General features: G+C 36.8%; 1 protein-coding gene across 1 annotated transcript; it reads right to left on the bottom strand.

Annotated features, from left to right (window-relative positions):
- Positions 1-89,472: 89,472 nt before the first annotated feature.
- LOC150108532 (cAMP-dependent protein kinase catalytic subunit beta-like) lies at positions 89,473-286,628 on the bottom strand. Its single transcript, XM_090390481.1, has 9 exons — positions 286,557-286,628; positions 255,195-255,256; positions 246,135-246,266; positions 209,235-209,317; positions 193,158-193,284; positions 154,372-154,467; positions 126,471-126,593; positions 89,652-89,816; positions 89,473-89,517 (listed from the first exon to the last, which is right to left on the bottom strand). The coding sequence occupies exons 1-9, from the start codon at positions 286,606-286,608 to the stop codon at positions 89,473-89,475; spliced, it is 885 nt and encodes a 294-aa protein (XP_090246607.1). The 5' UTR covers positions 286,609-286,628.
- Positions 286,629-288,358: the final 1,730 nt, after the last annotated feature.

The raw sequence follows: 288,358 nt of genomic DNA, 5'->3' as shown, positions 1-288,358 counted from the left end.
AATAGCAGGTTAAAATTGAAACTTGTTTAAACACGCCATGAGAACGATGGATACATACGAGTGAAATCCACGTCAACAATATCTAACGGTACAGTATAGAAATAAGAGGTAGGGGGGGGAGTGAAAAGTTCTGATAAACAACCTAGAATAAAAATGATATTAAAGCAATTGATCTAACCACAAGAAAGAAAAAGAACAAATGATTACAATTTGATGAAACATGGGGGTTAAAGGGTTTTAAGACATGTTCTTTCTTGTGGTTATATTAGTTACTTTAATATCATTTTTGTTCTAGATGTTTATCAGAACTTCTCAGCCCCGCTCGTACCATAAGAGCCCGAAAATTCAATAATTAATTAATCACATCGATATATTCTAATGTAGATTTTTGTTTATCGGATTCAAGACTAGTTGATAAAAGGATTTTTTTCCCTTTTCTTTACAATTCAATTATTATTGGCAAAATTTAATTATTTTTCCCCTTGTTCGTTAATGAATGATTCGTTTTTACTGGCAAAACAACTCGAAATTGTAATAACTACTATTTAACAACGTATCCTTAAAGTAGCTGTTAAAATTTGGGGAATCGTTTTAATTGCACTACCTTACTGATGAAATTAAATGTAACGAAATTATAATGCAATTAATTTGATAATGAATAATACAAACTATGCAAGAATATAGTTAATACGACATGCATTTTTTGTATAATTGCTTACGATTATTTCTTGGTTTGTTTAAAATTACAAAACGTTCCCATTTTCTTTCATATGAAGTTATATCAACTTGTTTTTAAGTGTTTATCGATTTAGGGGTTTCACTTTAGGTGTATATAAAGAGTGGTCAATCTGTAAATTGACACAGTTGCTTCCCTCAAAATTCAAAAAAAAAAAAAAAAAACATATTTAAATGTTAAACAACTCTTTGAGTAACATTTATACAGAAAGTCGAATATTAGAAATGATAACCAAGCAATCAAAGATTCATTCAAAGTCGAGACTGAAGTCATTATATTTAAATTGGCAGTTTCAAAACCAATAAATAATCATCATCTTCGGATTACGAGTTAAGCTCAATGATTTGTCACTGTTTAGCTTCATACAAACATAATTAATGCCATGATAGTTGGTCCTAACTTCACAGTTTCTTATATCTATAAATGACGTGTGTCCTCTGGTCCGTCTTGCGAAATGAAAATCATCGCCACGTCCGTTATAAGATCAGTTAATTCATCTTTAGTTTAAAGGCCATTATAATGACTCTTTATGTCTTAGGCTGGATTCAAATTTAACGAAGAGCATCGACTAAAAAGTAAGGAGGAAAATACAGATAATTACATGAAAATTCCAGTGTAAAGCAATTTAATGAATAGCAATTATTTACAAACGTATGCTTTCACCTTCTATCAAATATAAATTGCAGCCTTGGATTTTAAAAAAAAAAAAAAATTAATTTTTTTTTTTTTGAAGACCTGAGTTGTCGTAAAGAAATGAATATTTATTATGGCTTTTTTTTTAATTAATTAGAAGATGAATTAACTTTTCTCCTACGAAGGTAGTAGGTTTTTTTTGTTTGTTTGTTTTTTTCCCCCCTTCCATAAACTCTGGCTGGTTACTCATCCAGCATACAGGCAAAATGAGAGCCTCCGTAGCTCATCTGGTTTTGACGAACAATTGGACCGGAAAGATCTAAGAAAGACTGAATTCTCTATATAATCTCTATATAATATAATTCTCTGCCTTGTTCTATAATAACTGCATGTGTACTCTGGAAGAAATGCTTTCACAGTACATACACAATTTAAATAAAAAAATACAAGTGGAGGGCAGATGGCGTTGTGGTTGATGATGGAGAGTGGAATTGTGTGGATTAAGTAATGTAGACGGTGGGTTTGTACGGAATGGAGTATCCTCCCGAATTGAGTCTTTGGATTTGGGGGTGCCAAATAATAATAATATACTTTTTTAAATCAACAATTTATTATTCATTCCTTACTGTTTCCATTACATACATATGTGCATATTTGCATACAAGAACATAAAGCATAAGATGGAGTTTTTACTTTGCATTGATCCCAGTTGAAGTGTAATGTTCCGATTGCATCCTCGAAGCTTTTATGAAGCTTATCTGATGATGACACCGATTAGTCAATGTTTATTGGTTTCATTGCTCTGTAGGAAGTAAACTGACGCTTGATAGTTTTAATAGTTTTGGCTTTCAGAGCTGCAATTTTAGGATAAGGTGGTTAGCCTTGTGCTGGTATACACTGATTGGAAAGAAATCAACGGACATCCCTCTCCCACGGGCAAGGTGCATCATGCCATGTAACGAGTCACGTGTTTATAGCCGATATAAATGGGAGGATTATGATGCTTCCAGTCAGAGTAACTGTATACGAATGTAATGGCTGCTAGAAGGGAACTCACGGAGTTCGAAGCAGGCGTTGTGAGAGGATTCCACGTTGCAGGTCTATCTGTTCGGCAAATTGTTGACAAATTCGGCCATCCAAGTTAACAGTCAATGGTTTTTATTGATTTCATTTATGGTATGATAGTAAAATATAGCGAGTAACATAATACACCAATGTAACAGATGTGTGACAATTAAAAATCACATAAAAGAAAGTTTTACAAAGCAATTTTCAGTTTTTCAAGCCAGTTTATAGCTTCGGTCGTAACATTATGTATATCCTGTATAGTGTCCTGAAAAGTATATATCGCGCAGTCAAGTGAAATGTGGTCAATAGTTTGAGACTGATAACTACAGTCACAAGCAGGAGAGTCAGTCCATTTCCATTTGCGTAGATGGTGTTTACATCTACCATGACATGTTCTAATGTGATTTAAGGTTGTCCAAAGATGACGTGGTAGTCAAAATTCGGGTGTATAAAAACTCTGTATAAAAACATTCAAAACTGAGGGGCTCAAACATGGGTTTCCATGGTAGAACCGCAATGTGCAAGTAGGAAGTTAAATGGTATACACGATTCAGACCTCATGAACTGCATAGAATTATTTCAATTCCGCTGCATTCTCTTCATCGGCAATTGCTACACTATTTCGCATTCTCCTCTGTAATTGTCTTTCTTCTTCCTTTGTTGTGGTAATTTCATCTTCAGTGGTGCAAAGAGCGTGTACAGTGGGAAGTGGAACCTTGGAAAACTGTGTTATGGAGCGACGAATTACGCTACACCTTCTACCAAGGAGATGGAAAGGGGTGGGGGGCGGATATCCAGTGAACATCTCTTACCAGAGTGCGTAATCCCAACTATGAAATTTGTAGGGAGGTAGCAGTGTGATGGTATAATCCTATTTTTCCTAGTTTGGTCTCGGACCTCTGTTTCTGGTGCCACGAACAATGAACTCCGAGAAGAATCTGAACATTCAGAACAATCTTGACTGACCTCCACAGAGCCCTGATCTTAATCCTATTGAACATGTGAACTCGATGAACTGGAGCGTCGGGTGAGGTCAAAGGACGTCCGCCCCACAACCGTCCAGGAGCTCATTACATGTCTACAGGAAGAAGTCCAAATCCCATTGATCGCTATCGTACGTTTGTGGAAAGTATTCCCAGTAAGATCGTTGCGGTCATCGCAGCGAAAGGAGGTTCTACATCTCGTTAAGATGGGCGCCATGGCTGTTTTTTCCTCATACTATGGTTTCCGTTAACTTCTTTCCAAGCAATGCGTATTTTTGTGATCATATATTCAAATCGTATAGTCGGTTTTCTTTGCTGGATGAAAATCCCTAGTTTCCGGAGGAAGATTCCTTCCTCCGAAAACCAGCAAACTCACTTTCAACTGAAAGATCCTGATAAAGGTTCTTCAAGTCTTTTAATTAAGAACTGCTTATTCCGTTTAACTTTCAGGTGAATTAAAACCAGACAATAAAACACATTATTTATTAGTCGTTTTCTTTTTAAAAGGTACCTTATCAGAGTTAAGTTATTTCCATTTCTGTAATGAGCAATATTCTTGAAGACAGCTGTACTGTTTGTTGTAGAGTTACTCGCAATTACTCGGATCTCTGTATTAAATGAATTACCACAACAAAGGAAGAAGAAAGACAATTACAGAGGAGATTGCGAAATAGTGTAGCAATTACCGACGAAGAGAATGCTGCGGAATTGAAATAATTCTATGCAGTCCATGAGGTGGGAATCGTGTATACCATTTAACTTCCTACATGACTACGAGTAACGTTTAGTTTTTCTTTTCTCTTAGAAATTTAAAATTCTGAATTCATTCTTTTGAATATACGACCTCAAAAAAATTCACTTAAATAACAAAAGTGAGTGAAGTAAAGAGAAAGTAGAAGTTAGCTGCAGTTTAGAAGCGCCTACTTTAATGACGCTAATTTTTATTACTAGTTTCGTTGTTGTTGTTGCTGCTGTTATGGCATTACCGGAATTTCAGGAAGGAAGTTCCATTCTCAACACTTAATAATTTTAGTCAAGTGGTCGCTTTTAAACTTGCAAGACAGAAATTCTTGTTTCTTCAGTATTTTGGCTCACTTTATTATACATAAGATACAAACTTAAAATATAATTATAGATTACAGGCAAACTAGGAATTGTATTCACAAACCGTAGGACGAGCTTCCTAGTAATTAGTGGTCGGGTGGAGGAAAAAAATAATAATTTAATAAATATATATATACCGGGTGATTATAAAATAACGTCAAGTGTTCAGAGCCCTCTAGCGAGTAATGTATTGGACGAAACACACCAATATTCGGTAGACCTACACAGTGGAACATGGGGATTCGATTTAACGGAAAAAATAGTACGAAAACTCGCCGACGGGGGAAATTTTGGCGCTGCCAAATTAATTTTAGTAGGTGTGACTAATGAATGACTAAATGGCAAATGAGAGACAGCACACATCACGCTTATTGTTAATTTCAAATGAGGTTCAATATGACCACCATTCTGATGTTCCAGGAACTGCATACGGTGCACGACATTTTCCACAGTGGCTCGCAACATATCGGAATTGATTTGTCTCACGTGTAACGTTATTCGATCTTTCAAAGTTGGAATATCGGGTACATGTCCATGATACACAATGCTTTTAAGAAATCCCCACAGCCAAAAGTCACAAGGATTGAGATCAGGCGATCTTGGTAGCCATGGCGTGGGAAATGCACGACTAATGATTCTTCTGTCAGAGAAATGTCGCAAAACATGCATTGTACCTGAAGTCCGATGTGGGGTGGTGCATCATCCTGCATAAAGATGGTCGAATCGAGACATCCTTTTTGCTGCAGTTGTGGAACCACAAAGTTCTGTAGCATATTGGCATACCTGTTAGCATTGACGAAACAGGTCACTGGTCCATTTTGGCGATTTTCCTCGTAAAAGTATGGAGCGATGATAAAAGATGCCGTAAATCCGCACCAGGTTGTGACTTTGGGCGAGTGGATAGGCATCTGCAGACACATGTGCGGATTGGTTGCAGCCCAAATGCGACAGTTGCGTCTGTTAATATCGCCGTTCAAATAAAAGTGCACTTCGTCACTCCATAAAATCTGTCACGGCCGTGCATCATCCACTTCCATGCGCGCTAAGAATCTCAAAGATAAGTCGATTCGTGTGGTCGCATCACCAGGGCGCAATTCTTGAACATGACTGATTTTATAGGGTAAAACTTCAACACCTGATGTAGGATTTTCCACACCGTTGTGTATGCGATATCCGTTTGCCGGGACATTGCTCGTGCACTGCTGGTACTCTACACATTCGTCATCTCCTGTTCCACAATAGCAGTTGCAATTTGTTCAACTTGTTGGTAATTGATTGGTTTGCATCCCCAGCCTACCTGCACTGCTAGAGTTCCAGTAGTTTCAAATCGCCGAATCAGTTCGTAAATTTGTTACGCTAATCGGTCCTTTTCGTAAATTTTTCATACGCTGAATCACGAAGACAAGCGCTGGTATTATTGTTCCGCTGATAATAGAGTTTGACTAACAAAGCACGCTCACGTAAGGTAAGAGGCATCGAAAAGCAGTTCGTCTACGAATGATAAGAAATCTCACTGGCTTTCCTTTTATTGCATGATCGCTCACAAGAAACGCGATAATCCAAATTAATGCATTTTACTCAGTAAACAACGCCAAAATTTTTCCTGTTGGCGACTTTTGGCACTTTTTTTTTCTTTAAATCGAATCCCCATGTACCACTGTGTACGCGTTTACCGAATATTGGTGTGTTTCGTCCAATTCATTACTCGCTAGAGGACTCTGAACACTTGACGTTATTTTATAATCACGAAAGAACTAAAAACCTCTGTGTTCTTATGTGGGTTGATTACTGAGGAGATTACTGCGAAAAAATTGCTTAATATCAGTTATTTTTATTCACGATATTATTTTTAATTAAGTTTTTTTTTTTACTCAACCAGTAGGAAGTAGGATATTGTACGTAAATTTAGTGAACAAAATCCTTATAGTGCACATACGGGTCACCACATTGTACTGTATATTTACTCCCGTAGCTCAGTAAGTATAGACCAGACGTGGCCAACTTCATTCTATACGAGGGCCAATATATAATGAAATAGTAGTGTCACGAGCCGCACACTTTTAGACAGAAATTAAATAAAAATAAACTTTGCCTTTTTTCAAGGCAATTGTTATGTGTATTGAATAACTGTATTTGTTAAATCATTTTACTACTGGGAGAACAATATAAAATACTTGATGGATTTAAATATAAGTTGCTAAATTAAATTTAATTACATATTTCTGGTTTTTTTTACATGTAACACAACTTAATGAGAACACAATGGGCGTTCATGTGCGGCAACAAGTTCATCAAGGTCGATTTTCAACGATTATCATAACAAATCCTGAAGGTGGTCATCAGTCAATCGGCTTCTTTGTGACGATTTAACCGCCCTCATAGTTGAGAAAGTGCATTCACTTCCAAACATAGATGGAATTCTCAAGCTGAAATCACTCAATCCATGATTTTTTCCCTTGGAACCAGTTTCCAAAAGTGAATGCCTATCTCCACCCTTGACTGGAAAAAGGGATCACTTTGAAGGTCACATAACTCCAATTGAATAATGTCATGCTGCTCTTAAATGTCGCATTTCATTGGATTGTTAAATAATGTCAGTTGTGGCAGCATGTCACTGAATTCAGAAAATCGCTTACTGAATTGCTCCAAAAGATGGTCTGACATTGGCGACATTGGCACAGAAAACTTGAAGTCAACGTCATGGCTCTCTTCCATCAACTTCTGCAAGAAGGGAAATGTACCACGTTTCCTCGGACTAGGGTGAATTTAAAAACCTTCAGTCGACTTATGAATCCATCTAGGTGTTCAACTAAATCTGAGATTGTTTGGTTATGTCCATGGAACTTCACGTTGAGTCCATTCATGTGGGGTGTGATGTCTGTTAGAAATGCGAATAAGCTGTTAAAATGAGGATCACATAGTTCTTTGTTTGTCTTCTTGTGTTCCTCTAAAAACTGTTTTATTTCCTTTCTCAAAGCAAAAAAACCGTTTCAAACAGTTCCCTCTGTTTAGCCAAATTACTTCTGTGTACAACACTAAATCGTCATATTCTGTTTTTTTTTGTATTGATGGTTTAGTAAAAATAAATTTCTGAGCACTAACCTTTCTCTTCAAAATTACGTACAATTTTAGTACGTACTTGACCAACGTAATCTTGGTATTTAGAGGCATAGTACTGTATGTAGTGGTGTTTGAGGTTATATTCCTTGTGCACAAACAATACTTGCAAACACATAAGGCACCACAGTGCCTTGTGTGTTTACATTTCTTCTGAAATTTCATATGAAATGACATGTTTTCTTCACAGATCTTACGTTTCTTACTCACAGTACACAAAGGCTGAAGTAACTGACCAGGGGACGCAAACTGCAACAATAACACTGTTAACTATGAAACTGAGTCTCTGAAACTGATCACTGTAACCACAAGTGACTTTCAATGATGCGTTACTCTGGAGGGCATAGGAATCTACCACTACTACTTGCAGAGAAGCAGTAGATTTTATAAATTGAGTAATCTTTTAAAAGCAATTTTGATTCCTTGTTGAGAATGTAAATTGTTTCCGTCATCAGAAATAATGAATATAACTAGTATACCAATCAGAAAATTTGGGGTCGAAACTAATAGCTAAATTGATAATACGTACATATACTTTAATATAGTTTTTGTCCTGCCGCGGGCAGCACAAATTCACGTTACGGGCCGCAGGGCTGCCGTTGGCCACCTACGGTATCCAGGACCTTAGATCTTTTGACCTTTTACTCTCCCTCCAAGTACACATGCTGATGTTAACTCTCGATAACTGCGGAAATAACATGGTCTATGTTTATTTTTCTACATATCTTCCTTCTCCCAGCCAATCTCACTATGGAAAATCAGACAGACTATGAAACAATCAAATTATGGAAAAGAAACACAGAAATTCCAGAGGATTTTCTATGTTTCTTTTCCAAAAGATTTTGTAAGGGCTTACTGCAATAGGCTTGCCTCCTGCTCTTCCATCGGGTCTACTGGTCCCTTGCCAAGGTGTTGGTGCAATTTCTGCCCTATTATGTTTATCGCTATCCTCATCCTGATGGAACAATCATGAAATCTCCTAAAGAAAGAGGAGACCTCTTGATGATCAGTCTTATCCTTAAATATTCTTTAGGCGACAAAGATAGATCTACTCCTACTATTCCACAAACTATCCATAGTATGACATCTCTAATCGTCTGAACTTCGCTAGAAGGACATCAGAAAAATACTCAATAGCATTGATATTAATAAGTCTTCCAGCCTAGATGGTATTTCTCCAGTTGTATAGAACTTCAGCTCAAGCTTTTATCCAACTTATTCATAAAAAGTGACATAAAAGTCAGTTATTAAACTACGCTCTTTGCCGTCGCCTCAATATTCTCGAAAGTCATGAAGAAGGACATGACAATAATCTTCTTTACTACCTAGAGAACCTCAATTTATTAATGATCACCCATATGGATTGCTCTATTTTCATTCTACAGCAGATCTCATCGATAAAGTTACCCACTTTTGGACACTGATAGGTCATGGAAAGAAATGAAGAATATAATATGGTCACTCTTGATATTTCCAATGCATTAAATCGAGTCTGGTAATGCTGCTTTTTTACAAAGCTGCAATCATATGGTCTCCATTGTCCTTTGTGAATGAAATACCAGTTTCGTCACTGGTGATTATTTACGTGTCATAGTGGATGTTCTCTCTCATCTAATTATTACATCAATGTCGGGTACACACAAAGCCTTTGTGCCTTCACCTACACTCTTTCTCCCATACATTACTGACCTTTTCTCACTAACATTCATTCCTGTTCATACTTTTGCAGATGACGTGCACCTCATTCCATCTGATTATCATCTTTCACCAAACCTTGTAATGCTCATGTGACTCGGGCTTAAAAGATTTTCCAGGGGCAATGCCTTGAACATAGATCTCCTTGCCATTCTCAAGAAAGGGAACATAATCAAGTGAATTTTAAAGCTACAAAAATATTATCGTTTATTTCCCTGAAGAACGACCATGCCATACTGTTACTCATCTTCAATAATTCCGCTCACCAATCAAGATCAGTTTTCTCTTCGTGGGTTGACTTTCGCATCTATCCTACGCTAGCATGAAGGCATCACGCTATCATAAAGCCATCTAGAGACCCCTAGATGGCTCTTTAGCCTACGTATAAGCTTGGTAGACTTTTTCGTTCTAAATAATCATTTTTCTGTTCAACTTCTAACACTTTAAAAATCTTTAATCCGCCTAACCTTAGAATATTGTTCCCACATTTGGGAAATTCCGAAGGAGGTACAAAAAACTGCCTTCGGAATTACAGATTGTATCCAGAAGAAACAGATAAAAGATGAACTCTCTCTCTTTCTCTCTGCCTACAATAGCTTTCCCCTAGATGCTGTGTTTCTACATTATGTCTTCACTATAGGTATTTCCAATCGCTGAAGTAGCCTGTATCATTCCTTCGCTGTCTTCTAATTACGTAAAACACAAGCATCCGCTGGTGAACCTCCATATAATGTTCAGCTCCAAACTGCTCAAATTGACTTCTCTCTCTCTCTCTCTCTCTCTATCCAAATACTTCTGTCCTTTGGAATAGCCTTACCAATGCGTTTTCCCTATGAATACTATTCTCGTATGAGAGTCGTAGGATTTTTCATCCTGCAAACAGGCAACCATTCAAAAGAACATACACAGTTTACAGACATAATACATTGGGCTCATATTCTTAGTTGTTTCGTCTGTATATGCAAAGGAACTAACTAAGTCCTATAACGCTTCATGAAAGCAGATTAACCAATTCTTTTCTTCTCTGGTTACTCCCCAAACCTGGCACTGTCATAGGTAAGTCTTAAAACTTTTCATATGTAGGTTGATTAATACACACGCGCTAAACTTCTATGGTCTATTTTCTTCAATTTACAACATTTCAGACAATGATATATAGAGTTAGCGACAACGAAATGTGAAGTTTTCTGTCATACTCTTCTTTCGGATGACTGTTAAACCCATAGATAGACTTGAGCCAGCCAGTGACATGGCTAAGGGAGAAGTTTGTTGTCCACCCATTCTTTAACATTTTAGTTGGGACTAAACATGCTTGCCTCCTATTTCTTTTGGGGAATAAAAGAAGTTAACAAATTTATTTATTTTATATTTAAAAAACGTTTTCCAGTTTGGGAACAGAGAAGTTCTTTGGAATTCTGGCCCTCTTCATCGATGAATATCTGCTATAATTATGAACGAGAATTTCCAAAAACATTGTTTAGAGAAAAGAATCAAGATAAAAAAAAAGAGAGAGAGATGGATATCAGGAATCATAAAACGATTTTAAAACATTAATAATTTCATTTGCATATGTTCGCGATTGTAATTACAGAACTACTATAACAAAAAAAAATTAAGTTATGAATGTATTAATTTCCATTCCCATTTCTATAAACGGAGAATCCAGACTTTTTATTTTGTCTTAAGCTTTTCAGGACCCATTGAGGTTCTTTAGCTGTGGACGGTCGCTGTTGTTAAGACACAACAGCGACCGTCTTGAGGATAAGGTTGTTGGCCGTATGCCTCCCGGTGTGTACCATGTCTGTAGATGCATGTGTTCACGGGGTCGGTTTGCCTGTTCTGGGGAGGAAAAACCCGAGTTTCTGATGAAAAAATCCCTTACCTTTTGTATGAGACCGGCTCACTCACTTTTCGTCGAAAGAGGCCACATAAAGGATACTCACGTCTTGGACTGGAATCTAACTCAGGTCTTTCCGGAGGCTCTAAATCCAGACTTCACTGTTAGAAAATAGGAAACTAGATATCCAAAAATATATTTAAAATTAATTAAGAAAGAAAGAGCCATAAGGATTTTAAATGTTTTAATTATATAGCTGCAAATAACCTGATTCGAATTTCTACCACCAGTAGGGCTACAGCACTTCCCCAACCCCCAATAATGCAGAAGTAAGTAAACCGCTTTCCCAAAACGATAGAACTGTTATCCTTGTCATTGAAAATCCACCGTTGGGGTAATATCTTGAAGCTGTAAAGAAACACGTGCACACAGAAAACATCACTCACTTCACAATGGTTGCAGACACTGCGAAAAATGCATTTTATTAATACCTTATTTGTATTAATAACAAAGGGGATTAATATCGGTGCATGCAGTATTAACGATTCACCTATCACGCTCGTACAGACAAAAGAAACTATTTCAAACGTTCCACCTGATATTAATCATCGAATTACCCCGGGATTGTTATCAAAATATGTGCCGTGACAGATAAAATCTGTCACGGTACATATGAATCGTGCTCATCATTACAACTTAGCCCGAGTTCGCCCACATGAAGAGCTTTAGAAAGCAAGGGCAAAGTAGCCTATAGGTTCTAACTGTTTTCGATGCACAGTGTTTCTATTGCCACAAAGAAGGTTATGTAAAGAAAGTATAGCCTGTATTCTGAAAAACGAAAAACCAGCTGACAAACTAATGTCAACATACCACAAACCCAAATTCCGAAAAAAAGGACAATTTCAGGAAAGGACAAATCCCTGCTACTCCAAACATTCCAGTAAAATCCATGGATTCTAAATCAAGTAACACTGATGAAATTTCTTATTTGGAAGAAACACTCTATGCCCCATCTACAAGCATCATTTGTGAGGTAGAGTGGAGAAGAGGCAAATAAATAACAAACGAAAATAACAAGAAAGTTATTATAGCAAAAAAATAACAAGAAACGAAAAGCACAATCAATACAGGAAAACAATGAACCAAACAGTCAAAATTTAATGAACGCAGTTGCAAGAGAGTGACACAGTATTCAAGCATGCTAGATCCCTCCCAATAGTCAGTAAAGAGGGATGAAGAGAGCTCGAATTTCTCAAATCCTTAGATGACGAGAAGAAAACAGATAATGCATGTTTCAAACGTACAGAAGGGTCACTATCAGCTGAGCAATTTTCTCAAGAGAAAGATGTTTTCGCTTATGAATGAAAATCACTCACAGCATGCAAAGTATAGACATCAGTGGTCTGATAACTCAGCTGGAAGAGCTGAGAAACATTCTGGCCCAAAATTGGGACAGTAGAAGGCAGTCGTGCACCCAGGGAGGAGGCCAAGGGGGCCCTGGTCCCCCCAAAAGAAAAATGAAATAAACGCTAGAAAATTTTCCAAAAATCTTTTCCTTGTATCTTCTATTTCTATACTACTTATCATGTATTGGAGATCACTGCAGATGCTCAGTCATACGTCATATGCAATGCGTAGTGTGTATTCCTACTCCCTATACGGGAACAAATAGGCGTTAGTTGATTTTTTTATTATTATTATTACTATAAGTATTACTATAATATTTTCTGTTGTTTTTTACATTTATTTTCGGCTGATTAATTTGTTATAGACAAATAAAAATATTTTCCTTATATATACAAGTAGAGAAAGGCCTGTGTAGCCCAGTGGAAGTGGAGCTTGCATCCTCTGCGCTTGGTCGCTAGAAGTTTGAATTAAGTTAAAGTCTAGTCACCGACTGGAGGAACTTTTTCTAAGCCTTTCTTCTACCGGTTCCCAAGTTAGTCGATCTCTGGCATGGGCAAGTGGGTTTTCCCTCCTGGAAACTCGGGTTTTTCATCCTGTAAACTCAAGAAAATCGACCGTAGTACCCACATTATTTCAGACAGTGACATATCTTGTTATGGTTATGTACCAAAAGATGGCAGCACTTGTTTGCCAGCCTCTTCATCGGTGGCTGCTATAATTAGTGATAGACATGGGCAAGCTATCTCTGATTGGCTACCGGTGGAGATTGAACTGCCCACTCAGTCTCCAAAAGCTATAAAGACCTCGCCCACGCCCTATAAGGGAATAAAAGGCGTTAGCTGATTTATTTATACAAGTAGAGCAAAATACATTATCAGATAGTTTTAGTAGTTTGTAAAAAATTGTTTAAATCAGTTAGTGAGTTTTTATAATATTTTTATGTGTAACCAAGGGCCGTAGTCATACTGTTTACTAGAAAATGAAATTAGCTCGATACAGCCACTGCAAAATTCAGTGACTCCATCTATGAGGGCTCACAGAACATGGCAAATACTTGTTAATATGTTACTATATTATATTATATATAACATAATATATAAAATATAATAATAAATATACTATAAAATAAATATAACTATAATAATAAAATAATAATATATACTAATATAATATATAATACGGTAGTATATAATATATATTATATATTAGTAATATATTAGCCGGCCTGGTTGGCCGAGTGGTTGGCGTATCTATCCGCTCTCCCGCCAAGGGGCTGCGGGTTTGAATCCTACGTAGGCATGGATGTTTATGATTGTCCTTTCCCAATATGGACTGGGTGACCATGGGAGTAGTAGACCCAAAACCTCCCGCAATGGGAGAGGCCTTCATCCTGCAGTGGGTAGAAAATAGGCTGTGAAATATATATTAGTATCATAATTGGACATAATATGCAAGTAAATAGTTTTAAATATCTAGGATCCTTAATAACAATAACGAATAACATAGCAGAAGAAATAAATAATACAATAATAGTTGGAAATAAATGCTATCACATGGATAAAGGATTATAGGGTAGTAAAGCTATAGAAAAATTCTAAATTAAAAATTTATAAATCGATTATCATACCAGTAACAACATATGGATGTGAATCATGGAATTTACTCCAAAAAGAAGAGAATAGCTTAAGGATTTTTGAAAGGAAAATAATGAGAAAAATTTATGGACCAATTTAAAGAGAAGTATGACAATTGGAGAATGAGAACAAATAATGAAATTAATGAATTAATAAATGGAGAAGGTATTGTTAGATTTATTAAGGCACAAAGAATAGCATGGATAGGCCATTTAGAAAGGATGGAAGAAAGTAGAGGAGTTAAATATATATATAATTGGAAAATAATTGGACAAAGAAGAAGAGGAAGACCTAAAAAGAGATGGTTAGATGAGTTGAGAAAGACATCGGAATTCTTAAAGTTAAGAATTGAAAAAGTACTGCACTGAACAGAGTAGAATGGAAAAATATTGTGAAACAAAGCCAAAACCTATAAAGGATTATAGAGTTAAAAGAAGAAGAATAAGAAGAAGTAGGTCATGATGAACACAGTCGAACGCCTTAGATATATCAAGAAAAACGGCTACTGTGTACATTCCTTTATTTATTCCAACTATAAACTGTTTTATGGAACTCCAATAGTGCTTTTTTGTATCTGGATCTAAATCCGTATTGATTAGATGCGTAAAAGGATATGGTATTTAGATAGTTATTTAATCGTTTTTTTTATTAAGATTATTAGGATTTAAATAATTTTTGAGATTGTGGTAGTATAGATATTGGTCTGTAATTTCTGATTTCATTTCTGTTTCCTCCTTTAAATAGTGGAAGAACTGAAGCAATCTTTACGTGTTCCACTCTTTGCCTCATTTTTATTTAATGCGTATGGATACATTGAATTACTAATCCACGGAAGCTGATTCACGTACTTTATCCTCTCTGTAGGATCAAAATTAAAACTATCATACTTTGTAAGTGGGCGTTCATTTCGTTAAGTACATTAGTGACGTCATTGCCCTCTGGGAATTCACATGTTTTCTGCTTTATATTACCAATTACCATGTTAATCAACCCCCCCCCCCCATTCTTTACTTTTATCATTTCATACAAGAAAGAAATTTCGTTAAGAGATAATGTTCGTTTGCCAGCTTTATTTTTTCCTTTTAAGTGTTTAGCGAAATTTTTATACTCGTGTTCAAACCCAACAAAATTACCCAACATAGCTAATAAATGACGCCAACAAAACAGTAAAAAAAAAATCATCAGACTTAACGAAATGAACTTTTGATTTATGGTTGCCATATATCAAGAACACATACAAAGCCTACAAATACATTTTTAACACACCGACTATAAGCTGGTGTTCACCACGAACCAAAAATTGGCAACACTTCTAAAACCTTCAAAATCCCACACATACAAAGAAATACTAGAACACCACTATGTAGTTTACAAATATCATTGCCAACAAGACTGTGATGTCATCTACACAGGTGTGATGTCATCCATGATCAGATCTTTATCGGCAAGACTACAGGAACACTTCCGTGACTGCAATATACCAATTCGAGAACATCTAAACAATAAGAAACGTAATAACCAAAGGAAAAACAGAATTAGAAAAAATAGAAAAAAAAAAAGGAAAAACAGAATTAGAAAAAATAGAGAAAAAAAAAGGAAAAACAGAAATAGCAGTCCACGCTCTTGGACTCACAAATCGACAAAGCCATAATAATAGACATACAGGAAAACGAAACAATGCTTAGAATATCGGAAACGATAGCCATAAAATGTGACAAAAACTCAATAAACGTTCACCACACTTATATAATCTTCGAAAGTTGGAAGCTCCAAAACATGCAAATTAGGACACAACTCAGACCAATAGAAAACCAAGCCAACATGACAGAGCCTCCACTTTTCCCACGAGCTGAAGACGACCCACTGTCGAAACGGCTAACATCCCGTTACTCCCACTCCTAATCTGGATTCATCATATTCTATTCTTCTCCTTTCCCAAAAAAATTCTATCTTCAAGTGCTCTTCAAGGTCAAGTGTTCATTTATAAACGGGCACCAGTTTTAACTGTTCATCAAATTGTTGAGCTGTAATCTTCTTGAATTTTCTTGCCTCTATCATCCATTTACTTTTAATATTCTTGCTCATTAATTAGATAACAACTGGCTTGATGTCTGTTTTTCTGATGGTGGATATTCTATGAGCGTGCACGATATCTTCCCTTTTAACTCCAAATAGATTCATCAATTTTTCAGTTATAGTATGCATAATTTCATTTCCAGTTTCTGATAAACCGTTTATTTCGATATTTTTCAACTTGAAGCACTGCTGAATTTCATTAACTTCCCATTTCAGTTCGTTCTTTTGAGCTTTCAGTATTTTATTTTCGTTTGTTAGTTCTGCTTTTTTATATATACAGAATTTATATACAGAAAACAAATTGCTTAATCAGCTTAATGAACTACAACAGTGCGCTTATAAGTGACATGCCCGCATCACAAGTAATCACCGAATGGTGGTCGCTCTTCAAGATCAAACTTAAAATATTCACACAGAAACTATCAGTTAATCTGAGCAGATGGTAAACATTACTTCAAAAACAAGCACATCGCTTCGAATCAGAGAAATATTGGTCCATGGAAACGGTAATCATGTCTTATTTTGAAGATGGAGCTACAGGGGCTCCAATCAGATCTCGCTGTAAGCACATAAATTTCACAGATGCATTTACCAAATTTTTTTCTGATTAGAGAAATGTCAACAAGCATCATCGTTATGATATGAGCAGATACTAGAACCACCAGAAGCGCCAGTGAAACCTCCTCTCTACCAAAACGTATACAAAACTGACACATTTCCTGATGCCAGTAGCAAAATTCTTGATGAAACAAAGCAACTCTTAAATTTGACGCAATACAAAATCAAATTATCAATCGTGCTAACAGACAACTCTACAGGGATAGCTAACTTTACCACTGAATTTTACCAAATTTTTTTCTGAGTAACTTGCGTCTCTCCTCTCTTCTACACAGTATACAATGGAAGCATGCACCAATGATTTCTCAGGTGGAATAACAACATTAATCATCAAAATCATCCCGAAAAAAAGATGAACTTCACTAAACTGCAAAAATATAATTATAATTATATACCTCAAACAGATCGATCTATAGTAATCTTCACCTCATCAGAGATTTGATGTCTTGCCCCATAAACAAGAGCATGGACATTATAACACAACCAAATGAAAGCCTGTGACTACTTTGACTATCCCCATTTGTTCAACTGCTTGCAAGCTTTCAGGCGCAATATGAATAACCATTTAAGTTCAACAGTGTGCTATAGGTTCAACGGGATGTTTTCCTATCAGATCACCTAATAGTGTTCATTGCGGGAGAAAAAGTAGAAAAACATCAAATGTATTACTTTGGTTGCGTAAAATATAATAGAAGCAACATCAAAAACAATATTACGACAATATATCGCACCGGTAATAAAGTTGACTTTTTTTTTTTTTTTGCAATATACTTCATTTGCTAGTATTACTTTGTATTACTTAATGTATTACTTTAATGTATTAACTCAATGTATTACTTTGGTTGCGTAAAATATAATAGAAGCAACATCAAAAACAATATTACGACAATATATCGCACCGGTAATAAAGTTGACTTTTTTTTTGTGAAATATACTTCATTTGCTAGATGATGATGATGCTAAAGTGATCGCTTACAATTATCTAACTTTCAGATAATTAAACTCTCAGTTAACCACCTCTGAACATGTTCCTTTGAACGAAAATCGACTTCTATCACAACGCAAGGAAAATTTATAATTTTCATCATGATAATAATAACTCTGATTAAATTTCCTTTTTTTAATTAAAAAATATAATTTTTTAAATTTAGGTTCATTTACTTATTTTTTTTAAAAAAAATGTCAGTTTACATTAATGTTCTTGATGTTCTCAAAATGACTATGTTCACCATTTATTTACCCATTCATCCCTAGGACAAGATAAAAAAATCCCTTGCGAAGAGATTCAGCAGGATTTTCACAGGATTCTTCTTCTTTGAGTGCCATCTCCTATCGGAGGTCGGCGACCACCTTGGCAAATTTTGAGCGATTCTCAGCTATTCTGAGCAGTCCATTGTCTGATATCTGCCAGCCAAGATTTTCTTCGTCTTCCTTGTCCTCTTCTTCCATTTATCTTCCCTTTTATAATCAATTGAAGTATGTTATATTTTTCATTACGAAGTAGGTGACCAAGATACGCAGTTTTCCTTCTTTTTATGGTATCTAAAAGTTCACGTGATTTCCCCATTTGTTTCAGTACTTCCTGATTGGACATTTTTGCTGTCCATGGGATTTTTAACATTCCTCTGTATAACCACATCTCAAAGGCTTCAAGTCTTTTTATTGATGTTGTCTTCAAGGTCCAAGTTTCTGCATCGTACAGCAGTACAGACCATACATAGCATTTAACCATGCGTACTCTAAGCTCTAAGTTTAAACTGCGGTTACACAGTGTTGATTTCATCAAGAGAAAATTTTTTCTTGCCATTTCAATTCTAACTTTTATTTCCATTTCTGGATTGCAATCTTCATTTAACCAGCATCCGAGATATTTAAACTTTGCCACTCTTTCTATTTGTTTCCTATTTAAAGAAAGTGCTAAATTAAGAATTGGTTTCTTACTTATGACCATGAATTTAGTTCTGGTGATATTTATTTTTAATCCCATTTTTTCACTCTCTGCATTTATTAGCTCCAAAAGATTTTGAAGATCCTGAATATTGTCAGCCAGAAGAGCTGTATCATCGGCATATTACTGATGATTTCACCATTTACACTAATCCCTTCCTTTCTTCCTTCCAAGACTTTTTGAAATATGGCTTCTGAGTAGATGTTAAAAAGAAGAGGTGACAGCACACATCCTTGCCTTACTCCTCGTTTGATGTTAATGGAGTTCGTAATAATGTCATCAACTTGAACAGATGCCTTTTGGTTCCAATATAAGTTTTCAATGATCCTGATATCTTTACCATCTAATCCAATTCTTTTTAATAGTACAATCATTTTAGCATGTTGGACTTTGTCAAATGCTTTCTCGAAGTCGATGAAGCAAACGAATATTACCTTGTTTTGGTCAATACATTTTTGAAATAAGATCTGAGAATAGAAAAGGGCCTCTCTTGTTCCCAAGCCGTTTCTAAAGCCGAATTGGGTATCACTGATGGTAACTTCACATTTTCTGTATATTCTTTTTTGAATTATTTTCAGAAACATTTTGAGAACGTGACTCATTAGGCTGATCATTCTATAGTCATTACAAGTTTTCGCATTTACTTTTTTAGGTAGCATGATGAAGGTCGACTGTAACCAGTCTTGAGGGATTATGCCTGTATCGTAGATCTTATTAAATAGCTTTACTAATATGTTAATGTTGTCACCTTCTAATAACTTTACTATTTCTGCCGGTATTCTATCTGGTCCTAGGGCTTTACCATTTTTAGCTGAGTTCAATGCACATTCTACCTCTGATTTTAGAATGCATGGACCTTCCATATGTTCATAAATATTTTCTGGGTTCTGTCTGTCATCAGTAAAGAGTTCTTCTATATATTTCACCCATTCTTGTATTTTGTCATCCTTTTTGGATATAATATCTCCCTTTTTGTTTCGAAGGACACAGAATTGTTTTTTCTTCTATATACCTGAGGTCTCTTTCATCTTTTTGTTAGATTAAAATTGTCATGTTTTTCCTGTAGAATTTCTATTTCTTTACATTTTTCATTCATCCAGATTTCTTTTGCTTTTTTGATCTTGTGTTTAATAATTTTCTGAACCTCTGTTCAGAAAATTATTAATCCTCTGTTCACACGATTAGAGGTACCTAAATAATCGAGCATATTACTTTATATAGTTCTTTAAATGAATGCTCTAAAAATTTCAAATTCATTATTTCACAGCCATAAACATGGCTGATGCGAAGTTGGAATTCTAGAGGAGGCAGCTGCTGCAGAAACAGAAAACGGTGGAAGAAGGCAACTTAGAAAACAAAAGTTAAAACAAACGGAATAAGTAAAGGACAAGATGAGGAGAAGATAGTCAAACAAAATAAATGTCACTGCATCTAAACTATCTGATTCCGGAAGGTAAAGTGATACACGATGCTATTAAAAGTTCTCTTAATCGTTTTGGGTAATTACTGTCTTACGTAATGAGGCAGTAAAGATTGACTCTTCACTTCTACAAAACGACAGGTCTGATCTCACGAATACGACATGTAATGGTGAAGACTTTTCCAGGCACTAAAAGACACACTCTGGTAATGAAGACTGAAGCCTCTCGATGAGAAGTACATTTATCCTTAGACATTGTAGCTATCCATTAGACTCCAACATTTTTCTTCCACCAATAAAACCTTTCTATTGTGTATCAAAGATTGTTCTGGGATAGCTGAGACCTTTAGCTTTTAATGATCTGATGGGGGAGGTTAACATTTAGAATCTGATAATATACTGCGGCAATCCTCACGAAATGGATCAATATCTGCGGGCAAGAAGTGTATATATCACTAACATTCAACATTTCTAAACTCCCTAATAAAAATAGTTGTATTCTGACTTATATCATAAAGGAAAACTGTATACAAAGATCCTGAAATACTCTTAAATTTATTTAAATAAAACATCCACAATATTTTGCAGACATTTTATTTACATGATATCATAATCATCAGGGCGAATTTTTGAAGAACCTACACATACCGGCCACTGAATTAGAAACTTTTATTTTATGTGTGGGTATGTGACTGCCAATTCTGATCCTCTTTGATTCCCTGTGCATAGTTCGGTGAGATATTAGTCGGTAACAGCCTTCATTAAATGCTTCGGTCATTTGCTGCACACGGGGAAGATCTGTGTGTGTTTGTACAAGCGTTCTCAGAAGACGGCGATCTCGTTCTTCACAGACTGTTATAGGGCCACATAAATAGGTTGGGGATTCGAAAGATTCGCAGTTTCCGGACTGTGTTAAAAAAATAAAATAAAATAAAAAAATACATATATAATTAATAAAAAAATATGAAAAGAAATCTTTAGCCTGCTCATGGTACGAATGTACTGTAGGTTTGTAAACACTATTCACGGATAGGAGCCGCATTTAAAAAAAAAAAATGCATATCTTCGAAGAACGCAGCCTACAATATTTTGCATGTTTATCATTTTCGCTTCATTGGGAGCGGAGAGAAGAATTAAAATCAAAGAAATTGGTATTATAAAAAACGTGAAAGCTTGAAGGGATAATAAATTTTAGAATAAATTGATTGTTTTGTGAAATGCAAGAAAAACCAGTCATATCCTGCGAAAGACTCAAGACAGGCTAACAAAGAAGTGCTTACTCATGCTAGAAAATAAAGTTTCTTAAACTTGAAGTGTGCTGTGGCTCAGAACTTCGTTTCTAGCTTAGGCCAAAGTAATTTTTATACAACTTCATCGGAACAAAAAATGCCTACAACTTAATTGCATGATCCCAGTTCCACACTACAAGGCGAAACTTCTAGTATGCCGGAAGTCAGTCCGTCATTCAAAGGCAAAGTAGAGGGGAACAGAAAATTTTCTATTTAAGAGCAAGTTTGTCCATTTGTCCCTCTCTCAAAGCCATTATCTGTAGATACAATCCTCTTAAACCAACTTTCTGACATCATTATCATGATTAATGATGTCCTATAAATGATTCGTTTTTCTTTGCCGCCATTTTTACACTGCCCTTCTTCTACCACTTGCCGTGTAACTGACGATGTTTCACGGTAAATCAATCACGCTAATGGATTCCCACGCGCTTCTGAAAACCACCAGGCACTGCGATTCCCGTGTCAGAAGATTCATCCAGCCATCGCTACCGTAGAGAGAGAGAAAAAGGTTATTCTCTTTGCGATGACTTTCAGCTTTTATGAACACTGAAGTAGCGATGGATAATTATATTAAAAGGGGATTAGGTTTTTTTTTTTTTTTACAATAAAACCAATATGTTAGTTTTCAAAAAAAAAAAAAAAAAAACGAAAAGGAAAGGGTTCAGTAGATGTTGAAATGCGATAACATTCATTATTATTTTTCTCACTCATAGTATGTTGAAAAAATCTTAAGCCACGAGAAACCTAAAATTGCTAAATTTCTCATTATATCAAATAAAGTTCGGTTAAAAATAAGGCTATTAATTAATGGTGTATAATAAAGACATAAACACGACTAATGACTTATTCGTGAATTCTACATTAATATACACTTCAGAAGCAAGGAATATAGGTAAAAAATGCGAAAAAGGCTGATGGCTTTGGAGATGTGGTTATTAAGAAGAATGATGTGGGTTAATTGGATAGAAAAGATTACAAATAAACAAGTAAAGAGTAAACCAAAAAAGAAGCTTAATGAATGAGATCAGGAAGTGGAAAATGAAATTCTTAGGGGATGCTCTAAGATTATCATAGGAAAACTACAGGGAAGAGAAGAATTTGCCAAGACATCACTATATGAAAGACATAGAACAAGACAGCCATCAAAATCCGAGATGTATGAGATAGGAATTAAGTGGTAAACCATATCCACCAACCTTCAGATCGAAGAGGAAAAGTTCATGTTTCTGGATATGACATAAGTAAAAGTTCTTATAAATGTTTTGCGCTTTTGAAACTAAATTAGAAACAAACCTTTTCAGTCCTTGCCTTAGTGATGCTTTTGATGACATCCATAAAAGGCATTACCAGGAATGGCTAAGGTGATTGATGAGCAGAAAGATGTTTCCTGCCAAATGCTCATGAACATATGCGACAGATATGGCACATATCTTGCAACTAACAGGCGATTAAGCCTAATCGCCTGTTAGTTGCTTAGGCGAATAGGCCTAATACTTGAATGGAATATGATAACATTGATAATGAACACTGAATTGACGTGATATCAGACCTCGTATTTTTAATGGAGGTGAGTGTAACAATTTTATCAAAGTAGATGTTAATGATGCTGGAAAGCGATAGTTACTGGATACGTAGAAGGCATATGTCAAGAGAAAACAATAAAATAGCGCGCTGATTTACAAAATCTTCATTAATCCTGAACTGGGCGTATACCTGTAGAAATGTATACTCATTCCCCGTGAAAATAACGCAACAGGCAAGTAAGTCAGTGTTTTATCAAACTGCACAGAATGAATTAACATCCAAATAAAAATCTCAATGACATAATTTGCAACACAATACTGTGTACTACAAAACAATGCATACTACTAGTTTTCCGACTTGTGGGCAAAATCTTAAACATAAGTGAAAATTAAAAGTTTCATTATAAATGAAAATAAATGACACAATTTATAATAAAATAAAGACGAAGTATTGGTTGAATTCAATAACACTTTGTCAAGTGAGTAAAACTCTTTTAAACATTATTAATACTACATCAGTCACTGCAATTTCTAAATGAATCGATAACCACATGTATCTTTTCAGAACTTTTGAAATTCGAATAAATATAATTAGTCTACAATCTATTAATGCTTGAGGCTATGATACCATTAATGTGAGTCTTGTCAAGGAATTCCAGTTATACACAACGGAAGTCGTACTTTACATGTTTAACTTATCATTGATGATTGCCACGTTTCCGCGAAATTTAAAACGACATTAGTCATTAAGGTTTATAATAAAAGGATACAAAAATGACTTTAATATTATCAAGTAATTTCCCTTTCGGTTTTTCAAAAACATTAGAAAAATTATTCATATCTGGGCTCATGATATTTTTAAAGAAAACAATTCGTTTTCAAAGAATCAGTTTAATTAGACGGAAATTAAGTACCAACATACTTTGCAAAAGTTCATAAGCCCAGTTTTATTATTTCTACCTCAATGCATGAAAACAATAATAATAAAGATTAAATACTTATACGGCTGCTTATACATGTAGGGAAAAAAATACAGAATTATATTCAAAAACTCCGATATATTTCATCCAATGTAACATGGATATCGTCAGAGAAAAAGACAAGTAACTATATTCAAAACATGGATCATAAGAATGAGAATGAGTCGTATAGAATACATGAGCAATATGCTTACCAGCTGTTACAGATAGACTCGGGTAACGGTTGACTACTGTAGCGGTTTCTTCCTTCGTTCCAATATTTCAAATTTATGAATCATTTCAATGATGCAAATATGCTCGTCTAGAGAAGGAAAGAAAAATACGAAAAAGTTGTTCAAAATGGTCTTGAATTTTCATTTTCAAGCTCTAGAAGTTGAACGTTATTTGAGAGCTAGTTCTTCGTTTTACGTTAAAAGGACTTTGCTAATTTTATGATAAAATTTCCGCTCAGAACGCAAATTCATCATGCCCATCTGTCACGTCTGTTTGGTCTCCCTAAAGTCAACAAATATGGTTATCCACTGTTTTTAAGTAGTTCTACTTACTACCTTGCAAAATATCTTTCTCGTCTTCTTTGGAATCTCACTGGATACGCACTACTTCTTATATTAAAAACACATTGACTTATTAAAGGTCTATGTCTATTTAATTTCGAAATTATGATTTTGTTTAATCCAGTCGCCCTATTCACTAACATCCCACTACAAAAGATTCTTCAATTTTTGCAATCCGATTTTCCGGAAGCCATTGTTGAGTTATTTAATTTCATCAATGCAGGCTATGGCGAAAGAAGTTGTTCAAACAAATTGAAGGAACACCATCTTTAACGGGGTATCTAGAAAATCAACTCTTCCTTTCACACTATTTTCCCTTAACCTCGTATATGACTTTGTTTCACTGGTGATATCTTTGTGATCCCACATGGTCTCACTCAGAGACCGAATTACTTCAGTTCCTGGAGCTGAAGTAATTCCATCAGTTCGTCGACCAGACTACAGTCTGTTGTAAAAAATATTTTAATACCCTAATTTAAAGAAAACGTCTGAATAAATAGTACGGATTCTTCACAAATGCAATCTATACACTTCCTTCATTTGTGTGTTGTGCTCGGATATTGTCTTCTTTCTTACCATCTCAGAGATTCTTTCCCAGAGATTTAGAGATTATTTTTATCATCCTAGAAGAATGCCTTATCACCTCTCACCTTACCAGATGTCTATCAAGTGCCCTGCTCATGTCATCTTTGCTACTTTGGACAGACTGACCGCTCTGCTTTTATTAGAATCCAAGAACACCATTACTTGATTGAATTTTTAGAAACCTACAATTCTGGCCTCCCTTCTCATGCTATTGATATAAGGCATAGTTCTTTGGAACCAGACAAAGTCCCTTATACCGAAAGGTTCAAATTTAATCGTCTTTTCCTTGAAACATGTGAAATGCTAGAAATCATCCGAACATTAAGCGCTCTGATTGTATGCCAATCTCCAAGTTAAAAAAAAATCATCTTGAGAAACTTTTACAAATTGTTCTTTTGAACTCTAAGAGTGTAATCCTGTCAACTCAGCTGCGAATGAGACCTGAGATGGTAAGCACATGCTATATAACTCATTCTAATTATTAAAATCCGCTAATGCCTTTTATTCCCTATAGGGAGTAGACGAGGCCGGTTTTAGCTCTATCTAAATTTTGAAGACTGAGGAGGAGGAGGCATTTTAATCTCCACCAGTAGCCAATCAAAGACAGCTGGCCCAAGAGTTCACTAATTATTGACACCTCCAAGGATTCAAAGACTCATTGAGGTAGGCTATACATCACTCATACCTGCTGTAATACACATTAGATGCACTCGCCACTTCAAGAGGCTTCTCATGTTTGACTCACTCACTGCTCTCTAAGAGAAAAATCTAGGTCGTACCCCTTTTTTAATCGCGAATAAATTTAAATTCCATAGATGCCCCTCGTGTTCTCTTCCCACCTTCCATATAACCAAAATTTCATCAAATGATATCCATACAGAAGTTTACAGATCTGAATCATACCACACTCATTTCTCCTGTTAACAGTCTGCATTTCACAGACTCAATCTGTCCTCATAATCTACATTCCATAATCCTGATATAATCTTGGTAACTCTCTTTATGCCACCATGGCCCCAGATTCTTCATTCCACAGAATCCAAGAGACCAAACTTCTGTATAGTCCAGGTGTGGTGATATCATGGATTTGTAAAGAGGCAAAATGCCTTCCCCTTACTTGTCAATGTTCGTTTCAACATCACAATTATTTTCTGAGTTGTATTTGCAATATTTGCTTTGTTGCACTTGAACTTCAATATCCTATTTACCACAATGCAGAGATCCCTAGCCTCATTAATTTCATGCAGAATAACTGCTCTAATATAGTATGCTGTTGAAAATCTTATGACGCCAAAGGGTATAACTTTATAATTACTAACATCGAATTTACAGCCATTATGATTTTCCCAGATTTCCAGTCTATTCAACTTATTCTGTAAGTGTTGGATATCATTAGCATCCCTGATTGACCTGCCTATCTTTCCAGCATCAGCAAACAATTGAACACTCCTATCAGATCCTTCCCTATATCATTAATGAATAGATTGAACAGCGATGATTCAAGGATCGATCCCTGGGTAATACCAATGGTTCCGTTAAATCTGAGAGATTCACATCCACCGTATACCACTTTTTGATACCTGTACGTCAAATATCCACATATCCAAGTTAAGAGTTTATATTCCATTCCCATATTCTTAAGTTTACGTAACAGCCTTTCATGTGGTATAATCTTGTCAAATGTCTTAGCAAAAATCTAACAGTATCATAGTATCCATTCCCTTTATCCAACTCTGTCGTAACAGTGTTACGACAGAGTTGGATAAAGTCGGATTAAATATGAGCAATTTGCTAAAACATGATCTTCCTTTAGTAAACATACCTCTCCTATTCCGTTTAAATGACCATACCACCTTAGATTAGCCATGCTTGTGAATTCGTGAAAATACTGTTAAGCCTCCCCCCCTCTTAATATCTTCATTTTAACATGATTCTTCCATTGATGGCATCTATTCATTCTCCTAATTTTTTCTCAAAACTCAATATCTTTGGTCAACTGCATTATTTCTAACTCAATTCTCAGATCAACAAGTAAATATTGGTTTCGATACTGTCTTCTAAACTGGCAATTCAGCGTTTTGACTAATTTCTCTGTTATTCAATATATTCAACTGGCTCTCTACCATAACAGCTTTGCTTTATTCTATTTCCATATTTAATTCGCTATCTTCATTAAAAATACTGCTTGAATAGCTGAATTAATTAATTGTTCTTCAGGTTTTGTCCATTTGGGAATGAGCTCAAGTTTTCGTGCTCTTGCCTGTTCTCACTGTTTTGGATTTTTTTTTTATTGCTAATTTTCAAGCCAAATTTATTAAAGCCGGTATTCAATTTAGTTAAACTTGGAGAATTGCACTGGATTTGTTTGGGAGTACAAAACCATCTGCATAAAGCAAGTTTCATATCCTATATTCTGATATTATAAAGAAAAACTGAGAATGAGCTAAAGTTTCCGTGTTTTCTCTTCCATGGTATGATGAGGCCTGCATGTGATAGAGGGGAATTTCAAGAATGAGTGACTCCAAGGAAATATAATGGCAAAAATAAATTTTCCTCCTCATAGTTATTTTAGGTTTATAAAATAACTCGTAAAACTTAATTATGTCTTGCACACTACCACTGTGCACTCAAAGTCGTATCTAGCGACGTTTGTTCGTGGAAAACATTATAAGTCACTGGGAAAGCATTATAAGTCACCACCTTTGGTACACAGAACATTCTTTGATGTAAAACATTAGTATTCTATTTATAACCTGTATATATATATATATACACACACGTATTAAAAAAAAACGCGTTTTTTCTTTTAACTCCTAAACACGTGCAAGTCGGTATTTTTGATTTTAGAGGCAAACATAAATCTTCAAACTCAACTTTAATAACATAAATGTATAGGAAATATATATATATATATATATATATATATATATATATATATATATATATATATATATATATATATATATATATATATATATATATATATATAGAGAGAGAGAGAGAGAGAGAGAGAGAGAGAGAGAGAGAGAGAGAGAGAGAGAGAGAGAGAGAGAGAGAACGTGGCTAGAGAGAGCGCTGGCCCTAGTCCTATTATAGGAGATATCTCTACGGTGTTTTGCAGTTAATTCTAAAATATAGTCTCGAGAACTCAGTTCCAAATATTGTAATACTACAGCGAATTTTCCTCACAATTGCTGTAAGTGTTGCTAGTTGTGAGAGGAGTTTTTCTAAATAAAATTTGATTAAGAATTACCTACATTACTATGAAATAGACTTCGCCAATGCCATCGACGATTTTGCTAACAGAAAAGCAAGAAAAATAACATATTAGAATGTTGAAATTAAAGTTTTACTTCAAAAATAAACATAATGTTTTAATTTATTTCCCTATACGTCGTTTTGACCTTTTGTAGTATTTGGTGTGTATTGAGAAGGGCGGCAAACTCAGGGATCGCCCCGGGCGACAACAGCTCCAGCTACGCCACTGGCTGCACGTATTTGCTTTTGTTGTGTATCTATTTCTATTTGTGTAAACAAGCAATACACTTCGTGAAGATTTTTTTAGATTTGTATTTATTATGCGTACTGTATGTATTTCTTTTTATAAGTGACGTGTTTTATTGTAGCTTCGCGTTTATTTTCTGAATAATCTACCAGATAAGCGTCATTTCGCTGATCAGCATATTATTTTCAACATGAGGGACAAAGAAAACTAAGAAAGAAGAGAAGAAGAAAATCACAATAGAAATTAAGTAAGAGATTGTGGGAAAATATGAGAAAGGAGTCAGGCAAAGTGATTTGTGCAAGCAGTATGACTTGTCCAAATCCACCATAGCTACAGTTGTGAAGAAAGTAGATTTTTATAAGGAACTGGATGTGGCCAAAGGAGTATCTATCGTGCCTTGTCCAAATCCACCATAGCAACAATTGTGAATAGAGTAGATTTTTATAAGGAACTGGATGTGGCCAAAGGAGTATCTATCGTGTCATTTCGAAGAAATAAAGTTATGGAAGAAATGGAAACTTTACTACTCGTCTGGATTAATGACATGCAACTGAAAGGAGATAGTGTATCTGAAAACATGATCTGTTTACAAGCTCAAACATTTACAAAGATCTTTCGCAGAACTTGCCATCCATTAACAGTAGCAAAGACATCGGCGAAGAGTTTAAAGCTAGCAAAGGATGGTTTGAGAAATTCAAGAATAGGACCGGTATCCATAGTGTTATTAGACATGGAGAAGGTGCTAGTGCTGACAAAGAAGCCTCTGAAAGGTTCTTGAAGGAATTTCAGAAACTGATGGAGTCAGAAGGTTACAGAGAAGAACAAGTTTTCAACTGCGATGAAATTGGGCTTTTCTGGAAGAAAATGTCTAAGAGAACGTTCATCACTAAGGAGGAAATGCATTGCCAGGACACAAACCAATGAAAGACAGACCAACTTTGCTTGTTTTGTGTGCCAATGCCAGTGGTGACCTAAAGATAAAACCTCTGTTGGTTTACCACTCTGAAAATCCTAGCGTCTTTAAAAACCAGAAAGTTAATAAGCACAAACTCAGCGTTAAGTGGAGAGGTAACAGTAGAGCTTGGGTAACCAGGCAATTCTTCTGTGAGTGGATGACAGAAGTCTTTGCTCCAATGAAACGGTATCTACAAGAAAAGGATCTGCCTGAGAAAGTACTTATAATGAACAATGCTCCAGCACATCCACCACAGTTGTAAGATTTGGATGAAGAGTTTAATTTAATGAAAATTAAGTTCTTGCCTCCTAATACCATTCCTACAACCAATGGATCAATATTATTTCCAACTTCAAAAAGGTTTATACCAAATATGTTTCGAATTCATCACCGACATAGAATTAACCCTCGGGGAATTCCGGAAGAATCACTTCAATATTCTTCATTGTTTGCATCTTATTAGTCAGGCATGGGAAGATGTTTCTGTGAGAACTCTAAAATCAGCCTGGAAAAAGATATGGCCCGACTGTGTCCGAGAAGCTGAATTGGAAGGACCTGAAAGCGAAATTGATATTGTAGATACAGTTGTCTCCCTGGGAAAGACCATGCATTTGGAAGTTGATGAAGCAGAGGTAGAGGAACTGGTAGAGGAGCACAACGTTGAACTGACCACTGAACAGCTACATGAGTTAAGAAGAGAGTAGGAAAAGAGAGGGATGAGGAGGAAAACCAACAAGTGACATAAAAAAAACTTTAAGCACTGGCGCGAATTGCAAGTATTGGTTAACAAGTGACATCCAAATCAAGGTGTTGTTTCTAGAGCCACCAACATCTTCAATGACAATGTTATTAATCACTTTAGAACGGTGTTAAGGAAACAACAGATTCAATTAACGCTGGTAGGATTTTTAAACCACCTTCACCTAAGAGACAAAAAGAAGCAACTGATGACAACAAATCGAAAACTCCTGAACCACAAAACTAGCCATAAGAAAATTGATTTTTTTTATTTTTTTAGAATTTAATTCCATTAAATTGTAAAAATACAGCAGTCTTTTTACAATATGAAAATCAGCTTATGATTTTCATACTAATCATGTAAAACCAAAGATTTCATAAATAAAAATTGATATGTAATGGTACGCAAAATTTATATTTATAGTGTACAATGCTCCTTATCACTACTCCATTTCTTTGCATTTTCTTCATTTAGTTGAGAATAGTTTTTTTTTTTTTTTAATTTTTGAATCTGGGAACGGATTAATTGATTTCTCATAAGATATAATGGAAAATTGGGTTTCGAGATACATACTTTTCGAGATATGAACCGTGGTAAGGAACGAATTAAGTTCGTAAGTCATTCCAGCGATGCTCAGCGCCATTAATCCGTCCCTGTAGTTGTTCTCAGTAAGATCTGCAAAATACCCCTCTACAGCTGCAATCACCTCTTGATTCGAAGAAAAACCCTGACCAGCGAGTATGAGTTTTAGTTTTGGGAAGAGACAGAAATCAAAGGGAGCCAAATCTGGGGAATAGGGTTGTTCCAACAATTCATAGTGCAGATCCTTTAATTTTTCCATTGCCAAAATACCTTTGTGAGCAGGTGCATTGTCCTGATGAAAGATCATTTTTTCTTCTGCAAACCAGGTGTTTTCTCACGAATTTTTTCGTCTAGTCTGGTTAAAAGATCGGAATAATATTCCCCAGTTATTGTTTTACTCGTTTCAAGATAATTAATAAACAAATTTCCTGCCGATGGAACCGACTTTGTCTTCTTTGGCGCTGAACAACCGGCTTCTGTCCACTGTTTTGACTGCCGTTTGGATTCTGGTGTGTGTAATGTGAATCCAAGTCTCATCCATAGTAACAAATCGACGCACAAAATCAGTTTTATTTTTTGTTAAAACGCTCCAAGCACTGTTCAGAGTTTTTGATCTGCTGTGAGCAAGCGTGGCAGCTATCTTGCACAAAGCTTTTTCATTTGCAATTCTTCATGCAAAATATATCCTACACGTTCTTTTGAAATGCCTGTAGTCTCAGAATTTCATGCACTTTGACTCGCCGGTCATCCAATACCATATCGTGCATTTGATCAATGATTTCTGGTGTTGTTGCACTTTTTGGACGTCCTTCACGTGGATCATTTTCAAGGCTGGTACGGCCACGTTTAAACTTGGCAGCCCATTTCTTAATTGTCGAAAACGAAGAAGAGTGCCCATAAACGTTTATGAACTTCGAATGAATTTCTTTCGGCGTCTTCTTTTTGTTGTCTATATCCAATTTCAAGGGGATTCAGACACTTTTGCTTCAAACAGCTGTATAAAAAACTACTTGATAGAATGATTTGCAGTTTCGCATGGAAAAAGGGTGCTTATGACAGATGTGCCAACTTAGAAAAAAAAAATCGTGATGATAGTGTTGCCATCTATGGTCAAGGCAGAGAACCTTTCAGACCAACCTTGCGTATCAAAATTTTTTTCTAATTAAATATAAACTGCTTGGAAAGACGTCAACAGACACCACTCATGGGCAAATTACATCATGCCATGTAACAAGCGACATGTTTGTAACCAGAACAAATTGGAGGTGGTGCTCCCAAGTCAGTGCAACTGTTTCTGGATGATATGGCTGCGAGAAGGGACCCAACAAAGTTTGAAAGAGGAATTGTGATAGGATGCCATGTTGCAGGCCTATCTCTTTGGCAAACTGTTGAAAAACTGGACCATCCCAGGTCAAAAATCAGTGATACCATACTGACATGGAAGTGCAGAGAGTCAACTGCAAGTACTATCCACAGTGGACAACCCGCCACACTCGCCAAACATGACCGTAGGGTGCTATGAAGGATAATATGTAAAAATTGCCATTCATTGCAACTATGCCAAATGCAGAGTTCAGGGCATTGACTGAAACATGAATATGCAAAACATATTCAGAAAACTGAAATTCGCAATATGGACTTCCATGGTAGGACCACAATATGCAAGCTCCACATTACCCAGATCAACACAGTGTTGCAAGGAGTGAGTACATTGGTATGTGGAAGCTTGGAAAGCAGTGTTATGGAGCAACGAATCATGCAATATTCTCTACTGAGCAGATGGACGGGAGTGGGTGTGGTGAAATGTCTGATGAACATGTCTTAGTAGAGTGCTGTATAGTCCTGTTTTTCCTTGTTTGAGCTCGGACCTTTATGATGCCACTATGGAGGCCAGTCAAGTTTGGTGCCGTTCATGCCCACAACCCATGCAGTAACAGTAGCCTTATGACATGGTGCATTGCTGAAAGAGACAATGGTCAATTCCATAGAAAAGCCACAAAGTAGGAAGCATTGTCCAGAATGTTCAGATACTTCTTAGAGTTCAATGTTCGAACTCTCAGAAGTACCTTAACATTCTGGACAATGCAATGCTTCTTACCTTGTGGCTTTTCTATGGAATTGACCATTGTCTCATTCAGCAAGGCAATGCACCATGTGGCTACTGATGCTGTGACTGATAGTTTGTGGGCATGAACATCATCAAACCTTACTGGCCTCCATAGAGCCGTGATCTCAACCCTAATGAACACCTGTGGGATGAAGTGGAGAATCGGGTGACATCTGTCCCACAATAGTCCAGGACCTCATTATGTGCCTACAAGAAGAATAGTCCAAAATTCCCATTGATCACTCTCGTATGTTGTAGAAAGTATGCCCTGCTGTCATTGCAGCAATAGGATGTCCTACATCTTATTATGGTGGGCACCATGGCTCTTTGTTCTTTATACTACAGTGTCCATCAGTGGCACACCCAGGGGGGGGGGGGGGCAAGGGGCCCGGGCACCCCCCCAAAGAAAAGGAAAAACCACTAGAAAAATTTCCAAAAATCTTTTCCTAATTAAAATTCATTTTTTTTTATGAATTAGCGATCACTGCAGATGCTCAGCTATAGGTCGTATGCGATGTGTAGTGTGTATTCGCAAAACGTCTATTAAACTCGGCCCCCCCCAAAGGTTAAATCCTGAGTGCGCCACTGGTGTCCATTGACTTCTTTCCAAGCAGTGTATTTATTAAAACTTAATGTCAGTTCTTTAATATGCTTAAAAGGTAGGTTTCTATTTCTTCATATAAAAAAGAAAAATATGTTAGCTTTTTTTGTGAAACCCTAATATTGTAATTCTGAGATAATATTGAAAAAAGATCTCAAAATCAATCCATTTTTCACATACATATCCAAATTATCCTCCAAAATTTGTACTAAAAAAATTAAAAAAAAATAAATGATGTAAATGTAAGCTTACCTTTTGTAAGCTTAAGATTTTTTTAAATGTTAAACTTGCAAAAGCAGGAAAACTTAAACAGAACTAGAAGTACAGACAAAGGAAAATGGCTACCAGTTTAACAATACCAAACGTAAGGTGATACATTTTGGGGGAAAATCAGTACTACATTTTCTAAGAACCGTTTTCTACTTGTTGTTCTGCACAATAAATTATAAAACCCTCCTTCTCGACTGATGACCACACATTTACTTGATAATTCAGATGAGAAAAAGCATCTTATAGATATAATTGATTATTTCCTGACATTGTACAAAAGTAGCATCTCAAGAGTGGTGCTTAAAGTAGTATATGAAAAGCCCAACACTACATTTCCAGTGGTGCAAATGCCAAAACAGAACAACAGATTATATGGTTCTTGACAAACACACTAACAAGCATGGGTAGGGAAGTTATTGTTCCCCCATTATGAGTAAATAAAAGTAATTTGCTTACTTTTTATAATAAAGTAACAATGAAGTTGGATAATAAAAATGGCTACTCAATTATATTGGTCGACTTTGCAAATAGGGATGGATACTAATCTTGTGATTTGGATTAGAGGATGGCTTTTGAGCAGATATCAAAGAGTGATTTATGGAGGAGTTGAGTTCAGGAGAAGGCAGGTGACCAGTGGTATACCACAGGACTTGATCCTCTGTTTTAATTTGAATATTATTATAGGCAACTCCAATTAGTCCTCAAACTCATCGAGGAAGCCCCTAAACAACATGTCAAGAACTAACAAGTTCTAACACTCTTACTCAGTTTCCATGGATGGTCCCCTAGTTCTCCCACCAACCCACCTATTCTGAAAATTTTCCACTGAATTAATCTTGTAAAAACCCCACAGTAATTTGTATGTCTCAATCATATCACCCACTTTTCTGCCCATCAACCAGTTTCTGTGACCAACAAATCTTCAACCTATTCTTGTAAAGTTCATTCCATAGACCTGCTACCATCTTGGTCACTTGCCTCTGGATCAGTGGTGGCCGGTGAAAATTTTAAGTGGGGGTGCTGCATATACAAAAAAAAAAAAAAAAAAAAAAAAAAACTTTTTTTCCTAATCAGTAACGAATTTATTAATAAATAAATTTACATATGAAAAATTGCTTTATTAAAAATATTTCATCCTCACCACGAACAAACAGCAATAATAAAAGTTTCATATCAACAGCAATGACAAGTGCAAACAAATATCGGCGTTAGATCGCTGTGCATGTTTCGTGTAACGATAATCAAAAAAATATAATTCTTTTCATATTTTCAACAGTGACACTGGTTATGATTCAGTTTTTGTATCTATAATAAATAAATAATTATATGTTATTTTAACAAAATAAAATAAGATTTACAAAAAAATAGTTCACCACGAACAGGGGACCAATCGTTCGATGCTGTTGGCACACTCTCCCTTGAGTCTTTGGACTCCCTGGAGGTGTCAAATAACAATAATAATAATAATAATAATATATCTCACAGAAATAATGAGCGCAGGCATAAGATACACTGCCCAAGCGGCAGTGTATCTAATGACGTAATGTGCAATGACAAGGCAAACTAATATCAGCGTAAGATCGCAGTGCATTTGTTTCGTGTAACGATAATTGAAAAAATATTATTCTTTTCATATTTTCAACAGTGACACTCGTCATAATTCAGCCTTGTATCTATAATAAATATATAATTATATATTATTTTAACAAAATAAAATAAGATTCACAAAAAATAGTTCACCATGCACATGCACCAATAATAAACATTTCATATCTCACAGAAATAAGGCGCCTAAACATACTAAAAATAGACTGCTACTTGAGCAGTTACAGTTGGGAATGACGTGCAATGACAAGTGCAAACTATTGGCGTTAGATCGCAGTGCATTTGTTTCGTAATCTAAAGCATTAATCGAACAATTCCAATTATTAACTATTCAATCAATGTCGAAACATAAGTTGTAATAACCTTTAACATGTTGTATTGCATTTATATAAAGTTGTAAGCATTGTTATTATTTATAAACACAAACAAATTTTAATTTTTTTAATTTTTTTCCTTGGGGGTTCTGCAGTGTTGCAGTGCTTATGTATGGGCTGCCACTGCTCTGGATCCTTCCCACCTCCTCCTCATCACCAAGAAACTCTGTCACCCAGATCTTCACACAGTAGTCAGGATGGGATATTTTCATGACTAGATAAAGAGAAACAATAACCTGCTTGTCTCTACTCATCAAAGTATTCTTCAGTAACCAAGTAATTTGATGAGCTGCTTCAGCTACTTTTGCTACGTGCCCACAAAACTTTAACTCCCCACCCACTAACACTCCCATGTCTCCTTTGTCAATTTCCTGGAGTACAGTTCCACCAATGTGGTATATAGCTGGTGATCTTTTCACCCCAAAATGCATAACCTTACACTTTGCCATATTAAACTGATATTCATTCTCCTCTGCCCAGTCTGTCAATCTATCCAAATCATCCTGCAAAATTTTGACATTATCTGTGTTAATTATTGCTCTACCCAACTCTGCATCATCAGCAAATAACTAAACAGTTCCTCTCAGATCCCTTCCTAGATTGTTAATGAACAAATTAAACAGTATTGGTTCAAGAACAGAACCCTGCAGCATGCCACTAGTCTCAGGTCTTCTTTTGGACTCTACTCCTGAATAAACTACTCTCTGATATTTCTCAATCAACCACACTCCTATCCATCTAACCAACCCTATATATTCATCCCATGTGCTGCAGTTTACTGATTAGAATTCCATGTGGTATCCAGTCAAAGGCCTTTGCAAAGTCCAGCAGTATCACTGTAAACCCATTACCGTTATCTAACTCCGCTGTCATTGTATTATAAAACGAGAGCAAGTTGCTGAGGCATGACCTACCCTTAACAAAACCATGCTGCCCCCCCCCATACAATATCCTATTTTCATCTATCCATTCCTATATTCTGCTCTTGACCAGCTTCTGATATGCCGATCGGTTGCTAATTTGTAACATCAGTCTTGGAGCCTGCTTTATGCAATGGAACTATTTTTCCCTCTTTGCACCCCTAACCCATTGCTGAGACTTAAACAATATGGTCAGGGGGAACTGACAATTCCCTTGCTGCTTCACGTAAAACACGAGCTGGTATACCATCCAATCACACAGTTGTATTCACATCAAGGTTCTATAGTATGCTATGCACCTCCATTTTATTTATCACAGTTCCCATATAAGCACTTGGCTCTCTCATTCCTGCAATATCACCACCTGGATGATATACTCTTGCAGAATGCTCACTTAGTAATTCTACTAATTCGACTGATTCAGTTACCTCCTTCCATCGGCATTCATTAAAATCATTTCGTCACATACATTCTTTCTTTTACTTGCAGCAATATTGAAAGAACTGTTTGGGATTCTCTTTAGCCTGCATATTAATAACTTCTTTGCATAATCTGCTTTTGCCTTTCTTACCACACTAGTTACCCTTCTGGCCTGTGCCTTGCACTGTTCATGTACCTGCAGGTCACCTTTCTCTTTAAATCCCCTCCACGATTGTTTCTTTTTTTGTAGCACCAGCTTGATGATGATATTCATCCATTTAACTCCTACTTGATTTACTCTCCTGGCTCTAGGTATGCAGTCTGCCATTACCTACCTCAAACACTATCAACATCCAACTTTTGCAGTTTTACATGCCATGGCACCAACCCAAGCAACTCCTAAGAGTGTCACACTTACCAGCCTAATTCCACATATATCTTTCTTAACTGAATATTCCACACGTTTGGGCACCTCCCAGGTCAAGACCATATGATCACTCTCACCAATTGGTGACAACATGGTCATATTCATTATATACAAATTCTTAGATGCAATTACCTTGAACCCTTAGTATATTCCATTACATGCTATCTCAGGTATTATCCCTTAGTAACTGCATAAAATCCATTTCCTTTCTCTCATGTGCCATCTTCTCCTTCCATTCTATGTTCTCATAGTTGAAATCCCCCATAATAATTAACTGTCCTCTGCTCATTGAGTCTATTTGCCGATGCATACTATCTCCATAATCTTTTCCATCCCCTGGTCCATAGCAGCATCCAACTGTATAATTTGTTCTGCTGGCCTCAATCTCCCTCTCAAATGTGCTATTTTCCTTATCTGCAGTTGAACTTCTACTCTCTCTGGTTACAATTCATCAGCTATCATTAATAACACTCCTCCTTCCATTCTTCTCTCTCTCTTTCTATCCTCCCTGAACACTATACTCTTCACATTCTATCCCACTAACTATATCATCTTCTGTTAGCCATGTCTCACTAATGCTAATAACTTGGGCCAGGATGGGCCAGCCAATGCCAATAATGCCTCCTGCATGTTCTTAATGCTCCTGGCATTAGTGCACATAAAGTGAAAAAGCCTCTTAGGTCCATGACTATCCTGACACTTTATACTAACTATCCCATTCTGATTTGTTACCAGTGGTACTAAGCATATTATACACATTCTTACACTCAGCTACCTCAATGATGTCTGCTTATCCCCCCCACCCACAAAAAAAAGCTCTAGTTTTCCTGACTCTGCACATCCACTTCACTTCATTTAACAACACTTTTTCCAGTCTCTGAATACCAAATCCATTCAGATGCAAACCATCCTTCTTGTATAAGTCCCTTTCAAATTCACTCCACAAACTCTACACCACTCCTCCTGCATAACCTACGTATCAAGTCATTCACTATTTTAGCCCTCCTTCTCAGCTCTACTCTGTCATACCACAGCAACAGACTCACTTTCTTAAATCTCTCTTTAAGAAAGAGAGATTTAAGAAAGTAATTCCAGTAATTCTTTCATGTCCTCTCTCATGTGCCATACTTTTCTCCTTTTAAATCATTTGTTCCAGATGCTATGATCATTTCTTTCACCTTACCCTTTTATGCTCTAATAGCCTCAATAACATGATTAATTTTCACACCAGGACTGCAACATTTTGTCAAACTCTCATTGATTACACTCTTTATGAGTGAATCACCATACCACACTTGCTCCTTGATTTTTCTTTCACTCTTGGTTAAGCTCTCATTTTCTTATCTCAAATTTCTTCCTTTCTGTTATCAGATAATCCACTTGCCAGACATTTTTGCATTTGCTCCAGCTCACACTTTGTCCTATTTACCACTCTGCACAACCGAGCTAACTCTCTCATTGTAGCGAATGCTTCATACATCAGTCATATTATGCTTTCGTTCAACACTTTTACTCTCTCTCTTTCTCTCTTCTAGATTCTTGCTTTTGCTAACTTTTGCTTCTATATAAATGATATAAGAAATGATTTGACAGGAAATTATTCAGTTGTCTTCTGTTGATGCTAAACTGGAAAAAGCAATAGTAAATGAAGGTGATGCAGAGATCCTGCAGGAAGACTTAAACAGACTAGCAGTACCAAAAAAGGAAAATGGCTATCAATTTGAATGGCCAAATGTAAGGTGATGCACTTTGGGAAAAATCATAAGCTTTGTACTATACTCCTGAAACAGAACTGCAGGAAACTGATGAGGCTGGGAACTTGGAAGGTGACTGTGGACAGGGAGTTGAAGTTTAGAGGGCATATTGCAGAAGTAACCAAAAGAGCACATCAAATTACATGGTTGTTGAAGAACACTAACAAGCAGGGACAGAGGGGTGATTAATCTCCAGTATAAAGTTTTATTAAGGCCACATCTGGACTAATGCAGACAGATCTGGACACCAAGATTCTGTGGAGATGAGGAAGTGATAGAGAGAAACCAGAGTCGAGTGTCAGAGATTGTGGCAGGTCTAGGGAATGCTTCCTATGAGAATAGATTGACAGTCTGTGGATGTTAAAAACCAGCTGATGCAAAGTAGAGGGCACAACAGAAATAAATAATTTATTAAAGGAGTTTTATTTTTTGATGTTGAAGACTTTTCAGCTCATGACAGAAAGGAAGAGCACAAGGGGTCACCAGTGAAAATTGTATAAGAATGTGGTCAGCAAGGGTATTAAGGGGTAGATTTCTTGCTTGGAGGGTGGTTAATGAGTTTCTAGAGGTGATTGTTACTGCTTTATCAGTGAATGAGTTTAAGAAAAGATACGATGTGTATTGTGAATGATGGATCTCCAGCAATCAGTTTCTAATTCCATGGAGATACTAGTACCTGTATTATAATAATGATAATAATAATCGTCAATGAAATGAAAACAAAAATGAATTGTACTTTTTTCCAGTTTTAATGTTAATTTGTTTGCCTTGGTATCTTTAGTGGTAAAAGCAATTGCTTGTTTATTGCAAAGGCAGGAGAATAGAATCCCAAAGACATGGAGGTTTGTAAAACCCTGATTGGGACAAGCCTTTAAAGTCCTTGTGCTTATACTTGAGTTTCTAAAGCTTTTTCATTACAATAAATAAATAAGCACCTTTTTTTATGCATCTTCCATTATCATAGATGTAATATCTTTTATCATTTATGATTTTATTTTTTGCATTTTTATTCCTTTTTACATAGTTCAAAAACTCTGCTCTAGAAAACAAACATGGAACTCTTTCAAACCATTTCAGGCTGCCAAATAAGTGCAACAGTAGTCTTACTCTGCAGTAAGAAATTCATCTTCTGCCTAGACAATCATAAACATACATGCCTATTGGCAATATTCGAACCTGTCAACGTTTGGTTAGAAAGCAGGTAAGTTTACCCATGAAGCCAACCACAAGCCAGCAACCATAAGTATTACTCTCAATCAACCTTTTTTTTTTCACAATTCAATGAACTTTGATCAAGTTAATCTGTCTGACTAATTTAGCACACTTGGAAAAACAGTCAAGAAGATTAGTCTGCTCAAAATTCATTGATCAGGCTAATTCATCACCTGAGGCCAGGAAACAATTAGAGAAGTCTTTAAAAGGAATAAATACAAAAATATAATATCAGTGATATTGCTATTCCATGAATGTGCACTACACACCCTGAATATATGTCCCTGATATATATATATATATGTGTGTGTGTGTGTGTGTGTGTGTGTGTAGAAAGTTTTTTAACTTGGAAGATACCAAGTAATTTTTTAAACTTGGTTTTAATCCTTTTTCCCAAGTAAGCAAACAGACAAGTAAGTCAAGTTTGTGCCTGCAAACACTGCAACTCGTCGTAAAGGTGGATTAAGCTCTGATCACTTTCCTTAATATTTCTGGAGTTGAAAAATATATTTTTCAACTCGCGACTTAAAAATCAAATTTTATGTTCGTTAAATTTGCGTCTGCCCGTATCGTGGATAAAGTTATAAGTAACGAATTTATATTAGGGGAAATACCCTTCAGCATGCATGTACGTCAATTGTTTACCGTATAAAGTGTTTATTGTTGAAAATTGTCTTCGTTTTCTGCCAGGAAAGCGCATTAAAAATCATACGTGTGTTAATCTCAAGCTGAGCACTTTATTTTTTGGTGAGTTACATACAATATGTAATGCTTTTTTATGTAAAAAATATTTTTACAGTAATGGGCACTTAGAGTGTTTTTGCGATATACGCGTTTGTTAATAGGGATAAACCCACCCACTGTAAACTGCCAAGGTAACAATTGAACAAGACTGAAGATACATTCGGTTTCGATCAGCACATGAGACTCAAACTTCGTGAACTTTTTCATAAGTACTCCAATCTCTTCAATTGTGAATTAATTGATGGGGAAATAGATTTAAATGAGGAGGAACTGGTACAATTAATAGATGATGTCAAACCAAATGGTGGGGAAAGTTCTGCCAAAGATTCTGGTTGTGATGAATTCGTTAAAAATTCAGTTTAAAGAAATTAGCAGACGGATTGAACTTGGCAAGAAAGTTATTTTATGGATAATGATCTCTCAATGGAGCGCTAGGAAAATGTTTAGCTCCGTATTATGAACTTAATAAAAAATTGCAGTATAGTGTAAAGCAAGGTCTTATTACTGACTTCTTGATAACTAAACCAGCCGAAGTATGCAATGAGAATTATACTAATGATGTCCAAGAGAATTTAAATGATGACAACGTCCGGCCACTTGTAAATAAGGAACATCTACAAAATGTTAGTTGTGAAGAGAGCGATGATGATTAAAATATACACTTTATTTTATTTTGCCTAAAACATTTATGCATTATATGCAATGAAGTTTACATACAATTTATTATTTTTTATAAGTTTATAACTATGTATTTGTTTCATAGTCTATATGTTTTCTTAACTTACATGAATTACCTGAATTAAATAAAAATATATTTTTGTTGGATGTCATTATTTATATAATCTTAAAAAAAAAAAAACGATTTCGTAATTTAACTCTACATTTTCTATGTGATCTGAGTCTCACATAACGCGATTTATATAACGCAGCATTTTTGTGGAACCTAACATCTGAGTTATAGAGGGTTACCTGTGTGTGTGTGTGTGTGTGTGTGTGTGTGTGTGTGTGTGTGTGTGTGTGTGTGTGTGTGTGTGTGTGTGTGTGTGTGTGTGTGTGTTTATTTATTTATTTATAATATATTATATAATATATATTATAAGGTCTTGATGGAAAGGATCCAGAGATGAATGAATAAGGTGTCTGGTGTCTCTGGAATGAAATGTAATTTGCAAATTCCAGTAGATATGAAGGGAGAAAGAATATGATTGAGACATATATGAGGTTATTATTTCCAGATTAATGATTAATGCAGGTGACATTTTTTCATAGAGTGGAGGGAGACAGGAGAGAAGAAGTCACCAGATGGTGTATAAGGAGCATGAGGAGTGTTGCATTCCAATCATCCATGGAGTGATGGATGATTGGAATGCAACTCTGAGAGTATGGTAATGCAGGGACAGTGAATACATTTAAGGCACAATATGATAAGCTGTTTGCAAACAAATAACAAACTTTGCAACCTATAAACATTCGATTCATCCTTAGAAGCAGCATTACACAATCCCTATTTTGCAAAGTGCTTCTGAATCTACCATCTCCTCATCCACACTAAATCAGATGACCAGATGGTAAGGGGTTGTTATAGGATCAATGGTGGAGAAGTTCTACAGAGAATAGTGGGAGATCAGGGGAGAACCAGAGGTCATCCCTGGAAACTGTATAAGGAGGGTGTGAGTAAGGGAGTGAGAGGCAGGTTTTTTCGTGCAGAGTTGTGAGTGATTGGAATGCCCTGCCTGAGAGCGTGGTGTCTGCAAGTAGTTTGAATGTGTTTAAGACATGGTATGATGAGATGTGTGTGTAAGATAAAAGGACCTCCTAGATAAGTCTTTGACTCCATGAGGTCTTGTTTTAATAATAATAATAATAATAATAATAATAATAAACCTAAGCATCGTAGTTCTACATGTGGTTGTATCTAAGTCTTATAAAGAGAAATTATAATTTATATCTATTTGGACCATTTCAACATCCAGGTGAATCTTTGTGCTTCCTTTTCTACTTTTGCAATATGTTCTCTGACTTCCAACTCCATGTCCGGCATCATCACTAAATGCCTAGATTTGGTGATGATATATCAAATGCATTAATTTCTTGTGGTACAGACAATTATATTGCACTAGTTGAACCATTAGCGCAATATAATTATCTGTAATCTCAGTGCAAAGTGCATATCTTTATGCTACACAGTACTGTACTGACAACCATTTTCCTTTGTCAACATTCTCAAACCATTTAAATCATCTTAAATCGAAACTGGATATTTTCTCTCAAATTATCCCAAGAATTATTAACATACAAATTACACATCCAACTTCAGAACACTAGCAAACACTGACCACCTGCCTTCTCTTTGATTATGCTCCACCATATATATATATATCTGTGTTTCAACTGCCCTTTAAATGCTTTCAGAATGTACAGCAATATCATGGTGTAGCCATTCCGCTTCATCCAACTCAAGAGTTATTTTAGTACAGAATGCAAGTAAATTACTAACCTTACTGATTTTTTAATAAATTACTAAATGACATCCTTTTCACAAAGCCATGCTGCTTCCATTCTTGAAAACTAAATTTCTGCTGTTATCATCTTCTACCATCTGCATTTATTAAATACTATTTTTCCATAATCAATTTTCTTTTCACCCACCACTGAGTGGAAGAACTCTGGATTAATTTCCTTTCATAATCTGATTTTCTATTTCCTACCAACTGGTCACCCTTCTTGCCTGTGCTCTATACTGTTCATGAGCATTTATCTTTTATATTTCTTTCCACAACTCTTTTTTTAATCTTTCTTAATGATCCCACTCATTCATTTAACTTTCATCTAATCTACCTTTCAGATGTGTATTTTTTTTATGCCTCCATCCATGAAAGATTGTAAACCTATAGAAAATCAATACAGTGAACAGACAAGGAAATTTTTACCTGTTTTTATCTTATTTACTTTAATCTTATTTATTTTATTTTATTTATTTTTATAGTCTGGAAATCCTGCTCTAGAGACTAAACATAAGCAAACATGAAACTTTTCAAGCCATTTCAAGATTACAACAAGTGGATTGGTGGCGCTCATACTGGATGATGACATTCATCTTCCACCTAAAAACAATCAAAATATCCACAGAGGTAAGATTTGAACCTATGGCCTGTTGGATGGACGCAGGTACAGTAGCTACTCAGCTAGCCAGCAAATATGTTGTAATGTTGCTTCCTCAAGAAATTATAAAGGAATGTTTACACTGCTTGACAATTTCTCCTGTGCTACTAACAACTTTCTCTTATAATTCCATTGGTAATGCTATTTTCTATGTCCTAATCACCCATTCTGCAGTTCAGTGGATTTAGCACTACATCTTAACAATAATTTCCCATGATTCCCAAATATCAGCTCAAGATTGCATCATCTAACATTCATATATAAAGTTATTATTGATTATATGAACCTTGATTATGACATATCTGATGAAATCACCAGATTATAGCAGTCTCAAATACTGGGTTTCCCACCAAAACGTTTTTTTTTTTTTGAAAGTAATAATCTATAATAGCTGCATAAATTCCATTTCCTTCCTCCACATATCATTTCCTTCTGTTGGATGGACGCAGGTACAGTAGCTACTCAGCTAGCCAGCAAATATGTTGTAATGTTGCTTCCTCAAGAAATTATAAAGGAATGTTTACACTGCTTGACAATTTCTCCTGTGCTACTAACAACTTTCTCTTATAATTCCATTGGTAATGCTATTTTCTATGTCCTAATCACCCATTCTGCAGTTCAGTGGATTTAGCACTACATCTTAACAATAATTTCCCATGATTCCCAAATATCAGCTCAAGATTGCATCATCTAACATTCATATATAAAGTTATTATTGATTATATGAACCTTGATTATGACATATCTGATGAAATCACCAGATTATAGCAGTCTCAAATACTGGGTTTCCCACCAAAACGTTTTTTTTTTTTTGAAAGTAATAATCTATAATAGCTGCATAAATTCCATTTCCTTCCTCCACATATCATTTCCTTCTTTTAAAGTTTTGTTTCCCATAATTATTACTACATTCTACCTAGATCTTCCTTCCCTGAAAGATATAACATTCTACTAAACAATGACATGTTTGCTTCAATCTCATAAAAGATAACACTCAAATGCACTGCCTCCAAAGACTATTTCCAGATAGTCTGCATTTCAAGTTTTGATGTTAAATGTTTAGAGAGGGAGTGTTGTTCAGTGAGAGGCTGGAAGTGAAAAATTGGGGAAACTAGCAGTGTTAAGGTAGAGGATGAAATCAAGTGTAGGTTTAGCCACCCTGAAAAATGAGTGTGGATACAGAAATGATTATGAAATGCTGAATGTAATTTCACGCATTTCAAATCCAAATAGGTTGGTAATAACATTACACAAGGGTAACTGTGTGTGTGTGTGTGTGTGTGTGTGTGTGTGTGTGTGTGTGTGTGTGTGTGTGTGTGTGTGTGTGTCACGAATAATAATAAAAGAGAGTGTGGTGTCCTTGCAGACACCACACTCTCTTTTATTATTATTCGTGACACCCACCTCCAAGGAGTCCGAAGACTCATCGTGGGAGGACACCTATTGTACATTTCTCCATCTCCACCACTACACTGAACCTCAACTACCAATCATCAACATCAGCGCCATCTACTGGCCACTACCACCACCACAGCTAGTATTTTTTTTGTCTGTAAATTGCATGTGTTCTGAAGGGCTGATTTGTCTGTATGCGGGATGAAAACCCGAGTTTCCGGAGTAAAAACCCTGCTCCCTCCATATGAGATCAGTTAACTCACCTTCGATTGAAAACGTCCATATAAAGATTCCTCCCATCATGACGAAAATCAAACTTAGGCCTTTTCCAATCGAAGGGCGCAACCTACCGTCATTCTTCCAATTGTGCTACGGAGGCGCTCAGAGGCAAGGCATTCCAATCATTTACAACTCTGCATGAAAAAACCTGCCTCTCACTCCCCTACTCACATCCTCTTTATACAGCTTCCAGGGATGACCTTGGTTCTTCCCCGATCTCCCACTATTTTCTGTAGAACTTCTAGCATTGATCCTATAACAACCCCTTACCAACATGTAGGTCTCTATCATATCTCCCTCTTCCTCCTGTCCACCAGACTCTGCAAATTACATCTTCTCAGTCTTTCCTCATACTCGACATTCCAGAGGTCAGAAACTACCTTAGTCAGTCGCCTTTAGACCCTTTCTAACATCTCTTCATCTTTCTGAAAACCAGGTGACCAAATCTGGGCACAATAGTCCATGTGTGACCTAATCAAATCCTTATACAACCGAATAAGAATCTGCCTACTTCTACAAGTCAGTGTCCTCCGCATCATTCCCAGAAGCCTTTGTGTTGTCTTCACAATTTTGGCTATGTGTTCCCTAAATTTCAGATCCATATCCACAATCACCCCCCAGATCTCTTATTTCCTCCACCTCCAACAATATATCCTCACCAAGCATAAATTCTGCATCCCATCTTTGTTTTCCAAATTTTAAAACCTTACATTTTGCAACATTGAACTCACATCCCCATTTCCGTACCCAATCACTCAATTTATTCAAGTCTTCTTGTAAGGCCACAACATCTTCACTACTCATCATGGTTCATCCCAACTTTGCATCATCTACAAACAACTGAATATCTCCATCCAAATCTTCACCAATATCATTAATATACAAGTTAAACAGTAATGGCACTAAAACAGACCCCTGAGGCACTCCACTAGTGACTTTTTTTCCTGGAAATCGCTCCCATCCCCAAACACAACTTGTTGATACCTATCAGATAGCAGTCTCCAATCCAATGCACTAATCTAATATCCAACCCCATCTGCTCTAGTTTGACTGTCAACTTATCATGAGGTACTCTATCAAAAGCCTTTGCGAAATCCTATTACTGTGTATCCTTCTCCTCTGTAGAAGGAAGCAGTCACTTTATTGTAATAAGTAAGTGGATTACTAAAACATGACCTCCCTTTAGCAAATCCATGCTGTCCATCAAAGATAATACCACTGTTGTCAACCCAACTCTGGATCCTAGTTCTCACAAGTTTCTCCGACAACTTAACCACAATACCTGACACACAAATGGGCCTATAGTTTGATGCTTGAGTTCGATCACCTCCTTTATGAAGTGGCACAATCTTGCCCTCCTTCCACTCCTTAAGGACTTGATCGAGTGCAAGTATTAAAAAAATATGTCAAGGTGGGTGTCAACTCCCTGGCACATTCCTTCAGAATACGTGATGATATATTAACAAGTCCCACAGCCTTATTAACATCTAGTTTACTCAACCCCCCGAATACCTCTTGCTTACTTACAGTCGGTCTCTTCTCTCCATCATCAACTGCTCTCAATCTCTCCATGAAGTCATGTTCACAAGACTGAAAGATCTTTATGAACTGCTCATTAAGTATCTCCACCACACATTCCACAACAACTGTCTTTATACCATTTTCTCCAATCAATGTCATCCTTCCAAAATTATTATTATTATTACGAGCAACTCCAAGGAGTCCTTACACTCATCAAGGGAGGCCCTAAACATCATGTCAACAACTATTCAGCTTCAACACAGTATCTATCATATACCGTGCCTTGAACCAACTCACAGTTATGGCACCCACAACAGACTCTGGCAACTTATTCCACTCATTCATCACTCTCCATACAAAAAATCTAGTTCTAACACCTTTGCTAACCACACTCTTGCCCAGTTTCCATGGATGGCCTCTAGTCCTCCAACCACCAGACCTGTTCTGAAAAATATCCTCTGAATTAATCTTATAGAAACCCTTCAGTAATTTGAATGTCTCAATCATATCACTCCTCTTCTGCCTATCAACCAATGTCTGCAATCCACAAATCTTCAACCTGTTCTCATAAGGTTCATGCCATAGACTTGCTATCATCTTGTTCACTTGCCTCTGGATCCTCTCTATCTCCTCCCCATCAAGAAGAAACCCTGACACCCAGATCTGGGCACAGTAGTCAAGATGGGGTCTTATCAAGGTTTGATACAAAGGAACAATAACTTGCTTGTCTCTGCTCGTCAAAGTATTCTTCAGTAACCAAGTGATTTGATGAGCTGATATTGCCACTTTTGCAATGTGCCCCCCCCCCCGGCTTTATCAATCTCCTGGACTAATCTTTTCACTCCAAAATGCATAACCTTACACTTTGCCAGCCACATTAAATTGATATCCATTCTCCTTAGCCCAGTCTCCCAATCTATCCAAATCATCTTGCAAAATTTTGACATCATGTGCATTCACTATTGCTCTACCCAACTTTGCATCATCAGCAAACAAATGAATAGTTCCTCTCAGATCCTTTCTGTTATCATTAATGAACAAATTAAATGTAGTGGTCCAAGAACAGAACCCTGTGGCACACCACTAGTCACAGGCCGTCTTTTGGACTCTACTCCTGAATAAACTACTCTCTGATATCTCTCTGTCAAGCACCCTTCTATCCATCTCACCAACCCTATATCCATCCCCCATATGCTGCAGTTTGCTGATTAGAATTCCATGTGGTATTCTGTCAAAGGCCTTAGCAAGGTTCAGCAGTATGACTGTAAACCTGTTACTTATCCAGCTCAGCCGTCACTGTGTTATAAAACGTGAGCAAGTTAGTGAGGCATGATCTACCTTTCACAAAACCATGCTGTCCTCATACAATATCCGTTATCATCTATCCATTTTCCTGTATTCTTTATTCTTCTCTTGACTACTTTCTCCAAAACCTTGAAAACAACTCCTGATATGCTGATCAGTCGATAATTTGCAACAACAGCAGTCTTGGAACCTCCCTTATGCATTGGTACTATTTTCCCCTCTTTCCACTCCCTCGGGACTAACCCAAACCCAAGACTCAAATTAAACAAAATGGTCAAGGGCACTGACAATTCTTTTGCAGCTTCACGTAAGATCCGAGCTGGTATACCATCCAAACCCACAGATGTATTCACATTAAGGTTTTGTAATATACTATTCACCTACATTTCATTCACCTCAATTCCCATATAACCTGTTGGATCTTTCATTCCTGCAATATCACCACCTAAATGATATACTCTTGCAAAGTACTCGCTCAGTAATTCCACTGTATCAACTAATTCAGTTACCTCCTACGATCAGCATTCTTTAAAATCATTCTGCAGTATACATTTTTTCTTTTACTTGCAGCATATTGAAAAAACTGTTTGGGATTCTCTTTAGCTTGTTTAGCTAATTTCCTTTCATAATCAGTTTTTGCTTTCCTTACCACGCTCGTTACCTTTCTGGAACATGCTTTATACTGTTCATATGCCTGCAGGTCACCTTTCCACTTAAATTCCCTCCACAGTTGTTTCTTTTTTTGCAGCTCAAGCTTAATGCTGTTATTCATCCATTTAACCCCTACTTGATTTACTATCCACATTCTAGGTATACAGTCAGCCATTACCTCCTTCAAACAATCCTTTACCACTTCCCATGCACTATCAACCTCCAACCCTTGCAGTTTTACATGCCATGGCACTGAACTAAGTAATCTCCTGAACTTGTTATACTCACCAGCCTGGTACTTCCACATGTACCCTTTCTTAATTGAAAATTCCACACATTTGGCCTCCTCCCAGTTCAAAACCTTATGGTCACTCTCACCAATTGGTGGTAAAGTGGTCATATTCATTAGTCAAATTCTCAGATGCAATTACTAGGTCAAGCACTCTCGAACCCCTAGTATATTCCATTACATGCTGTCTCAGGTAGTTATCCCTTAATAACTGCATAAAATCCAATTCCTTCCTCCCGTGTGTCCTCTTCTCCTTCCAATCAATGTTACCATAGTTGAAATCCCTCCATAATAATTACCCTCCTTCCACTCATTGCATCTATTTGTCTAGGCATACTATCTCCACCATCTATTCCATCACCTGGTCTATAGCAGCACCCAACTGTATATTTTGTTCTGCCTGTCTCAATCTCACACCAAATAGCCTCAAATGTGCTCTCTTCACTATCCTGCAGTTCAACTTCAATTCTCCTTGGCTGCAGTTCATCAATAACACTCCTATCCCCATTTTTTCTCTCTGTCCCTCCTGAACACAATATACCCTTCACATTCTATCAAACTAGCTTTTTTTTTTTCTCTAAATCCAGAGTAATTTATTAAAATGGTGGCACACCATTTGGCAACTCCTATAAGTAGAGATGATGACCTTGCTAACGCTTCTGGCTGGTATCTCCACTTGGGCCTGGCTCCCAATGAAGAGACCTCAATAAAGGTCGAAACTAGTCTGGGTAGTGGCCCTTCCCTTAATGCATAACATTAGACATATCCGCAAGGAGATGTGTTTTGCATTATGGGAGATACTGAGATAGGAGTGAGAGTAGCTTGTCCCACCTTTGCAAGGAGTCACCCTGTTGTTGCACCACCTTACCCCAGTCCTGAAGATATTTTCAGGCGCAAACTTTGTTTGCTCACTAGAGATTTAGAGAAAGATGTTGAAAGTTTATTTTTCACTTGGTTACCCCAGTCCTGAAGATACTTTCAGGTGCAAACTTTATTTGCTCACACTTGGATAAAGGATTAAACTAATTTTATTATACTCTAACCAAGTGAAAAATAAGCTTTCAACATCTTTCTCTAAATCCAGGGTAATTTATTAAAAAAAGGGTGGCACACCATTTGGCAACTCCTATAGGTAGAGATGACCTGCTAATGCTTCTGCCTGGTATCTCCACTTGGGCCTGGCTCCCACTGAAGAGACCTCAATAAAAGTCGAAACTAGTCTGGGTAGTGGCCCTTCCCTTAATGCATAACATTAGACATATCTGCAAGGAGATGTGTTTTACATTACAGGAGATACTGAGATAGGAGTGTTGGTTACTTGCTCCACCTTTGCAACGAGTTGCCCTGGTGTTGTACCACCTTACCCCAGTCCTGAAGATACTTTCAGGTGCAAACTTTGTTTGCTCACACTTGGATAAAGGATTAAACTAATTTTATTATTTGTTTGCTCACACTTGGATAAATGATTAAACTAAATTTATTATATCCCACTAGCTATATAAACTTCTGTCAGCTATGTCTCACTAATGCCAATAACCTGTGGCCAGGAAGAGCCAACCAAGGCCAAAAATTCTTCCTTCTTGTTCCTAATACTCCTGGCATTAGTATACATGAAGTACAGAAGCCTGTTAGCCCCCCCCCATCTTGAAGCCCTATTCTAACTATCCCATTCTGATAGTTAGAATGCACACCAAATCCATTCAGATGCAATCCATCCATCTTATATAAGTCCTTTCACCCATCAAACTCACTCCACACATCATTCTTTCTTTTGCTGGCTACATATCGAAAGAACTCCTTAGGATTCTTTTTGGCTTCATTAGCTAACTGCTGTTCATACCTCTCTTTAGCCACCCTCCTTGTCTGATCTTTGTAAACCTCATGGAACCGGTTATTTCCACTTCTCTTATGCTGCCTTCACAATGCCCTTTTTCTCTGTATTGCATGCTTAATCTCTTTATTCATCCATCTCACACCTACCTTATTTAACCTTCTCACCCTTGGAATACATTTGGCATCGCATCTACTAGATAGTTTTTTTCAAAAACTATCTAGTAGATGCAATGCCAACTATCTAACAACTATCTAGCATCTACTAGATAGTTTTTGAAAAAAACTATCTAGTAGATGCTAGATAGTTTTTTGAAGCTGCATTGATCTCTTTTCCAGCTAACTCCTCATTCTGTGATACATCTGCAAGCTGTCTCCTGAGCTCTTCATTATCGCCCCCCCCCCCCGTAGTTCCACATATACCCTTTTCTCACAGAGGCCCTCACCACTGCTGGCAACCACCCAGGTAATCACCTCATGGTCACTCTCACCAAATGGTAGATGACTTGACAGTCCATATAATTACATCCTCTAATGAGATGACCAAATCCAAGACTCTCAATCCTTGTGTGCCCTCTGTTACATACTGTCTGAGGTAGTTTTCCTTCAAAAACTCAAGAAACTCATTTTCTTTACTTCCAGTTGCTATCTCATCATTCCAGTCTATATTGCCATAATTAAAATCACCCTTTAATGATCTCCCTTTTCTTATTTGCTTGACTAGTTTGATTATACATTTCATTATCACCACCATCCACATTACCTGGTCTATAACAACATCCAATCAAGTATTCTCACACCAGTATGGTGTGAGAATACTTGATTCTCACACCATACTGCCTCAAAACCACTGGCACTATTCCCTCTTGCATCTCTACTTTGTATGGACATAACTCTTTCTCTATCATCAATATTCAATATTGATGATGAATAACAGTGAACCAAGGTGATGGAGAGAGTTTGCAGGGATTTAACTAGGCTGATCTGGGCAAAACATACTGGATGTCAATTTAATGTGGAAAAGTGTCAAGTTATGCATTTTGGGATAAAAATATTACAAGCTATGTATCACACTGAAGGAACTGTATTCTACAAAATTGATACAGTCAGGGATTTGGAGGATTGTAGTAGATAGAGAGTTGAAGTTTAGAGGACATATTTCTAAAGTATGTCCAGGATAGGTCACTGGATTACTCAGTTACTGAAGAACACACCAACAAGCAAGGATAAGGCAGTTATCCTCTTTATAAAGCCTTGTTATGCACACATCTGGTTGTCTGGGTTTCTTGGGAATCACTAAGTGGAGGAGAGGATCCAGAGGCAAGTGACGAAGATGGTGAGTGGTGGGGGGGGGAGGAAAAGAAGTCATCCCTGGAAGTTGGGTAAGAGTGTGGTTAGTAAGGGTTTGAGGGCTCAATTTTTCATTTGGAGAGAGAGTGGTGAATGGGTTCCATAGTTGGTTATGAGTGCTTTGTCCGCTAATGGTTTCAAGGACAATAATAGATAACAAAATTAGCAGTTAAAGAGAATTTTAGGTTTGGGAAATATATTGTTAATTGCTGCTACAGACCAAGGTGCCCACAGGAAGGTGCGAGTGCTGGTTAGCAAGGGTTTGAGGGCTCAATTTTTCACTTGGAGAGAGTGGTGAATGGGTTCCATAGTTAGTTATGAGTGCTTTGTCCGCTAATGGTTTCAAGGACAATAATAGATAACAAAATTAGCAGTTAAAGAGAATTTTAGGTTTGGGGGAGATGATTCATTTGAATATATTGTTAATTGCTGATACAGACCAAGGTGCCCACAGGAAGGTGCGAGTGCCATGCACTGGCAGATTAGCACAATGGGTGCAAAGCCAAATAATTATTATAGGGAAAGGGGGGACTTCATCTATGAGGATATGGATTGGAGGGAAGAAAAGAGGTATAGCAAGATGGAAGTGGAATTTATATAGTTGCTAAGAGATAATTATCTGAAACAACATATCATAGAGTAGACCAGGGGGCTAAGATAGCATCAGAAGATATATTCATAACCAAGGAAGACACTCTGTCTCCAACTGGGGAGAGTGCCCAAGCAGTCTTCATCTGGAAAGTTGCTAAGCATGTGGAATTCTCTGTTAAGAAAGAGTTTATAATGAACTATACCTGGTAATTATTATGGACTTAGCAGTCATCTTGAAGCAGTGCCTTGGCTTTAGTGCTACAAGAAAAGGGATATCAGTAATGGATGGGAAGTGGTCATGGATTATTGGAGAGAAGCAGTATCAGACTGCATACTCATGATCAGGAGAATAAACCAAGTGGGAGTTAAGCAGATGAGTAGAGCTATAAAGTAAGAACTGCTAAAAAGAAACTATTATGGAGGGAATATAAAAAAAAAGTGATCAGCATACTTGTGAACAGTACAAAGTGCAAACAAGAAGGATGACTAGTATGGCAAGAAAGGTCAAATCAGATTATAAGCAAAAATTAGCTCAGCAGGCCAAAGTAAATCCAATGGAATTTTTTGTAACATAGAAATTAAGAGGAAGATTGACTATACAAGGATGACTTTAATCAACTGATGGCAGGATAAAAGTAAACCAGAAGCAAAAGAAATAGTTATAATGTTGCTGATTGATCATTTTCCAAAGGTGTATCATCCAGGTAGAGATTTTGCAGTTGCTGATGTGATAGACACTGATGTCAGAACTGATATATTTGAAAACAGGAGATGCTTAGTATTTCAAAAAATGTCAATGTGAATACAGCAGTAGGATTGAATGGCATGTCAGCCTGGGTGCTACATGAATGTCTAGGAGAAAACTGGTAGATTGTTCAACTTTATAAGCACTAAGTTAAAGTCTGGCAAGGTTTTCCAAGGGAGTGGAAAGAGGGTAAGATAGTTCCATTATATAAAGATGGCCTCAATACACAAGTAGCAAATTACAGAACAATTAATATCTCAGAAAGTGGTGGTAAAGTATTGGTAAAGTTAGTTAAAGGTAAAATTCAGCATTGAGTTATTGTAATACAATACTCTAAGGCGTTTTCCAAACTGTGGGCCACAGCCCCCTTGGGGACCGTAGGTTTTGTTGAGGGGGGGGGGGGGGTGAAATAATAAAAACAAATTTAAAATGTTTTAAGACTAAGTAGATTTTTTTTATCTTAAAAGAAACATATTTAATTTTTATTATTTATTATTTCTTTTTTGTTATTTTTTTATATTTTAATGGAAAAATCACACATTGGTGTTGGTTCACAAATTTTGCTTCCTGCATATTTCGGCGCTTAATGAATATTAGTAAATATATGCTTATTTATATAAGTTTCATTTCAAAGCAGAAATCTAAGAATTGCAGTTTCAAATATTTCACCTGATATTGACTTTTTTGTGTAGCAGTATTGAAACACATCCATCACATTAAATTATTATTAAACTTCTTTTATGTTTTTAATTCTTTCTTTATTACTAATCGTTTTACGTTTCATGTGCTTGTACTGCAAATGTACAATAACAATATAAAATCTATAAAAATATGAAATAATGTGCCATGTCAAATGTGTATGTAAGATGCTAAAAATGTAATATTTGCATTTGATTTTTGCAATATTTGCTGTGTATGTTTTGTATTGAATATGAATACAATAAATATTATAATAATATATATATTATGATTTTTTTTTAGGGGGCCATGAAATATTTAAATTTTTCCAAAGGGGACCCTGACATCCAGGAGTTTGGGAAGCACTACTCTAAGGTAGGCAGCATGGCGATATAAAAGGTAGGTCCTGCCTTAGTAATTAATCACATTTTATGAGAGACTGACAGCAAAATTAGATAAGGGAAATGACTACACCATGGTATTGTTGGTGATGGGTGGTAGATGGCATTGATGGTGGTAGTGTCATTGCATGTAATTGGAGAATTAAGTAGTAGGGAAGATGGTAAGATGTGTGTAGTAGAGTAGAGTATTTCCATGATGAATTCTTGGATTTCTTGGAGGTGTCACATAATAATGATAATAATAATAATAATGGACTTTGCAAATGCATTTGAGAGAATTCCGCATAGAAAACTATTACAACTTTAGAGCAATGGAAATGGATATGAGGCTGATGGCATGGATAGAGGTGACTGACAGACACTAGAGAGTAGTATATGGTGAAGTGGAATTTAGGAGAATGAGGACAACTAGTGGAGTGCCTCAAGGTTCTGTACTAGCACTAACTACTCTTACGCTTTAATTTGTATATTAATATGATATGGACATATTGCCAAAATTGAGGACAACACAATGAATTCTGACAATGATGTGGAGGACACTGAGATTGTAGAAGTAAGGAGATTCTGGTTTTCCATTGTATAAGGCTCTGATTAGACCACATATGGACTACCATGCAGATTTGATCACCTAGTTTTTAAAAGGATGAAGAGATGTTTGGGAGGATCCAGAGGCAATAGACTAAAATAGTTTCTGATCTCTGGAATGTTGAATATGAAGAAAGTCTGAGATGATGCAATTTGCAGAATCTAGTAGACAGGAGGAAGAGGGGATGATATGATTGAGATGTACAAGTTGGTAAGGGGTTTATAGGATTAACTTTGAAGAGGTTTTTCATAAAATGGTGGGAGATTGGGGGTGAGAGAACAAGAGGTCATCCCCTAGAAGCTGTACAAGAGGGTGTGAGAAGCAGTTTTTTTGCATAGAGAGTTGTGAATGACTGGAATGCACTGCCTGAGGGTGTAGTATCTGCAGAGAATCTGAATGTGTTTAAGTCATGATATGATGAGCTGTGTGTGTGTGTGTGTGTGTGTGTGTGTGGCAAAAGGGACCTCCTAGATGAGTCTGTGACTCCATGGAGTCTAAGCATAATAATAATAATATTAATAATGATATAGGGATAGATTTAAGGAGGAATATTCAGTTGTTTGCTGATGATGTAAAACTGGGGACCTATAGTTGATAAAAACTGATGTAGATATCCTGCAAGATGATTTAAATAAATTAGCATTGTGGGAAAAGGATAATGCTTGTCAATGATAATGTTGCAAAATGTAAGCTTATGCAGTTTGGATTGAAAAGGTTGCATACTGTGTATCATATTGATGATGTTGAATTACAGGAAATTGATAAGGCTAGGGAGTAGGGACTAATGGTGTGACAGAGTTAAAGTTCAGACGCATTGCAAAAGTCGGTATAACAGTTCAGTGGATTATCTGGATATAGAAAAACTCACAAGAGAGAGGAAAGTTATTATCCATCTTTATAGGGCAATCACTGAACCGCATCTTTACTACTATTCACTGATTTAGTCATCTGAGGGTCATTTTAGTCAACATCCCTTACATTCTCTCCTGAAATTATATCCTCCTGCATCAATTGTCTCACTAATGTTGACAAATGCTGCGGAAAGTGAGCTTAGTAATGTATGATACACTTCAATGAAATATTAATTCAGGGGAAATTTTTCAGAACAGGTCTGGTGGTAGGAGAACTAGAGGCCATCCATGGAAACTGAGTTAGAGTGTAGTTAGCAAGGGTGTTAGAACCAGGTTTTTTTTGCTTGTAGAGTAGTGAATGAGTGGAATAGGTTGCCAGAATCTGTTGTGAGTGCCATGACTGTGAATGAGTTCAAAGCAAAGTATGATAGATAATGTACAAAAGCTGGATGGTTCTTGACACGATGTTTAGGGCCTCCCTTGATGAGTCTAAGGGCTCCTTGGAGTAGCCTGTAATAATAATAATAATAATAACCATAATAATGCTTGCTTTCTATGCAATAAATCTTAGTAACTGGTAAATTATGTTTTAGTTTATTGTTAATAAATTAATTATAAATTACCTAAAGTAGCTTGAAACTATTATGCCAAGCCTTCTATGTAATTAATCAACTGTCGCATTAAACAAATCCAAACTGAAATTTAAAAATTCTATTGTACAATTAGATTGAAATGAAATTGTACATGTTTGCACCGCCCATAATTTTTGTATAACCATGAAGAACAATATCATCTTTGGTAAAATAACTAACAGTGTATGACAATTAGAACTTTATAAAGCACACTCACAATTAAAACATAAAGTACAAACACACAAGTACAGATTTTACATTTTTTCCAATAAATTTACTAATTAAGTAAATACAATTTACTAAAATTCAATTTTTTTTTTACATATTTTTCATTTCCAACCGTTGTCGTGCAATTTCACTTAATAACATTTCTCTTCGATCTTCTTCTAAAGTAACTAATATTTCAAAATACTTGGTATCACCAGGTCCATCCAATTTTGGAACAAAAGGTGCTGGAATCTTTAAAGAAATTGAAAATAATTTATTATTATTATTATTATTACCAATACCTATGTTTCCTCTAAACAATGTGTATACACATACATACCAATCAAAAAAGGGAGCACATACACCTTGCATGCACAAAATTTTTCCTTTAAGAATTTCTAATTTACAGTCTATAAATTTTAAATGTGCTACAAAAACAAATTATATGATAAATCATATTTATCAATTATTTTATTTAGTAATTTCTGCAATGCCTTCACTCCAATATTACATACTTTAACCCATTCCAACTTAATACATTCTGATAAGTTACTTTTAACCTGCATTGTGTAAGTGAACTGTTGTCGACATCAGCAAGTTACAGTGGCATATTTGTTTACGGTGTATACTGTGTAGAGACAGCACAGTCACTTGAACTTGTGCAAATAGTGATGGATATTTATAGGTATGCAGATTTAAGTTAGTGAATTTTACAGATCATAACTAGATGAAAAAAAGGGCAACAATGATATGTGAAATATTACATTAAATCACACATTGTGTTTGAGACTGGAAACTTGTACACATGATTTGCCAAAAATTAATGGGAATAATGCTATTATTATTAGTAGTAGAAACACTTGAGGAGAAAATCAACACATTACCCACATTAGCTGTTATATCTTTTCTTGAATTCGCTGTCACTATCTGGACTTACATAACTGCTCTGAGAGAAAAGTCTAGCTCATTCCTTTCTGGACTGCATTCATTCTAAACTTCCATGGATGCCCTCTCATCCTCTCCCCACCCACAATAAAATGAAAAGTCCATCTACTGCGATCCTATATGATCCTTTTAGAAATTTAAGGCCTCGATCATATCAATTCCTCTTTCTTCTATTTGCTAGTGTTCAGAGTCATCATCTGAAAAAATTCTCCTAAAAAATCTATATTCTATAGTTTTGATATCTTTAACACTTTCCTTTATACCATCACTGTTTCTACATAACCTCAGAAACCAGGAAACTAGATATGCGCAACAAAAGTAAAAGTGGTGCAGTTGAATCAAGGCCTGGTAAAAAGGCAACTACTTAATGCTTACATGTCACTGTTTCAGCACTGCAATTATTATCCAACTTGCATTTGCAATAATAATGTGTGGTCTCTGGAACATTAACTTCCTACATACTAAAATTAACAGATTGCTAGACTGATCAGTTTCTTCTATACTTGTGTCAAAAAGTTAAGGATGAACTACATTTTTATCTGTATACGAAAAAATTTTAATGACTACAGCCAAATGTGGACATAAATTTATTGCCAGCATACCAACAAATCATATTACACAAAAAAATGTGTTATTAATTTCATACAAATTAAATTGCAATATGTTTTTGGCAAAAGTTACAAATTTCCTAATGACATAGTTAAGGAATTAATGTACAGCACTTACAGAAAACTATGGGGAGAGACATTTCATTATGTCCACCCTGAACCGTGATGCAGCTCTTGCAACCTAGTACCATGCTTAGCACCAAGTGACTCAGGAGTTATTGAAGCAAACTGGCTCACTCAACTTCAGAGCAAGGAAAAGACCTTGTTTGTTTCCTGGAGGGGGGGGGGGGAATTTTGTGCAGCAATGCATCTCCATATTGCATCCCAAACATGTTCTATGAGACTGAAATCTGGGAAGCTTGCTGGCAACTTGATTCGATTAATACCCTTGGTCTTCAGCAGTATCTCCACTGCTCGTGTACAATGTGATGTGACATTGTCATCCATAAAGAATTCTTCATGTGTAGAGGCTTAAGTGCTGTGAGGACATCATGTTGGAGGCTTAATGGATTTTTTACAACTCAAAAAGAATTAAAATAGAATTTAATACTTCCTATATTTCGTCCTAGTCACTAGGACATCTACGGGGATTAGAAAAACAATTAATGTAACATGCACACAAATATCATACAATACTAAGCCCAACCACGTGGGTGACACTAAAGTCCTATCTAGGTGGAGCACCCTTTAAGGGCAGTAGTAGGTGGCCTGGAATGTAAGGTGGGACCTCTGGTGATGAGTGTTTCCCAAATCTTCGGAAGCTTAACGCAACCGTATTTATTAAGATTTGGTTGGTTTCTGAGAGCTGCTGCTGCTGCTTCTAAGAAAAGTCTCTCTTTCTTGAATTTGCTGTGGTGGAGCATGGTGGTTTTCTTCCATGATACCCTGTGGGTGGTGTCCAAAACATGGTCAGCCAAGCCTGAATGGCCATAGTTGTGTTTACAGATGTAAGACTTGTGTTCCTCTAGACGGATGGATGCTGATCTGCCTGTCTGTCCAAAGTACACCAGCTTACAGGAACAGGGTACTTTGTAAACTCCAGGCAGAGAAAGAGGAGGGAGCTGATCTTTTGTAGAACGGATAAGGGTAGCAAGTTTGTGGTGGGGTTTATATGCTGTGTGTAGGTTGTACTTTTTTAGTATCTTGGCTATTTTTCGGATGTGCCACGGATGTAGGGTATGGTGATGGCATTTTTAAAATCTTGTTGATGAGAAGGACGGGGAATGGGGGAGGAACTCATTATTTTTTTCATACTGTGTTCGCTGTAGCCATTGGAGAGGAAAGTGCTGTGTATGTGGTTAAGCTCAGTAGTGAGGGCTTTCTTGGTAAGAGTTTTAATAATGCCATATTGTTGAGAGGGGTGGTGGTGGGAGAGTTTGTGAATGTATCTGCTTGTGTGTGTGGATTTTCTGTATACAGTGAAGGCAAGTGTATCATTAGGCAGGCGTGTGACTAAGGTGTCTAGGAAGGGTAAACAATTGTTCTTTTCCTTTTCCATAGTAAACTGGGTTCTTGGATGTAGGCTATTGAGATGACTGAGGAAGGAATCTAACGTGTCTGGGCCATGAGGCCAAATAGAGAACACATCATCTACATATCTTAGCCAGATAGAAGGTTTGAGTGGGGCTGAGTCTATGGCTCGTTTTTCGAAATCTTCCATATAAAAATTGGCAAGGGGGGTGAGATGGTGGAACCCATTGCGGTTCCCTCTATCTGCTTGCAGATTTTGTTCTTCCAAGAGAAATACCCAGAGTTAATGGCAAAGGAAAAGAGATCTAAGATGTCAGAGTATAAAACGTTTTCTAAGAGAGATAAGGTGTCAGTTAAGGGAATATTGGTAAACAAAGAAGAGATATCAAAGCTTACCAATATATCTGCATTATTCAAGGTTAAATTTTCTGTGAGGGCTTTAAAGTGGGTAGAGTTTTTTATATAGGAAGACCTTCCTGTGAGGGGTGGGGGGTCAGAGAGTTGGCCAGCTGTTTAGACGGTCAGTCTGTAGCAAGGTGCATTGGTGGCATCTACTATAGGCCTGAGTGGGGAATTGGGTTTGTGGATTTTTGGTAAACCGTATATTCGGGGAGGGGGGGGGGAGTGGTGGAAAGGTTTAAGTTTTTTCATGATGTCAGGGGGACAGGAAGATACTTTTTTAAGTAACATTTTTAATTTCTTAACTTGTGTTTTTGTGGGGTCGTGTTCTAGCGGGATGTATGTAGCGCGATCACGGAGGATAATGTTCATTTTACGATTGTATTCACTGGTATTAAGAACGACTGTGGCATTACCCTTATCCGCTCTGGTGATGACGATACTTTTTTCTTTCCGTAGTTTCAGGAGAGCCATGTGTTGGGCATATGATAAGTTACTTTTTGGAGGCGAAGAATGAGTGAGGATGTTGGCTACGTCAAGTCTGATGTTGTTGGCTATCTCCGATGGTAAGCAACCGATCCCCCGTTCGATGTTAACCATTACATCAAGCACCAGCACTTCCTTCGAAGCGACGGCAAAATTATGGCCGAGGCAAAGGGCGCTGACAGCATCGTCATTGAGCCTTTTGGAAGAGAGGTTTACTACTGTCTGGAGCGGTTGAATTTGTGGTTGTGGTTTGTCTTTAACCAGGTTGCTATATTTCTTGACATGTTTATTTTTTATTTTTTGAAATTCTCTCTGTGTGGAAGTTTCCGAAATGCCAGAGAGAGAATCGACCAAAGTTCAGGGTTAAGAATGGTGGAGAGCTCTGAATGTAAGTGAAGAAAGAATTCTTCACTTACAGCACTGTGGAACAATCGAACATGATGTTGAAGAACTTCGTTACAATATCATTCACCAGTCATAGTCCCTTTTACCAGCACTTGTGGCTTGGTGCATCCACTAAGCATAATACCTCCCCACACCATGACCCCCAGCACTGCTGTATCTATCCCTTTCAAGGACATTCTCGTGATGGTAATAGTATTACTTTCATGCCAGATCAAGTGTCATTTAGATTTGGAGGAAAGATTAATACGACGCTCATCTGTAAAGAGTACATTAACCCATTGGTGTCTTGTCCAATTTCTATAGTCACAACACCACTGAACATGTGCTCTTCAATGAGTTGTGGATAAAGGACACAGACTACAGATACCTTGGGGAGTATAGTCTACTTGTCACTGACATCTTACCATAGTTTGTCGATATATCTGTACACATGTGCTTGAATGAAGCTGACATGCAAACTGACCGGTCATTATGCAATGATTATGTGTTGCTGTTATAACCAAAAAATCTGTCTTCATGCTCTATGGTAGAGCAAGGGCAACCTCTTAGTAAACATCTAGAACACACTTCATTGGTTTGAAATGCTGTTCAGAGCCTGGATACAATGCTATGTGAGATTCTAAACTCTGGCAATTCAATCTTTTCAGTAATGCTTCCCCACATGAAATTATCTAGATGATGTCTTTGAGACACTACAAGACATACAAATTTGCAAATTTATTCCTTCACAAAAAGATCTTCCTTTAAACACAATTCACTTAGTGCAGTCTTTGCCTTTTATCCTGTTGAGGGTTACCATGTTACCCCTCTTTGTGCACAATTCGAAAATTTAAATGTGTACCTGCTTTCTGCTCAAAATCATCAGTTATACAAATTGCAGCAAGTGATTTGTCTAAATTTGCAGTGGGTCTTCCAAAATAGTGTTTGTCCTGGACACAAAGGACAAACACTATTGGACACCAGTGTAGTATAATCCAATCAATATAATATGATACTAGATCTCATCACACCAAAGTGCATAAGTTTACATTAAACTGAAGGCCATTTTCACATGTCCACACTTCTAGCCATAAAAATCATCCTGTAAAATTTTAACATCACCTTTATTAACTATTGCTCAACCCAATTTTGTATCATGGCAAACAATGAATTATTTGTTTGCCTATATCATTAATGTACAAATTAAATAGTAGCAGCCGCAGAACAGAGCTCTGTGGCATATGACTAGTCACAAAATAAACTACTCTCTGATATCTCTCCATCAACCACCCTCTTCTCCAATTTTATATCCATCCCCATGTGCTGCAATTTATTAATTAGAATTCCATGTAATATACTGTTAAATTCCTTTGCAAAGTCCAGCAGTATCACCGGAAACACTGATTATATTTATCATACTCAGCTGTCACTGTATTATAAAACATGACCAAGTTACTGAAGCATGACTTACCTTTCACAAAACTATGTTCCCCCATATAGTATCACATTTCTGTTTATTTACTCTTGTATTTTTCTCCTGACCAACTTCTCCAACACCTAGATTATGACTCCTCATATGCTGATCAGTCAGTAATTTGTTACATCAATCTTGGAGACTCCTTTATGCAACGGAACTATTTTTCCCTCTTTTTCCACCCTAGCCCTTGGGACTAACCCAAAACCAAGACTTAGATTAAACAATGTGGTCAAAGGCAATGCCAATTCTCTAACACCTCATAAATCTCAAGCTGATATACCATCTAATCCCATAGCTATATTCACATCAAGGTTCTGTGATTATTATTACTGGCTACTCCAAGGAGTCCTTAGACTCAACGAAGGAGGCCCTAAACATCATGTCAAGAACTATCCAACAGTTGCACAGTATCTATCATACTTTGCTATTTATCATACTTCTTAAGTATATTTTTAAAGTATCTATTATACTTTGTAATATGCTATGCACCTCCAATATACTTACCTCAGTTTCCACATAAACCTTTGCCCGTTCTGTTATTGCAAATATCTCCACCTGGATGATATACTCTTGCAAAAGTGTTCACTTAATAATTCTACTATTTCACCTGATTCAGTTATTTCCCTACTATTGGCATTCATTAAAATCATTCTGCCATAAACATTCTTCCTTTTACTTGCAACATACTAAAGGAACTCTTTGGCATTATCTTTATCCTGTAATACTAACTTCCTTTCATACTCTGCTTTTGCCTTTCTTATTACACTGGTTATCCTTCTGGCCTGTGCTTTGTACTGCTCATGTACCTGCTAGTCACTTTTCTCCTTGAATTCCTTCCACAAATTTTTCTTTTTTTGTAGCTCCAGTTTAATAACGGTATTCATCCATTTAACTCCCACTTGATTATTCTATGACTCTAGGTATTACTCTGTTATTACTTCCTTCAAACACTCTGTTCCCACTTCCCATGCACTATCAACAACCAGCCCTTGCAATTTCACATGCCATGGCAATAATCCAAACAATCTCCTAAGTTTGTCATACTCCCTCTTAATTGGAAATTCCACATTTAGCCACCTTCCAGGTCAAGACCATATGCTCACTCTCACCAATTGGTGGAAATGTGGTTATATTGGTTATAGACATATTCTCTGATGCAATTATTAGATCTAGCACTCTCAAACCCTAGTATATTCCATCACATGCTACCTCAGGTAATTATTCCTTAGTAACTGCATAAATTCCATTTCGTTTCTCATGGTCTATAAAAGCAAACAACTGTATATTTTGTTTTGCTGCTACTATCTCACATCAGATGGCCTCAAATGTGCTATTTTCACTGGCCTGTAGATGAACTCCTACTCTCTTTGGTTGCAGTTCATCAGCTATCAACAATAATACTCTTCATCTCCCACCCATTCTTTTCTGTCTATCCTCCCTGAAAACAACCTTTCACATTCTATCCCACCAACTATATAATCTTCTGTCAGCCATGTCTCCCTAATGCCAATAACTTTTGGCCAGGATTAACTAACCAATGCTAAAAATGCCTCCCCTTTCCAAATGCCATTGACATTAGTGTACACAAAGTGCAATATCCTCTTAGGCCCATTGTTGTCCTTACAGTTTATACTAAGACTCTCATTCTGATGTACTAACATAGATACTTTTTGCACTCAGTTACAATCAACTACCTCACTGGTATCTGTGTACTCACTCAACAGCTTCTCCCCTAAAATCTTTAGTTTCCCTGATTTTGTATATCCACTTTCACTTCATTCAACAACACTTTTTCCAGCTCCAAACACCAAACCCATTCAATTGCAAACCATCCTTCTTGTATAAGTCCTTTGTCAAACTAACTCAATACATCCACAAATTCCACACAATTCCTCCTGCATAACATATGAATCGATTAATTTGCTACTATGCCCCTCCCCAGTTCAACACTGTCATACCACAGCTACAGACTCACTATCTCAATTCTGTTACTCTTTTCTTTTGCAACTTTCAGTAACTCTTTCATGTCCTCCCTCATACTATACTTTTCTCCTTTCAAATCATTCGTTCTAGCCAAAACCATCAACTTTTTCACCTTACACTTTTACAGTCTAATAGCCTCACTAACATCATTAATTTTTGCACTGGGAAGCATCATTTTGTCACCTTCTTGGCAATCACACCTTTGATGATAGAATCACTGCATAAGACCATCTCCTTAGTTTTTTTGTCTGTCTTAGTCAAGTATTCCTTTCTCTTTTCTCGCACTTTGTTTTCTTTCTGCTTTCAAATGAACCACTTGCCAGATGTTTTTGTATGCATTCCGGTCACATTTCGTCCTGTGTATCACACTCTACATAAATGTGCTGTCTTCTTCATTCTTTACATCTGTGATACTACTATTCCTTTGATCATCACTTCTCTCTCTCTCTCTCTCAGTTGTGTCACTTTTAATCTCTCTTTCAACCTGTTTTCCATTACACTGTCACATACACTTTCATGCATATTCTCTGTTTCATCCATTGCTTCACTCTTCTGACCTGACCCTAGCTTTCATAGCATTTAAAGCACACTCTCTCACACCACTATCATTCAAACCAAAATCCATTCACTTTAGGTAATGTGTACATTTTGCACTGCATGAAGTCTGTCTGGTTGAATAACGATGCCATTGTTCTGCTTTGCATCAGTGCCATGTGCCACCATGCTATATAACTTATCATTCAGAAAGACTATATTAACTATATTTAAATAAAATTTATAACTTAAAACTAATTAATACAATGCAATTTAGTTCTATTACAATTTTTAACTAATATCACTATGTTTTCTAAACTAAACAACTTAGCTTTCGGAGTTTTCCAAACACGTCTCAAACAACTGACACGACTAGACCCCATCTGGGATTTGAACCTGGGACCTCTTGCACCTAAAGCAAGAATTATATCTGTAGACCAAGGGGCCATATGTAAACAGACAGTATAGAGTAGGAATGAACTCGAGAGCACAGACTTTTAGAACAACCAGAGGAATACAATCAGGGCAGAGACTTTCTGGTATCCACTTTGAGCAAAATTTTCTGATCTAATTCTGGCAAAAGGTCAAACACAGCACTGAGTGTTGAGTGTTTGGAATGATTGAGGGACATTTACTGTGATACGTAAGAATTGGAGAAGTAGTAGAAAGCCAGGAGGTCGGCTTTTTCTGTGGGTGATGATGATGATGCAGTTGTACCATCTGGGTGTAGTAGTGGTGGGAGTAGTGTTGGGCAGAAGTTACAGCCAGTAACTTTGGCTAGTGCCCAGAAGGCATGGCTGCCGTTTCAGCAGGATGCAAGTTTCCTTCTTTTAGCTCTTTTAAAGTAAGTTTTCAATGTGGTGATAATATTGTCATAGCTATTCCAGTTTTTGATATAAGTAGTATCGGAAGATGGAGTTTTGTGCAAGCCAGTTGCAGTATGCCTGACTTTTTTGTACAGCACTGGCATGCCTGCAGGAGAACCAGGGCTTAGATACCGAATGGGAACTTAGGATGTAGTGGGGAATTAATGATTCCATGCTGGTAAGAATTATTTTAGTGTTTTGTTCTACACATAGGTTTGGCTCAGATGGCTGGAAACACTAATTTTACAAGAGAAAAGAGGCAGAGAAATTGCAAAGGTTGTCCCACTTGACTTTCTTGACTTACAACTATGTAATGCCATACAACACATAGTTTTGAGTAGTTTTTATGTGTTGCTCCACAGGGAAAGAGATCTGCAGTAGTTTGTGGTCTGAGCTGCCAAGAGGACAGACAACATTCACAGTATATGAGTCAATAATGAGGAAGAGATCCAGGGTGGTTGGGGGCATTGCAGATGTCTCAGCCTCTCTACCTGCTTGATCTGTGGAGTTAGAAGTGGGCAGCCAGCTGATATTGTGAATACTGAAGTCATCAAGGAAGATAATTTCGCTGTTTGAAGAAATTCAACATTTATTTATTCATTTTGTATAGGATTTCTCCCATTCCCCCCCCCCCATCTCTTAGGATGGGTTGAGCTCTCCTAATGAGGGATTAAGCATGTATTTTATGTCTGTGCGTGTTCACAGGACCAGTTTGCCTATCCGGAGGGACAAAAAAACCTGAGTTTCCAGGTGAAAAAACCCTCAACCTCCATATGAGACCAGCTAGTCGAAAGAGACCAGATAAAGGTTCCTCATGTCACAGACAGGAATCGATCCCAAGTCTTTCCAACCAAAGAGCTTTGACTATACTGACTAAGGCTCTAATCTAACATTGACAAAAGGTAATGGAATAGTTCAAAGTGGTTGTTAGCATTAGGAGAGTGATAGAGACAGCATATGAAATTGGTAGAATGAGGTACAGTGATTTTTAGCCAAATGATGTCAAAATTGGGAGATTCCAGGTGGGATACTGTTCAGCATGATATATCGAAGGAAACATATTCACAAACACCACTTCTGAAGCAAAAGGAATCAAGCAGTGTGTAGTTGGGAAAGTAAAGATAAGTAGTGCATTTTCGAAAATTATGGAGACAACTAACGTGTCTGAATAAAAACTTTAGTTTAATATAACTAAAATCTACATTCGACGTTTTGACTTTTATGTCAAGGTCATCTTCTGGAGCATACAACTATACACAGAAAACAAGCTACACCACAATCAAACAGGTTTGTTAAAGACACTGACCAACCGCTGCAACAATTGTTGGCCTGACCTCTGGTGATAAAAAAAAAATAAAATTAAATTAAAAAAAAAAAAAATTATACATCTATTAGTATTATCTGTTGGTTGTAGAAATACATTGGGCAAAACAACAAGTATCTATCTATATACATATATTAACATTATGTACACATTGGAACCAGTTGGTATGGAATGGTTTCTAATACTAGCTGAAGATTGGCTACAGTCCTGACTTATGCTGGATCCTATATATTAGGTAGGCTGAATGTGTGCCATCCAGATCTCTGGAATTTTCATGCCATCTTTGTTGTTGATATTTGGGTGGTTTATCAGGATTTTGGAGGCTTCCTTAAATTTCCTTTCATACCAGGTTTTTGTGCGGTGTAAACAGCAGGTGCTTTTCCAGTTGATTTGGTGTAAGATGGTCTGAGAGGCCTGCTTCACCATAATGGTGAAGCAGGCCTTTCTGATCATGCCCTGAATACCTTACAAAGAATTGACTGGAAAACCACTAGCTGTCTACATCACACTAAAATATGGTATGAACAGAAATTCAAGGAAGCCTGTGAGATTATTATCAACCACCCCAATCTGAACAATAATGATGGTCTAAAAATCCCAAACATATGGAAGGTATATATTCGACCCACAGAACCTTCCCCACTAAGAACAACTATAAACAGGACTGTAGAAAATCCAGTATTGTAAATCAAAAATAAGAATTGTAATACTAAAAATAGGACACCAATTGTTTCTGAAAGAATGTTTATTCCTGTCATCGTAAAATAGAATTTAGCTTGATGTAATTTATAATATATATATATATATATATTTTTTCACTAGAGGTCATGCCAGTAGAATAACATGTGATCAAATCATTGTTTCTCTAGCTTACAGTTAATGGTGTAACTCAGCTTGTCCTGTATATTTACGTATGCTCCAGATGATGATCTTGATGTGAAGATCGAAACGTCGGGATAATAAAAGTTTTTTAACACGGTTGAAAATTCCATAAAATTTTTAAAATGAATGCTGATCACTGTGTAACCCTAAAAGAAAGGATTACAAGGTTATGCATTTTGGAGTGAAAAGCTTACCAGCTGTATATCACATTGATGAAACTGTACTCCAGGAAATTGACAAAACTAGAGATTTCGGAGTGTTAGCGGGTAGGGAATTAAAGTTTACTTAACTTTAACTCCCTATAGGAGGCACATAGCAAAAGTGGCTAAAGCAGCTCATCAAATATTTGGTTACTGAAGAATACTTTGACTGCAGATGTCTCAAGACGAGACGAGCAGAGACAAGCAGGTTATTGTTCCTCTTTATCAAGCCTTGAAAAGACCCCATATTGACTACTGTGTGCAGATGTGGCTTCCAGGGTTTCTTGACAGTGAGAGGAGGTGGAGAGGCTAGTGATCAAGATGGTAGCAGGTCTATGGAATGAACCTTATGAGAAAAGGTTGAAGATTTGTGGGTTGCATAAACTGGTTGATAGGTGGAAAAGGAGTGATATGATTCAGACATACAAATTACTGAGGGGTTTTACAAGATTAAGTCAGAGGAAATATTTCAGAACATGTCTGGTGGTGGGAGAACTAGGGGACATGCATGGAAACTGAGCAAGAGTGTAGTTAGCAAGGGTGTTAGAACTAAGTTTTTTGCTTGGAGAGTAGTGAATGAGTGGAATAGGTTTGTCAGTCTGTTATGGGTGCGATGACTGTGAATGAGTTCAAAGCAAAGTATGGTAGATACTGCGCAAATGATGGATAGTTTCTTGACATGATGTTTAGGATCTCCCTCAATGAGTCTAAGGATGCCTTGGAGTAGTCCATAATAATAATAACTTTGCCCTCTCTTTATTGCCAGTGCCATTCTATTATTCTATCTGGCAAATATTCCTCTAACATACTATTCTGCACAGCCTGAATCACTGAAAATCCCGAGATGATACTCTGAACAGATTCATTTATCCTTCTCTCACTGGAATCTCTGACTCTTTCTGCCTTCTAATCTTTCTCTCTCCTTCCTCTCCTGTTTTCCCTCCTTTCTTTCATCTCTCTATCCTTTGTCTCCAACTCTCTTGACTTTTTCCAATTTCCTCTCTACCCTTGTCTCTCCACCTCCAAATCTCTTCATTCACTCTCCTCAACTCAATTTTTATTCCTTTCATCTCCTTTCTCAGCAATTCTATTTCTCTCTCCACACATCCTGCTTTCAATTGATATTTACACACAAACAATCCTACCCATCAATTATATATTTGGTTTAAACCTATTATCCAAGAGTAAGCAAACAAAGTTTGCACCTGAAATATTTTCAGGAATGGGGCAGCTCGTAGCAAATTGTATAAGGTCTCATCACTTGCCTTAGCATCCCATAATGTAGAGCACATATCCTTGCAGACATGTATATTGATATGCATCAATATGGAAAGTGATGAGAACTTTTACCACCTTTGCCACAAGTTGCCCCAGTCCTGAAAATATTTCGGATGCAAACTTTGTTTGCTTACACTTGGATAATAGGATTAAACCAAATATATAATTGGTAACATAGCTAAGTGAAAAAACTTCCATCAACTCATTTCTAATCTAGAGAATTTCAATAATAAGGTGTGACACAGTTTGGAAACTAGCATATGGAAATATGACTTCTCCATTACTTCCACCTTAGTATCACTATCTCTGGATCTGGCTCCCACTGATGAGACCTCAATAAAGGTTGAAACCGGTCTGGGTAATGACCTTTCCCTTAATGCATAGTATTATACATGTCCACAAAGATATGTTCTCTGCATTATGGGATACTAAGGCAAGTGATGAGAACTTATACCACCTTTGCCACGAGTTCATCATCACATGTAGTAGAAATAAATAATCTTTAAAAAAGTAAGAAAAGTATGAAAAAAGTAGGCATGGCATCAAAATAAGTAAGAGGAATGCAGATAAGAAGCACATTCATTCATTCATTCACATCAAGGATGCCTATTTGCACTCTAACCAGGGCTGCGCCGTGGGTAGGAGGCGCCCTTGTGCAAAATATTTTTCAGCACCCCCATAAAATAAGTTTCCATATATATATATATATATATATATATGTTAAAATTGCCAAGCTATTTTAAACCTGGTTTTACTCCATTTCCCAAGTAAGCAAACAGACAAATAAGTCAAGTTTGTGCCTGCACATATTGCAAGTCTAAATGACCCGCAAAGTAGTGTAAGTCTAGGCAACTAGTGGTAAAGGTGGAATAAACTCTGATCACTAAAGATTAGTGATCAGAGAAAATAATATTATGGATTCTAATGAATCCATAATATTATTTTCAATTGATAAATCCTTTAGATGCTCTCCAGACATTGTTGACCGCAAATAATTAGTTTTATTAGTTTTCTTATAGTTTCAGTTTTGAAAAACTAAATTTTTCCCTGATGCTATGGATATTGATAATGTTAAATAAATACGCATCACAATCGCAGTATTCAGAAACGTGTCGGTTAATTTATTTTCTATATATAATTTAAAACAACCCAAGGAGCCGACACTTTTTTAATAAAACATTGCAAAGTTTTTAATTCCTCAAATAAAGTTATACCATCAATATAGCGATATTGATGGTATTATTTTTAATACCATCAATTAATTTGCTAATGTCTCTTATAGCTTTAAAGTCCTTGCTATGTTGTTTTAAGAGTATGAATCTTTCCGTGACTGAAGTTATTGTCGTGTCTAAAATCGCAAAGAAAAAATTTATTTTAAAATTTTATTTAGGATCATGCGTTGTCTCATCTGATGCTTCATAACCAAACATTTTTGTTTTTGTTCTTTTGAAAATGTCTGGAAAAATAGGATTAATATTAAGATCGTTTGCTACTTCTTTTGCAGTTCTAAGAATATTTTCAAAATATTGGTCTGTTCAGCGAGTATTTAATTCTTGTATAACATAATCAAGATTTTCTGTAATTTTTCCTATATCAAATGTCGGATTCTGCATTATTTTGCTTGCATCATTACAAGACTTAAGATTTTGTACCAAACATCATGAACAGAACAAATAAATTTAAACGAATAAATCTTTGAAATTAAGTTGTCTGCCTGAACTCTAGAATCGATATCTTTGGCATCAAGGTAAGGTTGGGGCTAATGGGGGTCTTAAATTCATGTACACTAATACTAGGAGTATTAGGAACAAGAAGGAAGAGTTTTTGGCCATGGTTGGCACTTCCAGACCACAGGTTATAGGTATTAGTGAAACATGGCTGACTGTAGATGATATAACTAGTGGGATTGAATGTGATGGGTATAGTGTGTTCAGGAATGACAGAGAGAATAAAATGGGGGGAGGAATATTGTTAATGATAGCTGATGAGCTCCAGCCAAGGAGAATAGAAGTTGAATTGCAGGATAGAGAAAAGAGCACATTTGAGGCCATTTGGTGTGAGATTGTGGCTAGCAGAACTAAATATACAATTGGGAGCTGCTATAGACCAGGTGATGGAAAAGATGGTGGTGACAGTATGCACAAGCAAATAGAAGAAATGGGTGGAAGGAGGGTGATTATTATGGGAGATTTCAACTATGGTCGCATTGATTGGAGTGAGGAGAGGACACACGGGAGGAAGGAACTGGATTTTATGCGGTTATTAAGGGATAACTATCTGCGACAGCATGTAATGGAAAATACTAGGGGTCAGAGAGTGCTTGACCTAGTAATTACATCTGAGGATTTGGCTGTAACAAATATGACCACATTGCCACCAATCGGTGAGAGTGATCATAGGGTCTTAACTTGGGAGGTGGCTAAAGGTGTAGAATTTTCAATTAAGACAGGGTACATGTGGAATTATCGGGCAGGAAAGTATGACAAGCTTAGGAGTTTAATTGGTTCAGTGCCATGGCATGTACAACTGCAAGGACTAGAAGTTGATAGTGCATGGGAGGTAGTTAAGAAGTGCTTGCATGAAGCAATGGCTGACTGTATACCTAGAGTCCGAATAATAAATCAAGTAGGGGTTAAATGGATGAATAACACCATTAAGCTTGAGTTGCAAAAAAAGAAACAACTATGGAGGGAATTTAAGGAGAAGGGTGACCGGCAGGCACATGAACGGTATAAAGCGCAGGCCAGAAGGGTGACGAGTGTGGTAAGAAAAGCAAAAAAGGATTACGAAAGAACATTGGCCAAGCACGCTAAAGAGAATCCTAAACAGTTTTTTAGATATGTAGCAAGTAAAAGGAAAAATGTACATGGCAGATTGATTTTAAAGAATGCCGATGGTAGGGAGGTAACTGAATCAGTTGAGATAGTTGAGTTACTGAGTGAGCACTTTGCAAAAGTATATCATCCAGGTGGTGACATTGCAGAAACGAATAAACCAGTAAATTATACGGTAATTGTGGTTAATGAAGTGGAGGTGAGTAGTCTATTGCATAACCTCAATGTCAATACATCTGTGGGATTGGATGGTATACCAGCTCGTGTTGTACGAGAAGCAGCTAAAGAATTGTCAGTACCCTTGACCATTTTGTTTAATTTGAGTCTCGGGTCTGGGTTAGTCCCGAGCGGGTGGAAAGAGGGGAAAATAGTTCCACTGCATAAAGGTGGTTCCAAGACTGCTGTTGTAAATTACCGACCGATTAGCACATCAGGAATCATTGTCAAGGTCTTAGAGAAAATAGTCAAGAGGAAAATACAAGATTGGATAGAAGAAAATGGGATACTGTATCGGGGACAGCATGGTTTTGTGAAGGGTAGGTCATGCCTCAGTAACTTGCTCACGTATTATAACACAGTGACGGCTGAACTGGATAAGGGTAATGGGTTTACGGTGATTTTACTGGACCTTGCCAAGGCCTTTGACAGGATTCCACATGGAATTCTAATCAGTAAATTGCAGCATATGGGAATGGACATAGGGTTGGTGAGATGAATAGGAGGGTGGTTGACGGAGAGATATCAGAGAGTGGTTTACTCGGGAGTAGAGTCCACAAGACGGCCTGTGACTAGTGGTATGCCACAAGGATCTGTTCTTGGACCACTGCTGTTTAATTTGTTCATAAATGATATAGGAAATGATCTGAGAGGAACAGTTCATTTGTTTGCGGATGATGCGAAGTTGGGTAGGGCAATAGTGAATGCAGATGACGTCAAAATTTTGCAGGATGATTTGGATAGATTGGAGGTCTGGGCTAAGGAGAATGGATGTCAGTTTAATGTGGCAAAATGTAAGGTTATGCATTTTGGGGTGAAAAGATTGGCAGCAGTTTACTGCATTGGTGGAACCCTGCTCCAGGAAATTGATAAGGCACGAGATTTAGGAGTGTTGGTGGATAAGGAATTGAAATTTAGGGGACACATTGCAAAAGTGACCAAAACAGCTCATGAAATCACTTGGTTGCTGAAGAATACGTTGACAAGCAGAGACAAGCAGGTTATTGTTCCTCTCTATCGAGCCTTGATAAGACCCCATCTAGACTACTGTGCTCAGATTTGGTCACCTAGGTTTCTTCTTGATGGGGAAGAGGTGGAGAGGATCCAGAGGCGAGTGACCAAGATGATAGCAGGTCTGTGGAATGAACCGTATGAGAACAGGTTGAGGATTTGTGGGTTGCAAAAATTGGTTGATAGGCGGAGGAGGGGAGATATGATTGAGACATTCAAATTACTGAAGGGTTTCTATAAAATTAATTCAGAAGATATTTTTGAGAACAGGGCTGGTTGTGGGAGGACTAGGGGACATCCATGGAAACTGGGCAAAAGTGTGGTTAGTAAAGGTGTTAGAGCTGGGTTCTTTACTTTTAGAGTAGTGAATGAGTGGAATGCGCTCCCTGAGTCTGTAGTGGATGCTGTGACAGTGAATGAGTTTAAGGCGAGGTATGATAGATACTGTATGAATGTCGAATAGTTGTGATGAATATGATTTGGGGCCTCCCTCGATGAGTCTAATGACTCCCTGGAGTTGCCCGTAATAATAGTAATAATAACATCAAAAAGAGCCTGGTAAATTTCCTTGATATTATTTGAAGTGGCTTTATTGCTTCTACTCTACTTTCCCACCTAGCAGCAGAAAGTGGTTTCAAATTTAAAACACGAATGTTTTTTTAATAGTCTATTAAAAAAATGCTTCACATATATTGAAAAATAATTATATAATTCCTGTATTACCCCAAAAAAATTTACAGTTTCACAGGATATCTTAGCTGCATCATTAACTATCAAATTTAATGAATGAGCAGCACACGGAATAAAAAAAAAGCCCTTGAATTTATTTCAAGGATTTTTTTCTGCAGTCCATTATGCTTGCCTCGCATATTTGAACAGTTATCATAAGCTTGGCCGCGTAAATCCAAAATGTTAATATTCAATAATTTTAAATAATTTTTTATAAATTGAAATAGTCCTTGCCCAGTGGTATCTTCTACAGATTGAAAACCCAAAAAATGTTCATGAATTTCTGCTACTATATTTGTATCTTTATTTTGATTAACAAATCTAATAATAGATAATTGTTCTGTGTGGCTTATATCCAGAGTAGTGTCAAGAATTAATGAATAATATTTTGCCTCTTTAACCATTTCTAAAATTTTTTGTTTTATAGCTTCAGAAATTATACAGATGATTTCATTTTGTATTTTATTACCTAAATAATGAGCAATGTTCCTTTTTTTGTGATGTTTGGATGCGATGCAAGTGTTCTACCATTATCAAATCAAATTTAGCGACAGTTTCTACTAATTTTAAAAAATTGCCGTTATCATTTTCAAAAACTTTTTTGTGAAAAACCTCTAAAAGCTATACACTGTCTTGATAAATATTATATTATGTAGATTAACCGTTCTATAACAGATTGCCAATATTTTTTCTCAGTTTCGTATAATTTTGTTGTGTGCAATCAATAATGCATTTCTTAATCAACGACATTTTAAATTCGCTGTATTTTGAACAGTTTTTAATGTGCGCGGAACTTGTCTCGTGAATTTTTAGTATATGACTCAAATGTTGCCAATCATTACAACCGTATTCATTAATAAGTTGGGAATTTTGACTACCAAATATTTTGCAATAATAACAGAAAACTGAATTTTGCGATTCTAAATAAACTAAATAACTTCATAAAAGTTTTTATCCATTTGCTAAAGTTCGATAATAGTATGAATCGGAAAACTTGCGGCCAGATTCATCTTTGGGAAATTCTTTATTAACTACTTGATGCGGAGAATGCTGAACTAAACAATCTCTAACTTTGGTAGTTATATGATTTGGCCAAGTACCTGGATCATTAACATTAAAATTTAAAGTAAAATTTGAAGTTTCGTGTTTCGCTGAATCAGAATCCAATATTTCTTCTGCTGCAACTTCTGTAGATAGTCCAGTCAGGCCAGTTTCATTTTCACATGTAACATTTGTTTCTTCATAGTTATCTTGTGTCCTCTCTTTTTCTGTGGTAGAGCTATATGGAGTACTTGCTTCGGCAGAACTTTCTGTTCTTCGTTTTTTATGTGGTTCTGAAGTTAAAATTTATGTTCCAGCCAATTTATGTTCCAGTTGTATTCATTGCAATTGTCTTTTCCTGTTTTGTGCACCAGATAACGTCTTTGGCTTTTTTTCCAACATCTAGGGGTTAATACACTTTAGACTTTGTCCACCAAAATAAATAATAATTTCTGAAATTTTCCCTTAAACTTATTTTTTTACCCCTTAACCGGCTATTATTTTTAAGGTGAATGGACCAAGACTGACTATTTTTTTTTTTATTACAGAATTTGATTTTTCAGATGTTTTAAATAATAAATATGCTTACATTTTAGGTATTTTTTGAAAATTAACATGTAGAGATATTAGCCACTGATTGATTTCTCAGTGATATTTATTTAATATTTTTTACATTCTGGTAATTGTTTAATAATTAAGAAATTTCTAGAATATTAAAATTATTTATTAAAGAAATTAGTAAAAGGACCCCAATCCCAATGTCTTCCAACCAGAACAAGAACAAATATATAAATAAATCTCTTATTGACAATTATTTATTTTCTAGACATCTACCCAACATAACATAAAAATCTTTTGTTTTCAAAATAAGATAATTAACTAAAATGAAATTAACTGATTTTCAAACTTAGCAAAAATATAATAGTGTACTTACTTTACGTGAATAATAATCCAAATTCACAAAAAATTTACTAAACAACAATAAATATTTTTTTTATAAAACAAAAGGCAGCTGCAAAGTAACACTGCTACTGTAACGCACAAAATGAAATGATGCAAAAATACACCAAAAAAGTATCAAGAAAGGGCCAATTGCAGTATCTGTAAACATCTAAAGCTCATCTAAAGGGTTTTATAGCTCACAAATAACCTATGTTTATTAATTTAATTCGAGCCGTGTCAGCCTGATGCGCTGATAGTCTATCCCGCATATATACGGGATTTTTGGCTACAGTCCCTTAGCTGATTAATATGTTTATAATTTATAAACTATTATCTTTAAAATTTTATTTGTCTATCAAAAATCTAAAAATAAGTACACAATTAAATTCAAAGTCAAATTGTCCAAAGTCACTTAAACACAGAATACACAATACACTCAATATGTTTCACATTCAAAATCGAAATGCCTCCAAAAAAAATGTAAGTAGTGCGTATTTGGATAGATGCTATTTCGTCTATCCAAATTCAATGCGGAATTTAAGAAAACGAACATCATAATGTATACCTATGTTTCAGACTAAATATTTTTGGATAGATCAGTGTTTTTGAAACTTCAGATATCCATATACCCCTTCTTTAATTTTCATTATTACCAAGTACCTTTTCAAAATACCCTTATCAAAATAATAATAATAAATAAATAAAAATATTTCATTGTAAATGTCTGTTTTATTTGAATTTAGATGTACATTTAAACAAAAAATATGATTTATTTTTAATAGAACAAAATTTATAAAGATACTATACATTTTTACTTTTCTTATTTTTATTTTTTTAGCTTTCAAATTGTTAGGTATGAATCATCCATTAGACAAGTGAAATTACCTATTTCTATATCTGCTATATTGCTTTCATTAGTGCGTTTTATAAATCCAGTCTTTAACCAATGATTCATACCTAACAATTTGAAAGCTAAAAAAATTACCATATTTACTCGAATATAACTCGCACTTTTTTCCCAAAATTAAAGCTAAAAAATCGTGCTGCAAGATATATGTGGGGATTTTCGAAAACTAAAGTTTTCAGAAAAAAAAAAAACTGAAAATGGGTATGACTTACCAAGAAGCTTCTATTCTCCATCACTTCTTCTGTCCTCAAGAGCAGTTTCCTTGTGTGCAATCAGTTATCTACCCAAATAGAGTCATCTTCTTTCCCATTATATCAAGCAAAAATTACCAGTAATTTAAGACTTGAGATAAATAATAAACAATCCTTGACAAATTACTAATGAGAAGTGAAAGATGTGTGCGAATGTAGGCCAGTATGATAGAGAAAAAGCCACTATTAAGAAGTACATATGATTGGTGCAGTATTAACAAAAGATCGTGCTACCCAAACAAAACAAGCTGACAATTGAATTGAAATGCTAATTCTCTTAAACCGATTTCCATAATATCTGAAATGCATTCACTATATATTTCTTAGTTTTAACACTTTCATGACAGGGTAGTGTCAAGCAAAACCATATGTTGCACCTGCTGTATATAGCAGTTTCTGTTGGAGGGGAGATGTGATTCATTAGTTAGTGTTTATATTCCCAGTTGTCTGTTGTTGAGAAATATACACTGCTGTGAACCCTATCCAGTGACATGATAAAACTAATTGGTTTTAGTGTTTCTACAGTATAATGGCTGTTGGGGATAGCGTATTGTTTACTGCAGGGAGCGAATTATCGCTCAAATGTGAAATTCGGGGCGATAGAGACTCGCAATTTGAGTAGGAGAATTCATGCATAATATAATTTAATATATATATATATATATATATTTATATATAGACTATAAAAGTTTATGAAATTCACATCATATGATATTTTATGGGTTGTTTCCTTAAGTATCTAATAAGTGGGTTCTAAAATGTTTAGTTTTAGTATGTATGACTATAATTTTTTATTAATAAAATATAATAAGCACATTTAACTGTCAATGGGAAACGGTGCCTTTTTTATTTGGTAAACTAAACGCTGTATTTTTGTAAAATATCTTGTTGCCGTAATACGGCTGAACGAGCGCCCTTATTAAGCAGTGTGAGGCAGGCTGCCTCTATGCTACGCCTTGTCGACGGTACTGGGCAAAGCATAGCGTAAGAATGAATTCACGGTCTGTCTTAAACTGACAATTTCCACTAAAAATATAATAAGCAATCAAGAATGTTTATACAATTTTTGCTGAGTCGATGCTTACTCTGTGAAATAAAATCTGTGGTAATATTGATAACGTTTCACTTCAAACTATATAATTCAAGAATAAGAAAATTTATATATATATATTTTTTATTATTTCCCGTGGTGAAATGGTGCCCTAGTGCAGTGCACAATCTGCACAACCGCACGGCTTGGCCCTGACTCTAACAGCTCTAATTTCCTTGATTCTGGACATGCCCATTCTCCCTCAGTGACTAACTCCATCTCAGACACATGACATTAAATCCGTTTAAGTGCAGACTTATTCTATCACACACAACTTTATTTTTTGTATTTCACTGCACAGATCCACAAACTCACCATTCCCCCTAAACCCTGTATGCATCGACTCATTTACCACCAACAGTGGTAAATACGTCAATGCCTTTTAGTCCTCGTTTAGTCCTATAATAATAAGGCTGCATATGAAACTCGGGAATCTGTAGAATCATCAAGAGGTCCTAAGCATTTTGTCAAGTAAACCACCGTTTGCACAATATATGTCATACTGAGCTCTGAACTCATTCACCAAAGCACTCAAATTCTGGTAGCCTATTCCACTCATTCACCAATAAAGAGCTTACAACACTCTGGTAGCCTATTTCACTCATTCACCAACAAAGCAATCACAGACTTTGGTAGCCTATTCCACTCATATACCAAGCAAAAAATCTTGTTCACACCCCTTGTTCATTTTTTAGGGATGATTTCTAGTCTCCCCCCCCCCCCCCACACACACACGGACATTAGCCTTATAGTGAAAAAATTCTGTATTAATCTTATATAAATCTTTATGTAATTTGTATGTGCCTATCACACAGCCCTTGTCTGCCTATTAAACAATTTCTGTAGCCCACAAATCAACCTATTCTCACATAAGGGGTATTGCATAGCTCATCACCACCATCTGGTTCACTCATCTCTGGATCCTCTCGACCTCTTCCTCATCTCCAAGAAACCCAAGTGACCAGATCTGTGCACAGCAGTCCATATGGAGCCTTATAAAGAGGTACAATAATCTCTTTATCTCTGCTTATCAGAGAATTCTTCAATAACAAGGTAATCCTATAAGCTAATTTTAGATACTTTTGCAATATGTCCTCTAAACTTCAGCTACCTATCCATCAATTTCCTGGAATATAGTTCCATCAATGTTGTACACAGCTGATAATTTCTTTCATCCCAAAATGTATAAGCTTACATTTGCCATATTAAGCACAGCCAATTCTCCTTTTGACATACTGCCAGTCTATTTATTTTTATATGATCTTTATTACTATTGCTCTATGCAAATGTGTACCATCAGCAAACAACTGAATATTTCCCCTCATATCATTTCTTATAACATTAATGTAGAAAATTAAACGGTAGGGATCAAAGTAAGTAAGTACAGAACCCTGTGATACACCATTGGTCACTGGCCTTCTAATGAACATGATTGTCCTCCCGGCACTTAAACTTTACCACATGGGAACGTTACTCTTCCTGAATAAAATGCTGGCTAATATCTCTCCATCAGCTACCCACTTATCCACATTAGCTTCATAATCATCCCCATGTGTTGCAATTTGTGTAACAGAATCCATTCAGAATCCTATCAAATGTCTTTGTAAAGACCAGCAGTATCACTGCATAGACATTAGCTTTATACAACTAACTGTCATGTTATTATAAAAAGTAAGTTATTGAAACATGTCTTGTTCTTCACAAAGTCATGCTGCACTCCCCATATAGTATTCCATAGCTATCAATCTGTTCCTAGTTTCTCCTCTAACTCAACCTTTCAAATACCATGACCACCACCACTCCTGGGATGCTAATCAATTGATTCATCTTCTATCTCAATCTTGGGTCCTCTATTATAAAAGGGAAATATTTTCTCCTCTTTATACTCTCTTCAGGCCCACTCAAAGCTGAGATTTAAATTTATCTGATGCCAATTTCCATGCAATCCCACATCTGTATTCACATCAAGACTTTGTATTATTCTAAAACCTCTAGATCACCACAAAATGTGTGTTCCTGGTGAGATTTTTTAAACTGTAGTTCACCATTACTTCCCCCTTCCCCCAATTTTATCTGGACTTGGCACTGGTACATGGCTGGTACGTATTCATGACTGTAATCCATGTGTGTTCATGGGGCCATTTGCCTGTTCTAAGGGGAACGAAACCCCCCCCCCACCTTTGTATGAGACCAGTTAACTCACCTTCCATCAAAAGAGACCAGATAAAAGTTCCTCACATCACTGACGAGAATCAAACCCAGGTCTTTCCGACCAAAGGGCTTTGTCTATACCGATTGAGCTATGGCATCTCTACATCGTTAGTGCCTACTACAATTACAATCTTGTTTACTTTTCTTTTCTGTTTTTGAATTGCTTGCGTTATATTTTTAATTTTTGCACCAGGAAAACTTGATGTTATAAGCCAATGGCATGTTTTATGATAGTCACCATACCAAATAACATCCTTCTTTTTATAATTAACTTTTCTTATCAGATTTTTGTTATTATGCACTAACTTACCTGACTTTATGCTATGTTTTCTATTTTACTACTGAACTTTTTTATTCTCCGTGTTTCTCTAAACACCAAATAATTTGGTGTTTAGAGGCGTAAATTATTTTCATATCCTCTTTAATATTATCTTTAGTGGAGAAAACCTTCACCGTTCTTGTTAACATTTCATTTCTTCTGCGTTTTTGGTGCCATTTAAACACCTGTATTTAATATTAAAATATTACAATAGAAATATGTTCTAAAGACACTAAATACTATAAAAACACAAAAATCTACTCTAATTTTCTAAGGAAAAAACACAATAAAACAAATAAAAATCACTAATTTTACAGGAGCACTAAATTACACCCTTTAAGACAAATAGTTGAGAAATCTTGGGAATATAACAATTTAAGTTTTGTAGATCTGGAAAAGCATATGACAAGGTGCCAAGAGGAAAACTCTTAAGAATGTCACAGTTATATGGTGTAAATGGGACATTATATCGAGCAATACATCTCTATTTAAGCTTAAGTCAGCAGTTAGAATTGAAGAAGGTACAGGAAGATGGTTTGATGTTAAATCAGGTATGCAACAAGGGTGCACATTATCTCCACTGTTACTCATTATCTATATTTATCACATTATGATGGAAAGTGGTATTAAATGTGATATCAAATTGGCAATGTTAAACATAGCTCTTTACTTTATGCAGAGGATGTTACACTTCTCAATAAATCCAGTATAAATCTGCAAGATTCCCTGATAGATTGAATAACTGTTGTAATAAATTTAATATGAAAAAAAGACAAAGATAATGAAAATAGGCAGAAATAATAGGCATCGACTGTATCTTGAATGGTGAATCAATAGAACAAGAAAAACATTTGAGCTATCTAGGCACAATTATTTTTAGTAAAGATAGTAAATTAAAAAGAGAAATAGACAACAGAATTTGTATTTATAACAGATGGTATAAATGGCAGTATCACATTAAAAATGAGGATATTATGAAAGAATTTGCTATTTGTTAGCATTCAAGAATGTGTTACTAGAGCTAATCTCAGGTGGTGTGGTCGCTTAAACAGAATAGGAGAGGAAAGATTAGCAAAACAAGTATTCTTTACCAGGTTGGCAGTAAAAAGACCCAGAGGAAAGCCAAGATGTAGATTGTCTGATACAGTAAAATGTGCCTTAGAAAACAGAAATATTAAATCTGATAATGTTGGAGTTTTGGCAGATAATAGATTAATTTGGAGGAAAATTGTTGATCATAAGTTAGTAATGGTTTAACTTTCTAATGTAGTACAATCATAATTATCGTGTACACTCCCTGAGGGTATGTATCAAATTGTATCAGGAATTTGATGATGATTACTCTTTCAATGAATTATGAAAATAATTCTTCTAAAATTATCAGTGAATCATTTTTGGATCAATTACTTTTACAACAAATGGTTGCATGATGAATTGCTTATTCAACACGACATTAGTTAAATTGTTGTTTGATGAATTGTTTGTTAGATATTGCTTTTTTGATGAAATGTTTCGATGAACTGCCATTCAGTAAACTGTCTTTTGATTAGATGATGTTTTTGAAGAATTTTCATGATTTTGCCTTCCTTACCATACTGGTCACATCTCTGTATGTGCTTTATATTATTCATGTGCTTACTGATCATCTTTCTCATTAAATTTCCCCACTAACTTTTCTTTTCTTTCTCTTTTTTTTTTTTCATCTACTTAATGATACTACTCATCCATTTACTCACTTGATTTATCTTCCACTCTAGGTATGGAGTGGTGGATAAATACTTCCTTGAAACACTTCTTCACCATTCTCCATGCACTATCAAGATCCAATTATTACAGTTTCGTACATCATGACATTGCTCCAAGCAGTCTCCTGAGTTTCTCATGATTACCAACTCTGTAATTTCACATATATACACCTTTTTTAACTGAAAATTCCTCACAGATGAAACTGTATGATCATCCTTACTAATTGGCAGAAATGTAGTCATCCTGATTATGGACACAGCCTCTAATGTAAATACTTGATCTAGCACCTTCATATTTCTGGTACCTTTCATTGCATACTGCCTCAGGTAATTAATCCACAGTAACTGTATAAATTTCATTTCCTTCTGCCTGATAACTTTCTCCCCCCCCGCAGTAAATTATTCATATTTGCTCTAACATTCTGTATTTGTCACTATTTATAATTGCCAAGAACTATAACTCTTTTACTTTCCCTTTGTACATTTTAATAATGTTACTCACATTTTTGCTCAAATTTTATCACACTATCACTCTCATCTACCAAATCACTTGTTACATGTTTCTCTCAGCCAACTCACAGCTCACACTTTGTCCACTTGTAAGATTTCTCATAACACACTATTCCCTGCCTTGCCATTCTAACCTTGCCATTCTAATTTTTTTATTACTTATTATTTTTACATCAATCCAAACTATGACAGGTTGCAGGACCTATAACTTGCAGTGCCATGCATTGACAAGGGTTACAGGAGAAGAAACCTATTAGCATTATTCTTGAAAAGATACAAGTGGAAAACACTTTCTAGGAATGCTATTAAAGAGAATGGAGTCAGATGAATAGCAGATTCAGTGGATCTAGATGAACTGTAAAACGATCAGTCACTACTTTTAAAGCAGAGGAGATGGAATTAAAGTGTATCAGTGTGCTTGTATGTGTGTGAGTGAGAGAGAGAGAGAGAGAGAGAGAAATGATCAATTTCATCAATTGACAAACTGTCCTCACTTGGAAACCATGAAAAATTCTGAAACTGTCACAAAATTTCAGAAAGGCTTTGGATGGATAACCCCAAATATGAAAACTATTTGAAAGATGTGAACATTTCAGATTGGTACAGAGATAGCAGGGAGATGGTTACATTGTATAGTGGGTTCAGGGTATAGTGTGTTCAGGAGGGACAGAGAGAATAAAATGGGGGGGGGGGAGTGTTATTGACGATAGCTGATGAACTGCAACCAAGGAGAATAGAAGTTGTATTGCAGGTTAGTGAAAAGAGCTCATTTGAGGCTATTTAGTGTGAGATTGAGACTAACGGAACAAAATGTACAGTTGGGTGCTGCTATAGACTAGGTGATGGAATTGATGGTGGGGATAGTATGCATAGACAAATTGATGAAATGAGTGGAAAGAGGGTAATTATTATGGGGGATTTCAACTATGGTAACATTGATTGGAAGGCGGAAGGGACACATGAGAGGAAGGAACTGGATTTTATTCAATTAATGAGGGATAACTATCTGAGACAGCATGTAATGGAAAATACTAAGGTTTTGAGAGTGCTTGACCTAGTAATAGCATCTGAGAATTTGATTGTAATGAATATAACCATGTTGCCACCTACTGGTGAGAGTGATCATAGGGTCTTGACCTGGGAGGTGGCTAAATGTGTGAAATTTTCGATTAAGACATGGCACATGTGGAATTACCATACTGGCAAGTATGACAAACTTAGGAGATTGCTTGGATCAGTGCCACGGCATGTAAAACTGCAAGGGCTGGATGTTGATAGGGTATGGGAAGTGGTAAAGGATTCTTTGAAGGAGGTTATGGCTGATTGCATACCTAGGGTCCGAATAGTAAAACAAGTAGGGGTTAAATGGATGAATAACAGCATTAGGCTTAAGTTGCAAAAAAAAGAAACAACTGTGGAAGGAATTTAAGGAGAAAAGTGACCTGCAGGCACTTGAACGGTATAAAGTGCAGGCCAGAAGGGTAACGAGTGTGGTGAGAAAAGCAAAAACAGACTATGAAAGGAAATTAGCCATGCAAGCCAAAGAAAATACCAAATGGTTCTTTCAATATGCTGCTAGTAAAAGAAAAACTGTATATGGCAGAATGATTTTAAGGAATTCCGATGGTAGGGAGGTCACTGAATCAGTCGATATAGTGGAATTACTGAGTGAGCACTTTGCAAGAGTATATCATCCAGGTGGTGACGTTGAAGGAATGAAGGAACCATTAGTTTATATGAGAATTGTGGTGAATGAAGTGGAGGTGAATAGTCTATTACAGAACATTAATGTGAATACATCTGTGGGATTGGATGGTATATCAGCACGGGTCTTACGTGAAGTGGCTAAAGAATTGTCAGTGCCCTTGACCTTATTGTTTAATCTGAGTCTCGGGTCTGGTTTAGTCCCAAAGGGGTGGAAAGAGGGGGGAAAATAGTTCCACTGCATAAAGGAGGATCCAAGACTACTGTTGCAAATTACCGACTGATCAGTATATCAGGAGTTGTTCTCAAGGTCTTAGAGAAAGAAGTCAAGGGAAAAATACAGGAATGGATTGATGAAAATGAGATACTGTATGGGGGACAGCATGGTTTTGTGAAGGGTAGATCATGCCTCAGTAACTTGCTCACATTTTATAACACGGTGACGGCTGAACCGGATAAGGGTAATGAGTTTACAGTGATGCTGCTGGACCTGGCTAAGGCCTTTGACAGGATACCACATGGAAGTCTAATCCGTAAACTGCAGCATATGGGGTTGGTGAGATGGATAGGAGGATGGTTGATGGAGAGATACCAGAGAGTAGATTACTCAGGAGTAGAGTCCAAAAGATGGCCTGTGACTAGTGGTGTGCTGCAGGGTTCTGTTCTTGGACCAGTGCTGTTTAATTTGTTCATTAACGATATAAGGAAGGATCTGAGAGGAACGGTTCATTTGTTCGCTGATGATGCTAAGTTGGGTAGGACAATAGTGAATGCAGAAGATGTCAAAATTCTGCATGATAATTTGGATAGATTGGAGGTTTGGGCTAAGGAGAATGGATGTCAATTTAATGTGACAAAATGTAAGGTTATGCATTTTGGGGTGAAAAGATTAGCAACAGTATATCACATTGGTGGAACTGTACTCCAGGAGATTGATGAGGCCAGGGACTTGGGAGTGTTGATGGAGAGGGAGTTGAAGTTCAGGGGGCACATCGCAAAAGTGGCTAAATCAGCTCATCAAATCACTTGGATGCTGAAGAATACTTTGATGAGCAGAGATAAGCAAGTTATTGTTCCTCTGTATCGAGCCTTGATAAGACCCCATCTTGATTACTGTGCCCAGATCTGGTCATCTAGGTTTCTTCTTGATGGGGAGGAGGTTGAGAGGATCCAGAGGCGAGTGACCAAGATGACAGCAGATCTATGGAATGAACCTTATGAAAACAGGTTGAAGATTTGTGGGTTGCAGAAATTGGTTGATAGGCAGAAAAGGGGAGATATGATTGAGACATTCAAATTGCTGAACTGTTTCTATAGGATTAATTCAGAGGATATTTTTGAGAACAGGACTGGTGGTGGGAGGACTAGGGTGCATCCATGGAAGCTGGGCAAGAGTGTGGTTAGTAAGGGTGTTAGAGCTGGGTTTTTTACTTTTAGAGTGGTGAATGAGTGGAACAAGCTGCCTGAGTCTGTTGTGGGTGCTATGACAGTGAATAAGTTCAAGGCAAAGTATGATAGATACCTGTCTGAATGTCAGATAGTTGTGATGGACATGATGTTTAGGGCCTCCCTCGATGAGTCTAAGGATTCCTTGGAGTCACCCGTAATAATAATAATAATAATAATAATAATAATAATAATAATAATAGCCAAATAAATAGAATATTATCAAAAGGTAAGAAAGTGTGCACTTGAAACTCTTTTTTTGAAAGAAGTAAGGCAGGACTGATGACTAAGATGACTAAGTTATTCTCATACCATTGAAGAATACCATGAAGATCTGTGTTTAAGGTATTGGTTATAGAAAACCTTGAAATTTGTGATATTTTTTGTACTGCAAGGCTTATCAAATGGTATAAGAGGAATGAAGGAGTGTACTATGAACAGCCAAATTATGGATAGTATTAATAATTAGGGAAAGAAGTCATTTATATAAAATAGAAAGAGAGAGAGAGAGAGAGAGTAGGCAACATACAGTACCCTTGACATGTCTATATTTGTGGAGAAGAGTGATAAAAGAGACAGAAGTCATGCAGTAATCAACAATAGAGAAAACAGTCAGCCCAATTACCACTTGTTTCCTTTATTTTTTTTTCAATGTATTATTTCATTATTATTCTCATTTCTTTCACATTTGATCATACCTGCATTTGCAACCACACCACATGAGATTAGCTGTAGTAACACATTCCTGAATGCTAACAAATGGCAAGTTCTTTCCTAATATCCTCATTTTTAATGTGATACTGCCACTGACGCCATCTGTGCACTCACGCACGCACGCGCACACACACACAAAGTCTTGAACTTAAGACTGGCTGAAGAACATAAATTACTGTGCTATATATATCGACATAACTAACTGTGCTGTCATCACAGAGGATCCACATTATCCACTGAATACCTATCATATCTTTCCTTAAACACATTCACTAATAAAGCACCCACAACAGACTGTACCCTTGAGGTGAAAAGATTCAAACAGTGTACAATGTAAAATTGAGAGGAGTAGTGATTGAATTAGCTAAGAGTTGCATTTGTTATAAACAGGAAGCATGGTGCAGCTTGAAGGGTAGAAAAGGGCATCACTAAGGTTAGAATTAAGAACCATTATACTCATAAAGTGAATGAACAAAGTTTGCTATGTTTGTCTATTACTGCATGTTATCTATTTTCAACACTTGTCTTTTCAATGAGCTTCTGTAGCTCATTTGGTTTAGACAAGCCTTAGTTGTTGTTGGCAAGACCCAGAAATTTGAATCCTGTCTATGATGTGAGGAGCTTTTATCAGGTGTTTTCAATCAAATAGTGAGTTAGCTGGTTTCATACTGAGGTGGAGGGTTTCTTCTCCAAGAAACTCGGGTTTTTCGTCCCTCAAAACAGGAAAACTGGCTCCATGCACACACATCTATAGATATAAGACACTCCTGGAATAAGGATTAACCAAAGGATTCCAAAAGATTTTGGTTTGGTTTTAAATGCTTACATGGTGAGTCTATGTATGAGTGTAAATCAGGATAGGTTTTTTCCATGTGGCTAGTATATACACTGACATTGCAGGAGAAGGAGTGAAATGTAATATAGAGCAATAGATTCTTTGCTAAAACATTTTCTCTACAAATCATCATATCAACAAAGTCCTAACATATCATTACCACCAAAATGATTAATATTCAAAACAATATTAGTATTCAAAACTTTCTTCAGATTACTGAAGCAGTTGGTCAATCACATTAGTGGATTTAACATGAATTGTGCACCAAAAACAACAAACTGGAAAAGTATTAAAATCAATTTTTGATGAGCAACAAATGAAATACAGGATCACTAACAAAAAAAACCATGCCTAGAATGAAATTAAAAGCCATTCAAGAGCATATGCATAGAATGAATGTAAACATTCTTACTTTTCTGTCATAAAGTTCATCCCATGCAAGATCCTTGAACCACCTGTGCCTTTTAATATCTTTTACTCCTTTTCTCATGACACCATATCTCTTGGAAACGTCTATTTGGAGCAACTTTTTTAAAATATCTTTAATATCATATGTGAAGTGAAGGGGAAAACGTACCTAAAAATTACATAAGAAATCAGAGAAAAGTTTATGAACTGTGCATTTATATAATTATTATTCTTAAATAGTTCAAATTCCTAACAGAAATGTCAATGCTGGCAAACATTATTTCATTTCAAATACTTTCTTGAGAACTAAACTTATCAGCCATGAAAATCTCTATTATGACCATATCATCCTGTCATTTCCACAGAGTTAAAAAAAAAACTTATTTCAAGAGGACATTCTAACTATTATTCATACAATACCTATCACATCTCTCAAAATTATTCACAACACATTCCGGAAACCCATTTCACTCATTTTTCCAAATTACAAGTAAAACATCCAGTCTTCACTTCCTCAATTTCCAAAAGGGTAATCTCTCCAATGTATTGAACATTTTCATCTGCATCTGACTTATGAAATCCTCTTGTAATTTATGTTCCTATTATATTTCCTCTTGTTCTTCTATAACTAGTGTGACCATGAAATCTTTAATACATTATCATAGTGAGCATTAAATAGAACTATCAGTATCTCAATCACCTTAATGTGACCTTCTTTATACCTACAAAACCCAACCAAGAAAATTTGAGCAGAGTAATCCTTATATACTCCATTTTAAATCTAGAATATGCACTGGACTGGGTGCATATTCTAGATTTCTAGATATGCTCAAGTCTCCAAATGACATACAAAAAACAATGATAAAATAAATTAACCGTGATTAAAGTGTAAAGCATCAGATTGACTGAGGTGAGATAGCAATACTTCACAGATCTCTTTGTATAACTGCAAATTTGAAACTGTTTTCATGATAAAATGATAATGACAGAAGTCTGTTCTCTGTAGAGCTAAGAAACAAAAAAATCTTATGGACATGATGGAAAGCCACACGAAGACCAGTAAATCAAATTAGAAACACATTTGGAACAGCAAGTCTAAAATCCTTTATTCCATTTTTTTTTTTTAATACTGATTCCATGCACATGAGAGATCAAAGAACATATAAAAACATCAGTGCTGTATGTAGGGTACATGTGAGAATTGAGAAAGAAGTTTAATAACATTTTTCTTGAGGAATTTGCAGGTTGTAGCTGTTTTGAAATATTTCATGCAGAAGATTGTTCCACAAATAGATGGAATAAATGAAGATGAGGATAAGTGGCGCTAGTGTCCTTGGTAAATGTGGCAGTCGAGTTTAGCTAGTCTAGAAAACGTGTTTTTAAAGTTAAATATAGTGTGGCTTTTTGTCACAAATTATGCTGCAATTGTGCATCGGTTAGAAACAAGTGTCCTTCAGTGGTATTATTGTTTAGAACTGTGTTGTATATATTGTGTTTTCACTGCCGTTTGTTTCACTATAACAACGTGTAAAGATGGCGTCCAACAAGAAACGTACGTCAGCGGCGCGCAGGACTTCTACTACTACACGAAAGGCTGGCTCAGCGTTAGATTTTTCGCAATGGATGCGTTGCGGAAACTGCTACATGTATGCACCGAAAAATGTGAAGGATCTGTGGTCGGTCTGGCAAAATGAGAAGAAAGAAAATGTCGACGTATGTGAGAAGTGTCGGGATAGGCTGGAGCGTTTAGGAATGGAAGCAGACATCGGGACCGTAGCGGAAGAACTTCGGCGGGAGTTTATGAAAATGAAAAATGACCTTCATCTTCTTCATGAGGAAGTGGAAGTGATCGGTAAGGAGATTCTGGAAGTTAAAGCTGAGTTTAATGTGTTAAACAGAGAAATTAGGACTATACAGATTACTTTAGCTGAAGTAACTAGAACAGGGTTACATATGGGTGAGTCTTTGAATGATTCAGTAATAAATAGTATGGGAGTGATTGGGAGTCAACATAATAAAACCACAAGTGGCCTAGAAGAAATGAGATGTAGTGAGAGTAGGGGGGTAAGTAATAGAGAGTTGAGTAATGAAGCTGGGAGAGTCATGCTCAATAGTGTAGAGAATGAGTCCATGAGTGTGGACTTGAATGAAGTTAAGAGTGGTAAAATATATGGTGATTCTATGATTAAGGGTATGGAGAGTGGTATGCATGAGGAGTGCTGGGCTGATGGGACAATAGAAAGAGTGGCTTTAGCGATAAAGAGAGGGCATAAAACAGACAAGATGATAGTTATGGTGGGTACGAATGACCTGAGAGGTAGTATAAATCGGGTAGGAAAAGATTTAAGAACATTATTAGATATTGTGAAGAGGAAAAGTGTCAATGGGAGAATAGTGTGCATGCTGCCTCGTTTTGACAATTATGAGTTAAGTAGACGAGCAATGATAATGAATGATATGATTGCAAGAATGTGCAGAAAAAGAGGTCTGGAGTTTGTTGATGTTTGGAGTGTGTTTGAAGGAAAAAGGCAGTTGTATGCTAGAGATGGACTGCATCTTAACATGGAAGGACATAAGCGATTGAAGGAGTTATTGTTTTCTGAACAGGTTGAAGTTATTGGGCAGGGAAACTAATATTGAAAAGGTTGAGTGTAAGAGAGAGAAACTTTAGCACTGATTGTGTATTTATTGATCCTTATAGGCAGAATAAATTGCAGAAGAGAGGGGATAAAAATCGGCATAGGACTACGGTAGTTAGTGACTTATATATCAGTTCTAAAGCCGGTACAAGATCTAGAGGGAATCTGCAATTTTTGTATACCAATGCTAGAAGCATTCGAAATAAGAGAGAAGAATTTTTGGCATTAGTCAGTGAAATCTCACCAAAAGTTGTAGGCATTAGTGAAACTTGGCTGTCAGCAGAAGATGTGGTCACTGGAATTGAATGTGAAGGGTACAGTATTTTCAGGGAGGATAGAGAAGATAGAACAGGAGGAGGAGTACTGTTGATGATAGCTGATGTGTTGCAGCCAAAGAAAGTAGTATATCATGATGATAGACATGTGAATGAGAGTTCATTTGAGGCAGTCTGGTGCGAAATAGTGACCAACGCAACCAAATATACAGTTGGATGCTGCTATAGGCCAGGGAGTACGGGGGAAGATATTGAATTCATGCATCAGCAACTTAGTGCAATGAGTGAAGGCTTAGTGATTATTATGGGGGATTTTAATTATGGTGATATCAATTGGAAGGAGGAAATATCACGTAGCAAAAAGGAAATGGAGTTCATACATCTTCTACGAGATAATTACTTGAAACAGCACGTAACTGAAGGGACACGTGGTGTGAGAGTGTTGGACCTGGTTATTGGTTCAGAGGTTATATGCATAAGTAAGGTGTCCTCGTTACCTCCAGTTGGTGAAAGCGATCATGTGGTATTGACTTGGGAGGTTGCAAAATCTGTGGATTTTTCTGTTAAGAAGGGGTATGTACGGAACTACAGGTTAGGCAATTATAACAAGCTTCGGAGTGAGCTTGCAGCCATCCCATGGCAAAACATATTGCAAGGGAAAGATGTTAGCAGTGCTTGGGATAAAATCAGCGGGTATCTGAGGAAAGCAATATCAGATTGTGTCCCTATGGTCAGGAGGTCAAACAAGGCAGGCATTAGATGGATGAGCAGTAGTATCAAGCTTGAACTGCAAAAAAAGAAAATGTTATGGAGAATTTACAAGGAGAAGGGCGATCAGGACACCCATGAGCAGTACAAGGCTCAAGCTAGGAAGGTTACCAGCATAGTAAGAAAAGCTAAATCAGATTATGAGAAGACCTTAGCCAAAGAGATCAAGGGTAATCCCAAAGAGTTCTTCCGCTATGTGGCAAGTAAGAGGAAGAATGACTTCGGAAGGATAACCTTAGTGGGTGCTGATGGTATTGAGGTGACAAAATCAGATGTAATAGTCGAGTTACTGTGTGATCACTTCTCAAAAGTCTATCACCCAAGTGAGGATATCTCTATACCTATAGCAATACCTAATGTGAGAATTGAAGCTAAAGAATCAGAGGTATTAAATATATTGCAAAACTTAAATGCAAACACTGCGGTAGGCTTAGATGGAATATCAGCTCGGGTGTTGCGTGAATGTGCAAATGAATTGTCAACCCCTCTTACCTGGATATTTAATTTAAGTTTGAACTCTGGTATGGTCCCTAGGGAGTGGAAGTTAGGCAAAGTGGTTCCTTTGCATAAGGGTGGCTCTAAAACTGCGGTATTGAATTACAGACCAATCACCATCTCAGGAGTAGTGGTAAAAGTATTGGAAAAATTGGTTAAAGACAAAATTCAAGAATGGGTGGATCAGGATATGATACTCTATAGAGGCCAACATGGTTTTGTTAAAGGTAGATCCTGCCTTAGCAATCTATTAACTATTCATAATAGAATAACATCCGAGTTGGACAAAGGAACTGGCTACACAGTGGTACTTCTGGATTTTGCTAAGGCTTTTGACAGGATACCCCATAGAACACTGTTACGCAAATTGGAGCAGATGGGAATGGATATTAAATTGGTGATATGGATAGGAGAATGGCTCAGGGAGAGATACCATAAGGTGGTGTATGGAGGAGCCGAGTCCAGAATGAGGCAGGTGACCAGTGGTGTACCTCAGGGCTCTGTGCTTGGGCCAATGTTGTTTAATTTGTATATAAATGATATAGGAAACGGCTTAAAGGGAGATATTCAGTTGTTTGCTGATGATGCAAAGTTGTGTAGTGCAATAAAAAATCAAGCTGATGTTGAAAGTTTGCAGGAGGATTTAAATAAGCTGGTAAAATGGGCAAAAGAAAATGGATGTCAGTTCAATGTGGAAAAGTGTAAAGTCATGCATTTTGGGATTAAAAGATTACCAGCTGTGTACTACATCGATGGAAAGGTACTCCAAGAGATTGATGAGGCTAGGGACTTAGGGGTATTGGTAGATAGGGAGATGAAGTTCAGAGGACACATTGCTAAGGTGTCCAAGATTGCACATAGGATTACTTGGTTGTTGAGGAACACACTGACATCTAGAGATAAAGAGGTTATTATTCCCCTTTATAAAGCATTGATACTTCCACATTTGGATTACTGTGCTCAGGTCTGGTCACCTGGATTCCTTGGAGATCAGGAGGCTGTGGAGAGGGTTCAGAGAAGAGTGACCAAGTTGGTGAGTGATATAAAAAATACTCCCTACATTGATAGATTGAGAGCTTGTGGATTGCAGAGATTGGTTGATAGGCGAAGAAGAGGGGATATGATAGAAACATTCAAATTACTAAAAGGTTTTTATAGGATTGATGCAGGGGAAATGTTTCAGCTGTGTGATAGTGATGGAAGAACAAGAGGTCATCTCTGGAAATTAAAGAAGAGTGTGGTTAACAAAGGTGTCAGAACAAGGTTTTTTGCCTGGAGGGTGGTGAATGAGTGGAATTCATTGCCTGACTTAGTTGTGAGCTCTTCGTCTGTAAATGAATTCAAGAAGAGATATGACAGATATTGTTTTGCTAGTTTGGGTCTCCCGCGATGAGTCTACTGACTCCATGGAGATACCCGTAATAATAATAATAATAATAATAATTATGTTTGTAGTTGCATTAAAAAGGGATGCTGAGCAGTTGTTGTGCTTGCTTTAACAGGCCAAGAGAAAGTGGAGGAATGATGGTTGTAATTCAGTGGAGTGGTGGCCATGGAAGTACCTGTAGAACAAACACATGGCTAAAATAATGCATCTGTGAGATAAAGGTTGAAGTGAGACTGTAAGGAGCTAATTATGTATGGGTCAAATTGTTCTCCTCTGAACAGTATCGAGAATTTTTAATGAGGTTTTAGGCAGTGGAGTACAGTGGGTATTCACAGGGGGGGGGAGGCTGTGGTAAGACTACATTATAAAACAATCATTAAATATGTGTAATAACTTATTTTAGAAAAAAAATTCTATTTGCACATCACTTTAATCTTTAAAGTAAAGTGACATAAACACTATGTAAATTTAAAAGAGATGGACATAGTTTACCATCTTTAACGATAACTTGACTTTGTATTCTTGGTTTGAAAAATGTGTACATAAAATACTTTCGACACCGTTTCCCATTGTCAAGAAAGATAAAATAAATGTTACTTAAAAAAAAAAAATGCTTATCTAAAAAGAATCCACAAGGAATAACTAATTTGCACTGCACTTCTCTGCTGTCAGTAATTAGGGAGTAGAACTAAGCTACCTATGGTACTGAGCGCCTACATGCCTTTAATTACTATGCAAATTTCAGTCAGTGTACCAGAGTGTGTGTGTGTGTTTGTGTGCACGTGCGCTGAATAATCTCCACTTACATTTAGCCATTAAAAGTGCACATCAATGCCAAACTCCATTAGGGAACCACATTTCTTTTACTTCCTATATGACTAGGCAATGTGTGCCTCAACAATAATGCTTGCCTTATTTGATTAACAAGCAAGCTCTGAATTTCTTAATATCTGTAACAGTTTATGGTTATTTATGTCAATACATCACCAATATAAGTAATAAATAAATTTATTTCAAATAAATAACTGCTCAAACGTTATATCTTCATGAATTTCTCAGGTTTGTGGTGCACACCTAGCACACCTTGAATATATGTCCCTAGTTTTAGGTGCATCATCCAAAACATGTGAGCAATGTTCTACTGATTTTAGTATGCTAACTCTGTCATGTAGTGTCTTATATCATTTAAACTACAAGGCAGAAAAACTTGCAAGGGGGGGAAGGTAGAAAGTATGATATTATGTGGAGATAGTGGCTTGAGAAATGAAAGGATGTATACTATATCACAGAGCTCAGTGGAATCTGCATGAAACCCAAAATATCTATACGGATACTGACAATGCACTAGTTTTCCTATATATATATATGTATACAAGTAACCCTCATATAACGCGGATGTTAGGTCCCATAGAAATGTCGCGTTATATAAAGCGCGTTATGCAAGACTTAGATCACATAGAAAAAGTAGGGTTATGTACTGAAATCATTTTTTTTAGATTATACAAACAACAATGACATATCCAACAAAAAAATATTTTTATTTAACTCCGGTAATTCATGTAAGTTTAGAAAACATATAAACTATGAAACAAATATATAGTATAAAATTATAAAAATTACAAATTGTATGTAAACTTCATTGCACATAATGCATAAATGTTTTAGGCAAAATAAAATAAAGTGCATATTTTAATTGTGATCATTGTCTTCAAAAATAACATATCATAGATGTTCTTGATTTATGAGTGATTGGACGTCGTCATTACTTGAAATTTCTTGAACACCATTTGTATAATTATCATTGCATACTTTGGTTGGTTTAGTTATCAAGAAGTCAGCAATAAGATCTTGCTTACCACTATGCTGCAATTTTTTTATTAAGTTCATAATATGGAGCTAAACAAATATCCAACTGCCTTGTGAATTTTCCAGAGAGCTCCATTGAGGGATCATTATCTGTAAAATAACTTCCTAACTTTCTTGCCAAGTCCAATCCTTCTAATTTCTTTAAACTAAATTCTTTTCTGGATTCATCACAATCAGAATCTTCGACAGAACACTTTTCCCACAATTTGGATCAACGTCACTATTAACTGTACCAGTTCCTCCTCATTTAAACCTATTTCCCCATCAATTAATTCACTAATTTCTTTTTCAACCATATTGCAAAAGCCCTCTAAGTGGCCATTACTATAAAAATAATTTTTTACATAAAAAAAAGCATTACATATTGTATGCAACTCACCAGAAAATAAAGTGCTCAGCTTGAGATTAACATACATGATTTTTAATGCACTTTCCTGGCAAAAAAACTAAGACAAATTTCAACAATAAACACTATATATGGTAAACAACTGACGTATATGCGTGCTAAAGGGTATTTCCTCTAATATAAATTCGCTACTTATATTATATTGATTTTTAAGTTGCACGGTGAAAAACATATGAAAAGATAAATGGTTACTACAATTTGTAGACTGTGTTATATCGAAACCGCATTGTATAAGTACCATGTTGAACAAGGGTTACTACGATTTATAGAGTGCGTTATATTGAAACAGCATTGTATAAGTATTGCGTTACACGAGGGTTACCTGTATATATATGCATGCCAGGACCATTAGAAATAAAGGGAATCCACTTAATCCTTATTCAGTTTATCCTCCTTATCCTGAGCATGCAGGTCTAATACTGCATCTCCCAAACAGTCTCTGACTTCCCATGCACCACTGACGTTCATTTCTTGTAGCTTCTTATCCCAAAGCAAAGCGCCAAGATGCCAAATTTGTCATAATTGCCAGCTTTGTAGTTCTACATGAACCCTTTCTTGACTGAGAATTCCACATGGGGAGCAACCCTTCAGAACAAGACTTCTTTGTCACTTTTCCCTGATTTGAGGTAGATCAGATCTATCTGTAGTTACTGATAAATCTAATGCTATTACCAGGTCCAACACTCTCTCAAATCCTTGGTCCCTCTCCATCATGTGATATTTCAGGTAATTATCTCTTAGTAACTGCATAAATTCTATTTCATCCTTGCCACATGTCCTTTCCTCCTTGCTATCCCCATGGTAACTGCTTGGCCTGCATTCAAATGGCTAATCTGCAAATGCATTTCATTCACGTACATGCATTTCCAATCCCCTTGAGCCCACAGTTGCCCTTGGATAATGTCATTACCAGCTCATTCAGATTCAAAACCCGGAAAACTCTACCCTGCTGTTCACGTTCTTCCTGTACTCTGTTATCCTGGTGGTGGTGGTGGTGGTGGTGGTGGCCATTTCCACACGGTCATTCCCACACTCACACTCATTTGTCCAAGGGGGGGGTGGCCAGCTGCATATTTGATTGCATCTTTCCCTAATATCTCTGGTTTCCCTGAATTTGCACTTCAAATTCTCACTGAGTAACACTTTTTCCAAGCATCTAACTCCAAAACCATTCAAATGCAATCCATCAGGCATTACAAATAATTTATACCTGCCAAAACAATCAGCTCTTTATCATATAGTGCACAGCAGAAGTGCAGATTACAGGATATTTAGGATGTTGCCATACACCAGACAAATAGACTGTGATGAGAGCAAGAAATGTTTAGGCAAATTAATCTGGCAAGTGCAAAGCAACTGATCATTATGGGAAAAGGGGGGGGGGGGCTTTAGCATTATGAACTGAGAAAGCGACATGCAACATTAGAAAGCAGAGAACGCAACACTAATAAGGGAACTGAATATATATGGACTTCATGAAAGACAACTACCTTAAGTGTCATGTGGTGGAGGGAACATGAGGATCAAGAGTTTTGGACTTATGCAATTGCATCAGGACTGATTGTGACTGAGATGCTACACATGCCTCAATTTGGTGAGAGAGTCCATGCAGTCTGGAAGATGAATATGCATGCATATGTTTCAAGACATAAGGAATTTGTGAAACTCTAAGGCAGGGAACTATAACAGACTGATAAACTAGATGAACAAATTTGAAAGAAGAGAAGTCAGTAATATGTGAGAGATAGTTAAGAAAAAATTGTTAGCAGGAAAAGCAAATAGTACACCACAAATGAAGAAGATAGCAATTTAGAGTAAAATGGATGACAGGAGTTAGAGAAATCAAACAGCAATTGCAGAGGAAAATTAGATAATAGAAGGCATATTAGAGAGAAAGAAGTGATAAACAGTTGTATGAGATATGTAATTCTCAGGCTGGGAAAGTGACTAATATAGTATGGAGAAAAAAATTGGAAGATGAGAAGAGACTAGCACTGCAATCCAAGGAGAATCCCAAGGAGTTCGTTTACTGTGGTCAGCAGGAGGAAAATTGATTGTGGATAGATTAGCTGAACAGAGATGGTAGATCAGGCGACCATGGCAGATGGCATATTTGAGCTATTTAATGATCACTTTATTGGGGTGTTCCATCTTGATGAAGAGAGTGAAGGATTAGAAGTGAATGAAGAGGATGTATTCTGAATATTGGGCACTCTTGATGTCAGTAATGTAATGGGATGGATTTTTGCCATGTGTTTTAAGGGTATGTGCTATTTACCCATGCTATTAATCTGGATGTTTAATGAAAGTCTTCCAATAAGGAAGGTCCTCCCTAGAGTGTAGGGAGAGTGAGACAGTGCCATTACATAGGGGTGGTAGAATGGAGGTATTAAACTAGAGACCAGTTTGTATTTCTTATATGGTTATTAAGATTATTAAGAGTGGAAAATTGGTAAGAACTTATATATATATATATAATTGGACAAATTATTTATGCAGCCAGCACGAATCCTTACCAATTTTCCATCATCTGGTTGTCATTTATAATAGAGTAACAACAGTGAATGAGGGTAAAGCACACACACTCTCATTTATTTACTTTATTTTTTTGATTTTGCAACAGCATTTGACAGAGTGCCAAATGAAAAGTTAGTATTTAAGTTGCAACATATGAGTTTGTCAGGTTAACGGACTGGATTCATAACTGGCTTCCAGATAGATATCAGAGAATTGTATATGGGGACAGTATTAGTAAGGTTATAAGTAGAGTTCCATAGTATTGGGACCATTATAGTTCAAATCCTTATGTCAAAGATCTTGTAATAGGATTACAAGATGATATTCAGTTATTTGCAGATGATGATGATGTGAAGCTTGTGAGGGTTAATAGTAATAGTGCTGATGTTGTGTCTCTCCAAGAGGATTTCAATAGTAAGCTGGAAAGGTGGAAAATGAAGAGGAGTGTTAGTTTAATACAACTCAATAGAATGCTTTGAAATTTGACATCCCCCCAGATGTTTTATACTTACCTGGTTGAGTTATACTGGAAGAAGTGGGGGAGCAAGAAATCGTGGGATGAATGTAAATAGATAGAAATTTGGGGCATAAAGGAAATATTGAAAAGATTGTGAAGACAACCTAGAGAATTGTTGCAATATAAAGGAAACACTGACTGATTGATTTTCCCTTTTCTGTTTCTGATTGTAAGTGACTTTGTAAGCACTGCCCACAAAGTATGCCTGGTGAGATTTTTGCAGGGTAGTTCACCATTGCTTTCCCCCCATTTTATCTGGGATCGGGACTGGCATCTTGCTGGGACGTATTCATGCCTGTAATCTGTGTGTGTTCACAGGAGCCAGTTTGTCTGTTTGTGGGAGCAAAAACCCCAGATAAACTAGGGAGAAAAACCCTGCTGTCCATGCCCAATACTGGCTAACTTGGCTATGTCAGAGAAAGATCCTTAAGTTCCTCACATTGGCAACGGGAATCGAACCCAAGAACACTCCTTTCCCAGGCATATGGTTGTGAAGCACATAGCCACTAGGCTAACCACACAGACCAACCACTGACAAGCAGAGATAAAAGGATGGTAGTTCCATTGTATAAAACTGATCACATTACCTCTAGATCACTGTGCTCAAAACATTTGAGAAGACATAGAAGCAGGTAACAAAAATGATATCAGGACTGTAGAAGATTAGTTATGAGTATGGACTGAAGGCATGCAAACTTCAGAGTCTGATGGATAGAAGATGAGAAAAGGAATATAACTGAGACATTTAAACTGTTGAAAGGCATTTACTGGATTGACAATGGGAAGATTCTTCATATGACAGAATGAGGGGAGTGAACAAGAACAAGCAGTCATCCCAGGAAGTTGCAAAAGGAAGTGGTAAGAAGTAACTTCATGCATAGAAAGTGGTAGGAGAATGGAATGCATTGCCTGAGAGAGAGGTTTAAGTGCAAACAGTGGAAGAGTTTATGGAGTAGCACAGTGGTTCTAACCCTATGCCATTGGGTGTAAATGCATCTGCAGTGCTCTATGCATGTGCCTGCTGTCAATTATTAAATTTAAAAAAAAATTAAATTAAAACTGGAAAATATAAGTCTTCTCCTAATAATATTTATTGAAATTGTAAAAAATGTTAACATTTATGTTATATTATGACCATTGTGTAATTCCTCTGTCTTTGAGTGCGAGTGTTACCAGTGCCAATTTTGTGCATATGTTTTAACTTAGTCTACTGGCAACCGTGCACTTGAGGGATGTGTCACCACTTCATCAGTGTGGTTGGCACACTTTGACCACACATTGTTTTCTCGTGTTTAAAAATTTTGCCCCAAAATGAATAATCCAAATAAAACACAATGCACCTATAAATTCAACAATGATTGGGAAGAAGACCATTGTTTTATCCAGGATAAAGAGAAATGTTTTTGCATATTGTGTGATGGTTTAATTTAGTTGTATAATAAGCATTACATGTATATTTATCCTACTTTCATAGTTAATTAATTTGTTAATTTTTATCATTTGATATGATAAGCAAGTATAAATTTTCATAGAAAAAAATATTGGTGCCCACCACTCTCTTCCCAATCTAGAATGCACCTGCGATCACAACCAGGTTGAGAACCCCTGGAGTAGCACAATAAACTGTGTGTTGTCTAAGGTGGACCTCCCACAATGAGTTTTATGACTCCATGGAAATCCATAATAATAATACATGATTTGCATTCCTTGCTTGACTAAACCCCTGTAATTTAAAACAGTAATAAAGGTGTTATCAAGATCACCTTGAACTGAGTGTATACTTAACTTCAGCTGATCTGCAATAGTCAATAGCCTTCATATTATTATTATATGCTTAACATTAGACCACCAGGGAGTCAAAGCTTCATCTAGGACATTGGGTTTCAAACTGTGAGGCACTCCCATCCTAGAGAAGCGCAACACAATTTCTAGGATGACTGCAAAGCAATGATCATTATTATTATTATTTATTTTCAAGCACAATTCCTGATTATTCAATATTCCAGCTACTTATTTCAATATAAGGTGTCAAAATAAGTCTGGAAATATGGCAAAAATGTATTTATAAACAATGTCAGTTACATTTTTAAATTTGAAATATGCGTAATATATTTCTCCTATGTTTCCAGACTTATCAGACACCTGTATAATATAGCATTAAAAACACTTGTTATTAATGTACTAAGTTAGAAATTTAAAAGCTATATTTTTAAAATAAATGTCTCTGTGTACCATTTTATTTTTACTTTGGTTTGAAGTATAATTGTGCACTTCCAAACACTGTAAAAAAATTCCATTTTGTTAGAATAAAATGCATGCAACGAAAACTATGAGTCAATATTGTTTTATGAAGTGTAGAGATGCAGAAGTTTTTTTTTATAAAAAAGGGGACATCTCTTTAAAAAGTTTGAAAGCCACTGATCTAAGGTGCAGGACAGACCTGGGATGTGTGCAATGTTAGGAGTTGCACAGTGAGAAATAATGTCTTGAATGGAAAAGCACACTTGGTTTTTTGGATGCAGAGATGCAATTATGCCAGAAAAAACTAGAGAACTAGAGATGTAAGTCAGTCTAAGAGGAGATATCCAATATTGTGTAGAACTCTCAGTATTATTAAAGGTGAGAAGTGATAAAGTGTGGATTTCCTTCTATGAAATAAAGTAAGATTATGTTTTGTTGGCACTGAAGTTAAGAATGTCTTTGAACCACTGAAATATAGAAAAAAAAATTTTATTTGCAGTACTAAAGAACTTTGTGTAGTCTAATGGGTGTTCAATGTTGGGAGAGAGAGAGAGAGAGAGAGAGAATTAAAAATAGGGAAATGTTGTGGGAATGAATGAATGAATGAATGAATAGCAATGACAGCCATAGTGTATTTATTGGCCAAATTGGGTCAAAAGAATCAAGACAGTTATTGGAGAGTAGATTATTATCAGGTATTCTGGCAGGCAGGTGGACAATTTGTGAACTGGAAAATCATTCTGAGTTGTGAATGTTTGAATTTCCCAGCAATGACAACCTCACTCCTTGAGTATTTGGAGTATAGATGATCAAACTGCACAGACAGATAGCGGAAAAGGTCAGTGTATATATCAGAACATGGAAATTGAAAGGCAACATATCAAAGTAAGTGAAAAGTGGCAAGAAATTTTCAGTCACAGCAGATCATAAAGGGAATTCAAGGTTCGACATTCTCTGGCACAGGATGACTGAGTTCACAAATGCTCAGCTGCAACTGTTGTGATGGAAGCAATCATGCAGTGGAGTAAGGAAAACTGAAGTGGACAGTAGAGACTAAGGCTTCTAGCTGAGGTTTCATTAGGATAGTAATAGACTAGATATTAAGAAGAGTAGATTTAGATGTCTGCAAGTGGCAGTGCACATTATTTAAATGTGTGTTCATATCATGAATGTTGATGAAGTGGATATGTTGAGTTTTATGATATGCATGATATGTTTTTGGCAGGCTGGTTGGCTGAGTGGATAGTATACCTGCTCTCCAACCAAAAGGTTATGGATCCAAATCTCACCATGGGTATAGATATTTGTGATTGTAATGCTACTACTATACAGAAAGGTCAGCTACAATCATCCTGTGACTTCTTGTTCTAGAAGACACTTCGATCCCAAAACTTTATGAAGTATGGAATTCATTATATCGCATCCAATAAGACATGCCAAATACAAAAAAAAAAAAAAAAAAAGCTTTTTTTTTTGTTAGAGTATCATTTTCCTTTTTTTTTTTGAGGGAATTTTTTTTTATCTGCAGTACTAAAGAATTTTGTGTTTTCCAATGAGTGTTTATTGTTAAGAAAGAGAGAGAGAGTTAAAAAGTAGGAAAATGTTGTGGGAATGAATGAAGTTCCACAATCACACCTCTCAACAAAGAGAGAACACCGAGTTTCAACAATGTCACCTACAAACCACCATTCTCAGACTCCTCTAGGCACAGCCTGGAAGAGTAAGTGGCAGAAGTATTATTCACTTGCTGATTAGGAAGGTTCCTGATGCATGAACATTGGGTTCAGTCCCATGAACTATCTGGAAGCTGGTCTAAAGAACAATTTTACTGTTGTACCTTCGAATGGCAGAGATTTGTAGTCTCTAACAGCATGTGTTCAAAATGCCCATGAGGCTATAGCAGTCCACATGAGAAGAAAGTGTGGGAAGTTCAGTTGATTATTGACATCTCTTACAGACTCTCTCTTCAGTAACTTTCCCATAGAAGATTGGTCTCCGCATTGTCTCTTAGATATTTCGTTGGCCACTGTTCAGCAGAAAACTAGCATCAATTATGCTTCCCATCTGCCAGTTCTACAGGAACTCAAGCAATGGCTGTTCACCTCCCTTTACCATCAAACTGCATACTCACCAAATCTACTACTTTTCTTCCATATGCCTCAATTCTGTGAAACACCTCCCACTGTGAAGCATTTCAAAAGACTACAACCTCCAACAGTTTAAGAAGAATATCAACAGATTACTCTGCTCCTGATTCCTCCTCACAGATGGCATTTATTTGCTATAGGTTCTTCTGCCTTTTGTGTACGGGAGTAATATTAAAAAGAAAAAAAAAAAAAAACAGAACCCAAAAAAAAAAAAAATGTACCATGGAGCAAACATGGAAAGATCCACTTCAGGCCTCCAGTAAAGTGGAAGGTGACAGTTATCATCACCAGGAGTCTAGTTGGCATTTATTCCAAATAGGGAGGTATGCTTTGGGACAACATTGTCATTGGAGTCAAGAGATTACCATTTTGTGAAAACTGTACACACTGCAGAAGATAAGAGAGTGGCTTGGCTGGGAGAGGCCATGTTACATGCTAGCCCATTAGTGGCCTAAGTATCTGAATGTATCTAAATTTTACAGGTCCATTAACATTCAAGTAGCATTTTATTCTGTATGTAAAATTTCCTCTTTTCTTTTGTCACCCAAAGACACTTCCATTTGGACTTTCCAAACTCCTTATTCTTGTGGTATATTTTATTTTGGTGAATCCGAGAGATCTATGAATATTTGTCATTAAGAACATAAAAATTACACATATCATACACTTGAGCAGTCTGGCCTTGCAGAACATGCTACCTCCTCTAAATATATATACAGTTCTTTGGAAGAAACTGGAGTCCTGCTTAAAAAAAAATTAAAGAATGTAGCAAAGAATTATTAAATGTAGCAAAGAATTATTAATCTCAACAAATCGAAAGGTGTATATTATTCATCCTCATGGGAAATATTACTCCTTAAATCTTTTTTGTCATTTCATTGCTTTTTTTCCTGGACTCTAGTAACAAACTAACCATTGTTACTTTATTAAAATATTGTGTTGCATTGTTGAATTTCTGTTATGTATGAATGCGATTTGGTTCTATACATTTCGTAGTGGGGATACTTATAAAACGTAAAAGTGTTCTACTAATAAAGGGGTTAATTTTTTACATGATGTATCTATTATCATTTGCCCATATACAGTAGAAGAAATAGTTATACTGAGTGATCACTTTGCAAGGCTATCACCGTTTGAGATCATGTAAACACTCATGCGAGAATAGAGGTAGATAAGTAGGAGATGCTCAGGATATTACAAGCTCATTGTGAATACTGCCACAGGACTGGATGATATATCAACCAGTGTGATGAGAAAGTTCAAGAGAATTGACAATTCACCTGACCACACTATTTAATTTATAACTCTCCAAGGCTGGATTCTTCAATGGAAGTGGAAAGAAAAGAGAGAATTGCAAATTATAGACTGCTCATCTTCATCATCATCATCTCATGAATGGTGGGAATACAGGAATACACTTCCTGTTCCTATCCAACCACTCCAAAATTCAGGAGTGGTTGGATAGGAACATCACACTCTACAGGGAGTGGGGGGGGGGGGACACACAATTTTGTAAAGCTGCATCTTGCTTTAATACTTTGTCTACTTTCTATAATAAAGTGATAGTTAAGCTGCATAAAGAACATGCCACTTGACACAAAGTCAACTGACAGTATAACATATACAAAAGCCTGTTATGTAAAGTGGAGCAAACAGAGATGAACATTAAGCTGATGACAGAGATATGAGAGTGCTTGATAGATAGACTTCAAAGAGTAGTACGAGGGTGGGGGGTACCCAAAAATAACCGGAATCTGAACATGCTGTGCACGCATTTTCTAGTTATGAATGATGCCGCTAGACATCATGAGTATGCAGTTTTCCATGCCAGTTTGGCAAGTGGCATCATCCTGTGTAAACTGGTTTGTTGTTCTGGCTGTTTTTTTGTTAATACTTATAAGGAAGTTTGATAATTCTGTGATGAACATAGAGTGTAAATGAAATTTTGTTTTCTTTTGGATAAAACTGCAGATGAAACTATTGTTATGCTTCGGCAAGCCTTTAAGAGCGACGCTTTAGGTAAAATGCAAGTCTACAAGTGGTTTTTCCCATTAAAAAATGGGAACATGTCAGTTGAAGACCAACCACGATCTGGCTAACTTTTGACAAGCAGAAATATGAAAATATCAAAAAGGTTAGCTAGGTCAATGAAGCTTGCTGAAAGACCATTGAGCAAGTTTCTAAAACTTGCTCAATGGTCTTTTAACCGAATTTTAACAGAACATTTGTAAATGAAATGTGTCTGCTAAATTTGTGCCTCATTTGCTCACAGAGGATAAAAAATCTTTTGATCAACATTAAATGGAAGAAAAGAACAGTACTATATAGAAGCCAATGGCCTGAGAGACTATTCTTGGAATAAGCACTATCATGTACACTTCCTAAACCTCAATAAGCATAGCTGCATTAAATTACCAAAAACTTGGGAAAGAACTGTTTTATCTTCTTCTTCCTGTCATAGATTTTAGGCCAATAGCCTAAATTGCTTTCTTGATCTTCCAATTCTTCTTTTTACCATTTATTTTATATCTATACAGTAAGTTTGCTGGTCTGCTATTGTCCTTTTGATTTAGATGTTCTATGTTTGTTTATATTTACTTATGTAATAATTTATCACTTTTATATTCAGAGACTGTAAAATTTTTTCACTTGTTTTATGATTCTGCTTTTATCTGGCTGTTTTTCTGAGACATTTCATATTTGCACTTTGAATTTGTTTTTCCATCTTTCTCTTTTATCATCCATGTTTCACTTCTGTATAACAAAGGATGAAGGGGGCTGAAATGGGATATATATATATAAAAAAAAAAAAAAAATCAGTATTATATTTCCATTTTCAAATTTTAAATTTTGCTACCGTGAAGCCAATTCCATCATGTTTTTGGTTAAAGTTAAAAATTAACTGATCTATTTCTATTGTATTTGTTTTTTATTTTTTTTCCAAAAAAAGGGAGGCCAAAAATAAAATCTTGCACAGGGCCCATGAAAAGTTAGCTATGGCACTGTGTTTTTCTACTAGAGATAGCTTAAATATATTACTTATTATACCATTTACTTATAAAATAATTTTATTATTATAAAGGCATATCCATGAAATCATTACAGAAGGCCTATAAGAACCAATAACCCAATTGCACTTCTCCTTAAACTCATTCACCTAAAGTGCACTGATAACATTCCAATCATTTATCACTTGCTAAGCAAAAAATCTAGTCCTCACACAACTTCCAGGGATGACCCATTGTTCTTTCACTACTTGTCATATACTGAAAAATTTCTGCATTATCTTATAAAAATTTTATCTCTATCATGTTCTCTCTCCCCCTTTTTTTTTTATTTATAAACTAAACTTTGCAACTCAATGCACTTTCAATCTATCCTCACATGGAGCATTCCACAGACCCATCACCATCTTAGTCACTTACCTCTGGATCCTGTACACCACCTTTCAAACTGACAAAATTAAAAATAAATGAATTAAATTCAAAGTTAAAAAGTTAATAATGCAGAGTTTTTTTGGTTTTTGGCTACTGAAGTCTTGCATACATATGAAACAAATGTGTTTAAATTATATATTACAGAGTAATCATAATTTCATATGAGCTTTCAAAGTTGAAATTTTGGTGCTATATGTATCTAGACAAATGCTGCTTAAAAAAATTTTGTTACACTGTCAGTTATGTCAAAAGTTACAGCTGTATTCATGTTGTGAAAACAATTAAGTGAAGTTGCCACAGTGCATAAAAGATTATGAAATGAAGATCTGTTGTAAATTCTGCTTGTGTCATAATGAAATTATAAAGTAACACTACTGAACTATGAAAAGAATTTTATTGTCATTTTCAACAGAGCCAGCGCTAGGGTCTTTCCCGCCCGCATGCAATTTCTATCTAAGCACCCCTGTAACGATCCGGGAGTGTGTGGTTCTTTTACGATAATATAAATTTAAATTATTTTAAATATCTTAAATAAATTTTGACAGAACAGTAACATGTTGGTTTGCTAAATGTAATGAACCGGGGGTGTTGGCTAGGCAGGATAATCGTTAAAAACCCAAATATTCAAAATATTCTCAAATATTAAAGCAAATTTTAATAAAGCCATGTCACTTTAATCGTTGAATATAATGATACAGTGATTATAGCCTTCTCACTGATTCGAATCGCTAACAAAATTAAAATGAATTTTAATTAAAGTTAAAATTTATTTTAACTTTAATTAAAATAACTTTAATTAGTAACTTGTAAAATTTTTTAATAATTTATATAAGTGGAACTATCTTTTAGAAAAATAAAAGAAACTCAAGATAGATGAGAAAATAAGAAAAGAATCCAGAAATAATTAGAACATTTAATATAAGTATTCAAACAATAACATCTTTACAGAATAACAGAAAATAAATTAAATTATATAAATATACTTGAATTTTTGTTAATTAAAATTTTAAGGTTTTTGATTTCATATTCACAAAATTAGAAATCATGGTCTTAACGTCTAATTCCGCACATATATCATTTTCAGTAGCTATTTTCAATAGCTATTAACGCCAAACTAACAAGCCTTTTTTTGTGACATACTTGTTCTTAAGTAGGTTTTAATCAATTTCAACTTGGAAAAGAAACGTTCACCGCTCACTACACTAACAGTTAAGGTTAATAGTATTCTTAAAGCAATTGAAAAGTTAGGGAAAGATAAATTATTTGACACAACAAAATTAAGAATATTGAAAGGGCTTTTGAATATTTAAATTATCCTTCCGAAAAATATCCCGGAAAGCACATAACTTGTCATGTAGTTTTATTGCATTTACGTCTTTATTGTCACTGTCCATCAAGAGAATCTCTAAATTATAATAATAAGTTTTTAGTTGTTCAAAACGTTCTATTAACGAACACATTGCACCGTCTAGAAGTGTGTAAAACACATTCACTCTAAATTTATCTTCTGGCGATTGTGGCATTTCGTCATGATGCTCGTAGTCAAACTGTCATGTCTTCTTTTGTCGTCGAACTTCCGTACCAGTTTTAAATTCGTGTCTCCATTCACCTCTTCACTCAGTTATTTTGCCGTTTTTAGAACTTCTTTAGGATTTGTATCTGATCGATACTCTTGAAAGAATATTTTTAAGATTTTGATAGATTCTAAAGCAAGTGTAATGTTCATATTTTTGTCTCAAAGCATTTTACTCACAGGGTTTATTCTGTTAATTAAATCACGCCAAGTTATAAGAGAGCAACTAAATTTGTAGTCCTTTATTTTAGCACATAATGTTTGTGCTTCATGCTGAGTTTCTTTATTAAAATTTGCATTATTTAAAATTTCAAAACGTGCATCGTAAATTTCTCCTAACTGATATCGTACAAGGCGGATAGCATTAATTTTATGCATTTTTGAAAATTATGGAGACAACTACCGTGTTTGAATAAAAACTTTAGTTTAATATAACTAAAATCTACATTCAACGTTTAGACCTTTATGTCATGGTCATCTTCTGGAGCATACAACTATACACAGAAAACAAGCTATACTACAATCAAACTGGTTTGTTAAAGACACTGACCAACTGCTACAACAATTGTTGGCCTGAACTCTGGTGAAAAAAAAAAATAAAATAAAATAAAATAAAATAAAATTATACATCAACGCTAGAGTCCTATTATTAGTGTTATCTGTTGGTTGTAGAAATACATTGGGCACAACAACAAGTATCTATCTATTAATATCATGTACACATTCCAGCCAGTTGGTATGGAATGGTTTCTAATACTAGCTGAGGATTGGCTACAGTCCTGAGTTATGCTGGATCCTATATATTAGGTAGGCTGAATGTGTGCCATCCAGATCCTTGGAATTTTCATGCCATCTTTGTTACTGATATTTCGGTGGTTTATCAGGATTTCGCAGGCTTCCGTAAATTTCCTTTCGTACCAGGTTTTTGTGCAGTGTAAAGAGCAGGTGCTTTTCCAGTTGATTTGGCGTAAGGTGTTGACTGCGTGGTCTGAGCAGCCTGCTTCACCATAATGGTTATATTTAATGTGTCTAATGTGTTCTTTCTTGTGTATAGGGATTGTTCGTCCTGTTTCACCAATGTACGGTAAGTTACAGGTGCAGCACATGCAATAGACTCTAGGATGTGCTAATGGGAGGAGAGGATCCTTAGAGGAGTTGAATATGGTTTTAAGTTTAGTGAGTGGTTTAAAGGTGCCATTGAGGTTATAATGTTGTAGGATTCTGTTGATTTTTTCCCGATAACCCTTTAATGTATGGGATGGCTATTGTTTTACTGTAATCTAGATTCGTTTTTGTTGTAGTTTTATGGAGTATTTTATTAACAGTATTTTTGTTATAGCCATTATTTATGAATGTGTCGCTGATGATTTTTAATTCTCGTTTCAGGGCTTGCTGGTTAGAGCAAATTGTTGTAGCTCTGATTTTAGGGGTGTTAATGACTCCATATTTTTGTGATGGGTGGTGGTATGAATTAGCATGTATGTATTGGCCAGTGTGTGTTGGTTTTCGGTGGACCGTGAAGGAAAGACTGCCTGAAGGAAAACGTGGGACTAGTGTGTCTAGGAACAGGAGTGAATTTTGGTTTTCGATTTCGATTGTAAATTGTATGCATTCGTGATGTTTCTTCAGGTGGCTAAGGAATGTGTTGGTCGCCCGTGTGGCCAGATAGCGAACACGTCGTCAATATATCTAAGCCAGACTGTCAGTCTTAGCATGGTGGAATCAAGAGCCCTTTGCTCAAAGGTTTCCATGTAGATTAGACACATTAAATATAACCATTATGGTGAAGCAGACCTCTCAGACCACGCACTCAACACCTTACACCAAATCAACTGAAAAAGCACCTGCTCTTTACACTGCACAAAAACCTGGTACGAAAGGAAATTTAAGGAACCCTGTGAAATCCTGATAGATAAACAACCCAAATATCGACAACAAAGATGGCATGAAAATTCCAAGGGCCTGGATGGCACACATTCAGCCTACCTAATATATAAAATCCAGCATAAATCAGGACTCTAGCCAATCCTCAGCTAGTATTAGAAACTATTCCATACCAACTGGCTGCAATATGTACATGATGTTAATATATGTATATAGATAGATACTTGTTATTGTGCCCAATGTATTTCTACAACCAACAGATAACACTAATAATAGGACTCTAGCGTTGATGTATAATTTTTTTTTATTTTATTTTATTTATTTTTTTTCACCAGAGGTCAGGCCAACAATTGTTGTAGCGGTCGGTCAGCGTCTTCAACAAACCAGTTTGATTTTAGTGTAGCTTGTTTTCTGTGTATAGTTATATGCTCCAGATGATGACCTTGACATAAAGGTCAAAACATCGAATGTAGATTTTAGTTATATTAAACTAAAGTTTTTATTCAAACACGGTAGTCATCTCCATAATTTTCAAAAATGCATTCGGATCACCGTGTAAACCTAAAAGAAAGGATTCAGATCATCCATGGAAATGATACCCACAAGTGCTGCAATCGCTATGGTAAGCTAAAGATTCGTATTTCTCTCTTGATCAATCCGCTGGCCTTTTTAAAGAGATGCAGAGACAATAACCTTATTCCGATTTGCATCAGGTTAAAAAAGAAATTTACGTCCACTAAGGCACTCCGTATTTATGACTGCACAGAAAAAGTAATGTTTAGAGAACAGATTCAAACAGCCCAACAAAACCAATCTACAACATAAAATCTGGTTTCAAAATTACAATCCAAACTATCAAATTATATTAATCCAGACATTCTACAAGTACTTGAAAGAAATACTGACAATTCGGCAAAATATACCCTGGAAAAGAATAAAGAAACACTCAAGACCAAATTCCTCAGTTTGAAACAACGACAAAATATGGCGGCCAATCACTGGAATCCATCCAATCAGAAGACTTCCTCCCCGATAAACACCAATAATGAACAGCAAACAAGGAAGACAAGGAGCGACCAACCACCGGCAAGCAAGAACCATGTAATCAACCTATCAAGCCACACATTGAACAATGACAAACTTATGCTACTGAATAAGACTTAACTACCCAATAGCACCTAAAAAGGTAAACAAATTGGATTTTATCTACTACATTGAAAGAGGCATCAGGTCCCTACCTAACAATATAGCAGATAAAATACGACTAGAAACTAGTAATGTCCTGAACACTAAGAAAACCATACAGAACAACCTCAGAAAAACAGAATTAGCAGCAATTAAATCATTAAAAGCCAAACAAAACATAATAATAACGAAAGCGGATAAAGGCAATGCCACTGTTGTCCTTGACAGGTCAACATATCTACTTCAAATGAATCAACTAGTAGCCGATAACAACACATATAAAATGGTAAATTATAACCCAACAAAAAGGATAAAGGATAAAACAGAGAAACTACTCAAGTCCGTAACTTCTTGGCCACCAGACACGGTTAAAAAACTCAAACCCCACTATGCCCACCCTCCCAGAATATATGGGGTTCCGAAAATACACAAACAATATGTGCCCGTTCAACCAATCGTGGAAGGAATAGACAGTCCGAAGTACCACTTAACCAAGAAATTAGCAACAACACTCAAGGAGTTGATAAGTCATTCCCCCTCCTACATTAAAAACACACACTTTATAAACAAAATTAAAAACATAACACTCGACAAAGACGACTTATTAGTCAGTTTCGACGTTTCTGCCCTTTTCACTAATATCCCCATCAATGACACAATTCTCCTACTACAGAACAAATTTCCGTCAGACATTACGGCCCTCTTTGCCCACGTACTACAGTCCGGTTACTTCGTGTGGCAAAACAAATTTTACCTACAAAAAGAAGGTACAGCCACGGGCTCACCACTATCCCCCCCCAATCGCTAACTTCTACACGGAAACCTTTGAGCAAAGGGCTCTTGATTCCGTCACGCTACGACTGACAGCCTGGCTTAGATACGTTGACGTGTTCGCAATCTGGCCACATGGGCGACAAATGCTAAACACATTCCTTAGCCAACTGAACAAACAACACAAACGCATACAATGTCCTGAACAACTACCATCGAAATCAAAAACCAAAATTCGCTCCCATTCCTAAACATACATCTTCCTTCAGGTAGTCTATCCTTCACGGTCTACCGAAAACTGACACACACTGGCCAATACATATATGCTAATTCATACCACCACCCATCACAAAAATATGGAGTCATTAACACCCTTAAAAACAGAGCTACAACAATTTCTCTAACCAGCAAGCTATGAAACAATCACTAAAAATCATCAGTGACACATTCATAAACAACGGCTATAACAAAATTACTGTTAATAAAACTACAACAAAAACGAATCTAGATTACAGTAAAACCATAGCCATCCCATACATTAAAGGGTTATCGGGAAAAAATCAACAGAATCCTACAACATTATAACCTCAATGCCACCTTTAAACCACCCACTAAACTTAAAACCATATTCAACTCCTCTAAGGATCCTCTCCTCCCATTAGCACATCCTGGAGTCTATTGCATGTGCTGCACCTGTAACTTACCGTACATTGGTGAAACAGGACGAACAATCCCTATACGCAAGAAAGAACACATTAGACACATTAAATATAACCGTTATGGTGAAGCAGGCTTCTCAGACCACGCAGTCAACACCTTACGCCAAATCAACTGGAAAAGCACCTGCTGTTTACACCACACAAAATACCTAATATATAAGATCCAGCATAAGTCACTTAACTGCCCAATAGCACCTAAAAAGGTAAACAAATTGGATTTTATCTACCACATTGAAAGAGGCATCAGGTCCCTACCTAACAATATAGCAGATAAAATACGACTAGAAACTAGTAATGTCCTGAACACTAAGAAAACCATACAGAACAACCTCACAAAAACAGAATTAGCAGCAATTAAATCATTAAATGTAATGTCCTACTGTAGCCAATCCTCAGCTAGTATTAGAAACCATTCCGTACCAACTGGCTGGAATGTGTACATGATGTTAATATATGTATATAGATAGATACTTGTTGTTGTGCCAAATGTATTTCTACAACCAATAGATAACACTAATAATAGGACTCTAGCGTTGATGTATAATTTTTTTTTTTTTTTTTTTTTTTTTTTTTTATCAGAGGTCAGGCCAACAATTGTTGTAGCGGTTGGTCAGTGTCTTTAACAAACCAGTTTGATTGTAGTGTAGCTTGTTTTCTGTGTATAGTTGTATGCTCCAGAAGATGACCTTGACATAAAGGTCTAAACGTCGAATGTAGATTTTAGTTATATTAAATTAAACTACCATGTTTGAATAAAAACTAAAGTTTTTATTCAAACACGGTAGTTGCCTCCATAATTTTCAAAAATGCATTCAGATCACCGTGTAAGCCTAAAAGAAAGGATGCATTAATTTTATTTTCCCATCGTGTTTCTGATGGCTGTTTCAATGCTAATTTTTTTTATGAACTTTAAAAGGATTGCGCAATGTTTGTAAGTGAAGGAAAAGAAATTTTACATTTCTTGAATAATTGCAAAGAAACTAATTGTATCTGCATTCACTTTGGCTGCATCGCTAATGATTAAATTTAGACTATGAGCAGCTTATGGCACGTAAAAAGCTTGAGGATTTTTGTTCAAAAGCAAATTTTGGAGCCCATATTTTTTCCCTTTCATATTTGCCACATTGTCCTACTCTTGACCTCGCATGTCTTCAATGGGAATGTTCCATTTTTCCAGTTGTTCCATTATTGTTGCACAGAAGTCCTGTGGAACCTGATATATCTGCAAACCCTAAAAAGTTTTCCCTGATCTTGACAATTCCATTGTCACAGGAAACAAAGCGAATAATAACGGTCATTTGTTCTGTTTTACTTGCATCAGGTGTGCAGTCTAAAATTATGGAATAATATTTAGATTTTTGAATTTATAATAAACTTGTATCCCGTTGATTGCGTTACTTAAAGTTTCCAATATTTCATTTTGACTGTCTTTACTCAAATAGTGTACTATATGGTTTCGTTGTAGGGCCCTTTCAGCATGATTTTCCATAACAGGATCAAACTTAGCAAGTTTGATCCTGTTATGGAACTTGAACTGTTATCAAACAGTTCAAGTAATTTTAAAAAATTGCCGTTATCACTTTCATATAATTTATCAGATGATCCGCAAAAAGCTAAATTTTGGTTACCAAGGAATTTTATAATTTCAATCAAGCATTCTAAAACACTCGTCCAATGTTTCTTTTCCATTTCATACATGCTTTGAGTCTGGCAATCAATAGTAGTTTTCTTTTTTTAAATTTTTATCAAGTTCCTTCCATTTAAAAAAATTTTTCATGTGAGTTAAACTAGTCTCATGTCTATGGAAAGTTGTACTTACATTTCTCCAATCGTTATAACCGTCTACAAGACTCAGTAGGTGATTCAGTTGATTCAGTAGGTGCAACAAGTTTGCAACAAAAGCAAAAAACAGAATTTAAAGTTTTTTTCAGAATAAATGAGCCATGTTCTTGGCACGAGCTCCCATTTTCCATTTTTCTATTATAATACGTGTCACCAAATTTATGACCATAATAAACTGGGATATATTATATTTTTCTTTTCTTTTCATTTAATTGAAATGGGGCCTGTTCTTTTGAACTGGCCCCATTTCAATTAAAACAACTCGTAATTTTTCATCAATATTTCCCCATTCACCTGGAACTTCTAAATTTACAGACAGTAACAATGTGTTAGTTTCGTGGTCAACTAGAACTAAATCTTGTTGTAGTTGACTAAATCCTAACTATTTTTCACTTAAAATTGTTCAATTATCTTGTTCAATAGTTGCAATAGTACTTTCATGCAAACTGGATGATGTGCACGGTTCTTCAACTCTGATTTCTGATGTATCGAGTTGGTTACAATCTGCATCAGAATATTTTATTATTTTAACAAATTTATTAAGAGCCTCAGTTTGTTTCTTAATATCTGCTTCTTTCACAGCATGATGCTTAAGATTTTGTGCACCGAATAACTTTTTTTTAAATTTTTGATTCCATTTTTATTTTATACCCACAAGGAATTATTACACAACACGACACAGAGACGAAATAATAGTCGGCACTGTGCTACTGTCAGTAGCCTACTGAGATGCGTACCATATGACTGGTTAACTAGCAACAAATGTTTTGTACGAAAATTTGTTTCTGCGCATAAAAACCTTTCACCGTTTCACTTTAGATAGATTGCAGTAGACACAACATTCTGCAGGCAAGCATTTAGTCTGCTCGCACTGCAAAATTGTAAACAGCCGGCTGATCAAAGAGGCGGTAATATACATTTTTTTTTTTAAGTTTTATTTGGTGTATCCCGCCTTATTTATTTTAATATATAAGATCTATGATCATATATATTAGAATGATCATATAAGATATATGATCATTCTAAGAATTTTTTGTTTTTATGATAAAAATTTTGTTTCTTAAAAATTAACTCATGAACCGTTCCCTTTCAGCGGCGCACCCATCGTAGCGGTGCCCGCATACACCGCATACCTGCTTCTGCCATCCCTGATTTTCAAGCAGAGTACTGAAAAGAATAATGGCAGCACACAATGGTGAACTACATCAGAAGATACTCTACTGTATTTCCAAGCATGTGCAAGGGAAAAAAGAACATTATTGGATGTCACTAAGCATTCAGCTGTTGAAAAAGAACATAGCAAGATAAAAACTGTGTACCTTCTGTTTCTTCAATATATGAAGATGAAACAAAAATGAGAAGAGTTAGAAATGGAAGACTGAGAGAGGATACCTTTTATAAAGAGATAAGTGTGAAGTTTGTGATAATTAATCCATAGAGGATCTGTTTCAGTTAAAGCTGTAAAGAACTTTGATTTTCAGTTCATATAGAAATGAGTCCAGTAAAGATTAATTGTTTCATTAGGATTTTCAGCCTGAAAAGTGATTTGAAGCTATTGATGTGTTTTCAGTTATTACTTCAAAGAAGTATGCTGTTACTTTCATATTGAAAGTGCATTCAGTGAATCTTGCTGTTACTTTTAAAGAGAAAGTAAATGAAGAGAAGACATTCATAATTATTAAATACTACTAGAAAAAAACCAAGTTAAAAAAGTAAGATAATTTAATAAAGCAATGCTAGTTTCATACAACAATCTTGTGTACTTCTTCATATTGATACAATAAAACACAAACATATAAAGGAGTATTAACATGGAGATTTCTAAATAACAAACTGTCATTTTTTTTTGTTTTGTTTAATTCATTCAACACATGACAGATATGAATATAGGAATGAGATAACAAGAGTGTGAGCCATTGGTGCACCCAGGGAGGAAGCCAAGGGGCCCTGCCCCCCCCCCCAAAGAAAAAGGGAAAAAAGACAAAATTCTTATATTTTTTTTTTATTTATGTTGTGTCGTGTCTTCTATTTCTATACTACTTATGAATTAGTGGTCACATAAGGTGGGAATACCCTCTGGCTCTCAGGAATCACAGCCGTTGTAAACGCAAGGCGAACAAAGTAGTGTTTTTGGGCGATACTTTCTTTCTTATTTTATTATTATTATTATTATGAGTGTTATTGATGTTAGCTGATGAACTGCAGCCAAGGAGAATCGTAGTTGTATTGCAGGATAGTGAAAAGAGCTCATTTGAGGCTATTTGGTGTGAGATTGAGACTGGCAGAATAAAATATACAGTTGGGTGCTGCTATAGACCAGGTCATGGAATAGATGGTGAAGATAGTATGCATAAACAAATTGATGAAATGAGTGGAAGGAGGCTAATTATTATGGGGGATTTCAACTATGGTAACATTGATTGGAAGGAGGAGAGGACACATGTGAGGAAGGAAATGGATTTTATTCAATTATTAAGGGATAACTATCTGAGACAGCATGTAATTGAAAATACTAGGGGTGTGAGCATGCTTGACCTGGTAACAGCATCTCAGAATTTGACTGCAATGAATATGACCATGTTGCCACCTACTGGTGAGAGTGATCATACGATCTTGACCTCTGAGGTGGCTAAAGGTGTTGAATTTTCGATTAAGACAGGGTATATGTGGAATTACCGTGCTGGCAAGTATGACAAGCTTAGGAGATTGCTTGGATCAGTGCCATAGCATGTACAACTGCAAGGGCTGGATGTCAGTACAGCATGGGAAGTGGTCAAGGAGCATTTACAGGAGGTTATAGCTGATTGCATAACTAGGGTCCGAATAGTAAAACAAGTAGGGGTTAAATGGATGAATAACACCATTAAGCTTGAGCTGCAAAAAAAAAGAAACAACTGTGGAGGGAATTTAAAGAAAGGGGTGACCTTCCCTATATCATTAATTTGTTCATTAATGATATAGGGAAGGATCTAAGAGGAACAGTTCGTTTGTTCGCTGATGATGCAAAGTTGGATAGGGTGATAGTGAATGCAGAAGATGTCAAAATCTTTCAATACGACTTGGACAGATTGGAGTTCTGGGCTAAGGAGAATGGATGTCAATTTAATGTGACAAAACGTAAGATTATGCATTTTGGGGTGAAAAGATTAGCAGCAGTATACCACATTGGTGGAACTGTACTCAGGAAGATTGACGAGGCCAGGGACTTGGGAGTGTTGGTGGATAGGGAGATGAAGTTTAGGGGGCACATTGCAAAAATAGCTAAATCAGCTCATCAACTCACTTGGTTGTTGAAAAATATCTTGATGAGCAGAGACAAGCAAGTTATTGTACCTCTGTACCGAGCCTTGATAAGACCTCATCTCGACTACTGTGCCCAGATTTGGTCACCTAGGTTCGTTCTTGATGGGGAGGAGGTGGAGAGGATCCAGAGGCGAGTGACTAAGATGGTGGCGGATCTATGGAATGAACCATATGAGAACAGGTTGAAGATTTGTGGGTTGCAGAAATTAGTTGATAGGCGGAAAAAGGGAGATATGATTGAGACATTCAAATTGCTAAAGGGTTTCTATAGGATTAATTCTGAGGATATTTTTGAGATCAGGACTGGTGGTGGGAGAAGTAGGGAACACCTATGGAAGCTGGGCAAGAGTGTGGTTAGCAGGGGTGTTAGAGCTGCATTCTTTACTTTTAGAGTTGTAAATGATAACTAATATTTAAGGAATTGACAGCGTATACTAGAAATATAGATTAAATAAACTTTAATATACACTTTCCGATATTTCGGCGAACGTCACGTTGCCATCTTCTTGGGAACTTACTACAAAGACACGTGCACACAAGTACTAATAACAGCAAATGAGACTGAAGCTAGGAAGCTAGCGTCATCCTAAAGTCCTGATGCCAAAGTCCTGATACCAATATAGCCTGCCCCCTGGCAGGCTATATTGGTAGTTCTTGGCCTTTGGGCTGAAGTTCTTCTGATAAAAGTTTCCCAAATTTGGGGCAGTTTCATGCATCCAAATTTGTTGAGGTTTGGCATGTTCCTAAGGGCCGAGGCTGATTCCATGAATAGTCTTTCATACTTGAACTTGCCGCGGTGTATTACTGTGGCTTTCTTCCATCTTATTCTGTGGCGAGTATCCAGAGCGTGGTCTGCAAGCCCAGAGTGGCTGTACTGGTGGAATCGGATGTAATCCTTGTGTTCTGAGATTCTGATATTTGCTGTCCTGCCTGTTTGGCCAAAGTAGGACAGTTTACAGCTGCAAGGGACCTGGTATACACCAGGTAGGTCTAGGGGAAGTGTTTGGTCTTTGGTGGAGCGGATAAGGGATGCCAGTTTTCTATGTGGTCTGTAATAAGTGGTCAAGTCATGTTTTTTTAGGATTTTATTGATTTTTTCCAGACCACATAGAAAACTGGCATCCCTTATCCGCTCCACCAAAGACCAACCACTTCCCCTAGACCTACCTGGTGTATACCAGGTCCCTTGCAGCTGTAAACTGTCCTACTTTGGCCAAACAGGCAGGACAGCAAATATCAGAATCTCAGAACACAAGGATTACATCCGATTCCACCAGTACAGCCACTCTGGGCTTGCAGACCACGCTCTGGATACTCGCCACAGAATAAGATGGAAGAAAGCCACAGTAATACACCGCAGCAAGTTCAAGTATGAAAGACTATTCATGGAATCAGCCTCGGCCCTTAGGAACATGCCAAACCTCAACAAATTTGGATGCATGAAACTGCCCCAAATTTGGGAAACTTTTATCAGAAGAACTTCAGCCCAAAGGCCAAGAACTACCAATATAGCCCGCCAGGGGGCACCATCAGGACTTTAGGATAATGCTAGCTTCCTAGCTTCAGTCTCATTTGCTGTTATTAGTACTTGTGTGCACGTGTCTTTGTAGTAAGTTCCCAAGAAGATGGCAACGTGACGTTCGCCGAAATATCGGAAAGCATATATTAAAGTTTATTTAATCTATATTTCTAGTATACGCTGTCAATTCCTTAAATATTAGTTATCATGTTTAACCAGCGTATAAGCCTCTCAACAAGAATAGAGTTGTAAATGAGTGTAATAAGCTGCCAGAGTCTGTTGTGGGTGCTATGACGGTGAGTGAGTTCAAGGCAAGGTATGATAGATACTGTGAGAATGTTGTATAGTTGTGTGGACATGATGTTTAGGGCCTCCCTTGATGAGTCTAAGGACTCCCTGGAGTTGCCCGTAATAATAATAATAATAATAATAATTATTATTATTAATATCTGACCTTCATGGAGTCAGACTCATTGTGAAAGGTACACACCATTGCACATAATGCTCATCCAACCATGCCTTAAACTGATTCAATATGTCTACATTCACAACACACACTCAGGCAATGCAATCCACTCATCAACCACTCTCCATGAAAAAAACCTGCTTCTCAAAGGTCTTTGATAGACTGCCACATGGCATGCTAGTAGCTAAATTGAAACAGATGAGATTAGATAACACACTAGTATGCTGGATAGCTGACTGGCTGTTGGACAGGTATCAGCAGGTTGTGAATGAAGGAGTGGTATTCCAAAAAAAAAAAAAAAAAAAGGGGGGGGGGGGAAAGACACTATTAGAGTGCCACAGGGATCTGTTTTGGGACAATTATTGTTTTACTTCTACATTCATGATTGGGAACAACTTAATTGGAGATATGCAGCTGCTTGTCAACAATGCAAAGTCTGGAAGAACCATGAGGAGTTGATCATATGTTGTGACCTTGCAGGAGGTTCTCAATACACTATGTGAGTAAGCAAACAAGTAGAGCTGTTAGTTTAACGTTGTAAAATGCAAGGTCTTGAAATTTAGTAGGCAAGGTTGGGATGCAAGGTTTACAATTGATGGAGAGATTTTAAAGGAGGTAGAGGAGATGAGAGATCTGGAAGTGATGGTGGACAGAGAATTGAAGTTTAGAGGTCACACTGCTAAAATGATAAGAACATCCCAACAGATTATGGCAATAATGAGGAGACCACTGACTGCAGAAGCAAAGAGGTTATGGTTCCCTTGTATTAGGCTTTGATCAGGCCACATATGGACTACTGTGCATAGATTTGGTTATTTTGTTTTCAGGGAGAATGAGGATGTATTGGAGATGGTTCAGAGAAGGTTTACTAAATTAGTGTCAGGTCTACAAAAGTCAGATATGATGAGAAAATGAGGGAATGCAACTTACAGAGCCTTGTGAATAGAAGAAAAAGATCGAATATGATTTCATAGAGTAGAGGGAGGCAAGGGTGGAGCTAAAGGATACCTCTGGAAGCTGTATAAGGAGGGTATGGAAAGTGAGTTCTTTGCATGGAGAGTAATTAGTGAGTGGAATGCATTACCTGAAAGTGTGGTAAGTGTGGAAACTGTGAATGGGTTTAAGGCACGATTCGATGATCTTTTTGAATGAGAGTATATACCTCCCACGATGAGTCCTTTGACTACATGAAGATCAGATATTAATAATAATAATAAATAATTCTGGTATTCCATTCCACTCACTCACCACTTATCATGCAATGAGAGGGACGTTGACCTGCAGAGACAGAGGAGTTATCATTCCGTTGTATACAACCCTGATCAGTCCACACTTAGACTATTGTTCTCAGATTTGGTCCCCAGGATTTGAAGGGGATAAATTGGCTGTAGAGGGGGTAGGCAGATAACAAAGACAGTTTCAGGACTGTACAATGTTAGTTATAACGATCGGCTGAGGGAATGTGGACTGCAGAGTTTGGTGGATAGAAGAAGGAGAAGTGATATGATTGAGACTTTTAAACTATTGAGAGGTGGTTACAGGGTTGACACTGGGGAGTTCTTTTGCTTGGTTGAGCAGCAAGAAGAGTGATGACAAGGGGCCATCTCTCCTGGAAGTTACGAAAAGAAACTGTGAGCAAGAGGGTGAGGAGTGGTTTCTTTGCATGGAGGGTGGTTGAATCTTGGAATGCATTGCCTGATAGAGTGGTGAGAGCGAGAACAGTCAATGAGTTTAAGGAGTGGTATGATAGACTTTGTGTTTCCTAGGAGGGACCTCCCACGATGAGTCTTGATAGACGTGTTTCCTAGGAAGGACCTCCTGCGATGAGTCTTTTGATTCCTTGGAGGCCTAAATAATAATAATAATAATAAAAACTAGTTTTCACATCTCTACTAACTACACTCTTACACAACTTTTGCAGATGACCCCTAGTTCTCTAACTATTTGTCATGATTGAAATATTTCCTGAGTATCAATTTTTTAAAACCCCTTTAATATCTTATAAGTTTCTTCCTTGTTCCTCTTTTCTGCTGATCAACTAAACTTTGCAACCCATAAACTTTCAAATCTATTCTCATATGGCACATTCCACAGACCTGTCACCAGCTTTGTCACTTGTCTCTGAATCCTCTCAATCACCTGCTGATCCCCAAAGAAATCCAGGTGACCAAATCTTGCACAGTAGTCAAGATGGGTTGAATCACAGCATTATTAAGAGAGATAATAATCTTCCTAGTGTGTTTTTCAACATTCAAGTAATCCTTTGAGCATTTTATCAACTTTTCCAATATGTCCATCTGGACTTCAAGACTCTGTCCACCATTATCCCCAAATACTTAGCTTCATCAATTTCCTACAGTCTAGTACCATCAATATGATACACTGCATGTAACCTCTTCAATCTAAGTGCATAACCTTACATTTTCCAACATTAAACTGAGACAGCCTACAATGCCAATTTATTAAATTCATCCTATAGGATATCTGCATCATCTTTATCGAGTAATGCCCTTCCTAGTTTTGCATCTTCAGCAAACAACTGAATATCTCCACCTTAAATCTTGCCCTATATCACTGATATATAAATTAAAGAGTAAAGGCTCTAGTACAGAACCTTGAGGTACTCCATTAGTCACCCTCATTCTCCTAGATTCCACCCTGCTATATATTATGGATACTACTATCTGGTGTCTGTCAGTCAGATACCAGATAGTAGTATCCATGCATAGTACTATCCATCCTCTATTCATGCTACCAGCTTCATATCCACTTACATCTGCTCCAATTTATGTAATAATCTTTCATGCGATATTCTAGCTAGTGCCTTTGCAAATAGCAGTACCATCCCTTAGAAGTATTATTCCCTAGCAACTGTATAAATTCCACTTAGATCTTGTCATATGCCTTTTCCTCCCTTCAATTTATGTTCCCATTTTTGAATTTGCCCAGAATAATTTCTCACCCAGCACTCATTGTGCTAATCTGCGATGCATTTATTTCAAGTTCAGACCTAGAGGTACCCATGGCAGGACATTTGTTCTTTTATGCTCTATTTACTCAATTACTTGTGACTGTGAATGCCATTTATGTTCTATGACAAATGGTTTATTTGTGTTCCAAGGAAAACAATTTGAAATCCAACAAAACAGCAGCTGCTTAATAATTTATCATATATATTTTACTCTCAGTGCTGTAAATTGATAATATTAAAAAACTGAAATGAATAACTGCAAACACTTAAACATTCCAGAGTTTTTGAATACTCTATTTAAAATGAAAGTAGTATTATTAAAAAGGGTGCATCATCCTCCATTAACCACATTTCACTAACACCCAATCATTGGTGTTAGTGAAATGTGGTTAATGGAGGATGATGTACTCATGAGAGTACATCATCCTCCATTAATAGTGAATGTGAAAGTTATAGCAGTTTTCAAAAAGACGAAAAAGATAAAAGAGGAATTGGGGTATTACTGATGATTTCAGAAGAGTTGCATTCTCTGAATGTAGAATTTGAAGTAAGCAGTAATAAGGCCATTTGGTATATGGTTGAGGTATGCACAAATTTTAGATGGATGATTAACTATGGCAGCACTGACTGGAAGCAAGAAATATAATGTGTGAGTAAAAAGATTGAATTCCTTGTGCTATTTAGGGACAACAATCTCATGCAGCACATAGTTGAAGCAACATGTAGGGCTTGACTGTTAGATTTTATAATGTCATTTCATACAGTCATAAAAGAGAATGTCACCATGACAGTTTGAGAAGTTTCATGTTCATGTCTTCATGAAATTGTGTTGGAGAAACTGAATTATCAGAAACTGGATGCACATTGGATGCTGAAGTTGCTTACAGAACAACACAAAGTGAATCAGCTGGTCAGTGCATTGGAATTCTTGACACACTACATTGAGGATGGCAATGCTTTACTACGCAGACTTGTCACCAGGAACAAGACTTGGGTGTTGCATGCAACCCCCTGAATCCAAACAACAGTCCATGGAGTGGAGGCAGACCTCATCACCAGTCAAGACGAAATTGAAGACAACAGTTTCCACTCGGAAAATCATGTGCACTGTGTTTTGGAACAGACAAGGAATTTTGCTGGTAGACTTCTTGGGTCAAGGATCCACAATCAACAATCAACGTCGTTTATTCTGCATCGTGTGATCCAGAATAAACGATGTGGCATGCTTACCAGGGGGTGTTGTTTTGATTTATGATAACACCCGCCCACACATGGCTGACATAGCACAACAACTTCTCACCGCATTCGGATGGGAACAATTCCATCATCTCCCATATAATCCTGACCGTGCAGCAAGCGACTTTCACCTGCTCAAACATCTGAAATCTTTCTTTGGTGGCCGGCGGTTTCAAGATGACGATGAGGTAGAAGCAGTCAGTATGTGGTTTGCATCACAGGTGGCAACCTTCTATGATGAAGGTATACAACTCTTGGTGCCCTGTTATGATAAGTGCCTGAACAATGGTGGAAATTATGTAGAAAAGATGTCTACTTTAATTTTCAATAAAGTTTTTTGTAAGTATATTTTTGTTGTTTCTCTGACAGCCCATCTGAACTTACTTTCTGGACATCCCTCGTATATTTCCTTTTATTTATTAAATTATATTTTGATTGATCAATAAGTTTTGCTGATGTGTGGAGACTTCTATAAGTGGATTTATGGATGAGGATTACAACCACTTTCTCTTAACCATGCTTACTTTTTTGCTGAATTTATCTGAACTACCGTGTTCATGATTTTAGAAACCCAGACCCCAAAACATTATATGCAGTCAACAAAACTGCAAAAAGCACTATCAAAGTTGAAACAAATTTTGAATTTACATTTCACTTACTTTGCCACTTACTGCCTGCACATGGATTTTTTTAAGTTTTGTTCCATGAAATGGTGGAAATCCGGCTGCAAATTCATAAATTAGAATACCTAGACCCCACCAGTCAACTGATTTTCCATATCCCTAAAAAATTAAAACATAATGATAAATAATAATTCTACCATTGTAATGGTAATGGGAAAGCTGTTTAAAAACAGAAATTCTTCAGATGCTATAGAGATAAAATGCATTACTAAATGTAACTTATTCAAAAGAAAAAGAAAGTGTATTTCAGTCTGTGAAATATTATGTAATAAGATGGTACTATCGATTAAAGACATCAAGATAGTGAAAAGTTCATATAAAGAAAGAAAACTTATTTCTTGAGAAGAGCCAGTTGTAGAAAGTTTTTCCATACTTGGTTAGAAATTAAATTAGACTTGCCAAGAAATTATATTCTTGTTTAATCCTTTATCCAAATGTAAGGAAACAAAGTTTGTGCATGAAGTATCTTCAAGACTGGGCTACTTCTATAGAGAAGCAGATGATTTCATTGCAATTTCACTATTATTATTATTATTATTATGAGACAACTTCAAGGAGTACAAGGACCAATCATGGGAAGGCAACTACTCCACCATAACTGTCTCCCTTACTTAGACCTTCAACTACATGACACCACTACCATCAACATACAGTGCCATCTACTGCCCACCACTAGTATACACAGTATGCAGGATGAAAAACTTGAATTCCCAGGGGAAAAAACCCTGCTACCTCCACATGAGATTGACCTCACCCTCAACTGAATAAAGCCCATATAAAGATTCTCCTTGTCACAGCAAGAATCAAACTTAGTTCTTTTCAAATCAAAGGGCTTAACATACTATCATTCTTCCAACTTTGTTATGGAGGTATATCCCATAGTGCAAAGTATGTTTCCTTTCAGAAGTGTATATTGTTATACATTATGGGAGAGGTGCTACCCAAACCAGTTTTAACATCTATTGAAGTCTCATCAGTGGGAGCAGACCCAGAAAAGATACCAAGATCGAATTAATGCAGTCATATATTTCCAATATACAAGTAATAAAAAGGTATTTCACCTTATTATTAAAATAATCTGGTGTTAACATATCCTCAAAATGAGTTGTAAAATACTATATTATATTATTCTTACGTGACTCCAGGGAGTCCAAAGACTCATTGCGGGAGGGCACCTGCTCTACAACTCTGTCTCCACCACTCAATTCACCAACTACAATGAATCGCAACTACACCAACACTATCTACTGCCAACCACCACCACCACCACTAGTATTTTCAAAGACAATCACAAACATCCATGCCCGCGGTGGGATTCAAAACCTGCAGCCTTTTGGCTGGAGAGCGGATATGCTAACCACTCGGCCAACCAGTATGGCATTTTCATACTATTAAAATACAAGTAGTAAAAAGGTGTCTCACCCTATTTAAATATGAAACGCCTTTTTTCTAGCTCCCACTGATGAGAACTTTATAAAGGTCAAAACTGGTAGTGATCTTCCCATAATGCATAACAATATACATTTCTGAAAGGAAGTGTGCTTTGCATTATGGGATACTAAGACAGTTTATGTGAAGTTATCAGCCTTGCTGTATAGTATTTGATTAACAGATGTTTTTGTAACATTATCAGGATAGCTAAATGGCTGACATTTGTATAGAATAAACCAAACAATTTGTAATCATATGCACCCTAAAACTGTTAACTAAATATCGATATTACTTCTATTCAACAGTACATATCACTGTCATACACATTCCAAAGGATGTGTATGGCAGTGTACAGCTTGAAAGCCCTAGGTTGAATGTTAACATGATGTGCACTGAAGGCAAGTTAGCTGTTGTGCAGGTAATCTGATATTAACTTTAAAATATCAAATGCGTTTAATGGGCGGTGGAGATGATTATTTTGTGGAGCAGAATGGCATGCGGTCATGGAGTCGGATCATGTGATGTATGGCAGTCCAAAGAGCTTTCAAGAGTTTCAAGTAATAATAGCAATTAGTAGTATATCATCATATCTTGATTTAAACAGCAGCAGTTACCTGTAAGGAAAGAACCTGAGAAATTTTCAGACAATTGTACTGTTAACTGTATAGTATGACTCTCTGTTTTTGTTTTTCTTTGGTACAAGGATCATAAATTTCTACATTTTACTTGCAATAACTACTGATTTTTTTTTTTTTTTTTTTGCATTGTATGTTTTGGATAGAAACATTTTCTACTTCAATTTTTAACTTTACTGTGAGAAAAAAAAAAAAAAACTGATCGATATGTAATACACAATGGGGGTGAGATATTGTGGATGTTTTGAATAATGGATGAAGCAGTTAAAATTATATTTTCTGTTTTGCAAAATGAATAACTAAGTTGTCAAGAGAAAATACCCTTGCCACCTTTGTATGAACTATGGGAATGAATGAATCCTGTTAACAATATCATCTGCTATGGGTGGAGGTGGTAAAAAAGAAGTCAATAAACATGATATTTCTGAAGATGTTTCGGTAGAGTTGAGAAAATGAGAATAACAGTTGAAATATTTAGGCAAATTAAAGGAGGGTGATCACAATGGAAGTTTGAATTTTGAGAATATGGATTGAGGACCTGTGTAGACTTGTCATTTTCATAATGCTAGGTGCGCAGAAGAGAATTTTTTATAAGTTTAATTCTCGCCACCAAACCTGAGAAACATTTTTCTGAGTTAAGTCTGTCTTTGGTGCAAACAGACAGAACAGGTAGCATTCTTCCTCCTGTTGGGTTTTTATTCCTAATTGTGGAGCATAAAAATTTGAGTAATAATGGAAGCAGAAGAGTAAGCAAGAGAACATCACTGATGGTATGAAAGCTGGTGTGGGTGATATCATGATAAAAAAAAGAATGACAAAGTGATACAAGACTTGAAAATTGAGTTTAAAAAGCAAGTGGTAGTATGGAGGTAACAAAGTAAATAGCAATAACAGCTTGCATGAGGAGTACAAAGAGCAAGCCAGGAAGGAGATCCAGTTGGTAATAATAGTAAAAGTGCAAATGTGGGACAATTGGCTAACAGGCAAAGAAAATTCCCAGAGAATGCTCTTAGTATGTGGCCAGAAGAAAAAATGAGTATATTGATATTAGAAGAGGAGGATATCAACTGGGGAAAATAGTAAAATGCTAACCAGTGCAGAGATTATAAATGAGATAATTAATGAATGATTCACAAATGTATTCATCCATGAATGTATTAATCAAAAAACACACCTGTTAGAGCAATTACTTTACTTATAATTAAGCAAATAACACTCAACATTTTGACCTCTATATTGAGGTCATCATCAGGAAACATACATAGGAATGAGACACAAGGTATATGACACTACACAAAAGTAAGCTAAATCTAACTGCTTTAATTGTTTATTATTACTATTATTATTATTATTAATACATATTATTATTAATACATAGAGGACGCTGTGTAGGCAGACAGATGCACGTACGCTGTATCGCTGCTCCTGGTTTTATAGGTTTAAAGTGTTAATTAACTCATGTTTCTAACTTGAAAGTGCTACTATTTAATTCTACTAGTCACGTTGAAGACAGGGACGTTCAAATTACCAAAATTGGATAAGTAAGATTCAAATTTTCAGTGTTGGAATTTCATAGAGTGTACGTCGGCATTTTAAAAGTCGCACTATAGTCGCTAACGGGAAGAAAGCCTAAAGGTCACCGAGACAGCAAAGTTCAAGCAAAATGAGCTGTAACAAATGCAATAAGCCATTAAGCGATGAAGGGATGGGCCGCAGTGTTCCAGATGTAACAAAAAACAACACTTCCACTGTTCAGGGATCTCAGAAAGCACATGGAAAGCAAAAGGAGCTGTGAAATGGACTGAATGGCAATGTCAACAGTGCCGTGAGAAAACGAAGAACAAAGACCAGACACCAAAGAAAAGTAACGACGCACATCAGGTAAGCAGCTTCTGGATCCTAAAAGTATAGATAACTTTGATTCATGATGAAAGACTTATTAAATGCACACATAGAACAAATTAACAAAAAATTTGAGGAGTATGAACATTACATACAGTTCAATAACGAGACCTCTGAAGAAATGTTAGGAACTGTGCGAGAAATAAAGACGAAATTAACGGTAGCGATAGAAATGCAAGAAACACTCCAGCGCGAAAATCAAGAATTGCGGAAAGAAGTAAACACACTCAAGTGTCAAATGGAATACATGGTACAAAAAGAAAGAAAAAAAAGAACTTCAAATTGAGGGAATAATGAAAGAAAATACAGAAGACTTAAGCAACATAATGCAACTGATCGGCAGCAAAATTGGAATTCAAATCGCAACCACAGACATCACCCATATCAACTGAGGCCCACAAAAAAATAAAGAGAGACCGCCACCAATCATCGCTCGTTTTACCAACAGAAATCTGAGAAACTCCATTCTCACAGCAAGCAAGAAAACAAGGCCGACAACAACGATCCTAATTGATAAGAAACTCCCAACACCAATCTATATAACAGAACACTGGACTCCATACTTCAAAAATCTTCTATACCAAGCAAGGAAGACAAAAACAGAGAAAAACTACAAGTTCCTGGGGACAAAGAATTCCGAGATATTTTTGAGAAAGAATGAAAACACTCGAGTATACATAATTACAAGTGAATCCGACTTACACAGCCTACCAATATAAAACACTAACTCTTTACATTCTTAAGAATAAGATTAAAGCTCATTTAAAAATTATATAATGGAAATCTCAAACATAGGCGAACATATCCAGTCAGACAACATAAACTTCAAGGGCTTTGACTCTTTGAAGAAATGGTCAGACAACATTTCCACCAACACCAACTTCACAATCATACACACAAACATAAGAAGTATAAAAAAACACTGGCTTACATTGATAACACAGCTCAATTATACCATGATAAACATAGATGTGCTAATACTGACTGAAGTTGCAATAAACGACACAGAAATTTACGCATACAACATAAATAATTATCAAACCTACAACTTATGCAGACCAAACAAATGAGGAGGTGGAATTGTGGCATTTATCAAAGAAAAATACAATGTGACAGAAAAACAAACAAACTTCGAACATGCGGAAACACTAATTTTGGAACTCACAAATAGCCACAATAGTATCAAATACACAATAAACACAATACACAGACTCCCAGATAATAATCCAATCAGTTTTCTTCACGAGTTAGAAACATGGCTAAGCGGCATCGAACCACCTAGGATGAGCCTGTGTAACACCCAGGCTCATCCTAATAGGAGGCATTAACATAAATACTCTTGACCACGCTTCTTCAACCACTAACACATATCTTGATATACTAAGTCAGCACAACATAAACCGTACCATTAACTCCCCAACAAGAGAATAATCAATAACTCACTAACACAATCATGCATTGATCATATCAATATACGGGCTCCCATCCATACATATACATCATCAGTGATTAACATAAAAATTGCCAATCACTACTTTGTCTCAACTTCGTTTAATTACGTTTCCTACCCCCCCCACCACCACCACAAAAGTCGACAAAACTTGATCATACTAAAGAGCATTGTCGATAACCAAGTAAAAAATACAGACTGGAATTCCCTACTTAAAATAAACGATCCTGTAACATTATACGAGAATTTTCAACTAGAGTTCACAGAAATATACAAAAAAGCAACAAAACCTACACAAACGAGGCGACAAACAGACAACAATCCATGGATAAATGATGACATACTAAATACCATTACTGAAAAAGAAAATCTATGGAAAAAACTTTAAAAAAGTCACCCAGTAACACACATTTACAAACCTTATACAAAAACACAAGAAATAAACTAACAACAAAAATTAGTAGGGCAAAAAGACGCTACTACTTCCAAAAATTCATGGAATATAACGACAACATTAAGCAAACATGGGCTACACTCAACGAATTAGAACCCGAAAAAAGAAAACTTCAGCACAAGATTTTATTGCAAAAAGCTTCGGTCAGGACACAAACCAAGAGGAACTAGCAGACTCATTTAATCATGCTTTCACAAACATCACACAACTCAAAAAAGACAAACTACCAACGATCAACAAAAAACTACCAACACAAAGTCAACAACAAACGATGTATTTTCCACCCATAACAAAACAGGAACTGAAAGAAGCACTCCTAAAACTGAAACCAAAGCCCACTCCAGGAATAGACAAAATAAGACTCACAGACCTTATAACACACTTTGAACAAATAAATCAAATACTTTTGAAACTCGTGAACATAATATTCGACACAGGCATTATTCCACAACAACTAAAAACTGCAGTAATTACGCCAATATACAAACATGGCAAAAGAAACGATACTCAGAACTACAGACCAATAACTACACTACCAGTCATCTCAAAAATTCTAGAAAAAATAACACACACCAGACTACAGAACTATTTACAGAAGTACAACATCATCTCACAAAACCAAAAAGGTGCTTTCAGAAAACAAAAAGCACCATTACTTTATTAGAAGACATCGCCGACACAATAAACAAAGCTCTCAACAAAAACAAGTACGCCGTCCTTATACTGCTGGACCTAACCAAAGCATTTGACACACTTGAACATGATATTCTACTCACCAAACTATACTCAATAGGTATAAGAGGAACACTGCATACATGGTTCAAGAAATATCTCTCAAACAGAACACAAGTAACAAAAATAGGTACATGTCACAGTCGGAGTATACAAGTAAAACACGGTGTACCGCAAGGTGCCATATTATCACCCACTCTATTCAACATATACATTAATGATGTTCATAACATATCCATAAGAAGTCAAATATTTCAATACGCAGATGACACTGCACTACTAGCGATCCACACAGACATTAACACAGCTCTCTACAAAGCACAACAAGACCTAAACGAAATCAGAACATACTTCCACCAAAATGCAATTCTAATCAATGGCACCAAAACACAGATGTTGATAACACACAATCCAAGAATCATACGCCCCGCATCGCTATCGATACATTGTCACACATACCACTGCATTAACAACAAAAATACCTGCCAATGTTCCAAAATCAAACCTGTAACACATGCCAAATACCTCGGTCTCTATATAGATTCCCACCTTAAATGGACAAAACATATAGAATACCTACACACCAAACTCCGGATTATCACATCAAAACTCTTCCAAGTTAAAGACATTATTCCACCGAACATAAAAAACTCCTATATCACAGTATCTGCGAATCCCTACTCAGATAAGGAATAACAGTCATAACACTCTATACAAATACATCAAACAGCCACCTAACAAAATTAGAACCGCTACACAGGAAAATCATGTCACCAGTGATCTGGACACCTTACACGCAATATCCGACAAGCACATGGCGATACACAGAATTCTGAGCATTAAAAACCTGAAACACTACATGACATTAACAAGGAATTACTTCAACATCACCTATTGAAACAACAGAGACACATATCGTGTAACACGACCTACGACAACTCTCTACATCCCCACACCCTTCAACAACTCATACAGTTCTTTTGTGAGATCACATCAGATACCCACGCACGTGGCGGTGAATTTGAGCTGTGCAGAAGAAAGTGATTTTTAATCGGTGAATAGTCCGCTTTTTTCCCCATTTTTCTACATTTTTGAGTGCTAAATTGTTTCTCTGAATACGAGTGTACTTCAGTGGTTGTTTTTTGGAAGTCAGTTGCTGTCGCTATATAATATATTTTGGTACCTTTGGAATCGAACACGTAATGGTGGAAGACAAAACGAAGCTAAGTTACTGTATTTAGTTATATTTCATTTTATTTAATTATATTTAGTACTTAAATGTTCTGATGTTTGTACTTTTTTTTCCACTTATTTAATTGAATAATTATTAAAGATTACGCTACTCCGCAGTAAGGAATGATGGTGGATTCAGCAGCAGTCGCAAGTGGCGTAACGCCAAGTCCTCCGCCATTTAAGAACTCAATTATTAGCAATATCATAAGGGACTTTGTGGCATGCAGTACTTGCGGCATGTATGCGTCTTGGGAATTACATATGTGGCTTGTTAAAGAGAGTGGAGAGCGTATGTGCGCAAAATGCAGGCAGTTGGAGGAAATAAGGACATTAGATATATCGATATCCGACTTTGTTGCTCCAGGAACGGGGAATGAATGTAGGAAGACAAGTAGTGTGATAGGAGAGAATGAGAAAATAATAGTTGATAGTGTGGAAGGTGTGAGTGACTGTGAAAGTTTAGGAGATGGTTTTGTTTGGGAGAGTGAATTTAGATTAAGAGTGACTGACCTGCAGAGGGAGATAGATGAGTTGAAAGAGGAGGTGGAATGTCTTGTGAATGAGAGCAGAAGTATGAAAGATAAGATTAGGAGAATGGAAGAGATAAATGCAAGGTGAATCAGAGTAGGAGAGAGAGAGAATTTAGGGAGTATGAGTGAGAGGTATGGGGGTGCTAGAAGAGGAGAGAATGGAAACAGTAGAAGAGAGGGAATGAGAGAGAGGTATGGGAATGCTAGCAGACGAGAGGATGGAAACAGTAGGAGAGACAGAATGAGAGAGGGATATGGAAGTGCTAGAAGTGGAGAAAATGGAAACAGTAGGAGAGAGGGAATGAGAGAGATGTATGGGAGTGCTAGAAGAGAAGAGAATCGAAACAGTAGAAGAGAGAGAGGTATGGGGATGAAAGAAGAGGAGAGAATGGAAACAATAGGAGCAAGGGAATGGTAAGACGTATAATGTATGGCGACTCAATGATCCGTGGTGTTCAAGATAGGATGCGTGAGGAGTGTTTGCCAGGAGGAACAATAGAAAGGGTGGCTATGGCAATTAAGAGAGGTGAAAAGGTGGATGAGATGATTGTGATGGGAGGAACGAATGACTTGAGTGGTAATGTATGTCGGGCAGAGAGAGATATGAGATTTTTGCTTGAGACTGTATGGAAGAAGACAGAGAGAGGAAAAATAGTGTGCGTGTTGCCTAGGTATGATAATGATGAGCTGAGCAGAAGAGCAGTGATATTGAATGGCATAATAGCGAGAATGTGTGACAAGAGAGGACTGGTATATGTGGATGCTTGGAGTGCATTTGAGGAAAGAGAGGAATTGTATGCGAGAGACCGTTTACATTTGAATGAAGAAGGATGTAGGCATCTGGAGAGATTGCTGTTCTGAACGAGTCAGTGTGTCCCAGGGAGGATGATAGCAGGGGTGGCCTCTTGTGGGAATGGATACTTGGGAGAAGGGAGACAATGTCAGGTAACACTGAGCCCAGAGGAGTCTAGAAGGGATAATGCTGGGTATAGAAACAATGGCATTTATATGCTTTATACTAATGCCAGGAGTATCCGGAATAAGGGAGAGGAATTGGTGGCGCAGATAGCATCAGCCTGCCAAAAATTATTGCGATCACTGAGACGTGGTTGACAGAAGGGGATATAACAACAGGAATAGAAGTCGCTGGTTATAGCATTTTTTGTCAGGATAGGAGGGGAAAGCGTGGTGGTGGGGTACTGCTTATGATAAGTGATGACCTATGTCCTCTAAGAGTGGAGAATTTGGAAGGAATTGAGACAAATGATTTTGAGAGCATATGGTGTGAGGTAGAGGTAGGCAAGACAGGATATTTAGTGGGGTGTTGCTACAGACCCAAGGAGCACAGAGGATGGGGACCAGGAGATGTTTAGACAGCTAAGTTTGGCAAGTGCAAGAAGAATGATTGTTATGGGAGATTTTAACTTCAGTAATATAAATTGGAGAGAGGAAGATGCATGTAGCAATAGGGGAATGGAATTTCTAGAATTCTTGAGGGACAAATGTCTTAGGCAACATGTAACAGAGGGAACAAGAGGTTCAAAAGTTTTGGTTTTGGTTATCGCATCAGAAGAGTTGATAATAACTGAGTTGACATCTCTCCCACCAGTTGGAGAGAGTGACCATATGGTGTTGACTTGGAAAATGAATAGACATGCAGGAGTATCAAAGAGACAGGAACTTATGTGGAATTATAAGGCAGGTGATTATAATAGTCTTAGACGTCAACTTTGGGAAGTTTCATGGAGGGAGGAATTGGAAGGCCGGGATATCACTAGTGCATGGGAAATTGTGAAAGAATATTTGTTATCAGCAATGGTAAGTTGTATACCACGAGTGAAGAAGAGGATGCAATTTGGAGTAAAGTGGATGACAAACAATATTAAACAGGAATTGCATGCGAAAAAGAGGCCATGGAAGAGATATAAGGAGACAGGTGAAGAGATGCATGAGGAATATAAGACACAGGCCAGAAGAGTGACTAGTGTGGTAAGGAAAGTGAAACTGGAATATGACAGGAGATTGGTCCTAAGATCTAAAGAAAATCCGAGGGAATTTTTTAGCTATGTGGCCAGTAGGAGGAGAAATGACTGTAGAAGAATGATATTGTGGGATAAAAATGGGAATAGAGTGACTGATGCAGAGGACATAGTGGAATTGTTCAATGAACACTTTATTAGAGTATTTCATCCTAGAGGAGTCAGTTTTAATACTAGAGGGATAGGACTGGTTCAAGGTCTGGAGGTACAGAAGGAGAGTGTGTTTCAAATACTGAGTACTCTGGATGTCAGTAAAGCTGTGGGACTGGATGGTATTTCATCACAAGTTTTGAGAGAATGTGCTAGGGAATTGACAGTGCCTTTAATGTGGCTTTTCAATGAAAGTCTGCCTTTGGCAAAGGTGCCCATGGAATGGAAGGAAGGTAAGATAGTGCCATTGCATAAGGGTGGTAACAGACTGGAAGTGTCTAATTATAGGCCAGTCTGTGTGTCATCAGTAGTTGTTAAGATCTTGGAGAAAGTAGTGAGGGACCGTATACAGCATTGGGCAGATGAGGGTAATGTTATCTGTGAGAATCAACATGGATTTGTGAAAGGACGCTCTTGTTTTAGCAATATGCTAGCCTTTTATAATAAAGTTACAAGAACATTAGATGAGGGAAAGGCATATACTGCAATTTTCTTAGATTTGGCGAAGGCATTTGACAGGGTGCCACATGATAAGCTGATATTTAAGTTGCAGCACATGGGTCAGGATGTCAGATTGGTCAACTGGATTCAGGATTGGCTGTCTGATAGGTATCAGAGAGTTGTGTATGGTGGAGCAGTTTCCAGGAGGCAGAGGGTTACAAGTGGGGTCCCACAGGGCTCAGTACTAAGACCTATATTGTTTAACCTTTACATCAATGACATAGCCAGTGGATTGCAGGGGGATATTCAGTTGTTTGCAGATGATGCGAAGCTGGGAAGGATTATTAGTAATAGTGCAGATGTGGTAGCCCTGCAAGAGGATTTAAATAAGCTAGATAGATGGGCAAATGAATGGGGGAATCAGTTTAATGCAGCAAAACGTAAGGTCTTGAGGTTTGGGAAACATCGATGGGATGCTGCGTACTCTATGGGAGGAGTTATACTGGAGGAAGTAGGGGAGACAAGAGATCTGGGGGTTGATGATTGATAGAAACCTGAAGTTTAGGGGACATATTGCAAAGGTGGTGAAGGTAACACAGAGGATTGCTGCTATTATGAAAAGGACACTGACCTGCAGAGATAAGAGGGTTATCATTCCGTTGTATAAGTCTCTGATCAGACCACACTTGGACTATTGTTCTCAGATTTGGTCCCCAGGATTTGAAGGGGATAAATTAACTGTGGAAAGGATACAAAGACGGATGACAAAGATGATTTCAGGACTGTACAAGGATAGTTATGAGGATCGGCTGAGAGAATGTGGACTGCAGAGTTTGGTGGATAGAAGAAGGAGAAGTGATATGATTGAGACTTTTAAACTGTTGAGAGGTGGTTACAGGGTTGACACTGGGGGAGTTCTTTCGCTTGGTTGAACAGCGGGAAGAAGTGATGACAAGAGGCCATCCCTGGAAGTTACGAAAGGAAACTGTGAGCAAGAGGGTAAGGAGTGGTTTCTTTGTGTGGAGGGTGGTTGAGCCGTGGAATGCATTGCCTGATGGAGTGGTGGGAGCGAGAACGGTCAGTGAGTTTAAAGAGTGGTATGATAGACTTTGTGTTTCTCATGGGGGGGGGACCTCCCCCCTCGATGAGTCTTGACAGACTTTATGTCTTAGGAAGGATCTCCCTCGATGAGTCTTTTGACTCCTTGGAGGCCTGAATAATAATAATAATAATAATAACTCAACAACCTACCAAGAAAGTTAAAACACGTAGATAACTACAGAACATTAAAAAACGAACTCTGGAAAATATACCAACAAAGTTAAGAAATCATTAACACTAATATACACATCACAAATCACTAGCATCCAATGCCTACATCCCATACATAAACAGTAGCAACAACACAAATAGTGAAGGCTAAATCCCACTCTCTTCATAAAAGCTAACCCATGCTTCGAAGTAGGTGGGATTAACTTGCCTCATCTACAAGTAATCCTTATAAGCAAATGCAGAAATTTGTTTGTATAATCATTCTTTCTCTTTCTCAAACTTAAAAAAAAAAATAATAAAATAAAAATAAAATAAAAAAATAAAAAATTATACAAAAAATTCTGTATAATCTTCATTGTTAATATTAAAAGAACATGTGTTGTAAATACATAATATAAAGGCAAAAAAATATTATTAAAAATTTTAATTGAAATCCAATGTAGGAATTGCAGCACTTAGTGCTGAACTCTGTAAAATTATAAGATGCAATGTCACACAAGATGTTTATTGTATGTATAAATATTTTAGCAATCAATAAAAATATTAATAATAATAATTACACCCTCCATGGAGTCGACAGCCACGTTGCAGGCGGTTCATTCAACTAACAATATACTTATCATATAGAATCTTAAAATCCTTAACACTCCTTGCATTAACAACACATTCTGGCAATGTATTCCATTCACTGACAATTCTCCATGTAAAAAATCTACTCCTCACACCCTTCTTCCCCACATTTTTACATAACTACATAACTTCCAGGAATGACCTTTGGTTCTTCCCCTCTCACCTTCTACTCTTTTTATAATCCCCTCTGGATTAATCTACTAAAATTCTCTCATTAACTTAAATGTATCTATCATATCGCATTTTTGGAAATTATGGAGACAACTACCGTGTTTGAATAAAAACTTCAGTTTAATATTACTAAAATTTTACAATTCGACGTTTCGACCTTTATGTCAAGGTCATCTTCTGGAGCGTACAAATATACACAAGATACAAGCTATACTACAATCATACTGGTTCGTTAAAGACACTGGCTAACCGCTACCACAATTGTTGGCCTGACCTCTGGTGAAACTGGTGACGTCTTCCTTCAGGCAGTCTATCCTTCACGGTCTACCGAAAACCGACACACACGGGCCAATACATACATGCGAATTCATACCACCACCCAGCACAAAAATATGGAGTCATAAACACCCTTAAAAACAGAGCCACAACTATTTGCTCTAACCAGCTAGCCCTGGAACAAGAACTAAAAATCATTAGTGACACATTCATAAACAATGGCTATAACAAAAATACCGTCAATAAAATACTCTATAAAACCACAAGAAAAACGAATCTAGATTACAGTAAAACCATAGCCATCCCATACATTAAAGGGTTATCAGAAAAAATCAACAGAATCCTACAACATTATAACCTCAATGCCACCTTTAAACCACCCACTAAACTTAAAACCATATTCAGCTCCTCTAAGGATCCTCTCCTCCCATAAGCACATCCTGGAGTCTATTGCATCTGCTGCACCTGTAACTTACCGTACATTGGTGAAACAGGACGGACAATCCCTATATGCAAGAAAGAACACATTAGACACATTAAATATAACCATTATGGTGAAGCAAGCCTCTCAGACCATGCACTTAACACCTTACACCAAATCAACTGGTAAAGCACCTGCTCCTTACACCGCACAAAAACATGGTATGAAAGAAAATTTAAAGAATCCTGCGAAATCCTGATAAACCACCCAAATATCAACAATAAAGATGGTATGAAAATTCCAAGGATCTGGATGGCACACATTCACCCACCCTAATGTGAAAGATTCAACATTAGTCAGGACTCTAGCCAATCTGCTAGTATTAGAAACCTTTCCACTCCAACTGGCTGGAATGATGTTAATATATGTATATAGTAGACAACACAAATAATAGGACGCTAGCGTTGATGTATAATTTTTTTTTTTTTTTTTTTTTTTTTCACCAGAGGTCAGGCCAACAATTGTGGTAGCGGTTAGTCAGTGTCTTTAACGAACCAGTATGATTGTAGTATAGCTTGTATCTTGTGTATATTTGTACGCTCCAGAAGATGACCTTGACATAAAGGTCGAAACGTCGAATTGTAAAATTTTAGTAATATTAAACTAAAGTTTTTATTCAAACACGGTAGTTGTCTCCATAATTTCCAAAAATGCATTCGGATCACCGTGCAAGCCTAAAAGGAAGAATATCTATCATATCACCTCTCTTCCTCCTATCCACCAAACTCTGCAATCCACATTTCTTCAACCTTTCTCCATAGCCAGCATTCCAAATTCCTGATATTGTATTAGGCATTCATCTCTGGACCCCTCTCCAATGTCTCCACATCACATTGAAAACCAGGTGCCAGATCTGAGCCCAATAATCCAAGTGTGGTCTTACCGATGCCTTATACAGTGGCACAACCACTTCCTTATCTTGCATGTTAGAGTACTTCTTTATCATAGCAGCTAGTATTGCAAAGGGCAACCTTTGCAATACTAGCAAAGTTCTAAACTTCAGTCTCCTGTCAGCCATCACTCCCAAATCTCTAATCTCATTCACTTCCTGCAGTACGGCCCCATCGATATAGTACACAGCCTTATATTTCTGCACTCCAAAATGTAACACCTTGCACTTATTGATATTAAAACTACAACTCCACTTTTTTCCAGGTAAAAAGTCTATTCAAATTCTCCTGAAGGGATTCATTATCAGCAGTGATACTTATAATTCTTCCCAACTCTGCATCATCAGCAAATAACTGAAGATCCCCAGTCAGTCGACATGATATATCGTTTACAAACAAGTTAAATAGCAGGGGCCCAAGAGCAGAACCCTTGGTTTATGCTGGCCTGACCTCTGATGAAAAATAAATAAATAAATAAATAGATAAATAACAAATAAAAAATATAAAAACTTAACACATGCTTTTTTATATACATAAGTTGATTATAATAGTCTTAGACGCAACTTCGGGAAGTTTCATTGAGGGAGGAATTGGAAGGCCGGGATATCACCAGTGCGTGGGAAATTGTGAAAGAATATTTGTTATCAGCAATGGTAAGTTGTATACCACGAGCGAAGAAGAGGACGCAATTTGGAGTAAAGTGGATGACAAACAATATTAAACAGGAATTGCATGCGAAAAAGAGGCTACTATGGAAGAGATATAAGGAGATAGGTGAAGAGATGCATGAGGAATATAAGACACAGGCCAGAAGAGTGACTAGTGAGGTAAGGAAAGCGAAACTGGAATATGAGAGGAGATTGGCCCTAAGATCCAAAAAAAATCCTAGGGAATTTTTTAGCTATGTGGCCAGTAGGAGGAGAAATGACTGTGGAAGAATGATATTGTGGGATAAAAATGGGAATAGGGTGACTGATGCAGAGGACATAGTGGAATTGTTCAATGAACACTTTATTGGAGTATTTCATCCTAGAGGAGTCAGTTTTAATGCTAGAGGGATAGGACTGGTACGAGGTCTGGAGGTACAGGAGGAGAGTGTGTTTCAAATACTGAGTACTCTGGATGTCAGTAAAGCTGTGTGACTGGATGGTATTTCACCACGAGTTTTGAGAGAATGTGCTAGGGAATTGACAGTACCTTTAACGTGGCTTTTCAATGAAAGTCTGGCTTTGGCAAAGGTGCCCAGGGAATGGAAGGAAGGTAAAATAGTGCCATTGCATAAGGGTGGTAACAGACTGGAAGTGTCTAATTATAGGCCAGTCTGTGTGTCATCAGTAGTTGTTAAGATCTTGGAGAAAGTAGTGAGGGACCGTGTACAGCATTGGGCAGATGAGGGTAATGTTATCTGTGAGAATCAACATGGATTTGTGAAAGGACGCTCTTGTTTTAGCAATATGCTAGCCTTTTATAATAAAGTTACAAGAACATTAGATGAGGGAAAGGCATATACTGCAATTTTCTTAGACTTGGCGAAGGCATTTGACAGGGTGCCACATGATAAGCTGATATTTAATAAGTTGCAGCACATGAGTCTGGATGTCAGATTGGTCAACTGGATTCAGGATTGGCTGTCTGATAGGTATCAGAGAGTTGTGTATGGTGGAGCAGTTTCCAGGAGGCAGAGGGTTACAAGTGGGGTCCAACAGGGCTCAGTACTAGGACCTATATTGTTTAACCTTTATATCAATGACATAGCCAGTGGATTGCAGGGGGATATTCAGTTGTTTGCAGATGATGCGAAGCTGGGAAGGATTATTAGTAATAGTGCAGATGTGGTAGCCAGTGGATTGCAGGGGGATATTCAGTTGTTTGCAGATGATGCGAAGCTGGGAAGGATTATTAGTAATAGTGCAGATGTGGTAGCCCTGCAAGAGGATTTAAATAAGCTAGATAGATGGGCAAATGAATGGGGGAATCAGTTTAATGCAGCAAAACGTAAGGTCTTGAGGTTTGGGAAACATCGATGGGATGCTGCGTACTCTATGGGAGGAGTTATACTGGAGGAAGTAGGGGAGACAAGAGATCTGGGGGTTGATGATTGATAGAAACCTGAAGTTTAGGGGACATATTGCAAAGGTGGTGAAGGTAACACAGAGGATTGCTGCTATTATGAAAAGGACACTGACCTGCAGAGATAAGAGGGTTATCATTCCGTTGTATAAATCTCTGATCAGACCACACTTGGACTATTGTTCTCAGATTTGGTCCCCAGGATTTGAAGGGGATAAATTAACTGTGGAAAGGATACAAAGACGGATGACAAAGATGGTTTCAGGACTGTACAAGGATAGTTATGAGGATCGGCTGAGAGAATGTGGACTGCAGAGTTTGGTGGATAGAAGAAGGAGAGGTAATATGATTGAGACTTTTAAACTGTTGAGAGGTGGTTACAGGGTTGACACTGGGGAGTTCTTTCGCTTGGTTGATCAGCGGGAAGGAGTGATGACAAGAGGCCATCCCTGGAAGTTACAAAAGGAAACTGTGAGCAAGAGGGTAAGGAGTGGTTTCTTTGTGTGGAGGGTGGTTGAGCCGTGGAATGCATTGCCTGATGGAGTGGTGGGAGCGAGAACGGTCAGTGAGTTTAAAGAGTGGTATGATGGACTTTGTGTTTCTCAGGGGGGGGGGACCTCCCCTCAGTGAGTCTTGACAGACTTTATGTCTTAGGAAGGACCTCCCTCGATGAGTCTTTTGACTCCTTGGAGGCCTGAATAATAATAATAATAATAATAATAATAATAATAATAATAATAATAAAGTATAATAATATATTTATATTAACTTTAACTTTATTAATGTATAACTGAGTAAATGCTGTTAGATCTGCCTGCCCAAAGGTGTTAGATAGCAGCCCTACCACTGGACTTAATCAGCGACAGGCTAATAACCTGCCCTGGGGAAATTCAATATGCTTTCAATCTCATCCAAAGAAAAGCCAGATGGATTATTAAGGAAAAGATTGCAATTCAGGAAAAGGTAAACGAAACTGGAAAAAGGAACACAATGAAGATTGCAACATGGAATGTGAGAAGCATAGCATACAAAGAAGAGAAACTTGATAAACAATTAAACCAAGCTAACATAAAGATATGTATAGCAACAGAAACAAAGAAAAAGCAAAAAAAAAAAGTACAAAAGAAACAAACAACTATATACAAATCTACACTGGGGTAGATTTGTATATAGTTCAAAAAAAAAATGAAGAAAGAACTGATACATAAATCTCTAAATAACAATATTGTATATTATAACTATTTGAATGAAAGACTAATAGAAATTAGACTCAAGACATTAAGAGGCCACATAACAATAATTGGTGCATAGGCACCAGAAGAGGGAAAAGAAAAAAAACAGTAATATATTTTATAAAGAATTACAGAATGCCATAGTAAAACAAACAAAACTATTTACTACTAGCACAAGATTTAAATGCCAGAATAGGAAACAAAAAATATACAACAAACATAGGTAAATTTGGAGAAGATACATGTTATTAGTAATAGTGCAGATGTGGTAGCCCTGCAAGAGGATTTAAATAAGCTACATAGATGGGCAAATGAATGGGGGTTTCAGTTTAATGCAGCAAAATGTAAGGTCTTGAGGTTTGGGAAACATCGATGGGATGTTTGATGAGTGATGACAAGAGGCCATCCCTGGAAGTTACGAAAGGAAACTGTGAGCAAGAGGGTAAGGAGTGGTTTCTTTGTGTGGAGGGTGGTTGAGCCGTGGAATGCATTGCCTGATGGAGTGGTGGGAGCGAGAATGGTCAGTGAGTTTAAAGAGTGGTATGATAGACTTTGTGTTTCTCAGGGGGGGGGGGACCTCCCCTCGATGAGTCTTGACAGACTTTATGTCTTAGGAAGGACCTCCAACGATGAGTCTTTTGACTCCTTGGAGGCCTGAATAATAATAATAATAAAAAATAATAACTAAAATGGTCACAGACTCCGAGATTTTTTCATTTATAATAATACGAGAATAATGAATTTGGTGCTTAAATCAGTAATTGACTACATTATCACGAATTTTAAATTAGCAGAGTTAAGTTTAGATGTAAGAAAATATCGTGGCTTTGGACTAAACTCTAATCATCATATGGTATCAGCAAAAATTCAATTTAAAACAAAGTGGCTAAAAATATATAAAATTGAAAATTCTTATCGACCGAGTTACAAAATTACTTCATTTACAGGATCCCCATGTTAGACAATGATGTCAAAAATGCACAAACTCAAAAACAGAATTACACATGAACCAAGTGACATAGAAGAGGAATGGAAAAATTCGAAGCAAATTCTTACAAAAGCAGTAACATAAAGCTTAAGAATAAAACTCAAATGGATTAGAAAAAGAGGACTATGAGACTGGAATAAAGAAATAGAAAATTTAATAAAAATAAAAAATGACAGTTACCAGAAATGGCTAAATTCCAAAACAATAGAAGCAGAAATAAAGTATAAAAGAAACAATGTAATTGCAAAGAAGTGAAGAAAAAAAATGTAGAGATAGACGGAACAATTTTGTAACAGAACTAGAAAAGGATATATTTAAGCCACAACCCAAAAAACCTATAAAGTAATAAAATACATGAATAAACAAATAAAAGAAAAGATAAAAATACAAACAGTAGATTTAGAAAAATGGGTGATCTATTAGAACAAGTAAATAGAACAAGTAAATACTTTCAGATTCTTGGGATGTGATTTATCATATGAAGATGAAAAAAACATAGACACTAAAATATCAAACTTTGTCAAAGTAAATAGCATAATAAATAATATGTTTAAGCCATCTAGTACAAAAACACACTAGAATCAAAATATATAATGTCTTGTCAAAACCAACTTTACTATACAGAAATGAAACATGGACCATAAAAAGGAAAGATGAAAAAATAATTCAAACAGCAGAAATGAAATTTCTCAGAAAAACAGCTGGATATACCAACTGGGACCATTGGCACACCCAGGGAGGGGGACAAGGGGACTCCCCCCCAAAAAAAAAGAAAAGAAAAAGAAAAAGGAAAAAAACACTAGAAAAATTTCCAAAAATCTTTTCCTAATTAAAATTCATTTTTTTTTAAATTTATGTTGTCTTCTATTTCTATGCTAGTTATGAATTAATGGTTACATAAGGTTGGAATACCCCCATAACACTCGGGAATCCTGGCAGCTGTGCATGCAAAGTGAACGAAGTAGTGCTCGGGCGCTACTTTGTTTGCCCGAGTCGGGACAGAGGAGATCACAGGTATCATGTATTGACGATCACCGCAGATGCTCAGTCATAGCTCGTATGCAATGCGTAGTGTGTATTCTCAAATCATCTACTCAACTCACCCCTCCAAGATTAAATCTTGAGTTTGAGTGCTTGTACCCCCCCCCTCCCCCAAGATTAAATCCTGAGTGCACCACTGACTGGGACTATAAAACAAATGAAGAAATTTTACAATCCCTGAATATAAAACCGATTAATTACTATACATAAGACAGTATAAACCAAAATGGATATAATATTTAAATATTATACAGATATAAAAGGTAGAAAAAGAAGAATCGGAAGACCAAGAAAGAGATGGCATGAAATCGGAATAGACCACCTGGCCTAAAATCCATGTTAGGAAGAAGAAGAAGAATACAATAATTAAAAAAAAATTACAGCAGAACTACATCAAGTGCATCTCTACAGTCCTGTTGTCTAAAGTTTTTCTTGTGTTGGGGGTTCTGCCTTCATGTTCTGGATGCTAATGGATTGTAGATGGGTCTTTCAGATTCTTGGAATTACTAATCCATCATTCTTGTTGAGATTAGGATGATGCTTCGGCATCTCACAACATGCTTCTACCTTGAATTTTCTTTCAAACCAGATTTTGGTGTGGTGTAGGGACTTGGTGCCTTTCCTGTTAATTTTGTGACATATTTGGAGTGCATGATCTGACAGGCCTGTTTTATCACAGCGAAGGAATTTTATGTGGCATTTGTGTTGTCTTTTCTTGTTGGAATTGTGCACCCTGTTTCTCCAATGTAGGATAAGTTGCAGGTGCATTGAATTTTGTAAACTCCAGGATGAGAAAGGTCAGGATGGTGATCTTTGAATGAGTTGAGTATACGTTTTAATTTTGTAGGAGGTTTGAAAGTTGTCTTAACGTTGTATTTCTGTAGTGTTCTATTTTTTTCCAACATTCCTATAATGTATGATATGGCTATGGCATTTTTGTAATCTTTTTTACCTTTCGTGACTTTACTGTAGGATCTTGTGAAATGTCTTTTCGTTGTTGCCATTTTTTTATAAATGTTGGGCTAATGATTTCATAAACGCATGGATAGGCTTAAGTGTTCGTCAGACATGTTATAATAGATTTAACGGTATTGATATGAACACAGATCGATAAGAAAATAACTATTTATTAACTTAAAAGCTAATATTTCGCTGGTATTATATCCAGCATCTTCAGAGCACACAACACAAAGTTTGTTACAAATACAAAACAACCACAATCCAGTGTAACAGTGGGGCTAGTATAAGTACTTGCAGCATGCAACACAAGACTAAAGTCCGAATAGGGCGCCATCTAGGTTAAAAAAAAAAAAGTTCAAAGTTTTGAAAATAGTAGTCCAATTAGTAGTCTTAGAAAGTTTGAAAAAAATAAAATAAAAGTAATTATTACTTTTATTTTATTTTTTTGAAAAAAAAAATAAAATAAAATGAAAGTTTGAAAGGTTAAAAAAAAAAAGTTCAAAGTTTTGAAAATAGTAGTCCAATTAGTAGTCTTAGAAAGTTTGAAAAAAATAAAATTAATAATTACTTTTATTTTATTTTTTTCTAACTTTCTAGGACTACTAATTGGACTACTATTTTCAAAACTTTGAACTTTTTTTTTTTAGCCTAGATAGCGCCCTATTAGGATTTTAGTCTTGTGTTGCACGCTGTGATTACTTATACTAGCCCCACTGTTACACTGGATTGTGGTTGTTTTGCATTTGTAACAAACTTTGTGTTGTGTGCTCTGAAGATGCTGGATATAATACCAGCGAAATATTAGCTTTTAAGTTAATAAATAGTTATTTTGTCAATACCATTCATGATTTCATATTCCTTCTACAGTGCCTGCTCACTGGAGCAAATTGTTAGGGCTCTGTGTTTGAGAGTACTGATGATCCCCTAATTTTTGTGTTGGATGGTAGTATGACTCCATGTGTATGTATTGATCAGTGTGTGTGTGTGTGTGTGTGTGTGTAGGTAGACCATGAGGGACAGACAACCTGAGCGAAGATGTGTGACAAGTGTGTCTAGAAAACGTCTTCCCTCAGGCTATCTGTCTCTCATGGTCTACCACAGACCTATTAGTGCGATTTCCTTCCAAATTCTCCACTCTAACAGGGCAACTCATGACTTATCATGAGTAATATACTCAACCACCCCATTTATACTTCATGCAGAAATATGCATTACAATTCTCCTTCTATTCCTGTATGGACATGATCTTCTGTCAGCCACATTTTACTGATTCCAATAATCTGCAGACAGGCCAAGGCTATCATTGCAATTAATTTATGAAAATTATGGAGACAACTACCGTGTTTGAATAAAAACTTTAGTTTAATATAAATAAAATCTACAATTCAACGTTTCGACCTTTATGTCAAGGTCATCTTCTGTAGCGTACGAATATACACAAGAAATAAGCTATACTACAATCAAACTAGTTCGTTAAAGACACTGACCAACTGCTACCACAATTGTTGGCCTGACCTCTGGTGGGAAAAAAAAAATAAATAAATAAAAATAAAATAAAATAAAATAAAAATAAATAAAAAATAAAAAATTATACATCAGTGCTAGAGTCCTATTATTTGTGTTGTCTACTATATACATATATTCACATTATTCCAGCCAGTTGGAGTGGAATGGTTTCTAATACTAGCAGAATGGCTAGAGTCCTGACTTATGTTGAATCTTTCATATAAGGTTGGCTGAATGTGTGCCATCCAGATCCTTGGAATTTTCATACTATCTTTGTTATTGATATTTGGGTGGTTTATCAGGATTTCGCAGGATTTCTTAAATTTTCTTTCGTACCAGGTTTTTGTGTGGTGTAAGGAGCAGGTGCTTTTCCAGTTGATTTGGTGTAAGGTGTTAAGTGCATGGTCTGAGAGGCCTGCTTCACCATAATGGTTATATTTGATGTGTCTAATGTGTTCTTTCTTGCGTATAGGGATTGTCCATCCTGTTTCACCAATGTACCGTAAGTTACAGGTGCAGCGGATGCAATAGACTCCAGGATGTGCTAATGGGAGGAGAGGATCCTTAGAGGATCTGAATATGGTTTTAAGTTTAGTGGGTGGTTTAAAGGTGGCATTGAGGTTATAATGTTGTAGGATTCTGTTGATTTTTTCTGATAACTCTTTAATGTATGGGATGGCGATGGTTTTACTGTAATCCAGATTCATTTTTGTTGTGGTTTTATAGAGTATTTTATTGACAGTAATTTTGTTATAGTCATTATTTATGAATGTGTCACTAATGATTTTTAATTCTTGTTTCAGGGCTTGCTGGTTAGAGCAAATAGTTGTGGCTCTGTTTTTAAGGGTGTTAATGACTCCATATTTTTGTGCTGGGTGGTGGTATGAATTCGCATGTATGTATTGGCCCGTGTGTGTCGGTTTTCGGTAGACCGTGAAGGATAGACTGCCTGAAGGAAGACGTATAACTAATGTGTCTAGGAACGAGAGCGAATTTTGGTTTTCGATTTCGATGGTAAATCGTATGCGTTCGTGTTGTTTGTTTAGGTGGCTGAGGAATGTGTTTAGCGTTTGTCGCCCGTGTGGCCAGATCGCGAACACGTCGTCGATGTATCTGAGCCAGACTGTCAGTCGTAGCGTGGCGGAATCAAGAGCCCTTTGCTCAAAGGTTTCCATGTAGAAGTTAGCGATTGGGGGGGGGGGGATAATGGTGAGCCCATGGCTGTACCTTCCTTTTGTAGGTAGAATTTGTTTTGCCACACAAAGTAACCGGACTTTAGTACGTGGGAAAAGAGGGCCGTAATGTCAGGCGGAATTATTCAAACATGGTAGTTGTCTCCATAATTTTCAAAAATGCATTTGGATCACTGTGCAAGCCTAAAAGAAAGGATTGCAATTAATTCATTTCCATTATTCCTGATACTCCAGGCATTTGTATTTTTCTTTTTTTTATGTTGGGCTCATGCATGAGAGGTTGGTTAATCAACCTATAGTACATTAGTACCATGTATGGGCAGTATAACAAAACATCAATGAACTGTCAGCATTTCTACACCTATTATTTCTATTTCCTTCAGATTCCATTTGACTCTGCAATACACTATCCAGTCTCCAATCTCCAAAAAGGCTACCCCTGCTACCAGCCACCCCGGCAGCTCTAGTTTCCCTGTCCTAACATTCCCCACTATGCCCATCCATTTTCATGGCACTCCATTTCTTGCATACAGCTCTTATCCTCAAATGCACTCCAAGTTTCCACATATTCCATACTTTGATTTTGACACATTCTTGCTGCTTTTTCCTTAATTTTGCATTATCATATCTGGGCAATACACATCTTTCCTCTCACATCTCACACTTTTCTGTTACACAGTTCCTAACATTAACCTCAAATGTCTCAACACTTGCTTCATGCTAGCCCTCAGAATATTCATATCAACCACCACTATCATCTCATCCGCATTCTCACCTTGCTTTATTGCCACCCAGGCAAGCACGCTTCTAATATTCCATTCTGCACACCATGAATCATTGAATCGCTCTCTCTATACATCACTCCATTTACAGTCATTCCTTACTTACCTGCTTCCCCTCCCTTCTCCTCCAACACTCTTCCTTCTTGCTCTCTTTCTCTCTCACTTATCATTTGCCTTCCTATCAGATCTTTTTCTCTATCCCTTGCTGCTGTACTCTGTTGACTTTCTCTCATCCTCTCTCTCCTTGCAATGAATCCTCTCATTCCCATAACTTTTTCTCACAGCTTTTGTTTATCTCATATCAGTCAGCCTTTCAAGCCTTTTAATCTCTCTCTTCCCATAAAACAACTCATTTTTCATACCATCCCCTTCCACTCTCAGTATTTCTATCTCTTGTCCAAGGATCATACCCTCGCTTGAGATTCATTCTTCAGATCTTCCATTAGCATAAAGAGTATGATAGTAGTACATTACTGTAAATTTGGAAAATAATTCATTTAATCATATCTTAATCTCTTTTCTCATTTATCTAAATTAAAATAGATCAATGAAAATTGTAAGAAAAATCTAGAATAAATACCATGTCAAAACTGATAAAAGTTAAAAATTATTTTAAAAGTGGAAATTACATGATGCTTAATATAATTTTAAAATTACTATTAAATATTTAAAGAAATGCATATCAATAAAGTTCTTGTAAAAATTGCTCAATAAATATGTGACCTATTCTTGGATATGCATTTGTGTGTGCTGTAATAATGCTTGTTTTTTCTATTATAGTTGTTCATTTCAAATGCAGTCTGCAGAGCTGAAAATTCTCTGATGGAATGAATCCTTGTCATTAAGCTTTTGCACAAACTATAATGCTATCATTACCCTAGTCACAGTGGTCTAAATGATTAAAGTTGGTTAGCCAAGGGTACGAACCACTTTAACCAATCAGTTAGGACAGTATCCATTAAAATAACCAGAAACCTATCGGGAAAAATGCAACCTCCATCATGGTAGAAATATACATCAATAATGTACATTTTTTTACCAAAAAGACCTGGACAGCTCATTTTGTAAAAACTTATAGTATGCACCAACAATTGTCTGGACACTAGAAATTTACAATTAATACCAGCAGGTGAACCCTTATATAGGGTGTATCCACCTTTGGATTTGAGAAAGATTTTCCACAATTTGTGCAGCAGATATCATGTGGAATTTGTCTCCATTCCTCCATCAAAGCAGCACTGAGTTCAATGACAGATCGAGGACATGCTGCTCTGGACCTCAATTGCCACTCCAATTTGTCTAGCAGGTGTTCAATGGGATTGAGGTCAGGGACTCTCTGCAGACCAGGGCAGTCGTTTAACACCCATCTCTTCATACCGTTCTATAACAGCTGCAGCTTTGTGGCATGGAGCATTTTCGTCATGACAGTAACATGGGTCTGTACCATAAAAACTCCAGTGCAGACAGCACCTGATTATCCAGAATATCAACATACTGAGCTGCCTTCATGGAATCACGGACAACGACCAGTGGTCTCATTCCAAATCAGCTGAATGCACTCCACACCATTACTCCACCACCACCAAATTTTACTGTTGGTACAACACACTGTAGTAACAAGCATTCACCAGGCTGCCTCCACATCCAAACCCCTGGATGTGGAGGCAGCCTGGTGAATGCTTGTTGGAAACAGGCAAACCTTGATTCAGCTCTTCAGAGTATCATTTTCCATTGGTCAATTGTCCAGTTCACACACTCTTTGCACCAGACCAGACGAATCGCCTTGTTCATTGTTATGATGTTCAGCTTGTGTGCCACTGCTCTTTTGTGGCAACCCAGTAAATGGAGTTCTTTTTGTACAGTATCTGTGCTCACCAAGGGTGTTTCTGACATTTTGAAACACATCACGGATGGTCTGTGCTAACTGTAGCCAGTTGTTGCGTGCCACCCGTTTTAACACCCTTCTGTCCCTGTCAGTCATATTCGATGGCCGTAATGGGTGTTTTCCTGCACTAGTGATGTCAGAAGGTCTCCATATGTTGATCACATAGCCAACCATTGATTTTGGATGCTCCATTTGAGCAGCAACGTGATAGCCCACAATGACACCTCTCTCAAAGTCACTGAGTTCACATTGTGTTGCCATACCACATGTATTCAACTGCTACAATGAAATACTGCTTCCTAGTATCTGTGCACTGGTTTTTATGTTATTAACAAACCCGGAATGTTCCATAACTTCAAATGACAGGGGTATCTGGACAATTATTGGTAGTGTGTATATACTCGGCTCAAGTGCAGATAATACTATTATCAAGACTTGTATTGGAAATTCATTTTGGCTGTCCATGAGGATTGTCAGTAGATCATAAATACTCATTATGAGTAATATTCACTTTGCTACTTTGGACAGACTAGCTGCTCTGCTACGATTAGAATCCAGGAAGATCAAGATTATATATGATTTTTGGAATCTGAAAGTTCAACCTCAATCCATGCTTCTCATGCTATCGACACTAGACAGAGTTCATCGGAACCATACCACGATGCTACGCTACACTACAGAAGGTTCAAATCTGATCATCTATTTTTTGAATATTGTGACCATTCTAATTTTAATAAGACAGACTCTATGCCTTGGGAAATGATTGCTGTTAATCTGGAATGTTTTAATTAATTAATTATACATCTATACTCACTTCTCTGAACTCTAATAGTGTTTTCTCCTACTTGTACACCTGTGACCAAGACCTATGATATTATTAGCATGCCATATGACTCATTCTTGTACTCATAATTTAAATGTTGTTACCAATTCTTTTGCCTTCTCCCTGAATAAAGCTCATAACATGGTGAGTGAAACATATAGGAGTAAGAAATTCTATTTAGTTTGTAAACAGCTTTCATTGACAAATAAAATAACTCATCAGGATTTGCAAGCATCAAACAAGGAAACATTATTCTGAACTTAGTAGCTGACATTATGTTTGGATATAATACCATATTCAGTTCCCTGCAGACATCAGTGTGCATCAATAAAAACTAATTAATTAGGGAGTATATGGGCAGGAAATCATTGTTGGCATTCTTCAACAGCAGGTTGAACATATTTTCAGTAGCTGCATTCAAAACAGTCAACTCAATAAGACACAAACTCTGAGAAGACTTTGTGAGAACTAGACTAGTTAATAAATAATGGTGTGACAATGCTACATTTACTAGTGGCTGTACTGTGAAATGATCACAATTCCCCACCTAACTGGAATCAGACTCAAGAAGACTGGCATATTCTTCCTTGAGCACCATGTATTAAAGTGAGTGTATTCACATAATTAAACTGCAGTAGCATTAATAACTATTTCCTTAGTACTCATGCAGCTTAACTTACCTTAGAGAGAATCATTTCTGGAGACATATATTCTGGGATGCCACATATCGTATAACTTCTTCTTCTCATTCTTTTGGCAAAGCCAAAATCCACTAGCTGTAAGTGAAGTATAAATACTTTAACGAACAGAGCAGTTGTAATTAATACAGAAAAGCCACTAAAACTAGTCTAAAAGAAATCAAATGAATAATATAATCATTTATGAACTCATGTAAAGAAGCGATATAAGATTTTACACAATGGTTAACTATTATTATTATTACTCAGACTTCATAGATGAAGTCCAAAGACAAGTTGCAGGAAGCCACGCTAGCCATTATTCACACAATATGTGTAATTTTTCTCCTTGAAATAATTCAGTGATACTAGTCCTCATGTTCTTGTTAAACACACTTTTACACAGGTCTCCTTTATGCTCTTTTGACAAGAAAATTCAGGTCAAATAAAACAATAAATTGGGTATTTAATTGTAACCTTAACTCTGGTCAGATATTGCAATTTATATTCTAAAACAATCCTACCTGCATCGATCCATTCATACCCTGGTGTTTTCCCTACCTAGCCTTTTTACTGAAATTTAGAATGGTAGTTCAAAATTAGGGTGAAAGTAGCTAAGGCTAACGATGTGTGTGTGTGTGTGTGTGTGTGTGTGTGTGTGTGTGTGTGTGTGTGTGTGTGAGCATGCATGCATGTGTTATTCCTGAAAACTGCAAGCGTTCTTCTAGCCAGTTTGCCTATTTTATTATTATTATATGGGCATCTCCATGAAGGCTGTAGACTCATTGAGGGAGGCCCTAAACATTCACATAGTACCTGTCACACTTTGGTTTGAACTCATTTACTGACTCTGGCAATCAATTCTACTCATTCACCACTTGCCAAGCAAAAATTCTATTGCTCAAACAGGAACCCAGGTGACTAAGATCTGTGCACAACAGTTCATATAGGTGCATAATTAAAGTCTTATAAAGCAGTATAAGAACTTATCAGTGAGTTCAATAATCAGATAACTCTGTGAGCTATTTTGGTCACTTGAACAATATGCCTCCCTGAATTTAATATAAAATTCACCAGTATCCCCAAATCTCTGGCCTCATCAATTTTCAACATTTCAGTTCATCAATGTAGTACACAGCAGGTAATCTTTTTGTCCAAGATGCACAATCTCTAACTTTATTACATTAAAGTGACAGCAATTCTCCTTTATCCATACTGACATGCTATTTAAATCCTCCTAAAAGACCTCTTTATGAACTATTGCTTTGCCCAGTTTTACATCATCAGCAAATGACTGAATATTTCCCCTCAGATCATTTACTACATCATTAATGTACAAATTAAATAGCAGTGGCCTCTGGTGAACAGCTAGTTACAATCAATCGCTTGGACTCGAATTCCCCCTCCCCCCCAAAAAAAAACCTACTCTCTGATGTCTATCCATCAACCAACCTTCTTTATCACTAGTTTTATATCCTTCCTCATTTGTTCCAACTTATATAACAAAATTTTAATTAGTATCCTGTCAAATGCCTTTAACAAGTCAGTCCAGGAGTATTGTTGTGAAGCCACTCCCCAACCACCACTGCTGAGATACTGACTGGTCAATAATTTACCACCTTAGTCTTAGAATTCCCTTTATGGAATGAAAATATTTTCTCCCTCTTTCCATCCTTGGAGCCCACTAGGAACTGATACTTAAATGACATAATCTGGTCAAAGTCACAATATCATTTCCCTACTGTATTCTCATAATCATATGTGAATTAATATATAATCTGACCCATCAGTATTCCGTAATATCCTATGCACCATTAATTCATTTACCTCTATTTCTACATCAGCTCCTGTAGTATCTTGTTAATGCAATATCTTTAACTGAATAATAAACCTTGGAAAAGTGAATACTTGGTAAATGAAAAATTTCGTCTACTTCAGTAGCCTCCCTACCATCAGCATTCATTAAAATTATTCTACTGTAAGCATTCTTGCTTTTACTTGCCACATAATGAGAGAATTCTTTGGGATTACTATGGCTTACACAGCTTATTTCTCCTTGTACTCTGATTTTGCCTTCCTTACCATACTGGTTACTTTTCTTTGTACCACTCATGTGCCTGCTTATCACCATTCTCTATAAATTTCCACCACGAACTTCTCTCTCTTTTAGCTTCTGCTTAACGATGTTATCATTCAAATTCCTACTTCATTTAGCCTTCAGGTTCTAGGTATGAAGCCTACTACTACTCTTTCAATCAGCCATTTATCATTTCTTATGCACTATGAGCATCTAACCCCTGGAATTTTTTATATCGTGGTGCTTCTCTAAGCATCTGTCATTCTTATCAGCTCTGTAATTCTACATATATATATATACATCCCTTCTTAACTGAAAATTCTACAGGCATAGGCAATCAAAACCGTACTGATATCTCACCAGCTAATAAAAATGTGGTCCCTGGTTACAAACAGATCCTCCCTCTGCTGTAATTACTAAATCCTGCACTCTTAAACCCTGGTGATTTCCTCACATACTTACCCAGGTAATTAATCCTTAGTAGCTATGTATAAGGGGGGGGGGGGGGTTCTAGAAAGTTCTGATATACACCTAGAACAAATATGATATTAAAGCAGCTGATATAACCATAAGAAAGAACACACCTTAAAAACTCTTTTACCCCCATGTTTCATCAAATTGTAATAATTTCTTCTTTTTCTTTTAGGATATATAAGAAGACATAAAATTAATTAATTTTTGTTCTATGTATTATCAAAACTTTCCAGATCGTAAATTCCATTTCCTTCCAGTCTATGTTCCCACAGTCAAAGTCCCCATAACATTACTCATTATCCTCATTAAGCTTATTATCCCATGAATGCCACTCACATCATCCTTTATATTTCCTATCCTATAATAGCAACTAAGCAATATTTTGTCCTATCAGTATCTTATCAGGCAAAATGGCCTCAAATGCCTTCACTGACCTACTGCTAAACTTTTACTCTTTTTGACAGCAGCCAAAAATCATCAGAAATATCTGTTTCCTCCCTCCCCTAATCTTGTTCTCTCTTCTCCCTGAAAATACTCTAAAATTTACATTGTATTCCACTAGTTATATTATCTTCTGTCAGCCATGTTTCATTAATGTCAATTACAAAACAAACTAATAATAAGACACTCTAATGCCAATTATAAGATGAAAATCATGTTTGAATCCATAACTTATTTTTATGGTATTACAACATCCACTAGCACATCCTGGAGTGTATAAAGTTCCCTATGACTATGATTTGACCGACAATGGAAGATCCATAAGAAATACATACATGAGAAAATAAGAAATATGTTCACTATCATTATTATGGCAAGTCAAGACTGGCAGACCATGTTTTAGACCAGGGGTCTCCAAACTACGTCCCACGGGTCATATGCAGCCTGCGATGTGATTTTATCCGGCCCGCCAATTGGACTAATTTTTCGATAAGAATCCGCAAAAAAAAAAAAAAACACGGGGTGTTGATAGATTTCAAATGCATTAATTAAAATTGTGTTCAAAATATATTCCCGAATAGCAAAAAGTAACCGTAATCCAAGTTACAGTCTTTCTGACTGTAAAAGGTCAATTAAAATGGACTAACGAAGAAAAAAATTTTAAAGAATTCAAAACGAAATAAAAAAGTTACATCCAAATAAACTTTTTTATTAACAAAAAAAAATTTATGTCACACGAAATAAGAACACTTAAAAAAATTGGTAAAAGCACAGTTAAAATGAACTAACAAGCAAAAAACGAAATGAAAACAAAATTTCCCGATCTGTATTCATTGACAAAAAACTCGAAGTTATACGAGTTTTTTGAAGCACTTCAAAATTTGAACCTAAGTTTAATAAGATTTTAAAAACACAAACACAGTTACATCATTCACATTAATACTTTTATTATAATTTGTGATAAAAATATTAGAATTTGCTGATAGTGTTCGTTGTCATTAATATACGATAATTTAATCTCACATACTCTGTAATCAATTTTTATATGCTCTGAATAGAACTCATATATCTAGTTCTAGAGTTTTTTTTTTTTTTTACTACGGTCCGCTGAACAGTGCTGAAGTACCCAATGTGGCCCACAAGGCGAAAAGTTTGAGCACCACTGTTTTAGACAATCATTCACACAAGATTACAAGGTAGAAAACCAATGTGCTATAGAGACTGGAGAGACTACGGGTTGGAGAGACTATTTTTAGAGTCACCAATAGCTATGAAGCATTCTTCTAACCTTAAAAAAGTAAAAGCAAAATATCTCCTTTGCACTTCCTGCTGGCTTGGCTGGCCGAGTGGTTAGTGTATCTGCTCTCCAGCCAAAAGGCTGCAAGTTCGAATCCTGCCGTGGGCATGGATGTTTGTGATTGTCTGTGGGAAAAACTAGTGGTGGTGGTGATGGTCGGCAATAGATGTCATTGGGATAGTTGTGGTCAGTTGGTGGATGTTGGTGAATGAGTGGTGGAGACAGAGTTGTAGAGCAGGTGACCTCCCTTGATGAGTATTGGGACTCTCTGAAGGTGTCAAATAATAATAATAATAAATTATTCACGACCCTTTGTATAGTTCCAGAGATTTCCTTACTTTCATTCTTGCATCACTCATTATCCTATGTAATAATTCTCCTGTATCTATTTGATAGGCTCCTCTGACTAACTTATACACCTCAATTACATCACCCCTCATCCTAATATTTGCCACGATCTGAAAACCATATTCCCTCAGTTTGTCCTCATACTTGATATTCCAGAATCTGAAGACAGATTTAATTATCTGCCTCTGCGATCTGTGCACAGAAATGTGGAAGCCTAATTAGTGCCTTAAAATATCACCTCTTTATCCATATAAGTCAGAATTCTATCCATTAAATCAACAGTTTTCTGAGCAACCCTTACAGCTTTTGCAGTGTGACCCCAGAACTTCAGTTTCCTATCCACCAAGATCTCCAGATCAAGATCCACCTCCTGAATTCAACAAAGTTCCTCCAATATGATAAACCTTTCTATCTTCTCAAACAAACTGCATAACTTTATACTGAACAATAATGAAACGACGTCCCTATTCCTCAATGCAAAGCGCCAACCTGCTCAAATTGTCTTGTAACAGCAACACATCAAAAATATTGCTCCTCCTAATTTAGCATCATTACCAAACAAGTGATTATCTCCTTTCACACTGTGAACTACATCACTGATATATACGTTAAGCAATAATGTTCCTAGAATAGAATAGAACTCTGTGGCACCCCACTTGTCACCTCCCTTTCACTGCACCTTCATACACGACTATATGGATTCTATCAGTCAACTATTCTTGTATCCAAGCTACCAAATGACTGTCCCTCATCCTGCTCAACTTCAATCATTTATCCCATGTTTATTATGTGGTAAATCATCAAATGCTTTAGAAAAATACAGATAGATCACAGTGTCGGCATCTTCACTCTCCAATACATAAGTCACTATTTAAAATGTAACCAACCTGCTAAAGCATGACCTCTCATTAACAAACCCATGATGCTTTCTTGAGAGATTTAGATTTCCATTCTCATCAGTTCAGGTTTGTATTTTCTTTGACCAGCCATTCTTACCACCTACACCAGTACACTTCAAAGCCTATAATTTGAAACTAATGACTTGGATTCTCCCTTATGCAGAGGAAAAATAGTTCCTCTGCATAATAGCATAATGATTAAGCCACTGCACTTGACTAGTCTGTTTCCTTAATTTATCATAGTCCCCTGCTTTATAATTCTATAGATCTCTCTTGTTCTGTGAAGCTTGTACCTACCTACCTAGTAACTCTCCATGTCATAATATTTTTAATGCTGATTTTCACACCAAATTTGACTAAATGTTATGACAAATCTGGTCTTGAAGACCACTTTCTACAGCCAATTTCTTACAGAATATGATGTCATCTGTGTAAAAGAAGAAGATTAATAATAATAACAATAACAACATAAATAAATAAATAAATAACTAATATATATAAAATATTAATAAATATATTACAGATATGAACAATTTTCTTAATAAAGTAGACAGTACTGATTATTGTCCACTTTACGATCCACTATTATTTCAAACACTGTTAGAAATAACAGTGGATAGCATATCCTACTTTAATACCAAACCATTTTTCAGTACCTCTTTCAATTCCAAATGCTAATTTGTAACTTATGCTTAACCAGGTATTGCTTTCTATAAGATTCCTAATGATCTAGTGCTTTGAACACTCTCCGTTGGTACCTTAGATATATATATATATATATATATATATAGGGTGGCCATAAAATAACTTTCCCTCTTTTTGGAGGCATCTGTAGCTAAAATCAATAAACGGAATGAGACCAAACTTTATTTGGGACTTTTGAAGGCATGGGGAAGATGAAGGAATGAGACCAAATTTTATATTGAGACTTTTGAAGGCATGGGGATATGATTTCCATGAAAAAAAGATTTAGTACCAAAAGTCGTCAATAGGGGAAATTTTTGCACTGGCAGAGCCAAACACAAGCAGATAATTACATTAAAGACAGATAAAATGGAATAATAACATTTCGACGGTGTAAGCGACAGCCACGTTACTCATTCCAGCTCGATATGTGGTGCTTTACAATGATGATGATAATAATAATAATAATAATTAAACTAAAACAACAACTTGCAAGAGACACAGAAATTAATGTAGTGATTGAACTCACAGGAAATAATGTTTTATTCGTCGAATCAGGGTCCCCTGGACCACATACACGATTTTCAATGTGCTGACCTTCCTTGTGTACGACAAATTGCATCCAGTGTGTGACATGCTCTACAGCTGAGAGTAAGGAGTCGGATTTGATGTTCATAACAGCCTGTTTTATGTTCTCTTTCAAGCCATGCAAGTTGGGAATGCCATCGACATACACAACGGATTTCAAATACCCCCACAGCCATGGTTGAACACCGCAGTAGCAACGTCTATTACAGTCTCTTCTTGCACTGCTTTCTGTCGTGCTAGGTCTAACTCCTAGTGATCCAGTTTCTTCAAACTTCTTAATCATAACTCTCAGTGCTACAGCTGACATAGGACCTGCATGCAGGTTATGAAACCTTCTAAATTCCGGAAGGGCTGCTATGCAATTGCACCGTTTAAGATAAGATAAAACAACTTAACAAGTAGAGCACGCTGAGGCAAGGTAGGACGCATATTGAGTACAATTCGTCAGTCAATCAAATAACTGTCTGAATGTTCCCAATCCTTTTTTAAGTGGAATTGGTGGCACTGCTGTCACATATGCACAGTAAAATTTGCATAATCCTTTTTACCTGCATTTACTGCAAATATTTGACTGCTTTCGGCTCTGCCAGCACCAAAATTTCCCCTATCGGCGACTTTTGATACTAAATCTTTTTTTTGTGGAATTCATCTCCCCATGCCTTTGAAAGACTCAATATAAAATTTGGTCTCATTCTGTTTATTGGTTTTAGCTACAGATGCCTCCAAAGAGGGAAAGTTATTTTATGGCCACCAGGTATGTGTGTGTGTGTGTGTGTGTGTGTGAAAGGTTTTTTTTTTACCTTGGGGATAATATATATTAAGGATACCAAGAAATTTTATAAACTTGGTTTTTTACTCCTTCTCCCAAGTAAGCAAAACAGTCAAGTTTGTGTCTGAACATAGTTCAAGTCTAAAGGTAGTGCAACACCAGGGCAACTCGTTGTAAAGGTGAGTAAAGCTCTGATCACTATTCTTAGTATTTCCCATAATGTAAAACACATCTCACTAGAAAATGTATACTGTTATACATTATGGGGGGGTCACTACCCAGACCGGTTTCAACCTTTTTTGAGGTCTCCTCAGTGAGTAGTTAGACCCTGAAATACCAAGGTTTTTGTAATGCAGAGCCTTATCAACTTTACCTATACAAGTTGCTACAAGGTGCTTTTACTTTAAAAAGTAAAAAAAAAAATGTAAAAAAAAAGATGTAAAAAACCAAGTTTATAAAATTACTTGGTATCCTTAATATATATTATCCCCAAGGTAAAAACACCTTTCACAACTTTATCTCATCCAGAGTTTCTTATTTAAAGTAAAAGCAGTGCTTAAAATTGCAATTGCTGAAAAAATTCAATTGGCTTATTTTTCACATCACAATGTTTAGTTTCTAAATGTCGTCGGAGTTTTGCAGGTTTCATGCACTCAGGGAACAGAAACACATTGAGGTTTCTGTTCACTTTCATCTCCACACCAAGTAAACCCGAATTCCAAATATGACTGTTATATTTCCTACTGTATTTTTTCTTTGAACTGCTTGTTTCCTCTACTTTAATAGTATCAGATTTACTGGCCGTTACAACATGTATATTACAATTAGGGTTAGCATTATCTGTTTCATTTGCTCTTCTTTTCAAAGTCCTAGTTCTAAGCCACTTTTCCATTATTAAAAAAACATTACCGAAAAATATATAAATATATAAATACTGGGGTTAACTCATCACACACTCTGTTCAAGTATCACTTAGCACTTCTGAAGATATACTGAGCCTTGGTTGAAGGAAACCTTCAATAATAAAAATAAATTCACAACAAGCAATTGGTTGAAATGTGGATAACATGTTCACTTCGAAGCTGACAAAACAGCAACGGAAGGTGGAAGCAATAAAACTATATTGTTTTTCACTTTACCCCTCTTTTATTATTCGTCATTCTGCAGCTACAAATTTAGAAGCAGAATGACGAATAATAAAAGAGGGATGAAGTGAAAAACAATATAGTTTTATTGCTTCTGCCTTTGAACATTCTGACGCCATTTGTTGGTTAAGGCTCCATTTGATTTCAATCATTTTTACTTACTTATTCAATTTTAATTTGATTTGTTTGAATAATTAAAAAAAATATTTATTTAATTAATTTAAGTCTGCCTGCGGACCACCTGTCCCATCGTCACGGACCACAGGTTGAGAAACACTGCATTAGAGGAACTGAAATTGAGCCTGTGTGACTTCTTTGCATAGGCTTAATTTCTATGTGACTTCTTCCAAGTCTCCTGAATTCTATAGAAATGACATTATGAAGCTTTCACAATGTTGGAAGAGCATTACTGATTCAAATGGAGAATATATATACTTGATTAAATTAGCAAGTGATTTATCTTCTATATCCTTTCAAAATTTAATGCTAAAAACTACATTTTTTTAAAAAAAATCAAATTGCCCAAAGGGAATATAGCTTTATTCATAACATCTGGTCAAATTCTTAATGAAAAAACTGTAGTTTTTTGGGTTTTTTTCAAATCAAATTGTCCAAAGGGAATGTAGCTTTTATTCATAATGTCTGGTCAATTTATTAAATTAATCAATATTTATCAGGCTGTGCAGTCGTTTTAGTCATTATTTATAATGGACGGACATTATGAAAAATGACCTATTAGTCACTTGGCTCATAACATATATATATGAAATAGATTAAATGACTGGAAGCCGAGAGATAAAAATAGAAATACTATTTTTTATTTAAATAACATGCACAACTAGTTTGTCTTCTTAGAAGACTTCATCGGGTGCATTACATGAAAAGTGACATACTAAAAATGAAATCTATGGAAATCGTTCTCAATCCATTAAATCTAAACATTAACCTCAGCTATTATCTTACTGAATGTCACTACGGCTGCTATTCAACTTTGGTGTTCTGGAGATCATGACCACATGCATCTGCCCAACAATACTGCTGTATCCAGAATGTCTTCAAATGTAAGTAATATGTTGGCAACTTAATATATAGCTATGTTTATGTAATGTACTTTTTTTGTAATGCATCTGATGAAATCTTCTAAGAAGACGAAACTAGTTGTGTACCTTATTTAAATAAAAAATAGTATTTTTATTTTTATCTCTCGGTTTCCAATCATTTTATCTATTTCAAATATGTTCCTCAGCCAAGTAAATTCATTGTATCATATATATATTTCTTTTTTTTTTATGGTGAACCCATTCACGAAAGATTTTTAAACCTACGGTAGACTATTACTGTGGATGGACAATAAGGAACTTGTTTATGTTTGACTTGAAAAGCTGTGGATTAAATTCCTTGGGAAACACATGAGATGGCAAACTATTCCAGAGGGCAGCAGTGGAGGAGGTAAATGAAGAGTTGGCGAAACTGAATGCCTGTGTATTAGTGAGTGAGGGGTTCATCGATCACTCTTACTGCCCTTTTCTGTATAGAATCCAGTATTTTTAGAGGACTCTTAGGGCATCAACCTAGATGTAAGACCAGTAATCAATTGTTGGGTAGATTTGTAACTGTATAGGGAGAGGAACTGTTTGGAGTGAAAGTAACATCCCGAACGAAAGAGGAAAACATAATTTTTGGGGTGTGGAGGAGGCAATATTTGTGATCAAGTTGCACCAAGAGAGATTTGAGGTTAGAGTTATCCAAATAAGGCCAATCTTTTCTTAAATATAGATTGGTGTATTGTCAAGGGTACAAAAAGGAAGAAAAGGGTTCTTTATGTGGGAAATAATGCAGAGCCGTGTTTTACTAGCATTGAAGTTAACAAGGTTATCCAAACCCAATTGATGAATGTTTTGAAAATCAGAATTTAAGGTAGCAGAAATTAGATTTCTGCAGGTTGAGGTGATTTTGCATTGCAAGGTTTGCCAAACATAAAGGAGGAATGTAGTGTACTATCATCAGCAAAACTGCATACTGGATTGGCAGTCAGCTGGAGTAGATAGTTTATATAAAGAAGGAAGAGGATGAGTGAAAGAACCGAGCCTTGTGCAAATTCCAACATTATTTGCATAGTTAGAAGATAAGGAGCCATCCACCATCACTTAAAATGAGCATGCACTCAGAAAGTTGGGATCTGCTATCCAAGTGCAGAAGTCAATAAGCAGATTGAATGATGGGAGTTTACTTAATAAATCTTTGTGCCCAAACCCAGTCTAAATCGTTGGAAATATCAAGGACAACCAGATATTTTGAGATTTGCCAAACCTTTCCATGGTATTTGTCCAGAAATGGGAGACATATGTTAGTAGATCCAGTCGTGCACCCAGGGAGGGTGGGCCAAGGAACCCTGCCCCCCCCTAAAAAAAAGAAAAAGGAAAAACACTAGAAAATTTTCCAAAAATCTTTTCCTAATTAAAATTAATTTTTTTATTACTGTTGTGTCATGTCTTCTATTTCTATACTACTTATGAATTAGCGGTTACATAAGGTGGCAATACCCTATAGCTCTCGGGAATCATGGCCACTGTTGAACGCGAAGCGAACAAAGTATTGCTCTGTCGGACCGAGCGCCATTTCATTTGCCCAAGCTGAGCAAAAGGAGATCATGAGTATCATGTACTGGCAATCACTGCAGATGCTCAGTCATATGTTGTATGCAATGCATAGTGTGTATTCTCAAATCGTCTACTTAACTCCCCCCCCCCCAAGATTAAATCTTGAGTGCTCGCCCCCACCTCCAAGATTAAATCCTGAGTGCATCACTGAGTAGATCCCCCTGTTGAATGGCAGTGATGGAATCCAAACTGTCATTTATTAAATGAATGTGTTCAAAGTAGTGTAGAAGTTGGGTTGATGGTTCTTTTCCACTTTAGAAAGAATTGACATAAGAGAAACTGAATAGTAGCATGAAGGTAAAGATTTTTCATCCTTTTAAGAAATAAGTTATATAAGAAATTTTTAAATAGGCAGCATAGAGTGGAAGTCAACTATGGAGCACAGACTTTTAGAAAAATCGGACGAATAAATACCATCAGAGCCAGGAGACTTTTTGGTATTCAATTTGAGACAAATATTTTTTTATCTCTTTCTGACAAAAGGTCAAACAAAGTCAAACAAAAAACAAATAATTAATTATCAGTATATTATACAAATATTATTTGCTAAGAGTGCATGCTGATGTATTAGCTAGAAGTGTTTTATATCATTTCTTTTTTTCTTATTGTAACTTCTGTTTTTCAACATGGAGTTCTTATTTTTTCCATCATTAGAGACAACTTCACCACATGCTTTTCTGGGTGAGTTAATGCTTTCTTTAAAGAATAGCACCCAGTCAATAGCTTGGCTCTTCTTTTTAAACTCTGATTTTATTTAATTTTAATTTAATTTAATTTTATTATTATTATTTTTTTTGCCAATAATATTTTAATATTTCAGCCAATATTTTTTACACTTGAGAGTGATTCAACTTTAATTCTTTTCAAAACTTTAAAACACATTTTCCTTTTTATTGGACTGCTCATTATTATCCTGTTGGAAGTTTTTCCACTTTTATACAATAAATTAAAGATCCCAAGAAATTCCATTCTTGGTTTAATTCCTTATCCAAGTGTAAGCAAATAAAGTTTGCACCAAAAGTAATTTCAGGACGGGACAACTCATATATAGAAGCTAATGACTTCACATCACTTGCCTTAGTAGCCCACAGTGCAAAGCACATATCCTTACAGACAAGTATAATCTTTGTGCCCAAACGTATAATGCTATGCATTATGGGGAGGGTCACTGCCCAGATTGGTTTTGACCTTTATTGAGATCTCAACAGTGGTAGCCAGATCCAGAGGTGATACCAAGGTTGAAGTAATGCAGAAGTCATATTTCCATATATGAATAGCCAGAAGGTGTCACACTTTATGATTAAAATAGAAAGAGAGAAAGATGTTGTTTTTCCACTTGGTTATACTATAAATTAAATATGCCAGGAAATTATTATTATTATTATTATTATTACTACTATTATTATTATTATTACACCCTCCATGAAGTCAACACTCATCATGAGGTTCATTCAACTGACAACATATTTATCATAGAGAATCTTAAAATCCTTAACACACTTGCATTAACAACACACTCTGGTAATGAGTTCCATTCACTGACAATTCTCCATGTAAAAAATCTACTGCTCACACCCTTCTTCACCACACTTTTGCATAACTTCAAGGAATGACCTCTGGTTCTTCCCCACTCACCTTCTACTCTTTTTATAATCCCTTCTGGATTAATCTGATAAAATCCTCTCATTAACTTAAATGTGTATATCATATCACCTCTCTTCCTCCTATCTACCAAACTCTGCAATCCACATTTTTTCCAACCTCTCTTCATAGCCAGCATTCCAAACTCCTGATATTGTATTAGTCACTCGTCTCTGGACCATCTCTAATGTGTCCACATCACATTGAAAACCAGGAGACCATATTTGAGCACAATAGTCAAAGTGTGATCTAACCAGTGCCTTATACAGTGGCACAACCACTTCCTTATCCTTACATGTTAGAGTACTTCTTATCATAGCAGCACTATGATGTGCAGCCTTTGGAACACTAGCAATATGCCCTCTAAACTTCAGCCTACTGTCAATGATCATTCCGAAATCTCTAATCTCATCCACTTCCTGCAGTACGGCACCATCGATATAGTACACAGCCTTATATTTTTGCACTCCAAAATGCAACATCTTTTACTTATTGATATTAAAACTACAAGCCCACTCTTTTGTCCAAGTAAAAAGTCTATTCAAAACTTCCTGAAGGATTCAGAAGTGCTACTTATATTTCTTCCCAACTTTTCATCATCAGCAAATAACTGAAGATCCCCAGTCAGTCCACATGACATATCGTTTACAAACAAGTTAAAACAGCAGGGGCCCAAGAACAGAACCCTGGGGCATGCCACTAGTTACTCTCCTTTTTCGAGACACTGCTCCATCATACATAACCTGCTATATCGTTCAGAGAGCCAATCTCTACTCCATCTAACAAATATATTATCTATTCCCATCCTCTGCAGCGTCTACACCAACGTATCATGTGGTAATCAATCAAATGCTTTTGCAAACTCTAAGAATATCACTGTATATGATTCTCCCTCATCTAACGCACTTGTCACTTTATCATAAAATGCAAGTAAATTACTAAACAGGACCTACCCATCACAAATCCATGTTGACCATCATAAAGAATGCTATGTCCATCAACCCAATCCTGTATTCTATTCCTTACCAATCTCTCCAACACCTTGACCAGAACAGTAGTTATACAGACTGGCCTATAGTTGAAGACTTCTGTCTTAGAGCCATTGTCGTGGAGTGGTACTATTTTTGCCTTCTTTCACCTCTTTAAGAACCCTACCCACTGCAATACTCTCATTAAATAATAATGATAGTATTGCAGGGCATAGCCAACTGTGGTGCACATTCTTTAAGAATACATGATGATATGTCACCCATTCCCCCAGCCTTAATTCGCATCTAACCCAACCAACATCTGATACACCTCTGATTCTTTCACTTCCAATTCTCCTAATGCTTGCCTCTCTTCTTTATATTGCACCGGATCATTCACACCAGTATGATATATGCTGATAAAGTGCTTGTTCAATAATTCCGCTATATATCCTTTGCAGCTGTTAGTATGCTGACATGACTATCCACCAATGTTAATCTACCATAATTATTCTTCCTCTTGATTTCCATGTAGCAGAAAAATTCCCTCGAGTTAACCTTGGCCAGGACCAGCCAATCTCCTCTGATACTGCACCTTTTCTTTCTTTACCATGCTCGTCACCTTTCTAGCCTGCACCTTGTACTCTTCATGGATCTGATCACCACCACCAACTGTCTTGTACCTCCTCCATAACATTTTCATTTCCAGCACAGCTTGCTTGATTTCACTATTCATCCATTTCTCTCCTACTCTATTTACTCACTTAACCCTTGGTATGTAGTCATACATTGCTTTTGTCAGATACTGCCTTGTGAGTTACCAAGCAATGTCAACATCTTTACTGCTCAGCTCATCTACCCAAAGTACTGATGCTAACTGACTATAGAGCTTCCTATAATTATCTGAATTACACATGAATTACACCTCCACATGTTTCCATTTTTGGCATTGACCTTCTCTTGTTTCATCACTTCCCAAACAAGTATCTTATGTACACCACTTTCACCAACCAGTGGCAGTGTCAACACTTCATTAACAACTATATCTTGTGAAGTTATCACCAAATCCAAAACATTAAAACCTCTAATTGCTTCAATAATGTGCTGCTTAAGATACTTATCTCTCAGAAATTCCACAAACTCGCTCACTTTGTTCCCATACATTATCTCCTCCTTCTAATCTATATTTCTATAATTAAAGTCTCCCATCAGGATCATCTTCTTCTTACACACCAACTAATTTCCCTAAACATTTCACAATCAGTATTCTCTGCATTCGATGGCCTATAACAGCATCCTATCAGATATACTAACCTGTTTATTTCAACTTCATACCACACAGATTCTAAATCTGTGCATGTACTATCAACTCCCACACTTTGCAGACACAATTCTTCTGCAATTATTAACAGCACTGCCCCTTCTCTTTTCACATCTCTATCCCTCCAGAAAATTATATATATATATCCTTCTAATTCTATTCTCGACATCACATTCTCCTCAGACAACAAGTTTCACTTATTACAATTATTTTTGGGTATACTGCAACAGTCAATGCAACAAACTCACCTGTCTTATTTCGAATACTCTTTACATTTTTATAAACATAAAACAATCCCTGTGTGTTTGAAGCCATTCTACCAGCACCAACATTCTCTATTCTAGTTGGTATATTACACTTCTCTCTTCAGTTTGACCACTCCCATTTCCCTGATCCTGACTGTGATTTCCATTCCTACCTGTCTCATCTTCACCTTTATGCATTCCATCATCTTGTACTGCTGCAACCAGAACTTCAATCCACATATCTATCTTCTTCTTGCCATACAATCTGTTGATTTGTGCTATCCTGTTTCACACGTAGACTCTGATCACTTCCTACATTCACTTCTTGACTCTGTGCCTTCTCAGAAAACAACAGCCTTTCTAAATGCACAACTTCAAACCCATTCAAATGAAATCCATCAACTTTATACCATTCCAACTTCCCTTCAAATTCACTCCAAAGGTTTACAAATTGAATCCCCTTTGCATCACACAACTCAGCCATCTTATTATTCATTATCTTCACACTCCTTCTCAATTCACTGCTATCATAACTGAGCAAAATGCCTATGACTTTCTCAACAACACTATACTTCTTTACTGCAACAACTTCCTCATGTTTCTATCAACATTCTTCTTCTACCCAACCAAGTCATTTGTGCCTATGACTACCATTAATTTTGACGCCCATTATTTTCTTTTCTGCAATGCATCAGTTATTTGCTTCATTGTTCCGCCAGGAAATTCTTGGTTTAATCCTTTATCCAAGTGTAAGCAAACAAAGTATATGGAAATATGACTTCTGCATTACTTCAACCTTGGTATCACCTCTGGGTTTCTGGCTCCCACTGATGAGACCTCAATAAAGGTCGAAACCGGTGCAGAGCATTATACATGTCCATAAGGATATGTGCTTAGCATTATGGGATACTAAGGCAAGTGATGTGAAGTCATTAGCTTCTATATATGAGTTGACCTGTCCTGAAATTACTCCAGGTGCAAACTTTGTTTGCTTACGCTTTGATAAAGGATTAAACCAAGAATATAATTTCCTGGCATCATTATTATCCTGTTCAACACCAGGTAATGATTATTTATAATTCAAATTCCTATATATAGCAATCCAATGAAATCACTATGAATAATCACATAAGTGATTACTTTTCATGTTTTATGTGCATTTCCTCCACATGAATTTATGCTCATTTTTATATTACAATATAGTGTTTATCATGACTCATCTACATAGATCCAGAGCAGAAATCTAGCAGATTCACAGTGTGTGTCCAATTAATGGGATACATTGATATTTGCATTATCGTAACTTTTTTTTTGGAACCTATTTAAAAACATCTGCTTAAATAAGTGATATTTGATAAATACTTGCATTTATCAATTATCACTTCACATCAATTATTCCATTAAATGTTCCATTCAGAAAAAGTGACATTTATCATGACTGACATCATCCTTGCGATGATGTTAGTCATGATAATTTCCTGGCATCATTATTATCCTGTTCAACACCAGGTAATGATTATTTCCAATTCAAATTCCTATATATAGCAATCCAATGAAATCACTATGAATAATCACATAAGTGATTACTTATGTGATTAAGTAATGATGTTAGTCATGATAATTACAAGCAGCAGCAGCAGGCCAGAGAAGAGTCAACTGTTGCACAGAAAGCTAAATCTGAGTAAGCAAAGAAACTGGCTCTTCAAGTTAAAGAAAATTATGCTGCTGCAAGTAAAAGAAAGAATGAATTTGAAAGAATAACTCTACTCAATGCAGATGACTGATGCAGAAATTGTTTAACTAATGAGTAGCCATTTTGCTACAAGCTATCAACCTAGTATATGCAATGCTTAACTCACCGTTACCTCTTCACTGTATTAGGAAGCAAACACATGTGAATGAGTTTGCTTCCTAGAACTGTTGCACAAACTGAACAAGAATTCTACAACAAGAACTGATCGGATATTAGTAATTTATATTATATTAATTCATATTAATTTGAGTCTCAGAACAGGGAAGATTCCGCAAGAGTGGAAAGAATGTATGGTAATCCCATTACACAAGGTGGTGCAAAGACCGATGTATCCAACTATCAACCAAACAGTATCTCAAGAGTCGTGGTGAAGATTTTGTAAAATTGGTTAGTGTTTACATTCAGAAATGGGTTCACAAAGAATCTATACTTTGCAATGAACAGCACAGGTTTAATAAGGAAAGGTCATGTTTTATAAACTTACTCACATGGTATAATAATGTTACCAATGTGTCAGACAAGTGGACTGAATACAGCAAGATACTTTTGGATTTTTCTCAGCCTTTTGACAGAATGCAACACGGAAGACTGTTGCATACATTGGAGAATATGGGATTGGATTATGGACTATTGGCACAGATAAGAAGATGACTGACTGACTGACACAGATATCAAAATCAAAAAAGTCGTGTATCGTGGGGGGGGGGGGGGAGATGAATCTACAAGATTCAAAGTAACCATTGGGGTGCCTCGAGGATCATTTCTTGGTCCATTGTTATTTAATCTATACATAATTAGCATTGGGAAGGATTTCACATGTGAAAATGGCTGTTTTCAATGTTAATAAATGTAAAGTCATGCACTCTGGTGTGATTAGACAATGTCATATTATATTGGTGGGATTATGCTTGAAGAAACTGATGAGGACAGGGAGTTGAAGTTCAAGGGTCATATAGCAAAAATTGTAAATATAATGATAATTGTATATAATGAAAATGATAATGATAAACTCTGATGATAACTGCAATGCTGAAACAAACTCTGATATATAAAGATGCAAAAGTTATTTTTGCTTCTTTACAAGGTTTGATAAGACCTCGCTTGGACTATTGTGTGCAAGTCTGGTGTCCTAGTTTTGATGGTGATGCTAATACAGTGGAGAGAGAGTGAAAAGGAGAGTATCAAAAATGATATCAGGATTGTGGAATACTGATTATGAAGACAGATTGAGAATTTGAAGGATGTGGACATTAGCAAACAACAGAAAGAGAGGGTGATAAGATTGAGAATTATAAACTTCTGAAAGAGTTATACATAATTTCAGTAGATGGAATTTTTTACTTTATGGAGGATGGGAAAAGGACATGAGGGCATCACATCCTTAGAAGTTGAGAATCAATGCTATCAAGAAGGGGGAGGGATAGATTTTTCTCTCATAGAATAGTGCATGACTGGAATAGATTGCCGTTGGATGCTGTGTGTGTGTGCAAGTAGCATGAATGAATGCAAGAATAGGTATGACAGCTAGTGCAAATAGTATGGACTCCCTTGTTGAGTCTGACTCCCTGGAAGTCTTTCTTTGAAGTATTTTATAAAATGTATAGTCAAATCTGCTTGGCTATGATATTTTCAGGTATGTGCTTTTTTATTTTCTTCAGGTAATATGAGTGAAATGGATAAATGCTTATTGACAATAAGCATATACTTGGGAACAGAGTAAGGTAACAAAACCCATAAGATGTCATGACATAAAATAAATAATAAGCAGAAATGTGCACTTAATGTACTGTTTCCTGTCCCAAATTTTAACCCACTTTTATTGCATATTTATATAGATAGCAAAAAACCGAAAAAAAAAGATTAAATAAAATATTCTTTCTTTCTTTGTGTGCTATGCACGCATGTCACACAACACATGACCATACTCTTGTAAGGTCAAATCATGTAAAATGCTCCACAAAAGTGTTTAAGCTAAGGGATTAATTTTACTATTCTTGAAAAAAAATTGAAATTGTTTGCCGATAAAGCATCAAAAAGATGGATGCATCAGCAGAAATGGATTTGTGAGAAGGTGGGTGCAGACTACATTTTCAAATCTGAAAAAAGAAGACAAGTTGCACACTCAAAAGCACAGGTTATGAGTGATTTAGGGATTTTAAGAACAAAACTGGAATTAAACTGACAGCAAAGAATTGGAAATTGCATCTGCATTTAAACATACAGTTAACAAATTTGTGGCAATGTTGAGCAAGTTTATTCAACTCTTTAAGTCAATAATAATAAATTTAGTTTAATCCTTTATCCAAGTGTGAGCAAACAAAGTTTGCACCTGAAAGTATCTTCAGGACTGGGTTAAGATGGTACAACACCAGGACAACTCGTTGCAAAGGTAGAGCAAGCTACCAACACTCCTATCTCAGTATCTCCTATAATGCAAAACACATCTCCTTGCAGATATGTCTAATGTTATGCATTAAGGGAAGGGCCGCTACCCAGACTAGTTTCGACCTTTATTGAGGTCTCTTCAGTGGGAGCCAGGCCCAAGTGGAGATATCAGTCAGAAGCATTAGCAGGTCATCTCTACCTATAGGAATTGCCAATTGGTGTGCCACCCTTTTTTTAATAATTTACTCTGGATTTAGAGAAAGATGTTGAAAGTTTATTTTTCACTTGGTTAGAGTATAATAAATTTAGTTTAATCCTTTATCCAAGTGTAAGCAAACAAAGTTTGCGCCTGAAAGTATCTTCAGGACTGGGTTAAGGTGGTACAACACCAGGGCAACTCGTTGCAAAGGTAGAGCAAGCTACCAACACTCCTATCTCAGTATCTCCTATAATGCAAAACACATCTCCTTGCGGATATGTCTAATGTTATGCATTAAGGGAAGGGCCGCTACCCAGACTAGTTTCGACCTTTATTGAGGTCTCTTCAGTGGGAGCCAGGCCCAAGTGGAGATATCAGTCAGAAGCATTAGCAGGTCATCTCTACCTATAGGAATTGCCAATTGGTGTGCCACCCTTTTTTTAATAATTTACTCTGGATTTAGAGAAAGATGTTGAAAGTTTATTTTTCACTTGGTTAGAGTATAATAAATTTAGTTTAATCCTTTATCCAAGTGTGAGCAAACGAAGTTTGTGCCTGAAAGTATCTTCAGGCTCACACTTGGATAAAGGATTAAACTAAATTTATTATACTCTAACCAAGTGAAAAATAAACTTTCAACATCTTTAAGTCAATTTTGACTAAAGTAATATCTTCTGGAAAAACGATGCCAAGAATATACATCAAAAAGGATGAAAATGCCAGAACACAGGGTATCAAAACACTAAGGCTGATGCTGGAAGTTTTTTCCCACTTGGTTAGATTATAATAAATTTAGTTTAATCCTTTATCCAAGTGTAAGCAAACAAAGTTTGTACCTGAAGTATCTATAGGACTGAGGCAACTCCTGTTAAAGGTGGACCAAGCTCTCATCACTACTTGTCTCAGTATCTCCCATAATGCAAAGCACATATCCTTGTAGACATGTATAATGCTATGCATTAAGGGAAGGGCCACTAACTAGACTGTTTCGACCTTTATTGAGGTCTCTTTAGTGGGAGCCAAACCTAGAGGTGGTGATACTAAGGTGAAAGCAATGGAGAGGTCATATTTACCTATACAAGTTGCCAAAATGTGTCTCACCTTATTATTAAATTACTCTGGATTTAGAGAAAGATGTTGGAAGTTTTTTCCCACTTGGTTAGACTATAATAAATTTAGTTTAATCCTTTATCCAAGTGTAAGCAAAAAAATTTGTGCCTGAAGTATTTTCAGGATTGAGGGCAACTCATGGTAAAGGTGGACCAAGCTCTCATCACTAGTATCTCCCATAATGCAAAGCACATATCCTTGCAGACATGTATAATGGTATACATTAAGGCAAGGGCCATTACCCCACACTGGTTTCGACCTTTATTGAGGTCTCTTCAGTGGGAGCCAGACCAAGGGAGTTGCTTCAGTCCTGAAGATACTTCAAGAGCAAACTTTGTTTGCTTACGCTTGGATAATAATAATTATTATTATTATTATTCCTGACACCTCCAAGGAGTCTGAAGACTCATCGTGGGAGGACACCTACAACTGTCTCAACCACTACACCGAACCTCTACTACGAATCGTCATCAACGCCATCTACCAACCGCCACAACTAGTATTTTTTTGTCTGTAAATTGTGTGTGTTCTGAAGGGCCGATTTGTCTGTATGCAGGATGAAAAACCAGAGTTTCTGGGAGAAAAACCCTGCTACCTCCGTATGAGATCGTCTAACTCACCTTCGATTGAAATCGTCCAGATAAAGATTCCTCCCGTCGCGACGGGAATCGAACTTAGGCCTATTCCAATCGAAAGGCACAATGTACCGTCATTCTTCCAATTGCACTATGGAGGCGCTAAAGGATTAAACTAAATTTATTATAGTTCTAACCAAGTGGGAAAAAACTTCCAACATCTTTCTCTAAATCCAGAGTAATTTAATAATAAGGTTAGACACCTTTTGGCAACTTGTATAGATAAATATGACCTCTCCATTGTTTCCACCTTAGCATCACCACCTCTGGGTCTGGTTCTCACTGAAGAGACTTCAATAAAGGTTGAAACCGGTCTGGGTAGTGGCCCTTCCCTTAATGCATAGCATTATACATGTCTGCAAGGATATGTGCTTTGCATTATGGGAGATACTAAGATCAGTAATGATGAGAGCTTGGTCCACCTTTACCATGTGTTGCCTCAGTCCTAAAGATACTACAGGCACAAACTTTGTTTGCTTACACTTGGATAAAGGATTAAACTAAGACTGATGTTGGGATCAAATGCCAAGGGAGAATTTAAAAATCCTTATCTACAAATAAAGCAAAGAACTGAGGTCACTGAAGAATGGGATTAATTCTCAGCTCCCAGCAATTTTAAAGGTAGTAATCAAAATGTCGTGAGTGACCTAAGAAAGTTTTCAGGACTGGTTTGTGAATTATTTCATTTCAGTAGGAGAGCAATATCTTCACACCAAGAACTTGGCAAAGAAAGCTCACCAATTGGTCAACAATTAGCTCACAGCTTACACTTGATTACTCTCTTGGATTCATAAAAGTGAAATTTTGTCCCCCAAAACAGCACTTCATTGATTCAAACAATAGATGCACTGTTTGAATGTGAGCTTATTCCATAAGCTTACATTTAAATAATGTTTTGTGGCAACTAATGTAGAAGACAAGAAATCCCCTGGCTTTCTTCTTCTTCCAAAATAAAGTGAAGTATTATTTTAATTTAAGGGGATATTAAATCCCGCACTGTTTTAAAACCGAATAAGAAACTCAAAGATCGGAATCAAAGAGTTTCTTGCCGAAATATAGTAATATAGTAATAAAGTGAAGTAATTCTGACCCTCAAGCAACTACAAAAATCACCAAAGAACTTCATCAAATAAAACTGACTTTTCTTCTTATTATTATTATTGCACCCTCCATGGAGTCAGCAGACTCATCATGGGAGGTTTATTCAGCTGACAACATATTTTTCATGCCAAATCTTAAAGTACTTAACCATTATTGCATTAACAACACATTCTGGTAAAGAATTCCTTTCACTGACAATTCTCCATATAAAAAATCTACTCTTCACACACCTCTTCATCACACTCTTACATAACTTCCAGGGATGTCCTCTGGTTTTTCCCTTCTCGCTTTCTACTCTTTTTTATAATTTCATCTGGAATAATTCAATAAAATCCTCTCACTAACTTAAATGTCCCTAATGCCTCTTTCCCACTTTCCACCAAACTCGGCAATCCACATTTCTTCAACCTCTCTACATAGCCAGCATTCCATAATCCTCATGTCGTCTTAGTCACTCATCTGTGGACTCTCTCCAATGTTTTTACATCACACTGAAAACCATGTGACCAAATTTGAGCACAATAACACAAATGTGGTCTGACCAGTGTTTTATACAGTGGCACAACCACTTTCTTATCCCCATGTTAGGGCACTTCTTTTCATAGCAGATGTCTAGTCTTTGCAATACTTGCAACATGACCACAAAACTTCAGTTTATTGTCGACCAGTAGTGGCCCATATATAAGCACTGTGACCATACGGCACCCCCAAGAAAAAAATGAAAAAATGAAATTTTGTCTGTGTTTATGTTTTGGCACTGATTGAATAGTTAATCATTATTAAAATACTTAAGGAATTGAACAACGTAGTTAAGAATATAAATTAAATTATACTTTAATAAATATTTCCGATATTTCAGCAACGTCACGTTGCCATCTTCTAAAGGAATTTACAAAAAAGGCACGTGCACGTAGGCACTACAACACAGTAATTGGGAATGAAGAGATGAAGCTATTGTTCTCCTAAAAGTCCTGATGGTGCCCTCTAGTGGGCTAAGTAGGCGTTCTTGGCCGTTGGGCTGAAGGTCTGCTGATGTAAGCCTCTCAAATTTGGGACAGTCGAATACAACCAAATTTGTTGAAGTTTGGAGAATTTCTTAGGGCTAAGGCTGATTCCATAAATAGTCTTTCGAATTTGTATTTGCTATGGTGTATTACTGCAGCTTTCTTCCACCGTATTCTGTGGCATGTATCCAGAGCATGGTCTACAAGACCAGAATGGCTGTACTTGTGAAAACAGATGTAGTCCTTGTGTTCAGAAATTCTGATATTCGCTGTCCTGCCAAAGTAAGACAGTTTACAACTGCAAGGGACCTGGTATACACCAGGTAGGTCTAGGGGGAAGTGGTTGGCCTTTAGTGGAGCAGATAAGGGATGCCAATTTTCTGTAAGGTCTGTAACAGGAAGTCAGGTCATGTTTTTTTAAGATTTTGATAATCTTTTCCGAGGTGCCTTGGATGTAGGGAATGGTGATGGATTTAGAATAATCCTTGTTGTGGGGGGGGAAGGGATCTGTGGTTAGCAGGTTCTAATATTTTTTGGATTTTTTGGGGGGGTAGCCATTGACTGAGAAAGTGTTGAGTGGGGGGGGTGGGGGGGGGGGGGGGTGGGGGGGGGGGGGGGTGGGGGGGGGGGGGGGTGGGGGGGGGGGGGGGTGGGGGGGGGGGGGGGTGGGGGGGGGGGGGGGTGGGGGGGGGGGGGGGTGGGGGGGGGGGGGGGTGGGGGGGGGGGGGGGTGGGGGGGGGGGGGGGTGGGGGGGGGGGGGGGTGGGGGGGGGGGGGGGTGGGGGGGGGGGGGGGTGGGGGGGGGGGGGGGTGGGGGGGGGGGGGGGTGGGGGGGGGGGGGGGTGGGGGGGGGGGGGGGTGGGGGGGGGGGGGGGTGGGGGGGGGGGGGGGTGGGGGGGGGGGGGGGTGGGGGGGGGGGGGGGTGGGGGGGGGGGGGGGTGGGGGGGGGGGGGGGTGGGGGGGGGGGGGGGTGGGGGGGGGGGGGGGTGGGGGGGGGGGGGGGTGGGGGGGGGGGGGGGTGGGGGGGGGGGGGGGTGGGGGGGGGGGGGGGTGGGGGGGGGGGGGGGTGGGGGGGGGGAAACCACTTTCAACGGTTTGGCCAAATGATGTTCTACAGACATACTCCCACCCAATGGTGTACTCTGGGGACTTCAACAGTCATCATACTTCTTGGAAATATGATCGGGATGATCAAAACGGGGAAATATTAGCTGAATGGGCATATCAACACCGTCTGCACTTGGTTTTTGATGCCAAGGAAAAAGGCACCTTTAAATCAAGAGCCTGGAATAAGGAATATAACCCAGATTTGACATTCATCTCCACTGATAGTAAAAATCAGCCTCTACAGACTTTCAGACATATTCTTGAGGTTTTTCGAAATAGCCAGCACCGTCCCATCTTTATGGAATTAGGAGCCCAAATTCCAGTAATAACATCATTTCCTAGACCAAGATGGAATTTCCAAAAAGCTGACTGGGAAAACTTCACTGCAGATCTAGACGCACGCCTTAGAAGAATTCCCCCAACTTACAAAAACTATACACGGTTCACTGGAGTAGTTATAGTGGTGGCAAAAATACACATTTCTCGAGGCTACCGAAAAGAATACGTGCCTGGATGGTCCAATGAAAGTGAATCCCTGTATCAGGAATTGAAAGTAAGGATCCTGAGATAGGAGAAGAACTGCTCCATAGTCTCAATGCTGCTCGTAGGAAAAAGTGGATTCAAATAAGTGAAAAAACATAGATTTCAAACACTCTAGTAGAAAAGCCTGGTCGTTACTTAAAAAGCTTGGTTCAAGCCCCTCTGTACCAAAGAAATCTCCTCTTGTCGATCCAAATGAGATAGCTGCTCATATTGTTTCGCTTTCTAGAGCTCCGATAGATAAAGAACATACTAAAGAGGTAAAACACAAACTAAAGGCTATGAAGTCTGTAACTCAAAAGAATCAACAATTCTCTTTGCCTTTTTCCCGTGAGGAAATATCCTGAGTGCTTCAAAATATCAAAATGGGGAAGGCTCCTGGATTTGACGATGTTCATAATGAATTCCTGATGCTCTGTGGATCTTATGCAAGATTGTGGCTGGCTAAGTTCTTTAACGATATACTTGAAAGTGGCTGCATTCCTAAAGAATTTAAAAGGACAAAAATCATTGTGTTAAAACCAGTAAGCCAGCAGACAGAACTGAACGCTATCGCCCTCATAGCCCTTTTAAGTGCAACCTACAAATTGTTGGAGCTAATATTGAACAGGATCAGTGATAAAATTTTGGAACGTGTTCCAACAGAACAAGCAGGGTTCAGAAGAGATCACAGCTGCACAGATCAAGTTCTCAGCTTAACAACCTACATTGAAGCAAGATTTCAAAGATGCCTGAAGACTACTGCAGTCTTTATTGACTTAACAGCGGCTTAAGATACCGTTTGGAGGGAGAGACTCATATATATAAATTTCTTAAGGTCATCCCATGTAAAATATTGGGTCATCTCCTAAACAACTTACTGTGTGATCGATATTTCAGGGTAGTCACCGGAGGAAGCATCAGCAAAAAGAGAGTGCTCAGTGCTCACACCACTGCTTTTTAGCCTTTACATTGCAGATATTCCTGAAACAGCCAGCAGGAAGTTTGCTTATGCAGATGATCTAGCTTTGGCGATCAGTGACAAATCTATCAAAAGAACTGAAGAAATATTGACAAATGATCTGTCCGCTTTATGGCAGTTCTATAAAAAATGGAGATTAACACCAAATTATGGTAAAACCGAATGTTCTTGCTTTCACCTGAACAATAGTCTTGTAAATCAAAAACCAGAGATATATGCTGATGGAACATTAATTTCGTTTAATCCGACACCTAAATATCTGGGAATAACTCTGGATAGAACTCTGACATATAAACAGCATATGATTAATATCGCTGCTAAAGTTTGCACCAGAAATAACATAGTTCAGAAGCTTTGTGGTACTATATGGGGTCTCAAGTGCCACAACTCTGCAGTACACTGCAATGGGTCTAGTTTACAGTGCAGCAGAGTATGGTGCTCCTGTCTGGCTCAATAGTTACCATGTCAATAAACTAGATACTCAACTTAACTCTACTCTGCATTTAATAACAGGTTGCATTAGGAATACACCCTTACAATGGCTCCCCACTTTGAGCCATATTGCTCCTCCAGAACTGCAACAACAGGAAGCCTTGCTTCATGAATATAAAAGAATTTTAAATAACCAAAATCTCCTAATACATGAATTTATTCCAGATGCTTTATCCAATAGACTAAAATCCAGAGGAACTGTCATAAAAACCACCTGTAATCTTCTTAGCTAGAATGACAGTATGGTGAGTAGGTGGGATGTACTGTGGTCCCAAGCGGTATCACCTGAAGTTCGCAATCACATAAACATCTTCCAAAAACCATCTGGATCTGACCTGCCCAGGAATATATGACGATGGCTAACAGGATTCGTACAGGCCATGGTGTATGTGGAGACTTACTTTCAAAGTGGAGTAAGATATCAAATCCCCACTGTCCCTGTGGAGCCGAGACCCAAACCATTTACCCTATAGTACAGGAATGCGAGCTGACAGCATATCCAGGTGACTTTAAGGACATCTTTGACCTATCCCCAGAGGCGATCAACTGGATCAAAAACCTAAATGTTAAAATATGACTAATCTTCTGTCTGATGCTTGTTGTAAATTTCACATTTGTATTTGCCTGAATGTAGACTTTTTTGTTGGTCGATTGGTAGAGCCTCTGCTACTAATGGCTCAGTTAAGTAAGTTTGAGCACGGTTAGTAGTTGAAAGGGGGCCAATCGTTCGATGCTGTTGGCACACTCTCCCTCGATGAGTCTTTGGACTCCCTGGAGGTGTCAAATAATAATAATAATAATCTTTTCCTCACAAAAGTCTGCATATGACTAGCCACAACACAGGTGATTACTTCATGATGACTTTCACCAACTGTAGGAAAGTGTGAAACCCCTCTCATAATTACATCCTCTGATAAAATGATCAGATCTAGAACTCTCGATCCTCATGTGCCCTTCTTTACGTGCTGCCTGAGATACGTATCTCTCAAGAACTCGAGAAATTCATTATCTTATTCCTGAATGCTATCTCTTAATTCGAATCTATACCGCCGTAATTAAAATCACCCATAATAATTACCCTTCCTTTGTTCACTAATGCAAGTTGTTTATACATTTCTTCATCAACACCATCCACATTCCCAGGCCCTATAGCAACATCCAACTAAATGCCTTCCTCTCACTGCCTCATAACCATTACCACTATTTCCCCCTTTCATGTCTACCTTGTGTGGACTTAATTCTCCTGCTATCATCAGCAGCACTCCTCGCCCCCTTCTTACCCTTTCTATCCCCATGAAAAATACTGTATCCTTCCATTTCTTTTCGCGTTATGATATCATCTTCATTCAACCACGTTTCACTTATTCCAATGATTTTGGGGTGAATAAACTCAATCACTGAAACCATTTCATCCCTCTTATTTCTGATACTTCTGGCATTTGTAAACAAACACAGCAATTCATTTTTAGGTCTATAGCCAGTCCTATCCAAGCGATGGTTGTGATTTCCCCACCTGCCCAATCACCTTTATCACTACTCACCACATATATCTTCTTAGTCTCAACTTCCCCACCCACATCACAATATAATCCATCTTCATACACACATTCACTGCCACTTTCAACATCCACTCTCCCTATGCCATGTCTCCCTCTCCACCCAAGCTCTTCCCATTTCCCTGTTTCTCTTGCATTCCCATTCTCTCTTCATCTCTCAAACTACAACTACTGTTTCCACTGCCAAGCACTTCTGTCTCTTCAGTTACCACTGTCCTGATTTTTCCCTTCATCTCTTTCTTCTGATCTCTTGCACGCATCACACATTGTACACACACACCGTACTTTCATCCAACAACACTTTCTTCAGTACACTCACTCTAAAGCCATTTAAATGCAACCCATTACACCTATATAATTTCATTCTTCCCTTAAACACATGCCATACATCCACAAACTCCACTCCCTTCTCCTCACACAGCTCCACTAGCATACCATTCATGATTTTGGCTCTCCGTCGCAACTCATCATCATCATACTTCAGCAACACACTGACAACATTAGGGAGTTATTTGCGATTTTCTCCAGTTTTTTTTTTTTAGTACAGCCTACCTTCTTCGTATATTTGGTGGGACTATGTTGGAAAGCACTGGTAGCCATGGCAGAGCAGTGGATTTCAGGTCCCACTAATCGTGTGCATGGTTATGTTCATTTGAAAGTGAATAATGTTTGTGAGAGCACTTCTTTCCCAGACTGATGCACAGTACTCTGCAGCAGAGTAAACAAAGGCCAAGCCCAAGATCCTAAGTACCTCAGCTCTGCAACCCCAGCTAGTTCCAATTAGTCCTGAGATGATGTTGCTTCTCATTTTTATTTTGTTTTTTTATTTTATGAATGTGAATTTAGTAGGTCAGACTTCTATCCTGATTCACTCCCAGGTATTGCAGATGAGGATCATGCTTGACTGGGCTGACACAAAAAATTAGATTGAGTTAGCAGTTTGCCTGCTTGTTGTAAAGATGGAAAGGTGTAGACGCTGTTTTGGCAGGATTTGGCTTTAAGTGCTCAAAATATTTCTTGAGAGTCTCCAAATCTGTGTTCAAGGCATGTTCCAGGGAGTCAAAAGGCAATTGGTGAAGTATCACCATGTCATCTGCATACATATATTTGCTTGATCTTATTGAAGGAATGTCCAAGATATAGATGTTAAAAAAGATTTGGAACCAAAACAGAGCCCTGGGGCGAGCCATTCTGAAGGAATTTGGGTCTGTTTTCCTTCCTCCAATATGGACCCGAATTTTTCTGTTTGTGAGCATGGATTCTAGGAAGTCTAAGGTTGTTTTGCATTTTATGATTTAACTAAGCTTTGAGAGCAAGCCTCTGATCCAGACAGTATAACAGGCCAATGTCAAGTCAATGAAGACAGCTCCAGATTTTAATATCTTTTGGAAACCAGCCTCAATTTGAATTGTTAAAACTAAGACTTGATTACAGCAGTTTTTGCCAGGGCTAAGCCAGTTTGCTATATAGGGAGAGCCATTTCAATGAGCAGGGAGATCCTTTTCAGCATGATTCTTTCCAGGAGCTTGTAGGTTCAGCAAAGAAGGGCAATCAGGCAAAGGTTTTTAATGGAGCTGGGGGTCTTTCCCTGGGTTGGGAACTGCAATTATCTTAGATTCTTGCAAGAGGGCTGGTATTTTTTTCTCTCCAGTAGAAATGATGACAAAGAACAGGACTGACAGCCACACTGGCCAAGGTGTATAAAGAACTTAGGAAGGAGGCCATCAGCTCCAGCATCCTTGCCATTTTTGGTATGTGATAGGGCTTCCTGGATTTTTGTCTGCTGTGATTGGTCTACAGGAAGTTTCAGGGCTTGAAATTAAGTTGTATCTCAGTGTAGTTTGTATGTCCTTTCTGGGGATCTTTGGATTGATCTTAGATGTTGAAAATAAATGGGATGCAACTTGGTCTGGAGTCACCTCTGGAACTTTTTTTGTTGTAAGTTCTGCTCCTCCAAGTTTTCTCAGTAGGGACCAGCTTTTCTGATTAGAGAAGTCAGAAAATCTGGTCCCTTAAGAGAAGTCGAATTCTTCCATGGTTAATAGCATCTCTCTCTCTCTCTTTCCCTCCTACTGTCATCCAGGAGCCTTATTTTAGGCTCTTTGTTCCGGTGTATAATGGGACCAGAAACCACGTGGGATGGTTGCTATGGCCACTGTTTTTACCAATTTGACAAATCTGGTGTAGTTTTGAGGCAGCACAGTCATTGTGGTATTGATGGTTTATCAATTTTTTCCCCAAACTTCTTCCAATTGGCTTTCCAAAGGTTCCATCTAGGGATTGGAGTAGTTTTAATAAATGGAATAGATAAACCAATCTCCAGAAAGAAGAGTGATTTGTTTAGAAAGCTGCCAAGGATAGATCTATTTATTGGTGTGTGTGGGGGGGGGGGGGGAATTGTCAATGTCTCTGGAGACTATGCATAGGTAGGGGGTGTATGCCTTTCCCATCTGTCACAGTGAAAGGTTCTTGGTTGTTTAAGTCAACGATTTTTTTTTTGGCTACTGAAGTCTTGCTTAGATGCAAAATAAATTTGTTTAAATTAGATATTATGTATTAATTGTAATTTTGTATGAGTTACCTTGTATGAGTATAAGTGTTGAAATGTCTATGCTGTTTTTATGTAGAGAAACGTTGTTTACAAGATATATTGTTGTCAATTACGAGGGAAGCAAAAGCCCTTACCTAAGAGCATAAAAGATTGAGAAATGAAGAACTGTTATAATTTCTGGATGTTTCATTACAAAATTATAATTAAATAAACTTTTATCAACTGTGAAGAAAGAACTTCATTGTTTCAAGCCCAATGCTGGAAAGCATTACTGCTTTTCAACAGATAATGGTGGACTTGAGAGAAAGTTTCACAGTTGCATTTCCAAGTATGTGTTAGCAAAAAGAAGGCTATCAAATGTTGCTAGGCATTCAGCTGTCCATGGAATAGCAAAGTAACACAGCAGGAGAAAAATGTGGAGTATCTGTATCTTTAATATATGAAGACTGGACAGAAATTAGAACAAAGTTAGAAATAGAAGACGGAGAGAGAGAATATCCTTGTATAAAGAGATAATTTTGAAATTTTTAGGGTCATTAATTCATATAGGATTTATCTCCAATTTCATACAGAAATGGGCTCAATACATTTTGTTTTATATAGGATTCTCAGTCTGATATGTCATTTCTAACTGTTGGCTTGTTTTAGTTATTTCTTTAGGCACTTACATATAGAAAGCAAAGGTTTTTCTGAAGTGTTAAATTTTTTTTTATTTATTTTTTTTTTATTTTGTATGATGATACAATGGCTATGAGCCCCTTTTATGGAGAGGTATGGCACCATCTCAATTCCCCCCCCCCCCCTATTTTATCCGGGCCTGGCATAGCTGACGAATCAGGCCTAATGGCTGAGAGGGCCCATTTCTAAAGTATTCCTGACTGTAATCTGTGTGTATGTTCATGGGGGGGGCCGTTTTGCCAGTTCTGGGGGACGAAAAACCTGAGTTTCTGGGTGAAAAAAAAACCCTACCTGCATATGAGACTGGCTAACTCACCTTTCTTGAAAGTTTATTTTCCACTTGGTAAGACTATAATAAATTAAGTTTAATCCTTTATCCACGTGTTAGCAAACAACTGAAGGTCCTGAAGATACTTCAAGATCGAGGCAATTCGTAGCAAAGGTGGAGCAAGCTCCCATCAATCCTGTATCAGTATCTCCCATAATGCAAAGCACATCTCCTTGCATATATATATTATGCTATGCATTAAGGGAAGGCCACTACCCAGACCAATTTCGACCTTAATTGAGGTCTCGTCAGTGGGAGCCAGGCCCAGAAATGGAGATACCAAGGCAGAAGCAATGGAGAGGTCATCTCTACTTATACGAGTTGCCAATAGGTGTACCACCTTATTATTAAATTACTCTGGATTCAGAGAAAGATGTTGAAAGTTTATTTTCCACTTGGTTAGACTATAATACATTTAGTTTAATCCTTTATCCAAGTGCTAGCAAACAAAGTTTGCACCTGAAGATACTTCAAGACTGAAGCAACTAATAGCAAAGGTGGAGCAAGTTCCGATCACTCCTGTCTCAGTATCTCATATAATGTAAAGCACATCTCCTTGCGGGCGCAAACTTTGTTTGCTAACACTTGGATAAAAGATTAAACTAAATTTATCAAACTCACCTTTCATCGAAAGAGCCAGATAAAGGTTTCTCACATCACAGACAGAATCGAACCCAGGTCTTTCCAACTAAAGGATACACCTATACCAACTGAGCTATGGAGGCTTGATATGGTTTCGAGAAGAATGTTGAGACTTTTGCATAGAAAGTTAATTCATTTTAAAGTGATGAGTTCTTAGACATTATTCAATGGTGCTTGATGCTCCTTTCATATAGAAAGTGAAGTTACAGAATACTGGATGAAGACAAGATCTGTTATATTCAGTGTTTTTGTGATTTCAAGATGCAAGAAGAATTTGACTGTTGTGTTGCTGTCATATAGAACGGTGTTTCCCAAACTTATAGATGCCAAGGAAAAATTAAAATATTTCACGGCCCCCATCGAAAATATATTATTATAATATTTATTGTATTTATATTCAATACAATTTATATTCAAGATTTTGCATTTGTAATTTTTTTGTGCTTCTTATCAATAGCTTTGAAATGAAACTTATATGAATAAGCATATATTTACTAATATTCATTAAGTGCCAAAATATGCAAGAAGCAAAATTTGTGAACCAACAACCAATGTGTGATTTTTTTTTTCCATTAAAATATAAAAAAGAGCAAAAAAGAAATAATAAATAATAAAAATTAAATGTTTCTTTTAAGATTACAAAAAAAAATCTACTTAGTCTTAAAACATTTAAAATTTTTCTTTATTTCAAGGCCCCCAAGGGGACCGCGGCCCACAGTTTAGGAAGAGCTGATATAGAGAGTAGTTTTTCGCATTAGTCTTTCTGCAGTGTGAACTCAATAAAGAATAAAAGTTCTGTAGGAGGCAAGAGACTAAGGTTATGGGAGTTTTGTCCATGCAGGACAATATTAGTTGTTTATGTGATTGTAAAGAAATTGTGTAGTTATAGTTTTCCTAGTTGTGATTTGAAGAAAATACACTAGTGCTTGCATAGTAATTAATTTGATGTATATATCTGTGTCGTTCATATCTGGGTAAATTAAAGATTTTTATTTTGGTTATAAGAGCGTATAAACTCAATCTCTTAATAAATTTAGTGAGTTACAACAGGAATTTAAGAGGAAAAGTTACAAATGAGATATCCTGGGACAAGAACCTGTGTGCAAGCTTGATGTAGCAGTTTACTTGCCGTATTTCTGTTCATGAAATTCACTTACTTCAATGAATTTTTGGTTCTAATTATTGCTGTAATTGTCATTATTATTAACCCAGTCCTTTTTCTCCAAAATTTTCCAAACCATTTCTATATACCTGTGACTTGCTACCCACTCTGCTTTTTTGGTATCTAACAAGAGCTAGATTTGTCTTTGTATTACATATCCTTTCTAACGACAACAAGTACAACTTACATCAGACTAGGCTCACAATAAGTCTCGATGTCTAATTTTGAAATTTGTACATATATATTATAGATATTATTATTATTATTATTGTATGTCTTCGAACTCTATGGAGTTCGAAGACGCATCACAGAATCTATTATACCTCTACAGAAGACCCAAACTATCCACAGAATCTATCGTACCTCTCCTTGAACCAATTAACAAACAAAGAACTCACTCTTTGTTTGTTAAGGTTAGTTTGTTAAACTAACTCTGGTAACCTTCAACTTCACAACTCTCCAAGCAAAAAATCTCACATCCCTACTAACCACACCTTTATTCAACTTCCAGAGATGACCTATTGCTGGCGCTTCAAGCAAAGTGCTGAAACATTTCCCCTACATCAATCCTATAAAAATCCTTTAAGCAACTTAAATGTTTATATCATATTCCCTCTTCTTCTCCTATCAACCAACTTCTGCAATCTACACACCCTCAATCTATCCTCATAAGGAACATTCCACAGATCACTCATCTTAGTTGTTTGCCTCTGAATACTCTCCACAACTTCCTCATCCCCAAGAAACCCAGGAGACCAGACCTGAGCACAGTAATCCAGATGTGGACATATCAAGGCATTATAAAGAGGAATAGCAACTTCCTTATCTCTACTTATTAATGTGTTCTTCAACAACAAAATAATCTTATGGGCTACCTTAGCAACTATAGCAATATGTCCACTAAACTTGAAACTTCTGACTACCACCACTGCTAAATATCTAGCTTCATCAATTTCCTTGGGGTACATGTTGAATGATTTTTCATTTGGTTATAGTATAAATTAAAGATGCCAAGAAATTATATTCTTGGTTTCATCCATTATCCAAGTGTAGGCAAGCAAAGTTTGCACGTGAAGTTACTTGTACACAACTGGGCTATTTGTACATAGAGGCTAATGACTTCACATGCGTCTTGAAGCGACTTCACCTGCAAACTTGTTTGCTTACACTTGGATAATGGATGAAACCAAGAATATAATTTATTTTATCTTTAATTCCTGGAGTACAGTTCCATCAATGTGGTACATAGCTTGTAATATATTTATCTCAAAATGCATAACTGTACATTTCTTGACATTAAACTGACACCCATTCAATTACATGACACCTATTACTCTACCTAATTTTGCATCATTAGCAAACAACTGAATTTTTGGCAGGTAAGTGGAACTATCAGTTTTTGACGTTGCAAAGTGTAAGGTTTTGAGATTTGGTAAGCAACGATGGGATGCAAAGTATACACTTGGTGGAGAAACTTTAATGGAAGTAGAGGTCAAGTAAGAGATCTAGGAGAAATAGTGGACAAGGACCTGAAATTCAGGGGGGACCACATCGGATAATGACAATCATGCATAGGACCCTGACATGCAGAAATAGAGAGGTTATGATGCCACTGTATAACGCCTTAATCAGGCCTCATAAGGATTATTGTGCACAGATGTGGTTGTCTGGTTTCCATGGTGACGAGGATATGTTGGAATAGGAGGAAGAGGGGGGGGATATGATTGAGACATATAAGGTAGTCAGGGGTTGTTACTGCGTCAACATGGAGGAGATTTTTCATAGAATGGGAGAATTGGTAGGACAAGAGGTCATTGCTAGAAACTGAATAAGGAGGAGTGAGGAGTAGGTTCTTTGCATGGAGAGTGGTTGGTGGTGGAATGCATTGCTTGAGTATGTTGTGGGCGTAGACACATTGAATCAGTTTAAGCACGGTTGGATGAGCATTGTGTACAATAGTGTTTACCTCCCACGATGAGTCTCTGACTCCATTGAGGTTAAATGTTAATAATAATAATAATAATTTCTTTACGGGTTATTTCCTATATCATTTATGTACAAATTAAACAGTAGTGGTCCCAGCACTGAACCTTGCGACAAACCATAGTTCACCTGAGTTAACCTTGGTTCTGACCCTCCATATACCACTTTTTGATATCTGTCCAGTATCCACATAACCAGTGTCATATCCATCCCCATTTGTTCTAATTTGCATAACAGAGTTCAATGTGGTATTCAGTGAAATGCCTTGTCCTTTATCCAACTCAGTTGTTAATGCTCGATTATATAAAGTTAGTAATTTATTAAGGCATGACTGACCCATCACAAAGCCATGTTGCTCCTCATACAGTATCATATTTTTATCCACCCATTCTTGAATTCTCTTTTTTACCAATCGTTCCATGACTTTTACACCATGCCTGAGATAATGATTGGTCTATAATTTGCTACTGCAGTCTTAGAACCTCCCTTATGCAAGGGTATTATTTTGCCCTCTTTCCACTTCCTTGGAACTCTGCCAGAGCTGAGGTTTAAATCAAAGAGCCTAAGCAGAGGCAATGCCAGTTCCCTTCACCTTCTCATAAAACACGAGCTAATATCTCATCTAATCCCACAGGTGTATTTACACTGAGATTCTAGTAATATGAGATGAGTAATATCTGAGATATTACTCATCCATCTAACTCTTACCTGATTAACCCTCCTTACTTTAGGTTTACAATTTAATACTGCTTCTTCTAGATGATCCTTACTCTCCCAAGAACTACTAATATCCTTACCTTGCATTGTTTTATACCATGGCACAGATTTAAGCTTCCTCCTAAGCATGTCATAGTGACCTGCCTTGTACATCCATATATACCCATTCCTGAGAGAATATTCCTCATGTTTTACAATCTTCCAAGTCAAGACTGCATGATCACTTTTGCCAATCAGAGGCAATGTGGCCATCTTTGTTATTGATAGTTCTTCTCATCCTGTTACTAGATCCAGTACTCTGACACCACTAATTCCCCCCGTCACATGCTGCCTCAAGTAATTATCTCTCAGCAAATGTATGAATTCCATTTCCTTCCTGCCATGTGATCTTTCTTCCTTCCAGTGTATATCTCCATGCTTGAAGCCCCCATAATAATCACTCGACCTGTACCATTGTATTAATTTTCCAATGCATGTCTTCCAGATCATCCATGGGAACCCCCTGGCCTATAGCAACAACCAACTCCATATTTTTTCTTACCAACACTGATCTCACATCAGACTGCTTCAAATGAAGAGACACCCTCCTGCCGATCTCCTATGATTTTGAGCTGCAATTCATCCATTATCATCAGCAGTACCTCCTCCTCCCATCCTATTTTCTCTACAGTATCTTCCCTGTAAATACTAAACTCTTCACATTCTATCCCTGTAACTATATCTTCTGCTATTGGCCAAATCTAACTAATGCCTATAACATTTAGTGAAGTTGGACTAACCAATGCCAAAAACTCCTCCCTCTTGTTTCCAGCATTAGTATATAGAAACTGCTGCATCCCTTTAGGCCCCCACCCACCTTTACTTCCTGAATTGACTACCCTATTCAATAATTTTGCTGGAGAGATTAGAATCTACTCTTGATCATTCTCACACTCACTTGCCTCATGGTTGTCTCACACAAACTCACCTGCTTCTGCCATTTAGATGCATTCCATCAGCATTATACAAATCCTTCTTTCTGTCAAACACAGACCACAGATCCACAAATCCTACATCATTCCTTCTGCTCAACTTATGTATTGATTCATTTGGTATCAATGCCCTTCTCCTCAGTTCACCTCTATAACAGCATAGCAGGAGACTTACAATCTTCACCTTGTCACTCTTCAGTTTTGGTTCTTCTAACTCCTTTACATCCTCCTCATAGAATACTTCTTGCCTCTCAAATCATTTGTGTCAAATAAGACAATTAGTTCTTTCATCTCACCTTTTTGTATCTGGATGATGCAACTAATATCATGAAAATTTTTGCATTGGGGAAACACAATTTTGTTACACTTTCATTAAGAACTCCCCTTATCATTGAGTCTCCATACATAATTTTCTCCTGAACTTGTTTTTCTTGTTTGTTCACTCAGCTTTATTATTATTACTTCAGACCACCTGCTTCTTCCTTTTCTCAGTCCTGCTAATCTCTTGCCACTTCTGCAATTTTTCAATTTTGTACTTTGTCCTTTAAAGGATAACATTCAAGCATGCTATTTCTTTACCTATGTCCATTTCGTTCCTTCTATTTCCATTGGTTGCATGTTTGACATTAAATCCAACATTTTCCATCCTACCATCAATACTGTCCACTCTACTAATGTTTGCTCTGTTCTCATCACTAATAGGCACTCAGTTTTGAAACATTTAATACTCTCTCTCTCTCCAGTTTCAATTTCCTTCTACATATCCTTTAATTTTCATGACAAATATATCTCACACACACTGCACCGCACAAAATCCCACAAATCAGCTGACAATATGGTCTTTGCCACCATTGTTCAACCAGGCAATGGCACCATACTGATAATATCGTATTTAAACAAAAAAAAAAATAATACAAGATTTACTTACAAACTGAATAACTCAGTAAATGGCATACTGATTAAAACAAAAACTACAATAAGTTAACCTAATATTATCAATTAAAATATGGAAATATTACTTATCTACAGTATACTGTAGAAGCTACATTACATATTATAAAATTGTAATGAATCTTGTGTGCGTGTGTGAGTGTTACTCCACATGATGTACCCTTAACATGAAGGCTGATATGTCAAGTTTATTTCAATATACAATAGTTTATTTCAATATTAAATTATCAATATTAAAATACCTTAACATAGTAGCTGTCTTCATAATTTTGCTATTATGAATGCTGATCACTGTATAGCAATGAATCAAAAACAAAATGAATTATTAAAAGATTTATATTAAAAGTATTTAAAACAAAGAAATACTAGTACACAAAAAAGGTAAAAAATAAAATAAAGAATAATACCTTTATATAGCCTTGTGAATCAAGCATAATATTTTCTGGTTTGATATCTCTATATATAATATCCAGACTATGTAGATATTCAAGTGCCAGAACTACCTGACTAATGTAAAACCTTGTGTGCGATTCACTGCAGAGAATAAGCATATGCCAATAAAAAAATTATAAAATATAAAAGATTCTTAAATAAAATAAATAAATTATTAAATTATAAATTATATGAATTATTATAACTGAATCATTAATTAAATTAAATATTCTTAATTAAATTATATTAAATTATAAGTAGTGTGTAACAGATACTACCTTGTGAATTTCCATACACTATCAACATATTTTGTGCCCAGATTTGGTCACCTCGGTTCCTTCTTGATGGGGAGGAGGTTGAGAGGATCCAGAGGTGAGTGACTAAGATGATAGCAGGTCTATGGAATGAACCATATGAGAACAGGTTGAAGATCTGTGGGTTGCAGAAACTAGTTGATAGGCGGAAAAGGGGAGATATGATTGAGACATTCAAATTGTTAAAAGGATTCTATAGGATTAATTCAGAGGATATTTTTGAGATCAGGACTGGTGGTGGGAGAACTAGGGGACACCCATGGAAGCTGGGCAAGAGCGTGGTTAGCAGGGGTGTTAGAGCTGGGTTCTTTACTTTTAGAGTGGTAAATGAGTGGAATAAGCTGCCAGAGTCTGTTGTGGGTGCTATGACAGTGAGCGAGTTCAAGGCAAGGTATGATAGATACTGTGAGAATGTTGAACAGCTGTGTGAACATGATGTTTAGGGCTTCCCTCAATGAGTCTAAGGACTCCTGGAGTAGCCCGTGGTAATAATAATAATAATAATAATAATAATTTTCTATTCAGCTCATCTACCCAACATACTGATGCCAACTGATTACAGATCTTCCTACAAATTACCCAATTTATACTTCCACATATATTCATTTTTAGCAGTAACCTTTTCTTGTTTCTTCCTAAACAAGTACCTCATGATCACTCCCACCAACTGCAGCAGTATCAACACCTCATTAACAACTGCATCTTGTGAAGTTATCACCAAATTCAAAACATTGAAGCCTCTAGTTGCTTCAATCACATACTGCTAAAGATACTTATTTCTCAGAAATTCCACAAACTCGCTCTCCTTGTACCCATACATTATCTTCTCCTTCCATTCTATATTCCTATAATTAGAGTCTCCCATCAGGATCACCTTCTTTTTACATGTCCAACCAATTTGCCTAAACATTTCACAATCAGTATTTTCTACATTCTCTGGCCTATAACAGCATCATATCAGATATACTAGTCTGTTAATTTCCACACCACACAGATTCAAAATCTGTGCATGCATTATCAACTTCCATACTTTGTGGACATAATTCCTCATAATTCATCATTAACAGCATTCTCCTCCTCTTTTCACATTTTTCTATCCTTCTGGAAAATTATAAAATTATAAAAATGGGAATAGAGTGACTGATGCAGAGGACATAGTGAATTGTTCAATGAACATTTTATTGGAGTATTTCATCCTGGAGGAGTCAGTTTTAATGCTAGAGGGATAGCGCAGGTTCAAGGTTTAGAGGTACAGGAGGAGAGTGTGTTTCAAATACTGAGTACTCTGGATGTCAGTAAAGCTGTGGGACTGGATGGTATTTCACCACGAGTTTAGAGAGAATGTGCTAGGGAACTGACAGTGCCTTTGACCTAGCTTTTCAATGAAAGTCTGGCTGTGGGAAGGAAGGTAAAATAGTGCCATTGCATAAGGGCGGTAGCAGACTGGAAGTGTCTAATTATAGGCCAGTTTGTGTGTCATCAGTAGTTAGTAAGATCTTGGAGAAAGTCATGAAGTCGAGATTCAACATGGATATGCTACGCCTTTTGTGCTAGGCTTTTATGATAAAGTTACAAGAGCATTAGTTGAGGGAAAGGCATATACTGCCATTTTTTAGACTTAGTGAAGGCATTTGACAGGGTGCCACATGATAAGCTGATATTTAAGTTGCATTACATGGATCTGGATGTCATATTGGCCAACTGGATTCAGGATTGGCTGTCCGATAGGTATCAGAGAGTTGTGTATGGTGGGGCAGTTTCAAGAAAGCAGAGGGTTACAAGTGGAGTCCCACAGGGCTCAGTACTGGTACTTATATTGTTTAACCTTTATATCAATGACATTGTCAGTGGATTGCAATGGGATATTTAGTTGTTTGCGGGTGATGCGAAGCTGGGAATGATTATTAGTAATAGTGCAGATGCGGCAGCCCTGCAAGAGGATCTAAATAAGCTAGATAGATGGGCAAATGAATGTGGAGTTGCGTTGTTTTAATGCAGCAAAATGTAAGGTCTTGAGGTTTGGAAAACATCGATGGGACATTGCATACTCTATGGGAGGAGTTGTACTGGAGGAAGTAGGGGAGACAAGAGATCTGGGGTTGATGATTGATAGAAACCTGAAATTTAGGGGACATATTGCAAAGGTGGTGAAAGAAACACAGAGGATTGCTGCAATAATGAGAAGGACGCTAACCTGCAGAGATAAAACAGTTATCATTCCGTTGTATAAGCCCCTGATCAGACCACACTTGGACTATTGTTCTCAGATTTGGTCTCCAGGATTTGAAGGGAATAAATTAACTGTGGAAAGGGTTCAAAGGCAGATAATAAAGTTGGTTTCAGGACTGTACAATGATAGTTATGAGGATCGGCTGAGGGAACGTGGACTGCAGAGTTTGGTGGATAGAAGGAGAGGTGATATGATTGAGACTTTTAAACTGTTGAGAGGTGGTTAGGTTGACACTGGGGAGTTCTTTCGCTTGGTTGAACAGCGGGAAGGAGTGATGATAAGGATCTATCCCTGGAAGTTACGAAAGGAAACTGTGAGCAAGAGGGTGAGGAGTGGTTTCTTTGCATGGAAGATGGTTGAACCGTGGAATGCATTGCCTGATAGAGTGGTGAGAGCGAAAACAGTCAATGAGTTTAAGAAGTGGTATGATAGACTTTGTGTTTCCTAGGAGGGACCTCCCACGATGAGGCTTGATAGACTTGTGTTTCCTAGGAAGGACCTCCCGCGATGAGTCTTTTGACTCCATGAAGGCCTGAATAATAATAATAATAATAAAGGAGGATCTAAGTCTGTGGTAGCAAATTATAGACCAATCAGTATCTCAGGAGTGGTAGTAAAAGTACTGGAAAAGTTGGTCAAAAAGAGAATTCGAGAATGAGTGGATAAGAATATGATACTCTATATGGAGCAATATGGTTTTGTGAAAAAAGTAATCTACTAACTTTTTTTATAATAGATTGACAGCAAAGTTAGATAAAAGAAATGGCTACACAATGATACTGCTGGATTTTCAAAGGCATTTGAGAGGATACACTGCATGGTGGGTGGTTGAACCATGGAATGCATTGCCTGATGGAGTGGTGAGAGCAAGAACAGTCAATGAGTTTAACGAGTGGTATGATAGACTGTGTTTCTCAGGGGGGGGGAGACCTCCCCTCGATGAGTCTTGATACTTTGTGTTTTTTAGGAAGGACCTCCAACGATGAGTCTTTTGACTCCATGGAGGCCTGAATAATAATAATAATAATAATAATAATAATAATAGATATCATATGGAATGAAAACTGCAACAAATGGCGATGGTAGGGTTGCTGATGGACAGACAAAAAGTGGTATATGGAGGAGAAAAATCCAGGAAAAGGCAGGTGACTAGTAATGTGCAAAGTGCTTTGTGCTTAATTACTTCTGTTTAATTTGTGCATAAATAATAGAGGAAATAATTTGAAGACAGATATTTAGTCATTTGCTGATGAGACATAGTTGGGTAAGGTAATAGTTAATCAGGGTCATGAAGAAAGTTTGCATGATGATTTAAATAGGTTGACAGTATGGGCAAAACATAATGGATGTCAATTTAATGTGAAAAAAGTGAAAAGTTATGCATTTTGGGATATAATGATTACAAGCTGTGTACACATTGAGGGAACTGTACTCCAGGAAATTGATGAAGCCAGAGTTTTGGGAGTGGTAGCAGTAGATAGATGAAGTTTAGAGGGCACATTGCTAAAGTAGCCAGGGTGGCTCACCCCCTGGCTACTTTAGCAAAAAACTGGGGGGGGGGAATGATATGATAGAAACATTTAAGTAACACTTAAAGAATTTTATAGTATTGATGTAGGGGAAACATTTCAGCACTGAACTAAATGGCTGAACAAGAGGTCATTCCTGGAAGGTGGGTAAGAGTCTTGGTGGCCAAAGGTGTGAGGACTAGATTTTTTGCTTGGAGAGTGGTGATTGAATGGAATGGATTGTCTGAATCAATTGCGAGTACTTAGTCTGTTAATGGTTTCAAGAAGAGGTACAATAGTCTGGGTATCCCACTCCATGGAGGTGCCTGTGTAGGGGGGACAGGGGGAATGGCATGAAAAAAACAGTATAGCCTATCTCCTTGTTATTTCTAAAAACTGGAAATTGGGGACATATACAAAGTTGCAAAAATATGTTTTGAACAGTTCCTATTTAGGGTTTGGCAAAATTTTAAAAATGTGAAGTCAGTTACTGGAACAAAATATTTGCAGAAATGAAGGCAGGAACTATCAATGTAAGAAGTATCCACAACAAAAAAAGTGGAACCAACAGAAGAATTAGAGTGGTACCAACAGAAGAATTAGAGTGGTACCAATGTGAAATAATCAATGTTACCGAAATGAAGACAACAAAAACAGGCTGAGATACCACTAAATAATAACTATAAGATGCTATGTTCAGGCAGTAGTAATCAGGAAAGGAAACAGTAGCTATAGCCATATAGAGGAATTTTTCAAATCATCAGACAGAGCAACTTACATAACGAAAATAATAAAAATAAAAACTGGAGAAAACTTGGGAAAAAGAATAAAGCAATTAATAATTGTAAATACCTGATGTGTTTCTGTTCAGGATATGAAATAGTCATTAGTAACACCATGTTCCAACATAAAGATGTGCATACATTCGCAACAAAGGAAACATACAAGGAAAAAACAGAAGTCTTACTGATTGTTATTTTCTTGATATCTTAACACTTGTTCGGGTTAGTATAAAGAAGATATGAAACATAACTGATCGCTTTAATTCTGAGCAGATAAAAATTATTATTATAAGGGAATTCTCCACAGAGCCAAAAAAAGTCATCACAGGAGGCCTAGACTAACAGTTATTCACACAATATCCAGCATACCTCTCCATAAATTTATTCACTAATATAGTCACTCATGACAGCTGTTGGCAATCTATTCACTATTCTAAAAGCATAATCTAGTTTTTATACCCTTCCTATCCACATACTTATAAATTATTATTATTATTATTATTATTATTACGTGACACCTCCAAGGAGTCCAAAGATTCATCGAGGGAGGGCGTCTACTCTACAACTCTCCCCACTCATTCCACCAACTACAGCGAACTGCATCATCTACACCAACGCAATCTACTGCCCACCACCACCACCACCACCACTAGTCTTTTCACAGACAATCACAAACATCCATTCCCAAGGTGGTATTCGAACCCACAGTGTTTTTGCTGGAGCGTGAATATGCTAACCATTCAGCCAACCAAGTTGGCAATGTTCCAGGGGTTCCACTTTTTCTCTATATATATGTCATGTACTGAAAAACGTTTTCTGCATCAGTCTTATAAAATCAATTTAGTAACATGTTTTTGACATGTCCCTTCCTTTCTGTTGTTTACTGCCTAAATTTTGTAACCACATATCTCAAATGAATCCACATAGAGAACACTCCAGAGATCTGTCAAATTATCTTGGTCCCTCAATTCTGAATACTCTCTGCCACTTCCTAATTCCAAAGAAATCAAGATAACTAAACATGTACTACTATGTATGTTTGGATGCTCAAGTTCCTACTAGATATAAGATTATTATTATTATTATTATTATGGCAACTCCAAGGAGTCCTTAGACTCATCGAAGAAGGCCCTAAAACATCATGTCAAGCATTCAGCATTCACACAGTATCTATCATACAGGATGGGCCAACAGTCACAAAGGGATCTGCAGTTTTAATAACTTTTTTAATTTTTTTTTATTTTTCTTTACAGATTTTATAAAGAAGATCTTGGATAACCATGGAAAAATTCACGCCAGAACCAGTGAACACAAATTGTGAAATTTTACTATCAAAACCAAGGATCAATAATTCCAATACAATGAGAAGGGGTCTGAAGTTTTAATAACTTTTTTAATTTATTTTTATTTTTTAATTTTTCTTTACAGATTTTATAAAGACGATCTTGGAGATTAACCATGGAAAAATTCATAATGGAAAAGCAAACACAAATTGTGAAATTTTCCTATCAAAACCAAGGATCGATAATTCTGACACAATGAGCATATCGTTGCCATTATGGGGTGAGAGATTCTCCAACTGAATCAATGATTAGACGTTTGATTGATCATTTTGCGGAACAGAGTTCAGTAAGAAACCTTCCACGAACAGGCAGACCATGCTCAGTTAGGAACGAAACCACAGATGAGCATGTAAGGGAGAGTGTTGCAGAAGACCAGAGCACATCAATTTGAAGGCGGTCTCGACAGGTTGCAGTCTCTCGGATGTCACTCTGGCGTATTCTGAAAACCTTAAACCTGTTTCCGTATAAAATCCAGTTACTGCAACAGCTGAAGCCACCACATTATGCCCACAGATTTCAATATGCAGTTAGATTTCAAGAATTTGCAAGGAGAGATCCCGAATTTGTCTACAAGCTAATAATGTCTGATGAAACACATTTTCATTTAAATAGCTTCATTAACAAACAAAACTGCAGGATTTGGAAAATCCTAGGGCAATTCACCAAAGGGAATTGCACCCCCCCCCCTCTTAAGTATACGCTCTGGTGTAGGGTGATGTCAGAAGAAGTGATTGGACCTTACTTTTTCGATTCTAAAATAATCTAAAATTTCTTACTCCCAGCAGTTCAAGATAAACGTGACATGTGGTTCCAAAAGGACGGAGCGACAGCTCACAAAGCCCAAGGACCACAATCTAATTGCTCAGGCAAATTGTTGAGGGAAAAATAATTTCCCATGGTTGCGACATATGCTGGCCATCGCATTCTCATTAATGAACAAATTAAACAGCAGTGGTCCAAGAACAGAACCCTGCAGCACACCACTAGTCACAGGCCTTCTTTTGGACTCTACTCTTGAATAAAGTACTCTCTGATATCTCTTCAGCAACCACCCTCCCATCTCACCAACCCTATATCCATTCCCATGTGTTGCAGTTTGCTGATTAGAATTCCATGTGGTATCCTGTCAAAGGCCTTAGCAAAATCCAGCAGTATCACTGTAAACCCATTACCATTATCTAACTCAGCCGTCACTGTATTATAAAACGTGAGCATGTAACTGAGGCATGATCTACCTTCACAAAACTATGCTGCCCCTCCATACAGCATCCCATTTTCATATATCCATTCCTGTATTTTGCTCTTGACCAACTTCTTCAATATATTGACAATGACTCTTGATATGCTGATTGGTTCCTTTATGCAATGGAAATATCCCCCCCCCCCTCTTTACAGGACTAACCCAGAGCTGAGACTTAAATTAAACAATATGGTCAAGGGCACTGACAGTTCCTTTGCTGCCTCACGTGAGACTATTCACCTCCTATTACTATTTACTATTCACCTCCATTTCACTCACCTCAGTTCCGTATAAGCCATTGGTTCCCTCATTCCTGTAATATCACTGCCTGGATGATATACTCTTGCAAACACTTTCAAATCTGAGTTCACTTAGATTTATGTTCTTAATGATAAAAAGCAGTTGATCTATCTGACTGACCAAACTAAAACAAGTCACAAGAATAAGGAATGTAGTAGAAACCTGCCAAGCTGAGTGGTGAAAGGTTGTCCTTAGATGAAGAAAGGAATGCTGATATTTTCCTGCAAGGACAAAAGAACATGATAATGTTGAGAAGACTCAGATTTGAAAAATGTTCTGACATTTCTTTGACATAAGGTGAAATGAGGAGAAAGAGACCCTGAAATTGTTAAATGCTTTGATAATAAAGGACTCACTGAAACTTTTTGTTGTTGTTAAAAAAGTTGATTTGATGTAATCCATCTCTTGAAGTAATAAGATTCCTAACTCTTGTCACTTGTCTTATTTTGAACAATCAGTAGATCTGCTACTGTATATCATGAAGAACATAAATCTTATATTCAGCACCAAGAACCTGAACAATTTGGCTCAGCTGAACATGCTATCTCTACTAACTCTACCTCCTGTGGGAGAAAACCAAACTCCTATACAAGAACAAATTCCTTAAGGAATATCTATACAAGAAAGTTGTGAGACCTTTCTACATTATCCAAATATGAACAGATCTGATGGCATTCTGTTATCTCTGTATGGAAAATATTATTGTGTCTCCTCTAATACTTTCTCATTTTGTTATATATATTTATTCATATTAATTAATTATTAATTCATATCAATAAGTTAAGAATTTTATTGAATGGTTGCTATCTTACTTGAATTGGAATGTTGCTTTTTAAAATTCTTGTGTTACTTGTACTTTAACTGTGTTCTATTACTTAACTGTACTGCAGATGCCTTTGACACTAAGGCAAAAGTTTTACATCCATTAAATGTCTATCCATCTAAATATTCAGTCTCTGATTTTTTGTAGTTATGCACTTTGGGATAAAACCACTACATACTGTGTATTACACTGATAGCAGGACTTAACAAAAACAACTAGAGTTTGGGGATGATGGTGATAGATGAAGAATTAAGTTCAGAGGATATATATAGTAAAAGTTGGCAAATTACTCAACTCAAATTATTACTTAGATGCAGAACACACTGACAAGTAGAAATAGGAATAGTTATCCCTATTTATAAGGCTATGATATGCCTACATCTTTAACTACTGTGCATCGTTTACCACCTGGGTTTCTTGGTAATGAGGTGGTGGTGGAGAGAGAGAGAGAGAGAGAGAGAACAGAAATCCAATGGTTACTTGACCATTATAATTAGCTTTGTATTTTTCTCCAAATTTTTCCAAAATATGTTTATGTGCCTTAGATACATTTCTTTGCTTAGATACAATAGATACATTTCTTTGCTGTTTAGATCTCAAACACAGGCCAATTTTTCTGTTTTCTTTATTTCAGCTGCCTTCTCTCTAATTATTAGAAAAATTTTCCTAAATTAGAGAAAACCTTCTGAAAGACCATTGGTGTAAATAATTTTTTAATGTCCAATTCCCAATTTTGAAGTTTGTCCACATAACTATATTTGAAACTGCTTGCCCATCAAGAATTTTTTTTTGTGTGTTTAGTATGGAATGCTATTGCTACTCCTTCCTTTCCCTGATTATTACTACTTGATATAACATTTGATATTTATCATTTAGCAGGCACTCATCTGTTCTGGTCTATGTTTTTTCAGCAACACCAGTTATGTGCACATGGTACTTTTCTAATTCTTTTCTGCTGATACTTCTGCATTTGGTTACTTAAGTCCCAGAACTGCCCACTCAACTTCATTTGTTCATCATCGATTGGGTACCTCTTAACTGGACATACCGGGTGAAGACTGGACGTTAGGTCAGAAGCCCCACCCATCTGTTCTATGAATTCCTTAAAGACTATGTGGAGATATCCACCAAGTTATCTAGGTTTCAGCCTTAAGCAAACTAATTTGCATCTCAGGCTCACAACATTCCCTAACCTAGCAGCACAACACTTATTCTATATTGTTCACCTCCATTTTGTGCCAAATTAGCACAAACCAACAGATAATTGGATTTGAGTCCCAAGGTAGGCATTCATGTTTTGAAAGTCTTTAGAAGACAGATGAATTTCACTATCCAATGCAAGACTATTATTTAATGGAGATCTGAAGTATCTTGAAATGGTTCAATTCTGGTCTTAGATCAGGGTTTCTGAATTATCTAAACCATAGCCCACTCATGAGATTAGTGCACAACATGTTTATAATCTGGGGTACTTAAGGATCAAAGCTATATAACTGAGAAGAGACCTCCACATAGCCTTCAAAGGAATGCAGAGAACCGACCAGGGCTTCTGACCTAATGTCCAATCCTCACCTTCTCGTGGTGCACCCTGTTAAGTATCTACCTGGATACTGAATGGACGAGGATGGGCTGGCAATTTGGGATTTAGCCAACCAAATTGTATTCTTATTGGCTTAAACCAAAATTTCAAATGATGGTACAACATGACAGAATTTCATGCCGGCTGGGGTGTCGCACGGTTAAACAAGGGCCCCCCATTGTTTTCGCCAGGGAACCAGGGCAAACAGCGAAAAGTCAGCTACTGGAACAAATCCAAAAACTTACCCTGACTCAACATCACCAGAGTTCAAGATCAGTACTATCAACATAAGAAGCCTGAATGGCAAAGAAATGGAGCTAGCTAAGGAATTGGATGAGTACCAGATCGACATAATAAGGGTGACTGAAACAAAAAAGACAAAAACTGGTGAGATCTTTCTGAGCAATAAATATAAAATGTTATATTCAGGCAATGACAACAAGGAAAAGAAGGAGTAGCCATAGTATTCAACACTAAATATGAGGCTAGTCTTCTTGAATGCAAGCAGTCTCAAGTAGAGTGATGTGGACAAATATGAGAATAGGGAACTGGACAATGAGACTTATTTGTGCCTATGATCTCACAGAAGGTTCTACTAAGGTAGAATGGAGGAATTTTTTAAGGCTTTAGAGAAAGCAACTGACACAATGAAAAAGAAAAAGTTGGTCCTTGTTGGGGATCTAAATAGCAGAGAAGGAAATGATTGTCAGACATACAAAAATATTTTGGGAAAATTTGGAGAAAAGAGCAAAGCTAATAATAATGGCAAATACCTGTTAGATTTCTGCTCAGGATATGAACTAGTTATTACTAACACAATGTTCCAACATAAAAATGTGCATAAATTCACATGGAGAGAAGAGGCAAGGAATAAGAAAAGTCTCATTGACTATGTTATTGTAGACAGTGATGTTTTCCCACTGGTGCAGGACACCAGAGTGTACAGAAGATTTGAAATTGGAAGTGATACAAGATACAAGAAAGATTTAAAGCGAATAAAAGTTGAGCAGGCTTTCAGATGTGAACTACAGACTAAAATACACAAACTTTATTCAAGAAAAAATGAAAGAGTTTGAGAACAGGAACCAAACTTTAGAGATTCAGTGGCAAGCCTTGAAGAAAATCCTGACTGATTCAGCCAGAGAGGCATGTAGTAAGCTTGCCTGCAAGGATAGAAAAATCAGAACTCCATGGTGGACACAGGAAGTTAAAGAGGCAGTGAAGGAAAAGAAGAAAGCATATCAAAAGTTCCTGGCAAATAAGTCAGCTAGTGCTCTTAGAGAATATAGAGACAAATGCAAGAAAGCTAAAAACTGTAAAACTGGCTAAACAAAAGTCATGGGAGGACTTTGGCAAGAACATAGAAAATAAATATCAAGAAGGTGGCAAGATATTCTGGAGGTTGTTGAAGAAGCTAAGAAATGGAGGAAAGATGCTGTAAAAGGAATTAGAGATGATAAAGGTAACATCAAAACAGGAGAAAAAGATATCCTTGAAGTATGGAGTAATTACTTCAAAAAATTGCTAAATGAAACAAGCAGCGATGACAGCACAGTGGTAAAAAACACTGACCAGGCATGCAGTCAGGACTACATATCCATACTTGAAGTAGAAAAAGCCATCAAAAGCCTGAAAGTGGAAAGGCCACAGGAGTAGATGATATTCGACCAGAAATGCTCAAGTATGGAGGTAAAAAAGTCTTACAGTGAATGCATTGCATAGTTCAGAAACCTGGACAGAGGGACAAATTCCAGATGATTGGAGTAGAGCTCTCATACTACCATATATAAAAAGGGAAATAAAACTGAATGTGAGAATTACAGAGGCATTTCATTACTGAGTGTTCCTGGTAAGATATATGCAAGTATATTTGAGAAACGGTTGAGAAGGATTGTGGAAGAAGCTTGGTGAAGAACAAGCTGGATTCAGGCCAAATAGAGGCTGTCAGGATCAGATTTTCACTTTATGACATACAGTTGAGAAATTATGGGAATCATGGCCAGCCTGGCTGGCCAAGTGGTTAGTGTATCCGCTCCCAGTCAAAAGGCTGCGGGTTCGAATCCCGCTGTGGGCATGGACGTTTGTGATTGTCTGTGGAAATACTAGTGGTGGTGGTCGGTGAGAGATGCCGTTGGTGTAGTTGCAGTCAGTTGGTGGATTGTGAGTGGCGGAGACAGAGTTGCAGGGCAGATGCCCTCCCTCAATGAGTCTTTGGACTTCCTGGAGGTGACATATAATAATAATAAAATATAACAAAGATGTGTATTTAAATTTTGTAGATCTGGAAAAGGCATATGACAAGGTGCCAAGAGAGAAGCTATTCAAAATGCTACAGTTATATGGGGTCAAGGGGCATTATATCAAGCTATACTTAAAGTGTTCAGGGCATGATCAGAAAGGCCAGACACATTAAATATAATGACTTCACCATAGTTATTATATTAAATGTGTCGTTTATGTTCCTTTTGTCTGATAGGATTTGTGTGTCCTGTTTCCCCTATACATAATTCCTATCAGACAAAAGGAACATAAACGACACATTAAATACAATAACTATGGTGAAGCTGGCTTTTCTGATCATGCCCTGAACACTTTACACAGAATTGACTGGAAAAGCACAAGTTGTTTACATCACATCAAAACATGGTATGAATGCAAATTTAAGAAAGCCTGTGAGATTCTTATCAACCCCAATCTGAACAATAATGATGGTCTAAAAATCCCAAGCATGTAGAAGGCACATATTCTACCCATGGAACCTTTCTTCCTAAGAGCTAATTATAAACAGGACTGTAGATATTCCAGAATCTTAAATCTAATATAACAATTGTCATGTTAAAAATAGGACATCATTGTTACAGTAACATGTCCTATTTTTAACATGACAAAAGAAAACTATCTATATGAAAGAATGTTTCTCTCATGTTATCTTAAATAGAATTTAGCTTTGATGTAGTTTCTAAATATTTAATTAATTTTTAATTTTATCTGTATTTTTTTTTCACTAGAGGTCATGCCAGTAGAATAACCGGTGATCAAATCATTGTTTCTTTAGCTTACTGTGTGAAATGTAACTCAGCTTGTCCTTGTATATTTGTACATACTTCAGATGATGACCTTAATATGAAGGTCAAAACGTCTGGAAATTAAAATAGTTATTTATAACATAGTTGTAAAGTCCATAATTTCCAAAATGAATGCTGATCACCGTGCAACATTAAAAGAAACAATACATTCTTTCTTTTAAGGCTACATGGTGGTCAGCATTCATAGTGAAGAATTTATGGAGACATAAACACATGTTGGAGTAATTACTTATAATTAAGAAAATAATCCTCGAAGTTTCAACCTCTATTAAGGTCATCATCAGGAAAACACATACATATAGAACATAATGTAACCCTAATATAAGATTACATTAGAGATGTGTTTAACACAGTTCCACTAAAACTTCATTTTTATTTATTTAGGTTTTTTTTATTATCTGTATATTAGTATAATGATATGTATAAAAATTATATTTTATTTTGTTAATTTATATTTTTATATATATTTTATCTATTATTATTTTTTAAATTATAATTTTTATGCCAGAGGTCAGGCCAGGGTAAATGATTAACAAACCATTTAGATTTAACTTAGTTTTATGTAGTGTAATGTAGCTTGTGTTCTGTAAATATGCATGTTTTCCTGATGATGACCTTGATATAGAGCTCAAAACATTGAGGATTATTTTCTTAATTATAAGTAAAGTAATTACTCCAACATGTGAGTTTGTGTCTACATAAACTCTTCACTATGAAAGCAATACATTGCTAGCATTCCTATTATCGTACACACATTATCATTCTCCTCAGTCTCCACTTTGCTATGTAACATCTTATGCCTTTTACCAAAGTGAAGTCCATACACAAGACCATCCCTCAACTTAGCAACTCTAGTTTCTCTGAGCAATACAATTTACAAAATACAGCAAACTACATCATAATACTTGTTAAAATAATAATACTAGAAATGAAAATAGGAAATCAATAAAAATTATTATCATCGTTAAACTTCTATAGAGTAAATAGACTCTTCATGGGAGGTCCCACTTTCACATGTGCAGCTCATCATACCCTGACTTAAATATATTCACTGTCTCTGAACTCAACTCACTTTCAGGCAATACTTTCCGATCACCCACCACTCTCCATGCAAAAAATCTCTCCTCATCCTCTTGCTCATACCCTCCTTATACAGCTTCCTGCAATGTCCACTTGTTCTCCCCCATCTCTCCAGACATTCTATGATAAATCTCATTCACATTAATCTGGTAATTACCCTTTACCAACTTATATGTCTTGATCATGTCCACCTTCCTCCTTCACTAGACTCTGCACACTACACTGCTCAAGACACTTGATTGTCTGTGAACCGACTCCAACAACTCAACATCCATTTGAAAACTAGGTGACCAAATCTGTGCACAGTAATCTATAAGTGGCCTGATCAAAGCCTTGTACAATGGAATCATAAGATCCTTACTTCTACATATCATTGCCATAATCTGCTGCTGTCCTCACAAATTTAGTAAAATGTTCCCAAAATTAAGCGGATAAAAATCCTATGTTGTTATATATAGCCAGTAAATGAAACTCAAGATCGAGAACTACGATCGATATGAGTTTCAATGCCGAAAAACTATCGGCGAAGGCAATTCGAAGCAAAGGTGGAGCAAGCTCCCTCACTATTCTTGATATTCTCTCATAATGTAAAACACAGCTCCTAGGAGATGTAATACTGTCATTACATTATGAGGAGAGGTCACTACTCAGACCGGTTTCAACCCTTCGCCGATAGTTTTTCGGCATTGAAACTCATATAGATCGTAGTTCTCGATCTTGAGTTTCATTTACTGGCTATATAACAACATAGGATTTTTATCCGCTTAATTTCTATTAAGTTGCCAGAAAACTAGCCGTTTGGCTTTTCATTTTAATTACAAAATGTTCCCAAAATTTTAAGTCCTTATCACAAGATCTTTCATCTCCTCCACCTCCTCTAAGATATCCCTACCAATCCTATGCTCTGTATCCCATCTTTGCTCAAATTTTAAAACTTTACACTTTGCTACATTAAACTGACATTCCCACACACTCATCCATTCAGACAGCTGTTAAAGTCCTCTTGCAAGGCTACAACATCAGCTCTATTTCTAATAACTTTCCCCAAATTTATATCATCTGCAAACAATGTATATCACCATTTAAGCCTCTTCCAGTGTCATACATACAAATTAAACAACAATGGCCCCAAAACAGATCCCTGACATGCCGCTAGTGACCTTCCTCTTCTGGAATATCACTTCAGATACACAACCTGCTGATACCTATTAGACAGCCAATCTCCAATCCAACGCATTAATCTACCTTCTGTTTCACTTTGATTACTAGCTTATCATGCTGACAACCATAACAAGGTGATGAATACAACGTATTCATCATCTTGTTATAACTGCTAAAACATGATTTTCCATTAGCACACTCATGCTGTCCATCAAAGAGAATTCTGCTGCTGTCAACCCAGCTCTGAATCCTTGTCCTCACTAACTTCTCTAATGCCTTGGCCACAACTGTAGACAAGCAGAATTGCCTATAATTCAAAGCCTTAATCTTATCACTTCCTTTAGGAAGTGGAACAATTTTGTCCTCTTTCCACTCCCTTGGAATTTGGACCAATCTCAGACTCAAATAAAAACTTCACAAAAAATCCTTCTGAATCTTTCTGCTATGTGCTATTTGCAAACTCTAAGCAACCTACACTATCCATTCAAAGTTAGTTGTTAATACTTGAAAAACATTTTTCAGATTTAACTGCTCGTATTTCTTTCTACATAGTTATTCTACATTAAATCATACAAAAGTTTAGCAAATTCGTTACCTGAAACCTACCTAAATTTTTTTACCCTCTTTAAATGAATGAACATATCTCCACCAGGTATATATTCAAGCAGAAAATGCAATGCAGTATTTTGCTGAAAAATAAAACAAAATAAATAAATATACTAGGTGTTTCAAATTAAAATACTCATGTTCAGAGCAATCTGTAGAGAGGACTAGTAGACAAAATGTGTTGGGGAGTACCCTAAACAGATTATGGGGAAGAGATTCTGATTAAAAAAAAAATTAGTTCAAAAATGACCAATAGGAGAAATATGGCACACTCAGCACAGAAAATTACATTAATATGAACTGGATGGTATGCAACTTTGAAATAATTCAGAATTAATGACAAAGTTATTCCGTGATGTTTATTTCATGCATTTCATAAAATTATACAAAAAACATCACATAGAGCTAACATGCTGCAAGAAGCTGTCAAGGAGATCTAGATGATCAATGGAGTTGACGTCCAATGTGTTGGCCTTGTGCAGGACCAGTAGCTAATACCACCATAGTATTGTCTATAACAGAACGTAACTGATCTATTGAAAGGTTTCACCCATAATGTACAATTTTGTCTTTCTGAGCTTCATGTCTTATGTGCAGAAGTCCTCAATCTTGCAACACATTGTTGTGGTAAGGCACCCTCTCTGCTGCAGTTGCAGGCTCTGTAGCCCAAATGAGGCAGTTTCAATGTTTACTGTTCCACAAACATGAAAATGCACTTCACCAGTCCATAGAATGTTCTGAAGTCAATGATAATCATCCACCTCCATGCACACCAGAAATTTCAGCACAAACGTTTCTCGGATGCTAGCATCTCCTTTGCAACTCTTGACCGTAGCTGAATTTATACAGGTAGCATTGCAATGCTTTATGCAAAGTTCTCCACACTGTTGTGTATGGCAAATTTAATTGTCTTGCTACAAGATGCACTGCATGAACCTAGAGCATTCTCATTTGACTGCTCAACAATTACAGCTGCAACATCTTTAGTCATTTGTGGAATTTCAGATTTTTCCCCATACCAATAGAAACACTTTAAAAGCAAGGCACATCAAGCAAAGTGAGACCCATTGCAATTCGAATGACTGTAGAGTCAATCTTGCTCTTTCGTTTATGTTGCCTTATGGCTCGTGATATGTAAAATTCACTATCTTTTCTTGCTCACTGCATCATATTTTCCCTATCAGTCAATTTTGAACTAGTTTTTGTTATAGTCAAAATCTCTTCAACATGATTTGGTTAGGGTAGCTACCAAGTTGTTTGAGGGTATTTCATCTACTGGTTCCACCATTGGCACACCCAGGGAGGGGGCCAAGGGGCCCTGGCATCCCCCAAATGAAAAAGGAAAAAATACTAGAAAATTTTCCAAAAATCTTTTCCTAATTAAAATTCTTTTTTTTTTTATATATTTATATTGTGTTGTGCTGTCTTCTATTTCTATACTACTTATGAATTAGTGATCACATAAGGTGGGAATACCCTCTGGCTCTCGGGAATCATGGTCGTAAACGCAAGGCAAACGAAGTAGTGCTCGGGCGATACTTTGTCCGAGCTGGGCCAGAGAGCACGGGTATCATGTATTGGCGATCACAGCAGATGCTCAGTCATAGGTCATATGCAATGCACAGTGTGTATTCTCAAATCGTCTATGCAACTTGCCCCCCCCCAGATTAAAAGATTAAATCTTGAGTACTTAGCCCACTCCAAGATTAAATCCTGAGTGTACCACTGGGTTCTACCTACAGACTGTTCTGAAAAGAGATAATTTAATTTGAAACACCTAGTGTGCATGTATGTATGTATATAATAAATCAAAAAAAAAAAAAAATCAGGAAATTAAGTGCATACACACATGCATGTATATTAAATTAAATCAATCTAAAACTGAACTAAATTAAATTAATTTGAAGTTTTCATTCAGATTTAACTTGCTGAAGTGATAATCATCTTCAAAATGGACCAAAGTTCTCTTCCTATATTAGGAAAAACTTTGAAGAATATTTGTCATAGTATTGATGGTAAGCCAACACAAAATTTTTATATTGGATCACCAGGCAGGCAGATATCTCACTGACTATTAAGATCTTAACTTGGGTATCCTCTATGATGCTCACCTAATATATCAAAGTCATATGTTAAATCCTGATCAGATCAATTTCTACAGCTTAAGTTAATGCTATGGCTAATTTTACATTTTGTAACTACCAGCAAAAAAGTGAATATGTTACTACGTTTATATATGTGTGTGTGTTTATCAGTCTGTGTAGAAATAATTTGGTGCATAAGTTACAAAACCATTTATTATTACCATTGTTTTTATTAATGATTCTATTTTTGTTATGTTTTAGCTCCTAACATCTGTCTTGAATCACTTTTATAGGGAAAAAAATCAAATAATTTCTTCTCCACTATTACAGACATTAAAAATACTTAGTATCAAATTGCAATATATCCCCTGAATTTCAGGTTTCTATCAATCATCAACCCCAGATTTCTTGTCTCCCCTACTTCCTCCAGTATAGCTCCTCCAATAGAGTATGCAGCTTCCCATTGTTGTGTCCCAAACCTCAACACCTTGCATTTTGCTGCATTAAACCGACAACCCCGACTCATTCGCCCATCTGTCTAACTTATTCAAATCCTCTTGCAGGGCTACCACATCTGTACTATTACTAATAACCATTCCCATCTTCACATAATCTGCAAACAACTGAATATCCCCCTTCAATTCCCTTGACAATGTCATTAATATAAAGGTTAAACGATATAGGTCCCAGTACTGAGCCCTATGGGCCTCCATGTGTAATAACCCTCTGAATCCTTGAAACTGCCCCACCATACACAACCCTCTGATACATATCAGACAGCCAATTCTGAATCCAGTTGACCAACCTGACATCCAAACCCATGTGCTGCAACTTAAATATCAGCTTATCATGTTGCGCCCTATCAAATGCCTTTGCTAAATCCAAGAAAACGGCAGTATATGCCTGTCCCTCATCCACTGCTCTTGTAACTTTATTATAAATGGCTAGCATATTACTGAAACAAGAGTGTCCCTTCACAAATCCATGTTGACTCTCACAGATAACATTACCCTCATCTAACAATGCCAGTTTGTGTGTCATCAGTAGTTGTTAAGATCTTGGAGAAATTAGTGAGGGACCATAATTTCTCCAAGATCTTAACAACTACTGATGACACAGAAATTGGCCTGTAGTTAGACACTTCCAGTCTGCTACTGCCCATATGCAATGGTACTATCTTACCTTCCTTCCATTCCATGGGCAACTTTCCCCGTAGCCAGACTTGCATTGAAAAGCTAGGTCAAAGGAGCTGTCAGTTCTTTAGCACATTCTCTAAACTCGTGGTGAAATACCATCCAGTCCCACAGTTTACTGACAGCCAGAGCACTCAGTATTTGGAACTCATTCTCCTCCTGCACTTCTTAACCTCAAACCTGCCCTATCCCTCTAGTATTAAAATTTACTCCTACAGAATGAAATACTCCAATAAAGTGTTTTCATTGAACAATTCCACTATGTGCACTGCATCAGTTACTCTATTCCCATTTTTATCCCACAATGTCCTTCCACAACCATTTCTCCTCCTACTGGCCACAGAGCTAAAAAATTCCCTAGAATTTTCTTTGGATCTTAGGGCCAATCTCTTCTCATATTCCAGTTTTGCCTTCCTTACCATACTAGTCACTCTCCTGGCCTGTGTCTTATATTTATTCTTCATGCATCTGCTCTTCACCTGTCTCCTTATATCTCTTCCATAGCCTCTTTTTCACATGCAGTTCCTGTTTAATATTGTCTGTCATCCACTTTACTCCAAATTGTGTCCTCTTCTTCACTTGTGGAATACAGCTTACTATTGCTGCTAACAAATATTCCTCTTCACAATTTCCCAAGCACTAATGATATCCTGGCCTTCCAATTCCTCCCTCCATGAAACTTCCCCAATTTTATGTCTAAGACTATTATAATCACTTGCCTTATAATTCCACATGCGTTCCTGTCTCTTTGATACTCCTGTATGTCTATTCATCTTCCAAGTCATAACCACATGGTCACTCTCTCTCCATCTGGTGGGAGAGATGTCATCTCAGTTATTATCAATTCTTCTGATGATATGATCAAACCCAAAACTCTTGAACCTCTTGTTCCCTCTATTACATGTTGCCTAAGACATTTGTCCCTCAAGAATTCTAGAAATTCCATTCCCTTATTGCTACATGCATCTTCCTCTCCCCAATTTATACTGCTATAGCTAAAATCTCCCATAACAATCATTCTTCTTGCATTTGCCAAGTTCAACTGTCTAAACATCTCCTGGTCCCCACCCTGTGTGCTCCTTGGCTTGTAGCCACACCCCACTAAATATCCTGTCTTGCCCACCTCTACCTCACACTATAAGCTTTCAAAATCATTAGTGTCACTGCCTTCCAAAGCCTCCACTCTTAGAGTGGAGGCTTTAGAAGTCGTCACTTATCATAAGCAGTACTCCACCACCACGTTTTCCCTTCCTATCCTGCCGAAAAATGCTGTTCCCCGCGACTTCTATTCCTGTTATTATATCTATATCCTCTTCTGTCAACCATATCTCAGTGATCCCAATAATCTTTGGCAATGCTGATGCTATCAGTGCCACCAATTCCTCTCTTTTATTCCAGATACTCCTGGCATTAGTATAAAGCATAAAAATGTCACTGTTTCTATACCCAGCATTATCCCCTTTAGACTCCACTGGGCTCAGCGTTACCTGATGTCATCCTCCTTCTCCCAAGTACCCATTCCCGCAAGAGGCCACACCTGCTACCATCCATCCTGGGCATTCTAGTTTCCATGCATTGACACACTGACTCATTCAGAACAGCAATCTCTCCAGATGCCTACATCCTTCCTCATTCAAATGCAAGTGGTCTCTCACATACAATTCCTTTCTGTCCTCAAATGCCCTCCAAGCATCCACATATTCCAATCCTATCTTCTTACACATTCTAGCTATTATGTTATTCAATATTACTACTCTTCTGCTCAGCTCGTCACTATCATACCTAGGCAACATGCATACTATCTTTCCTCTCTGCTTCTTCTTTCGTACAACCTCAAATTTTCTTGATTCACACAAGTATGCTTGTGTTTTCAGAGAGTACATCTAATACAAGTAATAAATTTCTGTATGCTCTGAGGAATGCTAGGATTTTGCAAAATGCAGGACATCATCATCACCATTAATTTCTTGATATGTACCCAAAGGGTGTTCACATTATTAAGACAACGCTGCATGATTAAGTTTACATTATTATTAATCTCCTATCCACAATTCTCCTCCAAATCAATCTATTACTTGTGAGCACTGCAATATTGTCAATATCTAACATTTCGTGCTTCTAAGGCGCTTCAGACCGAATCAATCCACCTAGACCTTGGTCTTCCTCTCAGTCTCTTTCCTGCAAATCTTAGCATCAAACACCTGTTTTGCTAACCTTTCTTCATCCATACTATTTAAGCATCCATACTATCTTAGATCAGCTTTGATGAGACATTCTTGAATGCTAATTATGTCAAGTTCCTTTCTGATACCTTCATTTTAATATGATTCTAACAATAATACCATTGGTTCACTCCCCTAATTGTTTTCAGAACCCTCATATCTGTGGTCTCTAGTCTTTGATCAAGTGCTTTATTTCTAACCCAACTCTCAGATCCATAACTTTAAATTGGTTTAAACATTGTCTTGTATACTGCTAGTTTTGTGTTTTGGCTAATTTCTCACTTATTCCAAATTTATTGAGAATTTGGCTACCCATTATGGTGGGTAGCCAAAGTCAGTTTGGCTACCCACCAAACTGATTTTGCTTATTCTGTTGTCTATTTCCAGGTTTAGCCTACTATCTTCACTAAAAACTGTGCCTAAATAGCTGAAATATTTCACTTGTTCTATAGGATTTCTATTCAGAATGCAGCTGAAGTTTTATACTCCTGCCTATTTTCATAGTTTCAGTCTTTTTATTGCTGATTTTCATATCAAATTTGTTACAGCTATTATTTAATTTAGTTAATGAATCCTGGAGACTTGCACTAGATGTTTTTAGGAGTACAACATCATCTGCATGAAGCAAAGAGCTAAGCTTGACATCTCTAATTCTAATATCAGGCTTAACACCTGCATTTCTTTCAATTCTAACTGCTGACTGACAACTTAAATATAGACTATGTATCGCTCTGTATAATATTCCATTCACTCATATAAATGAAGTGTTTTGAAAAACATTTCTCTGGGCACTTTGTTGTATGCCTTTTCCAGATCTACAAAAGTTAAGTACAGATCCTTGTCATATTCCCATGATTTGTTAACTATTTGTCTTAAAGTGAAAATCTGATCTTGATAACCTCTATTTAGCCTGAACCCAGCTTGTTCTTCTCCAAATTTATCTTCCACAATCTTTCTCAACCACTTTTCAAGTATGCTTGAATAAATCTTATCTGGAACACTTAACACAGAAATTCCTCTGTAATTCTCACATTCCCTTTTTTATAGATGGGTACTCTGAAGCTCTGCTCCAATAATTGGGAATTCAACCTTCTGACCAGGCCCTCAGAATTATGCAGTGTAGCCACTGCAAAACTTTTTAAAACTTTTTACCTCCATATTTTAACATTTCTGGTCGAATATCATCTGCTCTAGATGCCTTTCCACATTTCAAGTTTTTGATGGCTTTTTTCTACCTCAAATATTGATATGTATTCCTCTTTGCATTCCTCTTGCAAATTTTATAGTACAGTTCTGTCACTCTAGGTTCCTTTAACAGTCTTTCCAAGTAATTACTCCAGACATCTAGGATATCCTTATCTTCTGTTTTCATGTCACTGTTATCATCTTTGATTCCTTTTACAGTACTCGTTCCTCCATTTCTAAATTTTCTTCAATAACCTCCAGAACATTTTGCCACCTTCCTGATATTTATCTTCTCTATTTTTACCAAAGTCCTCCCATAACTTTTGTTTAGCTACTTTTACACACAGCTTGCTCTCTTATATTTTTCTCTGTTTTCATTTAGGGTATCAGCCAACTTATTTGCTAGGAACTTTTGGTATGCTTTCTTCTTTTCCAGGACTACTTTTTTAACTTCCTGTGTCCACTATGGTGTTCTTATTTTCCTATCCTTGCAGACAACTTTACCACATATCTCCCTAGTTGAATCCATCAATGTCTTCTGAGTTTGCCACCCAAGACTCCAGGGTTTGGTTCTTGTTTCCAATTTGTTTCATTTTTCTTTAATAATGTTTGTATAGTTGAGTCTACAATTTACTTGTAAAAGCTGCTCAACTTTAATTCTTTTTAAAACTTTCTTACATACTGTAAGAAAAATTTCATAAAAAATTATCAGAAAGAAATTATAACAATGAATCTGTAAAATATTTTAATCAAGAAGATAACTTCTAGAAATAAGTAAATTTAATAATAAAAAAAAATTAGTATTTTGTCCATTCACTCAAGTTTGTGCTTTCAGAGACTACATCTAATACAATAAATTTCTATATGCTCTGGGGAATTCCTACGTCTTTCTGTGGAATTCTAGGATTTGGCAGAACACAGGATTTGATGTGTGCATATCCCATCTTCTCACAGATTATATTCCATTACATTAAAATCAGTAATGGAGGAACACCATGTGAAGATGAGATTAGTCATTAGGGCAAAGTCCCCCAATCAATCCTCTGCATTTCTTAAAGGTGAGTGGAGGTCTCCCAGTCATCTGGCTTGACTCTTAAACAATTTATGCAAGCATACTTGAAACAAGGCTAAGAAAGATTGTTGAAGAGAAACTTTGAGAAAAACAAGCTGGGTTCAAGCCAAATAGATGTTGTCAAGATCCGATTATCATTTTATGACAAATAGTTGAGAAATCATGGGAATATGACAAGGATCTGTACTTAACTTTTGTAGATCTGGAAAAGACACATATAACAAGGTACCCAGAGAAAAGCTTTTCAAAACACTACAGTTATATGAGATAAATGGAACATTATACAGAGCAATACATAGTCTATATTTAGGTTGTAAGCCAGCAGTTAAAATCGAAGGAAATGTAGGAAGATGGTTTGTTGTAAAATCAGGAGTAAGACAAGGATGCGCATTATCATCAATCTTATTTATCATTTATGTGGATCACATTATGAAAGAAAGTGGCATCAAGCCTGATATCAGAATTAGAGATGTCAAACTTAGCTCTTTGCTTTATGCAGATGATGTTGTATTTCTAAACACATCTAGTGCAAGTCTGTAGAATTCTCTGACTGAATTGAATAACAGCTACAACAAATTTGGCATGAAAATCAGCATTAAAAAGACAAATACTATGAAAATATGCAGAACAATTGAACACATCAACTGCATTCTCAATGGAGAGTCAATAGAATAAGTAAAATAGTTCAGCTGTTTAGGCACAGTTTTTAGTGAAGATAGCAAGTTAAATCTGGAAATAGGCAACAGAATAAGCAAAACCAGTATAGTGGGTACCCAACTGAATAAATTTATATGGAATAAGAGAGAAATTAGCCAAAACACCAAACTAGTAGTATACTAGTCAGTGTTCAAACCAGTTTTAAGTTATGGATCTCAGAGTTGGGTTAGAAATAAAGCACTAGAGCAAAGGCAACTAGAGAGCACAGATATGAGGGTTTTGAGAACAGTCATGAACAGATGGCATCAATGACAGAATCAAATTAAAAATGAAGATATTAGAAAAGAACTTGACATTGTTACCATTCAGGAATATATGAGCAAAGCTAATCTAAGGTAGTACAGTTACTTAACCAAAAATGGAAAGGAAAGGCTGCAGAAAAAAGACCAAGCTGAAGGCTTACAGGATGATTTAAATAGACTGGCTGTATAGGTAAAAGATATTTGTATGGCATTTTAATGTATTAAGTGTAAAGTTATGTATTTGAGGATGAAAGGTTCAAGCAATTTAGCACAATAATGGAAATGCATTGAAGGAAATTTATGTAACTGAGAATGTTGGTTGATATGGTGTATACTAGGTCCCCTACAGCTGCAAGGGACCTGGTATACACAAGGTGGGTGGGGGGGGGAGGTTGGTCTGTAGTAGAGCGGATAAGGGATGCCAATTTTTTATATGGTCTGTAACAAGAAGTTAAGTCATGATTTTTTAGGATTTGTAATTTTTTCTGAGGTGCCTCGGATATAGGGTATGGTGATGGATTTAGAGTAATCCTTGTTGTGAGAGGGGGGGGTGGTTTATTGGTGTCAATATTTTTTGGATTTGGGGGGGTATCCATTGGCTACCCCCCAAAAAATATTGAAACCAATAAACCATAACCCCCCCCCACACACACACACACACAACAAGGATTACTCTAAATCCATCACCATACTAAATCCAAGGCACCTCAGAAAAAATTACAAAAATCCTAAAAAAACAAGACTCAATTTCTTGTTAGAGACCATATAAAAAATTGGCATCCCTTATCCGCTCTACTAAAGACCAACCTCCCCTCCTAGATCTACCTGGTGTATACCAGGTCCCTTGCAGCTGTAAGCTGTCCTACTTTGGCCAAATAGGCAGGACAGCTAATATCAGAATTTCAGAACACAAGGAATACATCCGGTTTCACCAATACAGCCACTCTGGTCTTGCAGAGCATGCACTGGATACCCGCCATAGAATACGGTGGAAAAAAGCCACGATAATACACCGTAGTAAATACAAATATGAAAGGCTTTTCATGGAATCAGCCTCAGCCCTAAGAAACAGTCCAAACCTCAACAAATTTGGCTGCATGAGACTGCCTCAAATTTTGGAAACCTACATCAGAAGACCTTCAGCTGAATCGCCCAAGAATACCAACATTGCCCACTAGGAGGCACCATCAGGACTTTAGGAGAAAGAATAGCTTCCTGCTTCTTCCTCATTTACTGTCTGTTGTGCCTGCGTGCATGTATCTTGTTCTTAAGTTCCTGTGAAAATGCCAAAATATTGGAAGTGTATTAAAATTTATTTTAATGTATATCCTAGTTTACATTGTAATTTCCTTAAACTATTTAGTAAAAATATATTAGTACTGTGTATCCAGTACTAATATCAATAAAATTACAAGGAAATAATGAAGAGTACATTTACAAGGAAATTATGAACGTACCCATAATATTCTAAATACTATAGCATTTTTATATCTAAGAATATACTGCTATATATTTTTAATATAAATATCATCCTGAAGATCTCTATATTCTTGATGCAACTGCTTATTTTAACTAACACAACCTAATACAAAATTGCAAAATTACATCTGGCTTACCTCAAAACTGAAGATCAACTTTATTATGAAACGGTAATCAGCTGCTAGTAACAATCTTCTTTCATCTGCACTGATAGGCTTTTGCTTAAGAAAGAAATCTGCAAATATTTAGAAACTCTTCCTTCCAAAATAAAGATAACATACTTTTAAGAAAATAAAAATATGTACAGGAAATACTATTATTACTTTCAGCAGAGAAATTTATTCATGGAGTGAGTATGAACATTATGCCATTATCCTATTATATGAATATATTATAATCCTATTATATGAATATAATAGGATAATGGCAACAATGCTTAAGTCCTATGGGTGAATTATTAAACAGAATAAATATTTGGTAAAATGCTATAAGATGTCACCTAAAGCCCTCAAAGTGCAGTGATGATCACTGAAACATGAAGGCAATATCTGGTAATTTTAAAAGCAAGGATATGGAAACAAAGAAAGGAAATGTAAGTTTCGCAAGTATAACTGCTTACACACATGTGACAGAAGGTCATGGTAAATCTGAAATTACAAGTTTTAGATCTGTACAAGGCAACCAACAAAGGAAGTCTCAGTTTTATCTTCAGAGAGCAAGTGAGCATGATAAAGAGGTATCGACCTATCCAGAAATACGATAACGCCAGTGAAGGAAGGATATATGTGGAAACACAGGGCAGGAGATTATGAAAATTCTCAGAAGTACCTTAAATTAATACTGTGGAATGAATACTGATGAAAATAAAGATCAATATTGCTTTTGGATAAATATAGAATGTCAATCAACAGTTAAGAGGTCAGATGTTAATTATTATTAACATCTGACCTCCATGGAGTCAGAGACTCATCATAGGAGATACACACTATTACACAAAATGCTCATCCAACCATGCTTTAAACTTATTTGATGTATCTACATTCACAACACACTCAGGAAATGCATTCCAGTCACGAACCACTCTCCATGCAAAGAACCTACTCCTCACTGCTCTGCTCACACCCTCCTTATAGAGTTTCCAGTGATGGCCTCCTATTCTGCCCCCACTCCCATTCTATTAAAAATCTCTTCTATGTCAACCTGATAACAGCCCCTGACTAGTTTATATGTCTCAATCATATCCCCTGCCCCTCTCTTCCTCCTATTCACAAGGCTCTGCACCTTACATTCTCTCAATCTGTCCTCATACTCCACATTCCAAAGATCACTGACCACCTTTGTGAATCTTCTCTGGACCTTTTCCAACATATCCACGTCACCATGAAAACTTGGCGAGCAAATCTCTACACAATAATCCATATGAGGACTGATCAAAGCCTTATACAATTGCATCATAACCTCTATATTTCTGCATGTCAGGAACCTCTGCAGCATTGCCATTATCCAATGTGACATTTTCACAACTTGTGCAATGTGGCCCTGAATTTCAGGTCCTTGTGCACCATCACTCCTAGAACTCTCATCTCCTCTACTTCCTTTAAAGTTTCCCCACCAAGTGTATACTTTGCATCTCATCATTGCTTAGCAAATCTCAAAACCTTAGACTTTGCAACACTGAACTGACAGTTCTGCTTACCCCATTCATGCAATCTATTCAAGTCCTCTTGTAAGGCCTTTATTCTGTAATCTACTTTATTCTGCATTGCTCTCCATAGTTTTGCATCATCTGGAGACAGTTGCATATCACTAGTTAAACCCATCCCAATATCATTAACATACAAGTTTCAGTAAGGAAATACCATGAGTAGACATATTACTTACTAGTATAATAACAGAATTAACCAGGGGGGAATTCTCCATGCTTGCTGTGCAAGCTCATTAATTGAGAAAGAAGTAATATTTATTTGTTAATAAATGCATGCATTTATAAACATTCCATTTAGGCTTTTATTTTTGCAAACAAAAGACGTCTTAAGCTTGTGCAGCAATAATTGAGCTTTGCGTTGGGTATGAAGGCCGATGCTTGCTCATCTAGTCAAAGCTACCTTGGCTTGCTCGTTTGTAGGAGATTCCAGGTCCTTGCAGCAGCACTGTGATTTCATGCGTGCCCATAGCCATTTCACGTCGTCTCACTCTGTTGCTTAAACAGGCCATATGCAGTCAACGAAGCTCTAGCCAGTGAGCTTCAGCCAGCCTTAACAAGTGTGCATGTTGCTTGAGAAAATTAAGCTACAACCAACTTTTTATGACAATGTTATTGACCAGTTCATAAAGAAGAACCGGAGGGTAGAATCTGTATTCAAGTAGCTAAAATGAAAAAGATAGAATATCATTTGTAAAACAAATGTTGTATTTGTATGATTAAATATACATAAATTTCTAAATATATAGTTTTAAATGGTCAGTAATTCATTATTCCGCTAATCAGACTTCAATCACACCTCTCAATCCCTGAATGATAACAAGAGCAAGCATGAATTTCAAGACCAGCATTTACCACTGGAATTAACTCACGTAAAATATTCTTTATTAGTAGAATTTTCGCCTGAGTATCACAGGCATCATCAGTACAAGTGCAAAGGCTAATTAAACAATAACTGATATATTCACAAAGTGCCACCTAAGTAGCTAAAGTTAAATTTTCTAGATTTATTTCAACAAAAAAAAAAAAAAAATGAAAGAAATTTATATATATATATGTGTATACAATTACAAAAGTTAGGCAGGATTTGCTGATTTATAGAGTACTACTCCCACAAGGGGGGGACGTAGACCATCAGATCTGTTTAGGTTAAGGGAGTGAAGTAACTTTTCACATGTTTCTTTGTAAAGCCGTTCCATGAGGAACTGACTTTTGTGAATGAATTTTGTCTTGTTCCACCGAACTCTATGTCTAGTATTGATGACATGCTGTGCAAGTCTAGACCGTTCAGGTTCAACGTACTGAATATACGACTTATGTTCTTCTAACCGGATCAGAGCAGATCTTCCTGTTTGTCCGAAATATGATAACGCACAAGAGCAGGGGATCTGGTAGACACCTGGATAACTGAGATGTGGGAGCTTGTTCTTTGGAGATGTGAGGAATGTAGAGATTTTTTTGATGGGTCGAAAGGCATTACAAATATTTCATGGTTTTAACACTTTAGCTGCATTTGCTAACGCCTTGCGCATAGCAGACTTGCAGAGCATGCCATCAACACTAGACATAGAGTTCACTGGAACAAGACAAAAAGTCATTCATAAAAGTCGGTTCCTCATGGAACAGCTTTACAAAGAAACATGCGAAACGTTACTTCACTCCCCTAACACAGATCTGATGGTCTATATTTTTCCCCCTTGTGGGAGATAGTACTCTATAAATCAGCATATCTTTCCTAACTTTTGTAATTGTATACACATATATATATAAATTTCATTTCATTTTTTTTCTTTTCTTTGTTGAAATAAATTTAGGAAATTTAACCTTAGCTACTTAGGTGGCGCTTTGTGAATATATCAGTTATTGTTTAATTAGCCTTTGTACTTGTACTGACAATGCCTGTGATACTCAGGCGAAAATTCTACTAATAAAGAATATTTTACATGAGTTAATTCTGTTATTATAATAGTAAGTAATTAACATACAAAATGAACAACAATGTTCCTAAAACTGATCCCTGGAATACAACACTAGCGATCTTCCTCTTTCAGGATACTACACCTTCACATACAACTTTCTGATACCTATCTAACAGTCAATCACTGATCCAAACTCGGAAGTCTGTTAGCCGATCTCATCCGTTTCAATTTATTTACCAGCTTGTCGTGTGATAGTCTATCAAAAGCCTTTGTAAAATCCATGTACACCACTGTATATGCATCTCCCCTGTCCAAGGTATTTGTCACCTTGTTATAGTACAAAAGTAAGTTAGTGAAACATGATCTCCCTGTAACAAACCCATGCTGATAACCACAAAGAATACTGGCAAGGAATTAGCAGGAGCACTGGCATGCCAATGCTCCTGCCAATTCCCTTAAGATGCATGATGATATTTCATCAAATCCTATTGCCTTATTGACATCAAGTTTATTTCTTTCTTTCAAATACTCCTATTCACTCATAATTGGGCCATCCTCTCCAATCCTCAACACTTAAGTATCTCATGATTCCACCCTGATCAGGATAAAACCATATAAATTGATTGGTGAATTGATCACGCAAAATATCTTCTGCAGCAGTTACTATTCTAGTTGGGCTAAGCAGTGAAATCACTGCTCAACCCAATGGAGGGCTGAGGCAGCTTTAAAAAAGTTTCAAATTTGGTCTCTGTAGCACAGTTTTCAGACTATCTAAACCTTGGTTACATTTGAATCACTTTGAAGTGATTAAAATGAGAAATTTGCTGCCAGATGGAAATGCAGTGTGTGATGTAAGCAAGAGATTAGAAGGAGGTGAAAAGATCAGGGAAATTGCAACAGATAAGACTGAAGTGCTCTGCAATGCAAATAGAAGTGTGATAGATGAAGAGAGAAAGAAATAAACTTGATGTCAATAATAAGGCAATAGGATTTGATGAAATATCATCATGCATCTTAAGGGAATGTTCCAACATCTCTTCTTCTTATGCCATCTCCATGTGGACATGGCATAAGAAGAACGGATGCTGGAAGTAGTAATAGTGAATGTGTGTATGGGAGTGATCAGTACAGAAATGGAATTGATCAGGATGTGATGGGGGGTAGTTAAAACTGAGGAGATATTTATAATAAGTGATGATAAACGTGATTTTACTGATTGAGTTTATTCGACCAAAAATTGTTGGAATAAGTGAAACATGGTTGAATGAAGAAGATATCCTGACATGAACAGAAATGGAAGGGTATGGTCTTTTGTTTTTTATGAGGACAGGAAGGAACATAAGGATGAAGGTGTGCTGCTGATGATAGCAAGGGAATTACATTCGCATAATTATTATTATTATTACACCAAGACCTTATGAATTCAAAGACTCATCTGGGAGGTCATTTTATCACACACACACACACACACACACAGTTCATCATAATGTGCCTTGAACACATTCAAACTCCTTGCAGACACCACCCTCTCAGGCAAGGCATTCCAATCATTCACAACTATGCACGAAAAAAACCTGCCTCTCACTCCCCTACTCACACCCTCTTTATACAGTTTCCAGGGATGACCTCTGGTTTTTCCCCCAATCTCCCACTATTTTCTGTAGAACCTCTCCAGGTTGATCCTATAAAAACCCCTTACCAATGTAGGTCTCTATCATATCTCCCCTCTTCCTCCTGTCCACCAGACTCTACAAGTTGCATCTTCTAAATCTTTCCTCATACTCGACATTCCAGAGGTCAAAAACTACCTTAGTCAATCGCCTTTGGACACTTTCCAGCATCTTTCTGAAAACCAGGTGACCAAATCTGGGCACAATAGTCCATGTATGGCCTAATCAAAGCCTTATACAACGGAACAAGAATCTCCCTACTTCTACACGTCAATGTCCTCCGCATCATTCCCAGAAGCCTTTGTGTTATCTTCACAATTTTGGCTATGTGTCCCCTAAATTTCAGATCCTTATCCACTATCACTGCCAGATCTCTCAATTCTTCCACCTCCAATAATATATCCTCACCAAGCATAAGTTCTGCATCCCATTTTTGTTTTCCAAATTTTAAAACCTTACATTTTGCAACATTGAACTCACTCTCCATTTCTGTGCCCAATCAGTAAATTTATTCAAGTCTTCTTGTAGGCCACAACATCTTCACTACTCTTCATGGTTCATCCCAACTTTACATCATCTGCAAATCATCAACTGCTCTCAATCTCTCCATGAAGTAACATTCACAAGAATGAAAGACCTTTATGAATTGCTCATTAAGTATCTCCACCACAACTGAATATCTCCATCCAAATCTTCGCCTATATCGTTAATATACAAGTTAAAAAGTAAGGGCCCCAAAACAGACCCCCTATCAAAAGCCTTTGCAAAATCTAAGTATATTACTGTGTATCCTTCTCCTCTGTCCAAGGAAGCAGTCACTTTATTGTAATAAGTAAGTAGATTACTAAAACACGACCTCCCTTTAGCAAACCCATGCTGCTCATCAAAGATAATACCATTGTTGTCAACCCAACTCTGGATCCTAGTTCTCACAAGCTTCTCCAACAACTTAACCACAACACCTGACACACAGATAGTCCTACAGTTTAATGCTTGAGTTCGATCACCTCCTTTATGAAGTGGCACAATCTTGTGCTCTTTCCACTCCTTAGGGACTTGACCGAGTGCAAGACGTGTATTAAAAAATATGTCAAGACAGGTGTCAACTTCCTGGCACATTCCTTCAGAATACGTGGCGATATACTATCAAGTCACACAGCCTTATTAACATCTAGTTTACTCAACTCCCCATACACCTCTTGCACACTTACAGTCAGTCTCTTCTCCCCATCATCAACTGCTCTCAATCTCTCCATGAGGTAACATTCACAAGAATGAAAGACCTTTATGAATTGCTCATTAAGTATCTCCACCACACATTCTGCAACAGCTGTCTTTATACCATTTTCTCCTATCAATGTCATTCTTCCATAATCATTCTTTCTTTTGCTGACTACATATCGAAAGAACTCCTTAGAATTCTTTTTGGCTTCATTAACTAACTGCTGTTCATACCTCTCTTTAGCTACCCTCACCACCAAGTCATTCTCCTTGCCTGGTCTTTGTAGACTTCATGGAATTGGTTATTTCCACTTCTCTTATGCTGCCTCCACAATGCCGTCTTTCTCTGTATCGCATGCTTAATATCTTTATTCATCCATCTCACACCTACCTTATTTAACCTTCTCACCCTTGGAATACATTTAGACATTGCATCTACTAGATAGTTTTTGAAAATCCCCCGAACTGCATTGATCTCTTTTCCAGCTAACTCCTCATTCCATGTTACACCCACAAGCTGTCTCCTGAGTTCTTCATAATCACCTCCCTTGTAGTTCCACATATACCCTTTTCTCACAGATGTCCTCACACTGCTGGCAACCACCCAGGTAATCACCTCATGGTCACTCTCACCAATTGGTGGATGATTTGACACCTCATTTATAATTACATCTTCTGATGAGATTACCAAATCCACGACCCTCAATCCTCGCGTGCCCTCTGTTACATACTGTCTGAGGTAGTTATCCCTCAAAAACTCAAGAAACTCATTTTCTTTACTTCCGGTTGCTATCTCATCATTCCAGTCTATATTGCCATAATTAAAATCGCCTCTTAATGATCTCCCTTTTCTTATTTGCTTGAGTAATTTGATTATACATTTCATTATCGCCACCATCCACATTACCTGGTCTATAACAACATCCAATCAAGTATTTGATTCCATTCACCTCTATCTCACACCATACTGCCTCAAAACCACTGGCACTATTTCCCTCTTGCATCTCTACTTTGTATGGACATAACTCTTTCTCTATCATCAATAGCACTCCCCCTCCCTTTTTATCCCTTCTATCCTCACAAAACACATCATACCCTTCCATCTCTATTCCTGTCAGGATCTCTTCCAACCATGTCTCACTTATTCTGACAATCTTTGGGTGAACAGACGTAATTAATGCAACCATTTCATCTGCCTTGTTTCTTATACTTCTAGCATTTGTATACAAACACAACAGCTCATTTCTAGATCTACAGCTAGTTCCACTGATACCATTCACTCGATGTGATCTCTCTCCGTGCTCGACTGGGGCCATTTCCCTTTCTGCTTATTCATTTTAAAACCCTTTTCAATTCCAACTGTTTCCTCTTGATCCCAGATCATCCCATTTCTTTCCTGTCAACACATGCTCTTACCTCCTCTCGGAGCATCCACTTTTCTCACGCTGTGTACCCCTGTCCACCTTGAGCCTCCCTGTTTCCCTGCTCCTCTTGCACACCCATTCTCTCATTTTCTATACTCATACCACTCACTTCCTCATTCATAACCACCTCTTCAATCTTTCCTGTCTTACTCTCCTGCTCTTCTACATCACTTCCTGCTTGATCTGATTCATTCTCTCTCACTCTACTCACTTCTCTACCTTCAAGCAGCAGTCTCTCTAAGCGACTCACACCATAACCACTCGAATGCAGTCCATTGCTCCCATACAGTTCACTTCTTCCTTCAAAACTCATTCAACACATTAACAAACTGTACTGTCATCTCCTCACACATTTCAGCCAGCATATCATTCATAATCCTTGCTCTCTGCCTCATCTCACCACAGTCATACCTAGGCAACACGCTGACTATCCTTCCTGTCACACTATTCTCTTTTATCCTTCTAAGCAGCCTCCTGACATCCATTCTGACTTGCTCTTTCAAATCATTCGTGCCGATTAAAAACCATCAACTCCTTTGCTTGCTCCCTCCTCATATCCAATGCCTTAATCACTCTATTCATTTTACTGCCAGGAAAACATACCTTGTGCATCCTATCATCCAGCACACCTTTAATAATGGAGTCACATTATAACACCACTCACTCATCCTTTATTAACTCTTTCGTGCCATCATGATTAGTTTTAATAGTTTTTACCCGAATTTTCTTAATTTCATTCCGCATCCATTTCATCTCTTTCCTCATCCAATCCAATTCAACTTCCGAATCTCATGTCACATTCTCTCTATCATTCATTCTTTCTAATTTTCTAACTCTCGACACCCTCTTCTCACTTTCATTGCTCATTCATCCTTCTGTGCTTCCGTACTTTCAGTCCAACATGCGTCCGACTTTCGCAATCATGCATTCTTTCGATTTATTCCACTTTCAATTCCTGCATCCCACCATTTCCAGTTTCATTTGTTCTCTCAATTTTGTTTCCTTCCGCCACTCTCGCCTCACTTTCATCCTTATTAACATCCATTACGGTTTTTAAATCACTCGTTTTCTTTTTTACTGATTTTTTAACATTCTTTTGCCTCTCTTTCACACCATCCTTCTCTTTCGAATGCGCACTCATTTTCCCCACGACATTCTCACTACTAACACGTTCTGTCATCAATTTCATATTTGCATTCATCAATTCCTCATTCAGGTCACACTTTGCACAACCCTCCTTCCATCCACCCTAAACATCCACAAATCATTTATGTAATCAAAAGAATACATATAACACACCTCACACTTAACGAAACGACTGAAATCTAAGTTAAAGTCATGGAATGACAATGCCGCCGCCATGTTTAATCTGATGGTTAACACTCTAAAGTCTAATAATAACAACGAATTCGTAATTAAGTTTAAGCAAAACAAAATCCCCCACACTAATAATAATGGTAGCGCACAACTTTTACAGCAGCTCTTACTCAAACAAACATTCATATATACTTAATTATTCCAAGAATACTTATCTCAATCTGGAGCTCTTCTTACACACGTGCCACGCTTGACTCATGAACGCCCTCCTTAAGGGCAGACATGACGGAAGGAAATAGTGGCGATGGTTTTGAGGCAGTGTGGCACTTGATAAAGGTTAACAGAAAGAAATATTTAGTTGGATTACTATAGGCCAGGGAATGTGGAGGGTGGTGACAAAGAAATGTATAAGCAACTTGGATTAGTGAACACGGGAAGAGTGATTTTAATTATGGCAGCATAGATTGGAATAAAGAGAGAGAGCATTTGGGATGTAAATAATAAGAAAAATTTATTTCTTGAGCAACAATTATCTTAGGCAGTAAGTAAAGGAGGCCACATGAAGATTGCAAGTTTTAGATCTCATCATTTCATCAGAGGATGTAGCGTTGAGTGGGTTTTGCACTTCTGTCCAGTTGGAGAGAATGATCATGAAGAATGATCATGATCATGAGAAATCTCCTGGGTTGTGGCTAGTGTCATATGAGCACTCTGTGAGGAAAGATATATGTGGAATTACAATGATGGTGATTATGACAAGCTTAGGAGGCAGCTTGCTGAAAGTGTATTCACTTGGTTATACTATAAATCAAAGCCCAAGAAATTATATTCTTGGTTTCATCCTTTATCCAAGTATAAGCAAACAAAGTTTGAGCATGAAATCACTTCACTACTAGGCTACTTGTATATAGAGGCTAATGACTTCACATTAATTGCCTTAGGTATCCCATAATGCAATGGACATATCCTTATGGACATGTATAATGCTATGCATTATGGGAAGAGCCACTACCCAGACCAGTTTCAACCTTTACTGAGGTCTCATCAGTGGGAGCCAGACCCAGATGTGATACCAATGCTGAAGCAATGCGGAAGTCACACTTTCTGCATACCTACATTTGATTCACTTCTCCTATTCAATCTATCTGTGTAAACATTCTCAACATCTCTCCACCCATATATATTACATTCACAGCAATGTATCAATTCTTGAAAAATCCACACTATTTGATTATTCATCTTTTCTGTCTACCTACCTACTTATGCAATGCTCTCATTCAGGGCCGGCAGAAGTGGGCATGCAGAGCATGCAGGTGCCACTACGAAGGGGGCACCGGGGCACAGGTCATAAGTTCATTTTTAAGAAACAAAATTTTTATCATAAAAACAAAAAATTCTTAGAATGATCAATATTAAAATAAAATAAGGCTGGATACACTGAATAAAAATTTTTAAAAAATTGTATATTGCCGGCTGTTTACAATTTTGCAGCGAGAGCAGGCTAAATGCTCGCCTCCCGAATCTAAAGTGAAACGGTGAACGTTTTTTATGCGCAGAAACGAATTTTCGTACAAAACATTTGTTGCTACGTAACCAGTCATATGGTACTGTAAAAACTCGATTGTAGCTTAAATATTCCAAAGCACATTACATTCGATTGTTTACTTAGGTTAAGTCCCGTGTGAATATTGTAAAAATAAATTTTGTTTGTCTCTGTATGGTTTGTTTTAGATGTTATTGTAAATAACACTCTGGAAGTTAACTGTATATACTGCTTTAATAAGAATATGTTAGAGTGTTAAAAACAAAGGCAATGTTTATATCGCCAAAGCTGCATGTAATAGATCTACATGGTGGCATTAGAAAGATTGTTATTAAAATTTGTTTGTATGAGAAAGGCTTGCAGGCTCTAAGTGTAAACATCTGCTAAGTCAGTCAGAAAGGTTCAAACAACTTTCCAATGGCCGGCAACTTACAATTAAAAGAAAGTGGAGGAGAACAAAAGGCGTGCCGAACTTGAAACTTAAGATGAAAGAATCATACCGATTCTTTGGGGGGTTGCCAAACTTCATGCAAGGTCTCAGAGGAGGTATAATAAAAAGGGACTGAAGCAAACAGAAGGGGCTGCACGGTTCCAGAGATTGCTGCAGAAGTAGAGGGGGCCCAGTTCCGGAGACGTCCACAGAGAGAGGCTGCCCGGTTCCAGACACTGTCAAAGAGGAGGCAGCTCGGTTCCAGACATTGCTAAAGCTGCCCGGTCCCAGACGTTGCCGAAGAGAGACAGAGTTGCTCGGTTCCAGACATCATCAGAGAGCATCCCAGATCCAGATGTTGGTTGAGAGAGGAGTTTTCCACTTCAGAAAGGAGCTTCTCAGTTCAATACGTCGCTAGAGAGAGAGAGAGAAACGACTTCTAGGCCACAGACAGGGCTTTCAAATTGCCAAAAGGAGAAGTCCCAAACGCCATAGAAGAGAAAAGTTTCCAGTCCAGAGGGATCCTGATTGACAGTTGACAACAGTTTCATTTTTCTTGGAGGAGGCATTTTCAGTTTCTTAGAAGCGGCAATTCAAGCTACTTGAGAAGGTAGTTGTCCAGGCATTTTCGGCGAGCCCAAGTAGAGGAAAAAAGGCGAGGCTAATTTCCCGAAGTGCCTTCGCTCGTAAGTTTTTCTTTTCGCCATGGGAGAATAACATTTTTCTGGAACTGTACAAGTTCCGCTATATTCCCAATTGATATAGCCGAAGCCAAAATTCCAGATGAAGATCTGAGATGAAAGAATTGCCACACAACTTTTAGGGAAAGACTTTTGACGGATTGTGAGATACAGAGCCTTTGTAAGTTCAAAACTTTTATATAATTCCTCTTATAGTTGTATTAGAAAGACTTTTAAGATATATGTTTAATGTTTAATAAGGTTAAGAAATGTCCTTAAGAAAATCAATTGGCATGTTAGAAGTTGATATCAAATTTGTAAAGATAACTTAACAGAGAGATTTAGGGGTAACCTCTTTGTGAGTAAACTTGGAGTTCAATAAGTAAAATTTATAAACTGAGAGTAGATAACGTTTTGTGTTAAAGAAAGTATTTTAAAGTTGAAGAAAAAAAGTTCTACATTTTGCTAAAGAGTTTTTATAGAAGGATAGAGAAAGCAATCTCCCTAATGTTTCAATTCGTGTACATTTCATAGTAATGTAAATAAATGTTATTTGACTTTCTTGTAAACATAGCACGTAATAATATAAACAAGAGAGATTCTGAGAGAGAGAGAGTGCACACAGCTACATTAGAATAACGGAGAATAAAGTATGAAGTAAAGAAAAAAGACATCACAAGTAATTAACAGAAATTACAAGTATACAAAGCTAAAATAATAATAAAATTTTACAATATCGCAGTAATGACACGATAGCAACAGTAGATTTATAACAGTACGCATCTCGATGGGCTACTGACAGCAGCGCAGTGCAGACTATTGTTTTGTCTCTGTGTCGTGTTATGTAATAATTTCTTGTGTGTATAAAATAGAAATGGAATCAAAAATTAAAAAAAGTTATCCGGTGCACAAAATCGTAAGCGTCTTGCTGCGAAAGCAGATATTAAGAAACAAACTGGGGCTCTTAATAAATTTGCTAAAACATTAAAATATTCTGATGCAGATTGTAACCAACTTGATACATCAGAAATCAGAGTTGATGAACCGTGCACATCATCCAGTTTGAATGAAAGTACTATTACAACTGTTGAACAAGACAAGATGCAGGATTTAAGTGAAAAACAGTTAGGAGAAGATTTAGTTGTAGTTGACCACGAAACTAACACATTATCAGGCTCTGTAAATTTAGAAGATCCAGGTGAATGGGGAAATATTGATGAAAAATTACGAGTTGATTTAACTGATATGGGGCCTGTTCAATAGAAAAATATAATATATCCGAGAGATACATATTGTCGTAAATTTGGCGACACATATTATAATAGAAAAATGGAAAACGGGGAGCTCGTGCCAAGAACATGGCTCATTTATTCCAAAACTTTAAATTCTGTTTTTAGCTTTTGTTGCAAACTTTTCGCACCTACTGAATCAAGTAGTCTTGTAGAAGGTTATAACGATTGGAGAAATATAAGTACAACTTTGCATAGACATGAGAATAGTTTAGCTCACATGAAAAATTTTTTAAAATGGAAGGAACTTGATAAAAATTTAAAAAAAAAAACTACTATTGATTGCCAGACTCAAAGCATGTATGAAATGGAAAAGAAACATTGGACGAGTGTTTTAGAACGCTTGATTGAAATTATAAAATTCCTTGGTAGCCAAAATTTAGCTTTTTGCGGATCATCTGATAAATTATATGAAAAGAATAACGGCAATTTTTTAAAATTAGTCGAAGTGTTTGCAAAGTTTGATCCCGTTATGGAAACTCATATTGAAAGGGCCCTACAAGGAAACAATAAAGTACACTATTAGAGTAAAGACAGTCAAAATGAAATGTTGGAAACTCAAGTAATGCAATCAGGGATACAATTTTATTATCAATTCGAAAATCTAAATATTATTCCATAATTTTAGACTGCACACCTGATGCAAGTAAAACAGAACAAATGACCATTATTATTCGCTTTGTTTCCCGTGACAATGGAATTGTGAAGATCAAGGAAAACTTTTTAGGTTTTGCAGATATATCAGATTCCACAGGACGTGGTTTATGTGCAACAATAGTGGAACAACTGAAAAAATGGAATATTCCCATTGAAGACATGCAAGGTCAAGGGTATGACAATGGGGCAAATATGAAAGGGAAAAAATATGGGCTCCAAAATTTGCTTTTGAACAAAAATCCTTGAGCTTTTTACATGCCATAAGCTGCTCAGTCTAAATTTAATCATTAGCGATGCAGCCAAAGTGAATGCAGATACAATTAGTTTCTTTGCAATTATTCAAGAAATATACAATTTCTTTTCATTCTCTTACAAACGATGGGCAATCCTTTTAAAGTTCGACTTTAAAAGAATGAATTTAACTTTAAAAAATTTAACATTGAAGCAGCCATCAGAAACGCGATGGGAAAGTAAAATTAATGCAATCCGCCCTCTACGATATCAGTTAGGAGAAATTTACGATGCACTTTTTGAAATTTTAAATAATGAAAATTTTAATAAAGAAACTCAGCATGAAGCACAAACATTATGTGCTAAAATGAAGGACTACAAATTTATTTGTTCTCTTATAATTTGGCATGATTTACTTAACAGAATAAAGCCTGTGAGTAAAATGCTTTAATACAAAAATATGAACATTACACTTGCTTTAGAATCTATCGAAAACTTAAAAATATTCTTACAAGAGTATCGATCAGATACAAATTTTAAAGAAGTTCTAAAAACGGCAAAAGAACTGAGTGAGGAGGTAGATGGAGAACTAGAATTTAAAACTGGTATGGAAGTTCGACGCCGAAAGAAGACACGGCAATTTGACTACGAGCATCATGAAGAAACGCCACAATCGCCAGAAGATAAATTTAGAGTGAATGTGTTTTATACACTTCTAGACGTTGCAATGTGTTCATTAATAGAACGTTTTGAACAACTAAAAAACATATTATGATAATTTCAATTTATTGTATAGATTACTACAAATTAATAACGAAGATTTACGAAAAAATTGTGACGATTTACAGATTCTCTTGAATGGACGGTGACAATAAAGACGTAAATGCAATAGAACTATATGATGAGTTATGTGCTTTCTGGGATATCTTTCGAAAGGATAATTTAAATATTCAAAACCCTTTCGATATTCTTAATTTTATTGTGTCCAATAATTTATCTTTCCCTAACTTTTCAATTGCTTTAAGAATACTATTAACCTTACCTGTTAGTGTAGCAAGCAGTGAATTTTCCTTTTCCAAGTTGAAACCGATTAAAACCTACTTAAGAACAAGTATGTCACAAAAAAGGCTTGTTAGTTTGGCGTTAATATCTATTGAAAATTATGTATGTGCGGAATTAGATGTTAAGACCATTATTTCTAATTTGGTGAATATGAAATCAAGAACCCTAAAATTTTAATAAAAAAATTTCAAGTATATTTATGTAATTTTATTTATTTTCTGTTATTCTATAAAGATTTTATTTTTTGAATACTTATATTAATATTAATAAAATGTTCTAATTATTATTTCTGAATCTTTTCTTATTATCTTGAGTTTCTTTTATTTTCCTAAAAGATGGTTCAACTTATAAAAATTATTAAAAAATTTTTACAACTTACTAAGAATTTATTAAAATGCAAGAATTTTTTAAACTTTAGTTCAAATAAATTTTAACTTTAATTAAAATTCATTTCAATTTTGTTAGCGATTCGGGTCGGTGAGAAGGCTATAATCCCTGTATCATTATATTCAACGATTAAAGTGAAGTGGCTTTATCAAAATTTGCTTTAACTTTTGAGAATAACTTTTTAGAATTTTTTGAATATTCGGGTTTTTAATGATTATCCTGCCTAGTCAACACCTCCGGTTCATTACATTTAGCAAACCAACATGTGGCTGTTCTGTCAAAATTTATTTAAGAAATTTCAAATAATTTAAATTTTTATTATCTTAAAGGACCACGCACACACCTGGATCATTACAGGGGCACTTAGACAGACATTGCATGCGGGCGGCAAAGACCCTAGCACCACCTCTGCTCTCATTCTTACTGTCATCAATAAATCAATATATAAATCAATAAATTGGATCAATAAATAAACATAAAGAAATTAAACAACATAAAAACTCAACCAAAGACCAAGTACTTGACACTGCCATACAATAAATAAAATAATAAATGTGTAAGAAAGTTTTAAAACAAATCAAAGCTGAGTCTGCAGTTCACATTTCAGAGATGAACTGTAGCCTTAAATATACAAATATCATTCAAGAAAAAATATAATAAATTTAGTTTAATCCTTTATCCAAGTGTAAGCAAACAAAGTTTGCACCTGAAAATATCTTCAGGAATGAGGTAAGGTGGTACAACACTTAGGCAACTTGCAGCAAATGTGGACACTTGGATAAATGATTAAACTAAATTTATTATAGTCTAACCAAGTGCAAAATAAACTTCCAACATCATCCTCTTAATCCAGAGTAATAGAATAATAAGGTGGTACACCTGTTGGCAACTGGTATAGGTAAATATGACCTCTCCCATTGCTTCTGCATTAGTATCACCACTTCTGGGTCTGCGTCCCACTGATGAGACCTCAATAAAGGTCGAAACCAGTCTGGGTAGTGGCCCTTACCTTAATGCATAGCATTATACATGTCCGCAAGGAGATGTGCTTTGCATTATGGGAGATACTGAGACAAGGAGTGATAAGAGCTTGGTCCACATTTGCTGCAAGTTGCCTAAGTGTTGTACCACCTTGCTTCAGTCCTGAAGATATTTTCAGGCGCAAACTTTGTTTGCTTACACTTGGATAACGGATTAAACTAAATTTATCATAGTCTAACCAAGTGCAAAATAAACTTCTAACAAGAAAAAAATTAGAGTTTAGTTGAGTTTAATGTTATATATTGATTAATTTCTGCATGTTTCTTTATTTATTGATCCATGAATTAAACCTTGGAGATTCAGTGGCAAATCCTGAAAAAAAAATTTGCTTGATTCAGCTACAGAGGCATGTACTGATTTTTCTGAGATAAAAAAATCAGAACTCCATGGGGGAATCAGAAAGTTAAAGAGGCAATCAAGAAAAAAGAAGAAAGCATATTAAAAGTTCCTGGAAAATAAGTTAGCTTGTGCTCTTAGAGAATACAAAAAAAAAATGCAAGAAAATGAAGCACTGTGTAAAACTAGCTAAACAAAAATCATGGGAAGACTTGGGTAAAAATGTAGAAAATAAAGATCAGGAAGGTGGGAAAATATTCTGGAGGCTATTCAAAAAGCTTAGAAATTGAGGAAAGAGTACTGTAAAAGGAATTAAAGATGGTAAAGGTGACATGAAAACTGAAGATAACAATATTCTAGATGTCCATACTTGAAGTAGAAAAAACTATAAAAAACCTGAAATGTGGAAAGGCAGCTGTAATAGATGAATTTCAACTATAAAGGCTCAAATATGGAGGTATAAAAGTTTTTCAGTGGCTGCATTGCATGATTCATAGGGCCAAGTCAGAGGGTCGAATCCTGATGATTGGCACAGAGCTCTCATTCAGTTTTATTTCCCTTTATTTAAAAGGGAAATAAAACTAGATGTGAGAATTAGAGGTGTTTCCCTACTGAGTGTTTTTGGTAAAATTTTTGCAAGTATAGTTGAGAAATGACTAAGGAAAATTTTGGAAGGGAAGCTTGGTGAAGAACAAGCTGAGATTCATGCCAAATAGAGGTTGTCAGATCAGGTTTTCATTTTAAGACATATAGTTAATAATTCATGGGAACATAACAATGATTTGCATTTAAGTTTCATAAATCTGGAAAAGGCACATGATAAGGTGCCAAGCGGAAAGTCTCTATTTAAGCTGTAAGTCAGCAGTTACCATTGAAAGTGGTACAGCAAGATGGTTGATGTTAATTCAGGTGTGCAAAAGAAGGTTCACATTGTTATTCTCCACTGTTATTCATTATCTCTGTGGATCACATTATGAAGGAAAGTGGTATTAAATCTAATATCAAAATTTGATATGTTAATCTCAAATTTTGATATTAGATGTTTTTTTTAGTGGTGCTGCTTTTGAAATTTAATTGTTGTTTATATTGTGTTATTTTTGGGTTACCGAGAAGGTGAGGTCAGAGTCAGACACATCTGCAGTGGAAGAGAAGATAAGTTTCATTATTTAGTATAGTTAAATATAGTTTATACTTATAGTATAGGGTAAGTAAATACAGCAGACCATATAACATAGTATTTAGTGTTTGGTTGTAGTAGTTCCTTGGCACAATTTGAATGATGGCAGCTGTTGCAGCTCCAATTACAAATGGCATGTCACCATTTAAGGATTCTATTTTGCATAACATAATAAAGGATTTTGTGGCATGTGGAACTTTATGTATGCATCAAAGCAGTTGGATATGTGGCAAATGAGAGAAGGGGGAGAGTGCATTTATATGCAAAATGTAGGCAATGGGAGGAATTTAATGACTTAGATATTATAATAACTGACCTCATTGCATCAGGGGCGGGAGAATTTCGAGAGATGAGCAGTGCAATAAGTGTGAATAACGAGCGAAATATGAATGAAAAAATAAGAGTGGGGAGCGTGGAAGGCTTGAACAATTGTGGATTTCAGAGATGGTCTTGATTGGGAGATTGAATGGCAAGTAAGAGTGGCTAACTTGCAGAGAGAGAGAGAGAGATGAGCTGAAAGAGCTGGTGGAATGTCTCGGGAATGAGATGAGAAGTATGAAAGATGAGATTAGGCAAATGGAAGACATGAATGCAAGGTGAATCAGAGTAGTAGTGAGAGAGAATTATGGGAATGATAGAAGAGGAGAGAATAGAAACAGTAGAAGAGAAGAATGAGAGAGAAGTATGGGAATGATAGAAGAGGAGAGAATAAAAACAGTCAGAGAGAAGGAATGAGAAGAATGCGAGGGAGTGCTGGAACCAGCGACAGAGTGATGCAAGGACAGCAGATAAGTAGGGGAATGCAGAGTGAAAGAGTTAGAGGAGAGAGAGGGTAACGGATGCAGGTGAACAATCAAGGAACAGAGTGGTATGCGCTATGATGTATGGAGACTCGATGATTTGTGGTGTGCAAGATAGGATGCCAGAGGAGTGTTTGTCTGGATGAACGATTGGCTATGGCAATTAAGTAGGATGAAAAGGTGGATGAGATGATTGTGATGGTGGGCACAAATGAATTGAGAGGCAATATAAATCGGGTTATGAGAGATCTGAGATTCTTGCTTGAGATTGTATAAAAGAAAACACAGTGTGTTGCTCAGGTATGATAGTGACAAGCTGAGAAGAAGGCAGTAATAATGAATAGCATAATAGCCAGAATGTGTCAGAAGAGAGGATTGGAATATGCAGATGCTTCGAGGACATTTGAGGACAGAAAGGAACTGTATGTGAAAGACTGCTTGTATTTGAATGAGGAAAGATGTAGGCATTTGGAGAGATTGCTGTTTTCTGAACGAGTTGGTGTGTCAATGCAGGGATACTAGAATTCCCTAGCAGGGTGCTGAACCTCAAGAGGCTACCTCTGCAACTTATGGTAGAAGGGATGACCTCTTGTGGGAATGGATGCTTGGGGGAAGGGGGACGACATCAGATAACACTAAGTCCAGTGGGGGTCTGGAGGGGATAATGATAGGTATAGAAGCAGTGACATTTTAATGCTTTATATTAATGACAGGAGTATCTGGAATGAAGGAGATGAATTGGTGGCACTGATAGCATCAGCCTTGCCAAAGATTATTGGGATCTCTGAGATGTAGTTGACAGAAGATGATATAATAACAGGAATAGAAGCAGCAGGGTACAGCATTTTTGGCAGCATAGGAAGGGAGAACGTGGTGGTGGAGTACTGCTTATGATCAGTGATGACTTATGTCCTCTAAGAGTGAAGGCTTTGGAAGGCAGTGACACAAATGATGTTGAAAGCATACAGTGTGAGGTAGAGGTGGGCAAGACAGGATATTTAGTGGGATGTTGCTAAAAGCCAGGGAGCACAGAGGGTGGGGAGCAGGATATGTTTAGGCAGGCAGTTGAGCTTCGCAAATGCAAGAAGAATGATTGTTAAGGGAGGTTTTACCTACAGCAGTATAAGCTGGGAAGAGGAAAATGCATGTAGTACTAAGGGAATGGAATTTCTGGAATTCTTGAGGGACAAATGTCTTAGATAACATGTAATAGAGGGAACAAGAGGTTCAAGAGTTTTGGATTTGGTCATAGCATCAGAAGAGCTAATAATAATAACTGAGATGACATCTCTCCCTCCAGTTGGAGAGAGTGACCATGTGGTTTTGACTTGGAAGATGAATAGACATGCACGAGCATCAAAGAAAAGGGAATGTATGTGGAATTATAAGGTGGGTGATTATAATAGTCTTAGATATCAACTTGGGGCAGTGCCATTGAGGGCAAAATTGGAAGGCCAGGATATAATTAGTGCTTGGAAAATTGTGAAGAAGAGGACACAATTTGGTGTAAAGTGGATCAACCCCAGTTGTGGGTTCAAATCCTACCATGGAAATGACAAACAATATGAAACAGGAACAGCAGGTAAAAAAATAGATTATGGAAGAGACATAAGGAGAGGAGTGGAGAGCAGATGCATGAAGAATATAAGACTCAGGCTAGGAGAGTGACTAGTATGGTGAGGAAGGCAAAACTGGAATATGAAAAGAGACTGGCACTAAGATCCAAAGAAAATCCTAGGGAATTTTTTAGCTATGTGGCCAGTAGGAGGAGAAATGATTGTGGAAGAATGACAATGTGGGATTAAAATGGGAATAAAGTGACTGTTGCAGAGGACATAGTGGAGTTGTTCAATGAAAACTTTAATGGAGTATTTCATCCTGGAGGAATAGGGTTTAATACTAAAGGGATAGGGCAGGTTTGAAGTTTAGAAGTGCAAGAGGAGAGCATGTTCCAAATTCTGAGTTCGCTGGATGTCAGGTAAAGCTGTGGGACTGGATGGTATTTCACCACAGGGTTTGAGAGAAAGTGCTAAATAACCAACAGCTCTGATGACCTGTGCTTTTCAATGAAAGTCTGGCTATGAGAAAGGTACCCAAGGAATGGAAGGAAGGTAAAATAGTGCAATTGCATAAGGGAGGTAGCAGACTGGAAGTGTCTAATTATAGGCCAGTTTGTCATCAGTAGTTGTTAAGATCTTTGAGAAATTAGTGAGGGAATATATACAGCATTGGGCAGATGAAGGTAATCTTATCTGTGAGAATTAACATGGATTTATTAAAGGGCACTCTTGCTTTAGTAATATGATTGCCTTTTATAATAAAGTGACAAGAGCAGTTGATGAGGGAAAGGCATATACTGCCATTTTTTTGGATTTTGCAAAGGCATTTGACAGGGTGCCACATGATAAACTGATGCTTAAGTTGCAGCACATGGGTTTAGATGTCAGGTTAGTCAATTGGATTCAGACAATATTGGCATATACCTATCAGACAGTATTGGCTGTCTGATAGGTATCAGAGAGTTGTATATGGTGGGGCAATATCAAGGAGGCAGAAGGTTATAAGTGGGGTTCCACAGGGCTCAGTACTGGGACCTGTATTGTTTAACCTTTATATCAATGACATTGTCAATGGATTGCAAGGGGATATTCAGTTGTTTGCAGATTATGCAAAGCTGGGAAGGGTTATTAGTAATAGTGCAGATATGGCAGCCTTGCAAGAGGATTTGAATAAACTAGACAGATGGGTAAATGAATGGGGGAGTGTCGGTTTAATGCAGCAAAATGAAACGTCCTGAAGTTTCGGGATACATCGATAAAGGCTGCATTTCAGGAGCTGTACTGGAAGAAGTAGGGGAGACAAGAGAACCGGGGTTGATGATTGATAGAAAACTGAAATTCAGGAAGCATATTGCAAAGGTGGTGAAGGCAACCCAGAGGATTGCTGCAATACTGCAAAGGACTCTGACCAGCAGAAATAGAAGAGTTATCATTCTGTTGTATAACATCCTGATCAGACCACACTTAGAGTATTGTTCTCAAATTTGGTTCCTAGAATTTGAAGAGGATAAATTAACTGTGGAAAGGGTACAGAGGCAAATAACAAAGATGGTTTCAGGACTGTACAATGTTCATTATGAGGAACGGCTAAGGGAATGTGAACTGCAGAGTTTGGTGAACAGAAGTAGGAGAGGTGATATGATCGAGACTTTTAAACTGTTGAGAGGCAGTTACAAGTTAGAAAGACACTGGGGAGTTCTTTCACTTGGTGAAGCAGCAGGAAGGAGCGATGACAAGGGGTGACCATCTCTGGAAAGTATGAAAGCAAGCTGTGAGTAAGAGGTTGAGGATTGGTTTCTTTGCATGGAGGGTGGGTGAACCGTAGAATGCATTGCCTAATCGAGTAGTGAAAGCAAGAACGGTCAATGAGTTCAAGGAGTGGTATGATAGATTTTGTGTTTCCTAGGAAGGTCCTCCCGCAATGATTCTCTCAACTGCATGGAGGCCTGAATAATAATAATAATAATAATAATAATAATAATAATAATAATAATAATAATAATAATCTTAGCTCTTTACTTTATATAGATGGATACATCTCAATAAATCCTACACAAGTCTACAAGATTCCCTGACTAAATCATATAATTGTTGTAATAAAGTTGGTATGAAAATCAACAATAAAAAGACAATGAAAATAAACAGAAACATTGAAAACATCAAATGTATTCAGAATGGTGAAACGATACATTAAAATATTTCAGCTATTTAGGCACAAATTTTAGGGAAGATGGTAAATTAAATATGGAAATAGCAAACAAAAACAGTAAAAAGGTATGAGAGAAAATCATCTGAATAAATTTATATGGAATAAGAAAGAAATTATTCAAAACATTAAATTAGATGTATACAAGACAGTGATTTCAACACTGCCTTCTATATACAAGACAGTGTATGGTCACTTAAACAGAATGGGAGAGGAAAGATTAGGAAAGCAAGTGTTCTTTGCCAGATTGTCAAGAAAAAGACCTAGAGGAAGACTGGTGGACTAATACAGTAAAAACTGCCATAGAAGACAGAAATATAAGATCAGATAATGTTGGAGTCTTGATAGATAACAGTTTAATTTGGAGGAGAATTGTTGGATGGAAGTTAAAAATGGTGTAAATTTTTCATTTAGTATTATCATAATATCCTGTACACCTCCTGAGAGTACATACCAGGAATTTGATTATGATGATGATGAAATACACCTTTCGGCAGATATTAGAACCACTATTATCTTCTCACAATCAGAACCCAAAGGTGTTTTTTTTTTTCTTCAGACGAAGCTAAGAAAAATTGTGAAAGAGAAATGTGGAGCTCAAAGTGGATTTTAACCAAATAGAAGTTGTCAGAATCAGATTTTCACTCTGAGACAAACTGTTGAGAAAACATAAATATAATAAAAGTCTGAATTTAAGGTTTTTAAATCTGTAAAAATCACAAGGTAAGTTTCCTAAAGAAAAGCTATTCAAAATCATGCTATAAATAGAGCTTTATATACAGACTGATAGACAGAAGGCTAATTATTTCACTATATATGGGACAAACTGCCATGGTGAGAGACATATGGTACAAGAGAACCAGGTACCATTAGACAAGGAGTAAGACAAGACTGTTCTCTGTCACCAATTTTGTTTAACATGTATTCTGAAGCTATGTTAAAAGAAACACTACAGAATTCAGAAGAAGGAATAAGATTGGAGGCAGACAGATATTTGCAATACAATATGCAGATGACAAGGCATTATTATCAAATACTGAAACAGGACTACAACATCTGTTGAACAGATTACTGGAATCCTGTATCAATTATGGAATGAAAAATAACATAAGAAAAATAAAGGTAATGAAAATAGCAAGGAAAGAGGCATATATGGATATCAGAATAAATGGGAGAAAATTGAATCAAGTTAAGACATTTAAATATCTAGGAAGTGTGATTAGCAGTGATAGAAGACGTAAAAGTGACATAAAAACAAGAATAGTGATAGGAACAGATGCCTTTAATAGAAAATGGAATTTATTCAGAAGAAACCTAAAAGACTAATAAAATGTTATATGTGGAGTGTTGCCCTCTATGCAGATGAAACTTGGACATTGAATAAAGAAGAAATTAAGATTTTGGAAAGCTTTGAGATGTGGATTTGAAGAAGGATGGAAAAAATCAAATGGACAGATAAAATAACTAATGAAGAGGTCTTAAAACGAGTAGTAGAAGAAGAAGAAGAAAGAAGTCTGTTAAAGAGGATAAAAAGAAGAAAGGGAAACTGAATTAGACATATTCTGAGAGGAAATGGAATCATCAGAGATGCCATTGAAGGAAAAATAGACAGAAAAAGACCCAGAGGAGGGTAAGGAAAGCAATGCTAAATGCTGAATGGAGACAGGTACAACCTTGAAAGAGAATGCTCAGAACAGAAGAGAGTGGAAGGAAAGTTTTTGCTACTAAGAAAAGAACCTACTCAATTGCAGAATACTTAAGAAGATACAGACTGATATCCCATGCTTAAGTTGTAAACTAGATGTCAGAATTGAAGAAAGTAGAAGAAAGGTGATGTAATGTAAAATCAGATATACAAGGATGCTGATTATTTCCACTGCTATTCATCATCAATGTGGGACTACATCATGAAGGAAAGTGGCATTAAATCTGATATTAAAACAGGAAACAGTCAATTCAGCCTTTTAATTTATTATTATAATTATTATTGACAGCTCCAAGGAGTCCAAAGACTCACTGAGGGAGGGCACATACTCCACAACTTCCATCTGCACCACCTTTAAGCCAATTTTAACTTATGGATCTGACCGCCATGTCAGGAATAAAATAGCTGATCATAGACTAAAGATGTAGACATGGAATTCCAAGAACAATTAGGATAGTAAGCAGATATAATCAGTTACATGGATGCTAAACTCCTAAATAGCTAGTCTAAATGGATGAGTAGAGTAAAATATCCACTCTCCAATCAACAGACTGTGGGTTCAAATCTTACTATGGAAATGGATGTTTGTAAGTGCCTTTAAGTAGGAGATGAATTTCATAACCCATTGTGAGACTGAAGATCCACTAATATTGGAAGCTTTAAATTGACTTGAAAAGTTCTATGTTTGTCTCTAGAGCAGTATTTATGACCATGCAAAATATAAATAAAAATACAAAAAGTAAATATGGGAGAGAGTTAATAAAACAAGATAATTCTAGTACAAGGTTTCAGGACAATCAAACTGAACAATAGTGTTATGAGCACAGTATGAAAATCAACAATTAAAGAGATAAAAACCGAAAATAGGCAGGAATCTGGAAAACGAGATCTGCCCTCTCAATGGAAAACCCAGAAGAAGAAAGTAGTTCAACTCTTTATGCATAATGTTGAGTAAAGATGACATATTTGGAAGCAGAGAAGATAAATAAAACAAGCTGGTATAGTGAGGGGGAGCCAGGTGAATACATTTATATGGAATAAAAGAGAAATTAGCCAAAACGAAAACAACATACAAGACTGTGTTCAAGACAATTTTAACCTAAGGATCAGGAATAAAACAGCTGATCGAAGACTAGATGCAGACATGGGATTCTGAGAATAATTAGGATAGTGAGCAGATACCATCAGTTACTGAAAAGAATGAGAAATTAAATATTCTGAAGGAACTTTAATGCTACAATTTTATGTCAAGTTCCTTCAGAATATTTCATTTCTCATTCTTTTCAGTAACTGATGATATCTGCTCACTATCCTAATTATTCTCAGAATCCCATGTCTGCATCTGGTCTTCAATCAGCTGTTTTATTCCTGACATGGCTGTCAGATCCCTAAGTTAAAACTGGCTTGAACACAGTCTTGTATGTTGTTTAGCATTTTGGATAATTTCTCTTAGGTTTCTCTTCAATTCTAAGGTAGTATACAGTATAGTCACTTAAACAGAATAGGACAGGAGAGAAGAGGACAGGGAAGCAGAGCAAGTGTTTCATGCTTAGATGGCAAGAATAGACTAAGATGATGTTGAGAGGTGGCTACAGGGTTGACACTGGGGAGTTCTTTCGCTTGGTTGAACAGTGGGAAGGAGTGATGACAAGAGGCTATCCTTGGAAGTTACGAAAGGAAACTGTAAGTAAGAGGATGAGGAGTGGTTTCTTTGCATGGAGGGTGGTTGGGCGATGGAATGCATTGCCTGATGGAGTGATGAGAGCGAGAACGGTCAATGAGTTTAAGGAGTGGTATGATAAACTTTGTGTTTCTTAGGGGGGGGGGGACATCCCCTCAATGAATCTTGATGGACTTTGTGTTTCTTAGGAAGAACCTCCCACAATGAGTCTTTTTGACTCCATGGAGGCCTGAATAATAAAATAATAATGATGATGACCAAGATGTGATTTGAGTGTTAAAAGTGTGTTTAGAAGAACAAAATGTATGTGACCATACCGGAGCCCAGACAAAGATTAATTTTGAACAAACAACCATTGAAGGTATATAAAAAGAATTTGATTACTTATTTTCATGTTACTTTTTATAAATTGATCCCATTTTTCCATGCTATATTAAAACATAATTTAAATATTGAATGAGTGCCAAAAATTGCAGGTTTTGCCATTACATTCAATTCAACAAATAACATCGTAAATAAAATCTTTTTTTTTTTTCCCTAACAAAGTATAAAGGATATTGGACTTAGCTTCAAAATTAACTTGTGTTATCTTCAGAGGAACAGACATGTGTATGTCTAAGTGAATGGGTTATTAATTAAAAACATCATAACGAATCATAATTTACTCACCTTTTCTTTTGGCATTATTTTCATAGCATAATATGTTTTAAATATAATTTGCTGAACAAGAACTACAGTTGAAAAGGAGCCTTCATGAAGTACTTTTTTTATCTCATAGTCTGACAACTGTCCACCATCATCCTAAAATAAGATAGATGCATTCTGGTTGTCACATTAACTAATTAATATTTAATGAGAATTAAACAACATTACTTCTTTAATCAATGAAGACAGCATCAGAATACCAAAGGACAAATTTGACAAGATAATGATTGCACTTAGTACTAGCAATTAGGTTTACATATCTGATAGCATGTAATGAATAAAAAATACAGAGGAAGAATTACAGACTTGGTAACACTTTCAGAAGCTAAAACTGTAAGTGAGCAGTAAAGTAACTCCATACCTAGGGAAAGACCAACCTTCAACAAAACAGTGCTACCCTCCATCATTAAACATCATTTTCCTTAAGTAAAGCTTCATTTCGGCAATGAAAACATTACTTAGAAACTCTAGAATTCTAATCTTTGAGTTTCTTATTTGGTTTTAAAACTATGTGGGATTTAATATCCCCTTAATTTAAGAAATTAAACATCATATTACTATCCACATATTCCTGAATTCTGACATTAACCAACTTTTCCAATACCTTAACTGCTGCTCCTGAAATACTCCGATCTATAATTGTCAACAAATGTCTTAAAACACCTGTAAAAAAAAAAATCTTAAATCTCAATCTTCCTCTCTTACACTCATATGGAACCCTGATTTGAGTCTGCTACTGCTGAGACTCTGAGAGTGCTGAAACAACTAAGTCAAGGTACTACCAAAAATTCGCTTGCACTTTATTATAACACATGGGCCAATATCCCATCTAATACTATGGCTGTATTTGCCACAGTAGTATTAGATGAAATACTGCCAGTATTGTGACTTTCCTGTTATAAAGCATGCTGAACACAATCCTGTCACCATCACATACTTCTCATTATTATTATTAATATTATTATTATCATCTTACCTCCATGCAGTCAGCAATTCATCGTGAAAGGCACACACTGAACATATTGTTCATGCAACTTTTCCTTAGACTGATTCAATGCGTCTACATTCACAACACAATCAGACAATGCATTCCACTCTCCATGCAAAGAATCCACTCCTCACTCCTCTGCTCACACCCTCCTTATACAGTTTCCAGTGATGGCCTCTTGTTCTACCCTCCCCCATCTCCCATTCTATTAAAAATCTCTTTTATGTCAACCTGATAACAACCCCTGACTAGTTTATATGTCTCAATCATATCCCCCACCCCTCTCTTCCTCCAATTCACAAGGCTTTGCACCTTACATTCCCTCAATCTGTCCACATACTCCACATTCCAAAGATCACTGACCACCTTTGTGAATCTTCTCTGGACCCTTTCCAACATAGCTTCATCACCATGAAAACCTGGCGACCAAATCTGTGCACAATAATCCATATGAGGCCTGATCAAGGCTTTATAAAATGTAATATAATAGATTTAGTTTAATCCTTTATCCCAGTGAGAGCAAACAAAGTTTGCGCCTGAAAATATCTTCAGGACTAAATATAGTGTTGTACTATCTTATCCAGTAAGTAGTGCAACACCAAGGCAACTCGTGGCAAAGGTGGAGCAAGCTACCAGGCACTTCTAACCCAGTATCTCCCATAATGCAAAACACATTTCCTATGTGGATATGTATACTGTTATGCATTAAAGGGATTGGCCATCTACCCAGACTAGTTTCGACCTTTATTGAGGTCTCTTCAGTGGGAGCCAGGCCCAGAGCTGGAGATACCAGGCAGAAGCAGTAGCAAGTCATCTATGCCTATGGGAGTTGCCAAAAGGTTTATCACCTTTTTTTTAAAAATTACTCTGGATTTAGAGAAAGATGTTGAAAATTTATTTATCACTAGGTTAGACTATAATATAATAGATTTAGTTTAATCCTTTATCCCAGTGAGAGCAAACAAAGTTTGCGCCTGAAAATATCTTCAGGACTAAATATAGTGTTGTACTATCTTATCCAGTAAGTAGTTTCAACAGCTTTATAAAATGGCATCATAACCTTTATATTTCTGCATGTCAGAGTCCTCTGAATCATTGCCATTATCTGATGTGACATCTTCATAACTTGTGCAATGTGGCCTTGAATGTCAGGTCCTTATCCAACATCACTCCTAGATCTTTTATCTCCTTTACTTCCTTTAAAGCTTCCCCACCAAGTGTATACTCTGCATCCCATCATTGCTTACCAAATCTAAAAACCTTACACTTTGCAACATTGAACTGACAGTTCCAACTGCAAACAGCTGCATATCACTAGTTAAACCCATTCCAATATCATTAACACACAAATTGAATAGCAATGTCCCAAAACTGATCCCTGCAGTACTGGGATACTGCACCCGCATATACAACTTTCTGATACCTATCTGACAGCCAGTCACTGATCCAAATCAGAGGTCTGTTATCCAATCCCATCTGTTTCAATTTATTTAATAGTTTGTAGTGTGGCAGTCTATCAAAAGCCTTTGCAAAATACAAGTACACCACTCTATATGCATCTCCCCTGTCCAAGGTATTTGTCACCTTGTTAATACATAATCAAGTTAATAAAACATGATCTCCCTTTAACAAACCAATGCTGATAACCACAGAGTATACTGCTGTTATCAACCTATTTCTGTCCTACTTCCCACCAATCTCTCTAGTACTTTCAACACAATTCCAGACATACAGATTGGCCTATAATTTGAAGCTACAGTCTTATCACCACCTTTATGCAGTAGAACAATTTCACCCTCTTCCACTCACTTGGAACCTATGCTGTTGTAAGCCTTATTAAACAGGCATGCTAATGCTACTGCCAATTCCCTTGAACATTCCTTAAGATGTGTGATGATATATCATTAAATCCTATCGCCTTATTGACATAAAGGTTATTTATTCCCTCAAATACCTCCTGCTCACTCACAATTAAGCCATCCTCTTCTATGTTCTCTACGTTTAAGTTTGTATTGAAAGAAAAAAAATTCAAGACATCATGAAAATGCCCTAATTCAGGTCACTAGCATTTCATAGCATTGTCCACATACTTGTGATATTAATGATGTCTTTCTTATAAGAGTGCTGAAAATAACTGGACTGGCTAACAGTCCAACTACCATCAGTACTAGTTGAGTCATCCATGATCATCATTAGCTGAGTCTTCTTTCTTGTTATTGAGAATACATAATTGGCAGCAAATCTATACATCAAGAGCAACTTCATGAAAACAGAAGGGAAGTCCTTCTTCCGACTAATGGAAAACAGAAAGCTTTCAATTTCTGAAGAAAAACTAACCACTCTTTAAAGGAAAAAAAACATGCCAACAAATAAAAGCAGACATACAAAAAAAAAAAAAAACACTTGAAAAACCAGTGGTGGTGTTTACAGAAATCTAAGGAAATGTAAAAGCATGTTAAACCTTTTGACTACATTGGCTTCTTTAGGTTAATCACAGATATAGTGGAAATATTCCACGAGTATTTTGGTATTGTATTCCATGTAGAGGAGTTTACCAATAGGAAGGAGGACAGAAAACTGACAGTTCAAGAATGGAAGTGTTTAGAATATTAAGTAACCTTGACATTAATACGGCTGTAAACTAGATGGGATATCACCACTCATATTATGGGACTGTGCAAATAGAGCTGACAGTCAATGACTTGGTTGTTCAAAAGAAGTTTGGAAACAGGAACAGTCCCAACATGACCTAATGAAAGTGAAAAATTTTGGTTAGATCACTGAAGAATGTGAAACTGGATCTGTTAACTGGGAAGTACTATGGAAATTTTATCAAGCTATCCACCAAATATTAATTTCATGTCAAGTGTGATCAGCAACAGCCATCTATGAGATCCATTCATGAAGAAAATAGGAATGAAGAAAAACTGTATCTTAGCAACTGTGCTCTTCATTATCTTTATTGCAACAATTCTTCATCTCATTAACAGGAAACTTCTGCTAGGAGTCAAAATAACCTAAAGGAGGGAATAAAAAAACTTTTTAAACCCTAAGAGATTATAGCCCAAGACAACCAAAATATCACTTGCAGAACTTCAAACATGATGACAATTTTTGCTCATTCTGAAACAACTTTAAATCACTGTTTGACTTTTCATAATAAAAGAAGTCTATGAACAAATCGATCCAAGGATAATTAAAAAGATGCAGGTCTGACTTTGTAAGAGTTAAATACAGGCAACTTTCCACTTGCACAATTGGCAGTCATGCCTTGTAGTCCTCCACGAAGACACTGGGCATGGTTTCAGTCCATTTATGCTATCACCTTTCTCTCTTTCTCTCTCTCTCTAACCCAGATGGCACTAATGAGAGTGCTATATCACTAAAGGCAGCTGATCTCCTGGCATTATTCTTCTCTTCCAACTCACATAGATTGCCAAGGCAAATCACCTCTAATTATATCAGGAACAATGCACTGTAGATCCCTAATAGCTTTCTGCCAAAAAGGCATCAGAGGAATCTTTAACAACCAAGATAATGAAAAAGGCTTTCGGTTTTGATGGTATTCTTTTCCTCCCTCCCAACTGTACTTAAGAGATGTGTCTAACAACTATCATCCTTGACTCTGTGCTCTCTAAATATATGAAGGTCATCAGCAGTCAACTTCATCACCTCAAGAACCACCAGCTAATCACTGACAACAGCATGAAAATGAATTCACCACTCAAGATTCACAGTAGATTTCCTCATCTATATCACCAACCTCTGGATACATGTCATGGAAAGGTTTGGAGAAACCTGTGCTGTTTCAACATTTCTAAGGAATTTGATAGTCTATCATACATGAATTCTTGGCAAATTGGCATCCTATCATCTCTGCCTCCACTCATTGCAACTGTATCACCAGTTGGCAGTTATTGGATCATTCATTGTGTATAATAAGTAGATAGTTCAGATTTTCTTACTAATGCAGGTGTTTCACAGGCAGGGGCGAATGCTGGTCTTAAAATTCACGCTTGCTCTTGTTATCATTCAGGAAGTGAGAGGTGTGATTGAAGTCTGATTAGCGGAATAATGAATTACTGACCATTTAAACTATATATTTAGAAATTTATGTACATTTAATCATACAAATACAACATTTATTTTACAAATGATATTCTTATCTTTTTCAATTTAGCTACTTGAATACAAATTCTACCCTACGGTTCTTCTTTATGAACTGGTCAATAACATCATCATAAAAAGTTGGTTGTAACTTAATTTTCCCAAGCAACATGCACACTTGTAAAGGCTGGCTGAAGCTCACTGGCTAGACTGACTTTGACTGCATATGGCCTGTGCTTAAGACGACATGAAGGGAGCGGAAATGGCTATGTGCGCACATGAAATCACAGTGCTGCAGCGAGGATCTGGGAGCTCCCACAACCGAGCAAGCCAAGGCACCTTTGACTAGATGAGCAAGCATCGGCCTTCGATACACAAAGCTCAATTATTGCCGCACAAGCTTAAGACATCTTCTGTATACAAAAATAAAAGCCTAAATGGAATGCTTACAAACGTATGCATTTACTGACAAATAAATATTACTTTTTTCTCAAGTAATGAGCTTATGCAGCAAGCATGGAAAATTCTCCCCTATCCACAGGGCTCTATTATATCACCCAATCTCTTCCTCATATACATAACTGACATTCTCTCTCACTGGCCTCAAACCTGATTGTGCAGTTTTGCCAATAACAGTACTGTCCATTTTTTATACTCATACAACAAACCTTGCAGCACTCAAACATTACAAGCTTTAAGACCTTCTACAATCAGTGACTTAAACACTGGCTCGATACCATCCTTCAATGAGGTGATGATAACCTTTCAATACTTCTGAAACAATTTTTGTCTTTGTCTTTTTTTTTCCTCATCTTATCTTCGATAACACTTAGCTCAACATTTAAGATCAAATCTCTCTCTTCTTAGCCTAATACTTATCTGTAGTGTTTCCTGGCACAAACTTCTATAGCATCCAATTTATATTTTCATTCAAGATCCCTTATTTGTGTCCCGCTAACAACTCTGTACAAATCCCAAATCCACCCTTAGAGTACTCTCAAATTTGGGAGGGAGTACCAAAGGTCCCTCTGAAACTCCTGAATTCTCTTCCAAAGAGGGCAGTTGCCTTAATGACTTTTCACAGGCTCCACAACTGTGTCTGCATTTTCTATAGATACTTCCACAGGTGCTGTTCAGCATAAACGATATTATTCATTCTTCCCATATCTTCTAAACCTATAATAACATGAGCAACAGCTGCCCAACATCCATTTACAGGTTCAACTGTTATCCCACTGAACATGCTGCTCCCATTCATTTTTAATTTCATCTACTTTTGTTCTCTGAAGCATCCTTCTCCATGAAGTATTCTCCCAAAGATTTACCTCCAGCTCTTCAAAAAGATCAGATTTCTTCTTTCTTAACCCTAACTCACATGGCATTAATTTACGATAGTCTTTGCAACCTTTCATGTGTGAGAATTTATATTTTAAAAAAAGTGCTTCAACAACCTGCTATAGATGATTTAGTGCAAATACCTGTCACTCAAATGGATGGAGTACTAGAAATGTTAATCCTTTACCATATCTTCAGAGCCATCTTTCAGAAAATGCTAACAATGAATAGGAAATTTAATGTCAAATTCGAATGACACTGATCTTTGATAGTCTTTGCAACCTTTCATGTGTGAGAATTTATATTTTAAAAAAGTGCTTCAACAACCTGCTATAGATGATTTAGTGCAAATACCTGTCACTCAAATGGATGGAGTACTAGAAATGTTAATCCTTTACCATATCTTCAGAGCCATCTTTCAGAAAATGCTAACAATGAATAGGAAAGTTAATGTCAAATTCGAATGACACTGATCTTCGAATGATCTTTGATAGTCTTTGCAACCTTTCATGTGTGAGAATTTATATTTTAAAAAAAGTGCTTCAACAACCTGCTATAGATGATTTAGTGCAAATACCTGTCACTCAAATGGATGGAGTACTAGAAATGTTAATCCTTTACCATATCTTCAGAGCCATCTTTCAGAAAATGCTAACAATGAATAGGAAATTTAATGTCAAATTCGAATGACACTGATCTTCGACTGACTGGGATATCCAAGTTGCAACCAAATCCTTGATCATGTTGTGTTATCTAACTTTGCCATATGTGATGTTCATGCAAAACAGACCACAGCCACCTGACAAACACCTGGAAAAATGCCATCAATGCCATTTTGAAAAAATCTTTTTAGACTCATTGTAAAGGTAGGTGCACTACCATCAGTATTTTAAGTGAAACTGGTTTGAATTAGCTTGAGACAACAATTATCCACCACCAACTGCTCTAAATTGGCCATCTGGATACTATTTTTCATAACTAGAAAATGTCTCAAGGCAAACATGAAATCAACACTGACATAAACAACTGGGAATATCTGGCTCCAAATCAGCTGAAGGAAAAAGATGGCTTCTAAAGCTCTCAGTATTTAAATATTGTGCAGCATGCCAAAGACACTCACAAGTGAAGGATAAGAACAAAATAAGAAAAAAAAACATGCTAACCATCATGAAAGGTCATGAAGATTATGCTTTGGCCTAATCAGCCATCTCAACATTTACCAGTATATCATTTTTTTAAGACACTAATATTTGTTCAAGAGTGACTGTCAATGATTCACATGAGATATCATAGAATCCTAAATACCTAACACAGTTTGTCTACCTCTATTCTCACATTAGTTCTTTCACATCAATAATTGCATTATCTCTTCATGGATAATACATTCTTACAAAATAATCAGTTCTCAGCAATTCAATTATTTCTTCTGTCATCTAGCATCTGTATTCATTAAAGTTATCCTTCCATAATCATGCTTCCTTCTATTAACTACTATATAGTGAAAGAACTCTCTATGATTTATCTCATCATTTGATTTTTGCCTTACTTTCAAGTCAGGTCACTCTTCTTACCTAGATTATTTTATATAGCTAACATGCTTTCTGAACATATTTCTCATTATATTCTCTCCACAACAGTCTCTGATATCAAACAGAATCTTCTCTTCACATTGTTTTAGGTAATTATTCCTCAGTAGCTATATAATTCCATTTTCTAATCCTCTTATTGTATTCCAATCTGTATCCCCACAGGTGAAATCCCAATAATAATAACTACTTGCCTTGTATTCAATGAGCTAATTTGCTAATGAATACTATCGACATTCCAATCCTATAATAATGACTATGTATCTATTTTGTTCTGCTGGTCTCTATCTCACACCAGATGGCCTCAAATGTACTGCTTTCCAAATCATGGCTTCCTTCTTAATGAACTTCTACTAATGGTTGGTTGTAATTTATCTGTTATTATCAACAATACCCACTGTCATCCCTGAAAACACAACACCCTTTACATACATCTCTGTAAAACTATATTCTTCTCCAGAAAAGTCTCATTAATGCTTAATATTAATTAATGCCAAAAATTCCTTTCCCTCTTAATCATGATGAATCTAGTATTAGCATAGGTATCCACTTTATTTAATTAAATCATTGGTGCAAATGGAAGTAAAAAACAACTATAATATTTTCTGCTTGATTCAATTTCAGTTTTTTCTGTTTGATTCAATTCAATTCAAAAGTAATTTTACCTTTCCAGATATTTAATGTCTTATGTCCAAAATTCTTAACATTATTTTTCTGATTATTGCAAGCTCTCATTTTAAGAAATTTCTACTCTAAGTTTAACAATATTCGTTATTGCTAATCAAAAAACAATCAATACCAGGCATCTAGAATCAAAATGTCTAATTTTGTGAAACTTATTCTCCTATCCACTAATGTACTTCTGATTTTAGAACTTTTGTGTAGAATTAATATAAAAAAAGAGGAGGAAAATAATGCATACACCCATATTAGACATGTGTATTATTTTATGTGCGCACGCACACCCACACACTTACAATTCTAATAAACCATAAAACAGATACTTACAAAAATAACTCCATTCCACACCATTTCAAATTTTATTCTATCACTTTGACTAATAGGTGGGGCTGAAAAAAAAAATAATATTCTATAACAGGTAATTTTGAAAGGGAAAGTTTATCTATAATTATTGCTGATCTCCAATGAAGTCAACAGACTTGTCACAGTGAACCAGCAACATATCTATCACACTAAACCTTATGCTCATTCACAATACATGATGGCACATGCATTTCCTGCATCACCATGTAAAAAATCTACACTTCCTTTCCTTGAATACTGCACTATTGAACAACTTCCAGATATGGTCTCTTATTATTCCCTTCACTCAGTAATTCTCCATGCATTAATCTGTTAACTCTTCCCACCAAATGAAATATCTGTGACTATGGTAGCACCACCTCTTTTCTACTTGTCTACTAATTCTGCAATTTAATTTCCTCAATTTCTCCACATAACCAACATTCCAGTCCTGATATCATCTTAGTTAATTGTCTCACCCCAAAGTTTCTTTATAAAGGAAAATGGATACTACATTTGAACACAACTATCCAGCTATTCGCTGCACTTTAAAGTGCAGCAGTATAGCTGGATATTCTGTACACACCCTACATTAATAAGTGTAAGGTGTATACTTTACACCTTATTAACATAAAAACAGCAATAAAGACAGTGGGAATGTGAGTGTAAAATACCAGAATTAGTGTGGGATAAAGGATGAGAAACACAAGATAAGGATGAAGAAATGGCCTCACCTCAATGGCAGCAACAGAGTTAAAGGACTCAAATGATGGGATAAGGAACTGTGGGAAGAAAAGGGGAATTGAGGGGGGGGGATAAACTACTGTGCTTATATACTGATGCAAGGAGTATTAGGAATAAGGCTGAAACATTTCTGGCCTTGATACAGTAGTCCATTCACAAATCACTGGTGTCAGTGAGAGGCGATTAGTGGAGGATGATGTACTAATGAGAATAGAATATGATGGTTATCGCATTTTTTGAAAACAACGAAAAGATTAGGTTTTTTTTTTTTTAATGTTGGGCCCATATACGAGAGGTTGGCTGGTCAACCTATAGTACTTTAGTACTGTATATGGGTAGTGGGATGGGAAAGGAGAAACTTGTTGACATTCGATTTAAAAGCATGCATATTGTATTCCTTGGGAAATACATCAGGGGAAGACTGTTCCACAGTACAGCAGTAGCAGGGATGAAGGAGGAGGAAAAGAAACTTGTTCTGTGGGTTTCAAGGTGTACTGTGAAGGGATGTTGGGAGGTGGCTGTACGTGTTCCAATGGGTTTAGTACAGAGTGGGGGAATTATTGATGTTGTTTCAGATGAGCATTTTCCATGTAAATATTTGTAGAATATACAAATTGCAGAGACTAAACGTCTATGTGAAAGTGGGGGGGGGGGGTCGAAAGAGATGGATCATTTATCAGTCTAATTGCTCTCCTCTGTATTGAGTCAAGCATTTTGAGCAAGCTTTTAGGAGTCCCACTCCAAATGTGAGAACAGTATTCAATAGCTTGGCGGATTTGCGATTTCTATAGAGTTAACAGCTGTTTTGAAGTGAAGTAATGTTTTGAGCGAAAGAGAAAGCCTAGTTTATTGGAAGCTGGGGATGCAATGGTTGTGATGTGTTTATGCCAGGAGAGGCCTGATGTCATGGTAATTTCAAGAAGAGAAATTTCATCTTGTCTGGGAATTTGAGTGTTATCAGAAATAATACTGGGGGTTATTACAGAAAAGATGTACTCCCTGCATGTGGAACTTAAAGATGGCAGTAGGAATAATAGGATATTAAGTGTTTAGAATAGTACAAATATTATAAAGCTGTGGGACTGGATGAGATATCACTGCATATATTACAGAAATATGCCCTTGACCTGATTGTCAACACAATTCCCAGAAGAGTGCAAAGAAGGAAAACCACTGCATAAGAGAGAATCCAAGTGAGTAGTGTTCAATCATAAGCCAGCGTGTATATCAAGTGTAGTGGTGAAAATGTTAGAGAGGCTGGTTAGAGACAGATGCTTATACAGTGATTTATCTGAATTTTGCTGAAACATTTGATCGAATATCACATGATGAGTTACTTGATTTAGTAACTTGATTACAGTGATAAGTGATTTGTGGGACCACTTGTTTAATTTATATATCAATGATATCATTCACAGTGTGGAAAGAGGTATTTATGTTGTTTGCTAATGATGCCAAATTAGAAAATTTCTGATGTGATATTGCAAAAAGATATGAATAGGCTGGTGCTTTGGGGTGTCATTTTAATGTTACAAAGTATAAAATTATGCACTATGGCCAGAGAAGATGTAATGAGGTTTATTATACTAGAGTAACTTTGTTTCAGGTAGTGAAGGATTTAAGGGATTTGAAGATCTTGGTGGATAGCAAAGTGAAGTTCAGAGGACACATTGCAAAAGCTGTAAGAGTTACCCAAAAAACGGCTGCTATAATGCAAAAAATGCTGACGTGTAGATAAGGAGATAACAGTTTACTGCATAAGGCACTAATCAAGCTTCATTTGCTTTTCTGTGCACAGACCTGGTCTGTGTACAGAAATGCAATATAGTCACCACCCTTGACTATACTGGTTATAAGGAAACATTGGAGATTAGAGTGGTAAATAAACTGTCTTAGGACTCTGGAATATTGGAAGGCATATGGTCTTCAGTAGAAAGGAGGGAGAGAGAGAGAGAGAGAGCGAGAGAGTGGTATGATTCAGACATACATTGCTTGGTAAGAAATCAACTGATACTACAGTATGAGAAACAAACAGCCATGGCACCCACATTAATAAGATGTAAGACCTTCCACTGCAGCAAATCCTATGGGGAATACTTTCCACAAGCATATGATAGCAATCAATGGGAATTTCATCTCACAAATCATAATTCATCTCACAGATGTTCAACAGGGCTGAGATCAGGGCTCTGTGGAGGCCAGTAAAGTGTGGTTGATTCATATCCACAAACCACAGTTACATCCTTATAACAGTGCATTATCTTGCTAAAAGAGACAATGGTCAGTTCCATAGAAATGAAAAAAAGTCATAAGTATTGCATTGTCCAGAATGTTCAGATACCTCTCAGAGTTCAATGTTCATGGCACCACAAACAAAGGTCTAAGGCCAAACCAGGAAAAAACAGGACAATACCATCAGATGGACCTCCAAATTTCATAGCTGGGATTACAAACTCTGGTAAGAGATGTTCACTGAGCATCCACTACACCTATCCATCTGCTCAGAAGAGGACATAATGTGATTCATCACTCCATAACAGAGCTTTCTAAGCTCTATACATACTCTTTGCATCACTAAAGACGATGCTCTATGTTAATTCAGGTAATGAGAGGCCTTGCATATTGTGGTCTTACCATGGAAACTCATGTTGAGAGCCTCAGTTCTGGATGCTTTTGTACAGATTTGTGTTTTAGTCAATGCCCGAAACTCTGAACAATGCGTCAGACGATGAATGGCAGTTTTTACCATATTATCCTTCATACCACTCTATGGTCATGTTCAGTGAGTGTGATCGGTCATCCACTGCAGTTGACTCCCTATGCTTCATTCTCAGTATGTTATCACTGATTGTTGACCTGGGATGGCCCAATTTGTCAACAGTTTGCCAAGCAGATAGGCCTGCAACATAGCCTCCTATTACGATGTCGCTTTCAAACTCTGTCAGTTCTCTTCTCACATCTATTTCACCCTGACACGGTTGCACTGACTTGGGAGCATCATATTCCTCCAATTATACTGGCTATAAACACGTGACTCATTACATGGCACGATGATGCACCTTGCTCATGGGGGGGGGGGGGTGTCCACTGAATTTTTTTACAAACAGTGTATAAGATGGTGAGAGGAGCTGGGGAATTATTGCATAGCACAATGGGCGATGAAAGAACAATCAGTCATCCCTGGAAACTGTATGAAGGTCATGTGAGTAAAGAAGTGAAAGAAGATATTTTGCATGGGTGGTGAATGAGTGGGATGCATCTCTAATGTTGATGGTGATTGCTCCAACACTGAATGTCTTCAAGGCTAGATATGATAGGTATTATGGTCCTTGTTGCAGTATTTGATCCTGCAACAAGTCTTTGGACTCAATGGACACTTGAAATCTAATAGACAAGCATAGGTGTTGAACATTATTCATAACTTATTTTAACAGCATTACAACACCAAACAAACTAAATTATAAAAAAAGATGCTTATTAACTGGCTTATATATCACTAGATTTCAAACCAGCATCTTCAGAGCACAGTATATTACAGTTTACATGTGCCAACGTGTAAGTGAAACAATTCAAACTGCAACAGACAAAAGATCTAAAGCTCTTGTCATATGCTAAATAAAAATAAAATAAAATCTAAAGTCCTAATTTAGCACCTAATTTAGCACCTTCTAAAGGAGTATTATGGCTATGTAGGAGTATGGTTGCACTAATTTGTCCAAATTGGGAGATTACACTAGTGAACAAATTAATCTGAACACTTACATTTTAAAGAAAAATTTTAATTTTACAAGAAAATAAGTATAAAAATTAAACTCCAACTTTACCTAATAATTTATATGTGCTGCTCTGTTTGCAATAAGTTCATTAATTTACTTTCCATGGACTTTACCAATGTAGAACACATTTTTCTCATTTCTGCATCTCGAAACCATACTTTTATAATGGATTGTATTAAGTTATCCTTTGTGTCACAATATAATTTTCCAAGTCTCTTTTTTTTTAATCTGGCCCACAAATTTTCTATTGGGTTAATGCCAGGAGAGTTACCTGACCAAACTCTAAAGCAATTAGATGCTGTGATTTTTGAGGAACTCTTTCACTTTTTTGAAGAATAGCATGGAGCGGGATCCTTTTGGAAGATGAGTTCTTTGTCTTTATGTATCTGTGGACCACTCTTTTCTCCAATATTTTTATGTATTGGTAACTTTTCATCATACTGTCAACAGGCACAAGCAATCCTGGACCGTCATGTGTCAACCCCAGAAAATATGTTAGCTGGGTGTTTAGGAACTTGTTGAAGGTAGGTAGGAGATGTCTTCTCAGCCACTGACTTGCAAACATAGTGTACTCACTTTCCTTGGACAAAGAAATGGCTATCATCTGAGAATATTACTGCTTTCCTTCTTGGATACACAGTGATCAGCATTCATTAATTATAAAACTTTAGTTTTACTTTAAAAATAATCCAAAAAATTAATAATCACCCTGATGTTTCAACCTTCACATAATGTCATCATCTGGAGTATACACATATATAAGAAACAAGCGACATCAGAATCTACATGGTATGCTAAAGTTACATTAATTTGGTCAACTGTTAAAACTACTGACCTGACCTCTGGTGGAGATTTTGATTAACTCTTAATCTTAATAATGGTGGAATAAAATCCCAAGAATTTGTATGGCACACATTCAGTCCACTTAAGTTCAAAGTTTTAGCAAACCCTGACTTAAGGACTAAGGTTGGTCGATTGGTAGAGCCTCTGCTACTAATGGCTCAGTTAAGTATGTTTGAGCGCGGTTAGTAGTTGGAAGGGGACCAATCGCTCGATGCTGTCGGCACACTCTCCCTCGATGAGTCTTTGGACTCCCTGGAGGTGTCAAAATAATAATAATAATAATAATAATAATAATAATAAACAATTTCACCCTTATTGGCCACTATCCATACTGTTTTGCTCTAATTTATATGTATACTTATATGAGTAATTATGTGAGAGCATGTTGCTCTCTAGCTTAATTTATTTTTTGTAACCAAATAGATAATAATAATAATAATAATAATAATAATAACAAAACTCTAGCATTGATGTAGTGAGTTTTTTTTTTTTTTTACTGGAAGTCAGGCTAGTAGTTTTAACAGTTGATCAAATTAATGTAACTATAGTAGATTTAATTAATTAATTAATGTATACTATGTAGATTGTAGTGTAGCTTGTTTCTTGTATATATGTGTATACTCCAGATGATGATCGTAATGTGAAGGTCAAAATGTCGAGTGATTATTTTGGTTTATATTAAAGCGAAGTTTTACTTTAACATGGTAGTTGTTTCCATAATTTGTATAATTAAAACTGAGAATATGACCTTCTTCCACTTCTCAACAGTCCAATCTTTGTACACTTTTGTCCACTGGAGCCTATATTTTCTGCATAGCCTTCATCAACAGTTGTTTCTTTTTTGGTCTGTGGGTAGTCCTCCCTGCTTCCAACAATCTCAATGGACTGTCATGTCAGAAACATTAATCCCATATTTGAGTCTACAGCATATAATATTGGATTCCTTTTTGCTTTTCTAACTAGTAAACGATCTTGAGTAAGTGTTTTTGCCCACATTTTCCTTATCTGTCAGGAGAAAAGATACCTGTCTCCCTAAGCATCTCTTTAAAATCGCATTAACAGTACCCAAACCAACACTCATTGGCAATTTGTCGGTGAGTCATGGATGTGCTCTGAGAAAGAGTACACATTTTTGAACACTTTCTTGGAGATGTAGCCATTTTATAGATACACATGATGAATAAAACACTAAAAATGTCAACCTGTTTACACTATTAATAAACATCGCAGAGACAGTTAAAGCATGCAGCACTCAACCAAAATAGTAAACTAAAATCAAAACTGAAAATAGTAAACTAAAACCAAAACTATCATGATCTAAAACAAAAACCAAACCAAAAAGTTTACAAAAATTCATCTTGTTCAGATTAATTTGTTTGCTACTGTATCTTAAGTTCAACTCCTACATAACTATAATAATTCTTTTTTTTTTTTACAACATTAGAGGGTGCCAAATTAGGACTTCAGATATTTTGACTGCTATATAATTTGAACTGTTTCACTTACTCATTGTCATATGTAAACTGTTTTGTCTTCTGAGGAAGCTTGCAAGTAATAAAAAAAAATCAAGTAATAAAAAATATATATAAAATGCAAGTAATAAACAAAACTAATACTATTAACTCCCAGTCACCTGTCCAAACTAAATTTAAACCTTCCTGATCAGCATCCATCCTTCTGTCACATTAAAAAAAAAGAAGTGAATAATCCTTGTCAATTTAAATGGAATATCATTAAAAATAATCCAAACAATAGTGGCCAAAGAACTGAAAGCTGTGTGGTATGCTACTGGTTAAAGTCATTTGCTTATTAACAAACTATATATTTTATAGGTGAGGTTAAACATTCAGCAATTTGGATACCAGTATGTTCATAAAGAATAGCAAACAATTTGTTTTATAAGTATTACTGCAACCTTTTTTACATGCTAAATATTGTAACTAAAATTACCATTCATTCTTGCCTGAATACTATATCTGTAAAACCACACAATATTCACTTTAGAATAGTGAATGGAAACATACAATTTCCATTCACTATTCCAAAGGAGGAAGAGGAGTGAATGTAAGATAAATGGCCTGAAGCAGTGAGGAGTATAAGATTGAAAATGGTATCTGCCAGAAGAGTGGGCAAGAAGAATATCAACTAAATTAGACAATATGTAATAGAGAGCACACAAGGAATGAGTTTTAAACTGATCATATCATCAGAAGATATGAATGGGGTATCTAATCTTCCTCCACCTGGTTACAGTGATCACCTGGATTATAGCCAATCATATGAGGACTTCTGTGAGGAAAGGTTATTTGTGAAACTAGAAAACTGGTAATTATGAAAAATTTAAGAGAAAAAAATTATGGGAGCTACAGCATAGAAATGGAAGTTCAATGGAAAGGAGACAGGTGCTTCTTGGGTGAGTCATTTAACAGCAGCAATGGCTGAGTATTCCAAACAGGAAAAAGATAAATAATATATGAATAAAATGGAGGAGATTAAGAATGTGACTAAAAAAAGAAGGTTTTTACAGAGACAGCATAAGATGCACTGCATGAGGAACACAAAGAGTAGGCTGGTTACTTTACTTGGTTGGTAAGACAGCAAAAGTGCAGTGTATGCAGAAATCAGCCAATCAGGCTAAGTAAATCCTAAAGAGTTTCTGTCAACATATAGTAACAAGAATGAATCATTATGGGAAGATGATGTTAGTATGAAAAATGGTAGGTTCATAACTACTGATGCAGAGAATACAGTTCAGGTAATCAGTGCGCGATTTATCAAGATACCTCATTCTTATTTGGTATCATGAGGTGCTTGCATGGTGGAGAAGAGAAATGGCAGTGAGTGAACAGAAAGTATATAAGGAATTAAGTAAACGATGCTAATAAAACAAGAAGACTTGAGAATATCATCATGTCTTAAAGGAATATTCTAGGAAGTTATCAGCTCTTTAACAGGATACCACATGGAACTCATTTAAGCAAACTGGAACAAATGAGAATGGATATGAAATTGGTGATATGGATAAAAGTATGGCTCATGGACAGATACCAAAAAGTAGTATATGGAGGAGCAGAATCCAGGAGAAGGCAGGTGATGTGTAAAGGGCTCTGTGCTTGGACCACTGCTGTTTAATTTGTACATAAATGATACAAGAAATAATTTGAAGGAAGATATTCAATTGTTTGCTAGTGAGACAAAGTTGGGTAAAGTAATAGTTAATCGTGGTGATGTAGAAAGCCTGCAGAATGATTTGAATAGGCAACACTATGCAAAACATAATGGCTGTCCATTTAATGTGGAAAAGTGTTAAGTTATGCAATTGAAAAGTTTACAAGCTGTGTACCAGATTGAGGGAACTATACTCCAGGAAACTGATGACGCCAGAGAATGGGGATAGTATTAGATAGCGAGTTGAAGTTTAGAAGACACATTGCTAAAGTAGCTAGGGTAGTTCACAGAATTACTTGGTTATTGAAGAACACACTAACAAACAGAGATAAGGGAGTTATCATTCCTCTATATTATAAAGCCTCGATACAGCCACATCCTGAATACTCTTCTCAGGTCTGGTCACCCCAGTTTCTTGGTGATAAGTAAGTGGTGGAGAGGATCCAGAGGTGAGTGACCAACATGGCGAGGGCTCTGTGGAATGCTCCCTATGACAGATTGAGGGTTTATGAATTGTAAAAGTTGATTATTGACAAAAAAAAGGGAGGATATGCTAGAAACATTTAGGTTATTTAAAGGATTTATAGCAAATTGGGGGTTGGATGGTTCTGGCAGCCCATTCTGTAAAAAATGCAGCTATGTAAAGCATCATGTTTAAACATGATGCTTTACATAGCTTTACACAAAAGAAATAAAGCCTGGGTAGTCTCGATATGCCCGGAACAGTGGTGTCAGGGTGATGTAGCAGGCCCTGCAGTATCGTCGGTCTGTGACTGCTATAAAGAAACTCAAGCAGAAATTGCTTGAATATTGCTACTCAGAATGTAAGAGGATTGAATAAATGTGGGAAATTGGCTAATATGATGAGAGAGAGATGAAGAGATTGAATATTAGTATACTAGGAATAAGTGAAACCTTTTGGAAAGGATCATTAGATTTTGAGTCAACACTTCTAAATGGCAAGATATATAAAGTATACACTTCAGGTGGTGAAATATCAAGGAGAGGTGCAGCATTTATTGTAGAGAAGAAAACTAATAAAAACATTATCCATGTCATCAAAAAATTAGATAGAGTAATGGCAATTCTAGTGAAGTCTAAACCTAGAGATATGCTGATCATTCAAATATATGCTCCTATATGACAGAATGAGGGAGTAGAAATAGATAACCTGTATGATGAAATAGAATGGTGTATAAAGGAAGTTGGAGGCAAGAAAGATCGCGTTATTGTGCTATGGGTGACTGGAAGGCAAAAGTTGGATCAGAGAGAACATCTGCACACGTGAGTCCATTTGGACTTGGAATTCAGAATGAGAGAGGACAAAAGCTGATTGATTTTTGTAACAAGCACAGTCTCATCATAACTAATACTAATTTTGAGCAAAAACTAATAGCAAGATATACATGGGAAAGTCCAGATGGAAGATACAAAAACCAATTAGACTATATTGTGGTCAGTGAACATTACTTCAATGGAATGCGGAACTCAAAGGTGATGTTAATTGCTGACTGTGGATCTGATCATAGACTGGTCTTAATGAAGATATATATTCACCTTAAAACAATAAAATTTAAAAGACATCAATGCCTAAAATGGGATCTCCAAATGATACAAAATCCAATAGTAAAATCAAAATTTAACAACAATGTTTCAGAACTGCTGTTTACACAGTTGCAAAACGAAAATGAACCCTCTCAGTGGAATAGACACAAGCAACTGTCATAACAACTGTTAAAAACCACATCAATAAACAAGAAGAAAGAAAAAACCATGCATAACACAAAAAGTAATCAACCTTATTGATGAAAGAATAACAAAGAAAAGAGGAACAAATGAAGAAGAAAGATTAAGATATAAAACATTCGATAAAAGAATCAAACAGTTATGCAGAAGATTGAAAGAAAACTGTATAAATAGGCAGTGCACCGAGATAGAAGAATTACAAAATAGGAACAAAACCAGAAGGCATTTCTGAAAGTGAAAGAACTTAATAGAAAAGCAAAACGTACACAGTCTAATAACATCAAGAACAAAGATGGAAACATAATCATTGATAAGGAAAAGATAAATGGAAGTGGGTGGAGATCTTATCAGATCTGTATGATGATGATAATGGGTAACATGTTAGATGATTCACGACACCTTAAGTTAAACGTAACAACAGATACCACTATACCGACAAGAAATGAGATAGAACACATAATTAAGAATCTTACTAATAATAAATCCCCTGGTGTAATATCCCAGCTGAGCTGCTAAAAGCTTTGACTGGAAATAACAAAAACTATTTAGTGGAATCCATTCAGGACAGTGGAGCACTCGGGGGGGGGGGGGGGGGGTATGGCCTCCCCAAAGGAAAAAAAAAAAAAAAAAACACTAGAAAAATTTCCAAAAACCTTTTCTAATTAAAATTATTTTCTTTTTTTTAATTTATGTGGTGTCGTGTCTTCTATTTCTATACCTCTTATGAATTAGCAATCGTTGCATATGCTCAGTCATGGGTCGTATGCAATGCGTAGTGTGTATTCTCAAATCATCTACTCTACCCCCCTCCCCAAGATTAAATCCTGAGTGTGCTACTGATTCAGGACATCTATAAAACAATAGAATTACCTGAAGTTTTTACAACATCTATCTGCATTCCAATTCCAAAGAAAAATAATGCACAAAATTGCAAGGATTACAGAACTGTGAGCCTAATATCCCATGCATCTAAAATTATTTTAACCATTGTTAACAAACAAATTGAAATAGCCTTAATTGGTGAATTGAGTAAACAACAGAAAGGCTTCAGAAGAGGAATGGGAACCATTAATGCTATCCTGGAACTAAAAATACTAATAGAAAGATCACTTGAAAGAAATAGGAACATTTACATATGCTTCATAGACTTTCAGAAGGCTTTTGATCAAGTAAAGCATAATAAAATATTCAATACATTAGATAAATTAGACATAGAAGTTCATAATAAATTTAGTTTAATCCTTTATCCAAGTGTGAGCAAACAAAGTTTGTGCCTGAAAGTATCTTCAGGACTGGGGTAAGGTGGTACAACACCAGGGTACTCCTTGCAAAGGTGGAGCAAGATACCAACACTCCTATCTCAGTATCTCCCATAATGCAAAACACATCTCCTTGCAGATATGTCTAATGTTATGCATTAAGGGAAGGGCCACAACCTAGACTAGTTTCGAAGTGGAGATACCAGGCAGAAGCATTAGCAGGTCATATCTACCTATACGAGTTGCCAAATGGTGTGCCCAATGGTGTGTTGGTAGCTTGCTCCACCTTTGCAAGGAGTGCCCTGGTGTTGTACCACCTTACCCCAGTCCTGAAGATACTTTCAGGCACAAACTTTGTTTGCTCACACTTGGATAAAGGATTAAACTAAATTTATTATACTCTAACCAATTGAAAAATAAACTTTCAACATAGAAGTTCATGTACTTAAGATTATAAAAAAGATTTACACCAAACAGAAAATGCAGCTGTTTATCTCTGAGACTTCTGTAGTGAAAATAAAAAAAGAAGTTGGACAAGGTTGTATCCTTTCACCAAATCTATTTAATATCTATAGTGAGACGGTGACAAAAAAGATTCAAAAACAAAAAATAGGAATTAGTATCAATGGTATAAAATACAACAATCTTAAATATGCTGATGATACCATTCTAATAGTAGAAAACAGAAACAAATTAATCAAACTACTGCAGCTACTAATTGAAGAAGGTATAGAATTTGGATTAGATATAAATGCAAAAAAGACCAAATTTATGAAAATCTCAAAAGAAAACAGATCCACGCCAGAAATATTCATAAACAATATGGAAAATGAACATACGACAGAATACAAATATTTAGGCACCTACTTTACTGCAGATCAAAAGCATGATAAAGAAATAAAAATAAGAACAGCCATAGCTAAAGATGCCTTCTGGAAAAATAAAGATCTGCTGAGAAGTTCTGTGAGTATCGAGACAAAGAGAAGAATGATAGAACATTAGTGTGGCCAGATTTCACTTATGGAAGTGACCTGGATATTCAAGAAGAGAGTAAGACAATAGATAATATCCTTTGAAATGTGATGCTATAGCAGGGCTCTGAAAATCTCATGGACAGAACATATGACAAATACAGATGCCCTACAGAGAATGAGAACACAGAGATCTTTATTACAGGATGATGAGATGAGATTGGCAGGCCATGTACTGAGAGGTTCAGCAGGGCAGAGGATACTAACAGTTTTAGAAAGAAAAATTATGGAAAAAGGATCAAGAGGCAAAAAACAAAGGACATAGCTTGAAGATATAAGATCATGGACAGGATCACATGGCTATGCAGAAACAAAGAGGAAAGCCACCAACAGAGAGAACTGGAAGGACATGGTGCTGCACCCTCTCACTGAGGAAACTACATGAAGAAGAAAGGATTTTATAAGACTAGTGCAAGAGAAATGTTTCAACACTTAGCTAGAACAAGAGGTCATCCCTGGAAGTTGAGTAAGAGTGTGGTTAGCAAGGGCATGAGGACAAGATTTTTCACTAGGAGAGTGGTGAATGAATGGAATGGATTGCCTGAGTCAGTTGTAAGAGCTTTGTCTGTTAATACGAGGGCTGTTCAATAAGTAATAAGACTAATTTTACTGTCGCGAAACCACTCATCACAATATTAATTTCTGTGGAATAAAGAAATGTTGCTGTCTGTATTAATAAAAGAGGTTGATAGATGGCGTATACGGGCTGATGTGCCAGAGTGTCACGTGACTAAACGCAAGCTTGTTTCGGCGCGACCAGTCGTCGAAATGGAAGTGTCCTTGGAACAGCGTTATGCGATTAAATTTTGTGTGCGTTTGCAAAAATCGGCATTGGACTCTTTTAACATGATATGCAAAGCTTTCCACGATGAAGCAATGTCGAGGGCAAGTGTTTTTCGCTGGCATAAAACTTTTAAGGAAGGAAGGCAAAATGTGGAAGATCTTGAACGTGAGGGAAGACCTTCAACGTCCATCACAGAGACAATGATCAACACAACAGCATTTATCATCAAGGAGGATCACAGAATTACAGTACGCCAGCTGCATGTTGTCCTGAATATTTCTGTGAGAAGTGTTCATGCAATCATGGCTGAACATTTGGGACTGAAACGTGTTTGCGCCCGTTGGATTCCCAAACTCTTGACACCAGAGCAAATGCAGCATCGAGTGGATGTGTGCACAGAATGGAAAGAAAGACTGGAACAAGAAGGCAACAACTTCTTAGAATGCATCATTACAGCAGATGAAGCTTGGTTGTATCACTATGACCCTATAATGAAACAACAAAGCAGTGAATGGAAGCATTCGTCTTCACCTACCCCCAAGAAAGCAAAAACTGTAAAATCGGCTGGTAAAGTTATGACCATAACAACTACGAAGGCATTGTTTACCAACACGCTATAGAACCTGGGAATACTGTAAATGGCTCATACTATGCGGATGTTTTACGGACAATGGTACAGCACGTCAAAAGGAAGCGTCCATTGCTGAAGAATGGCTTCTTATTGCACCAAGAAGTTAATACGTTTTGCAGAAGAACAACATAGATATTCTACCATATACAGTCCCTATCTTGCACCGTGCGATTTCTGGCTGTTTCCTCAGCTCAAGAAACCACTAAGAGGCCGCCATTTCGAAAGCAACAAAGCATGTGTAAAAGCTGTGGAGGCGGTTTTGAAAGAACTCTCAAAAAAAAGGACTTTCACATGCGTTTAAGAAGTGGACGCAATGTTGGGACAAATGCATCGCGTCTCACGGTAGTTACTTCGAAAAAGACCATGTAAATGATGACGATTAAAGGTAATCTGTTTTCTGTATAAATATAGTCTTATAACTCATTGAACAGCCTACATAGTTTCAAAGAGAGATACAACAGATATTGTGGTGATAGTCGTTGTTTCCTGCAATGAGTCTTAGGACTCCATGGAGATGCAATAATAATAATAATTACTGAAATAAGAGCCAACAGGCTTCACTTTGGCAAAGTAAAAATATTCAAAATTAAGTGGATATTGAATACCACATTATTTCTTAACTGAATAAGAACTCAAAGATAGGAAATCTAATCTAAGAGTTTCATGCCAAATATAGAAAACTATATAAAGTTTGGCGAGACCAAGCGTAAGCCAACACCTGGTAGTGCAATGCTGGGCAACTCATAGTAAAAGTGGAGTAAGCTCCAATCACTGCCTTAGTATTTACCCATAATGTAAAACACAGCTCCTAGATGTATTATTAGGAGACTTCGGCAAAGTAAAAATATTCAAAATTAAGTGGATATTGAATACCACATTATTTCTTAGCCGAATAAGAAACTCAAAGATAGGAAATCTAATCTAAGAGTTTCATACCAAATATAGAAAACTATATAAAGTTTGGCGAGACCAAGCGTAAGCCAACACCTGGTAGTGCAATGCTGGGCAACTCATAGTAAAAGTGGAGTAAGCTCCAATCACTGCCTTAGTATTTACCCATAATGTAAAACACAGCTCCTAGGAGATGTATTATTGTTCTACATTATGAGAGAAGGTCCCTACCCAGACCGGTTTCGACCTTTATTGAGGTCTCATCAGTGAGTAGGTAGACCTAGATTGCTAAAATAGTCCTTATAAGGACTGGCTTAAAGGGGCGAAGCAAGAATGCTTTTCATCTTCCCCGTTATCTGTGGAGGACAGTGTAGTAGGGATAGGGTGTTATTGAGCTATTAAAGCTCTGATCATGGCAGGAGGGTAACAGCAATAGCCGAGCCTCAGTTAGAACTTCATTGGCTACAGCATTGCCATCCACTACCCTTCAAGGGTATCGATCACCGCATCTCACGGTCGATCATCCTTAGATTACTAAAGTTTCAGTAGTCAGAGCTTATTTCTTTATTATACGATTCACCAAATGGTACACAAATACAATTACTGAAATAAGAGTCAACAGGCTTCACTTCGGCGAAGTAAAAATATTCAAAATTAAGTGGATATTGAATAACACATTATTTCTTAGCCGAAACTCTTGCATGAAACTCTTAGATTAGATTTCCTATCTTTGAGTTTCTTATTCGGCTAAGAAATAATGTGGTATTTAATATCCACTTAATTTTGAATATTTTTACTTCACCAAAGTGAAGCCTGTTGCCTCTTATTTCAGTAATTGTATTTGTGCGCCTTTTGGCGAATCGTACAGTAAAGAAATAAGCTCTGAATACTGAAACTTTAGTATTACATCTAGGTCTACCTACTCACTGACGAGACCTCAAAAAAGGTCAAAACCGGTCTGGGTAGTGACCTCTCTCATAATGTAGAACAATAATATATCTAGGAGCTGTGTTTTACATTATGGGTAAATACTAAAGACAGTGATTGGAGCTTACTCCACCTTTACTACGAGTTTCCCAGCAATGTACTACCAGGTGTTGGCTTACACTTGGTCTCGCTGAACTTTATATAGTTTTCTATATTCAGCATGAAACTCTTAGATTAGATTTCCTATCTGAGTTTCTTATTCGGCTAAGAAATAATGTGGTATTCAATATTCACTTAATTTTGAATAATAATAATAATAATAATAGCACACCTAGTTAACAATAGTCTTGCAATAGGCAAATCCCAAAGGAGCAGAAGAGAAAAGTTTTTATTATTATTATAATATGGATATCTTCATGGCATCAGAAGACTCACACTAACCACTATTCACACATACCTATCATACCTCTTCTTAAACTCATGCACTGTCAAGCGGACTCATCAAAACTACTCCTGGCAAACCATTTATGTCATCCCCAACTCTCCAAAAAAAAAAAAAAGAGTGTAATCTGCACACCCTTACTAACCCCACTCTTACTCAATTTTCAGGAGTGACTCCTATTTTTCTCATTACTCACATGATGAAAAACTTGTTTTGTGTCAATCTCAGAGAACCCCTTTATTAACATATATTTTTATTATGTCCCTACTTTTCCACCTTTCAATTAAACTGTACCCATATACCTTCACGAGAACCATTCTGTAGATTGTCACCACCATAGTTACTCATCTCTGAATCTTATTCACCGCCTACTCATCAACAAGTAATCCAGGTGATCAAATCTGTGCAGCATTCAAGCTGTAGCCATATCATAGCCGCATAATGAAGAATAATAACCTCCCTATCTCTACTTTTCAATCCAGGTATACTTTTGTGCAGTTTTGTCAATTTTTTAATATGCATTCTGACTTCAACTCAACTGTCCACCAAAACTGTAAAATCCCTAGCCTAATCATTTCCTGCAATGAAAAAGATTGCACAGCATGTAATCTTTTTTTTTATCCCAAAGTGCATAACCATTACACTTTGCCACATTATATTTACAATCATTATCTTCCTTCATCTACACTGCCAAGTTATTTAAATCATGCTACAGGATATCTGGATCATCTTTATCAATGACTGCTCTCACTAATTTTGCATCATCAACAAACAAACAACCCAAACAAATATTCTCCCTTAAATTATTCCCTAAATCATTAACTACCTTTCTTATGAATACAACTTCTGATATAACACAGTCTATTCTACCACTCTTTAAACTTGTCCTTCATTTAATAATAATAATAATAATATTATTATTATTATTAATATTTTAATAATTATAATAATTATTAACAAATTAATAATAATAATAATAATAATAATAATAATAATAATAATAATTTCTACTCTTCAATGGAATGGCCGAACTACGCTCCATGCAAAAAAAAAAAAAAGCCACCTCTCACCTGCATGTTCACCAAGTCCATATGCAACTTCCAGAGATGGCTCCTTGTCCTTGATCATTTCTCCCTTGTTCTACCATACAAAAGATCACTCCTGTGTCAACCCTGTAAATGCCTCACAATAGTTTAAATGTCTTTATCACATCACCTCTTAACCTTCTATCCAACAAATTTTGTAGTCCATATACCCTCAGTCTATCATTCTACAGTCTTGATATATTTTTCATTATCAAGCCTCTGCATACTCTTCAAGGTTAATTATCACTTGCAAATCCCAATGACCAGATCTGAGCAGTTAACCTTAACAGAAAATAACGTAACTTTAACAGAAAAGAAAAGTAAACAAGATCATAATTGTAGTAGGTACTACCAACTTAACTAAGGATAGGTTCAGTATGAGAGAGGACATAAAAGGGTTGTTGGAAGAGGCGAGAGTGAAGTGTGAGAAAATCGTCAGTATTTTACCTCGATGTGATAAAAATGAATTAAGAAGAAGGGCTATGATTCGATGCATAGGCTGTGTGGAAGGAATGGATGCGAGTTTTTGGATGAGTGGAGTGAGTTTGAGGGGAGATTGGATTTGTATAAGAGGGACGGCCTACACAAGAATGCATTAGATATCAGGAGTCTAGAAAAACTAATAACTAGTATGAGACCTAATAGAGAGAGTCAGGGAAACTAAATTATAAAAGGAGGAATGGTGAGAATGTGAGTGTAAAAGTGACTATGTTATGTAATTGTGTTAATGATGGGAAATGTTGATGAGGAGAGAAAAATTTCAACTTTGTGTTTGTCTGGTTTGGACCCATCAAACGTGTGCAAAGATGTCTACGTCTATAGGGCACTAGAGAAGAATAGAAATCTGTAAGTTGTCCAACTGTGTCATGCAGACTGCATGCAAGTAGATTATTATGTCTGTACACGAATGCTAGGAGTATCAGGAACAAAGGGGTAGAGTTTGTTGCCTTAGTCAATATGTTGGGACCTAAGACTGTGGGTATTAGTGAGACCTGTATATCAGAATCAGACATACTAACTGGTATCGAGTGCAAAGGGGTACAGTATTTTTAGGAAGGATAGAGAGGATGGGAGAGGAAGGGCATGCTGCTAATGATATTGGATGACTTGAACCCAGTTAGAGTTGAGCCCTATGGTTATAGTACTCCTGCTAACAGTATTTCATGTGGCAGGGAGTTTGAAGCCATCTGGTGTGAGGTGGAATCTAACAAGATCAATTACATAGTGAGATGTTGTTACAGACTTGGTGGATCAGTTGCTAGCGATGAAAATGGAGTGGTGGTGAAGATTTTGGAAAAAATAGTTAGGGCTCACATTCAGAAATGGTTTGACAATGAATCTCCACTTTGCAATGAGCAATATGGGTTTACTAAGGGAGGGTCATATTTTGGCAAATTGCTCACATTCTATAACAACATTACCATTGAACTAGACAAAGGGAACAGATACACCATGAACTTTGGGATTTTATGAAGGCTTTTGACAGAATACGGCACAGTAGACTGTTGCATAAATTGGAAAATATGGGTTTGGATTATAGAATATTAGCATGGGTAAGAGGATGGCTGAATAACAGATATCAAAAAGCGGTATATGAGGGATATGAGTCTGTAAGATTTAAGGCAACCAGTGGTGTACCACAAAGATCAGTGCTTGGTCCACTGTTATTCAATATGTTCATTAATGATACTGGGAAGAATTTGACAAGCAACATACAGCTATTTTCTGATGATGCTTTAAAGATAGGTAAGGTAAGGTAATCAGGAATGTTGCTGATATGCAGTACTTGCAGAATGATTTGAATAGGCTAAAATTGTGAACATTGGAAAATGGATGTCAGTTCAATGTCAGTAAATGTAAAGTCATTCACTTTGGCATGATTAGATATCCAATGTTGTATTATATTGGTGGGATTATAATAGAAGAAACTGATGAGGCTAAGGAATTTGGAGTATTAGTAGATAGGAAGTTGAAGTTCAGGGGCCATGTAGCAAAGATTGCAAATACAACTCAAAAGATAATTGCAATGCCGAAAAGAACGTTCACATGTAAACATAAGGGTGTCATTTTGCATCTTTATGAGGCCTTGATAAGACTCACTTGGACTATTGTATGCAGAACTGGTATCTGTTTCCATTGTGATTCTGATATATTGGGGAAAGAGAGAGAGAGTGCAAAGAAGAGAGTTAAAAATGATATCAGGATTGTGGAACTGATTATGAAGACAGACTGAGATTTTGTAGGCTGCAGATACTAGCAAACAGGAGAAAGAGAAGTGATATGATTGAGACATGCAAACTTCTGAAAGAGTCATAGAGGATTTTAACTGATGGAATTTTTCAACTTATGGAGAGTGAGGAAAGGACAAGAGGGCGTCCTTGGAAGGAATGAATGCCGCTAGGAAGGGGGTGAGGGCTAGATTTTTCTCTTATAGGGTGGTGAGTGATTGGAATGGATTGCCATTGGATGTTGTGAGTGCAAGAGTGTGAATGAATTCAAGAATAAGTATGATAGCTGGTGCGTGTAGTATGTGGCCTCCCTCGATGAGTCCCTGACTTCCTGTAGGTCTCTCTTAATAATAACAATAATAGTAATATAAAAGCAAAGAGGTCATTGTTTCTTGTGTATAACATGATCAGGCCACATACTAACCAATGTGTGTGGATCTGGTTGGCTGAGTGGTTAACATATCCGTTCTCCAGCCAAAAGGCTGCAGGTTCGAATCCTGCTTTGGGCATGGATGTTTGTAATTGTCTTTGAAAATACTAGTGGTAATGGTAGGTAGTAGATGGTGTTCATGTTGATGATGAGGTTTGCTTAGTTGGTGGAGACGGAGAGTTGTAGAGTCCTCCCTCGATGAGCCTTTGGACTCCCTGGAGGTGTCAAGTAGTAATAATAATAATAATCTTTGATCACCGTGTGTGGATCTGGTCACCAGGTGTTCAAGGCAATGAGAATATCTTAGAGAATACTTTTAGATCTCTGCAATGAGACTACAATAACCCAGATGTCATCCAATCAGAGCTTTAAACAATGGAATTACTACTCTGCTATCTCTGCTGGTCAGTGTCCTTCTCAATACTGCAGCAATCCTCTGGGTTACTCTCACCACATTTGCAATATTTCCCCTAAACTTCAAATTGCTATCAATTATCACTCAAAGATCTTTTGCCTCCTCCACTTCCTTTAGTACAGTTCCACCAGCAGAGCAGTCAGCCTCCCATCAGTGGATCCCAAATTTCAAGATCTTATATACTATCTGATCAAAAATATCTCGAAACTGTAATCAGACTTTCCCTGTGACACACTTTCCAGTAGTGGACATTATACTGGGTGAATCCACCCTTTGCTTCTATGACAGCTGTAACTCTGCCAGGGAGACTGTCTACCAGGTGTTGGAATGTCTCCAGAGGAATGGCAGCCCATTCTTCCTGAAGAGCTGTAGCCAGAGCAGTTCTTGATGTGGGTCATTGGGGTCTGATGCGAAGTCAGCATTCTAATTCATTCCAAAGGTGTTCTATGGAATTCATGTCAGGGATTTGGGCCGGCCAGTCCATTTCTGGAACGTTACTGTCCACAAACCATTCTCTCACAGACCTTGCTTTATGGCAGGTAGCACTGTCATGCTAATACTGATAATAGTCATCACCGAGTTGATATTCTACCATAAACAGTACACATTTGGTCAAAATGTCCTTGTACCCTTCAGCATTTAGATTTTTGTGTAGTGTTACGAGAGGGGCCAAGTCCATTCCATGAAAATCACCCTCCCACACTGTAACACCACCTCCTCAAAATTTCACTGTTGGCGCTACACACACATTTGCAGGAATCGTTCTCCAGGCATTCGCCACATCCAGCCCTACTATCGGACTGCCACTTGGTCAAGCATGATTCATCACTCCAAATCACACATTTCCAGTTGTCCAGTGGTGTCGCTCTTTACACCACTGCAGGCAGCGCTTAACATTCACAGGAGAAATGTTTGGTTTATGGGCAGCTGCTTTACCATGGAACCCCATTCCTCTTAACTCTCGACACACAGTGATGGTGCTGGCTGGATGGTTAGTGGCACTATGGAACTCCCGGGTGACTGTTTCACTCGATGTCTGGCAATTTCCATGAACCACCTTCTTCAATGCTCGACAGTCCCTGTATGTCATTACGTGCATCCTACTCAACTGTGGTTTTGTTGTGGTTGTGCCTTCACGTTTCCACTTCACAATCACGTCACCAACTGTTGACTTGGGCAACTTGAGAACAGTTGAAATGTATCTGACAGATTTCTTACTGATGTGACAATCAATAACTAGTCCATGTTCGAAATCATTGTGCTCCCTTGACCTACCCATTCTGCTCATACTTCTTATCACTGAACAACACACAGCTCCATGCCTCCTTTTATACCAGAAAGTGAGGTAGTAGTGACATCTAGAGGCCAGTTTATGAATTACAGATGATGATTTCTGGATACTTTTGATCAGATAGTGTATTTAATGTCAGTTTATTGAATTAAACTGACATCCTCATTGCTTTGCCAATCTGCCCAACATATTCAACTGCTCCTGAAGGGTCACCCTGCAAGCGCTATTACTAATAACCCTTCCTAGCTTCATATCATTTGCAAACAATTGAATATCACCCATGCAATCCACTGACAATGTCCTTATTATAAAGGTTAAGCAGTATACAGGTCCCAGCACCTTCTGCTTCCTTGACACTACTCCCATGTATACAACTGTCTGGTATCTATCAGATAGTCAATCTCCAATTCAATTTACTAAAATGTTGTAACTTAAATATCAGCTTATCATTTAGCACCCCTGTTAAATGGCTTTTATAATTAAAAAAGGCAGTATATGTCTTTCCCTGATTAACTGTTCTAATATGGCCAAAATGAATTTGTGAAGGGTGGTATTATAAAAGACAATCAGATTACTAAAACAAGAACACCTTTCACAGATTCATGCCGACAATATCAGATAACACTATACTCAGTGTTATTTCATAACACTGAGTTTAGAGAAATTACAGTCACAATTTCTCTAAAATCATAACTAGAGAAGAAATGCAATGTCAGGGGTTGTTATCAAGTTGACATGGAAAATATTTTTCATAGAATTTGAGAGGGGGGGGAGGGGTAGAACGAGAGGCCATCACTAGAAACTCTACAAGGAGGGTGTGAGCCAGTGGCCCACCCAAATGGGGGGAAGCAAGGGGGCCTTTCCCTCCCCAAAGAAAAAGGAAAAAAAACACTAGAAAATGTTTCAAAATTTCCAAAAACCTTTTTCTAATTAATAAAATTCATTTTTTTAAAATTTATGTTGTGTTGTGTCTTCTATTTCAATACTACTTATGAATTAGCGATCATTTGCAGATGCTTAGTCATAGGTCATATGCGATGTGTGTTCTCAAATCGTCTAATCAACTCGGCTCCCTAACATTAAACCCTGAGTGCGCTACTGGTGTGAGCAGAGGGATGAAGAGCAGGGTCTTTGCATGGAGAGTTGCTGGTAAGTGGAATGCATTATCTGAGTGTGTTGCGAATGTAGATACATTAAATCAATCTAAGGCACAGTTGGATGAACATTGTGTGCAATAGCATGTACCGCCCACGATGAGTCTCTGATTCCATGGAGGTCAGATGTTAATAATAATAATTAGCACCTTCATTCTACCACCACCCATATGCAATGACAGTATCATACCTTTCTTCCACTCATTGGGAAACTTTTTTTCAATGAAAGTCTATACATAGACTTTCATTGAAAAGCCAAGTCAATTAAGCTGTCAGTTTCTTATCACATTCTCTTAAAACGCATGGTTAAATCCAATCCAATCCCACACTGTGTTTTTTTTTTTTTTTTTTTTGACATCCAGAGTACTTAGTAAATGAAACACATTCTCCTCGTGCATATCTAAACCTTGGACCCTTCCCATCACTCCAGTAGTAAAACCTACTTTTCAAAGATGAAATATTCCAATCATGCCGACCTGGTTGGCCGAGTGGTTAGCGTCTGCTCTCCAGACAAAAGGCTGCAGGTTCAAATCCCATCATGGGCATAGATGTTTGTGATTGTCTGTGAATATACTAGTGGTGATGGTCGGCAGTAGATAGCATTGGTGTAGATGATGAAGGTATTCACAGTTGGTGGAGATGGAAAGCTGTAGGTAGATGCCCTCCCTCGATGAGTCTTTGGACTAACTGCAGATGTTACATAATAATAATAATAATGTCATCATTAAACAAATACGTTATATCTTCTCTACATCAGTTACTTGATTCCCATCGATGTCATTCTTCCACAATTGTTTCTCTTGCTGGCTATGTAGCAAAAGAATTCCATAGGATTTTCTTTGGACCACAGGGATAATCCCTTCTGGTATTCCACTTCTGTCATCCTTATTTTCTAATCACTTTCCTGCCTGAGACTCATGTAACTGCTCTCCACTCCTTTCCTTATACTTTTTCTGTGGCCTCATTTTCATCTACAATTCCCATTTCATTTCATTAGTCATCCACTTTAGAACTGTATTCTCTTATTATTATTATTATTACCCCAAGACCTCATGGAGTCAAAGACTCATCTCATCTGAGAGGTCCTTTTATCTCTCGCTCTCTCACACACACACACACACAGCTCATCATATCGTGCCTTGAACACATTCAAACTCCTTGCAGACACCACACTCTCAGACAAGGCATTCCAATCATTTACAACTCTACACGAGAAAAACCTGCCTCTCACCGCCCTATTCATACCTTCTTTATACAGTTTCCAGGGATGACCTCTGGTTCTCCCCCAATCTCCCACTATTTTCTGTAGAACTTCTCCAGCACTGATCCTATAACAACCCCTTACCAACTTGTAGGTCTCTATCATATCTCCCCACTTCCTCCTGCAAATTGCATCTTCTCAATCTTTCCTCATACTCGACATTCCAGAGGTCAGAAACTACCTTAGTCAGTCGCCTTTGGACTCTTTCCAACATTTCTTCATCCTTCTGAAAATCAGGTGACCTAAATCTGGGCACAATAATCCATGTGTGGCCTAATCAAAGTCTTATACAAAGGAACAAGAATCTCCCTACTTCTACATGTCAGTGTCCTCTGCATCATTCCCAGAAGCCTTTGTGTTGTCTTCACAATTTTGGCTATGTGTCCCCTAAATTTCAGATTCTTATCCACTATTACCCCCAGATCTCTTATTTCTTCCACCTCCAACAATATATCCTCACCAAGCATAAATTCTGCATCCCATCATTGTTTTCCAAATTTTAGACCTTACATTTTGCAACATTGAACTCGTATCCCCATTTCCATGCTCAATCACTCAATTTATTCAACTCTTCTTGCAAGCCCACAACATCTTCACTACTCTTTATGGTTCGTCCCAACTTTGCATCATCTGCAAACAGCTGAATATCTCCATCCAAATCTTCACCTATATTATTAATATACAAGTTAAACAGTAATGGCCCTAAAACAGACCCCTGAGGCACTCCACTAGTGACTTTCCTTTTCCTGGATATCACTCCCCCATACACAACTTGTTGATACCTATCAGATAGCCAATCTCCAATCCAATGCACTAATCTAATATTCAACCCCATCTGCTCTAGTTTAACTATCAATTTATCATGAGGTACTCTATCAACAGCCTTTGCGAAATCTAAGTATATCACTGTATATACCTCTCCTCTGTCCAAGGAAGCAGTCACTTTATTGTAATAAGTAAGTAGATTACTAAAACATGACGTCCCTTTAGCAAATCCATGCTGTCCATCAAAGATAATACCATTGTTGTCAATCCAATTCTGGATCCTAGATCTCACAAGCTTCTCCAACAACTTAACCACAACAGCTGACACACAGATAGGCCTGTGTGTCAGGTGTTGTGGTTATGATGATAAAAAGGAGGTGATCGAACTCAAGCATCAAATTATAGGCCTATTTGATGCTTGAGTTCGATCACCTCCTTTATGAAGTGGCACAATCTTGCCCTCCTTCCACTCCTCAGGAACTCAACCGAGTGCAAGACTCGTATTAAAAAAATATGTCAAGGCCAGTGTCAACTCCCTGGCACATTCCTTCAGAATATGTGGAGATATATTATCAGGTTCCACAGCCTTATTAACATCTAGTTTACTCAACTCCCCATACACCTCTTGCTCACTTACAGTCAGTCTCTCCTCCCCATCATCTACTGCTCTCAATCTCTCCATGTAGTCACATTCACAAGATTGAAAGACCTTTATGAACTGCTCATTAAGTATCTCCACCACACATTCTGCAACAGCTGTCTTTATACCATTTTCTCCTATCACTGTCATTCTTCCATAATCATTCTTTCTTTTGCTGGCTACATATCGAAAGAACTCCTTAGGATTCTTTTTGGCTTCATTAGCTAACTGCTGTTCATACCTCTCTTTAGCTACCCTCACTAACCAAGTCACTCTCCTTGCCTGGTCTTTGTAGACCTCATGGAATTGGTTATTTCCACTTCTCTTATGCTGCCTCCACAATCCGTCTTTCTCTGTATGGCATGCTTAATATCTTTATTCATCCATCTCACACCTACCTTATTTAACCTTCTCACCCTTGGAATACATTTAGACATTGCATCTACTAGATAGTTTTTGAAAATCCCACGAGCTGCACTGATCTCTTTTCCAGCTTACTCCTCATTCCATGTTGCACCCACAAGCTGTCTCCTGAGCTCTTCATAATCACCCCCCCCCCTTGTAGTTCCACATATACCATTTTTTCACAGAGGTGCTCATACTGGTGGAAACCACCATTCTCTTTTTCACTAAACTTTACAACTTGCCACTGTTGATGATAAATATCTCTTTGCTAGTTACCATGAACTGATAATATCTCTTCGACCCTGGTCTGGGTAGTGACCCTTCCCATAACGCATAGCATTATACATGTCCATAAGGATATGTGCTCTGTATTATAGAATACTAAGGGAAGTGATGTGAAGTCATTAGCCTCTATATACAAGTTGCCCAGTTGTGAAGTTACTTACACTTAGATAAAGGATTAAACCAAGAATATAATTTCTCGGCATCTTTAATTTATTGATTGTCAATTGAATGTTGCAAAATGAAAGGTTATGATCTTTGGCTTGAAAAGGTTCCATACTGAGTATCACATTGATGGTACTGAATTGCAGGAAATTGATGACACTAGGGACTCTTGGAGATAAAAGTGGACAGAGTTGAAGTTCAGAGGACATATTGTAAAAGTTGGCAAAATAGCTCAACGGTCACTTAGATTTCTTAGATTATCAGGTAGTGGTGGAGAGGATTCAAAGAGGTGATCAAGCTGGTGACAATTCTGTGGATTGCTTTCTTATGAGGATAGACTGAAGGTGTGTGTGGGATGCACAGTGTAGTTAACAGGCAGAGGAGAGGGACCATAAACAGAAACTTTTAAGTTACTAAAGTGATTCTACAAGATTGAGACAAAAGAAAATTTTCAATGCATGAGGAGTAAGAGGGAGAATGAGGAGTCACCCCCTGACAGTTGTGTAAGAGTGTGGTTAGCACTCGTGCACAGACTAAGTTCTATGTTTGGAATGTGCTGAATGAATGAAATGGATTGCCAGAGGGGTAGTTGTAAGTTCCTGAATGGCAAATAAGTTTAAGAAGAGGTATGAGAAGTAATGTGGGAATAATGGTTAGTGTGGGTCTCCTATGATAGGTCTTTTGACTTCATAGAGAATACTACTATAATAATAATATGATGTCCTGGTTGTCAACTGGCCATCATATTATACCCATACCCATTCTCCAATGAATAGGCAATGGGTTCAAATCGCATCAAGGGAAGAGATCATTGTAATTGTCTTACTAATTCCTCCTGGAAAGGGAATTTTGATACAAACTTCACTCCCAAAATCCTACACAATATGGGAGTGACTATGTGACCAGGAAAAATAAATAAATATATATATAAATAAATAAAAATAAATATCAGACACACACGCAAGCACGCACGCACGCACGCACGCGCGCACACACACACACACACACACACACACACACACACACACACACACACACACACACACACACACATTTTTAACACCTGGAAGTTACTGTCCCTGATGGTCACTAGGTCAGAAAAGATCTTTAGTACTTCTATAATTTCTAAATGTTCACTAGATGCCACTCACATTTTTCATAAAATTAAGAGTGACAAGATGCTAGTTCTCTGTAATAGTATCCATGAAAGTACCTGCAGTAAAAGCTTAAGACAGAAACAGTATATGGGAGGAAAAAATCATTGAGTAAAACTGCTCTCCTCTGGACAGCACTGAGAGGAAAAAGGGAGGAAAAAAAAATCATCTGAGTTCAAACTGCTCTTCTCTGGACAGCATTGAGAGTTTTTAAGGAAATGTTAGGTACAATATCCCAAACATGTGAACAGTATTCTAAGGATTTGCAGTTTTGGGGTTTGTATAGGATAATGAGCTAGGCAGGTAAAAAAACATCTTGAGCAGAAGCAATGACTAATTCTTTAGATATCGGCATTTAAGATACTGATATCAGTATCTGAAATAAAGATGATCTTGAAATTTTGGATCTGAGCATTATACAGTTTATCAAAGGAGCAGAACAGATAACGTGTAATCAGTGTAATCAGTAAAGTTGTGGACAAGATTAGCAATCAATGTGAGTAGAGTTTATGAACGTGAGAAAGAGGATAGGTGATAGGTCAGAGCCCTGAGACACTCTACCAAAGCCTGAAGAGAGGAAACCATGTGTCAGAGATTGCACTTTTTTTTTAACTGAAACTTGGAAAGTTGACAAGAATAAGGGTAGAAGTTCCAGAGGTTGTTCCTGCCAAAGGACATGAGGTGGAGTCACTCAATGGAGGATATACTGTGAGTGAGAAAACATGTACAAGATTGTGATATGAAGCTTCAACAGGAGAGGTGACTTCTGAATGGAGAAGATAAAAAAAAAAAGATCAAGAGTAATGGGAGGATAGAGAGAGTTATCAGTTTGGATTGGGAGATGTACGATTTCTATTAGCTCGATGCTTCAAGCCAGTACTTCCGCATCTTGTCCAGCTGTTGGAAAATGGAAGCCACTTAGAGTTGTGGACAATGCGATCATCTAGGAAGATAGCTTCACTATGTGGATGATTGGATTGCAGAAATCACACTTCAGAATTTGGAGAGTAATAAATGTAGATGAATCAGAGAGATCAATGTCCAATCTCCTAAAGACAGAGGTGCATAATTTCTTTTACCACTGTGGTAAAAGAAATTATGCAGTGTGTAATTTGGCAAGAAAAGAGGGATGATGTACCTTCAGTTTGTTTTTCTCAAGAGGAGATGGTCTTGTCAAGATGTCTGTAAGCAATAGTCACATTGCTTTATGTTGGCATTTATGACAGGGATGTTGGTGAAGTGGATGCGAAAGGATTTTATTTTTTTCGTAGGGATTTTGGCTTGTTTTGCATATTGTGTTTGTCTCGTTTGTTCAGAGTGGTTTTTCAGGAAGGTTTATGTTAAGTGCAGTAACACTGTCAATGTTTGTTGTGTGTATCATTATTGATTACAAATTTGATGAAAGGATATAGTAGGGGCATACAATGAGAGGAGAGAGAGATACCTCCAAGTAGATGCCCAAGTAGAGATACCCTTGGACATAACACTGATATACAGAGCAACCAGTCTCCTTGCCATATTGTGGCCTTTACAATGCCTCCTGCTTACCACTATTTGGGCTCCCCCCCCCCTTTCCTGGCACAACCTGGAAGTGTAGCAGCAGATATCAGCTGACATGGAAGCCTCCTGCTTCTGATTTTGCAGCCGTCCAGAGATACCAAAATCTACATTTTCACTGCTGTATCCTCAAAATGGAGATTTTGGTATCTCCAAATGTGTCTGACATGAAATATCTCACACTGCATAAAGGAAGAGAGAAACTGCAGCCCTATACAGGCAAAACATAGCATTCCTACTTCAGTCTTCCAATAAGTAGGGTGGGAGTCTTTAACTGGATCTGTGGATGCAATGTGTTTAATGAAGACTTGTCTAGAGGAAAATGCCAGCATAGAAGGAAAGATCAGATCACATCAGAGGATTTCTCCTCCTTACCTTTGATATTATTATAAAATGAACAGTCAACCATGTTCATCCAGACAGAACAGATATCACATGTAATCAGAGATGTGTCGCTGAGAGAACAGATCTCACATGTGATCAGAGATGTATCTCTGAGAGAAAGCATTCAAATGTTGAGCACAGTCTATGCCAGCAACATATTCCCTGATGACATAAAAATGGCCAAGTCTAGTCATTCCTGCAACACTCAAATGTTTGCTTTAGTATGAATTATAGCCAAATCAATTAAAGCAATGAACCAGCATATTATGTCTGTTACAGATATACGCAGTTACGGTTTACTTGATCTGTGAAATAAAGAATCTGGGTTTCTGGAAGAGAAGAAACCTTGTTGCTTCCATATCAGAGCACTAACATGATTATTGTTGATGTTTGGGATCACAGCTGAAGCAATTAAGGCTATAGGACCAAATGATTATGTTTTGCAGTATATTTGTAAAATGTGTATGCATGCATGTTACTGTTCTGGACAGAATGTGTTGTCTGCAACTGGCCAGAAGAGTGCAAGACAAAAAGCCCTCATAAAGGTGTCTAGAGGATTTCTTCCATTTTCAGTTTCTACAGAAAGTTTTTTGAATTATCTAACCTGTCATACAACTAAAGGGAACCATCATTACTGAGCAAGATATGGAAATTTTGCCAAACCACCTTCAGTTGAAATATCCTTATAAAGGATTTTTCTAATGAAAAGTGGTGTGGTTTGCAAGTAGAGACAATCTCTGCTTTTCAGCCTACAGACCTTGGATTCAAATTCTACTGTGGCATGGTGTTTGTGAAAATCTAGGTGGAGGATGATTTTCCTTCTTTCTCACCATTCTGCTAATAGAGGCTGCAGGTAGCTTTAAATTACTTCCATTTTCAGTCTCTACAGAAAGTTTTTTGAATTATCTAACCTGTGATACAATAATGCTTATGCACACCATGTGCATACATAAGCATTATTGTATGACAAAAATAAAGGATTGTATAAAAACAAAATAAATTTTTAGTTAGGACCAAAAGATCCCCCCCCCCCTTTCTGTAGATCTATGTCAGTAGTTAAAATCAGGAAGGGGGGAAAAAATGCCAGTTTGGCTAAAATATCTGTATCATTACTTTCTTCCAAAATGGCCTGTTCATGCTGTTTCATGACACGAACTGAGCTTCTAGAGCTCAGAGGAAGCCCTTTGGTCGGAAAGACTTGGGTGCAATTCCTGTTCCATGATGTGATGAACCTTTATCTAGTCTCTTTTAACCAAAGGTGAGTTAGTCGATCTCATACGGAGGTAGAGGGTTTTTTTTTTTTCACCCGGAAACTCAGGTTTTTCATCCCAGAGAACAGGCAAGCCGGTCTGTGAACACATGGATAAAACACATAATCTCTCATTAGGAGGGCTCAACGTGTCCTAAGGGATGGTTGAGGAAAGGAGTAAATCTCACACGAATAAATAAAATGGCAAGAACTTTCTTTCTGTGACAATGGCGAATAACTGATGGCAATTTACATTCAACAGTTTGAAGAGGAAAGTTCTTCTATCTGTTTGTTCCTTTGAGTAAGTCATTTACAAGTCTGATCGGTGGACTTTAATTAGCTATTGTAAGAAAATATATGTAATTTTCCCCGCCAACTTTTGAATTAGGCAGCAATCATTCCATTGTTTTAAAAACAGTTCATTCCATCCTTTCTAGACAAAAAGAAACGGCAGACAGCCAACAGGCAATCCGGTAGTAATTCGCTAATCTTAAATATTCAATGCACGTAAACAAAACCCACAGTGGATTGTGGATTGAGGATTTTTTTTTAAAGTATTGCTAAAGATTTCGCAAACGACGCTTGAAAAGCACACGGAACAAGGATGCTTATATTTCTGTTTGCACAAATAATTACTTACTATCAGGTCGGTCTTCAAGTATACTTTTAAATGTATCAAGTGTAATACCCATTTTTCGCTGATTAAGGGATATCAAACAATATAACTGTTTGAGATAATATAATTTTCATTTCAGAATGCAAGAAATTACATAGCGTATATTTCTCAAATTCAGGTATGGCAACATGGGGGCATAACTAAAACACATCAAAATTAGGGAACATGCCATTTAGCAAGCTGCCATAATCACCAAGCATATCTGTGTACTAATTGAATTGTTCATTAACTCTTCCTTGATTTCACGTATTTTACAAATTACAGGTGGCTCTGTTGTGACTAGAGCAATGCATATTATTTACTTTTTATTTTTATTTTTCACACAGAAAAGGAAATGGAAATATGTTGATTTACAGATAATGAGAAAACATTTAAACTTTACAAGAGATGTAGAAAGAATCTGATAAATTTTATGGGGAAATTATTATTATTTTATTATTTAAATTAAGGGGATATTAAATCCCACACTGTTTTAAAACCGAATAAGAAACTCAAAGATCGGAATCAAAGAGTTTCATGCCGAATATAGTAACTATAAAAGTATCGGCGACTACAAGCGTAAGCTAAAGCACGTAGTTCAAGTACGTAGTACAAACTAGGGCAACTCGCAGCAAAGGAGGTGGAGAAAGTTCTGATCGCTATTCTTAGTATTTCACATAATGTAAAACCCATATCCTAGGAGATGTATGATGTTATACATTATGTTATGGTGGGAGGTCACTACCCAGACCGGTTTCGATCTTTATTGAATGTAAAAGTGAAACGAGCTCTAAAAATAAGACGATCCCGAAAGATCGCCCAACCCTGCATTGTTCCACTCAATGACAGGCTCACCCCGTCACCGAGAAGAACTTCTCAATATTGGCTCTACCCAGTGGCAGGCTCACCCCACCACCACCAAGCAGAGCCATAATCTCAGCGGTGGCCCTACTCAGAGACAGGCAAAAACCTATCCCCCAGCAGAGTCTCTCAGAGACAGCCACCCCACCGGTTTCGATCTTTATTGAGATCTCATCAATGAGTAGCTAGACCGCATATAATACTAAGGGTATAGGGAAAAAAACTTATATACTTTGCTATACGAGTTGTCAAAAAGGTGCACCCATAAATTATTTCAAATAAAGAGCCAATAGGCTTCATTTCGGCGATGTAAATATTATTTAAATTAAGGGGATATTAAATCCCACATTGTTTTAAAACCGAATAAGAAACTCAAAGATCGGAATCAAAGAGTTTCATGCCGAATATAGTAACTATAAAAGTATCGGCGACTACGAAGCCTATTGGCTCTTTATTTTAAATAATTTATGGGTGCACCTTTTTGACAACTCGTATAGCAAAATATATAAGTTCTTTTCTCTATAACCTTAGTATTATATGTGGTCTAGCTAATCACTGATGAGATCTCAATAAAGATCGAAACCGGTGTGTGTGTGGGGGGGACTGGCTCTGAGAGACTCTGCTTGGGGATAGGTTTTTGCCTGTCTCTGAGTAGGGCCACCACTGAGATTATGGCTCTGCTTGGTGGTGGTGGGGTGAGCCTGCCACTGGGTAGAGCCAATACTGAGAAGTTCTTCTCGGTGACGGGGTGAGCCTGTCATTGAGTGGAACAATGCAGGGTTGGGCGATCTTTCGGGATCGTCTTATTTTTAGAGCTCGTTTCACTTTTACATTCAATAAAGATCGAAACCGGTCTGGGTAGTGACCTCCCACCATAACATAATGTATAACATCATACATCTCCTAGGAGATGGGTTTTACATTAT

Source organism: Typopeltis vanoorti, chromosome 3, assembly GCF_054136105.1.
Source record: "Typopeltis vanoorti isolate ZY-2024b chromosome 3, IOZ_Tvanoo_1.0, whole genome shotgun sequence".
NCBI classification, from domain to species: domain Eukaryota; kingdom Metazoa; phylum Arthropoda; class Arachnida; order Uropygi; family Thelyphonidae; genus Typopeltis; species Typopeltis vanoorti.
The sequence above is the reverse complement of the archived record's forward strand: the minus strand, read 5'-3'. Positions and strand labels throughout refer to the sequence as shown.

Coding starts and splice junctions, on each gene's coding strand:
- LOC150108532 (XM_090390481.1), bottom strand. CDS start 286,608: ATGGGTATTACACTTGATACATTTAAAAGTATACTTGAAGACCGACCT. Junction 255,257..286,556: donor ACTTGAAGACCGACCTGATA/GTAAGTAATTAT, acceptor TTTTTTTTTCAG/CCCCACCTATTAGTCAAAGT. Junction 154,468..193,157: donor ATTCACAAGGCTATATAAAG/GTATTATTCTTT, acceptor CTTCACTTACAG/CTAGTGGATTTTGGCTTTGC.